Source organism: Pelodiscus sinensis, chromosome 12 (genome assembly GCF_049634645.1).
Source record: "Pelodiscus sinensis isolate JC-2024 chromosome 12, ASM4963464v1, whole genome shotgun sequence".
Lineage (NCBI taxonomy): Eukaryota > Metazoa > Chordata > Testudines > Trionychidae > Pelodiscus > Pelodiscus sinensis.
Genome location: NC_134722.1, coordinates 14,335,658 through 14,624,015, shown reverse-complemented (window position 1 = coordinate 14,624,015; position 288,358 = coordinate 14,335,658). Strand labels below are relative to the sequence as shown.

General features: G+C 42.2%; 1 protein-coding gene across 5 annotated transcripts; it reads right to left on the bottom strand.

Annotated features, from left to right (window-relative positions):
- Positions 1-82,266: 82,266 nt before the first annotated feature.
- On the bottom strand, positions 82,267-211,736 carry ADAMTS18 (ADAM metallopeptidase with thrombospondin type 1 motif 18). Of its 5 annotated transcripts, none has more exons than XM_075940027.1 (23): positions 211,363-211,706; positions 211,173-211,257; positions 209,103-209,419; positions 160,800-161,082; positions 156,130-156,329; positions 154,961-155,044; positions 154,011-154,170; positions 152,938-153,043; positions 139,024-139,161; positions 137,250-137,403; positions 135,616-135,711; positions 134,512-134,660; positions 127,140-127,312; positions 122,321-122,448; positions 122,066-122,189; positions 119,361-119,605; positions 104,890-105,031; positions 103,376-103,502; positions 95,971-96,175; positions 92,242-92,433; positions 90,783-90,995; positions 88,472-88,619; positions 82,267-84,361 (listed from the first exon to the last, which is right to left on the bottom strand). In XM_075940027.1, the coding sequence occupies exons 1-23, from the start codon at positions 211,513-211,515 to the stop codon at positions 84,246-84,248; spliced, it is 3,738 nt and encodes a 1,245-aa protein (XP_075796142.1). In that variant the 5' UTR covers positions 211,516-211,706; the 3' UTR covers positions 82,267-84,245. The 5 variants fall into 5 exon arrangements, with proteins under 5 accessions (XP_075796142.1, XP_075796143.1, XP_075796144.1 ...); XM_075940028.1 differs by having other exon boundaries at positions 122,321-122,451; positions 135,625-135,711; XM_075940029.1 differs by having other exon boundaries at positions 82,268-84,361; positions 122,321-122,451; positions 211,542-211,736.
- Positions 211,737-288,358: the final 76,622 nt, after the last annotated feature.

Below are 288,358 nucleotides of genomic sequence, written 5' to 3'. Positions count from 1 at the left end.
TCAGTTTTTCCGGAAAAGGAGCATCTACATTGGCAGGCTGCTTTTCTGGAAAAGCCCTTTTTCCGGAAAAGCGTCTGTGGCCAATGTAGACGCGCTTTTCCGGAAAAGAGCCCCGATTGCCATTTTCGCGATCTGGGCTTTTTTCCGGAAAAGACTACTGGGCTGTATACACTGGCCCTTTTCCGGAACAGTATTCCGGAATAAGGACTTATGCCCGAGCGGGAGCAGAATAGTTTTTCCGGAATAGCGGCTGATTTTGTACAGTAGAGCATCGTTGCTTTTCCGGAAATTCAAGGGCCAGTGTAGACAGCTTGCAGCTTATTCCGGAAAAGCGGGTGATTTTCCAGAATAAGTGGCCCAGTGTAGACACAGCCTGTATGTTTACAGTAATAACCAGCCAAAAGGAAAGAAACCAACCATTTGGGATGTTATTTGCCCATTTTTTAAGGTTGGGATTTTCAAAAGGGTTTAACATTGTTAATCATCCAACTCCTGTTGGCTTTTAATGGATGCTGGACATCTAACTCCCTTAGGATTCTTTGACAATCCCATCTCAAAGTTCTAGAAAAATTGCAAAGGAGAGGTGATAAATCTGAACGCATCTGCCAACCTTTATTAGCACGAACGCATTCAAGATTAACTAAAGAAAAGCTAAGAATCCCCTTGAAACTTTGCCTATTTTGAAAAATGATTTTTCGTCCCTTTGAAAAGGTCCCAAAATTTAAGAGTTAAGATTTTTCTTCGTTGCTCTTATAATTTTCATGTATTGCTCCATTTCTGAGTTCCAGCTGAAGTAACTTCCCACATCAGTTCCCATTCCAGTGGCTATGCTTTCAGAAGCAAAGAAGAAGAAACGTATTCTGATTTTAGGAGGAAAGTTTGGAACATGCAGAGCACTGCATGTGGCAGCAAAGCAGAATGACAACTTTGAACAAACACTGTTCCAAGCATTTGAGTTTTAATGACTAACGTTTGAGATAATTATATATTTTATATATTTATTAAAGACAGGATCAAAAGAGAAAGAAAGGGCTCTGGGACTGGTGATGAATATCCTGCTAATGCCACACACAGGTAGGCAACATATTTCAATATTTGTATAGTTCCATTTATGTGTAAAGATAGAAATCTAAAGTCAGCTTTTGAGACATGTAAACAAGTTTGTATTAAAAATATCCCCTAAACAAAAGAGTGATGGATGTTTCATTTAAAAGACCTGTATAGCAATTTCCTCAACCTGGAAGAGTTTTACTACCACTAGATCTATTACCAGTGACATACAGATTCAACAGAGCACTCTTTCCTTTGGTTTTCTATTTTCAATGGGTGGATAAAGATAAAGCAGAATAGGTTAGCTGAGCTGGGAATATCACTACAAAATATGCCCCAGGCTTATAGCTTCCATTTCACTAACCCCTGCTCCTGTTCTTATTCTGACAAATCAAGACAAAAGACATTAAGAGAGATGTGGAGGAATTGGAGAGGGTTCAGAGAAGAGCAACAATAATGATTAAAGGTCTAGAGAACATGGCCTATGAAGGAAGATTGAAAGAATTGGGCTTGTTTGGTTTGGAAAAGAGAAGACTGAGAGGGGACCTGATAGCAAATTTCAAGTACCTAAAAGAGTGTTACAAGGAGAAGGGAGAAAATTTGTTCTCCTTGTCCACTGATGACAAGAAGCAATGGGCTTAAACTGCAGCAAGGGAGGTTTAAGTTGGACATTAGGAAAAACTTCCTGTCAGGGTGGTTAAATACTGGAATAAATTGCCTAGGGAGGCTGTGAAATCTCCATCATTGAAACTATTTCAGAACAGGTTAGATAGACATCTATCAGGAATGGTCTAGACAGTGCTGGGTCCTGCTGTAAGGGCAGGGGACTGCCCTCTATGAACTCTGGAGATCCCTTCCAGTTCTAGGATTCTATGATTCTGTGATTGAACATCCCAATTTAAATCAACTAACTATCAGTGACATGGGATTTCCATATACTTCACACCTAACAAAGGCTTTGTCAACACTACACAGCTATTAGTGACACAGCCATGTCACTAAAAGTTGGGCAGAGTAAACGCGGCTGACAAAAAACTTCCAACCCCCCCCCCCGCCCCCATGAGCGGCTCTTCCCCACAAAGCACTATTTGCACTAGCACTTGCAGTGGCTAATCTTCATCATTCGGGGAAAGGGATTTAAGTGCTTTTGAACAACAAAAGCTTTGTTGTTCAATAGCCAGAGTAGACAGTCTAAACCACCTATCCCATAAGCTACTCTCCTGATGACCAATGTAATGCTGACAGACCCCGGTCATCCGCAGGCAGAATTAAACCTGGGATCTCTGGAGCTTAGTGTTTGAGCTACTGCAGGAGCTAAAAGCCAGCTGGGTGGTGGCTAAGGCTGTAGAACAAACTCATTATTCTCTCTGTCAGCAGTCTCAGGGCCACTACGTAGGACAGTGCACCGCATGCAGAAAGTATGTGGGTTATGCATGCATTATATTTGTTGAGGGTTTCCCTAATAAATGATGCCTGGTATAACCTTCACCTGTAGCCAGCCCAGAGAGTGGCCCATTCCCCTGTTTCACCATTCAGGCAAAACTCATTGGAACTCCTACTCTATGTGCAACTTTTTTTTTCTTATCTCGCATCCTGAGTTGGTTCAACTCCTGGGCTTCTTACATAACTTTCTGTCCTTAATTGTGGCTTCCACCCAGTATGAAACTTGCTTAATTGCCACTAACCTTCATATTTGGATTCTTTTCTATCACCACAGGCCCATACGCAGAATTTCTGTGTGTGGGGGGGAGGTGCAAACTGTGAGAAGGGCTGGTGGCTGCCCAGCCCCCATGGCTCAGCCCCACACTCGGCTTCGCTCCTGGGGAAGCAGGAAGGGGGAAATCAGCCCCAGCCTTCCCTCATCCAGCCAGAGCATGGGGAAGGGAGGCTGAGGCTGAGGCAATGCACTGCTTCTGCCGTCCCCTGGTTGCTTGAGCATGGGGGGAATCCTGAGGCTGGTGCAACATGCCACCCCAGCTTCACACTTAGAGGAGCATGAGGGGGGGTGTTCACACCCTTCACATCCCTCCTGTATACAGGCCTGAGCCACATCCACAGCCAAGGATAAGTACAGAAATAAAGGTAATTCCATCAAATCCTTTCTTGCCCCTTATTATTTCTCCCCTCTGAACAAAAAAATATGTGCAGATGGGCATGATAGAGCGAGGTGCCATGGATGACACTGCTATCAATGGGCAGCTGACCCTCAAACTGTTATCCTCCCCATTACATTAGTACTCAATGCCATTGCCACGGAAATACAGAATTTCGACATCTTTGAGAGTGGCCAAAGACTAGACCTGCTCATGCTTGTTCCATTACTGTTGCCATGCAGCCAATTTCGTTCACAATAAAAAGAAGGTGGGGAAAACCCTTATTTGCACTTATCTTAGAGAGATGCTATCAGGCTTTAATATTAACAAAATTCCTGCAAATACAGAGGCAAATTATTGACAGGCCTTTAGTACCTATCTGGCAGGCAAGCTCCGGGGCCTCACTTTGTTTTCCTTAAACATATCACGCTAGAGCAGAGCCAGGCTATTTTCACAAAGAAAATGAGTTGTATCTTTATAGCAAGTGCTGCTAAAGAGGATTATAAATAGGCTTTAGACTACAGACTATAGCTTTTGCTTTACAGTTGAAAAAAAGAACATCAATCACCTGGCTGAGACTAAAATCCTAACATCTCACCTTCCTAACTGATTTTAAAGGTCACAGATGTATAGAAATGTTCAGCTTAATCTTAAATGCATTGACTAGTTGGGCAAAAGCATTTTAAGGTTGTTGTTGGGGAGGGCTTGTTGTTTCTGTACCAGATGTTTAAAATGTGCAAGAAGAGTCACTTATACCTAAGAAAAGCAGAGAGTATCAGAGAGCGGGGCCTGATTCTCAGAATGGGCCACGGCAGGTTTTCGCTGCTTTTCAATCAATCTGATTCGTAATGTTTGCAGATTATTCTGGCCCACCACGACCCGCCCCCACCAGCCGTGTTATCAGCAATCAGCTACATGCTGGGGACAGAGAACAACCACAAATGAGCACCAGCCTAAAAATAGCCATTTTCAAATTAAAATCTTGAATTGAGAAGGAGAATGGGCTGCAGCTGGGGCATCTTTTATTCATTTATGCCAGAAGTGGCAAAAAAAAAAAAAAAAAAAAAAGAGGGGGAGGGAGAGGGGGAAGGGGAAGGGGAAGGGGAAGGGGAGGAGGAGGGGGAGAAAGAAATCTCTCCTAAAAATCTCCTCCAGTTTGGAAGACTAGTTGGGATTCTTCTTATGAAAATGTTTTTATCTGCTCTGATGTAATAGAACCACAAACTGTAATGTGAGGTGATTTCTGAAAGCTATCAGCAAAATATATTAGGCCCATCCTCCATTCTCAACAAGACATAACAAGGTCTAAAATCAGTTGAAGTATTTTAAGTACTAGATATCATGTGCAGAGACCTCCATTAAGATGCACAGAATAAATCCAGAAGATTTCCATATTCCTGCCACACTTCTTGCCATTTTGAAATTGTTTCCTCCCTTCATCTTTCACTCTCTCCTGTTATTTTTAATTCCATACAGCCATGGGTGCTGGGTCTAAGAGGCAAAGGGAGGCAATATCTTCCCTGGGCCTTAGCACTCAACCGACTGCCTCTTCTTGTCCCTGCAGGCTCCCACAGCAGGCTGTTGCAGACTGATGAGTCTTCCCTCCTCGGCTTCCCAATGGATTTAGTAAAAAAGTGAAAAGCTTTCCAACTTGCCAGACCTATTAGCATAACATTGAACTTGTAAAAGCAGCATTAAGAGGTAATAAAGCCATTTAATGGACATGTACCAATGGGGAATTTACTGACAAAAATAGTTGTGCATTACTAGGGTGACCAGATGTCCTGATGTTATAGGGACAGTCCCAATATTTGGTTTTTTTTCTTATACAGGTGCCTATGACCACTCCACAAACCTTGTCCAATTTTTTCACACTTGCCATCTGGTCACCCTATGCATTAACATAATGGCTGTGTCTACACTGGCATGAATTTCCGGAACTGCTTAAAACGGAATAGTATTCCGTTTTAAGTTTTTCCGGAAAAGGAGCGTCTACATTGGCAGGCTGCTTTTCCAGAAAAGCCCTTTTCCAGAAAAGCGTCCGTGGCCAATATAGATGCGCTTTTCCGGAAAAGAGCCCCGATCGCCATTTTCGAGATCGGGGCTTTTTTCTGGAAAAGACTACTGGGCTGTATACACTGGCCCTTTTCCGGAACAGTGTTCCGGAATAAGGACTTATGCCCGAGCGGGAGCAGAATAGTTTTTCCAGAATAGCGGCTGATTTTGTACAGTAGAGCATCGTTGCTTTTCCGGAAATTCAAGGGCCAGAGTAGACAGCTCGCAGCTTATTCCAGAAAAGCGGCTGATTTTCCAGAATAAGTGGCCCAGTGTAGACACAGCCAATATGTCTAGAGGACCATAGTTTAAAATTTTCTTTAAATATCGCATTAGTTTGTTGCTGATGATTATAAAATCACATCTCTAAAATACCCTGGCATAGATTTTTAGATGCAGAATCTGAGTATTCTGCTTTGTCTTTAAATGCTTGGATCTTCAGACATCTAGCTTTTTTAAATAAATGCTTCAAAAGGCTCTTATATAAAATACACATTTTAATTTTAATGACTATAGTATAAAAACTTGCTTCCAAAGTCTTCCTGTTTTTTCTGTTCATCCCTTCTGTAATCTTTCTTCTTCCATCCTCTCTCCCCTGATTGAAGAGAGCCCTTAAAGGACAATATCCCTTTTCTTCCAAATAGCTGGACACATGAGTTTCCCTTTCTTTACCTCTGACTATTTGATGAACTAGTTTTAAGAGAACCTGCTGCCCAGATGAGTGCCTTGGTAAGATATGAAATCCTTTGTTATGCATAAAATCTGTGGAAACGAGTTTTTAATAAGCATATGGTAAAATTTCATAAACGTGTTATGGAGATCACACAATATAAATTAGTGTTCCCTTTTTCTAAAAGCAATGAACTTTATTATGAACACACTAAACTGCTTTGATGGATTAATTCAAAATAATGTCTTTGTTTCAGTGCATTAAATATGTTGTAATCTTGAATGATTACTTTATGAAGGCTTAAGAGTACATTTAAAATATAAAATCAGTTTAGAAATACTGATTAAGAAAATGTAAAACAGAGAAGAGCTGCATCATGTATTCCATAATATGTAATGTTGCATTCAACAGGACAGTTCACTTTCCCTTCCTAAAAAGTTTCTTGCAAATAAATCTTTCACAAACTACAGGTTATATAAAAAAAAACCATGACTAACATTTTTTTATTCCCATTTTTAGTGCTTTTAAAATTCCCAAATTGCAGCGCTCCTCACAAATTGGCATGCAGTAGAAAATAGCCTTCATTTGCTTTAGAAATAAATTTTAGAAGAGTTGGGGTTTTTTTTACTGTCATTTGCTATATGTGGGTTCAGAGATGTGACTGAAGCAGAGAGAGGAGAAAGGGGAGCTCCGTCTAGATGGCCACTTTTTTTCGGAAAAAGGTACCTTTTTCCAATTTTTTGGAAGAGGCTTTTACAAAATTTAGCCCATCTACACTGGGCCAAATTTTGGAAAAACCTCCTCTTTTGGAAGAGCCCTTCTTCCTCGTGAAACGAGGAAGACAGGGCTTCCGAAAGAGCACGTCTGCTCTTCTGCAAAAAATGTCGGAAGAGCAGACGCGTTCCCTGGGCTTGGCAGAGTTTTTCCGGGATACCTGTGGTATCAATGCTGAGAGCATCGATGCCTAAACAACTGAAATCTGTGCCTTAATGCATCAGTTCTGCAGGATTGAATGGAGACTGAATGTCTTTCTGTGCTGTAGTTCAACCTCAAATTATTGGCTTTAAGAGGGTTTACTGACATGGTAGGGGAAAATAATTCTCTCCACTACAGGATTTACTGGGTGAAATCCTTGGCCTTTGTTTTGCAGGAGGTCAGGTGAGATGATCATAGTCATCCCCTCCTAGGTTTAAAAATCTATGAATCCATCAGTGCTGACTCAGCAGTCCATTCCTTTGAATCAGACCTAGTTGCCTGTGGTTTCCTAAGTATGTGGATTGCACATAAGACCTTAAAACCTGAGATCCCATTTGCTCCCCTTGTACTTTAAAGATCCCATAGTATTCACTAAAGGTCAGGGATTAGTCCTGGTGTTCCAGTCCAAAATTCCCCCTTCCCGTAATGGGGAAATGTTTAAAGATGTTCAGAAATGACAAGAACATATAACTGGGGATAATTGTTTTGCACATAAATGAGAGGATATAGCCTCAGATCTTCAAAGTTATGTAGGTTATAGATCCCATTGAAATGGAGTTAGGCACCTAAATAGGTTTCTGAACACCTCTAAAGATCTGGGCCATAAAACACAACTCCAAATTCTGTTAAAAGCCAAGTTGCATAGTATGAAAGTGACAAGAATACAGGCTGTTGATGGTATCTATCTAGCTATGGATTTATGAAAAATCGGGGGTCGGGGGAGTGTTCAGTAACGAATATTGCTCTGCAGCACAAAATGTGTCATATGCATTGGATATGTCAGGGGTATTGGAATGTTGGGGTGGGGAGACAATTTCAACACACTGCTCCTACAGATACAAGACCAGTGATTGCAAACGATTAAGACTGAACAGGCAAACTGCAAACAATGAAGGGAATTGTGGGATGCTCAAAAGTGTGTCCCATCAATCACATAGACTATAGATGTAAAATCCCATTTCATTGGTTAACCAGTTAAATGTAATGTTTAAATGCTTAACCAATTCGAGGGGTGCTGCTCCAGCAGATGAGGAAGGGCTCCAGCCTCCGCTGGTTAACTGGAACCGGTAAGCATCCCCGCTTAAGATTAACCTACAGGTGACACATGGGGGTTTGTACACTGGGGGCATGTGCAACTCATGCTCCCACCCAGGAAGGAGGGACTGGCCAGCAGGAGAGCTGGTGCAAGTGGCAGAAGTCCATGCTGCAGCGCACCCACCTCCACTCACCAGCAGTGGCAGCAGGAAAGGGACAGAGTGGGCAGCTCCAGACTGCACCATTCTGGGGAATGCTGGGAAGAGGAGGGTGAAGAAGACTGGTACAAGGGCAGGGTAGGGGTGGAGCAAGAGGTAGTAGAGGAGTGGGGCCAGTGCCCCACCTCCATCCCCTGCCATGTATCACCACTGCCTTCCACCAACAGAACTTGGTGCAATATAAGACATTATCTTGTCTATCTTATATCCAGGGAGCAACATGGCTACAATACTGCAATCACCAGGTATTCCCTTACTTTGCCTGTCTGACTGCATTGGAACAAAACAGTGTGAGGTAAGGTTGCCAACCATCCTAGTTTTGCTGGAAGTCTCCCGGAATCGGGCTCAATCTCCCAGAAGCTCCTGAAGGAAAGCTAGAAGATTGGCTGCTAAAAGTCCTATGGTACAGGAGGTGGGTGGAGAGGCAGGTGCTCTGGCCCCACTCTGCTCCTGGAAATGGCCAGCATGTCCTTCCCTGTAGCTCCTAAGTGCTGCGGCTAGCCTTATTGCTATGACAGGATTACTTTGGTAATGGAATGTTTTACAAGGGTTATATAAATAAACGTCTGCCTAGTTCTCTCCACCTTCTATATTGACCTGCCGGTGTTGCTGGTTGTGGAGCAGCAACAGATATTGCCTGGAGCTGCTATCAGTTGATATTAAGTTTAAAAAAATCTCACTGAAATGATATCATACCAGTGTACTTAACTTCAAAATTGTGTGTATAAACCTATTATTGCTACTTGGTTGAAAATAGTGAAAAAAGCTTGAGACACAAGTTAGGTAAGATAATATACTTTATTAGAGCAACTTTTATTGGTGGAAGGTACAAGTTTTGAACAACACTGAGTTCTTCAGATGTGGGGAAGAAAACAGAGAGTCTGAGCTAGATACAAGTAGGGACAGATAGTTAAGCATAAACAGTAAGGGTATGTCTACACAGCAAAGTTATTTCAAAATAACAGCTGTTATTTCAAACTAACTTTACTAGCATCTACACAGCCAAACTGCTATTTCAAAATTAAATCAAAATAGCAGAGGGCTTATTTCGAATTTAGTAAACCTCATTCCACGAGGAATAACGCCAAATTCAAAATAGGTATTTTGAAATAAGTGATGTGTAGACACTTATATCGAAATAGGAGGTCCATCCAGTCCATCCAGCCTTCCCAGGGTGCCCTGGTGGCCACTCCAGCCTCAACCAAGAACACTCCTCTCCCTCCCCCCTCCCCTCTCCCTGGAGCCCTTAAAGGGGTTGACTCTGGCCATCATGCCTGTGCCTGTTCCAAGCCTGCCAGCCCAGAGCCAGCAGTCACTGCCCCTGACCCAGTGGCCCCAAAACATGAGCCAGCAAGCAACTTGCAGCCTCCACCACTACCCAGGAGCAGTCTGGCAGCTCCCAGGAGCCTGCCAGGGGCCAGAGAAGGCAGGCGTCTTCCTGATCCAGGGTGGAGATTATGGAACTTATTCAGGTTTGGAGGGGATGCCCCCAACGTCCATGATCTCTGCACTAGACAGAGGAACGTGGCCATCTATGGCAGGATAGCTGCCAGCCTGGCCACCAAAGGCCACATGCGAACCCAGGAACAGGTTTGCCTGAAAATCAAGTTGGTCCAGCGAGACCCCCCAACCCTGAGCTTCCCCTCATCCTTCGTCCCCTTGTTTCCCTCTTCCAGCTGCCTCCTCCCAGGCTTCCCCCTCCCACCCTCTCTTCTCTCCTCTCCTGCCTCCTTTCCCCAGTCTCACCAGAGTTTTATTCCTGTTTTGTTAAATAAAGAGAGTTTATGTTCATGAAAATACATGTATTTTATTTGACATCAGGAAAGGTGGTTAGTGAGGGGTCAGTGGAAGGACATGAGGGGGGAATGAGGCACAAGCCCCCTGTGGGGCAGACCAGGGAGGTTCTTAGTGCTCCTCAGGGTGGAAACTCTCCTGCAGGGCCTCCTGGATACTGACAGCTCCCAATGGACCTCCCGGATGGCAGCCTGCAGAAAGTGCAGCCAGGCTCGCAGCAACACATCCAAGAGAAGCACCAGAGTGCCCAGGAGCAGCTCTGGCTCCATGTTTCAGAGTGCTGTGATGTCCCGAGTGAGGGTAACCGGAGCATGCAGAGACAAAATGCTTTGCTATCCCTCACTGAGGGTGTGTCTATACTACCCCCCTAGTTCGAACTAGGGGGTAATGTAGTCATTCGGAGTTGCAAATGAAGCCCGGGATTTGAATTTCCCGGGCTTCATTTGCATGATGCCAGACGGCGCCATTTTTAAATGCCGGCTAGTTCGGACCCCGTGCCGCGCGGCTACACGTGGCACGGACTAGCTAGTTCAGATTAGGCTTCCTATTCCGAACTAGCTGTACGCCTCGTTCTAGGAAGCCTAATCTGAACTAGCTAGTCCGTGCCGCGTGTAGCCACGCGGCACGGGGTCCGAACTAGCCGGCATTTAAAAATGGCACCGGCTGGCATCATGCAAATGAAGCCCGGGAAATTCAAATCCCAGGCTTCATTTGCAACTCCGAATGACTATATTACCCCTCTAGTTCGAACTAGGGGGGTAGTGTAGACATACCCTGAGATAGGCAAGCAAGCAGGGAAAGCTGAGAACCAGCTGTCCAGGGGGGTCCCTCTTAGCATAGGCCTCAGATAGCCCCAGGCAGCAGCCACACAAAGTAACTCCTGACCTGATGCCCTGCCGGCCCTGGTTCCAGCCAGCCTTAAATGCAATTCAGCATCCACTCAGTGTGGACGCGCTATTTTGAAATTCATTTTGTGTGTAGATGAGTTATTTCGAAATAACTTGTTTCAAGTTAACTATTTTGAAAGAAGATATTTTGAAATAACGCTGTAGTGTAGACATACCCTAAGAATTTGTAGGAGGTCACTTGAGATGGACTGGTCATTAAGAGTTAGATCGTTATGCAAAAGGGAGTGAAGAGGGCTGGTATGTATTACAGACTGTTGTAATGGCCATGAAACCAATGGTGCTGTTAAGTCTGTGGCATTTAGTGTCTAGCAGAATTGGACACAAAAGTGGACTTTGAATTTAGGAGCTTGTCTGTGCTTAAAGTGCTACTGCAGGGTTGCTGTAGCACTTCAGCGAGGATGCTGCCTACGCCAATAGAAGGGCTTCTCCCATTGGGAAAGGTAATCCACCTTCCTGACGGCTCACGCCAATGGACGAATTAGGTGTTAGGCTGATTTAAATGCATCATTCAGGGGTGTGGATTTCTCACACACCCTCTGCAATGTACTTTCATAGCATGTCTTCACTACCCACCTGATTGATGGTCAGAAATTAATGACAACCGCCCCTCAAATGTGGTTTATAAATAATCAGTGACACCCTGCATGGATTCCAGTGTGAGGCAGCAGGGCATAATTAGGGTTGTGCAGTCAATGTTTTCTCCCTATATTGAAGCAGGTTCTCTTGGGATATTTTGGTACCATTTTCCATGATGCCATACGCTGGTAGAATGTCCTTGTTTGGCATTTTGAAGTTTGTTTAGGTGTGTTTCCTGGATTTTCTCTTCAGAACAAACTCTTTTGGTATCTGAGTGCCTGGCTGTAAACAAGAGAAATTTTGGTGTATCTGGGGTGGTTGCTGGAGGTAAGAAGTAAGTGTGGCAGGGCCGCCACTGAGGTGTGAGGAGAGCAAAGCGGGGAGGTACTCCAGGGCCCAGTAATTTATAAGGGCCCAGAGCTCCAGGCTGCTACTGCCTCTCCTGCAGCAACAGCAGAGGCTGGAGCCCCAAACCCATTAACCCGTCATTGGAGCCCCATACAGCATGATCCAAAGGGTGTTAAGGGCTGACTACAGGAGGCTAGCCGCTAGCCCTGCCTCTTCCACTGAGGACCCACCACTTCCAAGGGCCTGGATCTGAGCCTGCCCCCCATATTGCCCAGGGCCTGGTAAAATCTGTCTCCAGCCCTGAAGTGTGGTCATTTGTGATTTTCTTGTATAGAATCATCTGTAAGGATTCCTTGTTGAAAACAATTTTGATAAGCAGGATTTTTTCCTGAAGATGGCCTGTTTAAAGGTGGGCATACTGGCACCAAATTACTACCCTTGGCCATTTCCATGGTTTGGAGAAAGTGTCTGTTGTTAAATGTGAATTTGTTGTAGACGAGGATGGAATGGATGAGTTTGACAAAGTGCTTTAGGAGGATTTCCAAGTGTTGTATATTTTCTTCTAGGTTTTTGAGCTAGGCAGAAAGTATGAGGGACATTGGTGGATAAGTAGGTAGGATTGATGGTGCCAACAAAGGTGTTCTGCTGTGAGTGTTATTATTGTGCAGTTTATGGAAGAAGAAAAAAAGTGTCTGTTTTCTAGTACTGTATATTGGTTTTAATATTTAATGTTGTATTATACTAAAGTTTTATGTTTCCATTCAGGAGGGATTTATATGTCAATGAACAGGTAGAGGTTGCTACCTTTGATTTAACCAGAAAATGTGTCTTTTGGCTATAATATAATGCTAATGTTGCTTTTATTATTTACTTATTACAGTCTTTATGCACTTTTCCCCTACTAATTGTTTAGAAACCTAATAACATGATTTTCCAAGAACATATTTGGCCCTCCATGCTCCCCGGATTTTTATATATATAAAGCTACAGAGAAAAAGAGACACCTCCTTTCCCAGACTTCCCATAGCCTCTAATTAACATTTCCTCTTTGTACTGCCTGAGATGAACATGATCTATAAATCATGTTGCAAAACATACTGATACAACATAATTGCATTTGTCTGTTGGATGAACTGGAAATGGATCTGTTCTCAGTTCTTTTTCCATCGGATAGGTGATCACAATACAAATCCCATCCCTACTCTAAGCACTCAGGGTATGTCTACACTACCACCCTAGTTCAAACTAGGGTGGTTAAGGTAGTCAATCAAAGTTGCAAATGAAGCCCGGGATTTAAATATCCCAGGCTTCATTTGCATCTTGCCGGGCGCCGCCATTTTTAAATCCCCCTTAGTGCGGACTCCGTGCCGGCGGCTACACGCGGCATGGAGTAGGTAGTTCAAATTAGGCTTTCTAATTTGAACTACCGTTACACCTTGTTCCACGAGGAGTAACGGTAGTTCGAATTAGAAAGCTTAATTCGAACTACCTACTCCGTGCTGCGTTTAGCCACGGGCACGGAGTCCGAACTACCGGGGATTTAAAAATGGCGGCGCCCGGCAAGTTGCAAATGAAACCCGGGATATTTAAATCCTGGGCTTCATTTGTAACTTCGATTGACTACATTAACCACCCTAGTTCAAACTAGGGTGGTAGTGTAGACATACCCTCACTGACCAACAAAAGGAAGCCTCAGACTAATTTTGAGGCTTCCCTGCAGTACAGACATGCTATTTCCAAACAAGCTATTTTGGAATAACTATTCTAGAATAGATTGTAGTGCAGTATAGACGTAGCCTTAATTACCTCAGCATTGACTGTAAATTCCTTTTGTAAGGGTTCATGTCAGCTACTTATTTCAACTAAGATGACGGTCTTCTTTCTCACCACTTCAATTTTAGTGTTCTGTCTTTCTCTCTTTTTCCTAAGAGTAAAATAATTTGCAAAATTGTCCCAAGCTTTTTAGTTCATTAAGAATAATAATTTTACTTGTGAAAAGAAATCATATTTCTATCATTTAAGATAATTATTTAGATTCTTTCAGAGGGAGGAAAGATGGCCTAAGGAATAAGGTTATAGCATGAGATATGGGTGCAATTCCTTGCTCTTCCACAAACTCCCTTTATGATAATCTGCCAAATCACATTGCCTTTCTGTGCTTTAGTCACCATCTTTAAAATCACTTGCCTAGAGAGTTTGTAGGACAAATGCATCAAAAAATTGGGAGATTATGTAAGGATCAAAAATAGAATTATTTGAGCAGATACCAAAAACAGGTTATAAACAATGAGTGTTCATGATACTATATATTGTTGTTAGTCTCTAAGGTGCCACGGGCCTACTCAGGGTTTTTAAAAGTTGTTTTTAAAGTTATAGACTAACACGGCTACCCCTCTGAGACTTAATAACAGATCATGCCCAACCTAATCCTATCTAAAAGAATCAACTTACAAAAGACTGACAATGAGATTTTAAATTAGGATTCAAGAGGCACCTCTCTGCTTTTCTCCATTGATTTTCAACAACACTGCCCCAAAACCTGTCTCTGTAATTGAAGGGAATAGACCTCTTCCTGTTCCTCTCTAGCCATGAAGGACAAAAGTCCCAGCCAACCCATCGCTGTTATTCAAGTGTGTGTTTGTTTGAACAAGGAGACAGCTCATCCTCTCACTCACTGGTACTATACACAAGGCCTCTCCAGTCCTAAAGCTGGGGAACATTCCAGACTGTGCAACCCCTCTGGAAAGAGTAAAACTGTTGACTTGAAAAACGTGGAACTCAGGGGAGGGGGCTTGACAGAATTACTCAACCCTCTGGGCAAGGTAGGAGAAGCCTGACACCTCACTCCTTAAAGGGGCAGGGACCTGGGCAGAATGATCGGGGCAGATGGACAGAGCCCTCAGAGACACCTGGACCACACTGTGTCCCCCCTTCCAGCCCATAGCACTGCCCAAGCTGCACTGCCCACTGTTCCAGTGCCCAAATTATCTGAGGTGCAGCAGGGAGCCCTGAGCCCTTTCAAATTGCTGGGTCCTAGAGCAGTTACCATCTTTACCCTCCCTTCCATCAGCGGGCCTGGAAGAGCTCATTTTCTCTTCTCTATAAGCAGATCCTGAATAGAGCTCTGTGTAGCCTGAAACCTTTTCTCTCACCAACAGAAGTTGGTCCACCAAAAGATGTTACCTCACCATCTTTCTAAGACACTGAATAGGTCAGCCTGCTGCAGCATTTCCTCAGAAGCTTTGTTGCATAGGATTCACTGTTGATAACACTCTTTTATTGAGTGTTAACTGAGTGCATGAGTCAGATTTTCTTAATGTGTCAGAAGCGAGAAACAGGTTTGACAAATCTATTAGCCCAGCAGACTATAAATAAGTAAATAAATAAAATACAAGAACAGGTTGAAGGTGATAACTTACTAATGAGCTATGCAGAAATAAATAGTTGAAGAAAGTCAGGTTTTTTTAGTTAATGTGTGGGGGGCATGAGAACTGAAACATGCATTATGTTATGATCTGTTATATTAGTTAGCTAATATAGTCTGGATACACAATCACCTTTGTAGCAGTAAAGATGATTTTTGCAAACTGAAGATTGCATCCTGCTCCAATTTAAGTCATTGTCAAAACTCCCATAGACTGCAGTAATGCTTGGATCAGGCCCAAAATGAGAGGTGCTACATTTCTGTGACCAGTCTTTAACTTTTAGTTACAATACTGCTATAGTTAGAGGGAAAACAATCTCATTTGTGCACTTATAGGTTAAGTTAATTGGTCCGTTAAGCAATTAATTTAGAAGGGTATGGTATACACTAGCATTCAGGTTATATGAGGTTAACTGTCCAATGCATAAACAGAAACAAGAATCCAGAATAAGAGTTCGTATGCAAGCAAGAATAGAAGAGTAAAAGATGACACAAATAATAACACAGCGTATACAGGTTAAGAGAGACATCTAGTGTCCTTCGGGTGAATATTACGTAACTTAATACAGTTGTCATAATATTAAAAGGTACTGGGAGTTACCAAATTGCTGTTTATTGCAGGTCATTTTTCATTTTCCTTTCTGATTTTTATAAATATAGGTATCTAGAATAGATAAACATTTGTCATTGTTATCCATACTAGCCTAAATTCTCCTTGTTTACTTCCAACAGACAAGGGCTCTGTCGTACAATGGATAGCATGTTGGATGTCTAGATAACTGGGTAAGCCATTCAAAGGTTGTGGGTTTGAATCCTACTAGTGTTTCATTAGGGTTATGAAGCACTGGAGTGGGTTACCTTGGGAGGCGGTGGAATTTCAAGGTTTTTAAGTCTCAGCATGACAAAGCCCTGGCTGGGATGATTTAGTTGGGGTTGGTCCTGCTTTGGGCAGGGGGCTGGACTTGATGACCTCCTGAGGTCTCTTCCAGCCCTAGGATTTTATGATTCAAATCACTGAAGTGCCTTCTTAAGGTTTTTTGAGCAATTCAAATAATTGCAATATTGTGAACAAGACATGTTCTTTCTTTCTTTCTTTCTTTCTTTCTTTCTTTCTTTCTTTCTTTCTTTCTTTCTTTCTTTCTTTCTTTCTTTCTTTCTTTCTTTCTTTCTTTCTTTCAATCTTATGGACTTTAGGGGATATATGGAATCTACATGGAAGACCTGATCCTACTAACAGCCACACACAGTAGTAGCTTTGTTCATGTGAGTTGTACCAAAGACACTGGGGTTACCATATTTGAACTTTCATAAAAGAGAACCTGGTGCCTGCTAGTGCCACTGCAAACTCATCCCCATGCCAAGCTGGGGGCTCTGACCACTGCCTGGATGCTGCCGGGGCTGCCACTGCCCCCACTGGCTTTCATGGTGCCGGGGATGGCACATGTCAGGCTCCTGCTTCCCCGCCACACTGTCCCAAGATGCACAGCAGAGCATGTTCCAGTTGCGCCACTGACCAGCCAGCAGGAGGAGCCAGGAGGATAGAGAAAGGGTTCAGGGAGGCTGCTGTCTGGGGCCTGTCCTGGGCATGAAGTTAAAGGCACTGAAGGGAGAAATGGCACGGCTAGAAAAGTGGCACGGCATGCTTCCCAGAATTCCTTCCTTTCCCTTGCCCACCCCACCAAACACCAGCTCCCACAGTCCTCACAGAGCTGAGACTGGAACCCCCAAATCTAATCAACAGACCCACTGCCCACCTATAGGAAAGGAAAGAAGCCAGAAGTTCGAATGCCCAGTTCCCTGCTCTAACCCAGTGCCCTCACCCGTCCTGCAGAGCCAGGTACCCCCAGCACCCCTGCTCCAACCCAATGCCCTCACCCCTCCCACAAAGCTAAGCACCCCAGCCTCCCTGCTCTAACCCAATGCCCCACCCCTGCTGCAGAGCTGGGGGCATAATCTAGTGGGTTAGAGGTTAATGTGGTGACTCTGTGGGAGGAACCAACCCCACCCCCATATCGGACCTGCTCTGGGTCTCACAGGAGCAGCCACCTCAGCCACGTGCTTTTCCCTCCAGGCGTTGGGGCATGTGTGCAGAGCAGCCGTGAATGGTCCGAGCACGTGGCTCTGAATGTTCCATTTGACAGGCATGTGTCCTTTCCCTGATTCCCTTTGCAGGGCAAAATCCCGGACATTTTTTGCCATTTAGAAAAGCCAACCAGACAGGGATTTAACAAGTGAAAATGAGGACATGTCTGGGAAAAAATGGATGTATGGTAACCCTAACAGACATTCATCACATGTGTAAATCTACATGAGAAACACTGGCCTGCAGAGGAGCTACTGTTCACAGAGGCTACGTCTAGACTGGCATGATTTTCCAGAAATGCTTTTAATGGAAAAGTTTTCCGTTAAAAGCATTTTCGGAACAGAGCATCTAGATTGGCATGGACGCTTTTCTGCAAAAGCACTTTTTGCGGATAAGCGTCCGGGCCAAACTAGACGCGCTTTTCCGCAAAAAAGCCCCAATCGCCATTTTCGCGATCGGGGCTTTTTTGCGGAAAACAAATCTGAGCTGTCCTCACTGGCCCTTTTGCACAAAAGTTTTGCGCAAAAGGATTTTTGCCTGAATGGGAGCAGCATAGTATTTCCGCAAGAACACTGACAATCTTACATGAGATCGTCAGTGCTTTTGCGGAAATTCAAGTGGCCCGTGTAGCCGGAAAAGTGGCTGATTTTCTGGAAAAACTGGCCAGTCTAGACACAACCAGAGTGTTTTGATTGAAAATAGTGAATGCCTGTGTGAGTAATCTGAGGAATTATTCCTCCTCTGACAAAGAGTGTGTGTAAATTAAGAGCCTTTCTTCAAGCAACCAGTGGAAGTATTGCCAACTATATACATCTGTGTGTATAGAAATAGAAGCAGGTTGCGTTATGGATAACAAGCATGATTATCTCAGTCTACTGAGTTTGTGCTTAGTGAAATCATGAAAATCAAAATGATCTATCCCCTAAAAAAATTTAGGCCCAGATTCTTCCTTGTTATACTGAGCTGCATAGGGAAAAATCAAAGCAAGGGGGAATCTAGAATGAAACACTCTAGAACACATTTTATGACTTTTTAAATCAGTGGTAGTGTATGTGACTCCTTTTCTAGCACTTGAGCCTAGATACTTAAAGGTACCTAAGGCACCTGAGTCCCTTTTATTTCAATTGATTTTCAGTGGATTTCAGTATCAGGAGCCTAAATACTTTTGGGGATCTGGGCTTTACTGTTTAATGTACCACATTTGCAGGAAATGCCTGTATTTAACCATGCCCCATAATCAAGGTTTCCTGTAAGCTGCATGCCTGTGTGCTGTGAGCTCTGCGCAGAATTTCAAAGCTCCCACACAGGCAGGGAGCTCAGCTGATTAACAGAGGGAGGGGCATCTCACTGAACAAACAGCTAAACAGAGCTAGCTGCCTGCTTTAATTAAGGAGCTCCCAGAGCTGGGAAAAATGGAAAAAATGAGACAATTAGAGATTGGGGGGATGGGGAGTGAGTGAGTGAATTAGTAAGTAATTGGCTGATGAGTCAGAGAGGACAGGAGTTTCTGGAGAGGCAAAAACTCAGCACTCTCAAGCCTCCTGGGAAGGGGGATATAAGGGCTTGACTTCATAAGGTAGGTGGGGGAAAGAGAGTAGATAGGTGCTGGTATCTGTGCAGTTTGTTTGGGGGTGTCTGACTAGCTGCAGTCCTCTGTCTGGGTTGAGGGGGGGAATAGGCTGCATGGGAAGTGTGTGCCCCAGGATTTTTGCATGATTGCATTTCAAACAAAAGTTTGCATGAGGTGTTAATGGCTTAAGAAAGAAAAAAGATTCTTTTAACAATGTTTTTGGAGTGTTGTAGAGATCTAACACTCTGAACTTAATTTTTTTAAAGATCTGTGTTACTAATTAATACATGGTATATAGTATTGCATTAAGACCAGATCTCTGCTATTTGGTACAGTTCTGGCTCTTATGAGTCAGACATAGCAAGTATAGCTTGAGCTGTTAGAAAAGCTGATACATGTGCTCTCCAAAGGTAGTGTGAATTTGTTTTTAATTTGATTTCATGTTAAATATTGTATGTATTGCTCCTTATTAAATATCCCCTTTTTAAATACATTTTCTTCCACACATATGTGTGTGTTTTGTTTTTGTTTGTGTTGGTGGTGCATATCCACACACTCTTTTCCTCAATATTGGTGGTGCACATAAGAAATTTCAACACCCCCCCCCCCCCCCGAGAAAATTCATCCTGCCCAAGGATAGAAAATGTTAGAGGGAACATGGGACATAACCCCTGAAAATCACTCCTTGGGGCAAAGGAAAGCTGCAAGATGGTTCACTTGAGGTTAGCAGTGAATAGAAGACTTGGCTAGAATATAATGTGAGGGTAAAAAGTCTCTCTCTTTCCTCCCCACCCTTTTAGCTCAAGTTTAGGACACAGTACAAAGTCTTTACCACTCCTTGAGGAGATACAAGTGTGTTTGAAGGACAGAAATGGTTGTAATATACCATCAACAATCTGGGGTTTCTTTCCATTCTAATATTTAGGTAAGCCTCTACCCCCTCCAGAAAGTCTTAGGCCGTGTGGTAGTTTGAATGAAGGATTTCAACTAAAAATAGTATCAGCCTAACACTTCCTCTGGTTAGATGGGTATGCTTGCTTCTGGAGAAAAAAGAAATTGTACCTTCACTAGTTCAAATACACTGTGTTGATGATTTTGAAAAGGGAGCTGAGGACTATCAAGACTCAGAAGTCAATGAAACTCAAGTGATGTCAAATCTTCAAAAAGGAGACATGTAAAAGATAAAAGATGGGATAGTCTGCTACATAATGGATTGGGGAGGTTAAGAACCTCCTGGCATTTTCCCTTATGATTTTTCCTGTAAAACAGGGGAAAAACATGTCTTCAGGTGTCTATTCTGTTTATTATTGACTTACCCTCACATCTGTAGTTCAACTTCAGCCAAGAACAAAATAATATATATGCCACTCTTGGCATTGTTTTGCATCTGGAAAAGAGTCTACGAACCCAACCTGGCCGATTAGAAGAGATTCAGGACTTTGTCAACAGATGTTAGGTTTGGAGGGAAGTGAAATCAAACCTAATCCCCAAAATTTCTAAGGCTTTCTTTTCTGATCTTAAAGTCTGTTCCTATTAGTACATAAACAAAACCATAACAGAAATAAAAGAGCTTATCAATGTTATAAAGATTATATAGTCAAGGGCTTTCTCCATTACTCTCTGCCATGTGCATGCTGGTGGGACAACAACTCCATCTACAGTTCATTGTTGAAATAGTTCCAACAAAATGTTTTCTCTCCTATCAAACAAAGAGCCTGGTCATAAACTTACATGAGGTGATATCCCAGGATTATTGTAACATGGGGCCCATATTTTGCTCCAATTTAAATAATGGAAAAGCATGAACAAGCCAGAAATACTTTTGTCTGCTGTAGAGTATAAGGGTAAAAAAAAAAAAGGGAGAATTGAATCTATTATCTAGACTATCCCTTCACGTGATATATCCTGGTGGAGAAAAACTCAGTGGCAGTACCATGGTGACAGGAATTCACCATGGAGACCAACATAAGAGCCAACATGATTGGTTGATTAGTCACACATTTTATTTGTTTTGTTCCTCTTAAAATCAGGAATAAGGGATCTTCTGGAAAAGGCTTTATTTTCCGAAAGATCCCGTCTAGACTGCCGCTTTTCTCCTGCAAAGCCCCGAGCCGGAAAAAAGTGGCAGCCATTGTTCATGCAAATGCCGCGGGGGATATTTAAATCCCCCGCGGCATTTGCAATACCAACTTGTCTCATTAGCATCCCTTTTCTGGAAAAGGGTGCCAATGTAGACACAGCCTTACAGAATTGAGCATGGAACAAAAGGGTACTTCTAGTCAATTTAACAAAGTTACAAAGTCTTTCAACACTAAACTTCTTTCTGTCTATTACAAGCCTTCCCTGTTATTAATATCATTATATTACAGTAGTCCATCTCTTCACTTCAGTATCCTAACATCAAGCAGCTGGAGCTAAGTTAACAAAACTGCCTGGCCTGTTTGAGGCCTACATCTTGGCTGCGTCTAGACTGGCAAGTTTTTCCGCAAAAGCACTTGCTTTTGCGGAAAAACTTGCCAGCTGTCTACACTGGCCACTTGAATTTGCGCAAGAACACTGACGATCTAATGTATGATCGTCAGTCTTCTTGCGCAAATACAATGCTGCTTCTATTTGGGAAAAAGCCCTCTTGCACAAATGCTTTTGTGCAAGAGGGCCAGTGTAGACAACTGAGAACCATTTTGCGCAAAAAAGCCCCGATGGCAAAAATAGCAATCGGGGCTTTCTTGCGCAAAACCACGCACGCTTTTCCGCAAAAAGTGCTTTTGCGCAAAAGCACCCATGCCAATCTAGACGCTCTTTTCCGCAAATGCTTTTACCGGAAAAGCTTTTCCATTAAAAGCATTTGCGGAAAATCATGCCAGTCTAGACGTAGCCCTTGTGTTTAAGTTTAATCCAAACCTTTTGCTATAAAATACATTCATTATAACTAGCTGACTTATTAGTTACAAAATTCCAGGGCAACATACTTTGCAATGTCCTTAATAAATAAACGTGTTTAATTGCCATCGATCATTAAAAAAATCAAGACATGGTAGTAATGAAGCTGTAATATGATTCCCAATTAATTAATAATGATGATTATTTTCAGTTTTTCAAACTTGGGTGCATCAAATTAAGCACAGAAGTCCACATATAGTCACCTAAATGAAAAAAAAATGGCTTCACTTTCAGACGTGCTTCGCACCTTCCAAGTTCTTCCCTGGGAGTTATGAATTCTCAAAAGGACTTCATGGTCTGGTTTTCAAAAGCACATAAATCTAGAAGTTAGGAACCTGATATGGGCTCTAACTTGAAGATCCCATGTAAGAAATTTTGGCTTTAGCATTTAACATGATCAGAACAAGTAGCAGTGAGGGAGTCGTGTTAGTCTGAATCTGCAAAAATGACGAGGTGTCCTGTCGCACCTTATAGACTAAACGTATAGCTACACTAGCCCCCTAGATCAATCTTGGGAGGCTAATGAGGGCAACTGAAATTGCAAATGAAGCGCGGGATTTAAATATCCCGTGCTTGATTTGCATGTTCCCGGCTGGTCGCCATTTTAGAAATTGACTTAAGTTTAATCCGAACAAATTACTAAATTTGACTTAAGAACTCCTGATTTAAAAAAATTGAACTTGCGTGTCCCAAGGAAGCATCAAAATTAGTCCAAGGCTGGCTCCGTTAATGTGCACGTGCTACCTAAGATTCACAGCCCCAGGACACACTCTGGGAGCTGTGGAAGGCTTCCTGGAGGCCAATTAGTTTGAATTAGCAGCACAGGAGAATCCACACTAATGTTACTTTGAAATTACAAGTTCGGAATTAACATCATTTCTGATGAAAAGCAGGAGTACAGAATTCGAATTCTGCAGCCCATTATTCCGAAATAATGGTCTTGGTTGTGTGGACTCATCTCTTACCCATTCAAACTTGGAGAGGTTTTTCTAATTAAGGTTCTAATGTAGATCAGGGCTTAGAAACAAACAAAAATATATACAGTGTTTAACATATCTATCTATCTGTTTAACACACACACACATATATATATATATATATATATATATATATATATATATATATATATATATATATATATATATATATAAAAATGCTTAAACTTATATATAGTTCATAAACATATAAACTTAATATAGTGCCTATATAATGCATAACCTTATATATAGTGTTTTATATACATGTTTAGCATATATATTTTTATTGCATAAATTTCCACTGACATGACAGAGCTAAAGGCATCACAATATACCATGTCTAGAATTCATACATTAATGGTTCTAGTCAGCACATGTTGGCACTATATATTTCCTTGTTAGTCACAGGACTACTCATTGCTTTTAAAGTTACAGAATAACACAACTACTTCTCTGAGACTTTTTAATGTTGTCCTTGGACATCCTACCGAGATTAGTTTCCCTGGTGTTATTTTATGGTCATTTGTCCCTTGAGAACTGGACTGTGACTACCAGGCATATATCAAATAGGCCACTGAACAGCTATTTTATAGCAAAACTTCTGGTATTTGTTACCAAGCCAGGGTGGATTTCAAATGCTGACTTAGAATTAAAAGGCTGGTAATGGAATATAAAATCTCTTCACTGTCCAGGCCCCTGGTGTGTTTTGTTTAATGCATAAACTTTCACTGACATGACAGAGCCAGAGGCATCACAATATACCATGTCAAGAATTCTTGCAGTAATGGTTCTAGTCAGCACATATTGGCACAATACACTGTACAAGGTCTGAATTATGCTAATGAATCAAAGATAATAGATCACAAGGAGATTTTTTTAACTGTTCCTTTAAACGAATGTTACCATGCTTTTAGGATGTGTCAAAAGTGCATGGTGGGTTGGCGCTATGACACACTTTAATGCATCTTCAGAGCACCTTATTTCATATGTTGTACTTTAACTGAGATTAAATGGCTATGAAGGACCTAATACAATTTCAAGGACAATGCAATAACTCTCATTCCCTATGAAAGGTTTTAATGTATTTTTAAAATATTGTCAAAATATTCAGTACAAATAGACTATGCCCAACTAACATTATAGGTCTGACTCAGAAAGCCAATACAATTAGAACTAAAAGCATGTTATCCTGTCTCATTGTGCCTGAATATCGTGGGCCGGAGAAGAATGTATGATCTTCTGTTCCATATGCACTATAATTCAAACCAAGGGCATAAATTAGAGATAGAGACTAGGATCTTAAGCCTGCCTAGATCCCACTGAAATTCATACTGGATCTATTCTGGTTGGGTAAGAGCTAAGGGTATTGCTAAGGGGCTGTATCTAGCTGCTTTGCATTCCTTGTTTATGATCCTGAGTCAGGAGCAAGGCCATAATGAAGTTTATATTCCAGTGACCAATAGGGCTATATAAATGTGTCCTGAATTGACTCTGAGGAGGTCATTATTTAAAAATTCATGCTGCATGTAAGAAGTATTGGGAAAAAAACTTTATGAATTTCAGTTTAATAAACAACATTTCAGTTTGTTGCAAACCTGAACTCTCTACCTTTGTTCAATAATAATAAAAGGTCTTGGAAGATGGTGCATTTGTATTCCAATAACAATAGCTGAATAGTTTCATGACCCTACTGATTTTACATTTGAGGACTCATAGAAAAAGCTGCCACCCCTTCACAAAGGATGTAAAGTGTAAAGCTGCCAATTTTTGAATTATTCATTAGACAGAAAGGAATAACAATAATAAAAGCAGTAAGTCAGTCTCTGGATTTTTTATGAATTTATTGTTTTACTACTCTCCATATTTTTAAGAGACAGGGAAATAATTCTAGCCTGTGTCTGCATACATAGCTCATAAAGAAAATAAAATATGTACTCTTGAAAAGTTGGGATTTCTGGGAAAACATTTTCCTCTTTTAAATTGCATTTTTAACATACGGTAAAACATTTCTTTGACAAGGTAAGTAGAGTAAACAAAGATCAGTGAAAAAGTAGAAATTATTGAAGTACTGGGGGAAAAAATGCTGCAGGCTACTTTTTCACACATTGCTGCTCAAGTCAGGATTATGCTATGACAGTTCTAACTCTCCTGCTGACATCCTTATAGAGTCTATTACATTATTTACTTCTTGTAAAATAACATTCTATTACAGCTGCTTCAAATCCTGCTGCTATTCTAAGTTCAAGGCGGAGGGAGTCTGTTCAACCATAATTCCTTGCTTCTAACTCGTTAATGTGACTCTGAGGAGGTCATTATTTAAAAAGATTGATATGTGGTCTCTATTTCATGCTTCATTTTCTGTTGCAGCGAAGACTGCATTTCTAGGGTGTTGGTCTTTATTTAAATCAGCAGCACTGGATTTAATGTATTAGCATGAGCATGCCCTACCCCATCCTGAAGCTGTATTGTGCAGTGTTATGGTAGCTGTATTAGTGCCAGGATATTACAGAGAGAAGTGGATAAGTTGATATATTATATTGGACTAATTTCAGCTGGTGAGAGAGATAAGATTTCCAGCTTATATAGACCTCTTCTTCCAGGCCTCAAAAGTTTCTCTCTCTCACCTACTGAAGCTGGTCTAGTGAAAGATATTACCTCATCCACCTTGCTTCTCTGAAGATGCATTATCATTTTTCTGTCAGGGAGGGACATACTCTCAGTTTCTCGCTTTCTTTTTTCATTGCAAGGAAGAGAAAGCCAGTCATATAAACATAGTCCAATTAAAAAAAGAAAAATAATCAGTTCTCAGAGAAAGATCATCTGTGTATAAGAGAATAAATAGCAGAAAGGTTACTTGAGTGCTTCCTGAAAGGTTGGCTGAGGTGTCTTTTTCAGTTTCAGGAGATAGTCTAAACATTAGAAACTCCCACCGTAAGAGTTTGTAGAAATTTGCTTGGTGGAAAGACAACTTATTAACAACTAGGAAGTGAATTTGCCTCCTGTCTCCAAATCCTCAAACTTTTCTTCAGTACAAGCCCAGTTATCATTTATGGAAAATATCCCTGTAATACAGCGACTCTGTCTAGAAAATCTCTTTTGACAGACTACTACATAGAAGGCACTCCTGGCTAGAAATCAGAATCAAACAGTGCTGAGATATTGAATTCTGGGAGCCTGTAATTGTGCTTTGAATTTGGCACCATTTAAAAAAAATGTTGACCTTTGAATGTCAAAAGAGCATGGTGTCTGCTCGCTTCTCAAGAAGACAGACACTATTTCCTGTTTTGCTTGGGAACAATGACCCTAGGTGTTAAACATCATTATACTGTTTAGCCACTAGGTGGCTCTGTCCAAATACCTTATTTCAAGGGTTCTCAAACTTCATTGCACTTTGACCCACTTCTGAAAACAAAAATTACCAGATGGTTCCAGGAAGGGGGCAGAAGACTGAGCTGGCTCACCTGAACCCCATCACCCCAGGTAGGCAGGACAAAGCTGAAGCCCAAAGGCTTCTGTGTTGGATGGTGGAGGATGGGAGGAAATGTAACCTTATCACTGTGCAGTGGGGCTTGGCAGGAGTTGGGTCCCAGGGCTAACAACACCAGCCTTGGTGACCCCATTAAAGTGGACTTGAAATCCACTTTGTGATCCTGATCCATGTTTTGAGAACCCCTGCCTTATGGAAAGTTAACCTTAGTTATACCAGGCAAAGTGTTCAAGAATCTTATGATGAACACATCTGATATGTATAAATAAGCAGTCCATAGATGATACAGAGGAACATGACACAATGTGAGGAATAAACTAAGAAATGCCACAGAAAGAATAAAGCAACAAAGGTTTCAGTATTTAATGCTCCTCTTCAATGACCCAGAGAATTTCTTTTAGACAAACCCTCACAAAAGACAGACTAGAATAGATATTGGGCAAGCTTCCAAATAAACTTCACAAAGAAACTGGACTTATAACGGTAACTTATTTAATCTATGCTATGGGGAAGCATATCTTTAAATCCTTTGACTTTACTGAAGAGAGTCACAAAGTCAACTCATCTGATGAAGTGGATTTTACCATGAAAGCTCAAGATACTATACATATGTTATTCTCTAAGGTGCCACAAGACTACTCATTTTTAAAGTTACAGACTAACATGGCTACCCCTCAGAGATTTAGTCAGACAATGCAGAATATTTTACCACAGCTCTAAATATTGTGATTTTGGGAATGTAAAAAAAAAAATCAACCTAAAATAAGTTTTTATATATTAACCCAATAACAGTCTTTTATAGCAAGTACAAATGAAGAGAGATTTAACCCTAATTACAGTCATACAGAAAGCAAGGGAGTCTGAGTTGGTGAGAGAAGAAAACCTAGAGCAGCAAGACAAATTTTTGAAAAGCCTGAAACTAGCTTGGAAACCATAAACAGACACTTGTTAAAAGTCATTATCATAAAAACCCTGAAGCAAAAAGAGAGAACTCCCAGGCTAAGAGGGACAAATTCCAGGAAAAATGCATGACGTGTGGCAGAAGTCATATCCCAAGAGATGATGCGTGTCCCGCCTGAGGCGCAAAGAATAATAAATGCATGAGCTATCAGCATTGTGTAGCCATTTGCCACACCAAAACAGTCATGGAATTGACCCATATTATAGAATATCAAGATCCATTGTCTATAGGGTCTATCGTTGTTGACTACACTGAACCCCCCTGGAAAATGAAATTGAATATTCATGGCAAGATTATTGACTTAAAAATTGACTCAGGAGCTAATGTCACAATCACCTTCAACTCCTCCCAGACCTGCATCACCTGCCATGGCTCTGACTCTCTCTGGAGATATTCTGAACTGCATGGGCCAGTTCACCACAAAAACAACTAACAGACAAAAGCTGTGTATTCAGAGTGTATGTGCTCTAAGAACTTCAGACCAACCAATAGCCTTCTTGGCCATACCACGACAGTCATGATAGGCCTAGTGGGAAAGGTGGAAGAACTCAATGGAATATTTGGTGACAGTAGACTTTTGAAAGGAGGTCTCATATAAATAATCTTAAGAGACAATGCTGAATCATACAGAGTACATATGCTTGGTAGGATTCCTATCTCGTTACTTCTTAAAGTGAAAACTGAGTTGAAGGGAATAGAATGGATTGGTATAATCAAGAAAATCCTAAACCAACATTATGGTGTGTCCCAATAATACTGGCTGTTAAATAAATAAATAAATAAATAAATAACATGGAAAAACATGAATCTGAGCAGCTCTTAAAAGACTAAGGGCTTTTCTAAACTTAAAACTCAGCAGTGGCACCACTATAGTGCTTCAGTGAATACACTGTCTATGCTGACCAGAGGGCTTCTCTCGTCAGTATAGGTAGCTAACCTCCCCATCTAGATCAACAGGAGTATTCTCCCATCAATGTTGTACTGTCTACAGTGAGCATTTCACTGCATTGTTTGAGTGTGGATTGTTCACAGCCCTGAGCAACATAGTTTTACCCACCTAATTCCCTAGTTTAGAACTGGGCTTAATGAAGCAGTAGTGAGAGAAAAATATATGCTCCCAGTCCCAATACTGGATGACTTCCTTCCCGAAGTGAATGGAGCTACAATATCCTGCACAAAATCCTCAAGTCGCTTCTCTCAAATTCCTTTACCCAAAAGTATTAAACTGACTATTTTTTATCACCTCCTTTGGAGATTGTGTCTTTCAAAGATTAGCTTTTGGGATTATTAGTACACATGAAATTTTCCAAAGAAAGATAGCAGAGTTGTTAATGAACACAAATGGAGTTGTAATTTTCATGGACAATGTTCATATATATAGATTTTTGATGGAAGAATATATCACAATCCTAAATCTAATCAGTCAATATGAACAAAAGCTAAGCAAGAAAGCAATTTCTGCCTAACCCTAACTGAGTTGTTAGGCAGATAAATAAAAAAAGATTGAATCAGACCTAACCCTCAGGGTATATCTACACAGCAACATTATTTCAAAATAACTTAGTCCACGTCTACACAGCAGACAGCTATTTTGAAATAATGTCAAAATACTGTTGAGCTGGAGGACTTCTTACTCAGACTCCTGTAAGCCTCATTGCACAAGGAGTAAGGGAAGTCAGACAAAGTGTGCTCTATTTCGAAATAAGCTACACAACTGATGTTGCTCAATTTGTGTTTCTTATTTTGAGTTAAGCCCTGCTGAGCAGACACACACACAGAGAAAAAGCAAATTGAAATTTGAATGCACCAACTAATATACCAGAACAGAGAGATATACCAGTGGTGGTTGGTACCAATAAGTCCTTTCTATAGTGACAAAACCTGTAAATGAATTGTTAGACCTCAATGCATCTTGCCCGTGGGGGCCAAATCAAGACACTGCCATCAAGAAAGTAAAACAATTCTCTCAGCATTGCCCATTCTCATGTACTAGGATATAAACAAACCCACAATCATCTGTGTGGGTGCAAGCACTTAAGGCCTACATGGTGTGCTGCTGCAACAATATGGCTCTGATTGGAAGCCTGCTGCATTTTGTTTTTGTGTACTCACAGAAGCACAGAGTGAAAAGGAGTGGAGGGAAAACATATGGGTACATGACAACTTTTACCAATTTGCCTGGACTGGATTTACACTGACAACAGAATTATTTGTAACCCTCATCAATGGGAAAAGATCTGTATCAAGCACCACAGAGATGCCAACATCTATTGATAAGGTTAATGCGGGTTAACCAACTTGCCAAATATACTCATGGGAAAAATCAGTCTCATAGCCCAGTTTCACACTCAACTATTCATGAGCTCTAAGATGATGTAAAGGTATACATAGATACTGTGGACACATTCAGTCCAGTGTCAGGAAAGGGACTACTTCAGCTTCAAAAAGCAACCTCAACAGTTCAAAATTACATTAGGGACAGCTAGTATCTGACCCTAGTATCTGAGGTTATGTCTACACTACAGAGTTGTGGACAAACGTCAATTACATCCACTTAACAATCGCATTCTTTAAAAAAAAATTGAAAGAATTGAAGGGTTTTTCTGACACTGGTAAACTTTTTTCTATGAGAAAGAAGCCTTTTTCTGAAAGAGCTCTTTCAGAAAAAGGCATGTGTGGACAGGGAAGAAGGAATTCTTTTGCAAGAAGAGGAAAGAGGAAAAGGCACAGATGGCCATTCTGCCCATAATAATCACAGCTCACATGCAAAATAGCGTCCATTCAGTGTGGATGCTATCTTTCAAAAACGCAGATTGTTTTTTCAATGCATTTTTGCAGTGTGGATGCACTCTTTTGAAAGAAGTTTCTTTGGAAGATCCCTTCCGGAAAAGCTTCTTCTGAAAGAAGCCTGCAGTCTAGACATAGTCTAACAGATGCTAAGGAAGTAACAAGAGACAACATTTCAGTTCATGGATAATTTCGCAAGTCAAATTCCACAAGACTCATATTTAAAGGCAATTGCACTCTAATTCCAAATAAAATGGGGGAAGAAATCCTGAACTCATCCATGAAAGGCTTCAGTCAGTGTGGTGGCCAGCCATCAGTAAGTACATAAACAGTAAATTATCTGCACGTGAGTACTGCAGAACTAACAGATCAATATAATACAAAAGACCTCTACCAGACATACATTGGAAGAGACTGGCTGCAGAGGTATGTACAGTCCAATTTATGTCAGAGGACCTGTTTTATGTCCAAGGACATCCTTCCCCAATCATCAAGACTGTTTTTCCACATAATATATTTGAAAGACAAAATGTGTTGTAGTGTTACCCAGCAAGTGAAGAGCACTTTTGTGCATTTTGGTATTCCAAAACAACTAGTGATGGACAATGGACTGAAATTTAATGAAGCAGAATTTGTTATTCTAAACAAAATAAGATTCTGTTCATATTACTAGCAGCCCACATTACCCACAAATGAATGGTGAAACTGAGATTATTGCACAGATAGCCACAAAAATCCTACAGAAAGAAGGTCCATTCTTTGCTCTTCTCAGTTGCAGATCAACACCCAGAGCAGCTATTGCATGTAGTCCAGGACAATTTCTGATGGAAAAAAATCCCTCAGAACTACTCTTCTAACTCTGGGAAAGAGCCTATTTCCAAAAGTGGCCAGACATGCAGAAAGGAGCTAAATCAGGCAAAAAAAGGCTAAAAGAACATATGAACACTTTTACCAAAGATATTAGTCAGGGAACTGACATGCCTAGACCCTGCTGACCCTGGTCATGTCAAACTGGAAAGAGAAAAGATGGACAACTCCAGGGCTGCATCTACACTGGCATGATTTTGCGCAAATACTTTTAACGGAAAAGTTTTTCCATTAAAAGTATTTCCGCAAGAGAGCGTCTATACTGCCAAGGGTCTTTGCGTAAAAGATTTGCTTTTGCGCAAAAGCATCCATGCAAGTGTAGATGCTCTCTTGCACAAGAAAGCTCCGATTGCCATTTTAGCCATCAGGCTTTCTTGCACAAGAAATTGATGTTACCTGTCTACATTGGCCTCTTGTGCAAGAATACTTGTGCAAGAGGACTTATTCCTAAGCGGGAGTGTCAGAGTATTTGCACAAGAAGCACCGATTTCATACAGTAGAACATCAGTGTTCTTGTGCAAATACTCGCGGCCAGTGTAGACAAGCAGCAAGATTTTGAGCAAATGGACTGGTAGCACTTTGTAGACTAACAAAACATGTAGATGGTATCATGGGCTTTTGTGGCACAGCCCACTTCTTCAGATGCCTGGCGGTTATAAAATAATTCAGGAATTAAAATCTTGAGTGATTGAGACCAAGAGAAGAGAGTGCAGCAGAAACCCTTGACATCCACAGTTTGTTCCTCAGAAAGAACAATCGACAGAGAAAACTCTACAGGTGGCAGATGCCAAACAAGAAGATGACTCAAGAATTCCAAATCAACCACAGCTTGTCAGTGCACCTAATAGACAGATGACCCAGCGGTTATGCATTCGCGCTGTGTAATTAGAAAATCATTATGATTCAGGCACACTTAAGAGACTGATACATACTGAACTTCAAAGACAGCATGATAGCATAATTATTGTAAATAGTAGAAATGTAGAAGGTAAAGGGGAAGATTGTAATAAAACATTCAGCTGTATTTTACTGTTCATCCCCTGTGTGTACAATACTTGATTTAAGTTTATCTCAGCCATATCTGACAGATAGTAAAGAATCTTGTGATGAACATATCTGGTGTGTATTTGTAAGCAAAGTCTGTGACCACTCCATACCTGGTACAGGCTATGTCTGGACTGCAAGCCTCTTTTGAAAGAGGCTTTTTTGAAAGAGCATCTGGACTACAACCAGTACTTTCAAAAAAGCAAGCCACTTTTTCGAAAGAGAGCATCCAGACAGTCTGGATGCTCTCTTTTGAAAAAGCACATTTTGCGTTACATAGAGTCTTTTTTCGAAAGAGCACTTCCGAAAAAAGGCATTATTCCTCATAAAACTAGGTTTTCCGTGGTCGAAAAAACAGCCACGTTCTTTCGATTTACTTTTTTCAAAAGTCTAGACACACCCACCGAGGCATGTTTACAAAAGGGTCAAACATTTGGCCCTAAATCTCTCTCTCAAAAAATGCTGGGGCATTGCCTTCAAAATGGAGCCAGGATTTCACGTAGTATTTTGGCTACTTTCTCATTGCACAGTTCAAATCAGACAGTTGAGTAGAAACTATTAATAGTGTGCCTGCTCACATGCTGTCATGCACTGGAGATTACCGAGCTCTGCACTCTGTCCTCAAAACACTGGCCTGGAAAGCTGCTAAATAATAGCACCTTCATCGCAACAGCATTCTTGGCTGGCTCTTCGCCTTGATCAGAGTGAACAGGACAGTAAGATCTGTCTTCATGAACCACAGGTGTGGGTTCCTCTTGGTGGCTGAGCCACACAAGACAAATTTTGCTATTCGTCCCAGATAAGAAAGTTAGCTCCAGCTCTCTAAAGGTATTTAGGATTCTAATTTCCAATTAAATCAATAACATTAGGATCCTAAAATCCTCTGGTGGATCCGATCCTTCATCCCGTTGTGTGGTCTCATGGATGTCTGTTTAGTGGTTAGAACAAGCAAGTAGAATCCTTGGCACAATAGTGCAGGCACAAGCTCTGTAATTCTTTTTTAATACACAGGGGTCAGAGGCAGCTCCCCGTACACCGCTGGTCCTGCTGACTCCCACAACATTTTCACTTCCTTTGGGCAAGCATTGCACATTCCACCCAGACCTTCCTCTCCGGGTTACTGACTGAGCCCAGCAGCCAGAGCCACAGCCTTTAGGAGCTCTCTGTGGGTGTGCCTCATATATGCATGTCTATCAGCACAGCAACTCAGTTAGGCTATGTCTACACTACGGCTTTTGCCGGAAGAGGCAATGCAAATGAAGCGCGGATTAGCATTTTGTTGCACTTCATTTGTATAATCTATTCCCCTTGTACAAGGGGCTTTTGCGCAAAAACATGCAGTGTGGAAGTTTCCTTTTTGCGCAAAAAACCCTTTTTGTGCAAGATCCTTAGGCCTTCCCCAGGGGTTTTTGCACAAAACAGCCACGGCCACACTGCTTGTTTTTGTGCAAAAACCCCTTGCACAAAAACGGATCAAAATAGATTATTCAAATGAAGCATGAAAAATGCTATTCAGTGCTTCATTTGCATTGCCTCTTCCGGCAACAGCCGTAGTGTAGACAAAGCCTTATAGTCCTTTAGTGCAAGGGCTAAATGCTCTCTTCAGAAGTCAGTTGTCCTGATTCAATTTGCAACCTATGCAGGTGCTCATTTTATATTTACATGTCTGCCTGACTGCCAGCTTTATTGTTTTGTACAGCACTCACCACCCTACTGTCTTGAGTAGCTAAAATGCATGGTCACCTGGGAATGCAGGTATCTTCATATAGTTTGGAACCCAACCTATTAGAACCGGAGCTATCTTTTATTTATTGCAAAGCTAGCACATTCATCAACTTGCCTAATTAAAATTTACCAATTAATGAGCAGTAGCAAACCCCATACAAAGGTCAGTGGCAACCTAAGCAAACTTATCAAAAATGCAAAAGGGTTTAGAGTTTTTAAAAAGTTCATTCTTTCTTTAATTAACCGATTTAATTACAATCTTGACATAACAAAATGCAAAACGTTCTCTTCAAAAGACAAGAAGTCGAAGGTTTAATAGCACAGATAACCTTCTTCTTGAGTACACACTGACCCAAGCATAGAAGGAATTTTACCAAGTAGTCAACAGTCTTGATGAGATGTCTTTGACAGAAATTAAAGCTAAGCAATACACAGGAATCCCAAAGCAACAAAGGAATCGAGAGGGAATAAAAACTGTCTTGCACTTTGGAATCTGAACTAACACCAAGTCAAGGCTTTCAATAATCTCCTTTCTTAGCAGGATATCAATGTATTTGTTCTATGACCTTTACTGGTTAGCTTTGAACAACACTTTCACATATTAAAGATTGCATAAGTGTATTGTCATCTCATTTAGCTATAACGTATACTGCAAAAATTGGTTGTAATACTGTGTGTTCTCTTCTCTATTTAAAAACTGGAGACCTTGGTATTTAAAACTCATGCATCTGTTTTCCAGCATTTAGGAGCTCAAGTGAATTTTCCAACTCCTGAGCAATGATTTAGGCATGCAAAGCATCTTTTAGAAGACTGGAAAAGAAAATCCAAACATGCAGCACTGTTCATTAGGTTTGGAGCCTTGCTAAGACAAGGTGGCAATGGCAATACTGTGTTCATATGAGAGCTAATGATATCTTCACTGATTGATTTATGTGGACAAGGGTCATTACACCTGGGGAAATTTAAGTGACTGAAAGAAAAAATAGATTGCTTAAAAATGAATAATATATAGCCTGGATGAACTGTTACCATTCATCTTTAGGCTTGGATTAGCAGAAAGAACACATAAGACAAGATCCCTTCAGGACAAGCTGGCCCATACAAATCCAGTTATTAGTCATCTTCTTACTCTGCCAGGGTGCATCTACACCACAGGGTTTAACTCGAAATAAACTATGTAAATTGAGCTACGTCAATTGCGTAGATTATTTCAAAATTAGAAGCATCTACACAGGACTTATTTCAAAATAGAGCCCTCTTCCTCCAACTTCCCTTATTCCTCATACAATAAGGCTACGTCTACACTGGCCCCTTTTCCGGAAGGGGCATGTTAATTTCACCTATCGTAGTAGGGAAATCCGCGGGGGATTTAAATATCCCCCGCGGCATTTAAATAAAAATGTCCGCCGCTTTTTTCCGGCTTTTAAAAAAGCCGGAAAAGAGCGTCTACACTGGCCCCGATCCTCCGGAAAAAGCACCCTTTTCCGGAGGCTCTTATTCCTACTTCAAAGTAGGAATAAGAGCCTCCGGAAAAGGGCGCTTTTTCCGGAGGATCGGGGCCAGTGTAGACGCTCTTTTCCGGCTTTTTTAAAAGCCGGAAAAAAGCGGCGGACATTTTTATTTAAATGCCGCGGGGGATATTTAAATCCCCCGCGGATTTCCCTACTACGATAGGTGAAATTAACATGCCCCTTCCGGAAAAGGGGCCAGTGTAGACGAGCCCTAAGGGTTACAGCAGTTGGAGTAAGAAGTCCTCCAGCTTGACATTATTTTGACATTACTTCAAAACACCTGCCTGCTATGTAGACTCAGACTAAGTTATTTCAAAATAACAGAAGTTATTTTGAAATAAGGTTGCTGTGTGGACGTACCCCCAATGACAAAGTGAATGTAATCCATGGAACACAGGTAAATAAAGTAGAAACAATTGGATCCCAATTCAGGTTGAACTTCCTAAATCCATGACCGTCTGATCTGGCAACATCCATTGTCCAACAAGGCCACTGATGTTGCTGGATCAAAGAGCCCCAGAGACTGCTGAGACAACGCAGAGGCTGGGGAGCACTGGCTGCTCCAGGCAGCATCTGGGGAGCACACCCCCCATTGGCCAGGGAACCCCCACTATCAGTGGAGCCAGGCGGTGGCCAGGGAGTTCCCAACCCAGCTTGAGAACCCCCAGCTGCAGCCAGTGGGGATGCGGGCAACTGGGTGGCCCTGGCTAGGAACCCTGGGAAACCACCAGTGGCAGCACAGGCAAGGTAACCAGGCAGCCTCCACAGGGGAACCCCCGGATGAAGCAGGGCTGGTGGAGGCGGGCAGCCCTGGCCAGGGAACCCACTGAATTCCCAGCAGCAATGGGGTAACCCTAGCAGTGGGACAGGGTGATTAGGTGGACAGCCTCAGCTGGAGAACCCCCTGGCAGCAGTGGGGCCAGCAGTGGCCAAGTTGTCCGGCTGGGAACCCCAGGAGACCATGGGGCAACAGGCAGGCAGCAGGGTGGGGAGCCACGCCAGGCCAGTGTTAGTGGGGCCAGCAGCAGGAGAGGGCCCATAAGTAGTGCAGCCATCTGAGGAACACTGCCCGCCCCTAACCCTGGGACCAAAACAGCTCAGGTCCCACAGGTGCCAAACTAGAGAGGTCCAACCTGTAAGTCTTTTGGAGAGGGTTAAAATTCACACAAGCCACATTCCACTGGAAAAAAATGACATCAGACTAAACATTTCAGGCAAAGGGCTTATTAAACACAACATGAAAACTGAGACACATTCCAAGCAACTTCCAGGAGCTTTCCTTTAGATTTACAGCTGCACTGAATTCATTTAATACAGCATGATAATTCTCCATCACTCTCAGAATAAAACAAATGAACCCAAAGTAAGTGGCTTAAACTCAGGCTGATAAACACGTTAGAATTCATCTAATTATTCCTTTCCTTACAAAGAAGATGATGTTGTGATATTATATATCCTGTTGTGAGTATCTAAGTGGTATCACTATATAATATAGTATTGTATAGTACCGTACAGTATAGTGTACAGGCAGTCCCCGGGTTACGTACAAGATAGGGACTGTAGGTTTGTTCTTAAGTTGAATCTGTATGTAAGTCGGAACTGGCGTCCAGATTCAGCCGCTGCTGAAACTGATCAGTTTCAACAGCGGCTGAATCTGGACGCCAGTTCTGACTTACATACAGATTCAACTTAAGAACCCCAGGCATCCCCAAGTCAGCTGCTGCTGAAACTGATCAGCGGCTGATTCCAGAAAGCCCGGGGCAGGAGCTTCCTGTAGTCAGCCACTGGTCAGTTTCAGCAGCGGCTGACTTGGGGACGCCTGGGGCAGAGCAGCTGGGGGGCTGCTGGGTTGGTCCAGTAGCACCGCCACTCCTCGGCGCTACTGGACCAACCCAGCAGCACCCAAGCTGCTCTGCCCCAGGCGTCCTGATTCAGCCGCTGCTGAAACTGACCAGCAGTGGCTGAATCAGGACGCCTGGGGCAGAGCAGCTGGGGTGCTGCCCGGTTGGTCCAGTAGCGCCCAGAGCGGCGCTACGGGACCAACTGGCAGCGCCCCAGCTGCTGTACCACAGGTGTCCGGAGCAAAGCCGCGGAGCACGGGGGCAGTGGGACAGCCCAGACGCACCGTGGCTGTCCTGCTGCCCTTGGGCTCCGTGGCTTTGCTCTGCTTTGCTCCCCATCCCCCTGGTCTGCAGACCAGGGGGACGGGGAGCAAAGCGGCGTAACACGCGGGCAGCGTGTTCCACCACTTTGCTTCCTCTCCCTGGTCTGCTGGAGACCAGGGAGAGGAAGGGCCCCGTTCGTAACTGCGGATCCGACATAAGTCGGATCCGCGTAACTCGGGGACTGCCTGTATATGTATGAACTATAGATTCACAATAAACCACACCATTATAGCTATCAGTCAGGTTCTGTGTAATATGTTTGAAAGCAGACATTGTGAATCATAGAATCATAGAATACTAAGACTGGAAGGGACATCGAAAGGTCATCGAATCCAGTCCCCTGCCCTCATGGCAGGTCCAAATACTATCTTGACCACCCCTGATAGACATTTATCTAACCTACTCTTAAATATCTCCAGAGTTGGAGATCCCACAACCCTTCTGGGCAATTTATTCCAGTGTTGACTACCCTGACAGTTAGGAACTTTTCAAAGAATAGCCACCAAAGCACCTGTGCTTTTTTCCATTGGCGCTTTCTGAGCAAAAATCCCGTTGCCCATCCACATACACCTTTATGTATAGGTATGAAGTTAGGAACCTTGTCAAAGAAAAATAGCTATTCTAGTCCCCCTCAATTTATAGAAGAGCTGGAAACAGCAGGATGTGGATTTTTTTGTTTCATTTTCTAGCACTGAACAACATTCAGGCATTAGACAATTTCCTTTATGACTATCAATCCGAGCGAGCAGAGTTGTTAGCAATAACATATAGCCAAAAACACTATGAGAGGACAATAAATCGGGCTAAGTGAAAAAAGAAGAATCAAAACAACAATCTTCCCAACTTATTGAGTAGCCAGGTTTAAAGCTTAAATTTTGACGTGGAGTTTGGGCAACAAAACATAAGTAAAATCTTAGGATGGTGCCTTTCACAAAGACTGAGATGCCTGCACGCTTTTCAGCTCCTGCTATGAGCCTCATACTATTTTTCTTTTCTTTCCATCAAACAGTTCTTTCTTTGCCAGTGTTACACCCACACAACAAAAGACTATGAGGTCTCTCAAAATGTCCTTGAAATTTTGTTTGTTTGGGGAAGAACACGTCTTTGCCATATGCCGACATCCAGAAACGGAGTGGAAATGTGAAAGAATGCAAAACTTTTTTGTGTGGGATACCTCCCGCAAAGCAACCTTTGCCACCACTCACTCAACTCCTTTGTAAACTGAAACAGGCACCGATTAATCAATCTACTCTGCTTTGCTGAATTTTGCTCACATATTAACAAGTAGAGATCACCTATTTGCAGCCCTCCCTGTCTCACAAGCTGAGTATTGCTCATACATTATTGCCCTCTAGTGTTGTTTTAAAATGCACGGAAAAGACTTTGGAAAAGTGCACGTTTTGCACGTGAAGGGCCATATCCTCATCTCCTCAGCGGAGGAGCTGTCACTGCAGCTGTGATCCAGGCAGGAACATTGAACAGTCCACTGATCCTTATCGAACCTGCACTGGGTCAGTTGCCTGAGGACTGCCCTCGGCTAGTATCTGGTTATCACTGCATTGTGTTTAGGCATGTAATATTTTCACTAATCTTTCAGTGGAAGACCACTCGTTTCTTACTGTTATATATGAAAATACTTTCAGATTCTGAGAAATTAAAGTCTGACTCATGACTAATGTGAAAAATAATAAAAATCTTACTTTCTGAGAGAGAAAAAACTAAGTTTAAAAAAAATCAGAATTGCTGTGAGACATCAAAAATAAGTTCCGACTTTAGACCCACACTATGGATACAACTTGGAACTTACATCCGGGTTCAGATCAGCCCGTTCCCTGAAAATAGGGAGCACATAGCACAAGAGGGCTAGGATTTTAGTGCATAAACTAGTCTCATTTTTCAGATGTAGGTGCTTAAAATTAGGCACCTAAATCTGTATTTAGGTAACTATGTAACATTATACTAATAGGAGTGGTAAGTGCTGATTTTCTTGGAAAATCTGGCCACTAAAAATTCAGCCATTATGTCCAGTGCTGTTACCACAGGGATACTGAAACTTCAGTCATGCATCCTCCTTGTCAATCTGTCTCCTCAGCTATGAAATATGTTGCTGAAAGGAGGCAGTGTTGCCTAGTGGATAAAGGTGCGGACTCAGGATATTTACATTCAAGTCTCAGCTGTCTCAGAGGTACTACTGAGAACTAAATATTATTATTAAATAATAGACTGACCTTCTTCCCACGCTGCAAATTAGAAGTCCGGGAGAAAGGGCTGAGCAGACATGGTTGCAAAGAGTATTTACAGCAGAGAGGAGATAAAAATGTGTGAGTGATATTTTGTCTTCTATTCATCAAATGATGTTTAAATGCCAGAGATTTAGGGCTTGTTTTCACTAGATGGTGGATTGACACTGCAGCAATCAATGCACTGGCAGTCGATCTATCGTGTCTACTTAGATGCGATAAATCGACCTCCGAGTGCTCTCCCATTGACACTGGTACTCTACCAGGACGAGGAGAGTAGTCAGAATTGACAGGAAAGCAGCCCCTGCCGACCTCACTGCTTGGAAGACATTGTTGTAAGTACATTGACATAAGCTATGTTATTCACATAGCTGAAGTTGTGTAGGTTAGATCAATAGGAGGGATGGAGTGGGGGCTGCAATGTAGAGTAGGCCTTAGATATGAACAGCCCAAGACACTCTGAACTCCAAAAACAAAATTGTGAATCTGACATCACCGAATGTAGAAGATGACTGACACTTTGATAACAAGTAGACATGGGCCTAAATCAGGTTGTCTTACCCAAACCCCTTTGAATCTGGGTTTGTGATTTTGGATCCTAAGATGTTCCTGCAGTTTAGTCTAAATCACCACAAGAACTATTTCTGTTTCCAAGTCACAGGCAACTACAGTCCAACAAGACAGACTGCCTCCATAGCATTTCCTCCATTCAGGGTGGCAATAAGCTGTACAATATTATCATGAGATTTTCATTGTCTTGAAACAACTTATTATTTATTATTGAAACGACTTATTAGCTTTTATTGCCATTCAGTCTTAACCCAAATTCTAACCCTGGATCAGCCTTGAACATGAACTTTGTAACTTTACTCAGCCTAAGGATTGGTCTGCATGGGTAAACTGACTGGCATCGGGAATCTCCCTTTATTCCTCTCTTTTCTCAGTGCTTAGCACAGTGGAATCCTGGACCATGACTAGTGCTTTTTGGTGATTCAGTAAAACAAATACATAAATGATAGTGGTATAATTATTCTGCTATAGCTATACAGTGTACTGCCCATACTGACTATACTGTACAACCCCCAGTCTGCTGTGAAATATAATTACTTATAGGCTACGTCTACACTGGCATGATTTTCTGAAAATGCGCTTTTAACGGAAAAGTTTTCCGTTAAAAGCATTTTTGGAAAAGCGCGTCTAGATTGGCAGGATGCTTTTCCGCAAAAGCACTTTTTGCGGAAAAGCGTCCATGGCCAATCTAGACGCGGTTTTCCGCAAAAAAGCCCCGATCGCCATTTTCACAATCAGGGCTTTTTTTGCAGAAAACAATACTGTACTGTCTACACTGGCCCTTTTGCGCAAAAGTCTTTTGGAAAAAGACTTTTGCCCGAATGGGAGCAGCATAGTATTTCCGGAAAAGCACTGACAATCTTACATGAGATCGTCAGTGCTTTTCCGGAAATTTAAGCGGCCAGTGTAGACAGCTGGCAAGTTTTTCCGGAAAAGCGGCTGATTTTCTGGAAAAACTTGCCAGTCTAGACACAGCCATAGAGTTGTTCTGGTCAATTTCCCCATGTATATACACCTAGGCTGTGTCTAGACTGGCAAGTTTTTCCGCAAAATCAGCTGCTTTTGCGGAAAAACTTGCCAGCTGTCTACACTGGCCACTTGAATTTCCGTAAGAACACTGACTTCCTACTGTAAGTAATCAGTGCTTCTTGCAGAAATACTATGCTGCTCCCGTTCAGGCAAAAGCCCTCTTGTGCATATCATTTGCGCATGAGGGCCAGTGTAGACAGCACAGTATTGTTTTGCGCAAAAAAGCCCCGATGGCTAAAATGGCGATTGGGGCTTTTTTGCGGAAAAGCACGTCTAGATTGGCACGGATGCTTTTCCACAAAAAGCGCTTTTGCGGAAAAGCGTCCGTGCCAATCTAGACACTCTTTTTCGCAAATGCTTTTAATGGAAAACTTTTCCATTAAAAGCATTTGCGGAAAATCATGCCAGTCTAGACGTAGCTCTAGACTGGAAAGACTAATAGATTTTTGCTAATCTCTTAAAAACTCAATCTAAGCATGTGACAATGTTTGCTAACATGCATGGAAATGTTGCGCCAATCTGGGCAGATTTACACATGTGTATGAAACTCAGTAATATTTTTTGTCTCCATCTGGGGGCTCGTTGGAAGTCAAAACTGAAAGCAAACCTCAGTTGGTGCAGACATCAATCACAAGAAAATGCTTATGCACTCACCTGCATAGCAAAACTGACTGATTCCTCACAGAGCTTGATGCCATTCTTAGTTTCAGGACCTAATGTTTCTGGAAGATATTTAAGATGTGGCAGTCTCTATCAGTCTATGTGCTTACAAAGTAAACAGTTTACTGAGGACACTGAAAGGATCAAGTTAGGTTCTCAGTCCTCATTTTGAGATGAAAAGTGCCCAGTTCCTCAACAGAAGCAAAATCATGATAGACAGTCCTAGGTGTTTTGAAAGCAAGAAATGCCAGGCATGTTTTTGAACTCTCCGTGATTTTACACCAGTGTAATCCTGTTAACTTCAAATACATTGCTCCTACCTCACGCTAGTGTGAGATCAGAATCAGGTCATCTTAAATAGTCCATAACTATTTTTTGATCAATTCATCCATTGCTTTAAATGCAGTTACACTCCGGTAGGATTTGATCTAGTCTGATTATTCTTCTGTGAAACAGTCACTACAAAGCACAAAGTCCTTCGTAATTGCACTGTGTAATGAGAAGAACAGGCAATGACATCCAAACACCGAATGCATTATACAACACTCTCAGAACATGCTTTGCCAACATCTTCACACATCTCCTTGACCTGTTTGCTGAAGGCTGATGTGTCTCCCCCTGGACGCTGATAGATGATTTAAAATGTGATCTTCAGCAAGACATTTTTTCCATAGGATTTCAAATGTTTGTAACATTTCATGTACCAAAGACCATTTTTAATGACAGTCGTAACTGGATTTTACCGTGACTCTTTATGATACAGAGAAATCAAATAATGAAGTGATTTGTGTCCCCTCTGACTATAGTTATTGCTTTATAGGAATCTCAGACTATGTGCACCTTGGGCTACACAGCCTGGGAGTGTCACAGGATTTATATCCTTTAATTAAAGATGGTGACTGTAGTGCATATTGCATAACTCTGCAGTATTTCCTGAGGCTAAATTTGCTCTCCTGTGCAAAGCCTGAGCAAACAGGTTTTGTACAGAGGGATGCCACAAGAGTAGGGGAAAGAGAACTTTCCTCCAAGTCAGGGAAGAGTGAAAAAGCAGTCTGTAAAATTGCTGCATAGTCCACAGCCTGCAGCAACTACAGTTGCAAGCTCCTGCCTTGAGAAGAGTTGGTCAGTGTGAAGGCACAGTCCTGGATTTACAGGGAAGATCCTTGTGTGTCCCCAAGACCCAGCCATGTTAACATGGAACGAGACCCCATAGATCTCTGAGATAAAAAGGCTGAAGACACATGCAGGTTCTCTGTTTTACTGAGCAGTACGGGTGTGCCTGCTAGTATTTGTGGAACTGCAGAGCAGTAGAAATGAAAAGCATGAGCGAGGAAAAACACATGGTTGCCAGCTAGAAACTTTTTTTTTTAAACCTGTAAAGCAAGTAAATTGAATTGGTAAATCACTCAGAAGCAGTAAACTTGGAATCCTATTTTGCTGCTTATACAGTCACTTTTCAGAATTCACCGGTGCCTTAACATTCTCGTATGAGCGCACCAGAAGCTCATAAGCATCTTGATGTGCCCTCAATTTTTACCTCTTTGAAGAATCAGCTACTGAGTTTATAACAAGACCTGTCCTCTTTTATTCAGCTCAAGAGACTTCTTTAATCACTTCACAGTTGCCTGCACGGGTCTAATTTTATGCAGCAAGACACAGAGGAGCATCTCCTTACTGACTTAGCAAGTTCAGAGATATTTTGCTTTGAAATCAACAAGCAGCTGGGGTATCCATGACTGGAATTACCAACAGAGAGAAGGACAACATGCTTGGAATTACATTGCTTTTCTTTTAAAGTGTTCCTTTGCACCTAGGGACATATATCTAGCAGACTCAGACAGTCACAGAGACATAAATGTCATTGGGCACTTACTGATCAGGTATAAATTCTGGTCCTGGTATCTACAAATTATTTTCAAATGGGACAGATTTATAAAGAAGACTGTGAGTTAGATATCTGCACTTTTAGAAGGGAAAAGAAACAGAATTGCAATCTGTGATCAGATGCAGTATCATTGTAAATCTGGAGTTACTTCATTGTAGTTTATGGTGGTGTGACATTTTTAAACTGGTGTTACCAATATCAGTGGAAACAGCAGGCATGAAAGCACATGGAGGCATTGTGGTAAGTACAGTATATCAACAATGTGAAATGAATGGGGCCATTTGGTCTACATAATTACTGATTGCACATTCCCCCCCAACTGGCTTGCCATAATTGATACACAGTGGGCTCAATTTAAAAGTGTATCACCAAGGCTGTTTATAGTGCATTTCACCCTTTGATATCATGCAAAACATTTGTATCTTATAACTACAAATTAATAGAAGACTTCCATAAACAGAATTTCTTCAGGGGAAAAAAGAACTAGCTATTCAAAAACTCTTGATCTTACTCCACAATGGGATTTTCAAAAGCATCTCAGAGATTGAGGAACATAAATCCCATTGCAAACTGCCCCTTCTAGAAGATAAGTATCTAACACCAAAGCTACCATCATACTAACTAAATCCTTTAAGACAAGGCAGAGTGGACAAAGGTGACCTGTACAGAAAGGATGGACTAACCCTAGCATAGTCTCTTCCAAACTGGGATGAGGTGCATGGGGGTGCGGGGAGGAGAGGAGGGTGTTATCTTGAACATATGTAGCTCACCTGCAGATAAGCAGAGAACTCAGAGTCCTGGCATCTTTCCCAAGCACTGTAATACATTCACTTTCAGTTTCACCTGGTTAGTAACTGAAGAGTGTAATATCCCTGGGCTCAGACGCAGGCCACAACATTTTGGCACCATGCCCCCTTACTGGGGACAAACCTTTGAAAGGTCTCAATTCTCTGGGTCCTAGTGCCTTTCCCTCACCCCAGTCTGGCATCTGAGGCAGCCGTCTCAGTTTGCCTCATGGTAAGGCCAGCCCTGCTCAGATTCATCCCTTATTATCAGAATTCCCAGCTTGGGAATTATTCTTTGACCTTGTACCACCTTCCCCAGCCAAGATGAGCATACAAAGGTATGAAGTTGGAGGCTTTAACCAGCTAGCAGCTATATATGTGTTACAAGATGCTGACCTATGGAAGCCCATCCAGGCACAGTAATAATGCTGGAGTCTATTAATAAATTCTTATAGATTTAAAAGGGTTTAAACTAACTTGTTGTTGATTAATGCCAAAATCCACCACTTAATGCCAAAATCAAAACATTTTTCACTTCCCTGTGCCTCTTTCACAGGTGCACAGGATCTAGCCAGGTCCTAGCAGAGAGAATTAATCCTGGCTCAGAAAGGAGAGGGAAGTTCCCAGCTGCATGTAAGTCTTAAGTGCAGGAGTACAGCTGGGCCAGCTGTGGACAATTAAGGCATTCCCTCAGCCCACTATAAGAGGGAAGACAGGAGGCTGTTCTGGTTAGCTGGTGGAATAGCCAGACATTTCTTTAGAAAAGAGTATCTACAAATCTTTAGTGAGGCTCTTTCACAGTTTGCCTGAACATAGCCATCCTTTTTCTTAAGTTGCTTTAGAAGCCATACTACAGAGAACTTTAAAAAAAAAAAAAAAAAAAAAACTTTCTTTAAAAAGCCTGACTCTGGGAAAGGTTATTATCTTTACCAAATTTTTGCAGAGATTGAATAACAAAACTTACCTGCTTTTGTGTGTCCCAGCTTGCTGCTTCTACTCTACCCTCTTAACAAAATAACTGATCTTCTGTAATAATAAAGCTGATGTGTCATCATATTTGTTGATTACTGTGCCTAACAGAAGAAGGGCACAGGATGTAAACAAAACTGGAGCTCAGCAATGTGACTATTGATTCCTTTAATAGCAGCACTGCCTGTGTCTATAACTGTCAACCTCAGCAATAGGAAGTGATGTGGAGAAACAGAAGGGAAAAAAATTCCAAGCTTGAAACTGATTTACATTAAAATATTCAAGTGCATAATTACAATGAAGTCCAGGCAAGCAGCCCATTACTGGATAGGTATTTAGTTTTATCCTAGGCCCTTAACTTCACCACTCCTTATTTAACTTCTAAAGGCCAAGCATAGTATAATGTATCACAGTTTGCACAATCCTAATAAACCCACAGAGTGTTGCAGTGTGCAAAAGCCACGCAGTCAATCCAGAATGGACTGCAGATAACATAGGTGTGGCGAGGTGCGGTCACAGACAACCCTTTGGAGGGTGATTTCCCAGGCTGCTGACAAACTCACTGACACTCACCTTCCTGCTCTCTGGGACCCCTCACCACCCTGTCCTGTGGGACCAGTTCCCTGGTCTCCCCCAGCCAAGGCACAAAGCTGAGATCAATACCTCTGAGGAAGCAATACACTGAATTTCTTCAGGTCCAAGGAAAATGCAGTTTAGGGCCCAACTTCCCAGGATTCCACTACCAAAATGGGATCAGCGCCCCAATGAATTATTTTGGTAAGCCCCCTTTAACAACAAAAGGGGGAATGCACACACTGTTTGCATTGCTCCCCCACTAGGTAACAATTATTTACACTGGGCTTGATAGAAAATAAAAGTGATTTTATTAAGTACAAGCAGTAGAATTTAATTGGTAATAAGTGAGAACCACAGAGCAAAGTAGATTACAAACTCAAAATAATAGAAAATGCTTAGCTAATTCTAACACTAAAACCTCAGTAAAAACTTATTACAAACTCACTCACCCTAAAACTTTTTCTTCTCCAGCTAAGCCTTCCAAATTAGGGCTGTTCCTATTTCTCCTCCCATGAAGCATTGCAGGTTAGTTGTGCCTCCGCTACTATGCCCATCTTGAAGCCTGTGCACAGTCATTAGCTTACAAGCTGCATACTTATGGGATCCTTTTGCTCCTGTCCCCAGAAGACCCAAAAAGTTTTTCCAAAATCTTAAGCATATTACACAGTTTCAAGAGGTTTATCGTCCATATCAGTCTCTTTGTGTTAATCCTTAAGGCTACGTCGAGACTGGAATGATTTTCCGGAAATGCTTTTAACTGAAAAGTTTTCTGTTAAAAGCATTTTCAGAAAAGAGCATCTAGACTGGCAGGACACTTTTCCGCAAAAGCACTTTTTGTGGAAAAGCGTCCATGGCCAATCTAGACGCGCTTTTCTGCAAAAAAGCCCAAATCGCCATTTTCGCGAGCGGGGCTTTTTTGCGGAAAACAAACCTCAGCTGTCTACACTGGATCTTTTGCGCAAAAGTTTTTTGGAAAAAGACGGGAGCAGCATAGTATTTCCGCTAAAAAACTGACAATCTTACAAGAGCTCGTCAGTGCTTTTGCGGAAATTCAAGCAGCCAGTGTCGACAGCTGCTTTTCCGGAAAAAGTGGCCAGTCTAGACACAGCCTAAGAGTTGCAGGGAAATACATAAGACTACCAGCAAACCAATGCTAGAGCAGTGTTTCCATTTATGGATTTTATACCACAATCTCTGTTTAGGCCATTTGTGTGATACGGTATTTCTTCCCCGCTTTAAACTCTCTCTGTACCTTGGGGATGTTTTCAGCAACAGGTTTCTTTTTCTCATCAGTAAGGTATACCTTTGAGGCTTTGGGAAGGAACTGGCTCCCAATGGGAAAATATTCCCATCTCCCTGTTGAGACATTCTTCACATCTTCCCTCAGGGAGGTCATTAGCATGCTCCCATGCCTTTACAGCCAGCCAGAGATTTCTACCTCCCTGCCTCAAATCAAGTGCCAATTCAGTGTCTGACACTAGCGTGGTTTGGGTCAATGGGGTTTCCACTGATCCCCTAGGTTCTGTTTCCAAGAAGCTAATGGCAGAGTCACCCCTCCCCCCCATTAGAAGTCCAGACTCACCACTCCCTCCTGAAGCATGGCTAATAGGCAGGCAACTTGGGTTTACAGATATACCCGCAGCATCCATCTCCCAACCATCCCCTCTGTCAAAGTTGGAGGACTCATCTTGTTCCCCCTTCTCTGGGCTATTTGCTACCTGTCTAGCTGCAGGCACTCAGCTCCCAGCCATGCCAGAGCCTTTCTTGGAAAGCCTGGCAGTCTTTCTTCTTTTCCCATTGGGTTAACCCTCAGTCACCAGGCCCCTGGATTCCTCTGCTCCCACAACAGCTTCTTGGTCTCCAGCCTCTGTCTGAAGGCTTGCTCCATGTCACACAGCTCTGTGTCTCCTGAGGTTGGACCTGCCCCCTGCTGTTCCCATGGCTCTCCCAGACATATCACAGCCTGGACAGACTCACTAACACTGGGCAAAAACTCAGGGTCAGAGCTGGCTTCCTCGGCCACTCCCCCTGCCTGCAAATTATCCAGCTCAGCTGGAGGAGAATCAGAGAGACTCTCTCTTGCCTTATCCCCAGCCTCTATGGCATTTCCCTCCCACTTTGAGATTTCAGCACAAGTTTCCTTACTACTGCTAACAATCCCTGGGATGGACTCAACCACATTACAAAGGTCTTTTCCCAGAATAAATGATACAAAATTCTCAGGTGCAGCCAGTTCATGCAGCCTCTCTTTTCCCCTTTTCTCTCAAGCAGCTTTTAGGGCCTTTAGTTTAAGCTGTATCAATTCCAAGGCCCTTTGATGAGCTTTTTCGTCTCTGTCTTCTTCAAGTTGCATTAGTTTTAGAGTTTCTTCATGGACATCTTGAAATTAAATCGAAAGAACACAGCGGTTTTTTCGACCGTGGTAAATCTCATTTTACAAGGGAGAACGCCTTTTTTCGAAAGTGCTCTTTCAAAAAAAGGCGTTCTTGAATGCAAACAGGGCTTTTTCGAAAGAGAGCATCCAGACTGCCTGGGTGCTCTCTTTTGAAAAAGCGGCTCACTTTTTTTAAAGAAGTGGTTGCAGTTTAGATGCTCTCTTTCGAAAGATTATTTTGAAAAAGCCTCTTTCGAAAGAGGCTTGTAGTCTAGACGTAGCCTCACACATTTTCCTGACTATTTCCCTTACCTGAAATAAGCAAACAGAAAATAATAAACCACTAACCCCTTTGTCTATCTTCCACAAACCACACTCAGAACACACTTAAAATCACTACTAGCAACCAGGGCAACCAGCTGTGCACATTGACCCTGCTCACTGTCCCACAGTGACAGGGTGCAGTCACAGAAGACCCCATGGGAGTGATTCCCATGGTACTGAGAAAGCCACTGACACTTACCTTCCTGCTCTCTGGGGCTCATCACCACCGTGACAAAGTTATTTCAATACAATGTTGCTGTGTAGACATACCCTAAGATTGATAGGTTACATGAAGCAATTTGTCCCAAGCATCTTTGAGTTATGTATATTTGTGTCCACAAGTCCATTTCAGAAAGCAGGGGGAGGAGGGTAGCAGTAAGGATCAGACAAATACTTGCTAATAATCTGGAGGGAAGAGGAATGTTTTCTTAGTAATGTGTGTGTGTGTGTGTGTATCCTATCTCTTCTGGCACAGCAATAATCTAATGTTCTTTCCCATGCTTCAAATGCTTGATGTACAGAGGAGCACAGTAACCAATAAAACATATTAAAGTGTAGTCATCACTAGATCTAGACACAGTGAAAAAATATAGTATTCAAGGTCTGTTATTGCTAAGGCTCCAAATGGGTTTTTGTTACATATTTCTAACTCTATGTTACATGGCACACACCAAATGTCCTTCAACTGCTTCTTTGTGTCCTGCTATCGGCCAGGGCTGTCACACAATCAGCTCCAGTATCTTGCTGTGAACACTGCAATTGTATAGACTGGACATTTGGATGACTGTCATACTATGCCCCACAAGGTCATGTAAATGTTCTGAAAATGACAGCTGTAATTACAAGCTAGTTGGGGCAAGAAGGAGACCCCTGGACTCAAAACTGTCTGAAATACTGAACATTTTTTCACAACAGCAAATAAATCTTAAATATATGCACACTTTCAGCATTTAAGGTATGTGCATATGCAATGCAGGTCTGTTGCAATGCATATGTATCTGCTCTGCCACACTAAAAGTTTCTCTATTATGATCGGGGCTATAAGAAGGGCTAAAGTATATTTTTTCTGGGTCTCTTCTAATTCTTTCATTTTAAACCATCTTTCAGTTGTAATGATTATCCTATTTTATGTTATTAAGCCAAAGAAATAAAATTTTGAAGAGCTTTATACATTTCAATCTCAGTTCTGATCAGGGACTCTAACTTAAATGGAGTTTAACATTGTGGCTGTGTCTACATTGGCATCCCTTTCCGGAAAAGGGATGCTAATGAGACCAGTCAGAATTGCAAATTCCACGGGGGATTTAAATATCCCCCACGGCATTTGCATTTACATGGCTGCCGCTTTTTTCCGGCTCGGGGTTTTTGCCGGAGAAAAGCGCCAGTCTAGACACGATTTTCCGGAAAATAAGCCCTTTTCCGGAAGATCCCTTATTCCTGCTTGAAAGTAGTCATTTGGAAAAACTGGGGAAATGATCTGTATTTCAGATAGGATAAAATTCAATAAGGACAAATGCAACGATCAGTTGTACACATACCAAATGGGAAATGACTGCCTATGAAGAAGTATTGCAGATAAGGATCTGGGGGTCATAGCTGATTACAAGCTAAATGTGAGTCAACAGTGTAAAAAAATGCAAACATTCTGCAATGTATTAGTTATAAGTAAGACATGGGAAATAATTCTTCTGCTCTACTCAGAACTTATTAGGCCACCTGGAATATTATGTGCAGTTATAAGTGGGGCACCACATTTCAGGAAAGATGTGGACAAATTGGAGAAAGCTTAGAGAAGACCAAGAAACAAAATTAAAGTTGTAGAAAATGCAGCTTATTAAGGAAGATTGAAAAAAAATGGGTTTGTTTAATCTGGAGAAAAGAAGATTGAGGGGAGACATGGTAACAGTTTTCAGGTATGTAAGAGAAGAGAGAACTTTTTCTCTTAAACCTCAGAGACTAGAACAAGAAGCAATGGACTTAAATTGATAGTTTATGTTGAACATTAGGAAAAACTTCCCAACACTCAGGATAGTTAAACAATAGAATAAAATTGCCTGGGGAAGTTGTAGAGTCTGCATCACTGGAGATTTTAAAGAGAAAGTTAGACTAACACCTGTGAGGGATGGTACTCTAGATAAAACTTAGTCCTGCCTTGAGTGCAGGGGACTGGACTAGATCGGTGTTTCTCAACCAGTGGTACAAGTATCCTTAGGAGTACTTGAGAGAAATCTGGGGGTACATCAACACAACTGAAGTTTAGAGAAAACTGAATTTCTGTTTTAAGTTTTACAGTGCTTTATTATTATATTTTTTTACACCCCAAAACTTAATCGTCTTCCCAGCTACAGTTAAGGGCTGTGTCTACACTGGCATGAATTTCCGGAAATGCTTAAAACGGAATACTATTCCGTTTTCAGTTTTTCCGGAAAAGGAGCGTCTACATTGGAAGGCTGCTTTTCCAGAAAAGCCCTTTTTCCGGAAAAGCGTCCGTGGCCAATGTAGACGCGCTTTTCCGGAAAAGAGCCCCAAGCGTCATTTTCGCGATCAGGGCTTTTTTTCTGGAAAAGACTACTGGGCTGTGTACATTGGCCCTTTTCCAGAACAGTGTTCCAGAATAAGGACTTATGCCTGAGTGGGAGCAGAATAGTTTTTCCGGAATAGCAGCTGATTTTGTACAGTAGAGCATCGTTGCTTTTCCGGAAATTCAAGGGCCAGTGTAGACAGCTCGCAGCTTATTCTGGAAAAGCGGCTGATTTTCCGGAATAAGTGGCCCAGTGTAGACACAGCCAAGTTGTTTAAACAAATGTGTTGCAATGGTAGAAAAAAAATTGTGTGTCTGAAAACTGTCGGTTCTGGGGGTACTTACAATTTTTTTTAAAGGTTACTTTATAAAAAAAAAAAAAAAAGGTTGAGAAACACTGGACTAGATGACCTCTCAAGGTGTCTTTCAGTCCTACACTTCTGGGATTCTGATTCATGTCAGCATGGCTGTTGTTCTTCTGAATAATAAGGGAGGATGGATGGTCACTAGCAGGGAATAAGAAAGGAAATTAAATGCTAAGGCCACGGTAGACAAGAAATATTAAGGACCTCTCGGGTGGTTTTACATTGCAGTTGCTACATAAATGATAATGCTTGAGACATTTAACAGGGGAGCAAATGACAAAAGAGGGAGGAAACCAGGCTTCTTGGGTTGCACTATCCATTCTGTTAAGTAGTTCAATTGTTTCTGATTATTTTTGTTCATTTGCCAGTGTGTAATTCTATTAAGTGCTAATGTGTTTAATCTTTGTCATTGTAATGGTACCGGAGACTCAGTAAAGAGTAAGACAAATATAAAAAGAAGCTTGCTTAGAATTTCGGAGTGTTAAACCAGTTTGGAATCTTTGATGGATTGCACCCCAAAATAGGAGATAAATCAGGGTGTGGAAGATGTTTTAAAGAGTTTTTGTAATGGAGATGCTGTTTTTTTCTTTTTCTCTTCACCATCTGAGGAAGTGAGTTATAGCTCTTGAAAGCTTCATGCTCTAATACCCTAATAAATCTGTTAGTCTTTAAAGTGCCACCAAACTCGTTGTTTTTGCTGAAACAGACTAACACAGTTACCTCTCTGAAACCTGTAATGAGGATAGTGTTCACGAGAAGTACTGAGCTCAGAGCCCTGGGAGAGAGCCATGGGAGAGAGCATCACATCCTCCTCCTGATGTGATTAAAGTACATAGAGGCATAGAATTTTAAAACCAGAAGGGATCACCAGATAAACTAGTGTGCCGTCCTGCACATCACAGACTATTAAACCCCATCCAGTTATACCTGAATTGAACCCCTATTCCTGATGTGACAGATCTCATTTGAGGTTGGAGAGTGTTTCATTTCTAGCTCCAATGAACCTTTCGCTCTATCTGCTGAGCTGGCTGGCAGTGTTAGTGGTGATGGTTATTTACACTGGACTCCAACCAAATATAATTTCATGTGGGCCATAGAGCAGCCAGATAATGCACTTTGGTCACTACTTAGCGAGAAATGTTAAGAGGAAAGGCATACTTCACTGGACGGTTCCCTCCTACTGGTCACTCAGGAATTAGCTCATTCAGCCCTCTTTCGGCTGGTGTCTGACCCACCACTACCTATTTTTTTCTCTGCTTCTGGACACTGCTCTATCATGATGCTGCCACATTCTGGGGTCCCACTAAATCTAATGCCAGAAGATCCATCGCCAGAGCATTGATCCTCTAGTAAGTGGAGACGTGGTCTGCGCATAGTAGCGATCTGAAATAACCGTGTAATATTTCTGCCATAAAGAATACACTGCTATAGTTAGAGAAAAGTGCCAAATTTTGCACTGGTTCACATCCCCATGCCATCCTGTTGTCTTCTGTGGAAATGCACATGATCTCTGAGGATACGTCTATACTGCAACACTATTTCAAAATAACTAGTGCTATTCTGAAATAACTTAGTCAGCATTTACACAGCAAGCAGTTATTTTGAAATAGTGTCAAAATAATGTCAAGCTGGAGGACTTCTTACTCCGACTCCTGTAATCCTCATTGTCCGAGGAATAAGGGAAGTCAGAGGAAGAATGCTATTTAAAAGAAGTGCTGTGTAGATGCTTCCTATTTTGAAATAAGCTATTTCGAAATAAGTTATGCAATTGACATAGCTCAATTTGTGTAGCTTATTTCGAGAGAAGCCCTGCAGTGTAGACACACCCTGAGAAATGTAATTAAATGTTAATTGTATTAAGTGAGACATAGAAGTTAATTCAGTTATCAGAAATGCAGGTTTTTCTGTTTTCCTTTGCTAAAATGGGAAGCAAATGTTCTTCCCTTTACCACAATAAAATGGAATTTATTCATGTTTTGATAATCCGGTGGGAAATGAGTTTGCTTTGCTTTTCGCTGGGTCTGTTAAAGAGGGATTCAATGTGACAGGATAACTAGCTCAGGGAGGCAGTATGAGATCCAGTGGCTTGGGCAGTGCCAGAATGTCTGGGTTCTATTCCCAGCTCTGTAAATGTTCTTAAAGAAAATTGGTTTGGGATACATAACTTCATGAGTTTATCTTCGGCTGGGAGGTAATTGGCAGTGTCTAGCTCTGTTGCCCTGGGGTGAATTCTGCTCCCTTTTGCTCCTGGAAAGTAATCTACTGTAGGGCATGACTTGTTTCCCAAATCATCCATCAGTGCATTGGAGAGACATCAACTTGATATTCACCTGCTCCTTAGAAAGAGTGTTGCTCTGCTCTCACCCAAGACACAGGAATGTCCTAAACAGACACATGGGATCGTAGCGGAATGTCATTCTGCCATGGAGTTGGATAGGAGCAGGATATGAGTCATTGGTATTGAGGACAGAAGAGACCATTAGACAATCTAGTTTGATTTCCATTATAACACAAACCATAGAATTTCATTCCGTTTCCTCGTATTGAGCCCAGTAACTTGCCCAATAACACGCTAACCCTCAAACTCCTGGTTTTCCCAAATCTACCTCGCAAGATGTACATTTAAATACATTCATATTTGAATGATGCCTTGAGATCACTCATAGAAGGAACTCTGTAAAGGGCAAGTGTCATTGTTAGATCTGATTGGCGAGAGAAAGGAACACCTCATCCACCACAGATTGCAAATATAGTGCAGTCTTCGGCATATGCTCATGGCAAAACTTTTAACACAGCACAGGCTTTATATTGTGTTTATTGTTGCAGATGCTACTGGAGAACTACACAAAGAGAGGGAACTCTTTTTTTTAAGCCCACCATCTCCATTCTTTCACCTCTCTCATCTTGATTTGTCTCTTCTTGTTTTTTACAGGTGCAGGATTAGAGAACTAATATGAGGAAACATATAGGAGGAAAATCAAGAACTTAAGAAAAAAGGGAAAAGAAAAACAATACTTCCCATCAAGGAGAGACTAAAATCAAGTACTTTCATTTTCTGTTTTTAAACACCATGAACACTAGCAAACATTATTTATCCTGTCTCCTCCAACCATAGGATGGGAGGATGTGGACTTGGATTGATTGGGCTAGACGGCAGTTACAGGGAGTAGCAGATGGGAGATAAAACATTAGGTGAGATTTTCTGTCTGTCTAGCCATCTATCCGTGTATCTCTTCTCTCCATATGTCTTTTCCTGCCTTTAGTGATTACATCATGTGATTCTTTAAGTGCCGTTGTTAAATGTCAGAGATTCAGTGTAGTGTCACATTGTGCTGTCTTTTCCAACATAAGCAAAATGTGATTTGATTATACTGAATTGTTTTAATTTATTTATTCATGTATTTGTAAAGTGCTTCTGATGACAGGTAGTGCATAAATATATAGATGTTTTACTACTGAGTAGCATGTATGCTTGAGAATTTTTCTTCTCTTCCATGCTTTGTATCTTAATTTCTCTCATAGGTTTTAAATCTTTTTGTTCAATCTGCAGTTTGCTTGGTTCTCATTACCCCCCTTTAAAATTGTCTTAAAAGAAATGTTCAGTGAAATGTGCTGCCAGCACTAGAAGCTAAAATATACCTCAAGACAACATGCAGCACAGTTCAGACACTAAACTCCAGATTAAAGAGCGAGGCATTCCTGAGTCCTTGTTACCCAAAGTTCCACCAAACCCCAAGCTTACAGTAACTTTACTCTTTGTGAGTCAGTATCAGGACAAACCAAGGGGCATACCTACACAGCAGAACAAAAGTTGAATCAAGCTATGCAGCTTCAGCTATTTTAATTGCATTGCTGAAGTCGAAATAGCTTAAGTTGGTTTTTGACGCTGTTTGCAAAACAGAAAGTTGAAGGAAATAATGTTGCTGAGTAGATGTACCCCAACCAACCTCAAAGAAGCATTGCCATCTGCTATATGACTGATGCAAACAATAGTTTATAGAGCACCCCAAAATGCAAAATTCCCCCTTGGATTAGCCCTCAGGAATTCAGAGCAGTCTTTGGGTGATGTCACCCACAGATTTACAGCTTTTTATCCGTGGCTGGGGATCTTCTCAATGTGTTCATGATGTGATCTGATTGACCCAGACTCCCAATTCCCCTTTTAGATCTCATGATTTACAAAAACATGTCCATCACAAGTGTTGCATAGCTAATCAAATGGAGCAAAAGCAAAGGTTCCAGGGTATATCAAACATAGGCTGTGATTTTGTGCTTTTCAGATCATTAGTTTGGCAGGTGTACATATTTCTCAGGCCTTCCCCCTACATTGCACAGAAAGTCATGTTCAGGGCATAGAGGGATTAGGTTTCCCCACCCCTCCTTTAACTAAGCTAAGTTACTTCGAGAACTGTTAAATAACGATTCCTAGCAGTAAGCAAAATAATTGATAATCTATCCCAATAGATGGCAGCAGCTTGGGCACCTGGTTATTTGTTAAAATACCTCTCTTTGATTCCAGTGTTTTGATTGCAGTACTCCCACCCAACATGCATCAGTTAAACTTCCTCCCTTTGGTTCCCTATCTGGAAAGTAGAGACACATTTTTCCCTACTGCAAAGGGTGTGAAGAAGGATCAATTAAATGTATAATGGTCATAAAAGACTTTGAAGAAGTACACTTCAAGGAGGTTTACAGGATTTGTTAAAAAAGGCTTTCTTTCTCAACAGATCCCTCTCTACACTGCCACTTTTTGCCGACAAACTGCTGAGTTGGCAAAACGTGGTGGCCATTTTTATGCAAATTAGGCACGGGATATTTAAATCCCTGCCTCATTTGCAATGTTGACCTGCCTAATCTGCATCCCTCTGCCAACAGAGGGATGCAGTCAAGATATACTCTGAGTAGCAATCTATTGCAAAAACTTGAAATGTTATTTGTAAATTTTGTTCAGATGAACATCAGCTTTCACATCAACATGTGAAAATGGGAATATCTTCATGTCTCTGTGTAAAAAGTGCACTATGTGAAAGAGCTACATTTTGCAAGAGTGAAGTCATCCAAAATGTCACCATTTCACTGCTCAGGGCTCAAATAAAACTTCCTTTTAGTAGAATGCACCGCACACTCACTTTGGAATGTCTCACATGGATAGAAGGACAGAGCTGATGGCAAGGTGATGAGTTTTTAAAGGAGTTATGAAAGAACTAGGGAGCCGGGAAGGGGGTCAGCTCTGTTGCTGAGGGGATGGGAGTTTTTAGGAGGCTAAGATCTGAAGGAAGTTAAATCATGGAACTCTTATGATTGGTTTTATACAGGAGGTCCGAATAAGTGACCATAACAGACCATTCTATTGGACCATTCTGTAAATGGTCCTCAGTAATTCCTTATTGGCCTTTTATTGGTCTCTGAGGCCATCAGTTCAATTTACTAATTCCTAAAGATAAAGCTCTTGATTCTCCTATGGCCCAGAGGTATCATTGGCTTGGCAAATTTCTTGTCTTTCTCTCTAATCAGTGTTTTACTTGTGTTCTCACTGAGCAAAAACTGAATTGATTCATAGATATCACAGGAATCACAACACACTTTTGCTAACTCCTGAATCAAGTCCACACTATTTCTAAGGTTTGTTATTGCTTTGGAAAAGGAACCCTTTCTTTTCCTTTCCTCATCTCCCATACTTACAGAATCACTATCCCTTCCTGCAAATAGGCCCCCATCTCCTCCTGGATAGTCAGTCTACTTTGCACAACAGCCTCACATTCTTATTTGTTTCTTTTGACTTCCTCTAATCCCTTGTAATCATTTCAGCCCTGGAGTACTTAGCAGCTCTTGCTATGGTTCATGTTCTAATATGAAAAGCTTTTGTATGGAATTGTCTTATCTCCCAAGCTTGAGGAAACTGTTATTTTATTACCAATTTTAAATCCCAACTGTCAATGTAATCCATTTACCTTTTACTCAGATGAGTAACCTTTCCGCATGCCATTAAACTTTAATGAAAGCCACAGGAGTAAGAACCACTTACACGAGTAAGGATTACAGGATTAAGTGCTTTTTCTTAGGAGCAGCTTGATATTTTTCCCCAAAAAATTATTACTTTTTTTTTTGTCAGAGACATTGGTGGTTCACCAGAGTTGCACGGCTGAATTTTGAGCCTTGTAGCAGAGGGGGGAAAGTCTATCACTGTGGTAATTGCAGGTTCTGGAGAGAAAGGAGTAGCTTCCTTGTGCCCTGTTTTTTTTGGGCGTATGAATAATATGCGTTAAATATGAGCATAAATGCAGCCATTTAAATCTTTCTAATTCTTCTGTGCAGCAGGCGGATCAATGATAAATGTCAATGGCTTGCAGTCCCAGAGCTATAGAAATCAATGTCACTTTTTGATTTTCAGACATTTCCAATTCACTAAACTCTGTGAAATACCATGCAGCTGAAACCTTGGCTCAACTATTGTCAGTCCTCACCCTGATTTGACATCAGTGGCAAGGAGGCTGGCACCTCAATGACACCATGTTCATTGTCTTCACCATGTCATCTTTCTACATTTTTCTACATTTCACTTTTAGCTTTTTGATTTTTTAACAATAATTGCTTTGCTTAGTTCAGTGTGTCAGAACATGGGTTATGCAGGCTAGCAATGCCAGCAAGAACAAATGGAAAGGACTCAGACTCTCTTGCTTACACCGTCCCTTTTGTGCCACTCTGACAATGCAAATCAGATGAAATGTAGCTCTGTCTTCTCTTCTAAGGAGTCCCTGTTGTGGGGAGTCCCTAGTGGCTAACAAAGTGGTACCTTCTTTCTCTCTCTCTCTCTCTCTCTCTCTCTCTCTCTCTCTCTCTCTCTCTCTCTCTCACACACACACACACACACACACACACACACACACACACACACACACACACACACACCATCCCTTGTTACTCTTGGTACACTCTTGGTAATTGTTGAGGGGTAAGGTCAGGTAGATACTCAGAGAGCTATAACAAGAGCCACTTCTCAATTTTCATCACAGAGCTTCAGCAAAGAGCTGCTCCAGAGTCTTCCTTCAATGGTAAACACTAGTAACATTTGGCGCTACACCACCTGAACGGATAGACGGTGTGTGCCTCATGCACGGGGTTTTGAGGGCATTATTCTCAGATGAGAGCACTGGAACAGCTGGCTGTGTGCAACTTACTGACTTTACAAGGAAATGCCTCTTTTACACTAGATCAGTGTCCCTTTTGAGCCAGGAGGCACGATACTAATAGAACAGAAACTCCTATGGAATTTAGCAGGATGAGTTGATGCATGCGAAAAGGGAGGCTGAAGATGAAAATCTACATCTTTTTTCATGATAAAAGTGTGGAATATTTATTATAAATGGAGTCATCTACACGCAGTAAACTTCTGTTACCTCCCTGTGACAACCTGATTTCTTAATTCTAGCTGAGTGTTGATTATTCTTTGGCTTAAACTCCGATCTAAACTTGGAGAATACACTAAGTGGCAAGAGCACATACAAATATCTGGAAATATTTTCATGAGGGCAATTTACGGCCAAATTCCTGTTTTGAAATGAATCCTACTTATATAATTTTTTAAAAGGCCATATAACTGAATTCTACGCACATACATGGCAGAGTTTTATGGGTGCAATTGTTCATTTTCACATGAAAATATGGGTGCACATGTACTGCATGCATATACTTTTTGGCACGTGGGCCCTTATCTACACTTTCTGAAGCTTTTGTCCTAAATGACTTGTCCAGCTGATTAAATCCACTGTAATGATACACATTTCCAACTACAGTAATGTAGCTAGGATCTCCTTTCCCACATAAAGCTCTCATGATGGCCTATGAGAGCTGACTAGACTGAGAAGGTTGTAGTACATCATGAATCTTGGTTCCTTGAAGCTGGTTGTTATGTAACAGGAAAAGACTGTGAGAGGAGCTCCCTTTTGAAGGAGGAAAGATTGCATTTTAGAGAGGCAATGTAAGCATAAATAAAATAACAACCTCTTGAAGTCTGAAAACTCAAGGAGAATGACCAGAGAGGGGAACCACTGCTGAAGGAATTCAGAAGTGGACAAATATGAGATGAAAATGGTATGGTGTAGTGATTTCCTGCTGAGTTTTCAGCCACTGGCAGGCAATTTTTAATTGGATTCAGGAATGGATAGGGCACCACTGATGGGGGATAAAGGACCCAACTTTCAGTAAAACGAATATCAAGATTAACATGCTGCATGATGCTCTTGGAAGTTAAGACAGAAGGGGTTGGAACAGATCATGGAAGAGCTAGGATCAAGGCAAGGTCACATTTGTTCACTATTCCAGAAGAGTGATCTTCTCAAGCATGATTTTCTTGTTTCCTTCTCTGGGCGTACTGCCTTGCTACCATCTCTGTTCTCCTTGATGTTCCCTTCCCAAGATGGCGCCCACTTCTGAGAATAGTTCTGGTTTCCTCCCATTTTCTTAGGTAGGAATAGTCTGTAGTAGCTCATCCTCCTTCTCACTTCCAGATACCATGAAAGACTTTCCTTTAGCAATGTAGTGCCAAGGACATCTGCACAAGCAGCAGAGGAAACCTGGAGATTCAGCACTATGTGACCTGTCATCTTTTTGCTGACAATCACCAAGTGCTTTACAGGCTATTAGTTTGAGATTGGTTTTCTTTAACACATTTCCCAAGGGAAAAACCATTTTTATTAACCAGTTCTTGTGCAATGTAATATCTATTACTGTGCTTTAAAGTTTTTCTAAATGCCCTAAGTATATCTCCTGTTTTTACTCTTCCATCTCACCAAGCAGTCTGCCTCTGTGATATAATGCTTTCGTTCTAAAATTAAGACCACTGGGGAAGATGAATGGAGAAAGTTTTCTCACCCAAAGAGTGTAAAATATCAAAGATAATGAGCAAGCCCCTTTTATGTTCTGGGTTAGCTGTGGGATGTTTTCATTTCTATGAATATGACTGAAATCCTCCAAATTTATTTTTAAAAAGATTTTTTTTCTTTTAAATCTAGACTACTGAATTTTTTCTGCATCAAGATAAGCTGCAAACTATGTACTAGCTATGTCTAGAACACAGAAAAAGATATCTCCTCGCTACATAGTGCATTTCTATCAGATTTTTTTTATGTTGCGGTATCTGGTATTATCTATATACTCATACATGCTGCTGGTGTATATGATATTGTTAAATTAGTAGGTATAGCTCTGTTTCTGACAGGCCAACAGCCTAGCACTCCAAAAAGTGCCAGACATCCTCAACTTCCCTACATTGTTTTCATTAGAATGGAGTGAGTCATTCATTGCAAGTAATTTATCCAGTGAATGTAGGTGTTTGTTTCAACACGACATTGACTTTTAACTTTCTGCAAAGTTCCATGTGGTGGAATCTCTCAGATGCACAGCAGCTGGTGAAAACCAAACACACAAAAGACTGAGTGTGGCTGAAGTGATTTTGTCATGAATTTCAAGTGAATATTCATAAAAAAACAATGTGCTATCATCTTTCATCTCTCATTTTCTCAGAATAACAAAAGAATTTGACATCAAATACACTAGTTGTACAACCACACAGTTTTTCTAATATTCCAATTTGCCAGCACGTCAGCTTTGAACTTCCCACATATGTTTAATTCCTCATGCCTGAATCAGTGAGAAAAACTTGCCAGCTGTCTACACTGGCCGCTTGAATTTCCGCAAAAGCACTGACTTCCTACTGTAAGAAATCAGTGCTTCTTGCGAAAATACTATGCTGCTCCCATTCGGGCAAAAGTCCCCTTTGTGCAAAGCTTTTGCACAAAAGGGCCAGTGTAGACAGCTGAGATTTGTTTTCCGCAAAAAAGCCCCGATCGCGAAAATGGCGATTGGGGCTTTTTTGCGGAAAAGCACGTCTAGATTGGAACGGATGCTTTTCCAAAAAAAGTACTTTTGCGGAAAAGTGTCCATGCCAATCTAGACGCTCTGTTCCAAAAATGCTTTTAACGGAAAACTTTTCCATTAAAAGCATTTCCGGAAAATCATGCCAATCTAGACGTAGCCTAGTTGTTCCACACCTGACCTTACCAACTAATGCAGTAGTACCAGGCTACTGCCTTGTTTAAAAATATTGGGGAACTAACTCCAATTAATATATTAGGGCTAAAATCGAACCAATCCATAAATGATCCAGTTTCCAATTTTACAAAAGATTCAGAGACTTTATTAGAAATGATTTGCTGCAAATATACTTTGAGAATGGAAAATAATCTGCCAGGATCACTGTACTACAAGAAATTCAGGCCTCTGATCCATTATGTCCCATGTCCAGTCTTCAGCAGCAGCCAATACCAGAAGCTTTTCAAAGAAGATGAAATAAAATACCTGCTGCAGACACTTATGCAATAACCAGTCTATGGGGAATATTTATTTCTAATTCCCATCAGTTAAAGCAGGGGTGAGGAACCTTTTTTGAGTTGGGGGCCACTGACACACAGAAAAATCAGTCGTGGGCCGCACACAAGTGAGAAGCAAGGCAAGAAGCCCCTGAATGAGACAGAGAAAGACACTCGCCACATTCCCCTCTCACACCAGAGTCTAGGAGGGCCCAGTCTAGTAAGTCTATGAGCTTCAGCTCTGTGAGTGGTGGCAGGAGAGATGGAGCACCAGCATGGCTCCCCAATGCTGAGCCTTGGGGGCCAGATCCAGGGAAGCCAGGGGTCACATCTGGTCCCCAGGCTTGAGGTTCCCCACCCCCGAGTTAAGGGCTGCCCTGAAGCATGAGGGGGTCTCTGTTTGCCCATGCTCCCAAGGTCCTTGAGTCAGGCTCAACCCACCTCCCACAGAGGAGGGTTAGATGAAACCCCTTTTAGCCAATTTTTGGACATAAACAATCATTAGCAGTGCTTCCATCCCCTGCTTGACGGGGGTGTTACTTGTATTTCCTTCTGGGACTAGAGCTGGAGGTGAGCCACCTTTATTTTCTTGCAAGTAAATCAAGAACACTGTAAGACATAAGGGCTTGGAATTTGTTGTTGTTGATTTTACTCCATGTTATACATTTTGACCTAAGCATAGAAAGTCAAGTATTGGAAGGAGTGGTACTTTTCAGGCTGGCACAGCAACATCTCCATGGAAGAATTCAAGACAGCAGTCGATAGCCACACATTCTCAGTGAGCTACATGCATGGCCCTCCTTCATCTCAGTGGGCCGCAGCTGCCCAAGGCCATTGGAACTCCACCTACAGCCTTGCAGCTCCCCCCACATACCTCTTGTGCAGTGAGGCACTGGAGCCCCACACTTCTTACTTCTCGGCTTCTCGGAAGCCTAATCCGAACTAGCTACTCCATGCCATGTGTAGCCATGCGGCACGGGGTTCGAACTACCCGGCATTTAAAAATGGCGCCGTCCGGCTTCATGCAAATGAAGCCTGGGAAATTCAAATCCCGGGCTTCATTTGCAAGTGCAGATGACTACATTACCCCCGCTAGTTCGAACTAGCGGGGTAGTGTAGACATACCCTAAGGTGCCACAGGACTACTCATTATTTGTAAGGTTACTGTGTAACATGGCTACCCATCTGAGGGTGTGTCTACACTAGCTCGGTAGTTTGAGCTAGGTAGGCAAATGAGGGCAACCAGAGTTGCAAATGAAGCCCGGAATTTAAATATACCAGGCTTCATTTGCATCTTCCCGATTTTTAAATCCCTCTTAGTCTGAACTCCGTGCCCGCGGCTACACGTGGCACGGAGTAGGTAGTTCGAATTAGGATCTCTAATTTGAACTACCCTTACTCCTCGTGGAACGGGGTGTACCGGTAGTTCAAATTAGAGATCCTAATTCAAACTATCTACTCCACGCCGCGTGTAGCCACGGGCACGGAGTTTGGACTAAGGGGGATTTAAAAATGGCAGCACCCAGGAAGATGCAAATGAAGCCCGGGATATTTAAATCCCGGGCTTCATTTGCAACTCCGGTTGCCCTCATTTGCCTACCTAGCTCAAACTACCGACCTAGTGTAGACATACCCTGAGACTTTTACATTATATACAGTCATTACAGGGGTTTCTTCTGTTACAAGCAGTCTTTAGCTAGGAGGCCTCTAGCTCCCTCTCTGACTGACCTTTCTCTCACTGCCTGCCTCCTCTTTCTAGCTTCTTCCCAGCCTTTAAAGACTTTGATTCATCAGGCTGCCCATCCTTGGGCCAGCATCAGGCCTTTTCATCAGCCCCAATCTGTTCCCCTTGATTGGAGGTGACAAGAAAGGGACTAATTAGGTGCTCTTGCACCAGCACCCTGCCCCAAGATTTATTTAACATTGTCACTCAGTACGGACTTGTATGCTCTCCTCACCACTGAGTGTGGGAGACATAATTTAGGCATAGCAATCAGTGAGAAACAATTTGTATTACCATATTGGTTGGTGTAGTGCAATCCAAGGTCAGAGCTCGAAGCACAAGGCCTCTGAGATTCTGTGAGTTCTCTTGGCTATAGGGGTGTAAACATCTTGGGCCCCGGGGGTCGCTTCCCCCCCGGGCTTTTATGCGGATCCCACCACCTTCACCCTCTGGGTGGACACAAGAGTCTGGTCTGACTTAAGTCCTGATCCCTAGTGCAACCATCTCTCCGATCGCACTGGGCCGGTTGCAAGTGCAGGGGAGAGGGGGTTCTGGGCCCTCCCTCTCTCACGGACCCAGCCCAGGACCCTAAGGATGCAGACTCAGTGTGGTCCGGTCCGGCTGGCAGGGCATCCTGCTGTAACACGCCAGCCCACGGGCTATTTAGGGAGCCCTGCCCTGGGCTGCTTCCTCACCCCTTACCTAGTCCTCTTCTCCCCCGGTGCCCTGGATGCTCGCCGTGCCTCCGCATGGGCCCGCCGGGCGGTCACGACCCCACTCCGTCTCCTCCCCCCCTCTTGCTGGAGGTCCGCAACCCTTTTTAAGTCCAGGCGCCGGGGTGTTACATAATACCCCGAGCACTGTGCGTCTTTGGCTCCTCCCTGCCCCCTCCATCTCCTGACCGCCTGGGAGCATGCTGCGCATGCTCCCTTGTGGCTTCCCCGTGACCTGCCCTCAGCCCGCACCGGGACGTAAGGGAGGCAGGGATGCTCCGCTCCGCCCCGCCCCCGCGGAGAGGCTGACTCACCGCGCCGGCTCCCTTCCCGTCAGGCCTTGCACTGCACAGGGCCACTGCCGTCACAAGGGGCCAAACCCCCTTTAGGCTGGTGGGAAAATCCTGCTTGCCCCACATTTATGGAGATAAATTCACAGTTTTCCCAACATAGAAATGGACAATATTCAGGGAGCATTTTAGTCCAAAGTATTAATGGCAAAGAAATTGCCAAATGGCCGCAGCATTTGTGGAAAAGTTCTGCTGAGAATCCCAGTTCTGGACATTTGGTAATAATAAACATTGTTAAATAGGGAAGGCATGGCAAATAGGACAGGAGATCAGAGACTGATGGGAAAGAGACACAGAAGTGAAGACAGGAAGATGGGGGGTGAGAAGAACACCCTGACTGTTCAGCCTCATTGTGACTGAATTCTTTGTAGCCCACTGCACCATGGGAGGGTCAGAAGGTCTGAAGAGTAAGCCCTAATTAAAATCATCTGATCCACATGAGAGATGACTTTCTCCTTGCACTTCTTTGTGCTGAGTGCATTTAATTAGGTGCAGAGTGCTGATCGTTCTCAGTGGGATTAAAATTAAAAGTACATTTGCCAGCTATTTTTAGTACTGTAGTGCTTTCCAGGGACTTAGCCATTCAAAACCTCAGGGCTAAAGAGACAAAGAAGCTGTACTTTCCAGTGCTTTGAAAGTAGCTTTGGAGTTTGAGCACCATTTCTCCACACCTGCCTTTTTTATTTTTGATACCACAAAGCATTGAAATTTTAATTTCTACCTATGAATAACTATACTGATAACATTATTAGCTGGGTTTAATGTTTTAGTTGTTGTGAACATAAACTTCCATCAGCAGTATTTTGTTAGGGCTATTAATAGAGGATGAAACACTGGGGATGTTTTTCTTTTAGACTCTGAGGAATGGGAGGCACATGCTGTTTTCCATTCCTTTAATATTTCGTTTCAACTGCATGTTGGGCTCATTGAGCATTTCGGTACAGAGGGCATGCCTGAGAGCTCATTTGACTTTCGTTGTTTCATTTTCAACTAACAAGTAGGCGTAGCCCATCCAACCTTGTGGCAGGGCTCTTCTTTCTCTGGGTCAGTGGGCAGCCACTCCGCATAAGTCCATTGAGTCCCTGTAGTCCTGGGTCTTGGGCTTGTGATCAGACCAGAGTAGTTAATACAACAGTTGCCCTCTTCAGGGCTATCAGTCTCTAGCTCTGGGACTCAGGACTGCACTTGGGCCAAGCCAACAGTCCAGACTGTAGGTTCCTGGCCTGGGTCAGAGTGGGGCAGCAAACTAATAGTCACAGTGGCCCAGGCCCTGGTACAGGGCAGGGCAGAAATACCAACAGTCTCAGTGGACCAGGCCCTGGTGCAGGGAGGGGCAGGAATAACAACAGTCACAGTAAAGAAACAGTCATGTCTTCTTGTTCCAGTGGATATCTGGTCAGCCCAGGCAATAGGCCTGAAGTGGCAGAGCAGGGAGACTGCTACACAGGGATTGGGTGGCAGGGGGATGCAGGTCCACACACTGAACTGCGTCCCCTCCCAGGGCTCTAACAGCAGCGGAACAGCCCGCTGCTGGGTCAGCGGGGATCTGCACCACAACATGCTGGCTGGTGCTCTCAAATGGCTTGACTAATGTCAGCTGTCCCTGGGCTTCTTCTGTTCTCCCTCTCCACATATACTTGGGCCTCCGGCAGGTCCTCCAAGTTGATGGAGCTTGTCAACTCTAGCAACGGTTGACCTTCTTCCCAGTCACCGTCCATTGAGGCCCCTGTGGCCCAGGCCAGTCCTCAGCTTCCCACAAGCATGGTAGACCAGGGAAGTTCTCCGCCTCCTAGTTGACTAAGCTCCTGGGCTGGGTTTTTATGGTCCTAGCCATGCCTCCTGACTTCTGGTCAGGTGAGTGCGTGGAGTTAGGCTCTACCCAAGAGGGCTCGTGGAGGGACTCTTTTTCCTCTGGATCAGTGGGCAGCCACTCCACCTCACTACAGTAGGCTTCTGAGCAAAAATGCTTTAACAAAGAGACTCAGAAACTTGTATCAGAGAGGTAGCTGTGTTAGTCTGAATCCACAAAAACAAGAAGGCGTCCTGTGGCACCTACCTCTAACAAAGTGGGTTTTGCCCACAAAAGCTTATGCCCAAATAAATCTGTTAGGGTATCTCTACACTAGCTCGGTAGTTCGAGCTAGGTAGGCAAATGAGGGCAACCAGAGTTGCAAATGAAGCCTGGGATTTAAATATCCCGGGCTTCATTTGCATCTTCCCGGGCACCGCCATTTTTAAATCCCCCTTAGTCCGAACTCTGTGCCCGTGGCTACACGCGGCACGGAGTAGGTAGTTCGAATTAGGATCTACCCTAATCCCACGAGAAGTAACGGTAGTTCGAATTAGAGATCCTAATTCGAACTACCTACTCCGTGCCACGTGTAGCCACGGGCACGGAGTTCAGACTAAGGGGGATTTAAAAATGGTGGTGCCTGGGAAGATTCAAATGAAGCCCGGGATATTTAAATCCCTGGCTTCATTTGCAGCTCCGGTTGCCCTCATTTGCCTACCTAGCTCGAACTACCGAGCTTGTGTAGACATATCCACAGTCTTTAAGGTGCCACAAGACTCCTTGTTGTAACTACTTGAGCAACAAACTGAAATCTCTGGGGTTGCTTCATTTTCATACTGCGTCCTCTGAGTGCATACAATATGAGGATATAGTTGTATATTTATTGGAACCTACATCTAGTATGTTGGTAGTCTGTCAGGTCTAACGATGATGTCTTGAGCTTGCACAGGCTCATCGGTTGTGGACTCGCATGTGGCTGAGGAGTCCAAACCTTGAATGGCATGGGCATTCACAGTGGAGGCAAATGAATTGTCCTGGCTCTGTCGGTGTGGTTGCTACTGTTGCTTTTCTCCTCTCACGAGCATCAATCAGGCACATGCATCGCTGCTCTTCGAAGTTGTCATACATGTGTCATACAAGAGCACGCCAGCCTGTTTGGTCTTCTGCATGCTGCTCTAGCTGTTTTGGCTTTAATCCAGCATGAGCAATGTTGGCCTTTATGCAGTCTTTATACCTCTTGCGAGGCCTACCTTGATTCCTTTTGCCCTGGGAGAGTTTATCATAGAGGAGTTGCTTAGGAATTCTTGACTCCTCCATTCAAATGACATGTCCTGTCCAATGAAGCTGGGCTTTCAGAATCATGGCTTCAGTGCTTGTAGTTCCTGCTCTGTCAAGGACTTCCAAATTCGTGACTCTGTCCTGCCATCGAATGTGCAGTAATGACCTCAGGTTGCGTGTGTGGAAGCATTCCAGTAGTTTCACATGTTTTCTGTACAGGGTCCAGGCTTCACATCCATACAGGAGGCTGGTCAAGACTACAGGCCTATACACTTTCAGTTTAGTGGACTGTTGAATATTGTGCTGATTCAATACTCGTGCTCTCCGATGTCCTAATGCCTGACTGGTTTTGCAGATCCTGGCATTGATTTCTTTGTCAAGGGAGCCATCATTGGCTATCACACTGCCGAGGTACTTAAACTCGTCCACTGTTTTTAACTCTGTTCCTTCAATAGAGATTGAAGGGGGGAGAGCAGCAGATCATGGAGCAGGCTGAAACAGTACCTTGGTCTTTTCTAGGCTGATGGTCAAACCAAAGAGGTGAGTGGCTTCAGCAAACTTGTTGACGATAAGCTGGAGATCAGATTCCTCATGTGCCATGTGTGCACAGTTGTCAGCAAAACGGGCTTCAAGAATGAGCCTCTCAAGTGTCTTGGTTCTACCATTCAAATGGTGAAGGTTGAAAAGTGACCCATCAAGCCTGTACTTTATATAGACTCCATGGTCCAGGTCCCTGACTGCGTGGCTGAGGATGCTCGTAAAAAAGAGGTTGAATAGGATTGGGGCCAGCACGCACCCTGGCTTCATGCTATTGGATATCTCAAATGGATCTGAAAACTCACCATTCGAAAAAACAAAGCCAGTCATGTGATCATGGAATAGGCCTATGAGGTTGACAAATTTTCTCGGGTAGCCAAATTTTACATCTAGTATACACAGCTATCAAATACCTACACAATGCTATCAAGCCTTAAACATACAACTTTATTGGATGTACATAAAGGGCTAAATTCTCTAGAACTGCAGCTTCACATGTAATGCCAACAGGTGGAACCAAACCTAGGATTTCTGGAGCTTATGCATGAACTTCTACAGCCTGAACTAGAAAAGCCAGATGACTCTAGCAAAGGCTGCAGAGGAAACTCATTCTTTCTCTCTAACTGTCACTACATGGACAGTGAACCACACCCAGTAGGTATGTGGGTTACATATGCTTTCATGTACAAGGTTTTATGTAAACGTAAGTAAACACACACACACACACACACACACACACACACACACACACACACACACACACACATCTTTTCCACAGGTTTACTTAAGATTTAAACTCATCAACTCAGGTGCATAAAAACTATTTGTGTGAATGGGTTGTTGTATTTTTTTCTATGGAGACCCTTATACTGGGCTTCTTCACACAAAGTCTGAGTACCTTTCAGTAGTGCATTAAACAATGTGACTAAGCATCTATCGTATGTTGTTTTGTGTTTTATACTTCCCTTGTGTGGGGAGCATGTACAACGGAGGTCTTGGTAGTTTTGGTTTCTTTATTGAATAAACCTATTGCTCTGTGTTTGTTACAGAAAGTCAGTCAAAGAAATAGACCTTGCATCTGGAGCAGCAGTCAGTGAGATTAGTGATGGTCCTCAATTCCTTGGGAAATTCATTTCATAGTCTTACTGCTCCTGCAGAAGTTCTGTCTCCCACAGATGAGTTTAATTGTAGAATGTTCCATTGTGTCAGGGCATAGTTGTTAACCACAGTCTCCATCCTGGAGCTGAATGCATTCCTCTAGATAGCCTGAGTTTAGGTTATGGAATTCCCTGAAGGTAAGACTCGCAACCTTGAATTCAATTTGGTGTCTTAGTAGAAGCCAGTGTAGGGACTGAAGGACAAGCTTGATTTGCCTATGAGTCCTGGGGCGTGGTGCTGTGGTGTTTAGGACTAGCTGGACTAGTTTGGGACTAGTTAGAACCTAGACAGTGGAGGCTTCATGCTGCAGTATCTCACTACGGTAGTCAAGCCAAGAGATGATGAAAGTGTGAATAACTTAGGCCATCCTATTGTACTCCAGGATGGAATGGAGTTTCCTAGCCAAATAGAAATAGTAGAAAGGATGCAGATTACTGTAATGCATCACTCTGGAACCCCAGGCCAGCTCTGTCAGGTGAGATAGCAGTATCTTATGGTTGACAGTGTTGAATGATGCAAAGAGTTTCAGGAGGATGAGAATTGATGTCTGGTCTTTATCTGTTGGCAGCAGGAAGCCAATCAACAGTGTCAAGATAATATTTTCAGTTCCAAGTCTTGGGGTAAACCCAGATTATTCCAGGGCTAAAATGACCTCTTTGGTTAGATTAGCTTGTAATTGGCTTTTTGCTAGCTTCTCTATGAGCTCACTCAGGAATAGAAGATTGACACTGAGGGATAGTTGGCTAGAAGTTCCACTACATGATTTACAGGGACTATTACAATTTTCACACACATCTTTGAGTTTTATGGTTGCAAAAATGTTGGTATAAAATATGCAAATGTAAACATAGTATGCATGAAGGTCAGAGCAGGACTCCTTTGAAATGTTGGCTATATAATCTGCTGTGGGAGATAATTGACCTCAGAGCTGAGATAGGCTTTTTAGAAGAAATTAAGATCAATAGATACATCTATACTAGTTCCTGAGGTAATTTTATATCTAGTAAACCCTCAGTTTTGTTAAAAGTCTAGAAGTGTTTTACCTATTAGTAATGAATTGTTAAAAAACAGTCTGAGCTAGTCATAAAGAAATAAAATTCCTGTCTCTAAATGTTAAAGAATTCAAAATAATTTCTGCTGTGTTTGTGCAGAAAATCACTGAAAAGTATCCCTAATTATATTGTTTTGCTAATAGGACATGTCCAGATTTCTAGCAAAAAATGAAGAGTCACGTGGCACCTTAAGGTGCATCTACACAGCAAGACTTACCTTGAAATAAGCTACACAAATTGAGCGATGTCAATTGCGTAGCTTATTTTAAAATAGCTTATTTTGAAATTCAGAGTGTTTACACAGCACTTATTTCGAAATGGAGTACTCTTCCTCTGACTTCCCTTACTCCTCATACAATGAGGGTTACAAGAGTCGGAGTCAGAAGTCCTCCAGCATGACAATATTTTGACATTCTTTTGAAACAACTGCCTGCTGTGTAGAGGTGGACTAAGTTATTTTGAAATAATACTAGTTATTTCAAAATAACATTGTTGTGTAGCTGTACCCTAACAGATTTATTAGGACATAAACTTTCATGGGTAAAACCCACATCATCAAATGATTTGTAGATATTGACTAACACAGCTACCCCACTGAGACTAACACAAAAGTTCTTTCAATTTCATTTTTAAGCATGTCCACTAGGTGGCTGTCTAGGTACACACATACGTTTCTGCAGGCACCATTTATCAAGGTTTATAACTTTGTGTCATATTCTGATTCTACACTAGAGTGCAGTCTCCCATTGAAAGTATCGCATACAGGTACAGATCGTGCCAGCCGGATACACTGGCACTACACTGGTAATGGATCCAAATCAATGATTCTTTAAATGAACCTCTTACTCATTACTTAGTCAGGAAAAAAATTTAAAAGACAGAATTGAAACAAATGGACATATTGATTAAACAGGAGAAGAACCACCTCCCACTTCCCATGTTGCAAAGTCTGGTTGGTGATCAGGCTGTGATTTCCCTGGCTAGCTAGGATATTTCTAGACTACATGCCTCTGCCGACAGAGGCATGTAAAATAGGCTACCCGACATAGTCAATGAAGCGTGGGTTTAAATATCCCCGGCTTCATTAAAATAAAAATGGCCGCCGCGCTGTGCCGGCTCAGCTGATCATCGGTACAGCACGAGTCAAGTCACGGATTGGTCGACAAGGGAAGCCTTTATCGACCGCTCCTGTACACCTCATGGCGGCCATGTTTATTTTAATGAAGCCGGGGATATTTAAATCCCAGCTTCATTGACTATGTCGGGCAGCCTATTTTCATGCCTCTGTCAGCAAAGGCATGTAGTCTAGACGTACCCTTAGTTTCCAGGAGTCCATGACATATTAATGTGAAAACTATAGGCAAGGCAGAAAGTACATATATATTTATATATATTGAGCACACATGGACACTCATACTATCCAGTGAGAGTAAGTTAATGAGCAGTTTTTAAAAGATTGTAATTTGTGGGCTTGCATGTAGGGATGGGCTCTGAAAAAAATTGGAATGTACCCAGCCATTTTCTGGATGCCAATGTGCCACCGGACCTACTGTGATAACGAAGGGGTTTGGTCATTAATGAGCATGATTAATGAGAATTCCATTAATCGTGGAATGAGGTGTACTGGTAGTTCGGAATAGGAAGCCTAATCCGAACTACCTAGTTTGTGCCACGTGTAGCCGCAGGCATGGAGTCCGAACTAGCAGACATTTAAAAATGGCGGCGCCCGGCAATATGGAAATGAAGCCCAGGAAATTCAAATCCCGGGCTTCATTTGCAACTCCGGTTGCCTACATTAACCAGCCTAGTTCGAACTAGGGTGGTAGTGTAGACATACCCTCTCTGGTGCACAATCTGGACTGTTGTCCTACCTCCTCCCACGACTGGGAATGTATGGAGGGAGAAATCCTTATGATCCCCTTGTATCAGAGACTGAAAGTGCCCTGGATCTTGCACAGATCAGGAAATGTGGATTGAATCATCTCCCATCTCTTGAACCATCTTCCTCTCACCATTCCTTCCAGCTGAAGGGCCCAGTCACTACAGGCTCCAGCTGTGTAAATAGAAGAGCTAAAGTATCATAAGAAAGCTATTTCTGGAGGTTCTTTCCAGCCCTTCCAGAAGCAAAAATCCCAAATATCGGAGGGAAAATCTAATGTAGCTGTATCCAGAAACCTAAACACATTGGTTTGACAGCAGTATAACTTCACTGAATCAGTGCTATCATTCCTGATTTACAGAGACATAACTGAGATGAGAATCAGATCCGAGAGGCTCAAGAGAGTTCAGATAAACTGTGGATAAGCAACCACATTTTTTGTATGCTTTTCTGAATGGAGGCCCTAGCTCATCAAGAAATTTTGGTATGTGTCTAACTGCAAGACAATGAGATATCCTGTGAACTTCACTCCAGTGACACAGGAGCAGAAAGGGTAAACACACACCCCTGTGTGGCCTCCCTCCTTCTTTGTTGCAGGCACAAGATAGTTACAAGGACTATATGTCCTGTGCCATCTACAGATGCACTTGGGCAAGCAAGGACAGGGCATTGCCCTGTTTTGTCTCTTCCCCCTGAATTGCTGGTTGGCACAGATGAACTGACATGGGGTTGGGAGTTGATAGGAGGTGACTATTGACTACTGGCGCAGAGCTGGAAGGAAGGAAGGAAGGGGTCTTTCCAGAGCTGGTCAGGAATTTTCTGTCATTGTTTGGGTTTTTATTTATTATTATTATTATTATTATTATTATTATTAATAGTAATAATAGTAATAATAGTAATAATAGTAATAATAGTAATAATAATGAGAATGCATCTTCTGCAGAAATGAAATTTTCCAATGGAAATTACAAACGAGTTAACAAAATACTTCATTTTGGAGGGGAGTCAACCAGGATCAAAGCCTTTCAGTTTGCCAGGCTGAATCAAAAGGTTTCATTTTGTGCCAGTTTAACTGTCATCTGCATTTATCTGAACTACGATGGTGCCTCATGGGAGTAGTAGTATGGGGGGGAGGGGTCTCATACCTTTACTTTCCCCTGTGGACTGGGCTCCCTCCCTGGTCAGTCTCCCATGAAACATCAGGGTCTCTGCTCTCGCTGTGGCACTGCATGAAACATGCCAGCAGTAGTTTCAGAAATTCTGATTTTCAGCCAGCTCTAGTTTATTTCCTGGAATAAAACAGCTACCTGCACCCTCCCTTAGACCTACACATAAATACATGATCTTGGCCTTTGGTTGTCATGAGTACTAATTTTCCTACTACTATGGGAAAGTAGATCAGTGGCAATTTACAGGGTTGAGTTTTGTGTTTTTTGGTTTTTGTCTCTCTATCTTATGTATATGAAAAACCAGCCTTCTTGGCACAAAAACCTGCAGGATTACTATGAAAAGTTAAAACATGATACGGGAGCTAATCAAGCCTTACAAGCTACACCTGAGGGGAATTTTTTTTCTCCAGGAATTCTTAACAATATTCCTCTTTTCTCTTGATGCAATGTGACTGTTATGATTTAAACAGGGAGCAGCTTCTTGTACATGGATTCCAACATCAATGGCAGTGGGGCCTTCCTGTGCCAAAGCCAGAACTGTAAATCAGCATCCTGCCTCTGTCAGAGTGGATTATTGCAAAGTGCTGCACTACGGAACCCACCCCCTGCCACCGCTTCAAGGGGCTCAGGGAGGGAGGGAATGCACTGAGAACGAGATGGAACTAAAAGAAAGAGATACAGAGTTATGTGCCAAACTAGTCACGAAGATTTAAGGACTGGACGACACATGGATTATTAACAAATCTCTTTGCAGCCAAATACGTTTGAAACCACGAGATACAAAAAGAAACTGCCTCCAATTTGTGCCTCTTCCATCTATTTAGAGCGTTACAATGACACGAAGAACAAAGACGGCCTGAAAACGGAAGTGCAGACTCTCTTTTCAGAGAAGTCTTTTGGTGGTTGACAGGAGCTGGCTGGGCTCCAAGAGGCAATGGGTGCAGAAAATTAATGAGAAAATTAGGAAAGGGGATGTGCAAGCCTCGGCCCCAAGAATAACAATCTTCCCTCACTGCTCTGATTTTAATCCTAGCAAAGTGCTGCATTGTCCTTTAGAAAGCTAGTGATGCTACTTCATTTGATATCCTTCTGCATATTTAATAATACTGGGCAGATCTTCAGCTGATGTCAGGATAGCATTTATACCTGCGGAGAACCTGTCAGTATCCCTATCAGTAATAAATTAGATAGTATTTGAACAGTTGAGCATGACATTTAAAAAAAAAAAAAAAAAAAAAAACCAAGGCTAACACCTTTCCGCTTATAGATGATGTCAGCTGCTGGAAAAGTTGTGACTCCTGATGCTGAGACAGCCCTGTTCATTGGGCAGGGGTGCAGCTTAGGTCCGTCAGTTCTGCATGTGTGGAATACAATAGTTCATTCTCCTAAGCGTTGTAATACTTTGGTCTAATTCTGGCTTTGGTGTGGAGGTGACTGGATGGTGTTGGTGGCCTGTGATGTATAGGAGCTCAGACTAGATCAGTGATATTCAGACTTCAGTAATTCAGGAGCTAAATTAGTGAACAACATAATCCAAAAGAGCCACAGTAGTAGGCTATAGTACCTATATTCATAACGAAACAATATGACAGGGGAAATAAACACACATAAAAGAATAATATAGATTTTTCTCACAGCAAATAAGTTAATAACTTAATGCAAGTTGTGATCATTTAATTGGCTAATAACAAAATGAAAGCATCCTTATTGGTAATGCCTTAGACTGGCTAATAATCAAATCATGTGTTGCAAAGAGTTGCAGGGACACATTATAGAGCCACTTTCAGCTCCCAAGTCTCAGTGTGAGCATCACTAGACTGGATGATTTGGAGTTCTCATCTGGCTTTAAGCTCTATGACTCCGATGCACTCGGTCCACAGAGAATTCTATTATTAACATTGTTCCTTGGAAAGTTAAATCTCTTTAATGAGTTCAGTTATTTGAGGAAGTGGGAATAATCTTTGGTGTCTTGTAGTGATTGCATTGTTTTAGAAAGAGAACAATAGGTCACTGTGACTAAGCCAGGCTGGCTTGTTCCTTTGCGTAGAGCAGGATGAAATTTATTGGAGTAATTTTTAATGAAAATTGGACTATTTATAATCAAAATTCATTTCTTTGGATACTTTTTCTGGCTTTTCTGACAGAAATAAAGTGAATGTTTTACTCATGCAAAGCCCCAAACAACCCAACCTATTCTGGTTTTTGAAAGTTAATTAAAGAAAAAGAAAAAAAGAGGAAAAGAAAAGATTCTAACCAGCCCTAATAGATGTCCAACATGGATTAGCAACTTAATGGGTGATGCTGCTGTCATTTTTGTTAATGATCTGGATTATGTCCCTACATGTCCTGTTTTAAGTTAGGGAAGTTCTCCTAGGCTCCTGGATCATAGGGCTTTAATCTGAGTGAGAATCAGGATCAGTGTCCCACTTTATCATCATAAAAAGATACCCTCAGACTGCGTCTACATTGGCAAGATTTTGCGCAAAAGCGCTTGCTTATGTGCAAAAACATGCTGCCTCGCTACACTGGCAGGGAGTTCTTGCGCAAGCACACTGACGTTCTAATGTGTGAAATCAGTGCTTGTTGCGCAAGAACTATGATACTCCCGCTCAGGAAAAAGCCCTCTTGCGCACTGTTCTTGCGCAAGAGGCCAGTGTAGACAGGCAACATGAATTTCTTGCGCAAGAAAGCCCGATGGCTAAAATGGCCATCAGAGCTTTCTTTCACAAGAGAGCGTCTACACTGGCACGGATGCTTTTGCGCAAAAGCACATATCTTGCGCAAAAGCACATGCCAGTGTAGACACTCTCTTACGCAAATATTTTAACGCAAAAACTCTTGTGTTAAAAGTATTTGCGCAAAATTTTGACAATGTAGACGTAGCCTCAGTGTCTATTTGCAGTGTTATGTATAGGGTCATGTTCCTAGATCTGCATCCAGAGGGACAGATTTATCTCCTCCCTCCCACAAAAGAGAACTCTGCTCCTTCCATATCATTGTTCCCCATGTCTGTGGCCATTGCAGAGAACTCGTGACATGGTCTCCTATAATGCAGGAGAACAAGGAGTGAGCAGACCACTTCTGGAGGCTGACCAAAACATGGGCTCTATGAAAATTAGTCAGAAAATCCTGGGTCCCTTCTGCAATCCTGGGCTCATATGTGACTTGGATAAGCCCCTGGCAGCATGATTGCAATAGAGTGTCCATGAGCCAATGTGGAAGCATCCCCGAACAGTCATCCCTGGTTTGGGGTGGGCCCCAAAGCCTTTTCCTGTTAGACCTCATCCCGCTGACAGGATGACATGGGGAGATCTCAGGGAGGGAAGTTTCCTCCCATCATTCTCCCTCCTGCTTGCTTTTCCATGGGAAGCAATGATCTGAGCTAGTATTTCTATCACAAAAATCCCCATAAATCTTTCCCAAAGAAGCTATTGTGTCAGCTCTCATATGTTACGATGAGAGGATTAATGTCACAGAAAACCAAAATAAACTCATCCTCAGCCTCCTGGATGATGCTAACAGACTGTTTTAAATCCTGACAAGCACAGAAATTCCATGTTAAAGCTGAAATATTGGGTGACAGTGGCTTGACTTAATTCCGGAAGATCGTTCCAAATGTTGAGGCTTATCCAAATGTCTTTGCTTCTATGGGCATAATTCAGGCATTGAAACCAAGTCTCTTTGTGGTTGAATATTTTATCTGTGTTCAGCTATAATAATAAGTAATGGATCATTTCACTGAATGAAATATGACATAGCTAGTAGAGGAAAGACGGGTCTTATTTTTCACAGTGTGTCAAGGGAAGGACAGTCTTGAGGTAAATACTGATCTTGAGGTAAATACTGATCGTGGGACTCCGGCAATCTGGGCTCCAAACCCTGCCATGTATTTTCTGTGTGACTTTGGGCAAGTCATTCATGCTCTCTGTGCTTCAATTCCCTGTCTCTAAAATGGAAATTTGATTATTTGCATGTCTTGCCCATTTAGAATGCAAGCTATTTGAAGCAGAGACTGTGTCTAGCACAGTGGGGTGTCAGGCTTGGCTGGGGATTCCAGGAGCCACTGCAGGACAGATGAATAATGACAACGTATCAATGCCAACTGATTTCTGTCATTTGAAGTCTGAAATATTCTTCCTCGAAGGTCCAGAAGACTGTTTCCTGTAAAATTATTTCTTTCTATGTCCATTGCAACCCAAACAGCCTTTTTCATCTCTTTCTGATAGGCAGCAGAGAGAGGTACTGAGTGACACTTTTACAGATGTGCTCTTTTTCCCATATGCATCATTTGCCCAAACCACTAGGCTCATTTGTGGTTGTTCAAATCACTTCTGTGAGGTTGTCTAGTTCTTTCATGGGAGGTGGTTTTCTAAATTATGTCTCACCATTTTTCCTTACATTATTTGGCAGGAACCATTAGAAACTATTGAAGTATTTTTCCCTTGTGTTTGAATTTGAGATCCAGAGATGAAGTCTGGAATATATGCCTTAACCTTCTCCAGATAATCCAAAGCTTTCCCCTCTTCTCTACCATTTTTGCATAGAATGGCCACAAAACATTTTAGTTCCCTGTTCCTGTTCTCAACATATACCATCTGTGTATCACACCTTGGAGATTACAATACTTATACTAAGGCTGTGTCTAGACTACATGCCTCTGTCGGCAGAGGCATGTAGATTTGACACATAGGCAAAGGCAAACGAAGCCGCGATTTAAATGATCACGGCTTCATTTACATTTACATGGCTGCCACACTGAGCCGACAAACAGCTGATCAGCTGTTTGTCTGCTCGCGCGCTAGTCTGGATGCTCCCCTGCTGACATCAAAGCCCTTTGTCAGCAGCCCCGTTATTCCTCGTGGGATGAGGTTTACCGGGGCTGCCGACAAAGGGCTTTGATGTCGACAGGGGGAATGTCCAGACTAGCGCGCGAGCTGACAAACAGCTGATCAGCTGTTTGTCGGCTCAGCGCGGCAGCCATGTAAATGTAAATGAAGCCGCGATCATTTAAATCGTGGCTTCATTTGCCTTTGCCAAAAAAACAAATCTACATGCCTCTGCCGACAGAGGCATGTAGTTTAGACGTACCCAAAAGGAAAGCATATTGCGTTGAATTGCTAGCTGAATTTGGAATGTTCTTGATACTGTGGTTTTAATTCAGACTTTAACTTAGTGTACATGTTGGCTTGGATTTTAGGGTTTTTTAAAAAGAGATTTTTAGATGAGTGTAAATTAGGGAGGGATAAAAAAAATGTATTTTTGCTACTTTATGTGGTGGATAGAGCAACCGCAAGGGAGTTCTGGGTGGACATTACTAATGAGTGAAATTGTCTGAACTGTTTCTTTCCTAGCATCTCATGTTGCCACTCTTATTTATATCAAGTTAGTCTTTCAGTTGCATCATTTAACTCAAATTTTAGCTATTTAGTTGATTAATTAATACTTCTGCTTTAGTTTAGCTTTTATGGGCTAATGAGCTTGAGGTTAAATGAAAGCAACTCCAAGCGTTAAAAGGGCCCCCAGGACCCAATATCTGAAAAAAATTAATCAAACACATGAAGCAAGACAAAAGCACAAATTTGCCCTAAGACTTGCCCTAGATTCTGGCAGTAGCTGTGCTGATGGGAGGCAAGTAATGTTTGTAACCCCAAGTAGTAAAATTTCTGAAAGAAGTAAAGGTTCAGGAATGACATCTCAGCATTGACTACTATTCCTGTGGAAGTGATATACACTGTGGAGGAAGTGGACAGGACATTGAGACTGATTAGGCTCTTGTTCACATGAGACTGGCTGGTGAAGCACGCGGGGTATTCTTTCTAGACATTGTATCATCTTATTTTCAGATGTCTTTTGATGGAACTGAATATTCTGTCATGCCATAAGCTCTTTGTAGTCCCCTGCAGTCTCTGAATGATAACCTTTGTTTATGACTCACCACCTACTTTAGCATTCATCTCCTACACCCTTCGGCTACGTCTACACTGGCATGATTTTCCGAAAATGCTTTTAACGGAAAACTTTTCCGTTAAAAGCATTTTCGGAAAAGCGCATCTAGATTGGCAGGATGCTTTTCTGCAAAAGCACTTTTTGCGGAAAAGTGTCCATGGCCAATCTAGATGTGCTTTTCCGCAAAAAAGCCCTGATCGCCATTTTCGTGATCGGGGCTTTTTTGCGGAAAACAGTACTATGCTGTCTACACTGGCCCTTTTGCACAAAAGTCTTTCGGAAAAAGACTTTTGCCCGAACGGGAGCAGCATAGTATTTCCGGAAAAGCACTGATGATTTTACATGAGATCGTCAGTGCTTTTCCGGAAATTCAAGCGGCCAGTGTAGACAGCTGGCAAGTTTTTCCGGAAAAGCTGCTGACAAGAGCCTTCTTGTTTTGACTTGCTCTTTTGCTCACTCCACTATTTTGCTCCCTCTCTTCTCAACTGTCCACTCAGACCTTATTGGACATAATTGCTAAAGTTAAAAGGAGAGATGGGGTACGTCTACACAGCTACATTATTTTGGAATAACGGACATTATTCCAAAATAACATAGTCCACGTCTATACACAAGCAGTTATTTTGACATAATGTTGAAATGACTGGAGGACTGCTTACTGCACCTCCTCTAACCCTCATTGTACAAGGAATAAGGGAAGTTGGAGGAAGAGTGCTCTATTTCAAAATAAGTGCTGTGTAGATGTTCCCAAATTTGAAATAAGCTATTTCAATTTAAGCTATGCAATTAGCTTAGCTCAAGTTGCATAGCTTATTTTGAGTTTAGACCTGCTGTATAGATGTACCTATATGGTGCTCTATGGTTCATGCTCAGTGCTCTTTCAAAGCCCTACAAAATGCTCAACAGTGACCGGGCAGCTGGTGTTCTATGACCAATGCTCTATTACACAACATAATGATCTCACTTAATTTGTGTTCCTCTTGTCTGATTACTGCATCCACTCCTTATTTCTCATCATGTGACTGACTGTAAGCTCTTTGGGTCAGTGGCCGAAACTAAATGTGTATGCAGTGCACAGTGTGTGCAGTCACTGATTGTGTGGCACTACAATAGATATAATATCAATAATAAAACCAATAATTTTTTGTGTGAATGCTTTTGCACAGGAGTCACTTAAAAGGGAACTAGCAATTTGGATCCTGTTGCTGTAAAACCACATATAGCAAAATGCCAATTTGCTTCCAGCAACACTTCAAGACTTCCAAACACCTACGGTAATTGATTTTCATTTAACAAGTCAAGCCATTGATAACCTATCTGTTCAGTTTCAGCGGTATGATGAAATCTGACTGGGAAATGCAGGTGTTTCTTTTTCAAAAGTCACCATTCTGCTTTGTTAAGTGAGACTTGGAGTAACTAGCTCATTGAAAACAACCAAACATTGCAAACTCTGTTAATCTTCAGGGCTCAGCAATTCCAGACAGATATTAATTTGGGGTTTATCCAGCAGTTTGACTATACACATGTATGCAATATTGCCTTTTTTCCAAATGTTTGTCTCCGGCACTGTGATTCATTTGCAGCTGTCAGTCTATTTTAATTCCATTGTCTGTCCCAAGTAGATTATTATTCAAGGTTCTAATTTTTATGGCAGTGTATTAGTAACTGAAATCAGTGTGCCAAAAGTTGCATCTACACTGCATCTGTAGCTCGAAATAAACTATACAATTTGAGCTACGCAAATTGCATAGCTTATTTCGAGTCGGTTTCTAAATAGCTTATTTCGTAATTTGGCACTGTCTACACAGCACTTATTTTGAAATAAATTGCTATGCTGAAACATCTCTTACTCCACTTGGAATGAGGTTTACAGGGACATCGGAATAGTGAGCCTATTATATATTTTGAAATAACGGATGTGCTCAAAAGATGTGGAATAGCAATTTTGTGATACCGCTGGTATCCCGAAATAGCGCTGCAGTGTAGATGTAACCAAACTGTGCTCTGTGAGCACTTGACAGTTGTTATTCAAGCAAATAGTCCAAGGAGAACTCATGAACCAGACATGATCTCCTGAACATAAAAGGGTTTTTTGTGATTGTTCTGCTATCGTACTAATAAAATCACGAAGCTATAGAAGGCCCTTTTATGTATGAAATCTAATCTCCATTTATTGCACACTATTAATTCAAACAAGATGCATCTTTTACCATATGTAGTCAAATTGGCAGAAACAATGTGCACCCTCTGTTGAGTAAACTATGGTACATTTCAGATGACTCTTCAAAAAAGGTGACCCAGAAAGGTGAACAGCATATATCCAACATATATTTCAATTTCAAGAGGAATCTTATATCTGGCCTAATTCATGAAAGTTATGAATCAGTCCTGCTGCACTGAATTCCCACGATGTCCTACTTGAAACTAATTTTCATTCTATTTCAGAATCTCAATGTAATTCATAGTAACTGGCTGCTGATTGTTAGGTGTTTTTTTCTTGTTCTGGATATACGTAAAGGATAAAAAAATCCAGCTGTTTGTCCATGATACTTTTGTATGGTACTTAGATATACACACTCTATTTATATGTCTGTAATGTAATATGAAACCCCTTCTCTCTTTATGAAACTGTTCCTATAATTAAATTTATGTACATACTAGGATACTGTATTGTCTTAATACAGAGCAGTTTGGCATTTTTTTGCATGAGCACAGATAAACACATACATCATTTACATTACTCGGCATCTATTTATAACCTCCATATTTTATTCAAGAATTTTACAAATCCAAATATAGTGAAACAGTTAGAGTACTTTATTATAAAACTTATAAAATAATTAAATATTACACTTATATTCTTGTTTTTTACACCATAATCCATATTTCGTGGCACTGTCATTTTCTCTTTTGAACTGTTGTCACTTACTTAAGGAAGTAAATGATGAAATATAAAGGAAAAGCTATGCATTAATAAATTAATTATTTTACATCAAATAATAAAAGGACACAATTATAAAAACAAAATAAAAAAACTTGCAGTTTTCCAAGAAAAAAGTTATAATTATACAAAGTCCAATATCAAGACAGAGCCTAGTTGATTGAGATATGTTTCCAATCAACATTTCTTAAAGTATCAGAGAATACATGTTTTTCATTTAAATTGTTGCAAAAGGAACTGCTAATTTTAGCTGACCACTGTCTGGCATTAGTGCTGAGATGGCTAATTCTAGTTTGAAATGATACTTTAAAAAGCAGTAAAATTGAGCTACATTCATCAAAAGAAGTTGTGGGATTGGGTGGAATTAGATAAATAGGTCCCTTATAGCCACTCCCCAGAAAATTACAGTAGGACACAATCCTATTTCAGTTACAATGGTTTTGGCAAACAGATTGGTTTTCTTTTTCCAATGCAGAAACATTTTAAAGATAGCATTTAATATATGACATCTACTGACTTCTGGATATTGAAATGACTACAAATATCATTGAGAGTGCTCTAAAATGTTAAAGGAGACTAATCTAAAAAAGTATATTTTGAGGATTATGATAGTCTAAAATATAATTGAATTTGATTTTTCTGATGGCACTACTATTTTTTCTACTTGATATTTCATTTATCGATATTTAGCCATTCTGAGGCATCTGTGTGACTTAACAGATAAACATATTCTTGCTATTTCTTTTTTGCTACCTGTGAACCAAAATTTGCAGAGAAAGTTTACATAAAAATAAATTATTCTTCACCATAGTAGCATTCAAGCAATTTAACTTTGGAGAAACATATTTTGAAGTTTTATTATTGAAAAAAAATTAAGTTTAAACTTTTAAATAACTTACCTAACATGCTTAGAATGAAAATGATATAACCATTGAGCACAATAAATCTTTGAGTTCCTTGAGTTAGTCAAAATGTGAAATTCCATTTTATTTATATTACACGGCAATATTAAAAGTTCCACATATTTCTACCGGCTGAATATTTCTAGGAATACATTTCAAGTTGCTAGTTAACCACCTCTGAGTTTCTACACTAAGTAGAAAGTGAAAATTTTCAAAACAATAAAAACATTAGCATGATGCCATACTTGCTTTTCCAGCAGCAAGTGTAATGCAGAAGCACCATTTATCTTTGTAGTGCACTATTTACTTATTGTGGTCATAACATCTGTGATAGGTGTGTCACTGCATGCTCCAAGCAACAGCCATATGGACATCTCTCTCATGAGAACTGTAGCAAACCTCCTCTTTACTTTGAACAGACAATATAACAAATACTGAAAAAGACCAATGATGATAGACTGAGATACTGCTGACACAGAATTTACCATCTCTTTTGCCCATATTCTGATAAATTATTCAGATGAGCGTTGCTGACCTTATTTTCTTTCTTATCACATATGACAGTGCAAAATGACATATTTAAAGAGCAATGGGAAGAACTGCCCCTTGCTTGGTAGTGTTCAAGTGATCCCTAGTACCTCAAACTTTAGGGAGGTCAACAAAACAAAACAAAACAAAAAAAATAGCCAGTCCTCGATCACTTTTTAATCTAACAATTACTGTACCTCGGATAGTCCCCTAGAAAGCTACTCCATCGTACGTTTCTCTTCCGTCAGTGGTTTATGTGGCATCAGATCCTGCCTTGAAGTCAACTGAATTTCATTGTAAACCAAAAGGGAGAATCCTGTCATTGTAGGGTTGCAGTAAAATATTGTGATCAGTTCTTCCTTGTGCATGATTTACAGCACTGTTTGCCATAAAATTTGTGGTTGCAGACACCATGCTGGGGGACCAGATGACACCACGGGAAGAAATCCAGACAAGAGGGATCATCTGAAAGAGGCAAATCCAATCAATATGTTTAGGGTATATTTCAGCAATTTTGTAAATAAGGCAGTACTTCAACTTATTGATTTCTACACATTTGCAAATGACGTAAACACAAGGGATAATTTCAGCTAAAGAAGAAGGCCTTGTACAATCTTTCTCCCCCAATATCACTGTCTTTTTAATTGGGTTGCTCTGCATTTGATGTAATAGACTGTGGCATGATGGGAGACCAACAAAATACTTTATCGCACAACTCTTCAAAAATTATCCAAGGTGAAATCCTTGGTCCACTGTAGTCATTCAGCATTTTACTATTGGCATTAATGAAGCTACTGAGCCCTATGCTAATGAATATTACTCTACCCTTCGTTTGATCTGCAGAGAAAATAGTTCAGCCTCTGTGAGTGCATGTGTGTTCACATACTACAGAAATAAATCTAAATGTTCCAACCACAAGCTCTGTATGTATGAACAAAATTGCTTGTGTATCCATGCTTCCCAGGTACAGGGAGAAGAGTTCATTTTCAATTATCTAAATTTAAGTGCACTGAAAGGTTAAATCTTGTACCCACAAAGCAAAATCTATTATAAGGTACCTCTTTTTGAGAACTACAGTTTGCATCCTTAAACTGGGAGACATCTAAATTCTATCATTTATATTCACAGTGCATTCATTAAAATCTGAACAAATCCCCAGGATAATAAGCAAGATCTTTATGAGATTACATAGCACAGTAATTTAGAGTGGGATTTTTCAAAAACGTTTAACATTGTCCTTGCTGTGATCCCACGTCAGTGATTACATTCTCATTAACTTTAGTGAAAGTAGAATTAAACCAGCTATGTGTGGGTATGTCTAGACTGCATCCTTCTGTTAGCAGAGGGATGCAGATTAGGCAGGTCGACATTGCAAATGAGGCAGGGATTCAAATATCCCGTGCCTAATTTGCATAAAAATGGCCACCGCGTTTTGCCGACTCAGCACTCTGTCGGCAAAAAGCGGCAGTCTAGAGTGGGATTTATCGAGAAAGAAAGTATTTTTGACAGATCCCTTATGCCTCCCTTATGCCTTGAACATGGGACTGAAGCACATAAGTCACTTAGGCATCTGAAAAGAATTAATTTTAGGACCTAATTCCATTGAGTTCAGTGGCCTCTGAATGACTCCCCTCTTCTCCTCCTTTTGTTGGTTTGGTACCTCATATTCATAAATGTCCATTTTTTAAAAAGTGCAGTTTCCTTTTAAGGTGCTCCAAGTAGTTCGGATTTACAGGCTATAAATTACAATACCTGTTGCTGTGTTTAGCAGAGTGATGGAAATGAGAAAAAATTGCTTGTGGGGAGACCCAACTTGTCTAGGAGTACATGATAACTCTCCTAGAAATGTTTATTTCTTCTCCATGATCTCTCCCTAATGGCTCACAGAGCTGGAGCTGTGCAGCTATTAATTGAGAGTTATTTGCTTCCATGTGATTCCAGCACAGCTGGCCCCATATCTATCTAAAGCAGCACATGGGAGAGTTAGAAAGCGGAGACAAGGTAAATGACCTCCAGAGACTGAAGAACCAGTTACAACACAGGGAAAAGAGCTTCCACAGCTGTGGGGAGGGGGAGAAACTGGCCAAGACCAAAATGAGTAACAGCCATCATCTCAGATATGAAATCTGGACAGAGGAAGCATGTTGGAGGTGAAGGGTTTTGCTATCTTATGACAGGAAGTGATTTCATAAATTCACAAAACAAGTTCTGAAGCACAGCAGAACTTCCGGGAAGATTTGGTATTAACGTCCGAGTCTTTAGAACTGTTCAGCCATTTCTAAACTTGTTCAGTTATTTACTTGTCAATTTCAGGCCTGAATCATCCATTCTTCCAATCCAGGTTGGTTGGAGCTGACTGATGAATCCCAGGGATGGACTTTTGCACATCCCACAAATAAAGCACCCTTGGTATTATTTCTGCACCCTGGGTATTTTTCTGCACCTGTCTTACCTCTCAGGCTCATGCAATATTATGTTTCCGAAAGGCCTGATGGTTGACAAATCAATATTTATTACAGGTTTTCCTTGCATAGTAAAGATTCAGAAATTAATATAGATGTGAGGGAATACTGTCTGATGGTTAGAATATGAGACAGGGAGTAAGGATGCTGCTCTAGGATTGGAAGAAAGTCAACTATGACCTGGCTGTGGCTTTTGTTGTATTTAACCAGGGCGCCACCTTTATTTTCAGCGCCTATATATAAAATGGGTATAATCATGCTAAAATCCCTCACTGGGGTCTTTTGAGAATTAATGTGTGTAAAGTTCTTTGGTCTGCTGGGATGAAGAGCATGATATGGGCCAAATCCTTACTGCAGTGAGGATTTTATTCAATTAAAGTCTTAACATTCTGTCTGGTCCTTACAGTGATGCACAGTTGTTGGGTTGTTTTTTTGGGAGGGTAGAGGGAGCTGGTTGAAGGGAGAAGAGAGGAACCTCAGCTTCTTTACATTCCACATGTATGGGCCAGACAGAATTCCAACCCCTGCACCCAAAAGAGCACAAAGACTACTTGCACCCCATTCCATTAGAATTCCAAAACACCCCAAAGATAACATGGACCCACAGAACAATCAGTTGGGGGCTGGACACAAATGAGAAGCAAAGTGAGAAGTCCCTGACTGAGAAGGAGAAAGACACTCCTCACATTCCCCTTACACACCAGGGCCTATGGTGGCCCAGGCTAGTAGGTTTTCTGTGCTCCAGCCCTGTGGGTGGGTGGCAGGGGGCTGGAATACCAGCACGGGCTCCCCAACGCTAAGCCTTGGGGTCCAGACCCAGGCAATCCAGAGGCTGCATCCAGCCCCCGGGCCTGAGGCTCCCCACCCCTGAAGAACAAGAGCACAAATCCATGTCCACCCTCCCCACCAGACACACTATGTGCCAACCAGCAGAGCTAGTTGACAGTGTAGAGGAGAGCTATCTGTGCCCAACAGAAAGCAGCATGTGAATCCTGAGAGCTCCAGATGGCATTCTCCCTGGGATAGAACATTCTCTCTGGAGAGGTGTGTCTCCACACTGCCTGTTCGATGAAAATTAGGTCTATCAGGCATAACTAAGCCATAAGTGACAGCTGCAGGAAAGACAATAGGGATGTACATATAAGAGTTACTTTTGTCACTGTTCATCAAGATTAGCAAAGAGAGGCAAATGAGAGTGAATTGAAGCTATGAATGTCTTCTACGCAGTAGCAGCAAGAACAATTTGCTGCTTCTCTATTGAAAAGTCATTATTTTAACTTTATGCCAATGTCAGTATGGGATGTTTCATCAATAAAATGGATTGTAACAGGGCGGAGGTGAAGGTTATGCACACTGCAGCCCGATCTTAACTGGTGACAGAAACAACTCAAATCTGAATTGCAAAACAAAACAAAACAAAACAAAAATTTCCCCCCACCTTGAACTTTTCAGACCTACCAGTTAGCCCCTTTTGACTGCTTTAACAGCACTCCATGGCTGTGTCTACACTGGCATGAATTTCCGGAACAGCTTAAAACGGAATACTATTCCCTTTTCAGTTTTTCAGGAAAAGGAGCATCTACATTGGCAGGCTGCTTTTCTGGAAAAGCCCTTTTTCTGGAAAAGCGTCTGTGGCCAATGTAGACGCGCTTTTCCGGAAAAGACTACTGGGCTGTCTACACTGGCCCTTTTCCAGAACAGTGCTCCAGAATAAGGACTTATGCCCGAGCGGGAGCAGAATAGTTTTTCCAGAATAGCGGCTGATTTTGTACAGTAGAGCGTCGTTGCTTTTCCGGAAATTCAAGGGCCAGTGTAGACAGCTCGCAGCTTATTCCAGAAAAGCGGCTGATTTTCCGGAATAAGTGGCCCAGTGTAGACACAGCCCATATGAAAAGGAACATGATGCACTTCTGAATTTTATATTTTGCAAAGCACAATGGTAAAATTGAAAAATGTGGGATTTACGCAGAAAGATGAAAGAAACAAAAAAACAAGAAACAAGAAACCAAACCAACTATTTTGACAGTGTCCCTGACAAATTTGCCAGCGTATAAAATTCTGAGCAATCCAACCTATCACTGAATGTAATTCACAGCTTAGTTTGGGGTTTTACCTTTTCTCTCTGGAGCCGGGCAAAAGTTAGTGTTGCAAGCTCTTGACATCACTGGTTTCTGATGTGGTAGGCACCCAGTTGCTGGCTGTCCTTGCCGGAGGCACTGCACGCTACGGATTTGCACCCCCCCACCACACGTTACTGTACACTACAGAAAATGAAAGATAGAAGTCATAGTCTATAACACAGACGGTTTTCCATGGTCCCCCCAAAATCAATGGAAAGACTATCAAGGGCTTTGCATGAGACCTGCAAATTGAAAAGAGACATAAAGACCAAATTTTCAAAAGAGCTCAAAAGCCAGATGTCCCCTTGCTCAGCACCAGCAATCAAAACCAGATTTTCAAGTGAGCGCAGCTCCCATTGAGCCACTGAAGCAAGTGCCAGATTTTCAAAAGAGGCAAGTATCCAACTTGAACTGAACACCTCTGAAAATCCCCTCTGAAAATCTAGTTACCTATTTAGGTAACTAATGGGAAGATGAGACTTTTAGGAAATCTCACTCCATTTGTGTGTTGATCTGTTTAGAGACTTGATTCTCTGGGCCTACTCATGCTGTCCCACCACAGGTAAAATTCCCAGAGAAGCTACAAATGTCAAGGAAAAAAATACGTTTTTTTAAGATGATCTCTGAAGTATTATAAAGTGAGCGAGTCTTTTACTTGCATGTGCTTCATGAAAAGTATGCCCTTAAAATGTGATTGGTATTACAGATTACAGTTACCAGGTACACATCGTTATTGATATTAAATGAATATGTCTCTCATAGATAAATGATTAATAAAATAGGTAAGTTCCAGAAATACAGAAGCTTCATTTCAAGAATGTAGATCAAATACAGACTTGATCCAGTAATCAATCACAGTATTTAAGGAATTCCATACAATTTGTGCAGATGCTCTAATACATTGTGCATATAGATATGTAATGTTCATCCACTGTGCAATTTCAAGAAAAATGGTCATATAGAGTTTGGAAATGGCACAAAATGTAGTGCAGTGGCAGCCCTATTAAGAACACCAGAATGGCCACATTGGATCATACCAAAGTCCATCTACATCAGTATCCTCTGTTATGACAAGGGCTAGTGACGAGGGGTATCACAAGTAGTAGGTGACAGTCTTCAGTTTTAGGCCAAAGAACTAATTACTCCAAAATGCAGGACTATGGAACTAGGTACATCATGCCAGAACATTTTCTATGGAATATTGCTAGAAGCTGAGATTGGACAACAGAATGGATTACTTGAGAATTGCACTGTTCTTCTAATTCCCTCTGAAGCATCTGACATAGGCCACTGTTGAAAGACAGAATACTGGGCTATATGGACCATTAGTCTTGACCCAGCAGAACAGATCTTATGACTATATGCAGCAGACACCTGTGGATGATCAGCACTAAAATACAACAGTCCCATTATGGCTGATTATGTTATGTTCTAGCCTTTTTTTTGGAATTGCAGCACAACTCAGCATAGTCTGCTTGTGCAGTTTCCCTAGGCATTACTCATTATTCACACAATGTTTCACCAAACACCCATTCTGCCTTCAATCTGGCTTCATCATTCTCCTGTGAACTTTTGAACTGGCTGCCCTACATATCAGCTATTCCCATCCACTGATTCTGTCATACCTAGTACCATATGTTAGGCCAATAGGGCTGAATGGACGTAATGGAGAACAGAATTTGGCCTGATATTTCCAACTCGGGCATTGGCTGACTATAATGTGTGGTTTTGTTCACAGAAGACTGAAAGGGGAAGGTTATTGGTCTGGTCATTAAGGGTACAGTCACCCAAGTGGTAAATGTAAGGGCTATGTCTACACTGCAGAGTTTTTGAGCAAAAACTTGCTGAGCATCCACATTACAAGCCCATTCTTGTGCAAGAAAAAGGAATAAGCCTTTTTGCGCAAGAGCTCTTGCGCAAAAAGACATGTGTGGTCGGGCAACAGGGGTTTCTTGCTCAAGAAACCTCTATGGCTAAAATGGCCAACAGAGCTTTCTTGCGCAAGAGAGCATCCACAGTGCCACAGAAGCTCTTGCACAAAACACATGGCAATGTGAACACGCTCTTGTGCAATAACTTTTTGCACATGAACTCTTGTGCAAAAAGTTCTTGCGCAGAAAGCCTGCAGTGTAGACATAGCTGAGGTCCGCTATTCCGCAGTGAGGAACAGTAGCACACAGAAGAGTCTGTACACTCCTTACTGACTCCATAAATTCCAAAAAAGGAAGTGGCACTGAGAGTACTGAGGTGGAAGAGAAAGGAGTAACCTACTCCAAATCCTCCTGGTGACTTTTTCTCTCATACCTGTTGCCAGGGTGATGAGTCCCATTCAGACACCATGCGGTATAACCTCTGCAATGGACAAGGGCCTTTGTTACATGCTTCTTCTAGTTCTAAGTTTGGTTTCTTTATGTTCCGACATCTACGCTGAGGGAAGGGGATCCATTTTCCGTGGATGCTTTTTTCACTGCACTTCATTTCCCGCTTTTTAATTCCTGGACCACAGGAGGCTGAGCACTAAAATATATATATATATATATTTAATATATATTTATACATTGCTGCAAATTAACATCAGTTCCACTAAAGACAGGACAAATTTTTGTGGAAATATGAATGTTTCATGAAAAGTAAAAATATAAAGATCAGGGGAGCGTGTGTGTTTCCATGCTGCAGATTGGACCCCATAAATCCAGGACTTTCTGGTCCAGCAACCTCCGTGGTCTGGCGGGGTCAGGGATGCTGCTGGACCAAAGAGCCCCAAAGCAATGCAGGGGCTGGGAATCCCTGGCTGGGTCAGGCAGCATCTGGGGAGATCCCACCCTGGCCTGGAACACCCCCAACATCAAGGAGGCCAGGTAGCAACCCAAGAGCTCCCATCTGGTGGGAGAATCCCAAGCGTTAGCGGAGCCATGTGGCTGGGGAGTCCTGGCACCAGCCAAGGAACTCCAAGCTGAAGCTGGGCCCTGAGAAACTCCTGGTGGCAGCAGGGCTGAGATGACTGGGCAGCCTCTGCTGGGGAACCTGGATTTGTGGGGTTCAATCTGTAGCATGGAGACAGGGGGCTGAAATCCCCAGCAACAACAGAGTGGGATGGCTGGGCAGCGCCAGCTGGGGAACCCCACTGGCAAAAGGGCCAGCAGCAGCTGGGTGGCCCCAGCCAGGAACCCTGGAGAACACCCTGCGGCAGCAGGACTAGTAGCAGACAAGCAGTCTCCAGCCAGAACCCTGGGAGACACTGGGGCAGCAGGCAGGGCAGCGAGGTGGGGAGCCGTGCCAGGCCAGCTTTAGCAGTGCCAGTAGCAGGGCAGGGAGTCACAGGGAGAGGCGCCCAGGAGCAGGGCAGCCAGCAGGGGATCACTGACTTCCCCACTTCTGGCAAACTCCCTGGTCTGGGACAGCTCAGGTTCTGAGGGTGCTGGACCAGGGAGGTCCAACCTGTAGTATGAATTTTGCCATCTTGGAAACAACTGTGAAGCCAAGGGGCATCTGACATAAAAAATGAAAGTAGGATACAGTCAAATATATTGAGACAAAAACCTAAATTTTCAAAATTGACATTGAGTGCCTCAATCTATCAATGCCCAACTTGAAACATCTGAAAAGATGAAAAGGTGCTCAACACATTCTGAAAATCAGGTGTTTTTAGCATAACCCTTTAGCATTTTTTCCCCTTTCATATGCTCTGTGCATGCTGGTATGTCTGTACTATTACATGAGCTCTGCAGAGAACAAGACACTTATGCAGACTGTAGTACTGTACCTCAGTCCAAGAAGAAACCACCCACAGGAGCCGATCATTTCTGGGGCATCGTCCGAGTACACAGGGCTGCTGAGATTCTGGCTTGGGCTCTCTGCTGCACATACTTTCTGGTAAGACTTTTAGCTTGGAAAGGCTGGTGCCTTTGCAGTGGACATCCCGTTTCTTAATGCCTCTCCCACAAGTCTTGGAACACTTTGGCAGAAAGAAATACTCATTTGAGTTTGGGGCACATCAAATTGATATTTTTGTATTTACAGCAGAACACAGAAGCCATAATGAATCTTATCTGTAGCCACTGCCGTTAACTCAAACCTATAATTCTGTTATGGAACTATGAAATATAATAAACATACTTTTGTGGCACTTTTCATTTTTCAAACCTGGAGTTTAACATTTTATTGTGTAGCCTTAACTAACCCTCATAGCCCTCCAGTAAGGAAGATAAGCATTCTCTGTTCTACATATGGAGAACTGAAGCAGAGAGAGATTCTCTCAGGCCTTAGCAATATAAAGAGGTTGATATCTGGCCTTAACTGCCCAGCTGCGATTTCCCCCAGTGCAAGGAGCTCTCAGCTAGTGTAAAACTACCCTAGTTGGTTGCTACCCAAACCTACACTGGCATAGAGGATGGGAGGAGGCAGATGGCAGCTATACTATAGCAATTCCCAATTAGTGCTTGACTTTAGAGCCATACCCATCTTCTATAAATTACAGAAGCCCCAAGGTTGCTCCAATTTATGCTAAGGCCAGGGCTAGAACAGGTGGAGCTTGCAAACCAGAGACATAATCAACTCAATTCACTGATAGCCTGTGCATCTTATTTCAGAGAATGGATCTCAGTTCAAAAGAAAACTTGGGACAGTGAATGGTATATAACTTGCCTTGGTCAAAGCCACAAAGCAATTATTTGGCAAAGCCATGACTAGAATTTGGGGCATTGTGGCTGTGGTTAGAAAGCATTATAGATGTTATTTTGTTTGTTACTATGATGATTTAAAATCTAAAATATGTATTTTATGGCTAGAACAAAATGCACCAACTGAATATATTCTAAAGTGAAAATTGCAGATTTTATAAGGCCAGGGATAATTCTACAGATTTCCTATCATCCTGTCCTTACTTTCAGTCTGTTGCTTTTTTACCAGAGTTCATCGGGTTAATGCTTTGCATGTAAAAGCCAGTGTCCTGTGGCTACTAAAGTACGTATTAGACTGTAGATATTTTTAAAACATTCTATCCAAACTCAATGCTGCATGGGCTGGGCAAGAGAAACCTGTGCTCACTGAAAAACGGGGGATTTCTGTTCTTCCCATAAACTGGTCTGCATTTTCCCCATCTTTCTGTGAAAAAAGTTTTGACATTGTGAGGGATACAATCTATCTATCTATCTATCTATCTATCTATCTATCTATCTATCTATCTATCTATCTATCTATCTAATCTTTAAGATCTGTCATCATTTAATGAGCTACAAAACTGATATCAATCCTGTCATAGTTTTTTAATGCTAGTACTGTTTGTGAGTGTTAAACAGGACAGGATTTAGTGGTCACCGTCACATAGGGCATGGTGCCTTTTGAAGAGAATGGAACTTCTCATTATCCTATCACGTTATGTAAGACGTACAAAGAGCTACTCAGTGGCCTACAGTATTAGAACAATCAAAAGCAACCTGACAGACAGAGGCTGAGGTTTTCAGAGAGACCTTAAGAAGTTATATGCCCCACTGCCATTATATTTCAATTGGAGCTGAATGCCTAAATTTCTTAAGTCCCTTCGCAAATCCCAGCAAATTCACAGATGTATAGCAAAGGGGAGGAATGGGTTTTCTTTCAGCTTCTGTATGATGTAATAGAAAATCTGAAAGGTTCTCAAGCCCTGCCCCCCCTCCCTTCACCCTAAAGAAAAGCTTTTTTTAATGTGTTTTTAACATTAGAAATTCAGGTCCTAGAAAACTTTGATGACTGAATGACTAGTGAAAAGACAACCACAAAGTCAAAGAGTAAAAAGATGAATAATTGAAAGGGGAAAAGTATCTTTAGTCCCCCTGTTAAAAATATTTCCTTTTTTTAAATGTTTGTGATACTTGTTTAATTTCATTAATTAATGAACACCGTGGAATAATGAAATCTTCATTAAAGACAGGAGACCTTGCATCTTCATTAAGATATCAAGGATATATCCTAGAAGATCCCCAGCAGGTAATGTTAGTGGGAAACTTGAACTGACACTTTTATTTCTGGGAGGTGCATCTACACAACAGTGTTATTTTGGAATAACAGGTGTTATTCCGAAATAACAGTGCGAGTGTCGACACAGCAATTCTGTAATTTTGAAATAAATTTGAAATAATGGACATCTTATTTCAACTTCTGTAAACATCATTCCACGAGAATAATGCATATTCCGAAATAGCTATTTCAGAATAGCAGTAGTGTAGACACTCCATTGCTGCTATTTTGAAATAGCTCCTCTCCAGGGTCATTCAGAGAAATTACTCCCCAGTGCCTCCTGGGGCTCTAAATCAAGGTAGCATGTCCATATTAGGGAAGCCTCCCTTGGACTAATTTTTAGGGTTCCCTGAAGTGTTGATGTGATATTTCAAAATAAGCTATTTCAGAGTATTTCTTCTGGAATAGCTTATTTCAAAATAAGCAAACAGTGTAAAAGTACCCTTAAGAAACAGAAGCAGAAAAAAACCATGTGCAAAATAGTTCTACAAATACAAAACCTTTTAACCTGTCTTTCAATGTTTGATACTTTTCTGGTTACAGTATTTTCCTTGTGTCTCTGAACCAAAGCTAAATAAAGTTTAAAACATAAGTGTCTTTAGATTTTTCAACGGGGGGGAAGCATTATTATTTTAAAAATTAAGATAAATTACAGGTTTCCAGTATATTTGTCCTATCTTCTAAAACAGTTGGGACAGCATGTAGAGTGTTCAGGGTTTTCACACATTTCTGAAAAAGAGTATGTACACCCAGAAATCTGCCCAGAGACCATTGCTACTACTTATGCCACTTTACTACACAACTAAATCAGGGTATGTCTACACAACCACCCTAGTTCGAACTAGGGTGGTTAATGTAGGCAACCGAAGTTGCAAACGAAGCCCGGGATTTGAATTTCCTTGGCTTTATTTGCATCTTGCCGGGCGCCACCATTCCACCGTTCCACGAGGAGTAACGGTAGTTCGGAATAGGAAGCCTAATCCGAACTACCTACTCCGTGCCGCGTGTAGCCGCGGGCACGGAGTCCGAACTAGCGGGGCTTTAAAAATGGCGGCGCCCGGCAAGGTGCAAATGAAGCCCGGGAAATTCAAATCCTGGGCTTCATTTGCAACTTTGGTTGCCTACATTAACCACCCTAGTTCGAACTAGAGGGGTAGTGTAGACATACCCTTATTTACTTGGAATGAGTTATACTAACATGTTGTAAATATGTGACTACAACATACGTAATGTGGAGGAGAACATAACTTCATCTTCCTGCATTTCATAAATGTGTGTATGTACTAATGTGCCATTCTAAACCCATTCTTTTTTTTCCATTAGCAGTACCTCTGCAGAAAAATGTTAATATTACTGTATGAACTCATATAAGAAACGGGTGGGGGGGAAGCATGACTTTCAGGGAACCATAGAGTCTTGTCCTTCAGAAAACAAGAGAATCTTGTAACTGTGTTTCTATTACATTGGCAAAAGAAACCATTCTTTTTCTCTAAATTACCTGAGACCATGGTCCAGGATTCCATTCAGGTGGGCAGTGTTGAGGATTACATATCTGTACTTGGGCTGGCGTGCTGACTGGACAAAGAGAATGTGCTACCACATCTTCCTTTTGAAAAGTCTTTTTCTGGACACACTGAATTTGGCGACTTTGTTGCCCTCCACCACAAGACTTGCTGCATACACTCCATTCACCTGTCGACCAGCTTAAAAAAGAGAATGAATTTATTTCTCACAAACCCAACATTTTAATGTACCCTATACAATCAGTATAGTGTACAATCCAGTCTATTCAATTGACTGGCATTGGATTTAGATAAATTGACAAGATTCCTATGCAAGACACATTCAATCCATCTGCAAGGAATATTTTGAAACACAAGAAGAAGGAATCTTGCATCCTTTGGTCAGGAACAACTCCCAGTAATTATTATTTTTATTTGCAGTGTGGCAGTGCTTCATGTTCAATCAGAATTAGGGATCTGATTGTGCTAAATGCCATACAACCATATGGAAAGACACATTTCCTACCCCAACAAGGATATGATCTGGTATGAAACAAGACACAACATATGAGTACAATAAATAGTAGGAGAAAGGGAAGGATAAACTCTCATGCAGGTACACAGATAGATATTGAGCAACTTGATGGACTCAACTCATCAGAATGATGCGTTTTTAAAATAAACAAAACAAACTCTCCCTGACCACCACACAACTGGTCTTTTGTGCAGGCCTCGTAGGCTACGTCTAGATAGTGGCGCTATTTTGGGATACTGGAAGTATCCCGAAATAGCTATTCTGCACCTTTAAATACATTTCCATGGAATGGGCTACATGGGCATGCTATTCCAGTGTCCTTGTAACCTTCGTTCCATAAGATTTAAGAAGCTTGTTGGAATAGCGCTTTATTTTGAAATTTGACACAGTGTAGATCATGCCAAATTTTGAAATATGCTATTTTGAAATTTAATCAATTTGTGTAGCTCAAATTGTGTATAATATTTCCACCTACAGATGTAGTGTAGATACACCCATGGGCTACGTCTACACTGGCCCCTTTTCCGGAAGGGGCATGTAAATTTCACTAGTCGTCGTAGGGAAATCCGCGGGGGATTTAAATATCCCCCGCGGCATTTAAATAAAAATGTCCGCCGCTTTTTTCCGGCTTTTAAAAAAGCCTACACTTCAAAGTAGGAATAAGACCCTCCGGAAAAGGGCACTTTTTCCGGAGGATCGGGGCCAGTGTAGACGCTCTTTTCCGGCTTTTTTAAAAGCCGGAAAAAAGCGGCGGACATTTTTATTTAAATGCCGCGGGGGATATTTAAATCCCCCGCGGATTTCCCTACGACGACTAGTGAAATTTACATGCCCCTTCCGGAAAAGGGGCCAGTGTAGACGTAGCCATAGAGAATATGGGAGGGTTGCCTGAACTGAAATCAAGACTACAGGATGTGGCCGAATATTTAAACTCTACTGGCACTTATTCTGCTAGGGCACACGCATGACACACCTATCAACCTGCACATAAAGAAAGGTTTTTGAATTCTACAGAGAATCTACCACATTATCTCTTAGGGCAGATAAAGATATAAAATCTAGAAAATCAACTAACCTAGTTAAAAAGTCCTCTCTCCTGTAGTCACCTCTCTTTTTTATATCTAGTCTTTGTTTTTAATTCAAACCTGTTTGGCTAAAAGTGGCTTGGTGTCAGAGAAAAGATAGAAAGTTTGGTTTTCGTCATGTTCAGTTTTAGCTGATGGTGAGACTTGCAGCTGGGGCAGTCAGAGAGATGGACAGATTATGGTAGAGAAAAGAAAGTCAGATGTAGCCAGGTAGAGAGATTAGTTGAAGGCTTGTGAGCAAATGAGAGACTGGAAAGAGTGCGGGAAAGGAACTACCAACACAGACTCTGAAGAAAAAGCAATTATTTTAGAAGAACACTAAGGACTAAATTTTCAAAAGCACCATTTCACAGATGCTTACCCTCCATATATGCAAGCCCCAAAGTATAAGCACATGGAAGCTGATACACATGTATATTACTTGTGCTGCACAATTCTAGTCTTCCTCTCAATTTTTATCTTGACATTGCTTTGCAAAATAAACCTGTTTATAAAGTTCTATTGATCTTTAAAATTAAGCAAGAGAGAAATGGCTTGAAAAATTCGGGAACCCTGACATCTGAGTTCAGAGACTTTAGATAATGGCCTGAGACAAATACTTTTTTGGCAGCTTCACCAACCAGATGATATGAAATCTAAATAAAACAATTTCAAATTAGCCAGCTGACTGCTACTGAGAAAGTATATACTCCAATCACCCAACAAGGTTGACTGATGCATATTGTCACTAAAAATTACATAGAGTCCTCAGATGTATTGCCTGAACTGCACATGCAAGGTTCACTGTTGAAAATAAGTATAATATTATCTGTAGTACAGTAGCACCTAGAGACATTGGCTTGCACTGTGCTAATGGTACAACATGTAACACAGCCCTGGTCTACACTACAGTGTTATTTCAAAATCTGTACGCCTGCTTTCCTCAAGGAATAATGCTAATTTCAAAATAGCATTAGTGTGGATGCTCCAGTGCTGCTATTTCAAAATAATTACTCCCCAGAGTAATTTGAATTAATTGCTCCCAGTGCTTCCGGGGACTCTACATCAAGATAGTGCATCCACATTAATGAAGTCTGCCTCAGACTAATTTTGAGGCTTCTCCATAGTGGGGACATGATATTTTGATTTTGTAAAATCGGGAGTTATTAAGTTGAATTTAGATATTGTGAAATAATTTTCCAGTGTAGACATGTCCAAAGAGACAATCCATGCCTCAGAGAGCTCACAGTCTGCATGAAAGACTATAGACTATAGGTGGTTGCAAAAAACAGAGGTAGTGTGCCAAGGAAACTTACAAACAAATATTGTGCCTGTTGGAGAACGAAGAATGGATCCAATAAAAATAATGAGGCTTCAAAACCTTCTCCTAGAATTTGTTATGTCGTGGGGAGTTTTACAGTATAGGAAGAAATCAGTGGAAAGGCAGAGAGCTTGAGTAGTTTCAAGTGTCCATTTTTATTGCATAGCACAGAACTAACTAGAACAAGCCCAGACCAGCTGGGCTGACCCCCAGTGACCTACTCAGTTACTATAACAACAAGATCTATATCTACAACCCAATATACAACAGAATTGAACTCTGCATTTTAACAGAATCTTTCAAAATGGGAATTCTCACACTTTTTAAATGTAAGGACCATTGAAATTGTCCCTTTTAATTCACAACTGCATGGGCCACCAACTTTTACAGCATAAGCCCTGTGACAACCAGAGCAGTGGCTCAGATAAAAAAATAGCAATCAGAAAGTATTTTAACTCTTATAACTAAGCAGAAAATAAGCACCATTTCACTAGTCTATATTTCAGATCTGCGTGAAATAAAAGCTAATCTGAATGTTTAAAAGTGTGTCAATGCCTCCCTTAGAAGATTTCCTCTGAGAAAAGAAGAATTCCTCAATCATAGTTATTCTCCAGGTATCAAAAGCTCTGGGCAGTTTAAAACAACCAAATCTAAGGACAAAGGAATTTGAACACACACATCATGCACCTAAGGCATTCCATAAAATTTCAGGATTGTGGTGGTCTGCTGCTGTTGGACTGAATATGGAAACGGATATGGAACGCTTGGAAGGCTTTTCTAAGGAAGCAATAAAGAAGCATGGAAGTTGCCTTTTAACATTCTCCAGTGGAAATCTGAAAAACCTGTATCCTTATCCTGCATCCTGATTAACAACCTACTTTCATTCAGCCAGGATTTTTGTTTTTTGATGATAGTATTGCCAAGAAATAAATATTTGTTTTCAAATTGGGAAAATAAATAACACTTCAAGTAAATCTGGTCAATACTAATCAAGAACGGTCTTCTCCTTTGCAGTCTATGTTAGAACACATGATTCTGGAAAAGTTTTGGTGCTAATCAATCCCACAGGTTTTAATTAATTATACAGTTGGATAGGTAAAACAGCCAAGAAGAAATGGTTTATTTTAAGAGCCTACATCCTGTAATTGCCTAGAAAGTCTCCCTTTTCATATGGAAGAGTGCAATAAACCCACTTTATGCCTTCTTGTCAGCTGCCATTTTCCAAGAGTATTTTGGCTTTTTCAAGACTATCATCCATTAGTTCAAATAAGCTCAATAATTGTGACTAGCGTTGGTAGCCCTGTACTCCAATCATAATATTATGCAGTTCTGATGCCTTTGTATATTCTTACTATATGAACCGAGTAATAATTTTATTCCTTCTCATGTTAATGAGTCTCTGTTCTCACTGTGCAATAAGGATTTCTCAGATTGAACCTCAAAGTTTTGACTTTTTTATGATGTCCTGTCAATGTCATATTGACTGAAATGATAAGTAAGATATATTTGTCTTTCTCTCTTGCCTGTTATGCCTACCATGTTTCATATGCTGGTTACTACTTGTTATTCTTCGCTTTCTCAGTGTCATACTGAGATAATTACTGTAATTATATGGGCACCTACATCATGAGTTGAATGGAGCTGTTGCACACCGTAAGATTATAGACCACATCAGTGGTGGGCAACCTGTGGTCCATCGGGGTTCTATGTGTGGCCTACATGCAGGGTTGACAGATTCTGCAGGTTCCATCCATATCAGGTTTTTTCTGACTGGTATTACTAAAGTGACACACACATAAAGCAAGGGCACATGAAGCGAGGGGCATGGTAACTGTACACAACATTGACTATGAGGGCCCTGAGCTCCCTCTGCATCAAAGCATTGCTACAGTTCAATGGATGGCAGCCAGCAAATTTTAGGTATGCAAGCACAGTTAGCAAAACCACCCTATCCCAGGAGACTATCTTTGTTACAGCTATCTTTCAGCCCACTGAGATGAAGGTGGGTCACTCATGAAGCCCACTTACTAGGCTAGGTTGTCCATTGCTGCACTACATCCTCAAATGATACAATCTTCATTGAGTTCAATGGAACTGTTTTCACCCGTTGGAGATATGGCCCTATGCTTAGCTCTAATATGCACTTAGTGGATGCCAAATAGTCTGAACTTTGTGTTCTGTGTAATACTGCAAAACAAGCTGTTTTTCTGTTAAAATGCATAAAATGTCTTCCTTAAACTACTGAATCTAAGAATATCAATGTAATGCAGCATGGACCAATAATATCAAAAATTGTTTCATTCCCCATTAATTCTTATTAGCAGTATGTATAGCAAACTAGTTTCAAAGGGTATGGAGAGCGCCCATTAATAGTAAAGTAGTTGCATACGTGGTCTGTTGCATGATTAAAATAAATGTTATATTTTAGAAACATTATATGAAGGCAATTCCAAGTCAAAATGAAGACATATATAAATAGCTAAAAAGGGCATCTGGAAAAAACAGAGATTTTCTGTCTATAAGAAATTGAGTCCATTGGATAAAAATACATTTGGCAGCAGATAAATCACATACAAACAGATTTTGTTTGGTCAGGAAAATTACTTAAAATTAGTATTCAGACAATAGTGTGGCTAAAAGCAACCCAAAGAAACTGCTGAAGCAGGCATATGGGGCTTTCACGTAATACATACTGCTATTTAAACCTTATCTCTATTTTTTGTGCCTCTACTGTATAATTTGCCATTTGGATTTAATGTCCTGTGTTATAATTTAAAATTTTTACAGGAAACTATTACTTGGCCTACTTTTAAAAGTGTTACATTAATTGTAAACTATAGACTTTAATTAAAACAAGGCCATTGCACAGTGCAAATCTTTTTGACTTATCCCACCAACATACTCCTGGATAGAGCAACAAATCCCATTAAAGTTCACTAAGGCTAGGTCTACACTGCTGCTTTTTTTCAGAAAAAGCTATGCAAAATGTGCTCTGCATTTTTCATAGCCTTTTCCAATTCTTTTGTTGGAAGAGACTTTTCCAACTTTTGGCCCATCTAGATTGGGCCAAATGTCAGAAAAAAACCCTCTTTTGGAAGCACCCTTATTCCTCGTGAAATGAGGAATACAGGGGCTTCCGAAAGAGAGCGCTTGATCTTCTGCAAAAAAGCAGAATATCAAACGCGTTCCCTGGACAAAGAACAGTTTTTCCAGGATACCAGAGGTACCATTTGCCATTATTCCTGAGTGACATTTCAACTATCATACAGATTCTGTCAAATAACAGATGATCGCAATACTGTGACTTTCTTTCTTTTCATGTCATTAATAATGCCACCATCAGCATTATCTGTTTTCTTTCCTCACTCTCATATTCATACCTTCTTTTATAGTGCTTCCTGTGCCTGGAACAACCTTGTGGTTTGCTTCCAGATGATCACTTATTCCTTAAATCAAATGCCTTCTCCAGCATCAAATTATATTACACAAAAAGTGCACTAAGGTTGCAAAATAATGCATTCAAAAGATAGAAAAGGCCAGAAATAAAGCTGCTTGTGCAACCTTAATTCAGACCTATTCTGTGGATGCATTATGATACAATTGTTAGGCTCATGGTACACCAGCGGGTGATCTGGCTCCTTATGTATATGTCAGCATCTCCTCTGAGTCATTGATTGTATCTAATCTCAGCTGTTTACCTCCTTGAGCAGGCAGGGCTGCAGCAGGAAAGAGCCTGCCTCGGGGACCTTGTTGGACTGCTGGCTGGGAGCCGCCTAAGGTAAGTGACTCCCAGCCAGAGCCTGCCTCTGGCACCCAGCCCCTCCCACTTGCCAACTTCCTGCCCTGGACAGCACCCTCTCCTTCCCTTTAGGTCACCAACCACAGCCTCTGCATACACCTCCCGCCCCAGGTCACAATTCCCTCCCAGATCCTGCACCCCAATCTCATGCCCCAGGTCACAACCCCCTACGTCACCCAAACTCCCTCTCAGACCCCATACTCTCTCCTGTACCCCAATCCCCTACCCAAGCTCCCTTCTGCACCCAACCTCCATCCAAACCCCTCCATAGAAAAGTATGGCCCTTGAACACTTTCCAGTATCTTGGAGTTCCCTCCGCATCAAAAATTATTGCCCACTCCAGCTCTAAGTGATCCAGACATGCCCAGAGTCACACAAGCAGTCCAGACTAGACTAGGACCAGAACTGGACTGGTACTAGAACACAGGAGGTGCTGTCCCCTACACACTACTCTTACTACAAGCTGACCCAATTTCACTTTATTCTTGTTGTGCAGAGAGCCTATGCAGCCTGACATTTTTATTTGCTTACTTTTGTTTTTAGAGAAAACTTTGTGTGTTAGAAATGGGTCTGAGTTACATGTGCTCTGAGTTACTTGGAGGAATATATAGTTCTATGTACCTAGGAGTAAGTATGGCAAACAGAAATCCAAGATAATGCCACAAAAATAACTAACACTTACTATGCTGGGCAGGGATTAGCATTGCATAGTTTTATTTCGGGTAAAGGCTTTGTTCTCGGGCCACAGAAGGAGGAATTAACTCGTATACGATGATCTTGTAAACAAATAGCTTTTGCTGTAATGTACCCTATGGAGATATAAAAAAGAAATACAATAAGATACATTATTATATTTTCTCTGATACTTATAGCTAGGGTAATAGTGTAGAAGGTTAAATAACATAGACCAAACTCATCCCGAGTAGAATTCCACAGATGTCATTGGATTGACATGGGAGGGGGCAATTTTGCCACTTGTATTAATGTTAATTTTCTTTTCTGCAATACTGGTGTGATGGCTGTCCCTGAAGTCAGGTGTAACATTTTTTATGACAAAGAGAATGATAGCAGAATTTTAAACCACAGGTAGATCTCTGCAAAATTTAAGACTCAAACACTAAGCTACTCTTTGAATTCTTTCTACCTGCAAAACGAGGAGGGAAAATTTCTATTGTTTGGAGACTTTCCATCAAACCTTTTAGTGAACTTTTTATTCTGTCCTCATAGCTATCTTTACATTCTCTGAGACTGCTATTCGTGGTGAATATCTACTTTGAACCACATTTGCTAGGAAAAGTCCACTGTGAACTTTGCCAATGATTTCAACATATTAAGATTTAATCATAGCAAAATTGCATTTATCTGAACCCAAACTATTGGAACTTCCAGGCCTTCTAAATTGATGAAGAAATTTTAGCACTATGGGAAATGTGCACAACAGCTGTTTGTTCTTGATCGCAAGAGCATGAATTCTGAGCCAAACTCTTCTCACCCTACTTCACACAAATAATCCCTTTGAAACCTTCTATGGGACATGTAGTAGGCTTAGTCCATGTACAGACAGTCCATCGATTTCATTCAGGGCTGTAAATGATTTAAGGGCATTCTATGGATTGTTCTTTTCTAGTTTGTCACTTCACATGGAGTCTGCAGGCACAACAAAGAGAAACCTGGAAAAGGGAGTCATTTCTGGCTATTCATAATGTATTTTTTTTAATATCGAGATTTTACCTGTATTCTACTCTCAGAAGGCCAGATCCTCATATCCTTACTCATGTTGAATAGTACCTTATTACATGAATAGTTCCACAGATTTGTTGGAAAATATGTCAATCATACAAAATAGTCACACAAGTCTCAGATTTTCTTTCTACATGTTCTCACATGCCTGCTGCTTGTCTCCACTCTTTGACCCAGAACTAGGTTTAATGGCAGATTTTCCAGGATTTAGAAAAAATAAATAAATGATGTAAGCATAATAAAATACTTCCTGGCAAAAGAGAAAAAGTTTATAATTCAGCTACGTGGACTTCCAGCAATAGACGCTGATGAAATCAAGTACTTGGGATTAAATTTATACATGTTCAGAATGTGATGTTTTAGATCTTTAATATTACCAGTTGTAGTGATCTGGAGTGGAGTGTGGAGGATTAAAAAGGAATGAAAGGAAGGATGGAATGTAGGAGAGCTACCTACCCCCACCACAGGAAGCTGAGCAGTCTGACTGCACTGTCATCCAGGAGTAGCTAGGTCTTTTGACGGATGTCTTGTTCTCATTGATGATCTTGGGGAATGTATATTCCCAAACAATACCTGGATTTTTGCCTTGTAACAGGATCTAGAGAGTTTAGAGGGGGAAAAAACAGGGGAATTAAAAATGCAATTTTGGAATAATTAAGAAAGCCAAGAATTTTTAAAAGACCTCTAAATAGAGTATTTATTTACATGTTCCTTTTTTGAAAGAATATAGGCACTCCTCACTATAAATCCAAGACACATTCCAAAAAACTTGGACTTATAGTGAAACAACTTAAAGCAGGGAATTTCTTTCCACAGCTGACTTCCATTTGCGCAAACTGGGTTTTATTTTGCACAACTTAAGAGCAGGGAATGGGAGGACTTATAATGCGTCAATTCCTACAAGCATCAACAACTTTAGTGCAGAACAGATGTATACTGGGGTAACTTATAGCAGGGATACCCTGTATTCAGAAATAACTCCTGTGGATATAATGCCCCTCTGAAGCATCAAAATGTCATGGTTCCAATAGTGGTGTGATTTGGGCAAACCTTATTGGGAATGGCACTTCACACAAAAGAGAAAACGGTGAAACAGTGCATGCCATATGTTCAGGATTCAAAACTCTTGAAAGCTAGTGGAAAGAGCCCACTGAGTTCAGTGAGAGTTAGATCAAGTTCAGGAAGTGGAAACACCTTCAGCTAATATGAGGTGGCACCAAGAATACCATGACACACATTTTCTCCATGTGGTCTTACCCCACATGTTCCCTGGTTATTTAGAATAAATGCCGCTTTAAAATGTGGATCCCTGAATTAAATGAAGTTCTGGGTGGGTACCGGACATTTTTTCCAATGACTCAGCTTCTGGCTTGAAGTCAAAAGTTCTGAGGTTGAGTGAAATTCAATGTCCTGTGTTGTGAAGGATGCTAAGCTAGCTCATCTTTTCCAACCCTGACAGCTATTTCAGCAGGGTATTTAGCACTGAAGCAATGGGATTTAAATGTCTTGCGGAATTGGAGTCTGAGGGTATGTCTACACTACCCTCCTAGTTCGAACTAGGAGGGTAATGTAGGCATACCGCACTTGCAAATGAAGCCCGGGATTTGAATTTCCCGGGCTTCATTTGCATAAGCGGGGTGCCGCCATTTTTAAAACCCCGTTGGTTCGAACCCCGTGCAGCGCGGCTACACGGGGCACGAACTAGGTAGTTCGAACTAGGCTTCCTAGTTCGAACTACCATTTTACTCCTCATTCCACGAGGAGTAACGGTAGTTCGAACTAGGAAACCTAGTTCGAACTACCTAGTTCGTGCCCCGTGTAGCCGCGCTGCACGGGGTTCGAACCAGCGGGGTTTTAAAAATGGCGGCGCCCCGCTTATGCAAATGAAGCTCGGGAAATTCAAATCCTGGGCTTCATTTGCAAGTGCGGTATGCCTACATTACCCCGCTAGTTCGAACTAGGAGGGTAGTGTAGACATACCCTGAGTGAGTGAAGGAGAAGCATGGATAAGGGCCTGGTGTAGAAGTGGTTGAAGATATCTCTCTTGTGTTTAGATCTTGGGAATACAAAGTGGCCATTTTGTCTCTGAATAAGTACTCCTGAATGCTTATCCTAACACAGCAAACCCACAGCAACTGCAGTTGCTGGTAAGAAGACTGAAGGGATGAGGGCGGCTATGACAAGTATACCAGCCAAGGATCCGCATGAGTATGTCTACGATGGGGAAGTCTGTATTTCTCCCTCATGCGCTGGCATATCGCCCATCCTATTTTTGGTCTGGGAAAACTTGGCTCTCAGTAAAAAATCTTATAGAAAACATACCTAAAGCCACTTCATTCAGGTGGTCTAGCTGCTGGTGGTACTCCTCGATGTGTGTTTTCACTGAATTTAATACATTACTGGTGAATTACATTGCACCTTTCATGGGAACAACTTCCTAAATTTTGCTGCATTCATTCCCATAAAAAAAATACAAGCTTTATAAAAACCTGATACATATTTGAACTCTAATTTGAAGCAGAAATTTCCATTTTATAACATTTGTTTTAGATGGGGGAGTTTTGGCAGCTAAAATACACCAATATCCATGTTCAATAGAAACTGTGCTTCATATGTAACACTTCTAAAATTATAGTGTTCTATTAAATTGTATTCCTTGAACAATATTATCTGGCCACTACAAAGATATAGAGCAGGTGCAGTTAACTTCACTTCCTAACTACAATTTTTGATAAGTATTAGAGTTTAAAATAGGATTCCAGTCCATATTAATGACTGCCTTCCCAGAGATTAATAAAATATAGTAGGGAGCCATACTTCCAAATGTCTGAACAAGTAGATCTATGTAGGAGTCATTGCTAAACAGAGAGGCTTCAAAAACCAGCAGCAAACTTTCATTGTACCTTTTTATGATCAAGAGCAACATAATGAAATTTTAAATGCAGTCCAGGGATTTAAACTATTCTGAAAATGTACATATTGGAAAAAAGAAATGACCCATGACAGTGAAAATTTTAGAAGAAATGAACATGAACTCCAGCGTCATAACTTTGAACATATGAAGGATCTGGAAAGAGTGCTATTAAAAATGGATGATATATTTTCCATTGCTACCAGCCAGATATTTTATTTCAGTCTGTGAATCTTGATATTGATCCAAACTGGGAATATAGGAGTTCAGGTCTGCAAGAGGCAAAATATATTAATCCAGCAAAATAATAGCATACTCTAGTTTATTGTAAGATTCAGGTACAAAATACCTAATACAGTACTCAGATGAAGCAACATATGGCTCTGAGCAGAGTTTGATTCATGACAACAACAAGATATGTTTTCCATGTACGTGTGTAATAGTATGAAAGTAATTATGCATCAGCACTTATGCTTTTTAAATAACAGTCAATATTAATGTTTATAGAACACACATGAAAATAGAACCAAGAGTCCCCTTCTATTAATACTACCCCAAAAATCCATGCTGTTCTGGCTGCAAAGTCATTTGGCCTTGCTGAGTGTATATATAATGATAGAGTCTTTAATTACATGATTACATACTATTAGTCCACAGAACCCCGCCTCTTTGGCTGCACCATGATGGATTAAGTTAGTTTTCTGAACAGCTGTTTAAAATGTATTTTTATCCTCATTGTTTAATGTGTCATTCTACACTTTATTTACTGCACAATGATCAAACCATGCTGAGAAGGCAGAATTATTAATTTTGCCTTTGACTTTTCCACAAAGGTAGCATGAGGGTGCTTCAAAAATGCTAGTTAATATTTTCATCACCCCTGTGGAATGAGAGGATGGTATTATCCCCATTTTACTGATGGGGAGCTCCTGCAATGAGAGATTTAAGTAAAAAATGTCCGTTACTTTTGGTGCAACGAGGTTTACAGGATAGGTCAGAAAAGTCTTTCCTTGTCGACCGATCCCCGTCTAGACTGCCGCTTTTTTCTGGTGAATTGCCACGTCAGCAAAAAGCGGTTGCCATTTTTATTCTAACGAAGCATGGGATATTTAAATCCCCTCTTCATTAGCAATTTTGGTATGTCTAATTTACATCCCTTTGGTGACAGAGGGATGTAATCTAGACATACTCATAGAGCCCTGGCAGCTGGGAGAGAGGCCTGGCTGGGAATTCAGCGGCAAGGGGGCCAGCCAGGGGTGCAGATGGGCTCATGGCGGGAGGGAAAGGAGGGGCTCATTGTTCCCTCTGCATTTGGATCAGGCAGGTTCCGCCTTTTCACTGCCTGGTGGGCAGGCCACTCCTCTGGTTTTAAACCAGGCAGTCCTGCTTCTGTAATGTCTGTCCTACATTTGGTACTGAGAAAACAAACGGTCATAGGTTTGTCTGATCTAAGATAGGAGACCTCAGAATGTACAATGACCTCTTGTGCACACCAGGCATGCACAGCCATGCCAGTGGTATGCCTGGTCTTCCAAATGACATCCCTTGTGACCTCATATGTACTGTGAGTGTGAAGTCATGCCAGTGGAGGTAGGATCATTCCGGCAGGAGCAGGCCAGTGTGATATCCGTTAGCACCCAATGTCTGATGTTCTGGAAATGTGCAACTGGCCTGAGTATCTTCATTGGGGATTGAGAATCCTGATCTGAGTTCTGCTGCTCATCCCCAGCCCACAATACCCTAGAGTTACCATTTCAGGGAAAGCCTACCCAGCCTGGGCTGAAGCATGCTCAGTGCAGACAGAATCTTTGGAGAATTTAACTATGGTACCCTGACAAGTCTCTTCGGAGCATGTGCCAACTGTGCTTTTTTTCAAAGGTTTAGAACTTGGCCAACTATGGGCAGATTTTCACAGGGAAAATCCCTGCCATAAAAGCCCACTTCCCAGCCAAATTTCAAATCCCTGCTCCAAAGCCTAGGAGTGCTAAAGCTTTCAAGTAAAGGTTACCAAAGTTTTTGTAATGTGGAAAAAAAAATCCCCCGCCTTCTATTCTGAACTCTCTTTTGGATGAAAATTTTCAAACAAAAAAACCCCACTCAAATGTAAGACCTCAGCCAAATGATTCAAGTTTGCCAAAGATATAAAGCAAGGGTATGTCTACAGTAGCCCTCTAGTTCAAACTAGGGAGGCTAATGAGGGCGACCACATTACTAATGAAGTGCGGGATTTAAATATCCTGTGTTTGATTAGCATATTCCCGGCTGGTCGCCATTTTGGAAACTGACTAGCCTGAAGTAACTTCCTGCATCTATATGTGGTAGAGAAGCGGGATTCCGAGATAAACCTCTTAGTTTGAATTAACTGTTAAACCTCATTCCACAAGGAGTAACAGTTAATTCAAACTAAGGGGTTTATCTCGGAATCCCACTTCTTTGCCGTGTATTGACGCAGGCAGTTACTTCGGGCTAGTCAGTTTCCAAAATAGCGACCGGCCGGGAATATGCTAATCAAGCGTGGGATATTTAAATCCCGCACTTCGTTAGCAATTTCGGTAACCCTCATTAGTCTCCCTACTTCTAACTAGGGAGCTAGTGTAGACTTACCCCAACAGAATAAGAATCTTACAACAGGCCATGTCAGGCTACTGCAGTGCTTCCAAGTTGGTCTATTAAAGAAACTGAAAGGCTACTATGAAAGATTGGTTGACACAGAAAAGCCGTTCAGTAATAATAGTTATAAATTAGCATGTAGGTGTTCCAGTCAAGAACCAGGACTGTGCTGTGCTACATGTCTTACAAACAATGAAAACAGTCCCTGCCTTGAAGAGCTTACACACACAGAAGTCGCCAGAGATAGCTCTGCTTAGCCCATACAATGTTCCTGTCCTGGTGACCAAATGCTTCCATTTGAGAAGTAAACTGATTCACAAAGGTTTTAGGCCCTTTTTTGTAATGCTATCATATCTTGTCTGACCTTCCCATTAGAAGAAAAGTGCCAGTGACACAGTGGTGCTCTGAAGTATATATAGTATGTGTCCATGTCCATTGGTGTGATTATAGAGTACCCAACACAATAGGATCCAGATGCTACAGGGCATTACCAATATTAATTATACATTACTTATTTCTACACCTGTTTGTTTCTGAAGATGCAACATTGGAATGTGGATAGTGATGGAAGCTGTTGGGGAATGTTAAGTAAAGGAGAGTAAAATACTGCAGCTATTGAAAAAAGTATATATTAATTCACTACTTTTACCTGCTCAGCTACTCTGGCCGGTAAACAGACTAGGTTAAAACCCTACCTTCAACACTTGATCACTAAAGGAGATACTGGGAGAACAGAGAATGCATTTAGCATCAAATCTGGGTATAAGAGTAATAGCTAATACCTCCTTATACTCCTGGCAAGCCTAACAACAGGGAAGTATAATCTAGCTGTATTAAATATTTCAGGCCAGGTATTGTACAAATGAAAATTACATAATTTATATTTCATGGCATTCATGTGAAACATATTGTGTAATGTTCATCTAACTTGTCATCAAGGAAAATTGAAATTTGCCAAAGAAACAAATATATATATTCAAACATTCACTATAGAGCCCTTCCTTAATAATCCAATATTTAAAGTCTCCACAGATAGCCAAGTTGTTAGACCTACAAATTTGGAAAGACCTCCCGCTTTAGTCTACTTAACTGGACCCATTCCAGAGACTTTTCAGCCAGCTGGCATTTGCTCCCAAATTTACAGCTGGCAAACAACCGTCTTAAATATTTCCAGGTCCTCTGTAGAACTGTTTAATGTCTACCTTTAACACACCAACCACCTGACTTCAGACACAACACTCAGCAGCTCAGACCACAGGGCGCAGAGTTATAAAATTTACAGCTTCTTGAGTCTGAAAACCACAGGCTCTATGGCTGAAATCCACCAAATCAGTTCTGAAGAAAGAGAACTGCAGCTTTTGCTTAGGACATAAAATGTTAAAACAATGGACAAATTAAATTCTCTGGAGTAAATAAACCTTTTCTTTTGCAGCTAATTTTTATTTCAAAGCTAAAACGATAAATTTTCTAAGCCAGATGTGCATCTGCTTCTCTGTTTAAGGCCATTTTTTCATTGCTATCCCAGGTTTTCCATGTAATACCTACATTTGTGAGTCAACCTTTATAAGTGCCTATCAACACATCCTTTTTATGACTGGCTTTTTAAATTTTACACTGGATTTTCATGTCATAAGCATAAATTAAGCTACTGGTAATATGTTTACTGTATTAATTTCATTGACTAAAGAGAAAAGCTTGACAATGCATGATATACAAGGCAACTTACAAATGGAGCTTGTAAGCTAGTGGAGAAAATGAACTATTATTTCTGTGATGGGGAGGTAGACAAATGTTGTCAGTAGAAATAAATATATTTTAAAACAAGACCACATAAAGCTATCGTGATAGTTATTGTCTACCTTCCCTAAATGGAAATAATCAATCATTTTCTCAACTGTTTAAACAACCGAGTATCACTAAATATTTCTGATATTTTTTCATACCCCTGGGTCACACTAGGGGATAAGTTCGAATTAAGATATGCAACTTCAGCTATGTTAATTGCGTAGTTTAAGTCGAAGTATCTTAACTCAAATTTTGGGGCCATCCACACTACAGGAAGTTGAAGGGAGCACACTCAGGACTACTGGCACTGACCGGAGCACCCTCTCAGTTCAAATTAGCATGTCTTCACTAGACCCGCTAATACAAACCCCAGAAGATTGACTGTGGCTGCTTCAATGTTATCTGTAGTGTAGATATGATCATACTGTATTTGTTCAAAGATGGGCTTGAATCAAAATGCTGAATTCTACCTCACCCAAGTTTTGAGAATTTTGAGATGTGGATTCAGATTTTTTAATCACTCCCATGTGTGGCACGGATGGGTCATTTCTATAGGTGAAGCATGACCAGTGATGGCAGACCAATATGTCTGCAGGCTTCTGTGTGGAGAAGATTAGTATCTTGTTAAACTGGTGTTGTCTCATTGCATATGGGGTCTTCACTTTTCACCTATCATAAACCAATCTAACATTTAATGTATTGCCACACTGGGTAAGTTACAAATCTAATACTTTTCTTTGTCAGGTTAATTATACTAGAAAACCCACTTTACTTCCTTTTAATTTTCAACATACTGAGCTAAATTCTGATTTCATTTACACCACTGTAAAGCTTGAGTTATTCTTCTGATTTCTACAGAATTTACTCTGTTTTCCCTGATGTAAATAAGACCAGAATATCACACACTGTACACTGTAAGACGCTGCCAAAAAAAAGCCTATTAGGAATACAAGAATGACATATTGGAGTAGTCCATCTAGTTTCCTGTCTCTGAGAATGGTTACTACTAGATGCTTCAAAGGAAAGCACTAGAACCCTGGAGCAGTCAACAATAGAAGAGGAAGAGTCTTGTCATTTGTTGTCTGGCTTACACAATCAAATAAATGGGTTTGTATCCTTTAAAAATTTCTAGAAGACATTGTAATATCTTTCAATTAGGTTATGAAAAATAAGAACTCTTCAGCCAATCCCTCTAAGGTCACTTAAGAATAAACAAGAGATACCCCTGAAAAGTCCTGTAGTATTTCATTCCTTCTTTCAGCTGCTTCAGATTTATCCTCTTTTGTTATTTCATCTCCTTTTTACTGATCACATGCAAATGCACGATTTCAAGGGATACTATTCAGCTAATCACTTTTCACTAAAACAGGACCGTTTTAATTCTTATGTAGAACCTGCATTTGTATCTTATAAGCACATCTCTGCTCTCCTCAACTCACTTTCTCTTCAGGGGAAATCAATAACAATCTACCATCTAGTAACTAATAACAAATGTAATGCTTTATAACTGCTCCCTGGCCATCTCCCAGGGGCAGTTAGATAACCAGTAAAGTTGTTCCACTTGGCTTCCTCTCTTTTTTTTCCCATTTGACAAAGAGGAAGTTATTTACTGGTTTTAATTAGACATCTTTTCCTGCTTTGAAGCTATAGTCACCTTCTCTTCCTGTGACTGCTCACCTCTTTGTAAAACATTGCATCCATCTGTTACTTAACACTGTTGAGATAAATCTATCTTCTTTCACTGAGTTTTCATTTTTCCCTGATTCAGTAGCTCAACTATGTTTGCTGAAGACTTTAATGTTCCCAATGATTTTATGTTATCCTGAGATAATCACTGTGCTTTCACATATGGTACTAATAAAATAGTGAATGTGTTATACTGGAATTCAATATATTGAATTCCAATCAGTCTATCAATCCATTGTCAAACTACTTTATTCTCTCTCATGTCTATGATAAACTTCCCGGTAATAGTGACATTTCTTTTAAACCCTTAGCCACAATACTAGTCAGTGGTGGGGAGTGACAATTTTGAGCCCCCAGAACTCACAGTGACCGTTGCAAGATCCTTTGGAAATCTGCATGTTTTTTGACAACCAAGTTCTCCTTGTTCTTACCGATGTTAATGTAATATAGAAAACAAATTAAATGCTTAATTCCCACCGTTGTCAGGTCTGATTTCTAAGGCTACGCAAATGGTATGTTGAACCCACAATAAATTCTCTCTTGAGCTAAATCTCTTGCTAGATTCTTTGAAAAACGCTGACAACTTCTTTAAATTGAAACCAGGTGACCTTAAATTACCTATGTCTGAATCTCAGACAAATGTAGTAGTGTTGAGCACTGAACTCCATTTAAAAAAAATTCTAGTATGTCTCCACTTAAGATGACACAATTACATTACCAAAACCATATGTTAAAAGCCTAGTATTAATTCTTGATCCCAGATTATCATTTAACTATCACATTTCTACCACCATAAAGTTTTGCCTGTTTCTTCATCCAGCCATAATCCGGCCATTTGGGAGCTAGGTTCTGAATCCAGAGAGAATTTGGGCTTTTGTTGTTTCAGTTTTCATTAGCTTCTGTAAATCCACAATCAGCAAACTATAAATATTACTAACTTTAACTTCACAACTTTGCACTTATTCTAAGATGTACTGACACACAGACTAACTGCTGCACTTTATCACCTGACATTCCATTCACTGCCCTATCCAGAAAACCTCTGGTGGATTTTGAAATCTCATTGAGTTTTTGAATTTTTAATAGAGTGAGCAATGAAACATCACGGCCCTCACACATTTCATTCCTCCTTCTCATCACAATTTTATTCTCTTCCACCAAAAATAGTTGGCCATTGAAGTTCGTATTTTTCATCCCGCAACCCCAGCTAAATTATAGATTCACTCCCATTTGTCTTCCTTGGTATGACTGGTTCCCATAATTATATATATATGTTTAATATTCCAGTGTAAATATGAAAACTGCTGCATCATGCTTTTCTTGCCTTTCACCAATTTTTGAATATTATTTTAATGGAAGCTGTAAAGTTTTAAATTAAATGGGATGCTCAGCTGAACTTTGCTTGGGTGGAAAACCAACCCTCTCCCCTAGAGCAATACTGCATTTTTCACGATTTAATGGGATCGTAGGGCAAGATTGTCACTGTTTAATGTATCCAGACAGGGAAGAAAGGAGGCATAAGGTCCCACTTGCTTCTCATCACATCCCAAGGCCTGGGGAGAGTAGCATCCACATTTCTGCTACTCCTTTTCTGAATAGGCTGGCTGGGAATGAGGGGGTAGGGGAAACCAGTGGATAGAACCTACAGTGTTGCAGCCAACACAGCTGAGCAGGCACAGATTAAGGCCATGAGATGAAGGGCTGATCCCAAATACATCCCGTGTAGAGGAAGAGGGGGAACTGAGGACCAAATTGTACAAATATGTGACACCCATTACTGATGGCCTGGTAGTAATTCCTTAACATGGTCTTCAGTGATTTTTTAATACTTTATCTTCTGAAAGGAAAGGGGAAACAATGCACCTACTGAAAGTAGGTGGGAGAAAAACAATACAGGGTTACTAAAAATTGTCTACAAATTAGAAAAGTTATTTGTATTTATCATACCTAAATCACCTTCCTTTCTCCCAAAACTTGCTTCAGGCTGTGCAAATAAGCTCTCGTAGAGACATTTTGGTGAGTACAGAAAGGCATAGATGGGTAGGCTCAAGCAATGTGAATCTACCATGAAAAGAATCATACTAGAAGATGCAAACAATGCACTCACCAGATCTTGCATACATTTATACCATGTACACATGCAAATGCTAATTATACATGCACTATGGATTTTCACAACTGCATCTATTTTGCCTTCCTAGAGAAATCTTTTCCAGAAACTAGTAATTGAATTGCTGTTGGGTCTTGGAAGAAAGCTTCAGAGAGACAAGGTGAGTGTGGTAATATATTTTATTGGATCATCTTTGGTTGTTGAACAAGACTAGCTTTTGTGCTATACAGAGCTTTTCAGGTCTGGGAAAGGTCTGAGTACCTTTTCGAGGTCTGAGGAAGAGCTTTGTATAGCTTGAAAGCTTCTCTCTCTCAATAAAAGAGGTTGGTCTAATAAAAGACATTACTTTACCGACCTTATTTCACTAATATCCTGGTACTGACATGGTTACAACAACACTGTATTGTGCATTTTAAAAAGAAGAGCTGATTTTTTTAGACAAAAAGTAGTCAGCATATAAGGGCCTGATCCTACAAATACTTATTTCATGGGAAAAAAAGCTACCTCTGTGAGAAAAAAATATTGGCAGTATTGGGCTCCCAAGCTTGCTGTACATGCTTCTCTGAAACAGTGCATTAGAGTTTAATATTCAGATACTCCATGTGATATGTTATCTGCCTATCTTATATATCTATAGTTGAAGCAGGAAGTGCTTCAACATTTGCACTGAAAATGGTAAATTGTCATGTTACATTTTAGGACCATGCTTGGTTTCTAATAATGGATTTGGATTTATGTTTGTTTATATTTTAAATTGGCTTTTTCATAGCTCAGCACAATTGATGGGATGAAAATAGAGTAATCAACACACTTCTCATTGCTTCAGAATAAAGTCCACTAAATGTTCTTTAAATTGTAAAGGGTAAAAAAAAATTAACAATAGTCTATAGATTATATAATTTTATATTACATAGTCCTACATGCACTGTAACTTTTTTAGTCATTAAAATCCCTGGTTGCCAATGTTAGTAGTATAGGTATTTCAATAAAAATACATGGGAAGTTTAAATAAGCTCTCATAGGAGCAATAGCCTGAAGTTAAACATTAAACCTAAGTGAATCTCTTCAGCATAATTTGATCGGATGAAAATAGACGAGTTATTTGTCATTAAAACCAGATTTGACATTGAAACCAGATTTTTAAAATATATTTTTGCAGAGTATTTGCATGATGTGCAACAAAACAGGCCACCTTCTATATCAATTTACTATTCATCCTTCAGTTTTCAAGGTTCTAATAATATAGCTCAAATTACAGTGCATTATGATAAATTAGATTCCCAGTATTTTAGTGTAATATTTCTTAGTATTTTTATATATACTTGTAGTTTTTGTATAGGGCTGTTTTGGAAATGAGAGCACAGACTGGGCTTTGTGCCTGAAATGTATCACTTGTAACGCTAAAACATTCATGTCAATAGACAAACATACAGGGAATGAAAGAAATCAGTAGCTTGTAAAACAGCACAAAAAACCAAGATGTGCTTTGACATAAGAAAATTCTTTTGGCTCCTTCAACAGTCTCTCCCAAAAGTAAAGCTCTTATGCACAAACTTAATTTCCATTGGCTTTGATGGGATTTAAGGACAAAATTAAGCACAGACTTAAATACTTCCCTGAATTAAAGCCTTAAAGACTAAGTAAGACTTAAATTAACTATTAAATATTCCAAGTAAAAAACTACTAAATAACTATAAAGGTGTGGCTAATACTGGAAGAAGCCAAGAAGGCAAACATTTCACATTGTGCTGTAAAGTGACCTTACCATGGCTTTGTTTTATTGCACAAAGGAATGAAGGAGAAGTGAGCTGTGAATCTCTAGATTTGTTAATCATCACTGCTAAGTTTCAGCAGGATACCACTTTGCTTTTCAAAATTGCAAGTATTTGGTATGTACAGTAGACTTCCGATAATCTGGCACCTTTGGTAGCCAGGGGTGCCGGATTATCGGATATGCCGGAGTATCAGGAGGTACTCCACTGCGGGGCTGTGACGGGTTGGCAGTGGTTGAGGGGGTCAGCGGGGAACGGCACGGCGAGGGGTGAGGGGCGGCACTGTGGGACCATCCCGGCAGCACCCCAGCTACTCTGCCCTGCCGCTTCCCCAAGTCTGCCAGTGCCGCTTGCAGCCCCAGCTGGCCTGTCTCCAGCAGTTGCGCGGGGCTTCCCCCGCCTCCCTGCAAAACAGCGGAGGGTTTCGCCCCTCGCCACGCCCTTCTCCTCTGCCCCCCCTCCACCCCCTAGCTGGACAAGTGTAGCCTTTTTTTCGAAAAAACTTCCCCTGCGTCTAGACTAGAGCCGCGTTTTTTCGAAATTAAATCGAAAGAACACGGCTTTTCTTTCGACGCGGAAAACCTCATATCACGAGGAAGAATGCCTTTTTTCTAAAGTGCTCTTTCGAAAAAAGGCGTTCTTGAATGCAAACAGGGCTTTTTCGAAAGAGAGCATCCAGACTGCCTGGGTGCTCTCTTTCGAAAAAGCGGCTTGCTTTTTCGAAAGTTCCGCTTGCAGTCTAGACGCTCTTTTTCGAAAGAGGCTTTTTCAAAAGTATCTTTCGAAAAAGCCTCTTTCGAAAGAGGCTTGCAGTCTAGACGTAGCCTTATAGATAGATTCATAGAGGTTAGGTCCATCAATGGCCATTAGCCAGGATGAGTAGGAATGGTGTCCCTATCCTCTGTTTCTCTGGAGGTAGGTGACAGGGGAGAGTTCACATGAGGATTACCTGTTGTGTTCCTTCCATCTGGGGCATCCGATATTGGCCACTGTCAGAGGACAGGATACTGGGCTGGATGGACCTTTGGTCTGACCCAGTATGGCCATTCTTATGTTCTTAACACTGAACATCATCCTCCACATGTGCATTGAGGGCAAAATTATGCATTTGGCAGTTATCTAATCTGAGCACTAGTACATGGGGTGGGAAAGAGCTGAATTCCCTCAGGGGAAGAGTTGCTTCCCCATTCTGACAGTGAAAAAATGAGTCAAAACATGCCAAATGGACAAACTAGAGGTTCTAGAGTCTGGCCAGTGATTTCCAGTGAAAGAGGTAAAATCATGTTTGCTAGGACCTCTGTTCTCATCATCAACTAGCAGTTGGCCATCAAGTGTTCTGGGACACATTAAAGGAAAGTTTGGTAAAGCAACTCAGTAGGGAAGGGATTTTCCTTACCAAGAACAAAAGTGCTGCAACCCTTAAAGGAAACCAAGCCAAACAATATGAGCACTCAGTTTATTTTCTGCTGCACAGATCTCTGACTCAGAACACATGGCACACTGACCAGGTCACTGTGACTTGACTGTGAAAAATCTTTTTTTCCCTTGGTTCCACATAGTTTTAGCCACAAAACGGCATGAATAGAGATTGCCTAGGCACCCATGAGTAGTGTTTAGACAATCAATGTCCTAATCTGCATGGACAGCAGCCTGTATGTGTATATAGTTTCAGAGGTAATATTTGAAAATGTGGCTCTTAAGCTTTACCAAGCTGTTTGGTATTTAACTTGCACATCACTGAATTTTATTGTGTAACATTTATTGAATGAAGCTATAATCTCCATTACGATTGTGTGGCAAATGAGAAATCACGCTGTGTAGTGTGTTTTACACATTTTGCTTTTCACTAGTCTTGCGACAGTTTACTAAATCGCAGACCTCGACAAACTGGTGAAAGGCCTTTCAGTCTAGCATGACTATACAATTATGTCTGAATAGTACCATGACTCAATGCTATTCTTTAATCTGTCTGAGAGCTACAGCACTGAGCTAAAGCTGTCGTTGCTAATTCTGTAATAGACATCAATGAAAGAATAAGCAGAAGAAAGCTTACTTCAAAGACTAAGGTCTCATTCGTTGGCCCTGCTGCATATAGTCTCTCTGGATGATTAAAAGAGCGCTGATAATCAAAAATTGTCCCAGCAAAGGAGAACTTTCCCGGCCAGTCAATTGTCCAGTCCCCTGTTAGATAATACTTCTTATTCAGGTTGCGCACTGCAAGATAGCTCGTGGAGAGGTTCATTTCCTGGATTTCAATACTACGTGCTCCTGCTGGAATGGTGACCACTGGATAATAGTCTAAAATGAAAGAATGAAGCAATATTTTTCCCAATTGTAATAAAAGAAAGTTCCCTATTTTGAGTAAACCAATGACTATATTGATAGTAGACCTGATCCATCAAATGATTGCTTTAGATATCTGATGGTGTAACAACAATGATTTTACAGTTTCTGCACCAATTTATTACTAGAGCAGTGGGTGAATCAGTCCCTGGAATTCTTTTGTTTCCCTTCTTGACTGAAGATAAGAAAAATCAAGTTATATTTTAACGCATCAATCTTTTTTCAGATGTTTTACCACATATTCACTGTAACACCTGAAACAGGACCAATATACTTTTGGGGCGAGATGCAACAAAATCCAGAGAGATTAAGCAAGGCTTTGTACAGAACTAGATCTTCCAGTTACTGAGGATCTGCCTTAAATGCAGACCATTTCCATGGGAATGAATTTCACTTAATGTGCTTGACTGATTTATGCTGGCCTTCAGCCAAAATTTCTCCCATTCTGCAACCTGGTCTCACACTACAAATCACCTGGACTATAAACTCCCAGTTATTTATTTGTTCTGTAATGCACAGGCCATTTGATTTCCCAATATAACATTTTAATGCTATCTAGCTACATCTTAGATACTGACATGGTCCCTTAATCATGGAATCTGACCTCTTCACAATTATTAATGTATTTAACCTCACTGCCTGCTTATGAGCTAGAAAATTCTATATCCCCATTTTACACATGGCAAAACTAAAGGAGACTAAATGACATGCCCAAAATCACATAGGAAGTCTGGGAAGGGTGGGGAGCAAATAACTGAACCTGGGTTTCCCAACCCTTCTGCTTGGATCTTAACCACTGGTTCATTCTTCCTCTCTCAGCTGGCGAGTACTCTTCTGAATTGTATGCTAAACACTGGCCCATCCACAGGATTCAGCTGGAAAGGGTCCAAGCAATGTACGTCAAATAATATACATAAATTCTTTCTGGTTCTTAATAGAAGAAGCAACACCTGCATGTTTGCAGGGAGGCCGGCTCTGCGATCCCAGAAGGGGTGGGGCCTTAGGTGGAAAGGGCGGGGCTAGGGCTAACCTCCCCCCACTGGCCCTTCAGCATTGCCTGGTACTCTAGCAGTGATTTAACTAGCCCAGGGCACCGGCCACTGCTACAGTAGTAGTTGTGGGTATGTCTACACTACCCCGCTAGTTCGAACTAGTGGGGTAATGTAGGCATACCACACTTGCAAATGAAGCCCGAGATTTGAATTTCCCGGGCTTCATTTGCATAAGCGGGGAGCCGCCATTTTTAAAACCCCGCTGGTTCGAACCCCGTGCAGCGCGGCTACACGGGGCACGAACTAGGTAGTTCGGACTAGGCTTCCTAGTTCGAACTACCGTTACTCCTCATTCCACGAGGAGTAACAGTAGTTCGAACTAGGAAGCCTAGTTCGAACTACCTAGTTCGTGCCCCGTGTAGCCGCGCTGCACGGGGTTCGAACCAGTGGGGTTTTAAAAATGGCGGCTCCCCGCTTATGCAAATGAAGCCCGGGAAATTCAAATCCCGGGCTTCATTTGCAAGTGCGGTATGCCTACATTACCCTCCTAGTTCGAACTAGGAGGGTAGTGTAGACATACCCTGTGATAGCGGAGAGACCCAGGCCCTTTTGAAATTGCCAGGCCCCGGGGTAGTTCCCCCCTTTGCCAGCCCCATATTGGTGAGTTGTTGTCATTAACAACTATTTATATCACCCACAATCTCATTCAAGACCAAACAGTTCAGAGCAGAGCAGTGGTTTTCAAACTTCATTGCACCATGACCCCTTTCTGAGAACAGAAATTACTTCATAACCCCTGGAACAGTGGTCTGAAGCCTGAGCCCACCAGAACCCCACTGCCCTGAGTCCGGGGTCAAAGCCTGAGCCCCACCACTCTGAATGGGGCGGAGGGGGGGAGTGGAAGTTGAAGCTCCAAGGGCTTCAGCCCCAGGCAGGGATCCTGTAACCTGATCTCTACTACTCATGGTTGAAGCCCTGAGGCTTTGTAGCACAGGGGCTTGGGCTTGAGGTCTGAGTCCCAGAAAGTCTAAGCCAGCTCTGACGACCCCATTCAAAGGGAGTTGTGACCCACTTTGAGGTTCCCGACCCAAAGTTTGAGAATTGCTGGTTTAGGGAGAGATTTTTCACTCACCTCCGCCCTTAAACACTCTACCCTTTAAACTTTTTTGTAACAAAAATCCCCACAGCAGGGTGAGTGTGGTAAGTGCTTTAAGTAACAATAAAATGCTTGCAAATTAACTAAGGAAGACTTGTGATTATAGTTTTCTTGTAAGCCAGGAACAGCAGAGATATGAACTCTCCTCTCCCTTTCAGTTTACATCTGGATTTTGAGCCACTGCCCTAATGAGCAAAGATTCATTTGTACTATATGGGGATCCAGCAGAGCAATGAGCTGATGATCATGTGGAACAACTTTCCTTACCATTAGCTTTGTGCTGGATCAAGTATTGGCCTCTAAAAAATTTGCACGTTGAGTTATCTCCTTTACAAACACCACAGGCATCCAAAGCTGCTTTTGAACCTAGTCCACGATCACACCCTACTTGCTGAAAGCAAAAGGCAGAAGAGAAGGACTCAGATACAAGGGAACATCATGTAACAGCTGAATTGTCTATTAAGGAGTCAATTGTGCACTTAAAAATGACAGTTACTAAAAAGAAACTTTGGTTTATCTTACTTCACAAATTCCATCAATACAAACATCATATTTGTTCTGGGAGCATAAGGTTCCATCTTTCACTTTGCTGGACATGGCAAAGAAAAAGTCAAAATCTTCAGCGGTGCAGTACAATTTACATCTATCGTCTTCTGAAAATATGAGGAGATAAGTAGATTAGAAAAGGGATAGAAAAGTGATAGAGAATAAGACAGTAAATATCACAATGCCTCTAAATAAATCTATGGTATCCCCCACCTTGGATACTGTGTGCTGATGGTCACTCCATCTCAAAAAAATATCTTTTCAAATTGGAAAAGATATAGAGAAGAGGAACACAAATGTTTAGGGGGATGGAACAGTTTCCATACAATGAGGTATGTGACTTTTTGGGCTGGAAAAGAGGTGCTTGGGGGGCGGGGTACAGCAAGATCAATGAATGGTATGGAGAAAGAGAATAAGGAAGTGTTATTTACTCCTTCTCATAACACATAAACCAGGGGTCACTGAATAAAATTGATAGGCAGCAGGTTTCAAACAAACAAAAGGCAGTACATCTTCACACAGTGCATGGTCAGCTGTGGAAGTCATTGCCAGGGGATACGAAGGGCAAACTTATAATTTGGGTTCCAAAAAAGAATTAGGTAAGTGCACTGAGGATAGGGTCATGGATTGCTATTAGCCAAGACAGTCAGGGATACAACAACAAGAGCAAGAACATCTAGCCCCTGAGTGCAAGATGTTGTGAGTGGACAACCAGAGGTAGGTTACTTGATGACTGTCTCCCTCTGAAGTACCTAGCATTGGCTGCTGTCGGAAAACAAGATATTGGGATAGAGGGATCATTGGTCTGCCTCAGTATGGCTGCTCTTATGTTCAATGAAGTACAAAGTATTATTGTGATAAGTGTGGAACTGCTCTATGAATAGAGCTATGGGCAAATTTTATTAACTCTACATCTGACATGGTCACTGAGAAAAAATTACTTTAGAACTATGTCATGTTCTTAGAATTTCCTATGTAACTGTACTGATCTAACTCATATTAGGGTTAGTGGAATGTTTATTATACACCCATAATTCTTGAATTCCAGGAGAACAATCCCCAACAAGAAATAGGGATGTGAAAGTGTGACCCGTGTATACAGTTAACTGATGAGCCTGGGATTATCATTTAACCTTCACAACTACACACAGGCTCTCATTATGTGCAGGAAGCCGGCTTAAAAGCCAGCTCTCCACACACATCAGCTCTCTTGCCCCCCACCTGTTACTGTCTAACTGCTGAAATTTTCAGCAGTTACACATTTACTTGATTCAATGCTTTTTAACTTCCCTACCAAGACAAATGGATGCTGAGAATACCCCAGCACATCCTTAAAAAACAATGGATAAAGCCATCATCTTAAAGGATCTTCTGTTCTACCTCCTGCAGGCTGCTGGGAAAGAGGGTCAAGAGGACTAAACAGTTTCTAAAGGACTTTCATCCTGAGGCTAGAAGAGGGAAAGGATTTGTGAGAAAAGGGCACATGCCTGTGTGGTCACTGGGTACTAAAATAATTGATTCTGGAAGGAACAGAATTGCAAGGAAGGGGCATAGGTCAGGCCTACTTAGGTAATCACAGTTGATACCCAGGGGACTCAGAGTGTGAGATTCCACCAAGAGCCAGGTGATGGCCCAAAGCCCAAGGTCTGATGGGATGTACTCAAGGAGACTAGAAGGGGCAAAAAGTGCAGTAATACAGTAACTGACAACTATTATTACTCCATTCTACCATCTTGGTGACCAACTGAAACGACAAGGATCACGCTTGAGTGGTTTATCACATCTTTAGAACCCCAGAATGAGTAGAACAGACATACAGTAGCTAATATATTATTTTAAAATAACACATGGATTCGGCAATCCCCAAAGACATATATAATTAAAATCCAACATCATTATGAAACCATGTAAATTCCATTAGCTCTGCTTCAGTCTCTCCAACCTCTGTGACTGATACGGCCTCAAATTTCAGCACCATTTGTTCACAGTTTCAAGTTTCATTTTTTATTAACAAAAATAGGCTAGGGATTTATAATATTTTCATTTAAAAACTAAGAGCACATAAGCACATAAGATAGCAAAAATGATCAGTCTATTTGGAAGCTAAGACTGGGGGCCCAGGATTTCTACTGAAAAACATTTCATTCGCCCCCTCCTTCCAAAGAGATAAATTCTGCATGCAACGTTGTGAAATGGGCTACCAATGCAATAAAAATAAGGTATTCAAAAGCTTAACAAACAGAGGGTGCCAAAAATACTTGCTTGGGACATCATTTGATCTAGGGCCATCCATGCACACAGCTAGCTGCCAATCAAAGTCCTTCTTATACACAGATCTAACATTACACCTCCAGCTATTATATTGTATTGTAATGATTGCTGTTCATAGATGGGATATATCATCACTTACTATCAATATATGGAGATATACCTATCTCATAGAATTGGAAGGGACCTTGAGAGGTCATCAAGTCCAGTCCCATGCCCTCATAGTAGGACCAAGTACCATCCTTGACAGATTTACCCCAGATGTTTAAATGGCCCCCTTAAGGATTGAATTCACAACCCTCAGTTTAGCAGGCTTATGCTCAGACCACTGAGCTATCCCTCCCCCTGAAGCACCTGGATTTCAAAAAACAGGAGGCTAAAGATAGACTGCTAAATAAATATTTCAGCTCCTAACTATGGGTATGGCTATATTGCAAAAAACAAACAAACAAACAAAATGCTATATCTACACTACGGGGTTTTTCCCAAATGGAGGTATTCTGGAAAACATCGCCACATTCAGGGAACGCGTCTGTTCTTCCACTTTTTTTTTTGCGGAAGAGCCGACACGCTCTTTCAGAAGCCCTGTCTTCCTCCTCCCGTGAGGAAGAAGGGCTCTTCCAAAAGAGGGTTTTTTTTCTGAAATTTGGCCCAGTGTAGATGGGCCAGATTTTGGAAAAGCCTTTTAGGAAAAAACTATTGGAAAAAGGTACACAAATTGTGGAGCACAATTTGCGTTCCTTTTTCTGATAAAAGCCCCGTATTGTAGACATATCCTCTGTCTCTAGACTCAGGCTCAAAGGACTCATGCTATGGTATTAAAATATTAGATATTTTAAATTAAATGAAATTAAATTAAATATTGGTATTAGTATTAGATATTCAGGCTGGAGCTCAGGCTTTGAAACCCAGGAAGGGGGATGGTGGGGCTTCAGAGCTGGAGCTCAAGCCTGAGCAAGGATATCTCCATGGTTCTTTTTTAGTACTGAAATATGAACCCAAGTCTATAGGCCTAGACTCTGAGACTTGCTGAGGCAGGTGGTTTTTGCCATGTAAACATACTCCAAATATTCTAATTTTCAATACCCAGAAGTTTCCATTGAAGGTGAAAGCTACTCAATAGTTTTGAAAATCAGCCCACATATTTTATAAGTCTACAGATAGACTTAGGGGGAGATTTTGAAAAGTATGTATAGGACTTTGGGTGTGTAAATCCTATTTACTTTCAACAGTACTTGTGCTCCTAAATCTTCTCTGCTGCTTTTGATTTTTTTTCCTTAGTGACTAAAATTAGTCTCCTATTTATGAAAATTTTGGCCAATTTAAAATAAATGTGTCACCATGGCAGTACGTGTTAAACAAGATACATCATATGAAAGATTTAAGGCAATAGACTTTGCCAATTAATTATGAATCCACTCCAACTAGATCACTCCTCTTTAGTTTTACAAATTCCTCCCATCCACAATGGTTATATCAGAGTGTAGGCTTCTAAACAGTAATAGAGATGTAACCGTGTTTTTCTTCTGTTGAGTTTTTCTTTCACAATTTGATCTGAGGAAGTGGGTCTGGCCCACGAAAGCTCATCACCTAATAAACCATCTTGTTAGTCTTTAAAGTGCTACATAGTCCTGTTTTTTGGCTTTAAACTGTAATCAAAGTACTTACAATATGGCTGAATAAATAAGGATTGCTTTAATCACTGTATTTCCTACTAACTCTAAAGAATATTTAAACAGACCACAAATATAAACATTTTAAAAAATATATATGTATATAAAAATAAGCCATCTCAAGATACTTGAAGACAACTTCTGGCTATTCTAAGCAAAGCAGTCACAATATGTCATATTCCCACCACCTTCATTTAAGCAATTCACTATGCTTTGAAACTATTTGTAGTTATTAACATCCAACAAAATCCTAACGAAGATTCTGGCTGTTTACAAAATTGAGTCATATGCAGGAAAAATAAATATACACTTAAGCAACACAGAAGGAATATTAGTGAATCATGAATCTCATAAAGTCCCAACAACAATTCTCATGAGACTATACCAGTAGGAAACTCAAAAGGATCGGTTTACTGGTATATTCAGAAATCTGAGAACATTCCAAATGAATGAAGATTCTGGCATGTTATTGTGGATGTTGATTATTCCCATATAGAAATCTTTTGGGAACAGGTTGTTTGTTGTTTAGGTTTAGTTTGTTTTTTGTTTTTGTTTTGTTTTAACAACAAAAAAGCAGTATAAGACAAAAGTTAGGGACAGCGTAATCAGGGAACAGAGGATAGAGATCTAAATCCATAAGACAAGCCAACTTCTCTGCAGACTCTTACACATCATGTAACACCGAGAACCAAATTCAACCCTGCTGTAAAGCAAATAGAGCTCCAGAAAGGTCTCCCAGCATTTCCATAAGCTTACAGAAGGCCTGTATTTGGCCCAGATAATATCAATGAATTATAACAAAGTAACCTGCCTCATGCAAATTATTTTGTCAATCAGAACCATGGCCAAATTACCTTCAACTTTAGTATAGGGCTTCCAACTGTAGTACCACCCACGGAAAGGCTTGCTGTTAAATTCTGCACACTGCTGGGCCCGGAAATCCAGACTATTGGGTGGACATGTCTGAATATTGCAAAGCTGATAAGTACGACTGGAGCCCTGACAGAACTTGCCACCATACTGTGGCCTACAAAGGAAAAAAAAAAGAATCTTTTGCAAAACCAAAAGTGGATATGTTTGACACCAATTAGAATCATTCAATGACAGTTCATTAAGAATCAGCATTCTATTGATTTCTCTCAAGCTAACTCACATGGTTTTTTGCTGGAAAAGATCACTATTTCTCTCAAGAGACAATTAATTATAATTCTCACCAAAACCAAGTCAAGTACTTAACCTACACTATATGCTCGGATCGTTAAGATATCAATTTAATCATGTGAATATCTAGCAGTGAATAATAGTTGTGCTGAATTAAACTCTTTGCCAATCAGGATGTTTTTATTTGCATGTATGATATGATTGGCAAACACTATTATAGATCTCAGAATTATTGACCTGAGAAAGTAGACAATACTAATGTACTGACTTGATATTTCCTAGTTTTCAGTCTACCATAATCCAAGAATTCACATATATGCAACAATAATTATTTACCAAAATAGGAATTAATAAAGAAAAAAGAATAGATAACATGAAACCAATCAAACACAGAGGGAGTCCTCAGACTTGTGACACCTGACTTATGCTGAATGCCACTCATAACATTTTCAATTGACTGCCTATTTCATCCCTACGATGCTTGTTTCACCCTTACAAAAAAAGCCAGCAGGGAAAACAGTACACATCACATGCTGAGCTTCAGTCAATTACTGATTTCATTATTCCAGCATTGTGATTGGCTAAGCCAGGGGCTGGAAGCCAATGTAAAACAAGTGGCAAGGATAACCTGGCAACAAGCGACCATGGACGTATAAGCCAATCAAACAAGAAACTGCAAGGACCCTCTTGCAGCTCCTTTCTGGAAAGTTAAAGCATATGTGATTGTATATGTTTCCGTGAATGCAGTTTACCAAATAAATGCCCTGATGTTGCTACATATAGTTATCCATAATTCTTTTAGTACAAACATCTGGGTTATTGTGGTGAAAATAGCGTATCAAGCTTTGGTTCAGGAACCAATCCCTTCTTTATGGAATTGATGCTTGGGAAAAGCATTTCTGATTTACAACACAATTCTGAGGAAGAAACTATATTACAAGTCTGAGGACTCCGTGTATATTGAATAAACAATTGCATTCTAGTATGTTAAAGCTACAATATGTAAACATTTCCTTTTAACAGGTTCCTTTTAAACCCACCAGCTCAACTCTTAGGGTCTGGCTAGACTGTGTGTGTGTGTGTGGGGGGGGGGCGTTTCAGGATAACAAAGGTATCCCGAAAAAACCACCACCATGTCCAGAGAACGTTTTTGCACGTCCGCTTTTTTTTGAGGAAGTGCAAACACGTTCTTTTGGAATCCCTGTATTCCTCGTTCTACGAGGAAGAAAGGGGCTTCCGAAAGAAGGTTTTTTTCTGACATTTGACCCAGTCTAGACCAGCCAAATGTTGGAAAAGCCTCTACCACAAAAGAGTCGGGAAAAGCTATGCAAAATGCAAAGTGCATTTTGCGTAGCTTTTTCCAAAAAAAAGATGAAGTCTAGCCATACCCTTACAGAATAACAAAGGATAGTGCACAGTTGTTCTGACATAGAAAAGTGCTTACCCACATGTTTAACTTTAAACACGTCTAAAGTACACAGACTTCAATGGACTTTAATTATGCACTTGAATACCCTTCTGAACAGCAATGCTTTTCTAAATTTGGGTTAGTAAGAAGACAAACTATTTTATTAGTTTGCAGGTATTCATATATTAATTATATAATCAGATTTTTAACTATTAGTTGGATGCCTATAAATGTAAACAAATTAAAAATGCAACCCTTGCTTTTTTCAGAATGCCTACTAGAACTGATGAGAAGCTGATTACTATTCCATGTGGATCTACATAGAAATCTACTGGTGCTATGGTTTCAATGTGCAGTTTTGCAGTGTTCCAATATGCCACTGTGCCCAACATTCAATGATTTCATTGTTGTTGTTAGTATTATTTATTTAGAATAATAGAATCATATGGCTGGCAGAGACCTCAGGAGGTCATTGAGTTCAGCCCCCTGCCCAAAACAGGACAGACCCTAACTAAATCATCCCAACCAGGACTTTTTGTAATTTATATTTTCATAGTGCCTAGGAGCTTCAGTCATGCTAGAACCCTATTGTGTTAGGTGCGGTACAAACACAGAACAAAAGAACAGCCCCTGGCCTAAGGAGCTTACATTCAATGTACAACACAAGAAAAAATAGATGGATATAAACAGATGGGCAGGGGAAAACAAGAAAAGAATGTGATCGTATTGGCCAGCATGGTAAGTTGTGTTCTCAGCAAACCAGCAGCCTAATCATCGTCAAATACTTTGCATTATTCCACTGAGCCTTGCATCTAGTGAAAAAAGATGTGACTAGAACTTTTGTTACAATTCTGCACCTGCATATCTTTGTCTAATGACGGTTAAAAATGTTAGGGAAAATATGCATTTGGAATGCATATTATGGTCTTTCAGTGAATGGTTTGGCTGTGCTACACTTATGTCAAGGGAAACACTACCAGAATAACTCACATGGTGCAGTATTTGCACAGTTCCTAACTAGGATAATGGGAGTAGTTTGTTTAAATCCCTACACACTGTATTATAAATGTACTTGTGTCCAGTATATCTTATAATTTATGTTAACATGCTTTCCTGTTGAATCCATCATGGAGAGATGTTGAGGGGACAAGGTAAAATGTGAGTAAGAGATTCCAGGTGCATTTTGTAATTACATTTTTATACTATCTGCTTATTCCTGCATTCTAATCCTCATACATTTGTAAAACAAGCTAGAGTCTGTTTCCATGTCTTGAATTAGCATTGCAGCTTTAAAGGCAATACAATAGCTGGCTTTCTCAGAAGTCTTCAGTGAATGTTGGACTACAATCTCAAAGGAAGTGATGGAAATTCATTTGTTAGTCCATTTCAAACTGGGCAGAGTACTACACTAGGGAAATATGTTTTAGGGAACAATATGGCACTGACCTTATCCAGGGAACGACTAGATTGTTACTCACCATCTTAACACTGGGCATATTGTGAACTAAGGCATGCTTCCCATCCTGATTAGCAGCCGTTCAGTTCAGCCAGAACTATTCTTCAGCTCAGAGAGTATATATGTTGACTGAGTGTAACAGATGGGAGTTTCCCTGAGTAAAGTAGAAAAAGTTTTTGGGCCCCATACTCATTTCTGTTCAGACACCTTTTCCTTCACAGCTTGTTTGATTTATTTTATTTCCTTTGGCCTACAGAGCAAGACTCTTTATATGTAGGTGGGGGGAAAGAAGTAACTCCCTAAGTATAAACCACATAACAAGCAAAATAACAGAATCATTTAGAGTCAGACTGTGGCTTTTGACTAAGTCTTGCAACTGAGGGTAGTGTAAAGCCTCACTGACCTAAAGAAGCACCGAGAGAAGGATTCTAGCTTCCCATTGGTGCTGCAGACCTGTAAATGGTGAACCATACTCCACTCTCTCCCAAACTGTTGGTCAGTGACTTAGTGGGAGGCAGGGTATGGATAGGGCTCTCCTTAACCATCTCTGCTCCTTATCAATGAATTACTCCCAGAGAGGAGAAACTAATTAGAAGACCTCTCACTCTGGGAAGCCCTTATATGGGCTGTCCAACGAAACTGGAGTGCTAAATTGGGGCCACAATCCTTAGCTGTTACTGTGTAGAAGGGGCAATCTTTATAAAACAGCAGACTGGCTCTATTGTCCTATGGATGTTTGGGATGGGGAGAGGCTAAGCACAGAGTTAGCCATATATATACTAATCAAATAATATTATTGTTTTTGTTTAGCAGAAAAATATTGTGCTACAAATAGAAATAGGAGTGCACAGTCTCTGTCCCAAAGGCTACGTCTAGACTGTCAGCAGAGGGATGTAAATGAGGCACTTCGAAAGTGAAAATGAAGCTGGGGTTTAAATATTCTGTGCTTCATTTACATAATCACATAATGGCGCGCTTTCAAAAAAGTGCTATTTTGAAATTGAAGCTGCAGTCTAGACGTGGTTCTTTTGAAAATGGGGCGCTTTTTCAAAAGATCCTGTAACCCTCAATTTCAAAACCTCAATTGCGAAATAGCACTTTTTCGAAAGAGTGCCATTATGTAATTATGCAAATGAACCACGGGATATTTAAATCCAGGCTTCATTTGCACTTTCAAAGTGCTTCATTTACATCCCTCTGCTGACAGAGGGATGTAGTCTAGACGTAGCCAAAGAGTTTAAAGTTGATAGCCCTCATACATACATGCATGCGCACACACACACACACACACACACACACACACACACACACACACAATTTTACCTATAGGACTAAAGTTACTCACCTGTCTAGGTGTTTTCAGGATTCAGACAATAGAATAGTGAAAGGGATACTAAAACATCCAAGGAGTTTTGAAGTAGTAGCTGCAAAGAATAAACTCCAAAGACTAATTTATTCAGTATCTCAAAGAGTCCAAGTACAGACTCCAATAAATGTACTAATAAATAATGCAATTAATAATTGACCTAAGGTATTAAAGTATTACTACTGTGTCTTAAATGAATTTGCCAGTCTGTAATGCCCATAATAAAGAAGTGCCACTCCAAAACTATTTTAACTAATACATATGTATAACCATAGGCACATTTCATCATTATAGTAGTAGCTAACTGAATATGAAGTCACACTTTCCTCAAAAAACAAAAACAACAGATATATATTTTATACCTTAGTGGAGCAGATGTGACAACAGTTGAAAGAGCTGGGATGACTATTCATTTGAAGCTGCTAGGTGTAATACAAAACAATACACTACAATGATCTGTATACTGCTCTTTACAGAGATGGTGTTTAATGAATTACAATTAATAATGGTAACTAGAACATGAAGTGCTGCCTTGAAGCTCCTTCAAATTTTGGAACAGTTTACATCTAGATGTGCACACACCTTAGGCTCAAATGATAAAAATAGTATTGCAAAGCTAAGTTACGGGGGTTTTTTCCTATATGAAATCAATGGTCTACAGAGTTCTTCTGTGGACCTTATAAAACTTGATTAGTTACTGTTTTAAACTGCATCATTTGTTAAATTTTTAGTGCCCATAATCATTCTTAAATTGAATACAAAAGAGTAAGAAATTGTTTTAGTTAGAAAATATTGTTTTAGTCTTTTTATTATGCACATGTCTAAAACTGTGTTCTAATATTTTAGCGAACAGTGCAGTATTATGAAGTGGGTAGGACATAATCCCACAGATATGACTTAGGTATTAATTTACATCTCTTGGGCACTATTCAGGGTCCTTACCAGCTCAACTATTAAATTATGTAATCTATTTCTAGGGAAACTATCTCAATTGTAAAATGTTGTGATGTATGAAAACCAGATCCATGAAATTATACTGTGGCAATTTATACAAGCATAATGAGTTTAACAAATCTACATGGCTCTCAGTGTACTACAGATGACCTCAGTAGGTGTTTGGTACAGTAAATTCATGCGTAATTCAGACAGTCATTCAGACTGTTTCAAAAGACTCTAGGGCAGGACCACAGTGGCTGTCTTACAAACATCAACGAAAGGGAAATAGAATTGGTTGGGTATTATTTACAGGAAGAGACTCATACTCACACACATGTGCATGCACACACACTCAGAGGACAAGACTTTCAAAAGCAGGAATCTAAATTTACTTACATATTTAAGCTCAAATAAATGATGTGATCTCCAAACTCACTGAACATCTAGTAGTTCCTCCTAAAGTCATTAGAGACTCAATGCTTTTGAAATTCAGGGTATTTATTTAGGAGCCCTATGTTGAGGTGTGAAATGAATCCTCAGTGCGGCATAGTCATCATGCTGATTCTCTGAAAAGACTGAATTTCACTCACAGAGTTAGGGCTTAGTTAGCTGAATGCCTGGTAGCATTCAAAGTATTTGGAAAATCAAAGTGTGGAAGAAACAAATTTTGTTTTCCTCACACATTTTGAATTTAGAAAGCAGAAATGACTGTCGGGAATTTGGAATACTTAATCATTAGGATTTTGTGTCTCACTGCATAGAATACAGTGAATGTCTCACGCTTTTTTTTATTGTGTTTCCACATTGTAACTAGCTAAAGACTATTTTCCAGTGCATTCACATTTATTTTAAAAGAACTATTGGTCAGGGATGTGAAATACATCAATATGTATATTTAGTCATCCTAGGCATTTTGTAGACAGTGTTTTTATAGTGCTGAGGTTTCATAAATCCAATTCTGATAGAGATTTACAGTTACTCCTCTTGGCCCTAAGAGAATTACCATTAGCACAACGTAATTAGAGTAGGTAGAGACCAGATGAAGTCCTGGTCTTGAACATAGCATGTGTTCATACCAGAGTTCATAACACACATTTCTGAGTGATGGTTTAAATACATAATATGGCAGTCATACACAGTTCCCATTGGAATGGTTTACTTATTACACTGACTGAAATATAAGTCATAGTACTAGAGTTAGTTGAAACATTTCAATTAGTCCCTCTTCTGTATTCTGTACTGTGCCAAGATGGCCATACAAGAACTTGAGCAAAGAGCACTGAGTAGGTAGATAGAGGAATAGATAGATTGAATATCCATGGAAACTTGAGCATAAAAATTTAAATCGATCTACCTGCATTAAAATTGTGACAGAAAAGGACTAACAAAGAAAATCAAATGTATTGGTGACTTTCCATGGAGAATCTATCTGTGCATGTCTAGAGACTGCTGTGAATTCATGTATACCACGAATCCTGTCTCAATGCAATAATATTGATACACAACAGTAAAAGTTAAGTTAGTGTTCTGCCATAGACTGCTAATAAGGTTTTTTGGCCAAAATGCTGTCCCATTTTTATTCCAAACATATGTTTTAACCAGTTCTATTTAAAATTCAGTCATGCCTGATCAAAAACCCATTGATGTCAATAGGTATACTTTTATTTAGATCAGCAGGCTTTGGACAGCCCCTTGGTTCCCGATATTACGCTCTACCTTTCAGAGCGCAGCATGCTACTGTTTTGTAACTACTGTTCACAGTGTACTGTGGAGTTCTTTCAGTTTCAGAAACTGTTAACCCTTTGTAAATTTGCAACAAAATCTACTCTTTCCCCTTTTTAGTTAGAATATCAGAAATAATTATTATTAAAATTATACCTTTCCACATCAGTGTCTTACTTTGGGTTATTGCAGTGTCTCTCTTGATAGGTAACTCCACCTCCACAGGTCCGAGAACACTTGGACCACTCCGACCACGCAGCCCACTGGCCATTAACAGGCTTGGGTCCATGATCTCCATATCGGACACACTGACCTCTTCGACACCACTGTCAAAAAAATGTCAACAAATGTCCAAATCACAACTAGTGCTCCCTAGTAGGTTGCTGAGAAGAAAACACTTAGGTACCAATTCTGCCAACATGAAAGCATTCATTTAACTCAATATAAATTAGCAGTTCCACTGAATGCAATGTGATGGCTCACAGAAGTGTTAGCAGGATTGAGGTGCTGGGTCTTATAAAGATAAATGAGATGACATTTACAAAGTAAACCTCTACTGTTTGTTAGCTTTGAATCTCTGCCTATGCTGAAATGATGTGAGGACCAGATTTTCAAAAGTGGCATCCAGCTGTGGGTGCTTCAATTTTGGATGGCCAAATCCAGATGTCCTATGAAAGCAATGAGTGCCAAAAAGTCCAGCTAATGTTAACAGCTGCTGTTGGTGCCTAGCACTTCTAAATTAGCCCCAGACATTCAGGGTTGGGCACATAAAAATGAGAGGCCATTTTCCCCACTAGCTATTAATTAACTGTTATTGCTATAGGAGAAAAGGGTGTAATGAAGAAAAATACTCCAATAGAGCAAGGAAACAAAATCAGGCACTTGAAAATTACAGAAATATGCAATACAACTTACATGTTAAAGTGAAATAAAATATCAGTAATTAATGAATCACACATATCAATAGCAATTATGATTATTATTATCTCTCATACTTGCAATTACCTTGTAATTGTAAGGCAAATTGACGTATTTTCAGATTCCTTCTAATAAGCTGATCAATAAGGATAATACATTTATAGACTGTGAGTCAAATTAATTCCTAGCAAAAGCAGCTACACTAAAATAGATGCTGCTTCTGCCATGCCTAAATGTGCAGGCTTGATCTAACGCCCATTAAAAGCATTGGATTTTTGAGCGACTTCATGAGAATTGGATCAGGCCCTCAGTACACTGCATTCTAAGTTAAAATACTATAGTGGCACTAATTAAGTAACTTACCATACTTACGCCACAAGCTGTTCCTTCTGCTGCTGGCATGAACTTTGTTTCACATCTATGACCTACTTTATGACACCAGAGTGATTTGCATATATCCTAGAAAAAAATCAGAGAATTCCCCCATTGTATGCTGCTGTGTAGAAGTTTTCTTGAGTGACACTTCTTCAAAGCATTTCTTTGCTATCATAAAAGTTCTATGAATTAGACCCATTTCTGAACAGAGAAGATCTAGTTCTATGTTTTATAACATAATAATACATGCTGGTCTACTGAGTTCATATTTTAGGAACATTTTCAAGTTTGGTTCTCAGCATTATTTTCTTGTCTTTTCAAGATGAGACAATAAAAGAACCAAAAATCTATTAAAACTCCAAGGGCAGAACATGAACAGGTCTACAGGCCTCCTAAAAATGTGGAGGGAATCAATTTTCTTGTAACACACATAAAGGCTGTGTCTACACTGGCCACATAACCCGTAATAGCTATGGAAATGAGAGAAGTCAGAATAGGGAAATCCGCGGGGGATTTAAATATCCCCCGCGGGATTTAAATAAACATGTCCACCGCTTTTTTTCCGGCTTGGGGAAAAGCCGGAAAAGAGCGTCCAGACTAGTGCGATCCTCCGGAATAAAGCCCTATTCCGGAGGATCTCTTATTCCTACTTGCAGTGTCTCTCTTGATAGGTAAGTACTACTTGCAAGTAGGAATAAGAGATCCTCCGGAATAGGGCTTTATTCCGGAGGATCGCGCCAGTCTGGACGCTCTTTTCCGGCTTTTCCCCAAGCCGGAAAAAAGCGGCAGCCATGTTTATTTAAATCCCGCGGGGGATATTTAAATCCCCCGCGCATTTCCCTATTCTGACTTCTCTCATTTCCATAGCTATTATGGGTTATGTGGCCAGTGTAGACACAGCCGAAATGTTTGGAAACGGCTGTAGAAAAAAATTGTCACTTAGCAAAATGCTGGTTAACACAAAATAATCCCAAATGCTGCATCTTAGCTAATTATGATGATGATGATTATAATTATCCTCTTCAGAATGACCCTATTGTGATTTGAACAGAACACCTTCCTTAAATAAATCAAAGGGGCTGGAACACCCACCTAAATAAATAATGGGTAAATATGACTACATCCTACATCAAAAAACTAAGGATTGAAAGCTGAATTTGTCCTCACTCTGAAATAATCTTCTCATGAGGAGCTATATTGTAGCAGGCTTTTTTGCAAACGGAAGGAGCATATAAAAACCTCCCTTCCTTGCACGCTCTGTACTAGTGACACAACTGCAACACTTGGTTTCCCCTGGGTGTTAGTCACACCACCCTGGTAAATAGTAACTGGAGAAAAGAGCATGCTGTCACATCCAAATGAATGGTGCCTGCAGCTTGTGCTTTCAGTTAGTGCTTCTTGTATCATGGAAAGATTCTGCATCTCAGAGGCACAGAGCCTTCTGAAACTCTTCTTGGGGTTGGACAACTCCCCCCAGGCAAGGGCCTCCAGAGCATATGCCAAGCAATGTCAGGTTTAGAAATAATCCAGACTTCGTTGTGCTACTTTGCACTCATCATTGACAGAACAATACTGTTATCTAACGTCAGTTTTACCTTTGTCAAAAAGATATTAACAGGTACCTTCACAAAACTGAGGCTGCATAGTTTGGCTTTCATTCCAAATTGCCATTTGCACTGGGTATCTGCATCATAGATCTGCCCTGGAAGTTTATCAGGGTATTTATATTGTCCTGTTTGTTTCGGTTCATCAATCAGGCAAGCAGCTTGAGCTGTGCTATAATGAGAGTATATATTTTTTAATCAAAAAGACTTTTATTTGCTATAAAAGACATGTTATTGCATTGAGTACCTTTCACTAGTTTTGCAGGCATATAATGAATGAGCATATTTGGTGCAGGAGCCAAGAGATGTTGACTTCTTATTGGTAGCCTGACCTGAAAAGTTTTAGGAAGCAGGAATTTCCAGACTCTAGAATTATGGCAATATTATATATAAATGGTGTCAGTTTCCTATTCTCCATTTCTAATGGGAGTGTAACCAAGAACAAGGAGATCTATTTTATTTCCCCTCACCCCAGATTACACTTCCCAGAAGTAGAACACAGAATCTGATGCAGAACTAATGCGTGCAGTGTGTCATTTTTTCATTTTCTTCATGTGAAAAGACATATAAGAGTTCTAGTTAAGAGCACAATCTTATTGTGTGTTTTTGGCTAGTTGAGCACATGTTAAAGCCAAAATTGCATATTATTATCCATCATTCTTCCTTTTTAGTATTTGTGATTCCATGAGAACGGAAGTCCCATCTACCTACAATTTGCCTTCCAACTTATGTGTCTATTGGACCTTACTGAATGCTTGAATGTGCTAATGTGAATTAATAATATTCCTATATATTTACAGTCATATTACTTACTGTGGCAGAGAAAATCACCATAAACTCTGTCATTTTTCCTTCCCCATGATCTGGCATCCCAATTTGGTATCTTGGGGTATGTCTACAAAGCAACATTATTTCAAAATAACTTAGTCTGCCTTTATACAGCAGGCAATTATTTCAAAATAATATTGAAATACTGTCAAGCTAGAGGACTCCTGCAACCCTCACTGTACAAGGAGTAAGGGGAGTCAGAAGAAGAGTGCTCTATTTCAAAATAAGTGCTGTGTAGATACTCTCAATTTCAAATAAGCTACACAATTGACATGACTCAATTTGTGTAGCTTATTTCGAGTTAAGCCTTGCTGTGTAGATACATCCTAAGTGTCCATTCCTATACTCAATGGCAATATATGCATATTATGCCATTGTGGAGTTCATGTAATAAAAGTGAAAACTTATGTTGAAGAGATTGACCCTAAATTCTAGAACTAAGCTGCTATTTTATCAGTATCCGTGATTTGTACCAATGTGCTAAGGAAATAATAGGATACCATTTTTTCTTGGCCTCTTGAAGGCTAAGATCAAGTGTAGTCTCTGTTCTTATCACTTTTTTTTCAGTAGCTCTATAAGGAAATAGCATGATAGTCAGCTATGGCTATGTCAGGAAAAATTCATTCGTTTCCCCTGTCAGCATACTTTTTATATTCACTTTTGTGAATATAAAATAGTCAAGAACATTTGGGAAAAGAATAAAATGCAAGTAAATATTGCAGCATACTCACAGAGGATAAAATTCATTCCCATGAAGAAGGCCAACACAAAGGTCTATGTTACCACTTGTATTCCACATAAGACAAAGATTGTGGGCTCATCTCGTACATTTGTTTTGTATTGGCCTTTTTCACACTAATGAAATCCATCCCAAAGTAAAGTTTGAATTTCTAATCATAAGTATTTGCACCAGAAAGCCAATTCTAAGAGTTGCCACCGTCTTCCTGACTTATATCTGACCTACCTGAGGAATTTATTGAGATACTGCCTGCTGCATACAGACCAGGAAAACACACCATTGTTTCCTGTAAGCGTGGGAGACATAATGTTACCTTCGGCTTTTCTACAGGGATTTCCTTCTCCATCATGAATCATGCCAAAGCTAGAAAGAGAACCACATATGAGAAGAGCACTGGCAACAAAATGCCAGAAACAAGAGACAGCTTTTGGGGGTAAAGAAATGCTGTTATTGTATAGCAGTAATTCTGACAGCAAACTACACAAAGGAATGAAAAATGTACATGCCAGAAATAAATGAACATCACAATGGTCGCTAGTCAAGCCCAACTTGGTAGAGACTGAATTTAGTTTTTCAGTACAGTGCTTGGAAAGAACAAAGAAGGTCAGCTTTCAGAGGGAATCTAGTTTGGTGAAGCATCAAAGGGTCAAGAACATAAGCAAACCCAACCTCCCCATTGCCAGTACACAAACACCAAGACATCAACATATAACATCAGCTTCTCAGTTCTCAGCCTGCTCAGTGAAGATCTCACTTCTGCAATTCAGTTTGCTAATAAAACAATTTTCATCCACCAGCTATTTCATGACCCATGTGAAATAAGGTGGTGGGCTCATTCCACTACGCAGGGGAGGTTTGTGTTTTTTCTCACATTGCAGAAACCACTTCAATCGCTAAGCAAACACAACATGACTGATGTGGATTGTTATGCTAGTGGTGAATCAAACTTTCGTTTGCAATTACAAGTGGACATGTTAAATTTGCAAAACGAATGTATTGCTATGGTACTGGCCCCACCGAATTCAATAGCTAAACTCCCACTAACTGGGGCCAGAATTTCACCCCATATCTCTTTTCCACTTGCAAGATTGTGACTCTTCACAGTCTATCTACAGAGAACCTTCATCCTGTCTCACTCATTTGAGGAGGGAGCCAACTATATTTCGTTATAGTCAAATGTGAACCAGCATGCAGGAGAGGTAGTGAGTCTGGTGGATAGAGCACTGAACTGGTGGTCATGTGACCTGTTCTATTTAGGTACATCTGTATTACATTGTACAGTTGGGTCTGGGAACTTGGTGTTTTCAATCATGTGCTTCCACATGCACTTGCATTGTAAACTTGGGCTTATAATTCCTGGACTTGGTTCTCACAGCTGTGCCAATGCATCCACACTGCAAAATGACAAGACTTGGGTTCTGACTTATTCCCCCACCCACAGGGTCCTAGGACCCAGGTCCTGAGGCTTGCTAACCTGAGTGAGAGTGTGGATAGCAGCAAGGCTTAGGCTGAAACCTGACTCCGAGCACAGGTTTAAAGAGCTTCTGCCACTGACCCAGTCTGGTACATTGGATCTTTCTCTTTCCATTGTCCTGCTTTCCCATTCAACCCATTGTCCATCTTGTCTGTTTAGGCTGCACCTCTTTGATGAGGGGAGTGTCTTTTACTAAGATGTCTTGTCGAATGTCTGGGCAATAGTGCCCTGATTTGAATATGGTAGGAACTACCATAATAAAAATAACAACAAGCAATAATAAAACATCCACTAAAATGCTACATGTGTAATTTATAGCTACACAAAAATTAATAGTTTCAGATCTTTCCCTTTCTCCACCTTATACTTATTTTATACGGTACACTGGACATTTTTAGTGTGTTTTGAACAGAAATGTCATGGTCTCCTACTTTGGTTGGTACACTGGTGGCACTGAGCATGTAATGTATGAGTGGGGGAAGGGAACAGGATTAGATGCTCAGATGCTGTAAATTCATGCAGGCCCATCAAAGTCACCATACCGCTTCCACCAGCTGAGAAGCTGGCCCTGTTGAGAAACACTGTTCACTCAGCACATGGAGAAAAACAATCCAAAGTGAGCAAATATTTTATTAATAGCTTGTGGAATAAAAATTTAGTTCACTTGCTTTGCAGCCAAAGAATCCACAGATTTAATGCTCAATGGCACAATAGACCACAGAGTCCCCAAATAGCTGTTAAACGCTCAGATAAAAACATAAAATATTCAAAGACCATAAAAATATATAGCAATAATAGCCACTCTCAAGCAGCCAGTGTGATCTACCGAGGATAAAATACGCATAGTACAAAATTTAGTATTTTCATAATAAACCTCAACAACTCCAGAACAATCACACCAGTTTATCAGATACACACTGTGTGCTTTAATTAATCCAGTATTTATATTCAGGATCATTAGGTATTAGAAAAGCAGCAGGTTTTGGACACAGTTTGAACTTTCCCCAAGTCTGAAGGTTCACTGTAGAAAAAGGTGCAAAAACAAGGATCAAAACCAAAAGTCTGATCCAAATCTGGATGAGTACTTTCCCCTAATTTCTATGGGACTGAGAGGAGGAGAGGGAGGTTGAGTCAGATAATACATGACTTGAAAAGCCACTGAATGCACAAGGGACTGTTCTGACTATGTACTGGTCTGTCATGTGATCAATACTTTGAAATGACCTGAACTTACATATGTTCCCACAGAGTATTGTTTTCTTTTTTGCTCTCAGTATTCCTGAATAATGGAAATTTGCATATAAACCCTATGTTGAAATGAATGAAGATACTTGCTTAAAACCATTATTGCTGGGGATTACAAGGCCATATCCTCAGCTATATTTTTGCTTTGCACTTCGCTAGCAGTACAGAACTGTCCTAAAGTTGATGAAGAGTAGGGAATTTCCCTACCCTCTATGGAGCAGGGAAATTCTGTTGCATTGGTCAACCACATGTAAAGGACCACATTCTGTTCTTACATAATTTTATTCAGCCCCATTTCCACAAAAGGCCACTTGTTCCTAGAATGCACAGCTTTGCAAATTATGCACATTTCATGCCATGAGCCCCATAAATAAAACTAAACGAGGTACACTTTTTCATGTATAGATGCTTGTCAGACCTGTGAATCACCATTTCACAAAGGCAGCTGTTAATTAAAATGAGATTAAATTAGTAGTAACTTTGATTTTCAAAAGGAAGTAATATTAATATTTTATTTAATATTGCTTACTGTTAAAGTCCATTGCCTTTATATAATAAAATCTTTTGTTTGTTTCAAATGCACAATCCCACCTAGTATTACTTCCTGTTAATAAGATAATCAGGCAATTCTAAGGATTTTTGGCTTCTAGGCACTATTGCTGCCAAATTCTGCTTTTCCCAAACAAAGCTCTTTCAGGGTACATCTACACTGCGGGAACGCATTTGCTCTTCCACTTTTTTTGCGGAAGAGGAAATGCGATCTTTCTGGGAGCCCTGTATATCTCGTTCTATGTGAGATAAGGGCTCCACTGAAAGAGTTTTTTCTGCCATTTGGCCCTGTCTAAATGGGGCCAAATGGCAAAAAAGCCTCTCTCAGAAAAGCGATCGGAAAAAGCTACGCAAATTGCAAAGCGCAATTTGTGTTGCTTTTTCCAAAAAAAAAAAAACCGTATAGAGTAGACCTAGCCTCAGGAACACAAGCTTGGATAAATGACAGCAGGAAAATGTTCTACCTGTTATTGCAAAGTAAAAAAGGCACTCTCTCCAATATGTTGTATTTATTTAGCTTGGAAAGACATCCTTCCTGTCAGGATGCAGAAATACAGAAGTAAATCAAAGAGAAGCCAAAGAATATAAGGATTAGAGAAGCAGTAGAGATGACAAGCAAAACTTTACAGAACTACAAATATATGATTTAAAAAGAGAATGAAGGAAACAAGCAAGAAAGAAAGAGAATTAAGACATGAGAAGAATAATTCCAGAACAACATGCCCCAAGCCTAATTCTCCTCTCACGTTTGTGAATATCAGGAGTTACTGCTGAAGTCAATAGAGCTGTGCTCATGTAAATAAGGAGAATGAAGCTCTCTCTATATTACTTATTCAGTTCCACTGAAATCATTAGCACAACTCCCACTGATTTCATTAAGAGATGGATTATTCCCTAATTCCTTGTTTCCCTTCAGATGTACAGAAACCTGTGAAAGGGTCACTCATGTAGACATTAGGTCATAGAGTATGCTGTAAAGTATACGTATATAATGAAAACTGAATAGCCCCAGTTTAGTCATGCAGAATCAGAGGGATTCATGTAACAACTGAACAACAGAATGCAATAGCTCTGTCACTGACAAAGGAAAAGATCTGAATAGATGCTTTATGTCAACATCTAAGAGAACAGAAGATCAATGACAGGCATCTGATGTTAGTGGCAGAAGATCAGCAGATCTTAAATAATGGGGTGAAATAATCCTACAGAAATCAAAGTCCAGTGGAAATAAGAGGACAAGTAGCCTAGGAACCTCTATAAAGACTACCTTTCAACAAATCACCCCCTAAATGACAAAGGAGGATGGTAGAGAAATAGTTTCTAAACTCTATGGCTACGTCTACACTGGCCCCAAATTCCGGAAAAGGGATGCAAAGCAGGTAAGTCAGAATAGGGAAATCCGCGGGGGATTTAAATATCCCCCGCGGATTTAAATAAACATGTCCGCCGCTTTTTTTCCGGCTTGGGGAAAAGGTAAGATTCACAGCTACCAACTAGAATAGTCACAACAAGGAAGAATAGCAGCATGGGCATCAGTCACTCCATTTCCACCCTATGACACTTCACTCTTGTCCTGGGGAGCCATAATTCTTATTTATAGAAGAGCTTTGTACTGGATCAGACCGGAGTACCAAGCCTATCCTGGGTCAGAGAGAGGCCACCCTGCCTCATCACAAGCAGGACAAACAGGTAAGCAGTTTATCTTAGGCTCTGCTTCAGAGGGAGGGGGACAAAAACCAGTCTAGGTACTCAGGCCTAACCCCAGGGAAAGCAAGCAGTCAGTATGCTCTGGCCCTAGTTCAGGGCAGGGAAACATGCAGTTCAAATACTCAGGCCTATGCTCAGGCCGAGCAAGTAGTCGGGTCTCCTAGCTCTGGTGAAGAGTTGACAAGCACAGATGTTTTGCCCCCAAATGGATTCGCTTACGGAGGGGCACAGGCCCACCCACTCCACTCAGTCCCATCCCAGGGCTCTAACGCACTCTACCCCCACAAGCCCAACTCCTGATCACCAGGGCTTGATTCGACTCTCCCCCAGGTAGGAGAAAAATTCCTCATTCACGTGCTCTTTTCCAGCCCGATGATGGACCAAAAAGGCATATTGTTGGAGGGTTAAATATCAGTTTGTAAAATGAGTGTTCGTATCCTTCATCCTGTGCAGCCACTGAAGGAGGACATGATCCACAATACGGAAAAGGGGGCTCCTAACAAATAGTAGTGAAGGGAGAGAGGCCTTTCTTTTCTTGTTGAATAATTACTCTCCCAGGGGAATAGCTTCCGACTAAAATGGAGAACAAGATGTTACTCCCTGTCAACCTCTTGCAAGAGTACTGCTCCAAACCTGACCTTTGAGGTATATATCTGTAGCAGGAAGCCCTGGTCAAAGTTGAGGATAAAAAGTACCAGTTCCTAAGGCAGAATTGTCTTAAGGGTTCAAAAAACATCTTCATAATCGGCAGATCAGCAAACCTGTTGGGGGCTAATCTTCTTAAGGAGCTCCATGAGGGGGGCCACACTAGTCACAAATGCGGACACAAAATGACGATAGTATCCCGCCAGACCAAGGAATTGTCATATACCTGATGCTTGATCGTTGAGCAGGCCACTCTTGCAATGCTTAGACCTTCCCAATGAGGGGATAGACCTGTCTTTGATGAAGCGTCTATCCTAAGTAGGTTGTCTCTTGCCACCTAATCCAGCATTTCTTTGGGTTGGCCGTAGAGCTCAGCCCAAAGTAGAGTATGGAGGATGGCCACTATCTGGAGTAGATGAATGTCCCATTCTTTTCTGTACACAATAACATCATCTAAATAGACAGTGGCATACTCCATGTGGGCATATAGGAGGCAGACCATCAGGTACTGAAAGGTTGATGGTGCCCCATGTAAGCCAAAAGGCATCTGGACAAAGTGGTAGAGCACAGTAGGGGTGACAGTGAGTCTTCTTTCCTGAACGTGAATCGATGGGGATCTGCCAATACCCCTTGGTTAGGTTGAGGGAGGTAATGTATTTTGCAGTTCCAAAGGTGGTCTAAAAGTTTGTCAATTTGGGGCATTGGATAGGCATCAAATTTTGAGATCATGTTCACTTTTTGGGAAGTCTATAAAAAAGTGCTTTGGGAAGAGAACAATGGGTCTACACCTCTCGCTTCGGGAGGGCTCTCTCACTCCCAACTCCAGCATTATCTGGATTTCTTACTCCATGCCTCCCGAGTCTGACAAGGAAGAGGGTGAACAGTTTCTCTAACCACCATTTCTGGGATTATTTGGATGGTGTGATGACCAGGGAGGGCAGTGAATGGTTTACAGGTCTCCAGCAAGTGGCGAGCTTCCTTGCACTGCTGGAGGGAGAGAGTATCTCCTAGCACTAGCTTTTCTGCAGCATCAGATGTAACCAGGTCAGCAACCTGGTGGGGGTGGAGGTGCAGGCTAAGAATGGTTCGGCAGGGTGAGAGGTGATCTTTAGGCCTTTATGTACTTGCCACATGAAGGTTGACATGATAGTTTTGCTTCTTCTACTGTTGATCTAGCTGATGGATTTTGTATGTTATGGGGCCAACTTGTAGAAGGGCACACCTTATTGCCTGGCTGGAATGTAAGAGTAAAAGCCCCTTTGTTATATTGATTCATTTGTGCCCTTAAACTGGCCAGAGGTTCTCCTGGGCAAGAGTCCCCACCATGGTAAGCCAACCATGCAGATAGAGCACATATTGCAGTAAACCCGGAAGGCGCTGGCCACTCATCCATCACTAGGTCGAGCAACCCCCCGCGGCTGGCAACCATATACCAATTCAAAAGGGGAGAAGTGGATTGAAGATTGGGGTACCTCACAGAAAGTCAGCAGCAGGAGCAGGAGTATCTGATTCCACTGGCACAGTTCCTGTGGGGAAAGTCTCCTAAGAATATATTTCAGAGTCCAATTGAACCTGTCAAAAAGTCTGTCCATTTGTGGGTGGTAAGCAGAGGCCCGGTGTTTTTTTTTTTTATACCAAGTAAGGTGCAAAATTGTTGAAGAAGCAGGAAAGTAAAATTTGTTCCTTGGTCTGTAAGGAGCTTCCAAGGGAGCCCTATTCAAGCGAAGATCGTCAACATCTTACCAGAATGGTCCAAACTTCGATATTTCATAGTGAAACTCATTCCAAGAATTCAGCCACGTAATCCAATAAGACCGGGATGTAGCGGAAGCCCACAGTATTCTTTGGTAATGGTCCCAGTAGGTCCATAGCTACCCATTCAAAGGGGATGCCAATTATAAGAAGGGGGAGCAGGGGAGCCTTCAGCATTCGTAGGCCAGCATCTAGTTGACATGTGGGACAGGACTTCAGTAGTCCCAAACTTCTTGGTAGATCCCTGGCCAGAAAAAATGAGCTAGGATGCAAGCAAGAACTTTCTCATGTCCCAGGTGTCCAGCGGCTAGGATGTCATGGGCCACCTGTAGGACAGCTCACTAGTCCATCCCTCGAGTCCAAGGATCTTTGTCCATATGATGTAGATGACCAGACACCAATTTGAATCATAGCTACTGCACAGCTCATGGAGTGTCTTTGTTGACCCCATCAACCCACAACACTTGTTCACAGGCATGGCCTAATATGGGATCTTCTCATTGGCTGTAACCAAAGATGGCGCAGAGGTCCAGGATCAACCCTCCAGTTCACAGCTAGGGAGTTATGGCTGTTTGGGCCAGAATGTAAAGTTTACCCTAGTCTGTCCCTTTTCCATTTCTTCAGTTGAGATTGTGGTCTCGGCGACCTTGTTTACTGGGTCTCCTTCTAAAAGCTAAGGCAATCTGTGAGGCTTGTCTCCCCAGGCTGACTTCCCACAATAGCTTGCCAAATGTTGGCCAATCATGCCTGAGTATGACAGGGTATGCCAGGTTGGGACCACACCAACTGCCATCTCCTTGGTCACCCCATTAACTGTACAGAGCACCCAGACACAGGGACATCCCTGTGAATAGACTGCAGTCTAATTTCCCCTTCTATCAGTCCTAGCTCAGGGAAAATGTTCCATCAGACCAGGGTGTGCCCACACCCCGAATCAACAAGAGCTAGCCACCATTTTGGTTCAATCCCCTCCCGGTGTGGTCAGCTTCAGGGCAGAGAGAGAATCGGCACAGGATTCCTTGATGCAGACCTATCCAAAACTACAGTCCATGTACAGGCAGTCCCATTGCAGGTGCCCTAACTGGCCACAGGAGAAACAAGGCCCTATTTCTGACTGCCCGGGTCAGACAGCCTCCTCGTGCAGAGGACTTCTATGACTGTCCTTGTTTCTGATGGGGTCCATGTCCAGAGGCACTGGGTGTGGGGTCTCACCTGTTGGGTAGGGCCTCAGGCTCAGCCACTCAGATTCTATTGACCAGAGTGACCAAAATTAGACACCACTCTCTACAGAAAACCCACCGACTCATACAGTTACCTACATGCTTCCAGCTCCCATCCAGAACACACCACACAATCCATCGTCTATAGCCAAGCCCTTCGATACAACCGCATCTGCTCTAATCCCACTGACAGAGACCAAAAGCTTCAGGATCTCTACCAAGCATTTATAAACCTCAACTACCCACCTGGAGAAATAAAAAAGCAAATTGAAAGAGCCAGACGAATACCTAGAAACCATCTACTTCAAGACAGACCCAAGAAAACCAACAATAGAACACCACTTGTCATCACCTACAACCCCCAACTTAAACCTGTCCAACACATTATCAATAAACTACAGCCTATACTGGAACAGGATACCATACTCCAAGAGGCTCTGGGAGACAGACCCATAGTCTCCTAGGGTGTGTCTAGACTACATGCCTCCTTCGACGGAGGCATGTAGATTAGCCAGATCGGAAGAGGGAAATGAAGCCGCGATTAAAATAATCGCGGCTTCATTTAAATTTAAATGGCTGCCCCGATCTGCCGATCAGCTGTTTGTCGGCAGATCGGGGGAGTCTGGACGCGATGCCCCGACAAAGAAGCCTTTCTTCATCGACACAGGTAAACCTGGTTTCACGAGGCTTACCTGTGTCGATGAAGAAAGGCTTCTTTGTCGGGGCATCGCGTCCAGACTCCCCCGATCTGCCGACAAACAGCTGATCGGCAGATCGGGGCAGCCATTTAAATTTAAATGAAGCCACGATTATTTTAATCGCGGCTTCATTTCCCTCTTCCGATCTGGCTAATCTACATGCCTCCGTCGAAGGAGGCATGTAGTCTAGACACACCCCTATAGACAACCACCTAACCTCAAGATGATTCTTACCAACAACCACAGGACATACCACACTAATACCAACCCTGGTACCTTCCCTTGCAACAAACCCCGTTGCCAGCTTTGTCCACATATTCATTCTGCTGATATCATTATTGGACCTAACCAAGTGAGTTATAAGATCAAGAACACATATTCCTGCGCATCCAGAAATATAATTTATGCTATCATGTGCCGAAAATGTCCGTCTGCTATGTACATTGGACAAACATCTCAGACACTTCGCCAAAGGATTAATGCCCACAAAACAGATATCAGACAAGATCACAAAGAAAAAACAGTTTCTTGCCATTTTAACCAGAAAGGACACTCTCTCTGGGTATGTCTACACTACAGCGCTAATTCAAACTAACTTAGTTCGAATTAGTTAATTCGAACTAAGCTAATTCGAACTAACACGTCTAGAACTAAAAACTAGTTCGAATTAGCATTTTGCTAATTCGAACTAGCATGTCCACATTAAGTGGACCCTGAACAGGGCTTAAGGATGGCCGGAAGCAGTGCCGGCAGGGCATCAGAGGAGGACTTAGAGCGTGGAGATGTTGTCTCAGGCTAGCCGAGGGCTGTGCTTAAAGGGTCCCGACCACCACCCCGGACAGACAGTTCTCAGGGGTGCCCCACTTGCAAAGCAGTCCTGGCTTGGTTTGCCCGGAGTAACCACACTGGGCACATCACAGCACTCGGCCATCAGACCGGCTGCACTTGCCGCAGGCTGCCATCTGGGGAAAGGGGGCAATTGGGGGGCTGCAGGAGAGCTTCCACCCCCAGAAGCCCACAGAGCCAGCCCAGCCCTCCCCATCGGGGGCTCGTGCCCCATTCCTCCCTCACCTCCTTCCACTTACCCTTCCCTAGCCCCTTTTCTTGATGTACAAAATAAAGGACAATTGTGTTCAAAAATGGAATCTGTCTTTATTGAACAAAACTGGGGGAGACTGGGAAAAGGAGGTAGGAGAGGGGAAGAGAGAGGCTGGGAGAGGGGAGGGCAACTAAAATGATCAGGGGTTGGGAACAGGTCCCATATGAAGAGAGGCTAAAGAGACTGGGGCTTCTCAGCTTAGAAAAGAGGAGACGGAGGGGGGACAGGATAGAGGTCTCTAAAAGCAGGAGTTGGGTGGAGAGGGTGCATACAGAAAAGTTCTTCATTAGTTCCCATAAAGAAGGATTAGAGGACATCAAAGGAAAGGAATGGGTAGCAGGCTTCAAACTAGTAACAGAATGTTGTTCTTCACAAAGCAAAGAGTCAACCTGTGGAACTCCTTGCTGCAGGAGGCTGTGAAGGCTAGAACTAGAACAGAGTTTAAAGGGAAGTGAGATCAAGTCATGGAGGTTGGGTCCATGGAGTGGTATTAGCCAGGGGGTAGGAGTGGTGTCCCTGCCCAAGGTTTGTGGAAGGCTGGAGAAGGATGGCACGAGACAAATGGCTTGGTCACTGTCTTCGGGCCATCCCCTCCAGGATCCCTAGGGTTGGCCGCTGTCGGCAGACAGGCTACTGGGATAGATGGACCTTTGGTCTGACCCAGGACGGTCATTGTAAGCTCAGGGCTCAGGGTCAGGGGTCTCAGTGGACCCCCTTGATTTTCATGCACACCTGCTCCTGGGTGGCCAGGCTGGCAGCTCTCCTGCCCAAGCCGGCCACTTTCCTGTGCCTAGTGTGGAGATCATGGACAAGGTTCACGATGTCCGCACTAGCCCAGGCGGGTGCCCGCCTCTTGCAGTCCCGGGCAAGCTCCCGGGAGCCGCCAGCCTGGTCCCGGGAAGAGGGGGAGGGCTGGGGTGCATCGGGTGGGTGGCTCGATCCGTGCCAGGTGCAGGGTCTGCTGGCTGGGTGCTGGCAGGCTTGCACCTGGCACGGGCACCGTAGCCAGCCCGTGCCCCTTTAAGGGGTCCGGGGCCGGGAGGGGGGCATAGAGTTTCCCTGGTGTTGGCCAGAGTGGCCACCAGGGAAACCTGGGAAGCCTTAGCCTCCCACTAGTTCGAATTAAGGGTCTACACAGCCCTTAATTCGAACTAGCTAGTTCGAACTAGGCTTAATCCTCGTAAAATGAGGTTTACTTAGTTCGAACTAAGCGCTCTGCTGGTTCGAATTAAATTCGAACTAGCGGAGCGCTAGTGTAGCGCCTATTAAAGTTAGTTCGAACTAACGTCCGTTAGTTCGAACTAACTCTGTAGTGTAGACATACCCTCAATGACTTAACCACCTGCATTCTTCTACAAAGACCTTTTACATCTGCACTTGAAAGGGAATCCTCTGAACTGTCATTCATGTTAAAATTCGACACTCTCCGGGAAGGAATGAACAAATACTCAAACTATCTTACCCATTACCAAGATAGCTTCCCCAATTATCACCTCTAATACCATTAGCTCACAGACATCCCACTCTCCCCACCTCTAATATCATCAATTCACAGACACTTACCTTCCTTCCTTTCCCCCCCCCCCCCTGCATCCCCCTCCTGTTCTGAAATGTGATTTGCCCTTTTCATATGTGTTAATTTTTTTAATTGTATCCTTTGGTATATATGGTTGTGACTATTTTCTTCCACTATTTGATCTGAGGAAGTGGGTCTGGCCCACGAAAGCTCATCATCTAATAAACCATCTTGTTAGTCTTTAAAGTGCTACATTGTCCTGCATTTTGCTTCAGTTTTGGGTCTTCCTTTCAACCCTGTCACAGAAGTGGCTGGTCTGGGGAAAGGGTCACACTCTAAATGCTAGGCCCTGTAGGGGCTTGTGAGGACATGAATGAACTGTTTGAAGGCTATTTCTTCAACAAGTTCCTGTGCAGCCCAGCATTCTGGGTGCAACCTCTGGCAGGACAGGTCTCTGACTTCACATACAACAGATCACAAGCCCACAAGTGAGCCAGAAGGTTTTAGGGGTTATGCCTAGTGCATCTAGAATGGTGGACTTCATCCACCCATAGTCCTGGGATGCATCAGTGGGGAAGCCTTGGTAGATGGGCTGGGTGAGGTCACTTAGGTATGGCACGAGGATGGCATCCCAATGTCTCTTGGGCCACCCAGCAATGGTGGCAACCCGCTCAAAGGTCTCCAAAAAGATTTTGGGATCTTCTGATTCCATCTTAGAGAGACAGATTGTCTGCAGAGTGGCAAGACTTCCCTTAGTGCCATCAGCAGGAGGGTTTGTGGGAAATTAGGGTCACCAACTGTTGCTGCTGCTGCTCATGATGTTGCTGGGCTGTCAACTGCTGCAGCAAGAGTTTTTGTTGGTGGTGGTGGTTCTTAATGAGATATTTAATAAATGGTTGCAAGTCCATCTTTCTAGTAGGTTCAAAGTGCCTGTACCTACGCGCTTTCAAAAATCCCTTATGTTAGGGGTGGGCAATGCTCACACTCTCCATTACCTATACCAACTTGGGCTGGAGTCCCGAACCCATCCCGGATCTGAGTGAGGCCTCCCTGCCTTACCATAAGCAGGCCAAACTGGTAAGCAGTCTGACCCAGACCCTGTTTAAGGGTAGGGCAACAACCAGTCCAGGTACTCAGGCCTATGCTTTAGGTCGAGCAAATAGTCAATATGCCCCAGCCTTAGCTCAGGGCAGGGCAACCACCAGTGGAGGTGCCCAGGCCTGTGCTTAGGCTGAGCAGCTGCCAGGTCTCCTAGCTCTGTTGGAGATCTGACAAGCCCAGGTGTTTTGCCCCAAAACAGGGGGGACTGCCACCCATGAGTGGCAGAAGGGGATACAGGGCCAACTGTTTCACTGCATCCCGGCCCAGGGCCCTAACAGTGACAGACATGGCTGCCAGTAAGTCAGTGGGGACCATGACTGCAACATGCTGACTCAGTTCATTTCTATTTCTTCAGCCAGATCAGGGTCTGCTATCCCTGGGTTACCTCCCAATTCCCCCTGTGGGCACAGTTTGCTTGGTACCAGCTCCTCTGGGTCTTCAGGGAACAAATTCTCTGGCAGGGCTTCCAGTGGGTCTGGGTCTGGGTCTGGGTCTGGGACTGTCCTTGGTCGTAGTGTTCCTGAGTAGTCTTCTTCCAGGAGGTGTGTGCTAGTCTCCCACCTCAGGAGCTCAGGAAAGGTACCTGGCTTCTTCAGCGGCTGAGGCTCAAGTGAGCTCTTAGCTCTAGCCTTTGTACTTCCATCCCTGCCGCTCTGCTTCCTGGGGGTGAGGCAGGATTGCTCTGGCCCTGCGCACCAGGGTATATTAGGGAGCTTTTCCCCTTTGGGGTCAGCAGGAGGCCAAATTGCCTCACCAGAAGCATCTATATTACCCCACAGAGGCAAGAACAGTGATACGGCAGTGCCGCTGATCTCTCTTTTTGTATTCCGCTATGCAAGCCTGGGGTCTCTTCAACTCATAGCAGCTGAGTGGAGGACCATGACTAAGGCTGATTACAAAATATGGCACATCTATTGTATTCTAAAAAATGGGGATAGAATTCTAACAGTCCCCATTTCTAGCCATACAACCTGTAAATGATCTACAGAATTTTTCTGTGAGGCATCATCTTTTTCATAATTACAACATTCAATTTCTATTTCTGGATATGTTTATCTATAAGATAGATATAGGAGGGGAAGCTATATCTATAATATATGTAGGGGGAAAGACTCATGAGAAAAATATCTTACTTGTGTCCAGATTCATGGGCAATAGTAAAAGCCAAGCCAAGTCCTGTATCTTCATTGATGGTACAGCTGCGGTATTTACTGCACATGCCACTAATAGGAGCAAAGCCTGGGGAGGGAAAGGCAGAAGAGATGTTATTTCAAAAACTGGAAGATGCATGCATCTCATTGTGCTGATTCCTTCAGGCTTTCATGAATACATGCTTATTTTGGTGCGTGGGGAAAGTTCAGTTCATGGTCATTATGGAGCACCAGAAACTGTAAATTGAACTACCTTTCATCAGAAAGTGAACGATGTGTAGGGAAGTGCATGCACGTACTTCTACACACATCTATATATGCATACATGATCTCAATACAGCAAGAATTCACACTGCAGGTGCTGGACTACACAAGATTCAACACAGGCTCGTTTTTATTGTAGGATCTTCTACATCAGTCAAGTCAGCTTAGAAAGCCATTTAAAGACAGATCCTTTCTAAAGATCAAATGCCCTTATGGCCTAGCTATACTTTTGGCATGTAAAATGAGATCAGTGGTGGAGAAGATTCCCAGAATGCAATTGAGGTTCTAAAATATGTCCCTTGAAGGTCTCTATGGCCATCTTTTGCTGTGCTTTTAAAGTTTTTAAAAGAAAAAAACAACACCCATATAAAGTGTTTTTCGGTAGATTTAAAGCACTTCATAGTTTTTAATGGGTTTACTCTCCTAGCACCTCTATGAAGCAGGGAAATGCTTTAGCTTCTCTGCTCAAGTTCCCTACCTTTAAAATAGCAATTCTCCCCATTTTAGAGGGAGTAACTTGGGCATAGTGCGGCTAAATGTCACATGCAAGGTCACCCGAGAAGTCTGTGGCAGGACAAGGAACTGAACATAGCTCTTCCAAGTCCTAGAATAGTTCCCATATGGCTGGACCATCCTTCCTCTCATTAACATGTTACTTTCCACCTTGACTATTTCTTTACCTCATCTTCAGATATTCTCCCAGGCACAATACTGTGATTTCTTTTTTTTATTAATCAAGATGCTGTCAGCTGACATTCATCAGTTTTGCAGAGCATATTTTCTTACCATACCTAAAGTGTCACAGGGTTCATTTTTCCAAGAGCAGATATCAAATCCTGTAAGCAAGATGGCATGGTCGTGTCGCTTTCCATTCTTTCCAACCAAAGCAGATTGCCACTGACAAAAGCTATTTAATGACTGGTCCGCGTGATGGTTGATCATTAATCCACCCTACAGATATTTCATAGACACAGAAATAAGATGCTTCTGCCAGCAGCCAAGGAAGGTGATTGAAGGAAGAGGTGGGGGGGGAGAGGAATTACTTTAGTTGTATGACCGGGTGTGACGCATTTCCTATGACACTATGTATTTGACACATATACCTGAAATGACTATTTCAAGTCAATCAATCATAATTACAAAACGAAGCTGAAGAAACTCAGGCCCACAGACTTTTTCTAAGGCATGGATGTAAGTTAGGTGCCCAATTCCCTTTGACTTTCGAAAGGAGTTGGATACCTAATTTTGCCTTTGAAAAAATCCTCAACAGTATTTCAATAGCAGGAAGTGATTCATAACTCTTAAACTTTAATTATAATGTGAATGATTTAAGGGCTTGTCCTCCCCCTTTGGAAATAATTTCCCTTGTGAACCTGTGCCCTTTTGATTTTCACTGGGAAATATGCATGAGGTTCAGGTATCTTTAGTCCCACTAGATGAAGGACTACTAAAAGCAACAACCTTTATAAAATATTTGGGGATTCTACAGTAATAAAAACATTGAAGTGTAAAGGGGGAGTTAATTTAAGTCCTGGTTTTATTATTAATATAACTAGGAGCAGTAAGATACAGAAAAGATATCATAAAGGGTTCTGGTGATGCCATAAAATCTCACACTTTTGACTCTTGTGCTTTATAATACCCTAAGGGAAATTTCCTTCACATAGCATAGGCCTGTCCATATATTCCCTGTGAACATGTCAGATACATTCTGCTACAAAAGAATAATGACACCACTTACGGGCTCTTGTTCCAGAAGAAGAAGGCTCACAACAATGATGTTTATGTCACTTCCTATTGTTCCATCTTTAAAAAGACTAGAAACCTGCATGAATATGTAAGAGAGGGTAATAAACAAATAATTCCATAATAAAAATAGACTAAAGATTATTTATGAGTTTTCATGATCCAACTTTCAATGACAGTCAAGAAAAACTCAGCACCTTTCACCTTTTTTCTAGCAGAAGTGCGCATGTCAGGGCTGACACAAAGCCCATCAAAATGTATTGAAAAATTCCCATTGACTTCAGTGGTCTTTGAATCAATCCCCTGTTCTGCAGGATCAAGGCAAATTCTTTACATTTATTTAATATTCTAAGTTATGTAACATGGGGAGGTAAATAGACCATGATGTTTAACACTCTATGGTCAAGTCTCCCTGAACAAAAGCCAATTTAAAGAGGCTAGAGTGGGATTTGGTATCTTCTAAATTATTCTCAAAACCCTCTTGTTCCTGCCCAGACCAAATAACTCATCTTTTTAGCAGAGGGAAACATGGGACATAAAGCAAACACTTTTGTCATGGGGCAAAGCAGATGTGCAGGGAAGTAAGGGGAATAGAGTACCCTTTAGTGCCCTGCATAGCCCTGCTTAGCTTGTGATTCTAGGCATACTACCCACCCTACTTACTCCCTATTTACAAGTGGATTGGGAAGTATTGGGAGCTGTGGCTTCATCTCACCTTTTCATCATCAAGAGTAGGGATGAAGCTACTTATTCCCACTTCTCCTCACAGCGGAGGTGATTATAATGATTTGAATTAGAAATCTCCTATCTGCCCCCATCAGCTATGTACCATCCTTTATACAGAGTGGATTGTAAAGCTGCAAGGTGGCCCTTACAGACATGATGTGCAATACATAACACCACTAATTTTAAAAGAAATTACATTTGCAAAATAATTATAAAGCCTCATTTCACCCACGCCACAAAACAAGGATTGGATGTCTAGGCTGGCACACTTGGACTTGCAGAAATCAAGATTTTAGTAGTGCCAACTTTCGTGAACTTATCACGAGTCTCACCGAGGTGGGTGTTTTTCTTAAAGCCCCAGCTCCTGGTTGTCTTGTAGGTTTTCCTCAGCTGTAGATGAGTAAAAGCCAACGGCACGTCAGTTATACCAGCTCTTACCATGTTCATAACTGTTAAGATATAGGTGGTTACATTGTCCTTGCCATGCTTTTCCAACATTTTTTTATCTGCCACAACAAGCGTTTCAACATTCAGACTTCCACTTTTCTGAGCTTTAACAGCTGATCTTTTAAATCGTGCTGAACTTCCATATTCATCCGATAGAATGTATGTATCCTCTGTGGGTGGCTTAGGTGTGTCTAAAGAGAAACAGAACACAGTGTTGGAAAGGATTCAAAACAGGCCATTTTTATGACTAGTTGGTTAGATAGTAAAGCACCGGGGGAATAGAACCCTAAATGAATTTGCAATATTGTGCAAGAGCCAAATATTGATTAATAGGGCCTGTAAGATGGTGAGTTCTTTCTAATACATTATTAATTAAGATTGGATTCATTTTTCTTTAGGAAAAAACCTGAATACAATAAGCAATTCAGAGGAAAGAATTAATCTAGCAAAATAAGTTTCAAGTGTTGTAGGGGAAAATACTTAGTATTTCTGCATGAACAGCTATATCCTTTTTGACCATTTTGTCACCTTCCTACACATTGCTGTACACATAACATTTGGCCCAGATTCTGCCTCCCTTAATAAGTGCTTCCAAATAGGTACAGAAATTAGATAGGCTGCAAAAGCAGCATTCCTGTGCGCCTGTATTTTGACTGGCAACAGCCCTCTGTGGAGAGGCTCTGCACAGGTTCTTTTTGCTTGTAGCACAAAAATCAGAGTGTGTAAAATAATGACCATTTCTGGGTCAGAAGCCATGTACGTAAACATGTGGCCATACTTCCTGAGAAATAAAAGATTGCCATGCCTTCTGCTTGTTTAGGGAAGGGCTGCAGAATTGAACCTCACTCTAGGTTTTGAGGAAGCCAGAATTAGGTCAAAAAACCTTGGTTCCACACTCCTCCCTTTTATGGATTTGTGAAGTGCTCTGATACTTTAGCAATAAGCACCATAGAAAACCCATGAGAAAATTACTAATTCTGTTTTGTAATCAATGAATAACCTTTAGAAAAAAGTCCCGATTATCTTGGAAAAGAGAAGACTAATGAAATAGTCCATGCCTCAGTTTCTAAAGTAGTCCCTGCTGGCTGCCATTCACAACAGTCTCTGTATAGTATTTAAAAAATGGATTGACACAGAATGACCCTGGGTTTGTATAAGAAGTATATATTGGGGCTTCTTAGACTAGGGGAGATTTAGCAGGGAGGAGGAAGGAAGTAGCAGAGAGACCTGAGATATTGAAGAAAAACATGAAGTGACTGAAAATATAAAGTCTTCTCAATCTTTAAAAGGGTAATTGTCAACCAGATCAATTTTTTCCTGCAGAATGTTTAGAGACTTTCACCCCTCTTCCTTTACTTTTCAACTTCCAATTTTCTCTTCTTTTCTTCGCTTCTTTTCTTTCCTTCCATTCCTCGAACCCCTCCTCATTTTTTCTTTCAAAAAGGAACACTCTTGAACTCTGAACTCAAATAGGAATTGGAAAGGACATATTCCAACTGATGCAAGTTTTTCAGTTGTCAGGTATTCAGTTGTCAGGTATTCAGTTGTCAGGAAGCTCAAACAAGAGGCAGATCAGCTTTCAAACAGAATTAAGAGACCTAAAGTATAGCTAAGAGGTCCTTCAGGAGCTTACAGGTTGATAGCCTAAAGAAGGATAGGATAATGTAGTTGGTAGGACAATGCAGATTCAATACGTTTTTAAAAGGTGGCTCCAAAATTTTATTTAAACAATTGACTTGAGAGGTTTTCATTGAATCATTTCAATTGCTGAGAACTTCATTGACAAATGGTGGAATTTAACAGACCTATTCTCCTTCCTTTGCCAAATCAATGATTCTTAATGCCTTTCCTCCATCTTCCAGACTCACTGCATATCTCAGACTAAGGATGTGTCTAAACTACACCCCTTTTTCGATAAAAGAATATAGATTAGGCACATTGATATTGCAAATGAAGCTGGGATTTAAATATTCCGCACTTCATTTGCATAATGGCAGCTACTGCTTTTTTTCGAAATGGGGCATTATTTTTTGAGGAGTACAGGATCTTTCGAAATGGGGCATTTCTGTTGAAAATGCCCCTTCTAAACTGCCGGTTTTTTTTTAAAAAGCCCCATTTAAAAAAAAAGTGGCAGCTGCCATTATGCAAATGAAACGCAGGATATTTAAATCCCAGCTTCAATTTCAATATCGCCGTGCCTAATCTACATCCCTTTATCAAAAAAGGGATGTAATTTAGACACAGCCTTAAGAGAAAATAGAGCAGTACTGATAATTGCACAGAAGAGGCAACGTTAAAGCACCAGCAAGGAAAAAGGAATGGCCCATTAAAAGATAAATCACACTCAAGAAAACCAGAGCAAGGGATGTGAAGGGTAACAGGAAAGGTTTCTACAGGCATGTTAGCAATGAAAAGGTGATCAGGGAAGGTATGGGAAAATGACTGGATGAGGGAGGTAATCTAGTGAGAGATGATGTGGGAAAAGCTGAAGTACTCAATGCTTTTTCTTTCTTTCTTTTGTTCTTTTGTTCTTTCGAGGAACGAGGTGTAACGGTAGTTCGAATTAGAAAGCCTAATTCGAACTACCTACTCCGTGCCGCGTGTAGCCGCGGGCACGGAGTCCAAACTACTGGGGATTTTAAAATGGCGGCACCCGGCAAGATGCAAATGAAGCCCGGGATATTTAAATCCCGGGCTTAATTTGCAACTTCGATTGACTACATTAACCACCCTAGTTCGAACTAGGATGGTAGTGTAGACATACCCTATGGGAAGGAGGTGGGCAACCCTCAGTGGAGAAAGAACCGGTTAAGATCTATTTTGAAAAGTTGGATGTACACAAATCCATGGGGCCAGATCTAATGCATCCAAGGGGGCTGAGGGAGTTGGCTAATATGATTGCAGAGCCATTGGCCATTATCTTTGAAAGCTTGTGGAGATCAGGGGAGCTTCCGAATGATTGGAAAAAGGCAAATGTAGTGCCCATCTTTAAAAGGGGAAGAAGGACAACCCAGGGAACAACAGACCAGTCAGCCTCACCTCAGTCCCTGGAAAAATAATGGAGGGGATCCTCAAGAAATCCATTTTGAAGCACTTGGAAGACAGGAAAGTGATCAGGAATAATCAACATGGATTCACCCAGGGCAAGTCATGCCTGACCAACCTGATTGCTTTCTATGACCAGGTAACTGGCTTTGTGGACATGGGGAAGGAGGTGAATGTGATATACCTTGACATTAGCAAGGCTTCTGCTACGGTCTCCCACAGTATTCTTGCCAGCAAGTTAAGGAAGTATGGTTTGGATAAATGGACTCTTAGGTGGACAGAAAGCTGGCTAGATTGTCAGGCTCAATGGGTAGTGATCAACTGCTCAATGTCTGGCGGGCAGTTGGTATCAAGCAGAGTGCCCCAAGGGTCAGTGCTAGAGCCGGTTTTGTTCAACATCTTTATTAATGACTTGGATGAAGGGCTGGATTGTACCTTCAGCAAGTTTGCAGATGACACTAAACTAGGGGGAGAGGTAGATATGTTGGAGGGTAGGAATAGGTTCCTGAGTGACCTAAACAAATTTAGAGGATTGGATCTGATGAGAGAAAGAAAGAAATCTGATGAGGTTCAACAAGGACAAGTGCAGGCTTCTGCACTTGGGATGGAAGAATCCCAAGCACTGCTCTAGGCTGGGGACCAACTAGCTAAGCAGGAATTTGGCAGAAAAAGTTGTGGGGAATTACAGTGGATGAGAAACTGGATATGAGTCAACAGTGTGCCCTTATAGCCAAGAAGTTAAAAACATCATATTATGTTGCATTAGGAGGAGAACTGCCAGCAGATCTAGAGAAATGATTATTTCCCTTTATTTGGCACTGGTAAGGCCACATCTGGAGTATTTGTCCAATTCTGGTGCCCCTCCCCCTGCCACACATTACAGAAAGGATGTGGATGCACTGGAGAGAGTCCACCGAAGGGCAACAAGAATGATTAGGGGGTTCAAGCACTTGACTTGCAAGGAGGGGCTGAGGGATTTGGGGTTATTTAGTCTTCAGAAGAGAAGAGTGAGGGGGGATTTGATAGCAGCCTTTAACTACCTGAAGAGGGGTTCCAAAGTGGATGGAGAGAGGCTGTTCTCAGTGGTGATAGATGAAAGAATTAGGAGCAATGGTCTCAAGTTGCAGTGGGGGAAGTCTAGGTTGGATATTAGGAAAAACTATTTTACTAGGAGGGTGGTGAAGCACTGGAATGGGTTACTTAGAGAGATGGAAGAATCTCCATCCCTAGAGGTCCATGCTTGACAAAGTCCTGGCTGGAATGATTTAGTTAGGGTTGGTCCTGCTTTGGGCAGGGAGTTGGACTTGATGACCTCCTGAGGTTTTTTCCAACCCTATGAATTTTGTAAGTTGAGCAGCACATTCTCAAGAAATTCTCTCACTGACTTATGGTGGAATAATAGTAGTGATGGACAGTGCTAGAAACTAAAAATGCATAATCCAGCTCCTTATATCTGCCTCCCCACCAATACCGCTTTGGCCATTTCCTCTATTATCTGTACTATTTAAAATGCTCAGCCCCAGTTAAAGCAGTGGTTATAAACCCCACTATAAAAAACACTTACAAGTCTCTAAAAACTACAATCTCAAACAAAGGGAGAAAGTTTCCTTACATACATTTCTTTCGACGTCCACAAAAATGCTGCTTTTGAAACCTTCCATGGTGGTAATCATTCGACTGATCATGATACTTGTGGTGTGTGTGATTTCTGTGATGATCAAGGGAAAAGTGATTGAAATTGGAATCTACTTTATACCGGTGCACTTTCTCCTCAGCTGTCCGTTTGTATAATACATGAGGATGATGTCCAATGGGTGATGTGTAGTTGTGTTCCTGTGCTAGGTGCTGAGGTAATGGAGTTATAAGGAATTCATTCTCCTGCATCCTTATCAAACCTGACTAAAAAAAAAAAAAGGCAAATTAAAAAAAAAACATCATGTCTTGCAGCTTGACAACAAATATATTTATGGTCACTTGTCAGCACTAGATTTTTATTTCTTCGTAGTTGATTCTATTCGCTTAATTTTAGTGTCACTCATAGAAAAAGAAGACTTTTCACATAGTGCCAGGCTATATGCATGGTTAGCGCAGAAGAGGATCAGGAAGAATGAGATTGTTTGCATAGTGAAGAGGGGAATCAAGATGGTTCTATGAAATTCCTTTTTAAAAAAAAAATTAGCAGTAGAACATAGTGGCTACTGCTTCAGAATTGGTTGAACATGACACCTTCAAAGAAGATCTGAGCATATTCAGGTCTAGGGTATGTCCACACTGCAGAGTTTTTTTCAGAAAAACAGCCGTTTTTCAAAAAAAAACCTTCATATACGTCCACACTGCAATTGCATTATTTTGAAAAAACAATCAAAAGAACAGAAGAGGTTTTCCAGCACTGGTAAACCACTTTCTACAAGGAAGAAGCCTTTTTCCAAAAGAGATCTTTCGGAAAAAGGCATGTGTGGAAGGGGAAGACGGAATTCTTTTGAAAGAAGAGGAAAGAGGAAAAAGCACTGGTGCCCTCGTGGCCACTCCATCCATAGAAATCACAGCTTAAATGCGAGATAGCGTCCATTCAGTGTGGACGTTACCTTTTGAAAAAGCAGATCGCTTTTTCGATGTGCTTTTGCTGTGTAGATACTCTCTTTCGGATGAAGATTTTTGGAAGATCTCTTCCTGAAAAGCTTCTTCTGAAAGAAGCCTGCAGTCTACAAGTAGCCATAGATGTGGAATGGCAAGGCAGCCAAACAATATAAACACTTCCCTAAAGTACTGCTACTCAATAGAAGTGTCATTATGATTAGGGCATTTCAGTGTTGAGGGTCCAGAGAAGATGAAAATGAGTTTTACCAACACATTTTGTATTTAGTAAGTTTTCTCCCTTGCATTGTCACTACAAGTTAAACCTCTCTAGTCTGGTACTCTCTGGTCTGGCAACATATGTGGTCCAGCATGATTTTAGTTAGCTAGATGTCCATTATCATGGGTGTGGCCAAGTTTCCCATGAAGTTTGTTTACAGCCACCAGTCCACACTCTCAGGCTGTGTCTAGACTAGCAAGTTTTTCCGCAAAAGCAATTGCTTTTGCGCAAAAACTTGCCAGCTGTCCACACTGGACGCTTGATTTTGCGCAAAAGCACTGATGTTCTACTGTCCGAAATCAGTGCTTCTTGCGCAAGTGCTTTGACATTCCCGTTCAGGCAAAAGCCCTTTTCTGGAAATGTTTTTGCACAAGAGGGCTAGTGTAGACAGCTAAAAACTGTTTTGCGCAAAAAAGCCCCGATGGTGAAAATGGCGATCAGGGCTTTCTTGTGCAAAACCGCGTCTAGATTGGCATGGACACTTTTCCACAAAAAGTGCTTTTGCAGAAAAGCATCTGTGCCAATCTAGACGCTCTTTTTCACAAATGCTTTTAACGGAAAAACTTTTCCGGTAAAAGCATTTGCGGAAAATCATGCCAGTCTAGACGTAGCCTCAGTGTTCTGTGCTGTTATTTAACTCTAATTTAGCCTTTAATATTTTCTAAGAGCCTGGCAGAGTAAGCAGTGGAAGTATTAGTAATGCTGCTAGATAATATTGACCTCTCGTGGTTCAGCAAATTCTCTGGCTCATCACTGGTCACATCCTGAGGGTGCCAGAATAGAGAGGTATAACCTATAGAAGGCAAAGTTAAGTGTGTGGAGAAATAAGTTGTATTTTTTATATATATATAAACTATGAATCAAGCTACATATTATCAGGAATTTAGGATAGGCAGCTTCTAACTGCTCAGTAGATATCAGACCTCTGGTTGGCATTCACTGATGTCTTTTCCAAATACGGGGAATTAGGTATTTTGTTAGTGCCCCCCAAATAAATGTTTCTCCCTTTGTGGTCAATTACCAATTGTAAACAAACTTCCTGTCCCTCCCCCTATGCTTTATGAAATGGACTTTTGGACACAAATATACATAACTCAAAGATGCTTTGGGCAAATTTTCTCATGTAACCTATCAATCTTCCTGTCATAATCCATTGGATCTCTTTACCTTCTTTTGGTGTATGTATCATTCTTGTGTGTAAAATTAGACATATGGCATATGGAATGGTTTATGGTTTTTAAATGTGCAAATGAAAGCCATCCAGGGTGATTCGAAGGCTGGGATGCCTCAGTGTCTGGGCAATCATACACAAATAGTCTTTTGTCCTTAAGTCTAAGCAGTGGTTGGTAGGGACTGGCCAGGTGACTTCCCATGCCAAAAAGGAATCTTTAAAAATAACATGAAAGTTGGCGCACTTTTTCTTTGGCTGGCACACCCAAGGTAAAGAACCAAGGACCCCAGGGTGAGGAACAGCCCTGGTTTGGAAGGCTTAGCAGGAAAAGAAACCATTTTAGGGTGTTTTTAAGGAGATTGTAATAAGTTTGTAGTGAGGATCTAGTGTTAGAATTAGATACACATTTTTTTATTATTTGAATTTATCTACTTAGCTCTGCTGTTCGCACTTATTACCTCTTAAATCCTACTGCTTGTACTTAATAAAATCACTTTTATTTTCTATCAAGCCCAGTGTAAATAATTGTTACTTGGGGGAGGAGGGGTATCCGTGTGTATATTCCCCCTTTCATTACTAAAGGGGGCTTAACTAATTAATTCCTTTGGGGTTCTGATCCCATTTGGGGAGTGGTATCCCAGGAAGGTGGGCCCTAAGCTACACTTTCCTTGGATCTGAAAAGATTCAGTGTCTGCACTGTTTCTCTGGGAGGCATTGTTCTCAGCTTGGGGCCTTGGCTGGGGGTGACCAGGGAGGTGGCCCAGCAGGACCAGGCAGTGAGAAGCCCCTGAGATCAGGAAGGCAAGTGGCAGTGGCTTTGCCAGAGCTCTGGGAGGCACCCCTAAGGGTGTATCCAGACTACAGGGTTTTGTTGACAAAAGTGGACTTTTGTCGACAAAACTATGCCTGCGTCTACACTACTGCCAAATTCTGTCGACGGTAAGTCGACAGAATGCGGCAGTTTTGTCGACGGCGGTAAACCTCATTCTACGAGGAATAACGCCTTTTGTCAACAGAGTTCTGTCAACAAAAGGTGCTATTGCATCCACACTGTGCTTTTTCAAAAGACAGCATCTAGACTCTCTGTTGACAAAGCTGCTTGCTTTGTCAACAGAACTGTCTGTAGTCTAGACGCTCTTTGTTTACAGAAGCTTTGTTGACAGTATCTGTCGACAAAGCCTCTGTCAACAAAAGCCTGTACTCTAGACATACCCTAAGTGGTCTTCTGTGACCACACCCCATCATGACAATTATTATAGATGGACAAGTGAACTGGGATTTTAATAATAATTCTTCTCTATACCACTAACTGTGAGGATCTTCTGCTTTCCAAAAGTTGCTGTGAACATAAGCAGAGATCATATTGTGATTGATTTTTTCTTAATTCAGCATAAATTCAACAAACATTCATCCTATTGTATTCAACATACTATAAGGTAGAGTCAATAACATGTCTGTCAATGAAAGAACAGGAGTGAGAAATGTATCATATAGTATTTATCTAGCTTGCTTGCCCAGTTCAATGGACTGGCAATTTTCAGACCACAACAGAACAAGGCAAAACAGTTCCCTGAAGGGGAAAGAACTGTTATTTTAATCCTTATGCTTTGTGTCATCAGATATTTAGAACTGACACAATTCACATGCCATTCTGCACACAAAGACACCTTCCACACAATCATCTGTTATTCTGCAATGATAACTAGGCATCTGCTAACTGATTTTACAACCTCCTATTGGAAAACAGAAACATAGTAAATCTGTTTTTTATTTCCCCATTTTAAAGGTTTCCACATCTGAAATTACCCCTACAGGATTTAATAAATGATTCAAACCATATGGAATAAAGGATTTTCTACATTTTCTTTGTAAGAAACTGCCCCTGATGTACACCAAGTTTTAATCCCAAATAGAATTTCTATATTTAACATCACAAGGGTGCACTGAGAATTCCAGAAATGTGTGATGAATTGAATTCTGGCCCATGTGCTGAATTCATTTTTCTATATGATTTTCATGTGCTGTAACTAACTGCTGAATGACCTAAAAACCTCATTCAGTCAACTCTTGCAAATTTTTCTCCAGCAGAGACCAGTACTGAATCCTCAAATGAGATGTACTCCCTTTGGGCTTCAAAGTAAATCAGAAAGGATTATTCCAATTGGAAAGTGTTACGAAGAATGAATAACAACTACTTTATCTTTTTCTGACACATCTAATTCATGCAGTTTTGCAGCTCAGATCAGTCTTTATAAGATAGGTCACTGGTTCAAAAAAAACGTAATTTTTCATTTCTGCAATTTATGAGTAAGATTCCAGTATTCAGTAATTGATCCCTAATAATTCACAAAATATTGACTCAGATCTCTCTTGCATGGAGAGCCACAAACTGGACTGGACAGTTGTTTGGACTGTCATTGTAGTTACAGCTCCTTGAAACTCAAGCAGCATCTACTTTAGCTTCAGCCCTGGTGAAAATTAGAGCAGCATACGGGCTGTTCAACCTTGTGTTAGTAGGTTATGGTTGTCAAAGGATATGTTCCACTTGAGAAAAGAGCATAGATGCCTTCCCTAGACGTTTACACAATTGATATGATCCCTTATGCCAGCGTTAGGGTGGGAAATTGGCTAAGCTAGCTTTATACCATCTGAGATATTTTCATTTCAGAATAATTTCCCACAGGAATAATTGAGACCAGGTGCTAGCCTCCCTGCACTGCCAGAGCTGTGCAAAGGGAACAGAATGGGGAGAAAGAAAATAGCTCAATCTCTTTCCTAACTTAGATTTTTTGCAAAAGATCTGTGACGTTTCAGTGAAGTCACAAATTAAGTATAGTACAGGCAGTCCCCGAGTTACGCGGATCCGACTTATGTTGGATCCGCAGTTACGAACGGGGCCCTCCCTCTCCCTGGTCTCCAGCAGAGGGTCTCCAGCGTCCGCGCTGTCCGCTGCCCGCGTGTTCCGCCGCTTTGCTCCCCGTCCGCCTGGGGCAAAGCAGAGCAAAGCCACGGAGCCGGAGGGCAGCAGGATAGCCACAGCGCGTCTGGGCTGTCCCGCTGCCCCTGTGCTCTGCGGCTTTGCTCCTGACACCTGTGGTACAGCAGCTGCGGCGCTGCCGGTTGGTCCCGTAGCGCCACTCTGGGCACCACTGGACCAACCCAGCAGCACCCCAGCTGCTCTGCCCCAGGTGTCCCCAAGTCAGCTGCTGCTGAAACTGACCAGTGTCTGACTACAGGAAGCCTCTGCCCCGGGCTTCCTGGAATCAGCTGCTGATCAGTTTCAGCAGCAGCTGACTTGGGGATGCCTGGGGTTCTTAAGTTGAATCTGTATGTAAGTCAGAACTGGCCTCCAGATTCAGCTGCTGTTGAAACTGATCAGTTTCAGCAGCGGCTGAATCTAGACGCCAGTTCCGACTTACATACAGATTCAACTTAAGAACAAACCTACAGTCCCTATCTTGTACGTAACCCGGGAACTGCCTGTATATTCCTCCTCATTAGGTACTTCAGCTGATTTGGGTATGTAAAATGTTACTATGGATAAATCAATGTTAGGTCTTGGTATTGTGAGAATCAGCATTACTAGAAGTACATTAGCTTAACCATACTTCACCAAAGTCTACGGGAAGTCTTTTCATTCACTGAAATAGACTTTAGATCCGATCCTGGCAAGACTGACCCAAGGCAAGAAGAGGCTATTGGCAGGGTATTTTTCATGGCTATGTCTATACTACAGTTTTTCTTCAAATTTCCCACTGTCATAGCTCTGCGAGTGGAAGCAATGTTACATTTTTACCAAGTCCAAACAACACAGTGGTGAAAAATCCAAGGACCCCCAGGTAGATGCTCTGCAATCCAACAGTTGCTATCACAAGGAAAAAGGCACCATTTGAAAAGACTGAAGAAAAATGCTAAGATCAGAAAGGCCTAGGAGAAGTCTTTGAATTAAATTTGCTACCATCTTGGTCCACCAAAACCCAAATTTGCTATTTTTCATAAAACACTGTAAGGGCTATTTTCTATCCTGTAGCTTTGGAAAAGTAAATTATAGGATTTAGGGTGCAATTTGTAAGGCAGAAAGTTTGGTCTGTTTAATTAAAACAGCTCAAATTTCAAGCAGCAAATATTAGCTTGTGACCAAGTTTAAAACCTGAAGAATCATTCTTCAAGTTTAAAAATGAAGAATCATTCATAGAAATTATTCAGCAAATAATTCTTAATCGGCCAATCCAAAACTTACAGAAACAATACGTGCAGATTATGAGACAACGTTTATTAAATACATTATTTGATATTGTTCACTTAGTTCTGTGATCTGTTAAATAAATGTTTAGTCTGAGACATTTCTTAATAAAATTTTATATTGTTGGGGTATTAGCAATGAGGCATTTGTCCAAGATTTTCTTGGTAAATCTCAGAAAGAAAGGGAACCCCAAAAAGAAAGTTGGAGATGATGATTAGAAAACAAATCTGCTTTATGATTTCTGTACTGATATTATAATACTTTCATAATACTATGTAAAGATTAAGAGTGGGATTTTGAGAAATACCCAGCATTGGTCTCTACTCCTATTAAAGTCATTGGTACAACTTTCACAGTTTTCAGGTAGAGAAGCGCTAGACCAAAGTTGAATATGTTTGAAAATCACATTCAGAAATGTTTTCTCTCCTAGAATGGATGATTTGCATCTCATTAAAATAGCATGCAAGACATCTTGTGTTCTTCTCTGTACTTAGAAACTGAAGTCAGTGGGAGCTGGGCTGCCCCCTTTATGTCTAACTTGTAAGGTGTGGAACAATTCCTGAAGGTTTAGAAACATCCTCCACTTCCGCTACGAGTGAAGAGTGGTCATTGGGGGAGGTAAATGGAGCAACTGCCCCAGGTTTGGTGATTCAAAGGGGTTTGGGGCTACAGGCCCTTTAAATTGCTTCCAGAAACCTGGGGGGCATGCTACAGATACTCAGGCAGCACACTTCAGATGAGCCTGGCGGAGGGGGCGGGGTGGACAAGGCACAGTCCAGGCAGCACTAAGGGCCAGCTGCCACCTTCCCCAATTCCAGTAGAGGCCCTGCCCCTTCCAACAGCATGGAGTTACCCCCCACGCACACATCTTCCCCAGGGTCCCAGTGAGTCTGACAACTCACCTGTCACCATCTCACAGATGTTTTAGGACCATGGTATGAATATGGTATGAATACATAGAGATGGTAGTGAGGTTGACAAGAAGGATTCTTCAGCTGATCAAACCAAGTCAACAGTGGAGGTTAAGTCATCCTATCTATGTAACATAGGAAGTGAATTTTTTCACAGCTGTGAGTGTTATAGATTGGTGTTTTCGGGTGTAAGCCAGGCACTGACATTCACTTCCGTGGCAGCTGAAAGAATCATTGTCCTAGAGTGGACGTCTCAGAATTACTGTCTTGTTGATATTTAAAAATTGAGATTTTTGTGATGGGGAAAACTCCCCTCTCCACGTGAAGAAAGCATTGTGGCTACAGATTTCAAAGTTGCATAATGTGTTAATCAAATTACAGGCAACAGCTCATCCATATGCATTAGGAGTTGCCTGAAATTCCCCCTCCAGACACAGATAATGTGGTAAAAAACCAAAACGATGTGAAATTCAAAACTGAGGAAACAGGACAATCAACCATTTCATCTGCAATATTTGCATAACAAATTAAACAAACTAGTGCAGACTTATACCAAATACAATTATTCTTTGCATGCTAACAGGAGCACCTTGACTAGACCAGGATACTAAAACAAATATGTATAACAAATGCCTTCCAAGCAACATTAAAATGTTTTTATAATACCTCATTTAATGCTATGTTACTGTGCCCACATCTTTAGGCTATAAAAAAGTAAGTAACCACTCTATTTTAACTGTTAGTAAAACCTGAGACATTTTTAGTGATCTCTGTGCTTAATGAATAAATAATTTAACTTTGCATAAGGATGGATGCATTCAGTGTGAAAAATCTTTCTTAGGGGAGGATGAATTGTGAGCTCCTTTGAACCCATTAAATGTTCTCCAGCATTGTACTCAATATTTCAAAAAGCAGTTGACTTGAGGATTTACCAATAACCAACTGAAGTCAGTCTAAAGACTCTGATTGACTTCAGTGGGGAGAAGCCCAGTGCTTTCTGCTGTGCTATTTCCCATAAGATACAGTTCATACAAAACAATATTGAGCTGAACACAGTTTAACAACAAGAAGTACTGCACATAACAGAAAGACTGAACTTAGAAATACAAACTTCTGTTATGCTTTACAGCAAAACGAAAATATAAATGAAGAACCAGAGAGGGATGGCAATCTAAGAAATGTATTTTTTTCTTACCCAAAATGAGCAGAAATCTAGCTAGGAAGATGCATGTGTTCCTCAAATTCCCATCACAACAATATCTAGCATGGACACATAACAGAGTGCTAACATCCTTTCTCACTCAGACTGGAGTGAAAGCTCAGGGAATGCTGTTGGCTGCAATTCATCCTGGTGTCACTCAAGTTTTAGGACCTGAAGCTCTACTGAGTTTCTGGCCTCTTTCAGACTCAGGAAGCACAAAAAGCCTCAACTGCCTATCCAAGAATTCCTTGGTCAGAAATGAACTCCTTGCTGGCTTAGAGGTGACAGATCGGGGTCGTGTATTTGCCCTTCTGGAAGAGGGAAGCAAGATGAGGATATGGTGGAGTTCCACAGAACCCAAAGCCACTTGCACACACTAAAGCTACCTGTCAGCAACTTTAACTAGCCTCAAGGTCAAACCAACATGCTAAATTGTGTGCAGTGATGCTCGGTTATGCAAAATAATACATGTACCTCTGCACAGGGGTCGGCCACCATGTGGAAGGAAGGAGGTCCACTGCTTCAAGCTACAGCCACACATGGTGATGTCCCCCTCACAAGAAAGTGAGAAAGACCCTGACCAGCAAAGAAGGCTACACAGAGATGACACTGCATTATAGAGATGTGAATGGTTAACTGGTTAACTGGTAAGCCTCACCCTTAATGGGGTTAACCAGGAGGGGCAGAAGCCCACCTCAGGCATGTGCTGCTCCAGCTGGGCAAAGCAGCCCCTGTCCATGGTAGGCCCTGTCCAGTCCCCTTGCCACAGGTTACATACTGGCTCCCCAGGAGCAAGGCTATCAAGGGTTGCCATCTCTGCTCCCAGGGAGCTAGCTTTGCTGTGGGCTCTGCAGTATAACGCTCATATATAAGTACATTTAACCGAATTACTGCTAGGATTTTTAGTGGTTACATGGTTACATTTTTAAACGACTTTTTATATCCATACTGCATTATGCATACATTTGGGCCTAATGACTCATTGACATCAGTAGAAAGACTTCCATTGACTTCAGCAGATTTGGGACCAAGCTCTTAAAGGATGAAGATATGGCTGCAGCATGTACTGTCCCACACAGCCAGAGGGAGGTGCTAGGTCACGCAGCATTCCTCTTCTGGGTTTGACCCCCAGAGGCACATAGCCACTCCACTGTAACAGAAGGCTGTTTAAAACAGTCCAAGTCCATATGTACAATCCAATAACAAACGCTCATTAGAAAGCCAGTGTCACCCCTCCTCTCTGCTTTGTATTGGACTGAATTAGTAGTCTAAAAAATATGCATGACCGAGACTACACTACAGACATAAGAGGAATCATTCAATCAATTACAGTACAAACATATATTAGGAGCTGATCTGCAATCTTGTGATCTCGAATCTTGTGTTTATAATTATCACTAAAGGGCCTTATGAGGCACTAAGCACCCATTAGGTGTGGTCCCATAGATGAATATTTTGGATTGCATAATCAAAATCAGAAAATGTGGGTGTGACGTTAGCTAAAAGAAAATGGGAAGTAGTATATCTGACAAAGCAGAAAGTAGGAACCTAAGCTGCCAAAAGTGTAGGTGAAGTGAAGCATGTTTTAGCCAGTGTGAAGCAGCTTGTAGCAGTGGAGGCTCAACAGGGTTGATAACAAGAGGTCATTGCTACAGAACTTTGCAATTAAGGGACATGGAAAGGCAGTGAAGGATAAACTTCAGTTAGGTCTGAAATATGGTTAAAAGTTTAAATTGTAAAGGGCACAATTCATTATTTTCAAAAATAGCAGACTAAAGCAAGGTTCCCAAATCCATATTTAGTCTCCTAAATGAGTGAACTACTTTTAAAAGTACCAGGCACCAAGGAACTTACACTGAAGTCAGACTTGTCTACATACGTCATTTTACAGAATGCATATTAACCAATTTATTCAAGAAATGTGGCTCAGAGTTTAGTAGGAGTGAGCATTCATGAGATTTCCAAGAATATGCTTGTTTTACTCAAGGCAGAGATCCTAAGAGTGAAACCCACAAAATTTTCATTTAGATCATATGCCAAACCAGATAGTGCAAAGGTATGTGGGGAAAGAAAGAAAGAAAGAAAGAAAGAAAGAAAGAAAGAAAGAAAGAAAGAAAGAAAGAAAGAAAGAAAGAAAGAAAGAAAGAAAGAAAGAAAGAAAGAAAGAAAGAAAGAAAGAAAGAAAGAAAGAGCTTATCTAGACTACACAGTTTTTTTGAAAAAACTTTACCCACATCTAGACTGCTTTCGAAATTAAATCGAGAAACATGGCAGGTTTTTTTGACAGTGGTAAATCTCTTTTTACAAGGAACAGCGCCTTTTTTGAAAGAGATCTTTCGAAAAAAAGGAATGTGTGGACGTGGGGGAGCCAGTTTAGTCAAAAAAAGAGGCCTCCAGGAAAAAGCCTGGTGGACAATCTTTCTACACTAATCACAACTCTATAGTTCCTGTCTCCAGCCACGACTTAAAGGCACAGGGACCTAGGAAAGCCACTGTAGCAGAAAGCCGGCTTCAGGACAGCACACTGACTGCACAGCTCACCCTGCCACAACAGGTAGCAAAAATGGCACAGCCACAAGGCTCACAAGGCCTGCCTGGCCCGTCCAGGGAGCTGCCCCAGGGGTCCCAGGACCCACCCAGGGGGAACAAATGCCATGCATGTGCATAGTCAGGAACTGAAATCCAGTCCCTGCTGGAGCTCTGGGCTGAGGAGGAGTCACTCCAGGCCCTTCAATTGCGGAGTGACTCGACCAAATACGGGCAACGGTCAAAGAGCTGCGGCAAGGATATGCTTGGGCCCGTGATGCCAGCTCTCACTCTGGGGCAGCACCAGCATCCTGCCCGTACTTCAGAGAGCTCCACCAGATCATGGGTGGTGGGGATGCCCAGTCTCTGAGATACCTCATGGAGTTGGGAATGGAGACGCCTGTGGTCACCGAGCCAGAGCACTAGGAGGATGAGGATGACCAGCAGGTCCAGGAGGAGGAGGACACCATCATCCTCAGCCTAGATTCAGTTCCCCAGGCCCAGGACATCTCCCAGGCATCATCTGACACCGGGGAGGGAACATCACGTGAGTGCTGTGAGGTTGGCACATGGACAGGGTTGGGGAGGCTGATTCTCAGGGGATGGGGCACAATCATCACTTGTAATGCTTGGCATGGACAGCGTGCAGCTGGCCATGCACGTTCAAGCATGTGCAGCGGCAGTGTGCGACATGTGGTCTCAGGAGCCAGTCCCGGAACATGCATGGGCAGGTGCAGCTGTGTGTGGGGAGCGGGACAGGGAGGAGCAGGGATAGCCAAGCCACTCCAGGTCCCTCTACTGCACCTAGGAACCCACTCTGGATGGACACTTCCCTAGCCTGTTTCTCCATGGAGGAGGGCGAGGCATGCAGGATGGACCCCATGGCACCTCAGGGCCCCTGTGAGGCCAGGACTGCTGGGCAGGTCTTGGGACATCAGTGTTCCCTCTACCAAGGCAGTGTGTTCAGGGATGACTGACCACCTCTCCCTCTTGTCCTTCACAGCCGCAACAGCTGCCAATGAAGGGCGAGCCACACCAGCTAGCCGAAGCCGAGAGAGCCGCAGGCACTGGTGGACCCACCAGGAACTCATGCGCCAGCACATCTCGGTTATGCAGGATATGCAGCAAACCCTCGCCCATCTTTTCCACCCTGCTCCCTCCCCCGCACTACAGGGACTGTCCCCAGAGAGTGCCTTACCTCCATCAAGATGGCCCCAACGGTAGACCTCCCCACGCTGAACTGGTGTCCCACTGAGCGGTAACTGTCAGGGTTGGTGAGCTTCCACACAGCAATAGCGACCTTCTTCTCCAGGGGGGTGGCAGGTAGGGGTGACCCAGGTACACAGCTCGAGGAAGGTGGCCTTCCACATGCAGAAGTTGCTAAGTCACTGCTGGTCATCCCACCGCTCCATTGCCTCCAAAATTGCCTCTCCAACATGAGGTTCAGGGGCAAGGCCAGGACTCCCGGATCCATGGTGAGGGCTCAAGGCCAATCTCTGAGCGGTGCTGGACCGGGACCATGCAGACGGTCCAATGAAACTGCTGCAGAAGCTGCAGCATGGCAGAGTGGGGCCATCAGATGCCATGGGGCAGCTCTGGCTTCATGGCCCAAAAAAAAAAAAGAAAGCTGGGCAACCAAAGCAGGCACTGCAAGGGCTTTGCTGCCCTCAAAGAGGCATGCTATCAAGCCAACTGCAAAAGCAGAGAAACGGCTGTCCAGAAGGGTCCCTTTCAGCACGTGTCTCTGCAGCAAGGGGCATGCCGCAGCACCAAAAAGTAAATGCTACCCGCATGCCCGGCCAGAAGTGGTTCTGTGTGCCCTTTTTTCGACTGCCTGGATGCGCTCTTTCAAAAAAATGGATCGCTTTTTTGATCCTCTTTTGTAGTCTAGACGCTCTCTTTCAAAAGAAGCTTTTTCGAAAAATCTCTTTTGAAAAAGCTTATTTCGAAAGAAGCTTTCAGTGTAGATGTACCAAAAGGAAGAAAGAAAACTAAACTTTGCCTGAGTTTTTATGTTATACAAATTCACCCAGCCCTCAGACAAAATTGAGATTTTTGCTCTGTGGGTAGAATTTGAATTAGTAAATTAAAAAGGCCAGAAGATACTTTCTTATGCTAGATCTTCAGCTGGTAAAAATAACCTTAGTGAGCTATGATAATTTTTAGTAGTCTGGAGGATCCATCCCGCCCCCCCACCAAAAAAAAATTCTGAATATTTAGCTTAATTTAAAGTCCAGTGTGCATTATTGAAATATTTTAACATGAAAGAAAAAAATGAGAGTTACCAGCCAGGGATTCTGGACTGGTAACAGGGATTCTACATTGTCCTGCATTTTGCTTCAGGGATTCTGGACTGTGAGTTGACTGCCATCAAGTTTTCTTTCAAATCCAGTTTAATCATAAAAATACAGTACTCTCTCTTCAAGCACATCATAGCTGACTCACTGCCTATATTTTTAAACTTTGAAATGTTAAGATTTTCTAACAACATAGCATTCGACTATCCCTAATCAATGGTCCTCAGAGAGCAGGACCTTAAAACAGCCATTCTGAGTTCATCATGAAAGACTACTCTGTTCAGTTAAACTGCACAAAACGAGTATTATTCTGAACGTTCAGCAATTGTTGAACCAAGGTAACAAAATTGCTTGCCTTTAATTATTCCTATATGAACAAAGGCAAAGTTATCTCTGAATAGCGCCTTTGTATTTTTGCAGTTGACTGAACTTGTTTAAAACATCTTTGTGCCATCCTGTTTCCATCAACATGTAGCAAATACCGAAATAGTCTAATTTGCTTCTCTAGTTAAGGTAATTGAACTGCCGCAACAGTGTTTAAATATTCTCAGCTGACATTTATTGCAGGGTAATGATGACATATTCTAGAAATAACACTAAGACTATTACTTTGCAGTAAATGCAAATTAAATTCCTGTTCATATTTATCCGCTCCTCTTATGCCTTACAAGCAAAAACTTAATGTTAGAAGTGACATTATCTATATTATAAAAATTGTACTGTAAATTTCACAAAGTTTGACAGGTTGCATCCTTGTTTATAGTGATTCTGTCACTATGGGCCCAACACAGCAGTCTGAATACAAGCACACTTCTCTGTTGAAACCTATGTTTCTCTTGCTCATTCTAATCTAATAGATACAGAAGTAAATTAGCTATGAGCAACATATCCAGGTTAGGTCTGACAGTTATACAGGTGGACAAATGACTTAAACAAGGCTGCTGTGACAAGATAAAATCTAGATATTGTATTAGGACAATTCTGAAATGCATCACAAAGCAAACAGGAAGCAATGGGATTATTATATGAATGTACTAATGCTTCACTTTTTCCAAAAGGAGATGGTGAAGTATTCCATGGAATCACAGAATACTAGAACTGGAAGAGACCTCAAGAGGTCATCAAGCCCAGTTCTCTGCCCTCACGGCAGGACCAAACACTATCTAGAATCATCTCTGACAGATGCCTATCTAACTTGCTCTTAAATATCTGCAGTGATAAAGATTCCACAACATCCCTTGGCAATTTAGTCTGGTGTTTAACCACCCTGACAGTTAGGAAGTTTTTCCTCATATCCAACATAAACCTCCTTTTCTGAAATATAAGCCCATTGTCATGGATTGTCTTACAGCTGACTAATTATTTTGGTGTATCAAGAAAATTTGACATAGACATAGTGTAGCTAAGGCCCTGATCTAATAGCCCATTTATGAATAGGGATATGCCTGAGTGCCTGGATCATGGCCTATCAGTGATATGGTGATAAAAGCTCCACAGTCCAAGAGACTAACTTTTATAGAAGATAAAATTCACTCCTGTTCCAGCACTGGGCCAGCATACCACCCAATTCCCACAGAAGCCTCTAAATAGGATTTAAATGAGGCGTAGGTCTTAAGCTGGAACTCTGAATGAGGCTGAATTTCATTCACCCACAACAAAATATTTGCTGTGAATTATTCAGTCCACCTCAGAGAATAGGTGCAACAAAAATGTGTTATTGGGATTACATTTCTTTGGTGTGTATGGCTGACAGTTCTTAAATGGATGGAATAGATCTGTCTATTGGTCTTTTTGAGGTGTGTTATGAACCTTCTACTTTCTTTGTGAATTTTACATAGTTATAATTGTTATAGATAGAAAATTAACAAAAAGTATTTGAAAATAATAGGATAAAAATGAACAGGTTAGGCTAGATAATTATCAGCAGATGTTAAAGACGTTAGTTGCAAAAAATTTTTCATAATGCCTATTTAGCATTCATTGGATGCTTGCTTTAATGTTTCCAAAAAGGAATGGGCTTCTGCATCAGAAATGCACCCCTCAGGAGCCAAGTTCTGCAGAATCATGTGAGTGGCTTATAAATCATGAAATGTTTTAAAAATAAATAAATGGTGGTTCTTTCATATTTGCCGTCTGGTTCCTGAGCCTTCAAGGGGCTTTGTCAAATATTTCTCTACAACTAAGAGGACTAAAAATTTGCTTGTTTATCATTATTAGTGTTTGGTTTCTTTTTTTAATGACTGCTTAAATTCTCAGGTAATCACATAATTCCAGCCACTAGGATTTTTAAGAAAGACAGCCAATAACAGGAGACTCAAGATTAAATTGTGAGATTTGGAAAAATTGGAAGTGACTCGTCTGCCTCTCTCCGTGTGACTTGCGGCCTAATTGCAAACACGAGAGGGGTTCATACAAGACCTCTCCGGATATAATGTAAAGGTGGCTTCTGGCAGTGCAGTCTGTGAAGAAAATGAGGCTCAGTCTAAAGGCTGCTTTAAATTGCCCCCGACGCAAGATGAGGCTTTTCCTGCCACTGAGGCTGCTGGAGCACAAGGTTGCTTTGGCTCATGTCCTCTACCTCAGCTACATACTCGTTACTGAAGGCTGCACAATGTTGGCAATGTAGTGCCAGAGTGGTACTCTACCGGCTGGGGGCAGAGAATCTGGGCCGGTGTCTGTTCTGCAACTACTTCATGCTGTGAAACAAATCTTTCTCTTGGCTTTTCATAGTGAGAAATGTGTGAATGAGAAATAAGAAATTATAGCTGGAAAATGACAAATATAATATTTGATGTATGGGTAAGCCACCTAAATATCTTATAATGTCCAGATTTTAACACAGAACATGCTCTGGAATAAGGATGTTGTTTGTTAAATTAAATTTGATAAGTTTTCTCTTGATTCCCTGTCACAAAAAAGACTCACTTTAAGAAAATAATTTGTACCTCTCATTAATATATGCCTTCATAATTTTAGTGAGCAAAATGAATATCTTGCACCGCTAACTTATTTTTACCTGGAATTGAGTAGCTACCATCTACAAGTTCATAAATGCCCAGCCATAATTCAAGCACAGGTGCAAAATTACAGATGTTACTTAGAGATGTAAAAAAGTAGTCTATTAGTCGATTGCCCATTAAGCCTAGGCTGATTGGGTAGTCAAGTCAACTTACTCGCATTCTCCCTCCCCTTGCTGCCTCTATATTAGCAGGTAGCAATGGTGGGGATCAGAACCTGGTGCTGGGGAGAGACGGCTTAAAAGCTGGTTCCCCCTAGCACGGTCTTCGCAGTGCAGTGCGGGGGAAGCAAGGGAGACAAAGGTGCAGTAGCACTGCCTTTTAAATGTAGTAAGAGCTGCCCAGCTCTTACTACATTTAAAAGACAGAGCTGCAGCAGTCTGGGCCCAGCAAGTACACAATTAATCATGTACATGCTACTTAAAATGGTTAATGCTACTTCAAATCACTCTGTTCAAAAACTGGCCCATCATAATTGAAATGCAGGATGTCATGGGCCAAATATATCCCTTGTATAACTTTACTGAAATGGATGTAAGACCTGGATGAGGGGATGGATTGCACCCTCAGCAAGTTTGCAGATGACACTAAGCTAGGAGGAGAGGTAGATATGCTTGAGGGCAGAGATAGGGTCCAGAGTGACTTAGACAAATTGGAGGATTGGGCCACAAGAAATCTGATGAGGTTCAACAAAGACAAGTCCAGAGTCCCGCACTTGGGAAGGAAGAATTCCAAGCATAGTTACAAGCTGGGGACCAACCAGTTAAGTAGTAGTTCTGCAGAAAAGGACCTGGGGGTTACAGTGGATGACAAGCTGGATATAAGTCAACAGTGTGTCCTTGTAGCCAAGAAGGCTAATGGCATATTAGGGTATGTCTACACTACAAAGTTAGTTCGAACTAACGGATGTTAGTTCGAACTAACTTTCATAGGTGCTACACTAGCGCTCCGTTAGTTCGAATTTAATTCGAACTAACGGAGCGCTTAGTTCGAATTAGGTAATCCTAATTCCACGAGGATTAAGCCTAGTTCGAATTTACTAGTTCGAATTAAGGGGTGTGTAGACCCTTAATTCGAACTAGTGGGAGGCTAGCCCTCCCCAGGTTTCCCTGGTGGCCACTCTGGCCAACACCAGGGAAACTCTACTGCCCCCCTCCCGGCCCCGGACCCCTTAAAGGGGCACGGGCTGGCTACGGTGCCCGTGCCAGGTGCAAGCCTGCCAGCACCCAGCCAGCAGACCCTGCACCTGGCACGGATCGAGCCACCCACCCGATGCCCCCCAGCCCTCCCCCTCTTCCTGGGACCAGGCTGGCGGCTCCCGGGAGCTTGCCCGGGCCCGCAAGAGGCGGGCATCCGCCTGGGCTAGTGCGGACATTGTGGACCTCGTCCACGACCTCCGCACTAGGCACAGGAAAGTGGCCGGCTACGGCAGGAGAGCTGCCAGCCTGGCCACCCAGGAGCAGGTGTGCATGAAAATCAAGGGGGTCCACTTAGACCCCCGACCCTGAGCCCTGAGCTTACAATGGCCGTCCTGGGTCAGACCAAAGGTCCATCTAGCCCAGTAGCCTGTCTGCCGACAGCGGCCAACCCTAGGGATCCTGGAGGGGATGGACCGAAGACAGTGACCAAGCCATTTGTCTCGTGCCATCCCTCTCCAGCCTTCCACAAACCTTGGGCAGGGACACCATTCCTACCCCCTGGCTAATAGCACTCCATGGACCCAACCTCCATGACTTGATCTCACTTCCCTTTAAACTCTGTTCTAGTTCTAGCCTTCACAGCCTCCTGCAGCAAGGAGTTCCACAGGTTGACTCTTTGCTTTGTGAAGAACAACTTTCTGTTACTAGTTTGAAGCCTGCTACCCATTACTTTCCTTTGGTGTCCTCTAGTCCTTCTTTATGGGAACTACTGAAGAACTTTTCTGTATGCACCCTCTCCACCCAACTCCTGCTTTTAGAGACCTCTATCCTGTCCCCCCTCTGTCTCCTCTTTTCTAAGCTGAAAAGTCCCAGTCTCTTTAGCCTGTCTTCATATGGGACCTGTTCCCAACCCCTGATCATTTTAGTTGCCCTCCCCTCTCCCAGCCTCTCTCTTCCCCTCTCCCACCTCCTTTTCCCAGTCTCCCCCAGTTTTGTTCAATAAAGACAGATTCAATTTTTGAACACAATTGTCCTTTATTTTGTACATCAAGAAGAGGGGCTAGGGAAGGGTAAGTGGAAGGAGGTGAGGGAGGAATGGGGTACGCGCCCCTGATGGGGAGGACTGGGCTGGCTCTGTGGGCTTTTGGGGTGGAAGCTTTCCTGCAGCCCCCCAATTGCCCCCTCTCCCCAGATGGCAGCCTGCGGCAAGTGCAGCCGGTCTGATGGCCGAGTGCTGTGATGTGCCCAGTGTGGGTACTCTGGGCAATCCAAGCCAGGACTGCTTTGCAAGCGGGGCACCCCTGAGAACTGTCTGTCCGGGGTGGGGATCGGGACCCTTTAAGCACAGCCCTCGGCTAGCCTGACACAGCATCTCACGCTCTAAGTCCTCCTCTGATGCCCTGCCGGCACTGCTTCCGGCCATCCTTAAGCCTGGTTCGGGGTCCACTTAATGTGGACATGCTAGTTCGAATTAGCAAAATGCTAATTCGAACTAGTTTTTTAGTCTGGATCCGTTAGTTAGAATTAGCTTAGTTTGAATTAACTAATTCAAACTAAGTTAGTTCGAATTAACGTTGTAGTGTAGACGTACCCTTAGGTTGCATTAAGAGGAGCATTGCCAGCAGATCCAGAGATGTCATTATTCCCCTTTATTCGGCTTTGGTGAGGCCACATCTGGAGTATTGTGTCCAGTTCTGGGCTCCCCACTACAAAAAGGATGTGGACGCATTGGAGAGGGTCCAGTGGAGGGCAACCAAAATGATTAGGGGGCTGGAGCATATGACTTATGAGGAGAGGCTGAGGGACTTGGGTCTGTTTAGTCTGCAGAAGTGAAGAGTGAGGGGGGATTTGATAGCAACCTTCAACTTCCTGAAGGGAGGTTCCAAAGAGGATGGAGAGAGGCTGTTCTCAGTAGTGACAGATGGCAGAACAAGAGCAATGGTCTCAAGTTGTGGTGGGAGTGGTCCAGGTTGGATATTAGGAAAAACTATTTCACTAGGAGAGTGGTGAAGCACTTGAATGGGTTACCTAGGGAAGTAGTGGAGTCTCCATCCCTAGAGGGCTACGTCTACGCTGGCATCCCTTCCGGAAAAGGGATGCTAATGTAGCACGTTGGAGTAGGCATTTGCATTAACATGGCTGCCGCTTTTTTCCGGCTCGGGGAAAAGCCGGAGAAAAGCGCCAGTCTAGACGTTATTCTCCGGAAAATAAAGCCTTTTCCGGAGGATTTCTTATTCTTACTTCCTCTGGAAAAGGCTTTATTTTCCGGAGAATAACGTCTAGACTGGCGCTTTTCTCCGGCTTTTCCCCGAGCCGGAAAAAAGCGGCAGCCATGTTAATGCAAATGCCGCGGGGGATATTTAAATCCCCCGCGGATTTGCCTATTCCAAAGTCTACATAAGCATCCCTTTTCCGCAAAGGGGTGCTAATGTAGACACAGCCGAGGTGTTTAAGTCTCGGCTTGACAAAGCCCCGGCCAGGTTGATTTAGTTGGGATTGGTCCTGCCTAGAGCAGGGGGCTGGACTTAATGACCTTCTGAGGTCTCTTCCAGCTCTATGATTCTATGATTCTATTAAATCAATTGCGCTACTCCATGGATAAATTGGCCTGTTCTGAGGATGTATTTATTTCTTAGTGTTCCAGAAAGTTAAGACATAATTTTCTATTCAGTGCCAATGCAGCAACTTCTCTGATAGGCAGAAATTTGATCACATGGTTACTGTTCAACAGTTGATAACTGCTTAATATTGTACTGCAACTCTCTTTGTTATTGGAACAATACTATTAGATTCAATATTAGCCCAGGTTCACAGCCAGTGAAAATGGTAGGTAGTCTCATTGAAATCAGTTGACTTACACAGTCAAGCCCTGCTGAGAATCTCACCCAGTGTGTCTATAGATGGGCTGAAACCGCATCATTCAGATCTAAAACCATCTCTAGATTCCTAACACTCAATGTTTACAGGTTTCAGGCATGTGGTTGTGATTCAGATCCATATGACAGCCTCATTTTTTACGTGCCCCCTAAGACTAAGATGGTAATGATAGGGTATGTTCAGTGCAACATATTGTACTGAGTATAAATCTGTGACTTTTACAACATGCTGTTCAGCTGGGACTGTTGTTATGAAAAGTGTGATAAACTGTGTGGGAGCATTTATGTATTTCCTTTCACTGAGTTGAAGGGATCAGCCACATTGAATCTTATAGAGATTTGAAGATGGGGGGAAGGGGTGACTGAGGATGGAAAAGAAGCTGGGAGAAGATAAAAGTCCCTTTTTCTATAATAGTTCATAAGCCCGTTCAAGATGGGAAGTCTTTGTTTCCCATTACATCTGGCAAACATTTGTTCGATTGTTTGGTTCAAGCATGTAAACCACATTTCTTGATGAAAGCATTTACACAGTAAATTGTTTCTAAATGTATTGTCTGGTATATCAGGTTCCCAAAACATGGACCACCAGTGAGTGCCCTGTGGAACCTGAAGTGCTGCCGGAGACTCCCAGTGTATATAGAGAGAAAGAGATGGAAAAAAAATTGGGATGCAGTATTTTTCCCCCATGGAATCTCGCTCTCTCTCAGTAGGTAGAGATAGGCACCATTTTTCTACCAAAACTAATACAGATTCAGTGAAACTGAAAACTCAGACATCCATGTCAATTTTACTAAAAATTCAGAAAAAAAATAGTTTGATTTTGACACTTTGGAAATAAAATATTTGGGGTTTTTATTCAAAACCAAATTTTATTGCAAAATTTCTTTAATTTTATTTTTAAAAACATTTGAAATGATAAATGCACAAGATCAAAACAAAATGTTTCATTTAGGGGTAGAGAAAATACTCTTAAAAATACTTTTACTTTGTCTTTTTGGTTCATCAAAAATGTTTGGTTTTGATTCAATTCAAAAGTATTATTAATCATGATGATTTTTTCAGAATTGTCAGAAGACATTCATTGTTTGCCCAGCCCCCAAAACAGTTTGGTCTAATGAAAAAGAAAGATAGAGATCTACTGAGCCACAGATTTCAATATAGTATTGAACAACTGTACAATTGTGACACAGGTTCAGATACGGAACATCCTTAAAATTCACTGTGTGTTCAGATCCAGGATGGGGGATTAGGACCCTCTCTTACATCATTATTTGGGGCCCAATTCTGAAATCCTCATTTGCTGTTTAATATTACAAATCCTAACACTGCATCTTGATTGCACTCTTTAATATGGAGGGGAATAGAAAAAAATGTGAATGATTATGTAACTTCACCTCTGTCCTGTCAGTCTATAAACAGATTCCACCTATTGCTTTACACAATATCTTCCTTATCTCTGAAAATGTTTTTAAAACACTGGAGAATTAAAAACCTTCAATAGAAACACGTTGGAGACCAAATTTCCAAAGTGTCTAACCTTCCGTCTGCTAAACAGTCAAAGTTTTGGGAGAAGAAGTAAGGTTCTGTGCAGCTGGGGAATGTGGGCGAGGGAGGCAGAATCTCTGGAAGGCTTTGGAGCAGTGTGAGGGCTGGGGGCAGTTGGAGAAGTGCTGCAGGGCTATCTGCTGAAGTATCTTGAACACCTGGCTATGAATTATGGTGTATTTTGTGTGCTAGCATAGAAAAAAAGTCAGTTTGCCTCACAAATGACAGAGAGAATGTCAAAATGTGCATGTGCAATGTTGTGCATCCAAGTTTAAAGAAGCAGAGGCTCTGCTCAGCTTTTCACCTGCAGAGATCACTTAAGCTCACCCTTTGCAGTTTCCAACAGAGGAAGCTCTGTCCGTACACAGGTTTTGTGCACTGACATTCTCATAACCAGCTACATCCGGAATAGAATTGCACTAGTGTTAAAAATGACTTGCAATGGTATGGCTCACTCTGGCTTCAAACTGGGGTTTGAAGTCTAGACCCTAGAGTCTAGACTTTCACATGTACTTTAAGTGCACTATAACCAGCATTCCCTGTAAGCTGAGTAAATTAGTAACCACCCTGGAGAGATTCAAATGCCTCCCAGCTGATTGGCAAAGCGCTCAAGGCTGGCAGCATGTGTTTCTACTGGTGCTGCACATCCGCACATGCCTCAGTAGCAGGCTCAACTGCTACTGCAGCACTGGAGACAAGCTGTGGGGGAGGGGGAGCATCTCCGTGTCCCTGGAAGGGGTGGAACCTCGGATGGAAGGGGCTGCTAGTCTATATTACAGCAGAATGGATGTGGACAGGAGTGGTTTCTGCACCAGCCTAACGGGTATCAATTGAGGTGAATTGGGAGAAAGGCGGAAAAGAGGTCACTAGAACATGGGTCCTCCTCACACGCTGTAAGACTGATACAAGGAAACTACCACAGCTAGCCCAGGCTATAGGCTGGAGTAGCAACAAGATGGCTGCCCTGCAGCCCAGGTCCCACATTGGGGGTGAGATGGATTTCACCTCCTTAATCTAATACCTGTCATGCCACCCACACAAGGCAGATTATTCAATTTTTGCCCAGCTACAGTGAATTTCATGCTCATTTACTTCAATGGAACTGCTTGCATCAGAAAGGCAAAGCAACATTTGCCCCTGGGTGTTTTGTCCTGTGATCTTTAGTCGTGCTGCTAGACGTTAAAGTGCAATTCTGTTCCATCGTGCCACCTCACAGCATGAATTTGCTCAACTTAACGTGTCATGACTAAAGAGGTGACTGTTCATGCAGTCCATCTGGAGCATCAGTCATTTATTCCACCTTTTCTTCTTTCCAGGTGGTAATATAAACAAAGGAAAATCCAGAAGGACCACTTGTTGTGAAACATTTCCTCTCTTCACAGTGTACACTCCTCCCACAGTATAAAACCAGCAATGCAAAAGTTCTCTGGAAGTAAATTAGCCACAAATAGCACTCAGGGGAACTGAAATGCTTTGAATTTATACCATATAATCAGGAAATGCCCACCCTCTTTATCTGTCAGGAACAAGGAAATTAAAAGCAGTGTAACTTTAAACTGCACTTCAGTTGCTATGAATCAATCAAAAATCTCCCCGCTGAGGACCATCATGCTGTAGGAGTAGAGTGAGATAAGACAGGGTTTAAAGTACACTCCCCATCCTGTTGAAAGTTTCACCCTGAGATATCATATTTGACTGTCTCCAGTGTTCCTATTTGTATTTATATATTGATGTAACCCCCAAGGAGATTGCTTGGATTCCCGGGGCCTTGTCTGCTGGCAGCTCAGGGAGAGGCACTCTGAGTTTGCCTTGGCTCCCCCTCCCTACCAGGGCCAGAGTCTGCCCGGCAACCCACAGGGAGTGAGATGCCCCTCCCAGGGGGAAGGAGAGACCATTGTTGAGGGGAGTCTGGAGCCAGCCAGGAAAAGGGGAGGACTGAGTGTGTGGGAGCTAGTAAGCCCCAGGCCTGCATGCAGGGTTCCCCCTGAGAGCTAGCCTCTAGGGACCTGAAGGCAGGATCCCTCAGCTGGGTTTATGTCTCCACTGTTGATTCCCAGTTGTGGAGTTTGCTGGGAGGCTTCCCCAGCCAGGCGGAGTTGGCTCTCCGGCTCCCTGGGTGAGAGAGTCACTGCATGGTCAGCTGGGCTCTAGCAGCAAGTTCAGGGCTGCTGCCTGCTGTGTGGGTCTGGAGGCTGGCCTGGGAGGCTGTAGTTTTGAATTTTGGTGCAGTTGTGTGGTCTGCATCTTGAGCCCTGCACCCCTTCACGGTGAGGGGAAATTCTGGGACCGAAGCAGCCTGGTTCCTGCTTGAAGAGGACCCCTGTGAGAAGAGAGCAGCCCCTTTGCAGAGACTGAGTCATCTCTCAACCTGAGGCTCATTCATGGAGTGTGTGAGTGCACCAATTTTTAGTTAGTAAGTCAGGGAATTTGTTTGGGGATTTTATTACCTGCAGCCTATTAAACTGTGGAGGGATTTACTGCCTTCTCCCATTTGTGAGTCCTTTGGGCTGTACTGGACCTAGTCAGCCCCACTGCTAAACCTCTGCAGAGAAGGATTGTGTGGTCAACAGTCATCAAGGGCCCCAACAAAGTACGCGTACCAACGGGACACTGACTTCACAGTTGCAGGGCACCGGTGACCCTAAAAATAATGTTTTACCCTGTTCTGTTATAATTGTCTCCTGTTTAATATAATTGTGTTTATTATAGTGTATGTGTTTGTGTTATTTTCTGGGAGTCTCCAACTATCTGGCGAATACGTGGGGATTATCCTGGGCTAGAATTTTCCTCCCAAGCTGCCCTGGCAACCCTGCTAGGAAGGAGTGAGGGGGGTGGAGGCACCGCCAAGTACATTAATCAGAATAAAATTGAGTAGGTGGCGGGATCCAGAAGAACCCAGACCTATCCATCCGAACCTGAAAGGAGATTGGCTCTAAAAGAAGGTAACCAGGTGGAGAGGGGGCGCTACATTGGAGGCACCACTGGGAGCCCGTCTTTTAAACTCATACCTTATATACACTCCTGCTGTCTTCCTGGGATATTAAGTAAATTCCCAGTATGGATTATCAGAAGAGGCTTATAGCTTGGTGTGAGCTGGAGGGAGCTGACCCTGAACGCCACTTTCTGCTCACTAATGTACCCACTGAATGGGAAATTAGACAAATTGAAGATGAGATTGCTAATGTCAGAGAATGGGGAACCTGTGTGGTTCGGAGTCAGATGAAAGCACAAGGGGAAGCTACTTTATCTCTTCTTGTAGAGAGCAAGATTATACTGTCTACTGTAGTGACTCCCCATGTAATTCTGCCAGATGGAGAGAAGGACGGATGGAAGGTGACCATTCAAACACAATCACGTTTTCCCTCCCCATCTGCCCCACCATCTGAAACTAATGGTTTCCAGTCCAAATTGTGGAACTTCCTTATGCAGGAAGGGAAGACCATGACTGAATTAAGGACTCTTTTGGGAAGTAGTCCTGTGCCTCCTTCCAGTTCTACAGACCAAATAATTTTTGCTATGGGAAAAGCAATAGGGGAGTCCATAAAGACAGCATATGAATCAGGCCCTTACAGAAAACTGAAGTTCTTTTCAGGCATTAAACCTGTGCCTGTAGGGGAAGATGACTATGACACTTGGAGGCATCAACTAAATCAGGTGATGCAGGAATGGCAATGTAGTGAGGCTGAAAAGAGGAAACGTGTGGCAGAAAGCCTGAGAGGACCTGCAGGGAATGTAATCTGTGCATTAAAAGCCAGCAAGCCTGCTGCCACTGTTGATGACTATCTCTCGGCGATGGAGGATGCCTTTGGGAGCCTAGAGACTGGGGAAGACCTCTACTTTCAGTTTCGATTCTGTTACCAACATTCAGGTGAAAAACTATCTTCCTATCTTCACAGATTGGAACCATCCCTTCAACTGTGCATCCGCCGTAAAGGCACTGAAAGGAGCAAGGAACACCGAGTACGACTAGAACAGGTCATACGAGGTGCCATTTATGATGATTTTCTAATTATGAAATTGAAACTTGCAGACCGATTGGACAGTCCTCCAGAATTCCACCAACTGCTGCGAGAAGTCCGGGAGGAGGAGGAAAAGAGAACGGTTAGAGAGAGGAATAAGATCTCAGTGAGCCAGACCGTTGGTCCTCAGAAACTGAAGGATGACCTTTGTCTGCCTACCACTGAGGACCTCCATCAACAGCTCAAAACCCTGACAGCACAGCTCACTGAATTTATGACGAGTAAGATGCCTCAGGGGTCACCTAGCGATATTCTTCCACCAACTTTGACAGAAAGGAAGTACCCTCCTTTTCACCCAGGGAGAAGGGACCCCAACAGAGAACCTGTAAAGAAAACCTTGGTGACCCTCCCAAGGAATGAAGAGAAGGTAGCGCAACGAAAAAAGAAGCTACAGGGAAACTCCCAAGGATCCCAGTAATGGAGCATACTGGGAGCCATTACAGTCAGAGCTCCACTAAGTTGTGTTATGAACAGCCTTCCTGGAGCCCATTCCCAGAAGGATTGATAGGCCCAGCAGCGGTAGTTAATGTGATGGTAGAAGGGATTCCCTGTAGGGCCCTGCTGGACAGTGGATCTCAGGTCACCATCATTACTAGAGAATTCCATCGGCAATTCCTCCCTCAAGTGAAGATCCATCCTCTAGAAGGATTGGCAATATGGGGCCTTAGCAATGCTAGTTACCCATACGATGGATATGTACTAGTGACTTTACGTTTTCCTGCAGAACTGGCTGGATGTCTCCAGGATTGTGATACTCTGGCTTTGATTTGTCCTGAGACACAAAATTCTGATGGCATTCCCATATTGATTGGAACCAACAGCAACATGTTCCAATCTTTGGCCACACTTTGTGGTCGTTTGGGCCAGAAGACCCCAGATGTGGTTCGCCCTCCATGGAGAGAACTGACCCTGGGCTCATCCACAATGCCTTCTGACCATGATAGCTCTGACGATGAATCTCTAGGGAAAGTAGTAAGAGTATCCAAAGCTGTTCTGTCCATACCCCCACATGGTGAGATTGACTTGAGGGGAAAACTTGAGAAGCACAGTAGCAGCCTTCCTCATACAGTAATGATGGAGTCCTCTGATGGAGATAACCTCCCTAGTGGTCTGATGGTTCTGAGAGGTTTATTGTCCTTACCACAGCTGGAAGAAGCTGGCATTATGGTCAGAATACGAAATGAAACCAACCATCCCATAGCCATCAGGAGAGGAATGGTATTGGCACGATTGTATAGAGTAGAGAGTGTTATGAGCCCTGCAGCTGCAGCCAGAAAGCCCTGTAAGGCATTGGATCCTGATCTTTTTAATTTTGGTGATTCTCCTGTATCTCCCAGTTGGAAAGACCGGTTAAAAAAGCAGTTAAGCGAGAGACCTAATGTGTTCTCCACTGAAGAATGGGATGTGGGGTGTGCCCTTAACGTGGAACACACCATTCGTTTGGCAGATGACAGGCCTTTCAGGGAGAGGTCCCGAAGACTGGCACCTGCAGACATTGAGGATGTGAGAAAGCATATCCAAGAACTATTGGAAGCAGGAATAATTTCTGAATCCCGTAGCCCCTATGCATCCCCCATTGTGGTGGTGCGGAAGAAAAATGGGACTGTGCGCATGTGTGTGGACTATCGCACACTGAATAAAAGGACCATCCCAGATCAATACACTGTACCTCGGGTAGATGATGCCTTAGCTTGCCTAGCAGGAAGCAGATGGTTCTCTGTCTTAGATTTACGAAGCGGCTACTACCAGATCCCGATGAGCTCTGAAGACAAAGAGAAAACAGCTTTCATTTGTCCCTTGGGATTCTACCAGTTTGAGAGGATGCCCCAAGGCATCTCAGGAGCTCCTGCTACATTCCAGCGTTTGATGGAGAAGACAGTGGGGGATATGAATTTGTTAGAAGTGCTGGTGTATTTGGATGACTTAATTGTTTTTGGGAAAACTCTGGAAGAGCATGAAGCTCGACTAATGAAAGTGTTAGACCGCCTGGACGCTAGTGGGTTGAAACTGTCACTTGATAAATGTCAATTTTGTCAGACCCGAGTAAAATATGTAGGCCATATTGTGTCAGCAGAAGGTGTGGCGACTGATCCCGAGAAGATTGAGGCATTAACCACCTGGCCTGTACCCAAAGACCTGAAAGCTTTACAATCTTTCCTAGGCTTCTGTGGATATTACCGCCGATTTGTAAAAAATTACTCCTCCATTGTGAGACCGCTCACCAATTTGACAAGGGGATACCCCCCAACGTGGAAGAGATCACCCCAACATAAGCTTGCAAGTCCTAATGAGAGGTATTTCAAGGTGAATGAACCATTTGGAGACCGTTGGACTGAGGAATGCAACAGCGCTTTCCATGCCCTTATTGAGAAACTCACCACTGCACCAGTGTTAACCTTTGCAGACCCTACCAAGCCCTATGAACTACACGTAGATGCCAGTCTTGATGGATTAGGAGCAGTTCTCTATCAGAATTATGAGAATAAATGGAAACCTGTGGCGTTTGTCAGTCGAGGGTTGACTGCCTCTGAAAGACACTATCCCGTGCACAAACTTGAGTTTTTAGCTCTCAAATGGGCTGTTGTGGACAAACTTCATGATTATCTATACGGAGCGACCTTTGTAGTAAAAACAGATAATAACCCACTTACTTATGTGCAGACCACGGCTAAACTAGATGCTACTGGTCAGCGATGGATGGCTGCCTTGGCTGCTTATGACTTTAAGCTGCAGTACCGTTCGGGTCAAACCAATGCAGACGCAGATGCATTGTCCCGTCGCCCTCATAACCCACTCGAGGAAGAGTCTGAGTGGATGGAGATACCATCTCCTGCTATTCGTGCCACCTGCAAGGCTGTAATAGGAAAAGTGCAGTCCCCTTATGTAAATGAGGAAAGATATGCTGACACACTGGGGTTGTCTGAGAAGGCTATACCTACCATTTATGCAAACCTCGTTGGGCTAAAGACTTTTGAATTGCCCCAGTTAACTCCGACTGAATTGAGAAGAGCTCAGTGGAAAGATTCAAATATTGGACCTGTGCTGGAAGCTGTAGAAAAGGGTGAAAAACCCGTCTCTAAGGCTAACTTTTCCCCCGGCACAATTCTTCTCTTAAAAGAGTGGGATCGTTTAGTGATTAACAAAGGTTTGTTATTCCGGACCACCCAGACTGTAAGGGGCCATGTGCGGAAACAACTGGTCTTACCCCAAGAATACCAGGAGATGGTGTTGAAGTCTCTGCACGATGATCATGGTCACTTGGGGGTAGATAAGACTTTGGAACTGGTCAGAGATCGGTTTTATTGGCCCAAAATGACAGCATCTGTGGAAGACCACTGCAAATGGTGCTCTCGGTGTGTTAAGCGGAAGACTCTGCCAAAAAAGGCAGCGACTATGGTGAACATTGCTACAGATGCACCCATGCAATTGGTGTGCATTGACTTTTTGTCATTGGAGCCTGATAGAAAGAACCACTCCAGTATACTTGTAGTTACTGACCATTTTACAAGGTATTCCCAAGCATATCCCACAAAAGACCAAAAAGCCAGTACAGTGGCCAAAATTTTATGGGACAAATTCTTTGTACATTATGGTTTCCCGGCCCGAATCCATTCTGACCAGGGAAGAGATTTTGAAAGCAGACTAATTCGTGAACTTACAAAAACCCTGGGAATAAGGAAGTCCAGAACCACTCCTTACCATCCCCAGGGAGATCCACAACCGGAGAGATTCAACCGGACTTTGCTAAACATGTTGGGAACACTACATCCATCCCAAAAGACCAGATGGAGTGAGCATGTCAGTTACCTTGTGCATGCTTATAACTGCACTAAAAATGAGTCCACTGGGTTTTCGCCTTATTATTTAATGTTTGGCAGAGAAGCCAGGCTACCAATTGACTTATGTTTTGGGATATCCTCTGATGAAGCTAGCGAAACAACTTATCTCCAGTACATTCAGAGTCTCAGGCGTGACTTGCGGGAAGCTTACAGACTGGCCTCCCAAGCAGCCACAAAAAGCAACCTTGCTAACAAGCAGAGATATGATAGTCGGGTCCGTGAACAGGATCTGCAGGTAGGAGACAGAGTGTTAATCCGAAATCTAGGTCTCACTGGAAAACATAAATTAGCTGACCGGTGGAATGCAGACACCTACATAGTGGTTGATAAGCTACCAGACTTGCCTGTATATCGCCTTAGGATGGAAAATGGAAAAAATGTTTGTAAGACTATTCACCGAAACCACCTCTTGCCAGTGGGGCAGTTAATAGGTGAAGAGAAAAATAGTGAATGTGGTTCCTCCCGGCGACCCATTACTCGTTCAAGACTAAGGAAGAAAGTTCCTGCAGAAAGAACCCTTACTGCACAACTTGAATCTGCTGAGGAGGCAGACAGTGAGTCTTTAACCTCCTCTGGAGAAAATGATCCTCATTCACAGAGTAGCAGTGAAGAGGAATTCTTCCCCTATTATCCAATACCTCCTATGCTTCATGAGCAGCTATGTGAGGTAGAAACTGTTAGAGAGGGAGAATCTGAGCCTCCTCTAGCTCAAATACTTAACCCTGAAGCTGCACCCTTTGTACCCCCTCAGTCAACAATACAGCATGAAGAGGCAAGTGGTTTACCAGCTAGGATGGTTCCACCTGTAGAGGATGTGGGAGAAGCCATGCAACCTGCAGAGAGGGAAATCATTGATTGTCCTGCAGTCATTACTGCTGAGAACCCTGAGAATGAAGAAGCTCCTGTACTTCGACGTTCAGAACGAGAGCGAAAACCTGTACAGAAACTCACCTATGATGTCCCAGGGTCCTCCACCTCTGTCCCTCTGCATTTAGTAAATAGATGGGTGCGGGTGGCCTATTATTGTTTGTGTCTGATAGTTAACAATGGAGACTCCAAGGTTAAGTCATTTATTTAAATATAGTAAGAATGTTATTAATGTAAATAGAATAACAATTTAATGTTTAAATTAATATTGTATGTGGACACAGCAATACTTACTTATTGGCTAATGATATTTATTGTCAACTAAACAATGTATACTATTACCTGATGGAAAGGACCTTGCATGTTTGTGTTGTGGTTAAATGACCCTTGCCGAGGACGGCAAGAACTTTTGCACAGGGAGAGTGTAACCCCCAAGGAGATTGCTTGGATTCCCGGGGCCTTGTCTGCTGGCAGCTCAGGGAGAGGCACTCTGAGTTTGCCTTGGCTCCCCCTCCCTACCAGGGCCAGAGTCTGCCCGGCAACCCACAGGGAGTGAGATGCCCCTCCCAGGGGGAAGGAGAGACCATTGTTGAGGGGAGTCTGGAGCCAGCCAGGAAAAGGGGAGGACTGAGTGTGTGGGAGCTAGTAAGCCCCAGGCCTGCATGCAGGGTTCCCCCTGAGAGCTAGCCTCTAGGGACCTGAAGGCAGGATCCCTCAGCTGGGTTTATGTCTCCACTGTTGATTCCCAGTTGTGGAGTTTGCTGGGAGGCTTCCCCAGCCAGGCGGAGTTGGCTCTCCAGCTCCCTGGGTGAGAGAGTCACTGCATGGTCAGCTGGGCTCTAGCAGCAAGTTCAGGGCTGCTGCCTGCTGTGTGGGTCTGGAGGCTGGCCTGGGAGGCTGTAGTTTTGAATTTTGGTGCAGTTGTGTGGTCTGCATCTTGAGCCCTGCACCCCTTCACGGTGAGGGGAAATTCTGGGACCGAAGCAGCCTGGTTCCTGCTTGAAGAGGACCCCTGTGAGAAGAGAGCAGCCCCTTTGCAGAGACTGAGTCATCTCTCAACCTGAGGCTCATTCATGGAGTGTGTGAGTGCACCAATTTTTAGTTAGTAAGTCAGGGAATTTGTTTGGGGATTTTATTACCTGCAGCCTATTAAACTGTGGAGGGATTTACTGCCTTCTCCCATTTGTGAGTCCTTTGGGCTGTACTGGACCTAGTCAGCCCCACTGCTAAACCTCTGCAGAGAAGGATTGTGTGGTCAACAGTCATCAAGGGCCCCAACAAAGTACGCGTACCAACGGGACACTGACTTCACAGTTGCAGGGCACCGGTGACCCTAAAAATAATGTTTTACCCTGTTCTGTTATAATTGTCTCCTGTTTAATATAATTGTGTTTATTATAGTGTATGTGTTTGTGTTATTTTCTGGGAGTCTCCAACTATCTGGCGAATACGTGGGGATTATCCTGGGCTAGAATTTTCCTCCCAAGCTGCCCTGGCAACCCTGCTAGGAAGGAGTGAGGGGGGTGGAGGCACCGCCAAGTACATTAATCAGAATAAAATTGAGTAGGTGGCGGGATCCAGAAGAACCCAGACCTATCCATCCGAACCTGAAAGGAGATTGGCTCTAAAAGAAGGTAACCAGGTGGAGAGGGGGCGCTACATTGAATTATACCAAGTGGATTAGGATGGGTGGCAGAATTGCATTCTTTTTAAAAATATGTCCTAACATTATGAATTCAAATGAATTTGCCATTCCTAAATACATGCGAAATTCTTCAGAAATTCTATTAACTGTATTCTAAGACTAGTTAATGGATATTTAATTATTCCTTTAATATATATTTTTCCTTGTAGTAATAGCATTTGTAATATATTTACAGATATGCACACAGGATATAGAAATGCATAAGCACCAGATATTCAATTACTTAAAAGAACATTTTATGCTTATCAGATCACTGTTTTAACTCAGATACAATTATCTCTGTCGAGAACAAATATTTTTAAACATGTTCATTTTATTCTGGTGATATACCAATTACATCGAACAGCAGAATGAAACAGTGCTGAGAAGCATCGCCTACGGTTATCTACAGACCATATTACAGTCTTAAAGCAGTTGGATCCCAACACTATGCTGTCGATTGCAAAAGCAAGAGTAAAACATTAGCATTGAACTGCTATATTAGCTGCCATTTAAATATATATCTCTATTCACATTAATTAGTAAGACACATGCAGAAAATCTATATAGAGAGGCAGGGTTGGCCTTACCATGAGGCAAACTGAGGCGGCTGCGTCAGGTGCCAGACTGAGGGGGGTGAGGGGTACCACTAGGACCAAGAGTGTAGAAATTGTGTCTGCTGCTGGTGCATATGTAGGTAGCAGAGCAGTACCATGAGAGGAGTAGAACAGGAAGAAGGCAGAATTGAGACCTTTCAAAGTTTTAGCCCAAATGAGGGTATATGGGAGCATCATTTGAGCTCCCTGCCTCAGGTGCCAAAATGTTGTGGGCCGGCCCTGTAGAGAGGCCAGCATTTAAACCTTCTTTGAATAATGTAGGGTATGTAATAGGGATGTCTATGAGTAGCCGACTAAACGATTAACCGATAATCCCCACTGCTTCTGTACTAGGGATGTTAAATTTTGATTAATCAACTAATTGAATAATTTATGGAATTGCCATCAACTGCTCGATTAATCAATAAGAGGTGGGCAGGGCACTTGCTATTCCCACTGCGCCTCTGCCTTTTAAAGGTAGTAAGAGCCTCCTGCAGCTCTTATTAAATTTAAGAGGCAGAAGAGCAGCAGGGACTCAAGCAGTCCCCGCTCGCCTGGGATTCTTCCTTTCTCTTTAAAATGTAACGAGATCCCCGCACTGTCTCTCCCTTTGAAATGCTGCATTTCAATGGGAGAGGCACAGCAGTTGGACCGGCACAAGCGAGGTCTGCTTCAGTCCTCACTAATGCCATTTCCCCACTGCGCCTCTACTTCCCCTGCCCTCCTGCCTCCTGTAGAGACACCCCTGGGGGAAACTGGCTTTTAAACTAGCTCCCCCCAGCACTGGCTCCTGCTCCCCTCCTTTTGCTCCCTCTCTAATAGAGGCAGCAAGTGTGAGGGGGAGTGACTAGTCAAGTCACTACTCGACTATCTGATAAACATACACTTATTGGGTAGTCAACTAGTCTCTTATATCCCTACTCGATATCAGAGGCAGCAAGTGGGGGGAAGCAGGAGCCAGTACTGGGGGGAGTCCCCGAGCACTGGCTACACGGTGCCGTCTGTTCTCCCCCTCCCCCCCCACGTCCACGCTGCTGCTGCCTTTATAAGACGCAGCAGTGTGGGAGGGGGCGCAGGGGAGGCTGCCGTGAAGTAGCCCCTGTCCGCAGGGGACAGGAGCTCAGCCCCCACCCCTCCTGCAGATAGGTGCTGCTGCCACTCCACGCTGCTGCCTCTGATACAGAGGCAGCAGCACTGCATAGCAGGCAGCCAATCTGCGTGGGGAGCTAGTTTTTAAACTGGCTCCCCTCACAGAGCAGCTCTCACCTGGCACTCCGCACTGCTGCCTCTGATACAGAGGCAGCAGCACAGGGTGGCAGTGGGATCCTTGGGAATGGGGCCAGAGCCACTAGGTGCCTGTCCTGTCCCCAAGGACTACAGAATAGTCAAGTAAACAATAGGAATTAATTTGGTTTTGTAACCCACTATGTAACCCACCCAGTGTGGTTACCATGCAGTGGCACCTAGATCACAGCAGCAGTTACACCCAAGAGACCTCTACAGCATAGGCTGGGAGCCCGCTGGCTTTTAGCTCAGAGGGTAGAGGCTCCTATATTCCACTTCAGAGGTCCCAGGTTCAAATCTGCCTGGTGGTGGTTACAGTTACTTGACTATTCTATTACCCATACACGATATCTAACATCTCAAGTATCCAAAGGTGTTAAATCAGTCACGTGGGGGATTAAGGTGATGTAGCATCTTGCAGGACTTCTTTTGTGTACGGAGATGATTATGAAATCTAACACCACAGCCAAGGGTCCTGTGCTTCTCTGCACACAAATGTGCCCCAATTCAACCCAGTTTGGAAACAGAGCAAAGGAAACAGTATATTGATTTATACTATGAATATATGCAGGTCTATATGAGCAAAGTCATTCCCCCTGGCGCACTAACTTATAGGGTGTTTAAGCAGTAGTAATATTCCCTTTCCTTCTGTTTTTTTCAGTCCATTTATTAAAGTGTCATGTTTACTTTTCCACATGGTAATCTTTATAATTAATCAATAAAACATCTCAACAGCCATAACAGCCACATTCAACTCCTCCAAAGCCATTGCCATCCTATTTATTGGCAAGGCATTTTGGATGCCATCGAACAGGGTTGGAAGAGAAGGCTGGAAAATTACAAAGAATCCAGCAGTCAGGGTGACTCATCCCAAAGGCCACAAACATGTTGATATAAGGGTTGCAATGTAAAGCTCATCACATCCCAAATGTGACTGATCCCCAGATTCAGCTAACCATTGTAGTCTGTCAGCCTCTCCCGCTGACTCAGGCCAGACTGTCCTTACAGTGGTATTTATTCTGTCACACAGGCTTATGGAGAAAGCATCCCTTTGTCACTGTATCATTGGTGCAACAATGATGTTCAGTGGCACGTTGCACTGACCATGTACTACTCGGCCTCTTACTGAAGGAAATAGGCCAGGGCACAGAGTGATTATGCCTCAGGGAGTAAAATAGCCACCCATAGCTCCCTGGCATGGAATGTCAGAACTGCAGCACTCCTTCAGATGGGGCAACATCCTTCGGCTTGGCTCTCACCAAGAGCTAGCTTTGTCCTGTCTCCTCCATATGCTCAATAGGCACGTTAGGCATGATAGCCACGTACAGTCCTTGTACTCACATGGGTGCAACTGTCCAGAGGCAAAGCTCCTAAAAACCTTCCTTGCCCTGGCACGCTTGTGGCTTGATACAAAAGCCATGGAAGTCAATAGGAGTGCTGACCTCAGTGAGATCTGAACAGGAGCTGGGCACAATGTGGCCTTATGAACTATTATATTTACTCTTTGGCTTCCCTTCTTAGTCTTCTGGTGGTTCTCAGTGGTTTTCTTTTCACTCCCCCTCTTGCTGTACTCTGGCTACAGAATTAGTACACTTGACAGTAACACACTGAAGTGTATCTGGCATGGCCAGGCAGCACATGCATTTCACTGCACTCTACCAACAGTAGCAGCAGCAGCTGGTTCCCAGGGTAGCTGGCTGACTTCTTCCTGTTGTTAGTCAGTAAGGACAGTCCATGAGAACAGGATGGGATGAGTCTGCAGATGGGTTTCTCTATCCTTCAGTAGGCTATTCTCCTGTGTTTCATTTCTGATTCAATTAAATTTGAGAGTAAGGTGCTACCTTAAATTTACAAGCTTTCTGTGACAAGTCCTTTTACCAGCATGCCATACCTTCCTGATGTGTTAACAATCCTTTCAGCTGTGCACAGTTTCTCTCTGCTAAACCAAATAATAAGGTATAACAGGATCACAACAGGGTCAGAAGGACCTGATCCAAAGACCAATGGCATCAACAAGAGTCCTTCGACAGACTTGAATGGTCTATGGATCAATCCTCCACAGCAATAAATAGATGCCTAGACATCAGACAGGTGTCCAGCAGCTCTAGAAATGAGACCACTTATTTAGGTATGAAACCTAGTATTTGATATACTTTTTGTGTGGTGTTCTTTGTTTCTTTCCTCTATTGTGATCAGTACTGCCTATCACTGCTGAAGGCAGGATATCACATAAAATGGACAAATGGTCTGATTGTCAATAGAACTGCATTGATTTATGGCAGCTGAGGATCTGGTCTATGTGTGGAATTTAGCTGGGCTGTGGTTATCTTTTACTGAATATCCCCAGTGCACTTTCCCTGCTAGTGTTGATTTCATACCACATAATCTAACTTGGAAAAACATATTGGCTACGTCTACACTGGCCCCTTTTCCGGAAGGGGCATGTTAATTTCACCTATCGTAGTAGGGAAATCCGCGGGGGATTTAAATATCCCCCGCGGCATTTAAATAAAAATGTCCGCCGCTTTTTTCCGGCTTTTAAAAAAGCCGGAAAAGAGCGTCTACACTGGCCCCGATCCTCCGGAAAAAGCGCCCTTTTCCGGAGGCTCTTATTCCTACTTCAAAGTCTAAACCAAAGTAGGAATAAGAGCCTCCGGAAAAGGGTGCTTTTTCCGGAGGATCGGGGCCAGTGTAGACGCTCTTTTCCGGCTTTTTTAAAAGCCGGAAAAAAGCGGCGGACATTTTTATTTAAATGCCGCGGGGGATATTTAAATCCCCCGCGGATTTCCCTACTACGATAGGTGAAATTAACATGCCCCTTCTGGAAAAGGGGCCAGTGTAGACGAGCCCATTTAGTATTGATATTTTTGCTACTGTGACTGGTGCCTGAATTAGCCTGCTCAAGAAAAATAGAATTCTAAACTTTCAAGAAAAACTGTCCGCATGGTATTGTTCCTTCAAGTACAAAGCAGGAGCATGCTAAAAAAAAATCACCTCCTAATTATTGTAGTTGAAGTATATTTCTGACTGCTAAAAGAATGGTTAAAATGTGTAACTATCTCTGGAAATGTAATACACGCTTCCTTGTTCTAGAAAATATACCTGGTTGCTTAATTGTTTATCATGTCTAGTGTTCCCTCTAAGCTGCCCCCCAGCACCACTTCACAGGTGATAATCAGCCCTTCCTAGTCAGAGGCTCAGGGTTCCTTGCATGGAGCTGACTGACTGTGCAGGGCTGATTTATCACCTGTGAAGTTGTCTCTAAGCTGCACAACAGCACAGCACTGTATGTCCTACTGTATTTTTACTCTAATGCATACTGGTGGACGTTTCCATATAAGGCGCTGTCCCAGTAAAAATGCACAATTTTTGGAACGACTGACAGTACAGGCTGAATCCAAGCAGGGACGGCCCAAGGCGGGCTGCTGGCAGCTGGCGCCCCAGGTGGCACGCATGATCGGCACCCCCGCCTGCACGGCCCTCAATGGCGTGACGTCATCATTGGGTGCCCCGTTGAAGGCGGTGCCCTAGGCAACGGCTGAGTCGGCCTATATGCACAGGCCACCCTGAATCCAAGATATTATGGCAAACTTCAGCAAATTACAACTGATGATAGACTCCCTTATAAATTGCTTTGAAAGCTACACATGAAAAGCAGCCAATGTATTATGTGTCTATCTCTGCCATACAAAATAAGAATGTGAGTCAGACAAGGGTTTGAGTTTGGAGCATGCCTGCAGATCCCACTGATTGCAACTGGAGTTGTGGGTGTTCGGCATCTCTGAACTTTAGGCTTATAAAGATATAAGCACATTGCCCAAAGTTACTCATTAAGATTGTGCCTGAGCCAGGAATACAATCCACAACTTCTGATGTCTTATATCATGACCTATGTGCTAAAATAGTATACATGTGACAGAGCGAGAGATGATGATGCTGAAGAATCAGGAAATGTTTATGCCACAAAAGGATGAAAAAACATCATCCCACCACAGCACTTTGCTGCCTCAGTGTGTCTGTCTGCTAAGTGGGTATATAGGAATAAGAGCCTCGTGTACTAGCTCCTCATTACTCTGGTAAAGGCAAACTCAGATAGCCAAGAGCCCAACCAGGGCAGCCAATGGCATGGTACCAGCTCTGCTGCCAAACTAGTTTTTTATTTACATTGATGTGATGTAGACTATTTCAGATACTACACTTGATATGCAGCATTCCATATGTTGTATAGAAAGAACACACTGGCTTCTGTAGAAGTGAATAGTAATATTTCTTGACCTCAGATATTCTCCTTGGTCAATATTTCCTTTTATTTCCCCACCCTAAAAATAACCATTTCAAAAGATACTTTAACTTAAATTTGAACAGATGGTCTGATTGGCTTGCATTTCTCCAACTTAATGACTTCTGAGGAGGTGAATTAAAAGTTGCTATCTTGTTACATACATCTTACATCTACTTATGCTAACCCATCTGTTCTGTCATTTATTTAGCTGTTACACTTTGTGTGTGTTTCCCAGACCTGAAGAATGGCTCTGTGCAAGCTCAAACGCTTGTCTCTCTCACCAGCTGGAGATGGTCCAATAAAAGATATTACTTCACCCACCTTGTCTCCCTAATGCCCTGGAACTGACACAGATACAATACTGTGTACATCATGTTACATGACTTTTTCCAAACAACAATATACCAGGATTACCCTCTTAGAAAACGTAGCTAATTCATAGGCATGAATTCAGGTTTAATTAATTTACATTTGTAAATTTGTTTTGAGGTTCATATTTAACAAACACTCTATTAATGCAAAGTATTGTGATTCCAAGCTTCCTTAAATTTCTACATCTAAATTTTTAATAAGGCTCTACTGTTTGGAAAAAAAATTGCTTTCATCAACCCATCACATAGCTGGTCAAATCACTGTCAGTGCAAATCAATGGGAAATGCCTTTAGCACACTGTAATTTATGCTAGACCTGCCGCAACAGAATTTGGATTGAAATGGGATAAGAAAAGGCAAGAAAGAACCAAAGCTCCTTCTTCCAGTGACATAATCAGAAAGACACAGGAAAACCTTGCTTGTAATATATTTATCCAAAAATGTTCAACTCAGATTCAGGGTTTTATTTAAAGGGGTATTGTCAGTTGGTCAGAGCTCTCCCAATCAAAATACAATGGGTCAGCTCTTCAGATAGTGGCAATTGGCAGAGCTCCATTAGACTTGTCTGTACTGGAAAGTCAACTTATGTTATTTACGTTTGAGTTCATTTCTCTTTGGTTAGTCTAGCTTATATAAGAATAGTGGGTTCAAATTGATATAGCTCCATGAAGTCAATGGGCTTGTCTTCCCTACAGAATTAACTGGAGTGTTGCTGCAACTTGAGACACATTCACATAAAGACCGTTAACTTGAGCATAGTGATACTTTTCACTTGCATTGGTTGGCCCATTAGAGGTCATAAGCTCAAGTTGGCATGACTCGTTAGGTGCTAACTAGAGATGTAAAATTCCAGTTTAATAGTTGACCAGATATATGTTGTGTTTAACTGGTTAACTGGGCCTACCATTAACTCACAAACATCCCACTCTCCCTACCTTTAATATCAGCAATTCACAGACACTTACCTTCCTTCCTCCCCCTTCCCATCCCCCCGCATCCCCCTTCTGTTCTGCAATGTGATTTGTCCTTTTCATATTTGTTCACTTTTTTTTAATTGTATCCTTTGGTATATATGGTTGTGACTACTTTCTTCCACTATTTGATCTGAGGAAGTGGGTCTGGCCCACGAAAGCTCATCATCTAATAAACCATCTTGTTAGTCTTTAAAGTGCTACATTGTCCTGCATTTTGCTTATATAAGAATGGCCTCAGTGGAGCTCCAAAGAGAGGTTGGATTAGCACTAGGATTGTAAAGGCTTAACTGGTTAGCCGGTTACTAGTATGCTTACCAGAGTAACCAGTTAACTGGTGCCTAGCCTGACCAGAGAAGTCCCCTGACCTGTGGCATGATGCAATAGGCTCAGCCTGGCCTAGCCGAAGCAGTCCCCACCCACACTGTAGCCCTTCCTGACCAAAGCAGCCCGCCAGGCCCAGTTAACCAGTTAAACACAACATATATCTGGTCAACTATTAAACTGGAATTTTACATCTCTAGTTAGCACCTAACGAGTCATGCCAACTTGAGCTTATGACCTCTAATGGGCCAACCAATGCAAGTGAAAAGTATCACTATGCTCAAATTAACGGTCTTTATGTGAATGGGTCTCAAGTTGCAGCAACACTCCAGTTAATTCTGTAGGGAAGACAAGCCCATTGACTTCATGGAGCTATATCAATTTGAACCCACTGAGGATGTGGCCCAACAATAAATGAAGTATTTTCCTGCCATCAGGCAAAACAAATTAATTGAAAATAGATTTCCTTTTATATAAACAATCCCCTGAGAAGTGGTAAATGGAAACACCAGCAACATTGAGTTTACTCAGGAGAGGCAGAAAGTGAATTAAAATATAAACAGAGTAGAAATGACTTAGTAGATGGATTACTCTTCCAATTGACTGCAGTGGAAGCAGTAAACAATAAGCCTAAACCTTGGGAAATTAATCAGGTGTTTCAAATTCTGTCACCTTGACTAATCAGATGTGAAATCAGCAGCACAGACAAGGAAATCTACAGCAGCTTTGAAGTCAATGGGATTTTGCTGATTTACACCTGCTGGGCATAAGATGTGCAAAGCTTCACAGGTGATTAATCAGCCCCACCCAGTCAGAGGCTCAGGGCTCCATGAACAGAGTTGACTGATGGGGTGGGGCTGATAAATCACCTGTGAAGCTGTGCTACCACAGAGCTTAGAGGGAATGCAGATAATGTCTGGACATTGCAGATTTGAAACAGATCTTAGGAATAATAATAATCAGGGCTCAACAGCCGCGTGCTCCATTTACCATGCGCAGTGCAGGGCTGGCGAACGGCTTTCGCCGCTGTTTGTCAAGCCCTGATAATAATGATCATTTAACACTAGAGGTTGAACTTCTCTAGTATAGCACCCTCAGGAACTGACCAGTGCCAAACCAGAGAATTTTCCAAATCATGGGAGGTCAATATTGTCTAGCAGCATTACCAACTCTTCCACTGCTTACTGGGCTTTTAGAAGACATTTCCGGTTAAATTAGAGATTAACAGCATAGAACATTGAGCCAGGATTGGTGGCTGTAAAAAAAACTTTATGGGACTGCAGGAAACTTGGACACACCCATGATGAGTGGACATCCAGCTAACTAAAATCATGTCAGATCACTGAAGTTGCCGGACCAAAGAATGCCAGACTAGAGAGGTTCAATCTGTATTTAGATAGTCTCTACATGCTGCAAACATGGATCAGAACCCCACTGTGTTTAATGCTGTTCACAACTGTCTGAAGAGCTTACCAACAATGTATAGATTTGAGTGATGTATCCAAAGACTGAATGGCAAAAGTAATCATTCCTCAAACATATACTATAACTAAGACTACAAGAAAGAAGTCTCCGAAGGACTAGATGACTCAGGGAGTTGGTAATGAACTGTCAATCACAAAATGGACTGGCCACGCCCTTTCTTGAGTGACTAACATGAAACTAAGTCATGTTCTCTGTTCAATTCAAGTGTCCAAACCACAAAAACCTAGCATCATAATTGATGAATTGGCTTCACAGAAAGGTGAAGGAGTTCATACATTTGGGAAAAGAACTGTCCTCTTATGCTTTGGGATGGGCTACCTCCAAGGCCAGGCTTGAGACACCACTAAATCTGTTTAATTAAGTGTGCTATGTCATAGAGCAAGCAGCAAAACCAATGCTCTGTTATGATTCCAATACACTGTTGCAGAAAATGCTACTACTTCCCAGGCTGACATTGTGTTTTGCGGGAGATAAGACAGCTTTAGTCTCTGGTTCTATTAATTTGGCACCTTCTATGAGCACTAAATTCACTATTTGAAAAAGTGGAGAAAATAAACTCCTGTACAGTAATTCCTCATTTAACACTATAGATGTGTTTCCAAAAATGTTTGTGCTAAATGAAAACATGTTATGCAGGGTCAATTTTCCCATTAAAAATAATGGAAAAGGTGGGGGGTTTGTTTAGGTGGTAGTGGCAAAGTCAATTTTTGTTAGTGCTGGGTTGTCAACGTCAGCATTAGATATCTAGCGATACAAGATATCTAGCAACACAAGTCACTGTGGTTTGTTAAACACAAAGATAAACACGAGTGAGCAGAGTTTCACCAACTTATACCGTCGTGCAAAGCAGTCCACCACTTGATTATTTTCGTGTTATTTTGGGGATGGTCATGTTATTTGAAAAACATGCCCTGAAAAAAAAATCGTGCTATTGCAAAAACATTTTAAGCAGGCACGTGTTAAACGAGTAATTACTGTACAAGTCAGTTGTTAGTGTGAGCTGCAGACATTGTCACTTAAAAGGAACAGTATTTATTTTTTCTTAAAACCTGATACAATCAGAGCAGGTAAAAACATCTCCCAAGTGTCAGGATCAGTTGACAATAAATACTATAGTTCAAGTAGAATAATGCAGCTTAAAATAAAAATCCTTATTTACATCAAAGACATCCAGTCACTCAGAGGTCATCCTTTCCTGACTTGCAGTACAGAAGTTGAGTGTAATCTTCTTTAAAATTAGCTAGGAAAACTGTGGGAACAAAGTTGCATGGGAATTCTTTGATACAGCTAACGAAACATTGCTGTTTTGTGTCTAAACAGAGAAACTGACCCATATAAACCCCTTTATGTATTTTACAGTAATGATAAATCAAGACTGAAGTCTAGATTCTTGAAGGGAGAAAGGTTGAACTACAACAGTGCTGTTCCCTGATCCTGGGGCTGGTTATGTGTCCCTGATGTAACTCAGAGCAACTTATGGGTTACTCTAAATTACACTGGTTACCCTCAATGGATCATCTTCCAGCAAGGGATAGCTGAAAGCTCAGGGCACTCCATCTGTGGCCTCTCCCTGCCCCTACATTTGAGGAAGGGAATGGGAATTGGCTCAAAAGTTAGCTAGGCCTGTTCCACGCCCTTGTAGTGAGAAGCTGCATCAGATTTCCATTCTATGAGCCTTAGCAGTGCATAGGTAGTAGAAAATGGATTGGCCCACAGGGCTAAATTGTTTTTATAGGCACCAGTCCTCTGTCCATGGAGCCCTGTGTAAAGTCTGTACCCACTCCATGGGAACTTCACGGAGCACTGTGCCATATCCATGTACAATGACACCAGGAACCTGGCAATTGTGCCCTAACCCTGAAGGTATTTCTCCCTCCTGCCCACTGAAGGCAGATCACAGCCCCAAACCTAAGTCTCAATGACTTTTGTTATAAGTACCGTGAAAGCAGAAGAATCAGAATGTGTTATCTTGGACTGCTGAAATGAATGGGCATAGGAGTGAGCACACAGACATAGAAAAGGCAAGTCATTGGACCGATATCCAACTCATCCTTCTCTGCCCTGCAGTGCATGGTCTAGTGATCTGCCTGTATTCTAGATGTGGCCTGTATTCAGTGTCAGGAAATGTTCTCTGAAAGATGAGAATTTCTTTCCTCCTCTTTTATACTGTTGTAGTATGGGGTGAATTCAGGGGGCCGGTGTACATTTCTGGCAGTCCAAATTGTTCATATTGCTCTGGTATAATGGAGCACTAATTATAGTATCTGCTGCTGACTTGTGGATAGACTAATAATACTATTGAGCGTACGTCAAATCCTCAGTTCCTTGATCAGTTTTGAATTGTCCAAAACTCTTACTGGATCTTTTTGCACCTGTATAAGCCTAAAGCAACCTCATGCAATATAAGTGTTCACTAGCATGAGAGCAGAATTTGGCCCATCCATTTCACTGCCAGTTTGCCCAAGTAAGTGTTATGGAATTTATCTCAGTATATTGAATTGGATGTAAAACGCAAGTTTTTCTAGTAATAGGTGTTCTTATGGGCACGTCAATAATGCTAATACGGGGTATAACTGAATGACCGGGAAGAACGAGTGCATGGCTCTCCCTGCCAGTCTCTTTGGTGGCCAGACTACACTGAGAACCTTTAATTTTGTGTCTTCTTTGATACTGTGAACTAAGTCCTGCCTTCAGACATGCACGCACAGCTCCCACTGAATTAATACGTCTCCTGTTTATTTCACAGTGCTACAACCAAACCTTTTATTCACAGACTCCTCTGACAGCTCACTGACTGTAACATGATTCATCCTTTCCTCCTTGTTCTCTTCCCTTGACTAGACACCAGCAAACACAACAGAACTTGAGACAAGAGAAGGAGGCCCCTCATAATGAAGGATTCAATCACATCTTACCAAAAACAAAGAAGGGCACTGGCTAATGCATGAAGCTGGCTCTTCACTGCCCTAATTGAGGTACATAAATAAAAGGGAGAAAAAGGCATACATTCAGCTCTGGCATAAGCAGGTGCAACTCCTTTGGCCTCAGTGATGTCATATTTACTTAGGGCTGAATTTGGTTCAAGGATAGGATCCTGATCCAAAACTCACTGAAGTCAAAAGCAATCTTTCCACTGACTTAAATTGGCTCTGGACATAGCGTAATTGACCAATCATGGGAGAATTCCTATTGATCAGACACCAATATAAAATCATTTTGCCCTCCAGGTTTCTCTTCCATTTCCACTGCATTTGTTAAGTAGCGTTTCCCAATACAGAAAGTAACATCCTCACAAGTGATTACAAATGAGTAAAACTTTCACTATCCTTTCCTACTTTTTTGTGTCTCCTGTACTGGACAGCAGCATAAACTTTCTATGGTGGTTTGATTTTATACGAGAGAAAGGATCCTGTGTAGCTTGAGCATATATCCTACTCTGTAAACCCACATGTGACAAATATAGAGAATTACTAAGAATGCCACTAAACCACATGACAGAGTTACAACACTTGGACTCTCTCTAGTCTGCACTCATTGACTGTGTAATCTCACACGAATCCCTCAAAGTCCCCACCCAAACAGTTTACAAACGAGTACATACATCCTGTATATACATAGTGGGGAGTATAGGGGGAGAATTAGAGATAGGATGATGTCATCGTAGGGCAAAACTGAGGTATATGTGTGAGTAAGGTGGATATCAGGGAAGTCAAAGAAGAAGAAGTTAGGAACACAGGAGCTTCCATCTTTCTAATAAAGATCGTTAGCCACATTCTGCCCTTTGTTATATCTCCATACCAGTTCTCACTTTAAAACTTCAGGCAAAATTTGGTCATAGTCTACAAATAGCGTGAAAAAAGTATGTTGGTCCAATAATTTATTACTTGCATCATACTAACCTATATGACAAGGTTTCATTGAGGTACACATAGTTCAATGAAAATTTCTCTTAGTAGGTCTACAGCAAAGCAAAAGATCCTTGCTCCTTTTTATTTTACTGTTACACCAGGGTCACTCAACCTAACAGTCCATTGCCACTCCACAGGCAATCGCAGATAACAGACAACGGAATGACTGAATACTGTAGGTCATCCAAAAAAATTAGATCAAAGAGTCCCTCTAGTCTATTGAAACGCAGTTGCTTCCAAATCACATTGTGGTGTTCCAGGCTTGAAAGAATGGGTCACTGCAGTTTTATTGTAGGGAAGCTACTGCTAATGAAAGGAACAATGAAAAGATTAGTGCTACCAACCATATAGAAGAAACACCACTTTCGGTTTAATTGCGGTGAACAAAGCAAATAGGAAAGAAGGGCAAACAAGTGACAAAAGTAGTTGGTGCAAAGAGGATATAGAGGCTATTCACGAGGTACCCTTGATCACAGCACAGCATCCAGACTTAAAGTATGATTACTGAATTTGGATCATAGTCAAAGATGTTGGTGTTTTCATTACAGACAGATGATGGCACATTACTAAGCAAAGCAGCCCAGCAAACTTAGAATTGTTTTTGATTATTCTTATAACCCACTCCTAACATGCTATAAAAATAATGAGTGAAGATTAATTAAAATTGTCAGTTTAAGATATCTATTAATTATTAGGGCTAATCCAGTGAACCTTGTAAATAATTTAGAGAAGTAATGGGCAGTACTGGAAGACACCTCATGCTCTGCCAAAATAAACCAATTCAACCACAATACTCACTCCCTGCTATTCAAATTCTGGGTCTCTCCTAAGCAAAGGGTGCCAGTCATGACACTTTGTTCAGCGAGACAGTGATATAAGACCAACGATCTATTCCAAACTAAGTCAAGATTGATGAACTCAGCTTCCCTGTGATCCCAAGCAGACTCCAACTCTGGTACTCCAGACAAGAATCAACACATTGAAATACTATTCCACATAATGCTAATAATGTGTTTGTTAAATATAAAGCCTACCCAAACAAACAACTATGATCATCCAAAATAATCTACTTTAGAGGAACCACTTCATGATAGGAAATGAAAGCCGTTTACAAACAAATATGAAGAAAGTCATCAAAGAAATAAAGCCATTCTAATAGAACCAAACTACCTTAATATCATCAGAACTACAAACAAGACAAAAAAGAAAAAAGAAAAAGAAAACTTCATTCCATTTCTCAGCACTTGCTGCCAAAACCTCTGTCCCAGCTAGCTGGATAATACAGATGATGCTGACTCCTCTTAGTAGCCATTACTAACAAAGAAAAAGAAACAGAGCATTCAACGTATAATCACATTCATTTCAACTAGCACTCAACAACATCCTATAATGCATTTCCAGGGAGCTGAATATGATGCAATGCAAAAAGAATTTATTTCAATGAAACTCTATTTATTTTCAAAGTAAATGAATGTTTTCAATTCGCTTTTCTTCTGTAGTGTCACACAGTAGTGATGTCATATATTCAAGTATCCTCTCAATGAAAGAATTGGAAATTCATTCAACATCTCTTCTGGACTTCAGATCTCAACTGACCTCATAAGCTTTGTATCCCCTCATATGCTCTAATGCCATGAATATTATTGCTTCAATCCAAATGTTTGATCCAAACTATGATCCAAACCAGACATGTTTTTTAGGGGGACTGCAGGGAAAGCAAGACTTTTATCCTAAGAAATAACAAGAACGTTTTAACTCCGTGGATGTTCTTTTGCATTGTATCAATGAAGACTTCTTTGATGATAAAACACAGTAGAATGTAGTCTAAAAAAGCTTCCGTTAGTAAGATTTTTTCATGATTTTGGAAAACAGTGGTAAATAGCAAATAGTGCAGACAAAACACTTATAGTCAGAACAGAATTCATCACTTCACTTCATTAATCAATGAAGGCTGGAATTTTCAAAATAAGTATTAAGGGAGCTAAAAACCTAACTCCTATTGGATTTCAATGAGAGTTGGATGCCACATTCTTCCTTCAGGTACCTGATAATCCTAGACATGTTTAATTTTTTCTGATTTTATGGCCTGATCTTGCAAAAATTTACTGAACAAATAATCTGAATACAGAAGTAAGAATAAGGACTACTTACAAATGAGGGAAAGGCATTTATCTTTTCAGAGCAGTTTGACACTGCTCTGAAAATGAATGAAAATTCTCATGGATTTATTCCATATATCTGCCATCAGCTGTTTTTTCTTTCTTTAAAATTGTGACCCTTCCCCCAAAACACACCAGTGATATGATAACGACAGAGTTTATAATCTACAATTAAAACTCTCTTGTTAAACATGATGATGCTAGTTCAGCTAATGATGTTAGGAAAAATTGCAAAATAGTTCATAACATGAAATATATCCTGTATGTTTCAGGAATCAGATAATTTATAAACATAGATATTTTCTGAATATAGAAATCTAACGCTAAATTTGCTTTAAAGAAACACTTACCAAGCCTAGACACGTAGATATTGCTACTGAAGAGGTGGTATCATTCCTTATAAATCCCTGATAGAAACATTGCTCAACTTCACGTTCCTGAGACTCTGTGATTCCATCTTTCCCAAGTACCTGGACAATAAAGTTATTGCTAAATATGGTAGAAGGTTTAAGTTCTAAGTGCAGTTCCTGTCCAAATGCTGAAAATCTGTAGTGCAAGGAACTCTTTGAACTTTGAGTTGATCTCTTTTTCCTAATACTGTGCAAAACACCATGTGAAATGTATGATCCATTGGAATCCACTTCGACAGGAGTTACAAATACGTAATCTGTAATGGTAAAATGATAACTATCAGCCTTTGTACTCAATGAATAAAGCATATGTCATTTTTAAACATAGTGGTCATTTATGAAGTAGACTCTGAATCTGACATGAAGCTTCCTCATTTAGGGCATGGCACCAATGATCCATGCACTACACATAACTAATACATGCTTAAATTCATCTGATGCAACTTCAGGCTGTTCCATATAAGCCACACAGACTCTAATGCAGTGTTTATTTCTTTTCTGACTCACTGAGAAGAACAGACTATCAAAGCTGTGAACTTTCCCACAGTCACTCTTGTGAAGACATTTGTCATCACAAGATTTTTCCCCTCCCCCTATAATAACTGCTACCACACATGCCAGAAGAGTGGATGTTTTGTCTGTAGTTCTTATTTATTATTTTTCCAAGAGTGGAGTAAATATTGTCACCTTGGTATTGGTTTAACAGAAGCGCTGAGAACAAGATTATTCCATTTATTCAACTGGATTAAAAGATTAATTTATTAATGCTTTAACAGAGTCAGACCTCCTCTCTTTGTAATGGCTTGATTAGGCAGGTTTCAAATCCTACTTCATAACCTCTATTCAGCCATTGCTAGCTGAATGTCACAGTGATTTGTTGTTTTGGCTAAGCTAGGTGAAAATATTCTGTGCATATTTGGGAGAAGAAAACTATGATCCACTCATAATATCTGGAGAAGAGATTAATATAGGGCTTGATTCAAGTGTTTAAGCATGTGCCTAACTTTAAACACTGTAGTAGTCCCACTGAGCTACTCACAGGGTGAACTGATGATTACTTACAACCTTGAAGTTAGATACATACTCAACCAGATAGAACCATTTACATTAAAACCTAAATATTAAGTAGCTTACTTCCTAACACTGCTTAAATTTTCATGTGTATTCTGGTCAGAATGCCTAAGGATATCCATTTCTTTGATAATAAAACAATTTATTTCTTAAATTGAAATGAATCCTTATAAAGGAAAAAAAGTGTTTGTATAGAGCAGCAGATGTTGCACACTATTAATCTCCTTTCTTTGAACAGCTTATATTAGGTGCATAGTACACTGAAAATTTAGCTAGTAATAGGTTTCTTTTTGCTGTGGAAGCAATGCATCAAGGGCTTTCACTTTCCTTAAGTGGTGTTAATCAATGGCAGAAACTTAGGACACTAAGCAGGCTGGTGGCCAAAAATGCAAGCAGCTGCTGGAAAAAGGGAATCCCCCAGCAAACAGACAGTGCTGAGGCACTATTTCTCCTCCCTGAGCATTCTTCTCTGTACTTATCCCTCACAGCAAGTGCAAATACATAGAGAGATATTGCAGGCTTCCAAAAGGCATCAAAACCAAAACACTAGACTTTGCAACCTGGGAACAGCACACAAACCTGTCTATACAAGTTCCCCTCCCCCAGTGCTACAGTCCCTTAGATTGGGTTGCGCGGATTATTTCCTCTAGTTTTTGTTTATTTACAATTTTATTTTTATTTCCTTTGCGTTTTAAAAATGCGTTTATTTCCTTTTTGCTCTTGTCCAGTTTTCAGCTTGTTCCCTGTTTATTGTGCCCCTGAGATAGTCTCTCTCTCCCTGTAGGCTTCCAGCAGCATGCCTGCCTTCCGGGTCTAGTCATTGAAAAGAGGCTCCCACATTTGGGAGGGTGTGTGTGTGGGGGGGGGGGGGGGGGGGGGGGTTAGTGTTGAAGGTTCCAAAAAGAAACGTGCATGCAAAAAAAAAAGAAATATACAAACCATGATTCAGTCCGTGGCTGCTGCTGCTGTCACTGGTTAAAGCTGCTGCAAAGGACAGGCAACAGAGGCAGCACAACTGAAGGGTCTGCAAGAGAGAGAAAAAAAGAGAGAGAAAGAGAAAGGGGGTATTGGGCGAGAGTCCCTGGAGCGGGGAAGCAGAGAGAAAAAGCACCAGAAAGGGCTCAGTGACCTGGCATGTGAGCACTCCAGAGGGCTGCCCGAGGAGGTGCTCTCGACCTGCCTTTGCAATGCCCCCCAGCCACAGGAGGCTCAGGACTTGCATGGAGCTGCTGCGGAGACTCGCCACAGGTAACGCCCGCGCGCCGAGCAGGAGCCCGTCCATGATCCCGCGGGCACCTAGCCGGTTACCTGCCCCCGCCAAGGGCCAGCAGGAGAGGACGGGCCCCCCGCAGGGTCCCGTGGGCTGCTGCCCCGCATGGGTGACGGCGAAGCCCCCGCGCGCCCCGGGGCAGGTAGCCGCGGCAGCCGGCGCGCAGGGTTTAAATTGCTGCAGACAAATGACAGCCCCGGCTCCGGCGCCCCCTCTCCCCTCTGTGCGCAGCCCCCCCAGCCTGGGGGACGGGGGAGGGGGAGCGCGGGCGCGGACCAATCCGAAGGCAGCAGCGCCTCCCTCCGAGCTGTGCGCTCCGAGCTGCTGGGGGGTGAAGGGGCGGCGTGGCGGGGGAGGGGGGTGGCCAGGACACCTGGGTTCCGCTCGCGCTGACCTGCTGGATAACCAGTTCGGCAAGTCTCTGAGGGGGCGAGGAAATTCTGCTCCGGCATCAGCAGGAATCTTCCCTCCCACCTTGACTTTCAGGGGGGTGGGAGTAACCGTGCTCCTTACCCTCCAGACCAGCTTACTTCGCTGTGCACCCTCTTTCCCCCCAAAAAACTCACTCTGCTTCTCAGGCAGAGAAGACAAGGCAAGCGCCAGGTTTGAGTATCCTGACACCCCTGTGCAAGTGCCAGGCTGCCTCTATGCCTTGTAAAAACAAAGAGGAGTCCTGTGGCACCTGAGAGATTAGCAGGGTTAGTCTCTAGGGCTACGTCTAGACTGCAAGCCTCTTTCGCAAGAGAGCGTCTAGACTGCAACCTCTTCTTTCGAAAAAGCGAGCCGCTTTTCCGAAAGAGAGCACCCAGGCAGTCTGTTTGCAGCCCTGTTTGCATTCAAGAACGCCTTTTTTTCGAAAGAACACTTTCGAAAAAAGGTGTTATTCCTCGTGAAATGAGGATTACCGCCATGGAAAGAAAAGCCGCGTTCTTTCGATTTAATTTCGAAAGAACGCGGCTGTAGTCTAGACGCAGGTGACGTTTTTTTTAAAAAAAGGCTATTTTTTTCGAAAAAACTCTGCAGTCTAGACACAGCCTAGGGTACATAGACACAGCAACATTATTTCAAAATAATTTCAAAACAACTGCCTGCTGTGTAGACGCGGACTATGTCGAATTACTGTCGAGGACTTCTTACTCCGACTCCTGTTACTCTCATTGTATGAGGAGTAAGGGAAGTCGGAGGAAGAGTACTCCATTTCGAAATAAGTGCTGTGTAGACACTTCCAATTTCAAAATAAGCTATTTCGAAATAAACTATGCAACTGATGTAGCTCAATTTACATAGCTTATTTTGAGTTAATCCCTAAGGGTATGTCTAAACAGCAGCCTTATTTCAGAATAGCTAAATTATTCCGAAATAACAAAGAGCATGTCTACACTACAAGCATTTATTTTGAAATAATGGAGAGCTGCAGGACTTCTTACTCCAACTCATGGAAACCCTCATTTCATGAGGAGTAAGGAAAGTCGAAGGAAGAGTGTTCTTCCTTTGACTTCCTGATGTGTAGACAGCGACACAAGTTGAATTAAGCTGTTTTGACTTAGCTATGCAATTGATGTAGCTGAAGTTGAGTATCTTAATTCAGCTTTAGCCCTGCTGTGTAGACATACCCTAAGGTACCACAGGACTTCTCGTTGTCCTTGTAGTTACAGATTAATACGCCTGCTCCTCTGAGACATTCCGTCCTGTGTTTGTACAGCACCTAATGCAGTGTGGGTCCATGATTCTGGCTCTCACGGGTTCTGGTCATACAAATAATAGCTATCAATTAGGTATGGTTAACAGTTAACATGAGAACACGTAACCAGTTAACTTATTAACTCAGGTCCTGCCAGCCAGCCGGCCACCTGGCCCCACTGTGGTTGTGACCATAGGGTCCCACTGTGGTCGTGAGATCCAGCTGTCTGGCTCGCCAACCAGGCCTGCTCTGGCACGGCAAGGCTGGACACCTTCAGAGTTTGCTGCCAAGGATCAGTTAATTGGTAAACATATTGGTAAATGTCATGCTTACTGGTAAACCATTTAACATCTCTGCTAACAATAAGGCAGAGACAGTTGTAACTGAATTATTTGTTGTCAGCTTTAACACAAAGATTTGTAATTATTTCCACATTTTTAAAAAAGGGTAGGGAGATCATTGAGCTGGGATTGTGCAGAAGCACGCGATTAATCTGACTAAGTTAGAAGAAAGAGCGCAGCTTCTGTAAAGTCCACTCTTGCTATAAAACAGATTTGTGAGAAGGGATTGAGTCCAGTAATAACAATCCAGCGTTCTGAGTTTCATTCATTTGGAGAGCGAATACCCTTATTTTTCATTCATTTGTAAGGCAGTATAAAATGTTAATTGATTGTGAGGGAGGAATATAGCTGTAGTAGACATAACAGTAATATTGAAAAAGAGGATTGTAATGAGGACTGTTGATTTCCATAAAGAAACTATGCTACGTCTAGACTGCAGGCTTCTTTCAAAAGTGTGTCCACACTGCCGAAGCGCATGGAAAAAGCTATCTGTTTTTTCGAAAAATAGTGTCCACACTGAATTGACGCTATGTCACATTTAAGTTGTGATTACTATGGACGGAATGGCCACTAGAACACCTGTGCTTTTTCCTCTTTCCTCCTCTTTCGAAAGAACTCCCTCTTCCCCGTCCATACATGTCTTTTTCTGAAAGGACTCTTTCGGAAAAAGGCTTCTTCCTCGTAGAAAGAGGTTTACCAATGTTGGAAAAAACCCTCTGTTCTTTTGATTTTTTTTTTGAAAGAACGTGATTGCAGTGTGGACGTAAATGAAGTTTTTTCAGAAAAACAGCCGTTTTTCTGAAAAAAAACTCTGTAATGTAGACATACCCGTAGTTGACACACAACTTGTCTATGATGTATTTGGCTGCACTTAGAATCATAGAATACTAGGACTGGAAGGGACCTCGAGAGGTCATCAAGTCCAGTCCCCTGCCCCCATGACAGGACCAAATACTGTCTAGACCATCCCTGATAGACATTTATCTTACCTACTCTGAAATAGCTGCAGAGATAGGGATTCCACAACCTCCCTGGGCAATTTATTCCAGTGTTTAACTACCCTGACAGTTAGGAACTATTTCCTTATGTCCAACCTAAACCTCCCTTGCCTGAAGTTTAAGCCCATTGCTTCTTGTTCTATCCTCAGAGGCCAAGATGAACAAGTTTTCTCCCTCCTCCTTATGACACCCTTTTAGATACCTGAAAACGGTATCATAAGCCATATCAAATGCCTTACTAAAGTCTAGGTATACCACATCCACCGCTTCTCCCTTAAGAGAAGTATCTCTCATCTCATGATATTCCTTTGGTGCTGGACAGGTTTCCAGTGTGTGTCTCAGTGGGACATCAAAAAATCTCACCCAAACCTTCTTCAAAAATCACATTGTGACAAAGAACATTTGGTAGTTTCTGTCAATCCTAGAGGAAGAGCCGCTTAGGTTGGCACCAGCAAGGGAACATGATGGAGTTTGAGATCAGTGTTGGCAATACCACCAATACAGAGTAAAGAGAAAAGTCACATCTGAGAAGACATGCCATTTAGCTACCACTTCACCAGAGCTTTCTTTGTAATTGGTTGGGAGCAGGAGGTTGGACACAGAAATAAGGGATATCTTCCTCCCAAAAAAACCAGTTTCCTGTCGATAAACATTATATAACTCTCTAGCCAGGGAATGAAATTTCCTCTTCGCCTCTCTATATTTCCCAGTGGTTTGCATTATCACCTTGCTAAATGTATTAGGACACAATCTTTTCTTCTGTCTGAAGTTTCAAAATCTTTCTGTGACTCCTGCTGGGAATATTCAAAAGAAATCATTGGATGCAAGATTTCTATGGCCCCCATTCAGAAAAATCACATTTATATTTGACCAGCTATATATAGCCATCCATTTACTGTGTCTGCTGTCTGCACAGGTGTGTTTGGATGTTTTCAGTAGGTTGTGTTGCTGAGTATTTCATTCATTTTATTGAACGAGTTGAAAAAATAAAATTTTTGCAGCATGCAGGAGAATTGATAAAAATATATAACCACTTAATATAAGATCTGTGCCCCAGTGATGTTTGCCATTATTTAAATAATGTCAGGATTACAACTTGGGGATTTAGTACATTCAGTTTGTCGTGGTGATAAAATAAGAGAATTGATTCAATCATTGTGAGACTGTATGTAAAATTTCCCCACATATTAGTAGGGAATAGGATAAACAGGGTTATCATAAAATAAGGTAGATAAAAAAACTTCACACGGGGCATGTCTGCAAAACAGAGCAAAAGTAAAATTAAGCTACGCAACTTGAGCTACGTCAATTGCATAGCTTAAGTCAAAATAGCTTATTTAGGCTTTTGGCGCTGTCTACAAAATAGGAAGTCAAAGGAAAAACACTTTTCCTTTGACTTCCCTTACTCCTCATAAAATGAGGGCTACAGAGGTGGGAGTAAGAAGTCCTCCAGCTCACCATTATTTCGAAATAATGGCTTTCAGTGTAGACACACTCTTTGGGTATGTCTACACTTGCAGCCTAATTCAAACTAGGGCTGCAAATGTAGGCATTCGGAATTGCAAATCAAGCCTGTAATTTAAATATCCCACGCTTGATTAGCATCTTCCTGGCTGGGCGCCATTTTTTGAAATTTACAAGCCCGATGTAACTGCCCACGTCTACACGCGGCAGTGAAATGGGTGTTCGAAACAAAGCCCTAGTTCGAACTACCTGTTATTCCTCTTGCAATGAGAAATACCCATAGTAAGTGCTTTGGGACTGGAACTATCTTTTGTTGCCTGTGTCTATAGTGTCCGGCACAGTGGGACCTCGATCCATGACTAGGATGTCCTGGCACTGCAACAATACAAATAAAAATATCCTCCTTTGACCATGCTTAATTTTTGCCAGGGTTTGCCAGGACTGAGCTCCAAAACCTCTCTGTATGATGCATCTTTTATGATGAATGTAAAAAATTGCTTTCATTATAAATTAAGCTCTTTCCTTGAGGTTACTTTTGTCACAAGGATGCAGCCCATAATAAGGAGAGTTCTTAGAACATGCCACAGCTCAGTGAGCCACAATTCTCCCTGATTCTGGAGATCAGGAGTTTATTCCTGGACTATTCCAGTCATCAATGACTTCACCTCAGCTGCTCTGGCCAACAACTAGTGGAGGTATAGCTGGCCTTCCACAACCCCACCATGGTCTCTTCCTCTATCTGCTTTGGGCAGGTGCATAGCTATATGTAGTCAGAAAAGAGATTTTCCATCTCACAAAAACAAAAATAACAAAAAAAAACCCAGATGTTGGAGAAAACAACTGTCCCAAATTAAAAGCTGATTTTTTAATTAAAAAAGTGCCAAAAAGTTAAATCACTTTGTGTAAATCAAAACATTTCATTTCAATAAAGTTGAGAGATTTTGATTTTGACCCATTTTCATTTTAATTAGATATCTACACATGCAAAAATAAAGTAAACTTCACCATGAAAAGTCATTTAAAAAAACAGAAACTTTTGATTCCCCAAAATGTGAGAACGGTCATTTTGACATTTGAAAATATATTTTTTTCTAAATGCAATTTCATGAGAATCAATGCAATGGCATGAAAAATTTTGTCAAAATGGAATTTTCCCATAGAAAACTGTCAATGAAAAATGTCCAGATACAGTAGTTCTTCTGTGTACTCATGCACACCCATACTCAATACCTTGGGATTAATGCAGAGGTATAAGGGGATTCTTACTCCTGAATATTTCCTTGTGTATAAAGATAGTCCAAGTCACTGTCTAGCCCATTGGAATAGTGGATTAGTTGGTTTTAAACAATTGGTTCTTTTTTTTCTCATTTTTGAATATTACTGTTTCTTAACATTTTGCTTATTTAATTCTACCCCTTATAATCTATGGATGATAGCAGTCAGGTAATGATAACGGGCTGTGAGCACATTCAGAACTCATATGAACAACAACAGGGCTGACAAGCAATGCAGAACAAATATGTCCTGACTATAAATGCCATTGTGTTTGCTTTTGCTTCTTTGTCAGAGCAAATTCTTTTTCATACAACCCCTTTGTTGCCACTGAGTGGAGCTGAGTGATAATTCATAGCATTCCATTATATTACTGTCGTAGCCTCTTCCTCTTTCAGCAGTTTATCTAGTAGTTTGACTTTTTCATTTTGTGTGTATCTGTGATTCAAAATCTGTCTGGATTTCTTGTACCATTAATTTTTGTTCTTCTTGTTTATGATTAGTTTGATGTGATGAAATTTGAAAAAGGAGCAGTAATGGCTACCTTTGATTGTATGTGTAAGTCACATAGGCAATGTCTACACAAAGGCGCTATTTTGGGATTCCGGAGGTATGCGGAAATAGCTATTCCATGTTTTCAAATGCACCCAGTATTTTGAAATATATTTCACTATTCCAGGCGTATTCTGTTCTGGCTGCATCTAGATTGGCATGATTTTCCGGAAATGCTTTTAACGGAAAAGTTTTCCGTTAAAAGCATTTTCAGAACAGAGCGTCTAGATTGGCACGGATGCTTTTCCGCAAAAGCACTTTTTGCAGAAAAGTGTCCGTGCCAATCTAGACGCGCTTTTCCGCAAAAAAGCCCCGATCGCCATTTTCGCGATCGGGGCTTTTTTGCGGAAAACAAATCTGAGCTGTCTACACTGGCCCTTTTGCGCAAAAGGGACTTTTGCCTGAACGGGAGCCGAATAGTATTTCCACAAGAAGCACTGATTTCTTACAGTAGGAAGTCAGTGCTTCTGCGGAAATTCAAGTGGCCACTGTAGACAGCTGGCAAGTTTTTTCGGAAAAGCAGCTGATTTTCTGGAAAAACTAGTCAGTCTAGACACAGCCTTCCTTGTTTAATCTGGGGTTTTACTGCCTGGGACCTGCTGCTGGTCTGAATGAGATTAGTGCAGCCTCTGCCCTTTCCCCTACTGACCACCCTCAATTAACCTGTTCTGGGCTGCCTCTGGAGTCCATATAGTTGTGTGTCACAAGCTTGGGAGAGACACAGTCACAGTCATACACACTAAAGCTAATTAAAATTCTTCGCCCTTCTGTAGCACCCTTCTTCAGCCAAGAATCTGAAGGCAATTTGTAAACTGTACGTAAGGTATCCAGACAAAACTGCGGTAGGGCACGTAAATACTATTCAACTCCAGCAACTGGGGAGTAAACTGAGGCATGCGGAGGTGAAAGGAAAGCTACACAGTGATACAGTGCTAGGGCCAGCCATATAGTCAGTGAAATACTTAAGGCCATTTCATACCACACTTTAAAGGTAGGAGACCAGATCCTCAGAGGATATAAATCAGTGTTGCTCCATTGTGGTGCTGATTTATACCTGCTAAGGATATGGCCCAGGGCATGGTTTCTTGGGGAGTGTCCCCAGAATAAGGGGGTTTCCCCACCAGCAGAGAGACAGAGATATTGCCCTCTCTCTCAGAACCAGACAAAGAGAGCACACACCAGTTAGGAAGGGGTGTGTGGCTGGAAAAGACCACATTTTGGCTATTCTTGGCTGCCATGCCTCTAGTGTGTATGTCTATACTGCAATTAGACACCCACAGCTGGCCTGTGTCAGCTGACTCGGGCTCACGGGGCTTGGGCTGTTTAATTGCGGTGCAGACGTTCTGGCTCAGGTTGCAACCCAAACCCTGGGATCCAGCCACCTCGCAAGGTCCTAAAGCCCAGGCTCCACATGTCTACACTGCAATTAAAGATCCCCAAATCTGAAGCCCTGTGAGCCTGAGTCAGCTGGCATGGGCCAGCCACTGGTTTTTAACTTCAGTGTAGCCAAATCTTTGGCTAGTTTGGACACCCCCAGCCAAGGTCAGATTAATACTAAACTTGCTCTAACTTCCACTAGTCAGGATCAAATGGTCCCCAAATGATCCCAAGTATAGGCGTTGCAGTAGACCATCTTCCTCTACCCTTGGTTCTCTTTGTTAGGAGCACATCTGTATTCCTACTCTGTATTCCCACTCTGAATTTCAAAACAGAGGTACTTGTTACAGGGAGAGATGCTTTTTTTCAGTTTACTTCTTTGTTTACTTCCACAGAGTCTGAATCCATCTATGAAAGTCTTGAGACAGGGAAAAGCTAACCTGCTGTATTGACAAAAGCATCAAGAAAGCATTTTTCAAGAGTCCTTGCTATTATACACTTCAAAACATCTGCCACTATATTAATAGTGTTTTTGCACTATGGCTAATTGCATTCTTTAATGACATACGGCTGGGGCTTACACTATTCCAGTGGCTATCTGTTTACAGGTAACTGTGTTTCAGCTGACATGGAAACCGGATAAGTAACAAAAACATCTTCTGGTTAAATTAGTATGATTCTTCTATTAATTCATGAGCCTGATAGGCCAGAAGGCCCTAGAATAAAATTCCACTCTTTCCCCAGTCTCTGTATTTAATTCTACATTCTGCAGAAGCCTCAAAAACATTGTTTTAGAATTAAAGCTATTTCCTCGAATGAGCTCGTAACCCACAATTCTGGGATTGCATCCTATGAATCCTGGCAAATTCCATACAACAAAGAGCGAGCTCTGTGGAATAGGTTTTCAACACCATTTACAGTAGTAGTTTCTGTATATAAACTCTTAAATTAATTTTGCATAGTTTTAATCCAGAAGAGGCGACCGGAAAAGGGATTTGCTTCCGCATTCCCACTGCACCCCAAGCTCCCAGTGGAATCAAAGAGATTGTGTTTACATTTTTCCTTCATCTGACTAGCACGTAGCACTCAGCTTTCACTGTCCAGAATAAAAGCTTTTGATTACAAATATTAAAAGCAATTTTCTGCTTCCATGAATGTCTCTGTATTGCACAGCATGTCCATCTTAATTTGATTAGTTCTACACATTTATTTGTGCATGTTGGACATCCTACTTTCTGGCATTGAGAGAGAAGTTCCAGTCTTCCTGCTGTTAGGTTGCCATTGTACTTTCTGTGCCCTGGTACACAGGAGAGCGGAGCTTAGGAACCAAACTAAGACTTTACCTCCATGCTAAGTACTTGTTACTGATAAGCAGTATCTTCACAAAGCAACCCTCTGCAGTTTTCTTTCAGTGATTGCTGAGGGCTAATGCTTAGATTTTAGAAGAGATTAACTGACTTGCATTTCCAGTGTCACCGCCTCTTTTTTTAAAGGGGAATTCCAAACCAAGGAAGCAAAAAAGACAACCTGGAAAGTGGGCAAATACCATTCATTTGGACTGGCGCCAAGTATCACAAGTTGCTGCTGTAGCATACTGACACATCCCACAGACAGAAAAGACACAGGGGAGATGCTGCGCTTCAGCACACACGGACTCTGTCACACACACAGACAAAAATTAAATAAAAATGTCCATCACTAATAGGAGAAAAATAAAACCTGTCATTGTGGGTGGTCCACGTTCAGGCTTTGTGAGTAGTACATTTTAGCAGAGATTTCTTGGAAGCTGGCCAACTGTAATTAGAGAACAGGTACCTCCAAACTCACAGAACTCTAATAAAAACAATTATATGGTTTATAGTGTCGGATGCACACCAAAATCGGTATTGATACATTGGATGTGAATGGCACAGGTGAAACCATGAAGTCCAGCAGGTTCAAAGATCCACTTTGAAAACATCTTTCCTAAACACTGATTTGCACTGAAGGTTCTTCTGCCTCTAGAGTCACAAAGATGCAGCTCAAACACTGCAGTTTAGTTATAAGATGCTGGTATCATTTCCAAAAATGCTTCATGGTAAGGTGGCTAAGAAGGAGGTACAAGGCAGGAAGGGAATGTAGCTATCTTCCTTGAGTAGGCATGTCTGGAAGCCCTGCCCATATACTTGCTTCCTACAAGCAGAAGCCCAATGTAATTCTTATCCCACCTGCGCTTGCCAGTCTTTCTGCAGGGTTGCTTCCTGCTCCTGGTTGAGCTTTTATCTTGCAACTTGATTTTATTTCCAGATTAGAAAGTCTGTTTTTGCTAACCTGACCTGTCAAAAATTCTGCTCCATTTGTAATAGCCATGTGGCCTCATGTTTCTAGCCACTGGAGTTCTGGAATCATATTGGAATGCCTGATGTGCTCTCTTAAAAGGGTACTGCTTGTGTCTTGAGCAGTGGTGTGGGTGTTTGAATTCTGGGATGAAAAGTTCAATGCACTCCGAGGGCTTGTTTTTTAGGAGCAATGCGGATCTGCAGCTCCATTTGAATGTTTAGGGTCCAAATGTTTTTACATGCATTTTTTCTTGTATTTCACCAGCCAGACAAAGAAGAAGCTTCACGTTTCTCTCTCCTCTGAATTTCATTATTTGCAGATTTTTTCAATACAAGATAATGCTTCTTTGGCTGGCTCCTAAAATTCTTTTATTAAAAATTTCCCTCTTTCACATCAATGAATCTTTGTTACCTCCAGATTTCTCACTGGGAAAATAGATTGCAAAGAAGTTCATGAGTCTATTCAGTCCAGCCCAGATAGTTGTTAGTGGCTGTAACCGCAAATAATCTGTGATATCCCTTTTCAGTTAAGTAGCAGTCTGTTTCCTATAGGAATGTGATTCCTCTGCCCTTGCCTTGATATGTTGTCAGTGTGTCCTTTTTGGTAGATGGTTTGACTGAACTCTCCAATCTCCTTTCTTTCTCAGGAAAAGCTCCCAGTCATTTTAGAAGAGTTCTTCTTAATTTAGGGATTGTGAGTCAAATCCTGATCTCCTAGTAATTGTGCAGGGATGTTCCTCAAGGGATAAGGGAACAAATCATGGCTCAGAGTTGTTCCTCATCTGCTACTATATCTCAGGAGTTATAACAGCTTACAGGACTTGTAGGCCTCCACTATATTTTTTTTTTTTCTGGTGCAACTACATAGCTGTTCCATTGGTCATGTGCCAAAACAGTCAAACCTTTTCACTACTATGATGGAGAGGAAGTTACATTTGGACATTGGAAAAGCAGAATTGTTTTTAATTGAAGACTGATTGTCATTTTCACTAAGTCCCCTTTGGGCCACTGTAAACTCACTTTAGGGCCCAAATGTAAATGAGAACCAGCCTCTAAAAGTTTATTTTGGTTCTTTTCCACCAAAATAATAATGCTATGTGACCTTACATTAACTCAGGCTCATTTTTAGTTTCTATGAGAGAGGAGAGTTTCTTGCCAAAGTTTGTTTTGCATTGCATTGCATTGCATGCTATTAATTATTATTATTTATTATGTTCATTACTATAGCATCTAGGAGTCCAAGTTAAAGACCAGAACCTGCTTGAACTAAGTACTGAGGAAACACTGAACAAAAGATGGCCCCAGCCCCCAAAGAGCTTTTCATTTACTACAACATTTCTTTAAATTCCTAATTTGCAAACATAGCCATCGCCTGACTGAGCAGTACTAATTTCCAAAGTGAAATGTTTCAGCAAGTTAACAAGTGGAGCAGGTATTTGATCAACTCAGTGTTGCAATGGCAATGTTTAATAATTTTGTAATGCATGGGCATTTGATGGTGAATGTTTATTTCAGCAAGCCTGAGATCTTCATAGTCATAAGAAGTAGAGGATAGAAGAATAAGAAATAAAATCAGTTTCTGCTGTTAAGATCCCAGTCTTACAACACTTGAAATTAACAGCAGCTCTCCACATGAGTTCAATGGGAGCACAATTGGGTCTTACAGTGATAGCTCAGGACCCTATCTGCAAAGATAATTGTTCCATTCAGCACGTATATTTTAGGAGTGCTTAAGGGAGTTAGGCACAAATGGGTTCTTTAGGCTTCTTTGAAAACCTCAGGCTCACAGATTGAAACCCTAACTGTGCAAATACTTATACCCGTGGTTAAATTTAGACATGTGCATAAATGTTTACTGGGTTGGGACCGAATAGCCTAATCCTGCTCATCACTCTCCTCTGCAAAACATACACAGCCCAAAAAGCAGCAGAACCACTACTGTTGACGAATTGTGTACAAACCTAATATTAATAGAAGTGATGTTATTATCTTTTCAATCATTTTATTTTTAACAAAGACAGGATTAAAACAAAGCTAAACACCTTTCTTTGCAGCATTAACAATTCAAGCATTACTACATTGTGGAAAGTCTTGAAAACCAGTGAAGTTAGGGGTACATCTACACTGCACGCTTATTTCGAAATAAGCTACTCCAGAATAGTTGTTCTGAAATTGCTTATTTTGAAATAGCACATCTACACTGCAGGGACGCCTCAAAATGAGTCTGTGGCAGGCTTCCCTAATGTAGATGTGCTATCTCAATTTAGAGCCCCAGAAGGCACTGTGGAAGAATAATGTAGAATGGCCCTGGTGAGGGGCTATTTTGAAAGAGCTGAAGTGGAGCATCTACACATGCCTTATTTCAAAATAGCTATTTCAGAATAGGCATTATTCCTTGTAGAATGAGGTTTACAGATTTCGGAATAAACCATCCATTATTTCAAAATTATTTCAAAACAACCGAATGGCTATGTAGATGATCACATTGTTATTTCAAAATAACCCTAGTTATCTTGAAATAATGGTGCAGTATAGACACATTCCTAATCAGACACAAACAGGAAACTGACTAACGTAATTTCATTGTCAAAAGAGGACTGAAATGTAACAAGTAAATGAAGAGCACAAATGTAAAATGTGAATTAGATTGTAAAAAATGTTTTTCCTTTTAATAGTCTATGGCATTGTGACAACATTACAGACACTTGTTTCTAAAAGATCTATTACCTTTTAAACATCAGTGTCACTTTAGTTATATTATTTTCCCCCTGGAACTGCATTTCTTTTGCAATCCCTCAGTGTGAAGTGTTTCATGCATAATGAGTTACAAATACTGTAATCATGTGTAAACAATATCATTCCCTGCTACACTACAAGCTGCAGAAAGAAAGCATCATATTCAATATTTCTTTTCCAGATACATTCTTTCTCAACCCTGCCTCATCACATTATATAGATGATGCGCTTTGAAAGCATATTATTTTGGATGGGGGCCAGCCATCTGGGAATCCTTCACAAGTGCCTGAAAGAGAACTAAAGTAGGGCATACTGAGGTGAGCAGCTTCCAGATTCTACCTGAAAGCTCTCTAGGTGGCCTAAGGCCACTTGAATCTAATCCAAAATAGGCACCTGGCTAAGGGCTGGAAACCTGCCAGATATATAGCATATTCCATCCCTGAATTATGGTGTCTGGACTCATTTCATGGCTTATTGTTGCATGTCTTTTTAAACTAATTCCTTACTGAAAGATGTTTGAAATCCAAAGCTTTCTTCAGTTTCCCACTTTATTTTGGAGCTGCAGACACTTGCCCTGTTGGGTTGAGGAAAACCTGCTAGAACAATTCACTGAATAGTGTTTAACTCTTTATTAGTATTTGAGTTTTGTTGTTCTTTAGAGATTTTTTTTGTGATACCTTATTTGTTGCTGATAAAACACATCGGGATACATTTTCTGTCGATTCAAAGATTTCATAAAGTGTCCGTAACACTAATCTTTTAAGGCAACTATCTTTATAGATGTAAAGGGAACAGTCTAGTAGTAATGACTAAAATTTGCTTATTAAGTAAAAATGTGGCTTGTATGTGCTAGCTCTTGAATTATCATAATGCTTATTAAGATTCAGGCTCTCCTATTGTAGTCAGATTATTCTAATCTATTGCTTATGGGCTGCCCAGGAATTAAACTACTACAGGACTTCAAGACTGCTGGCTTTTTCAGACTACCATGTCAGACATACTTAGGGTGTGTCTAGACTACAGGGTTTTGTCGACAAAAGTGGACTTTTGTCGACAAAACTATACCTGCGTCCACACTACCGCTGAATTCTGTCGACATAACGTCGACAGAACTCAGCAGTTTTGTCGACGCTGGTAAACGTCATTTTACGAGGCATAACGCCTTCTGTCGACAGAGTTTCTGTCCACAGAAGGTGTTATTGCATGTAAACTGTCCTTTGCATCTACACTACCATGTCGACAAAGCAGCTTGCTTTGTCGACAGAACTCAATGTAGTCTAGACGCTCTTTGTCGACAGAAGTTTTGTCGACAGTATCTGTCGACAAAACTTCTGTCGACAGAAGCCTGTAGTCTAGACGTACCCTGACATACACCAAAGTTTCTAATTGGGGTGGGGGAACCAACCTAAGATCCAAATGTGAACAGTTTTCTCACAATTTATTGCTTACATTTTTAAGAGAGATTTAGCTATGTGTGATACTTGTAAATTTGAGAACTTTCCCCAAGAGCCAAATTGCTTTTCAAGTAAAAGTATTTAAGTGGAAGACATTACTGAATTTTTTAGTGCTACAAAGGCAGTTTAATTGGGATTGCATTCATCACCCTTTCCTCCCAGCAGATCTATTGGAAGAGTTTGCATCGTGATGGTTTTGTCTAACTAGCATAAAAAGGTCATTGTTTTACCAGTAATAATGCCTACCAGATGCCTTGATTTTATATTGCAACATTGAATATCCTTAAATTACATTAATACTTTATTATCATAAAGAAAATAAAAACAGCAGTGTTAAACTTTAAAAGGAACACATAGCTGCTCACATGCAGCACATTTGTAATACTTTGCTTGAGTCCTCTAGCCTCATTGTGACTGTGAACATTGTATAATTAAAATAGACTAGAAAAGAACCAAACTGATCAATACTTATTACAACATACAACAAAAGAAAATTCCCTTTGGATTCATTTTCTCTCACATGGTTATCTGAAACTGTGCATAAGTGGTAGATTCATTTAAATACAGCCCATTTAAATCTTTTAAGTAACATATACCAAAGCAAATTTCCTACAAAAGGTGAAAGAGTATTAAAGTGGGAAATTTATGCCCAGTTTTGAGTGCTAAGATTTCTAACCTCACTAGGATTCAGCCATTAGAGGGCGACAAACTCACACACTTGACTCCTCAATTTCCATCTGGTGACCCTTACCCACTAATCTTCATGTTACATGTTGTTGGTTGTTCTTACTTTCTTTTAAGGAACTCAACCTAATGTAGTTTATAAAAGAGGCAGGAGACAAAAAATGTGATGGACATATAATAAAAAAATCAAAAGTAAAATGGCTCTATTGAAAGATTAATAAATATTCAGCTGCAAGGGTGATTATATAGAAGACCTTTTGTTCTTTTAATTGGATGTCTTCCAACTTTAAACGCTTGAGCCTCAAGATGCTATTTGAAACCACTGTCTCAGCTTGTAGCATTTACTTTGTATCTCTTGTTTTCTTAGCTCTGCTGATAGTTTCAGTACCAGTTCAGCTTTGTAGGTATTCACATGGTTGTAAGAGTGCTCTGAATCATGGAAGTTCTGTAGTGCCATGTCTGATTTCACTACGTTCAAGTGTGGCATTGGGGTCTTACCCAACACAAAGCAATTAAGGGTTCAATCCTGAAGATGTTCCAACTCTGCAACTCCTAATAAAGTCATCATGACATTTTCCAATCCTAAGCATTCAAAATTAATAATCAGGTCCCCAAAGCCAACAGATTAGTTTAAAAATCGTGAGCTTTAAAAACAAACAGTTCCCCTCCCCCCCCCCCCCCCAAAAAAAAACATCCCACCCATATACTCGGGGTTCTTTTTATTTGTCTTGTGTCTTTTGAGCTTTTGGAATTTCATGTCAGTCATATTTACAAGTCATATCTTCTTCCCAAACGTAAGGGTCAGGAACTTGCTATTTTTTAAATAAATGAAATCTGAGAGTCTCGTGAAATAACATGACTGCAGGAGTTGGAGCTTTAAGAAAAACACCAGGTATGAGATTTGCAAACGTGAGTTGGCAATGATGCATGTAAGAGAATTTTAAGAGTAGCCTCAAGGAATGCTAATCTCTCCTTGCTGCAGTCACATAATTTTTGCTAATATGGATGGGGATTGTGTACATGAATGAAGAGAATGTGAGCATTTGTTGCATAGTTTCCTTGTTCTGGAGAATTTTCCTGATTTATGTTTTGTTGATCCACATGCCTGATATTCATAGCAGGGCTGAGCATCACATTTACTGAAATCCTATGGTAGGAAGCCCTTCCGATAGGAGCTGTAACCATAGCCCTCATTCCTTGCAGCCTTTTTGCTGAGAACATGGGGCAAAATTCTCTGCTGGTGTGAACTGGGGCAGCTCCAATGAAGTCACATTTCACTGCTCTCTATATCACTAGATGGAATTTCAGACTTGATCAAGCATATGATGAAACAATGGAGCTGGAGCAATGTAAATCAGCAGATAATTTTAGCAAGTGGTTACAAAGAGCTTTAAGGGGGACTCAGATCCATCCTGAACATCTTGTATTGTCTGAACCCACAAAAAATACTGTATTATCTTTTAAGAGCAAAAAGCTCTTGTCTCCCTCTAATGGCAAAAGGGGGAAAGTGCTGCCATTGAGAGTTTCATTTGCAAAAGCTGCCTAACTGCACTTCTGCTAGCGACACATGAAAGGTCACCATAAATATACATGCTCATACTTTGTGGTACTAATTTTCTCCTTTTGTCATTGTAATCTGTAATTAGATTTACAAGTATTTATGTTAAATTTATAGAACATAAAACTCTCTGGACAAATTAGATATGTACTTAGAATACTGCACAAGACAAACTGTGTATGTTATTATCAACAATGCCAATATTACCCAAATAATGAGGAAGCTTTACAACCCAGCATGACAAATTTAAAAAAACAAAAAGAAAAATCTCCAAAGGCAAAGAAGTTTTAGCACTCTTTTAAATTATATTTTCCTGGCTGCTTTATTTCCATAAACATCCACTTGTAATTAGCAACTGGGACCCTTGGGCTTAATGATTTTAATAAATATTTTGCACCCTGTTAAGAGATGTAATTAGCTGCTGTGATGATTTGAGGTTTTCGTCTAAAGAAATATTAATGAAAAGTAGAAATGAATAATCAAAAGTAAACTGAGATAACTGATGGGCATATTTTCTCTCTAATGGCCCCATCTAATTCTCTTGATACAGAGTAGAAAGACTGATTGTGATTTGCACTGTTTCCTGAATATTACAATTTAGGGACTAAACTTGAAACTTTGAACCAGCTCCAGCACCAGCCAAAGGAATGGAAGGTCAAGACAGCTGAAGACAAACATTAGGAATATCTGCAGCACCTTGCATAATTTGGAAGACACTAAGTCTAGGTCCACACTACGGCCAAAGTCGGCTTAAGGTACGTAATTCCAGCTACTTAAAAAATATACCTGGAGTTGACGTACGTAAAGTCGAGCTTCGGCACTGTCTCAACAGCAGAAGATCAACGGGAGAAATTCTCCCATTGATGTCCCTCACGCCTCGCAAGGAGTAGGAGTTCTGGCGTCAACGGGGGGCACCCTCAGCATTTGATTTAGCAGGTCTTTGCTAGACCCACTGAATTGAACTCTGGAAGATCATATGCTGCAGCCTTGATCTTCCAGAAAGTGAAGACATGGCCTAAGGCAATTCTCTTCTGTGGGTGGAGGGCTCAGGAGTATGGAAAAGACCCAGCCTGTTGTCCCCAAACCAATTGCAATGTCACAGTCAGCTTGATGATATGCTATTGGGGACTAAACATCAGGAGCCAGATGAACTCTTAAGAACAAAGCTATTGTTCTCTTAAGGTATGTCTACACTACACTGTTATTTCAAAATAACACCTCTACACACAAAATGCATTTCAAAATAGCATTTTGCTATTTTGAAATAGTGCGTCCACACTGAGTGGACTCTGAATTGCATTTAAAGCTGTCCAGAACCAGTTCCAGCAGGGCACCAGGTCAGGGCTTAGTCTGTGGGGCTGCTGCCTGAGGCTATCTGAGGTCTGTGCTTAAAGAGACGCCTCCCCGGACAGCCAGTTCTCAGATTTCCCTGCTTGCTTGTCTACCTCGATGAGGGACAGCAAAGCATTTTGTCTCTGCTTGCTCTGGTTGCCCTCACATGGGACACCACATTACTCTGCAGTATGGAGCCAGAGCTGCCCCTGGACACTCTGGTGCTTCTCTTGGATGTGTTGCTGTGAGCCTGGCTGTACTTTCTGCAGGCTACCATCCAATAGGTCCATTGGGGGGCTGTCAGTATCCAGGAGGCCCTGCGGGAGAGCTTATACCCTGAGGAGCACTAAGAGCCTCCCTGGTCTGCCCCACTTGGGGCTTGTGCCTCATTCCTCCCTCATGTCCTTCCACTTACCCCTCCCTAACCCCCCTTCCTGATGTCACGTATTTTCATGAACACAAACTCTCTTTATTTAACAAAACTGGGGGGGAGGGAATGAAACTCTGGTGAGACTGGGGAAAGGAGATGGGAGAGGGAAGAAGAGAGGGTGGGAAAGGGAAGGGGAAAACCTGGGAGGAGGAAGCTAGAAGGAGGAAGCAAGCGGAAGAAGGGAGAGGGGAAGCTCAGGGCTCAGGGTTGGGGGTCTCACCAGACCAACTTGATTTTTATGCAAACCTGCTTCTGAATTTGCATGTGGCCTTTGGTGGCCAGGCTGGCAGCTATCCTGCCATAGATGATCACGTTCCTCCATCTAGTGCAGAGATCATCTAGTGCAGACATCCCCCCCAAACCTGAATAAGGTCCATGATCTCCACCCTGGACCAGGAAGGTGCTCACCTTCTCTGGGCCCTGTCAGGCTCCTGGGAGCTGGAAGACTGCTCCTGGGGAGCAGTGGAGGGCTGGCTGCCAGTAGCTTGCTGGCTCATGTTTTGGGGCCACTGGGTCAGGCACAGTGACTGCTGGCTCTAGGCTGGCAGGCTTGGAGCTGGCACAGGCACTGTGGCCAGAGTCTACCCCTTTAAGGGCTCCGGGGTGGGGGAAGGGAGAGAAGTGTTCTTGGTTGAGGCTAGAGTGGCCACCAGGGCACCCTGTGAAGGCTGGAGGCCCCCTATTTCGAAATAAGTGTCTACACAGTGCTTATTTCGCAATAGCTATTTCAAAATTGGCATTATTCCTTGTAGAATGAGGTTTACCAAATTCAAAATAAGTACTCCGCTATTTTGAATTTATTTCGAAATAGCGGTTTGGCTGTGTAGACGCTAGGAAAGTTATTTCAAAATAAGGGCTGTTATTTTGGAATAACTTTGCTGTGTAAACATACCTTACAAATCCCCTTGGGGGAGCAAATTCTGAGAACTTGTGTATACTGTATCAGCAGAATTTTTAGAGGCCATGGCTAAGTCACATTTGTATTCAGTTGCAGTTCATGTGCTGAAATAGGCAGCACTCTCTAGATGCTTTACTTAGGAACAAATGTTTCTGAGATACCTTAGGAAACGTTATCTGCTGTTTGTTAACAGCGCTCCTAGGTGCTACCATCTTAGGCACAGATGCAAGCTTTACTGGTTGGAGGGAATGACACATTTCCACGAGGGTACATTTTGGTGCTAGGAATTTCTTACATTATTCCAAACTACAGAGCTATACTCCTATGAGTGAAATGCACTGCTGTGCAGAGAGTTGGAATAAGGTATATGCCACATTTGTCTTCCACAATTTATAGTATTATCCATTCATGACAAACATTAAAAAATCAGAGCCCTGGCTCTCCCCCCCTCCCCCATGGCCATCAGGAAGGGATAGACCGAAGCATGGAAGTCCCAACCTGCCCCTTCCCCATCCCGGCCATCCCCAGCTCTCCCCCCCCACACCTGTACTTCAATTTGATCCCCCGCCTTCATTCCTGCACACACCATCCTCCTTAACTGCTCCCCCACTACCTATCCCTACAACAACCCCCACCTCTTTCCTCCATTACTACACCCCATCTTTCCCTAACTACTCTGCCTCGCCACACTGCCCATCCCTCGCCTCCATTCCTATATCCCCTTTACTTCCACCACCTCCCCTTACTGTACCACCCATCCCCACATACACCCTATTCCCCTTCCTCCCTTTCTACACACTCCCTGACCCCTCCAAAGAATTCCCCGCTGGGAGCACCACCAGGCAACACACCCCAGCAACTGCAGAAGAAGCCATAGACCGCCTCTAATCCAGCCTTTCCAAACAGGCCTGTTAGGGCAGCTTTGCTCCGTGGCGAGCCCAGGCAGTTCAGAGAGCAGAGTGGCCACTCCAGAGAGCTGGGGAAGTGGCGAGGGTGTAAGACCTGACCAGCCCATGGCTGGACCAGGAAAGCACAGACCCTAGCACTGTGGCTGGGCCACCCAGAGCAAAGTCACATAGAAGGCATGTGGGCCAGGCAGGCTAGGGGCAGGGCTCAGAGGCAGGCACACAGTGCGCAAGGGGGTGCACAGAGACAGAGCTCTCAGGAGAGTGCCCCTGAGCCAGGAGCCAGGCCCACACTGGCACACACTGGAGCCACTCGCTCAGGGGGAGACCTGCAGCATAGCCCCCAATCACTGTGGCTAGGCCAAGCCACACAGAGGAAAGCTGCGGGGCAGGCTTGTGAACCAGGCAGGCTGGGGGCATGGCCCAGAGGTAGACAGATGCTGGTCCAGGGGACACGCAGGGTTTGGTCATGTGGTCAGGGCCCTGAGGACGCAGAGTGACATGATGACCTCACTCCATTGTCCCACCAGAAATGCTTTTTATATAGAGAGAGATTTTTCTGTTTATATAACCTTTGGGGTTCACATTTTCAAACTTTTCTCCCCAACTAGAAGGGCTAGAAACTTTTTTCTAAAATTTCATTTTTAAATAAAATATGAGATTCTCGTGTAATCATTTGGCTTCAGTGGAGTCGGGATTCCCCTTCATTGTCTGAATATCTAGGCACCTACACAGTGGTATGAATGAGCATCTAAAATTTGGATAAAAGGACCATCATTGGAACTAACCGACTCCTTTAGATGAGCAAAAAGTGTTTTTTCTCATCCAGACCATGAAATCGGTCATCAGACAAAACAAAATCCCTACCATTTGTTAGAGATTCTAGTTATAACTTCTAAGATGTAAAGGTTTTAAGTCTCTGAAGAATATTTTGATGAACATACAAACATAAGAACATATGTCTTATTCTATCCCTTTTTTAAATGATTCCTAACATTCTGTTTGTCACCTAAAAATAATGGCTCAGTTTGGGAATCTTCCTCATGTCCTTAGCTGTGAAAACTGATGCAAAGAATTCATTTATTTTACTGCAATTACTTTATCACCTTTGAGTGCTCTTTTACCATCTTGATTGTCCAGGGGCTTCACTGGTTGCTTAGCAGGCTTCCTGCTTCTGATGTACTTAAAAAAATTGCTATTGTTTTTTGAGTCGTTGAGTTCTTTATTTTTTTCTTCTAACATTGTTGAGTGCATTCCCATCAACAGAGCATTCAGGAGCTGAGAGTTTGTATAGAGTGTATTTCAGTCATTACTTGTAAAGAAAACTAGCCATGGGTTTGATAATACACATTAATAAAAAAAGAAATCATAACTGCAAACAAAGCAAGCTAACCAGAAATATGTTTGACATTTCACAAATAAATCTTCAAAAATCAAAGCATATGAAAATACAGTCTTATGTGCTCTAGTGGAAGAATGTGGTCTCAACCCAAATGTTTATTTTTCAAATAAAAGAAAAAGAAGCAAACAGTCCATTTTATTCTAGTGTCTTCATTGTGGTCTAATTAATCAGATCAAAATGAATCAAAAATGGTAGTCATTTGCCAAATACAGGAAAAGGATGTCTGATGTTGGTGATTGAATAAATATTTCCACCAAACACACAATAATTTCTCAAGGAAAAAAATGGGGTTTGGTTTGGTTTGGTTTTTTTCCACCATTAGAGCTTTCTGAATTTTTTTCCCACAAGTTCATGTTTTGGAAAGACTAAATATAAATTTACCAGTTAACAATCATATCGTTACTTGTGAAGAATCAGGCCTGGGATCTTTGAATCTCTCTCTGCTTGAATCTGTGAGGCTATCAACAAATCAGTTTTGCTGTGTTATTTTTTCCCCAGCTTGGGCCCAGTCATGTGAATAGTTTGGAGGACCAATACAATTGTTGTAAATACCTTTGGCCAGGTCTACACTAAGAGAGAAGCTTGGCTTAAGATTCAGAGTTCCAGCTATATTAAATATGTAACAAGAGTCAACGTATTTTAAATCGTATTTTTGCAGCATCCATACAGTGGGAGGCCGACTGGAGCAAACACTACCATTGGCTTCCCTTACTCCTCACGAGGAGCAGGACTACCGGCACCAACGGCGGAGTCCTTTCAATTTGAATTAGCGGATCTTCACTAGACCTGTAAAATCAAACCCTGGAAAATCGACTGTAGCATCATTGATCTTCTGCAACGTATAGACATGGCCTTTGAGATCACACAGCTCTTAAAGAGAATCTGTCATACTCTCCTAGAAACAGTAACTCAAGAGGGTTGCTTAGCTGTTAACACAATCCAGATGAAATTCATTCCTTCACAGAGACCCAGACCAAGGGTGGTCTCCAATTTAAGTCCCATTTAAGTCCTCATATGAGAGATAAGCTTCACTCCTTGAGAGTAAGCTGGGTATTTCCCATATTTCCACTGGCTGACACACTCTCATTTAGTATTATTTAGTAATTAATAATACTACATTATTTAATATTGAGTCAAGTGGGTAAGGTAATATCTTTTATCGTACCAACTTCTGTTGGTGAGAGACACAAGATTTTGAGATTGTTTATACAGGGTGGTTTTGGCCTTTTTCAAGCTTGCCTCTCTCACCAACCCTAAAAAGAATCGTCACCCACCTTATCCCTCTAATACAGTGTTTCTCAAAGTGGTCCATGAAACCACTTTGGGAAAGCTGCTAACTGGCTGTGCTGGTGTGTTTATTTACTGACTCCGTGGCTACAGAGCCTCGTGGCTTCCATTGGCTCCAGTTTGCCATTCGCAGCCTGGCCCATGCCAAGGAAGTGGTAGCCTGGAGCACGCCATTTCCTGCAGCTCCCCTTGGCTGCAAAGAGCAAACTGGAGCCAATGGGAGCCGTGAGGCTCCGTGGCCACAACACTGGTAAATAAACACACCAGCATGGCCAGTTAGCAGCTTTCCCAAAGTGGTTTCATGGACCACTTTGAGAAACACTGTATTAGAGGGATAAGGTGGGTGACAATTCCTTTTAGGGTTGGTGAGAGAGGCAAGCTTGAAAAAGGTTTCGTGGAACATTTTCAAAAATACTGCTCTGATATCCCAGGACTAACATGGTTCCAATAACACTGCATACATTATTACTAGCATTTTTGTAGCACCTAGAGAACTTGATCAAGGATGAGGGTCATATGATATGAAGCCCAGTATGTGCGTATAATGAAAAAAACATTTAATAGTACACGCTTTCCCAGAAGAAAAGTATTTGCTGCTTGATATTTGAAGGGGCTGTAATTAAGTAGATTAAACTAAACATTTTCTACAATCTGATTGCTTAAATAACTGCTTACATACATGTCTCAACATGCCAATAATTTTATGAGTCAGTAAACATTTTATTAATATTTGAGGTGAGGAAAGAAAACCATAAAAACAAAATTCTCACTCTACTCCAAGAGTTTAATACAGACAAAAGTATTTTTCAGTTTCAGGGGTGTGCAAAGTCTTGAAAAATTGGCTTCATACCCAGCTGGCTGATTCAGCTTGAAATCCACCTGCCCACAGAGGCTTTTCAAAAATATGTTGGAGGCATGGAAAGGTGTTGAGTCGATCTATAGTTTGCAACACAGAACTTTACAGAACATATTAACTCCATCTTGTCCTATGAGTTTTTTTTAACAAGGAGATTTTCTTTCAGAAAAAAAAAAAGTTTTGCTTTAAGGGGTTATTTACCACTTCCTTTCCCTTGATACATAAAACAATCTAAAGTGCTTTGCTATTTTTATTCACTTGTTAGGACCACTGATCTCTGAGGACCAGTGCAAAGCTCACTGACATCAGTAAGAGTCTTTTCTTTTAACTTCAGAGGGTATTGGATTAGGCTGCTTCATGTTTCCCTTCTGTGCTGCAGTATATTTTCCTAAAACATTGTTTCTCAAAGTGGGCCATGGTGCACTTTGAGAAAGCTGCTAACAGGCTGCTCCAGTTTGTTTACCTAACAACACCGCAGCCACAGAGCTTCGCAGCTACAATTGGCCGCGGTTCACTGTTTGCAGCCTAGGGGAGCCGCGGGAAGCAGCATGGCTCCAGCCACGGCTCCCCTTGGCTGCAAACAGTGAACTGGAGTCAATGCTTTACTGCTTGTCACTGTTACAGCTATGGAATAAAGGAGGGTTGGGGGGCTTTGCTAATGAGAAACAGTGAAATGAACTTAGACTTTTCAGATCTGATTCGTTCTTTCTTATTTTTGTGCAGAAAATGTCTCCCCGGCTCACACTAGCTCTGCTTTCTGCCCTCCCTCTTCTGCAAGTTCATTAAAGTCAGTTGTAACTAAGAGCAGAATTTGGCCCACTGACATCAGTCTTCAAGCAAAACTGTGTGCTACGCACCTGAATATCTAATATTCAGCTAATAATGAAATCCAAGTGTGATTGTCCCCTCTTTGTCTGAAAGTGGAAGGGGATCTAAATCCATTGTGGCCAGGAGGAGAGGGATGAAGGAGTGTTGGTTGTGCCACAGTGTAACCATTTGCCAGATAACCCTAACAAATCCATCTGCTGGAGCTCTTCAAGATGGGACTCAAAGTACTTAAGGGGATAGGTCCAATGGGACATCTGGGCATGCTCTCCTGCAAAGGTAGCTCATATCTACCCCTAGGATAATATGTCTAACAGTGGCAATGGCTTAGCCTCTTTGTTGCCCGAGAGCCACAGATACCCCGTTGGGGTTCTATGTGTGGCCCACAAGACCTTTTGTTTATCATTGCCCATGCACAGGCTTGCCAGATTCTTCTGGTTTTCATCCACATAGGTTTTTTGTTTTGTTTTTGTTTTGTTTTGTTTTTGGCCAGGGAGGGGGAGAGGGATTCCTGCTAGTAATTGGTACTTGTTTTCTTCCCAGAGGAGACATCAACATGGAACAGGGTAACCTACAAAACAGACATTCAGATTTCAAGTTCACAAGTTGATTTATCCTTTTTCTCTACAGATAAAGATTCTGATCCTTTTACATGGGATTGGTAGCACCTTATTCAGTTCTCTTGACTCCCTGGGGATCATATGTGTATTCCTCAGCAGGAATTCTTCTAAGGCTAGCAGATATGGAAGTTTCCCCTCCAAAGACCAAAAGAATTGAGAAGCATATTTTATGAAATAATTTATTTAAAGAACAGCTGCTTGAGTTTTCAGATTGTTGCAATAGGATACAATTACATTAAACTGTAATTGTAAGACAAAAATGTCTGTTTTTACATATGCCTATTAGGTCAAATTTATAGTATCGCTTATATAGGCTCAAATTTTTCCTTATAAATCATTAGGGTATATTTAGGCCTCTCTCCCTGTTTGTGGTCTTTGTTTAAGAATGACTACAAAACATATGAACTAAATTATGTACCATATCTGACCACAAGTACTACAGAAGTTGTACATCTTCAAGATATGTGGATGTAATTTCTACATCATTTGTGTAATGCTTTGAATGCATATGCATCATTAAATTCCTTTTTGCTGTACTAGTAGTGAACTGAAATCATGTCTTAATGCAGAGTTGTATCAGTTTTATTTTACATTTGACTACAGGTTGAATCTCTCTAGTCCAGCACCCTTATAACCTGACTGGTGCCAAACCAGAGAATTTGCCAAACTGCAGGAGGCCGGTATTGTCTAGCAGTATTACCTAACACTTCCACTGCTTACTGGGCTTTTAGAAAACATTTAGGAGTAAATTAGAGCTAAATCATAGCACACAACACTGAGAGCCAAGACTGGAGGCTGTAAACAAATTTGATGGGACCACAGGAAATTTGCCACACCCATGAGAAGTGGACCTCCAGCTAACTAAAATCATGACAGACCATAGTTGTTGCCAGACTAGAGAGGTTCAATCTGTACGTGCATTTGCAAAACCATCAATAATTTGATCAAAGCAAATTCCTCCACTCGATCATTCTTAATAGTTCCCAAACTTTCAATATTGGAATAGATTATTAGAATGGTGATTCCTAACTCTCTTCTCTGGCCACCTTCTGCCAAGTGTGGATATGATGTAGATTTCCTCTGCAGAGAATGAAGTTTATAATTGCAAATAACTTGTTGGAAGGTGCCACAGTAAGGAATAGCCTTTTAAGAGAGAAGGGCTTAGTCTCCACCTAATCAGCTGATGAGAAAGAAGGTCAACAAGCAGCTCACTTAAGGGAGAGCTTCAGGGAGTAGGAAAGGACAAGATCTTAAAGAGGGCTTGTCTCATAAGGTAGGTGAAAGTCCTGGCTGCCGTTACCTCCACCTAATTCAGAGGCAGAGGCTTTGGAGAGAGTGATCAAAGTAGGAGCACCTGTCTTGACTGATGCTGAGTTGTGTTTGAACAGTAACTGCATCCTTTGGGGAAGAAAACTCATTACTGTGGCAGAGCTCCAGGCTTGCCACAGAGGTGGAGGAGAGGGTCCTACACTTCTAAGAAGCTAGTGTTTGCTTCAGAAGCTCGCTGTGGCCCTCCACATAGCCTCTCGCCCTTTATTAGAGGCAAGGGTCACAGCCTACCGAGTCACCTTCATCACAGGTGGCTCAGTGGATTTGGGGTGAAACCCCTCCTTAATCTCAGTGTCCCCTGTAGACTTTGCAGTAGTGTGGGGAGGGTTGAGGGAACCCGGGCTTGCCCACTATGCCAGGTTCCAGCCCAGGCAACCCAAGGCTTCCTCCACTACCAGCACTGCATCCTTTCCATGGGTCACTTCCCCAAACAACCCCTCCCAGGACCTTCTTCCTGGTACCTGACCACGTCCTTCTGGCTCCTCCCAGCCAATATCCTTACTCCTAGTCCTTAGCTCTCCTGCCCTCTCTGAAGGGAAGCCTTTTAAACTAGCCCCAGCAGGTCCTTAATTGGTTGCAGGTGTTTTGATTAATCTGTCTCTCTCTTTCTTCAGGCATGTTCTTTATTGGGTGACTTAATTGCTCTACAGCAGTCCCGGCCCTGATCACTCAGGGAACAGAAAACTATTCGTCTAGTGGCCTGTATATTTACCTTCCACCAAGATACTATAGCCAACTGTTCTGGGTCTGTCACACCACCCTATATGAGAGTGTGCAGGCTGAGGCAGAGGCAGATTGGCAGAAACTTTGTGACAGAAGGGCAATAGGAATGAGAGAATTCTCACTTATTTCAATGGATGCCTTGTGCGTCCACTTCAAAACAGAACATGATGCTTACTGTGGAATTGTCTAAAGGTTCCACTGTGTCTGTCAGATGTAGAGCTGGTCAAAAGATTCGCGAGAAAGTCTTGACATGATGGAATATTTTCTCTTGTCTTCATTTTTTCGTCAAACTTTGAATTGCTGATATTTGAATCAAGTTTTTGAAATTTGAAAAACATCAGTCACAAGCATGAGGACTGTAAAAAGAGGATAATGGTCAACTGTTCTCCATCTCCACTGAAGGCAGGACAAGAAGTAACCAGCTTAATCTGCAACAAGGGGAATGTAGGTTATGTATTGGGAAAGCTCTTGTAACTTTAAGGATAGCTAACTATTGGATTACCTTCCATGGGAGGTTGTAAAACCTTGATCACTGGAGGTTTTTGAGAATAGATTAGACATACAGCTGGCTGGGCTAGTCTAGAGGTACGTAGTCCTTTCATTACAGCCTTACATTTCTATGATTCTATCATTGGTGACAAAAAACAGGAAAACATTTTGAGACAATTATGTCAAAACTGTTTTTTCTTTTTTTCACCAATGTTCAAAAGTGTGATGAAAAATGTTGGAAAATTGAAATTTGGACAAACCCCAGCCAGAAATGTTTCCTACAGAACTAACTGGGTGTTCCATTACGAGTTCTGGAGGTAGTTTTAGAGAAAAAATTAAAAGATAGTTTATGCATTTACATAAAGGATCACAATTCAGCATCTATGTTTGACAGTATACTGTTATGTAATTTAATTTTGTATTATTATAATGAGTCATCATTTCTGAGACTTGCTTTTGTTGTAAGGGAAACTGTTCTCTCTGAAACAAAAATCATGATTTAAAATTCTAATTAAAAAACAGAGAAAGGACTGGCCCATGAAATACATATGCTGTTATCAAGTGTTCCCTTAACTTCCTTCAATACTGATAAAGGTGAGAAACTGCTAATTAAATATTAAAGTAACTAAAGTTTTGACACAATATTCTACATTGGAATTTCCTACAATAAGCTCCCGGAATTACTCAAGGTCAATAAATAATTACCACAGGAATCCCACATGGCACACACTTTTTACCCACCAGAAAGAAGAATGCAATACACATGCTACTATTCAAACTGAGATTTTACATGTTTAGATTTTTGAGTGGGCAGCAGAAAAAGAGAAAGGAAATTGAACAGTCTTTCACCAATCAATCTAATATAACATAATAGCAGTGAAGAGTCTTTTCCAACTCTACTTGGTCCCTTAAAGCATACCAAAAGACAAATAGACAATGCACTCCATGTATATCCCTGTCACTCTCCAAGCCACATTCAACTCTTCCTTTGCTTTAGGCACCAAGCGTGATCCACATATTCCTATAGGACACTAAACAAAATACTCACGGCTGGGAAAGTAATAGCAGAAAACCAAATTCACACAATACGTAGCCTATTCTCACATAGCAGAAGCCTCAAACAGTGAGAAAATGCAGCACAATAAAAGCCCTTTTATTTAAAATACTATCTTTAGTGAGAATTGTCTGTTCCTGCCTCCCTGGGGCATAGTTCTCTGCTTTTTGGCAAATCACCTTGTGCCCTAGGTAATAGAACCACAAAAGGAAATCTAAAATGAAATCTCCCCTGCAAAATGACTGGAGATACATTTAAAGGGCTTTTTAAAGCTATGTAAAATGTATAGCTAGAAAAAGAATGCATACACTGTAATATTCTCATTTTAGCATTAAAACAGTATCAGGAAACCTAATGAGTCTCACTCACAGAGTCCACAACTTGGTTCATTCCAATGGAACTCACATATAAACACAATAGTGCTATGGATTTGTCTTCAGTATTGTTGTACCTATGTCAAATAGACATATACAAGTTGAACCTCTCTAGTCCAGCACCCTTGGGACCTGACCAGTGCTGAACCAGAGAATTTGTTGAACCACAGGTCAATATTTTCTAGCAGCATTAACAACACTTCTACTGCTTATGGGGCAGTTGGAGGACATTTAAGGGTAAATCAGAGTTAAATAACAGCACAGAACACTGAAAGCCAGGACTGGTGGCTGTAAACAAACTGGAACTGCAGGAAACTTGGCTGCATCCATGATAAATGGACATCCAACAAAGTAAAATTATGCTGGAGCATGGATGTTCCTGGACCAGAGAGTGCTGAACTAGAGAGGTTCAACCTGTAGTACAATGCTTAGCTGATCACTTCTTCAGTATTTGAAGAGGCTTCCATGAAACTTACTTTATCGATCACTTTCCCATACACATCTTTCCAGTTGCTCTTTCTTGCAGGTCAATCACAGGGTTTTAAGAGAATAATGGATATCTCTTGGGAGGAAGAAGGGTGATCAATGTGAAATTTAACACATCATTTTTCTGAGGGGTAGGCTCCAAAGGTGAACTGCTTAGCATTAAATGTATCACTCACTACTGCTATGGCCTAGGTGTTTGGTACGGCCAAGAAAAACTTAGCAATGAACATCCCATTCTAGAAGTCACACAGTCCCTCCATTGGGCAGTGCAGGCCAGTAGGTTCCATTCAGCTTTCTCTAATTATTATTTAATATTTATAGCAAGTGATTAATGTGATCCACGCTGCACACAGAGCCTGCAGTGAGCCTGGGAGCCATATGTTGATGTGAGATCAGGGACACATACACCAGTAACCCCTAGAGGAAGTCATTACAGCTGGGTCTGTAGAAACAATTCTACAGTCTTCCTTCATGTTACGGAGGCCCGTAAAAGTGGAGCTCTGTGCAGAGCTGTAGCCTGGCAAGTATGTCTGCTATCAGGCCTGCCAACAGGGGAGGGCAAAGGGAGAAACTATCCCAGGCTGACCCCTCCCCTACACCTTCCCAGGCTATGTCTACACTGCTACTTTCTATCGGAAAAAGGTATGCAAATTGCACTCCACAATTTGAGTGACTTTTTCCGATAGTTTTGTCAGAAGAGGCTTTTCCAAAATTTGGCCTGTATATACTGGGCCAAATTTTGGAAAAACCTCCTCTTTTGGAAGAGCTCTTCTTCCTCATGGCAGGAGGAAGACAGGGCTTCTGAAAGAGCACGTCTGCTCTTTCACAAAAAATGTCAAAAAAGCAAACGCGTTCCCTGGACATGGTGGAGTTTTTCTGGGATACCTCCAGTATCTCAGAAAATGTCTGTAGTCTAGACATAGCCCCAGAGGCCAGGCGAGGCTGTACCTCAGGCTTCGTCTCATGAGTTTTCCCACAGAAGTGTCCTATGTTCCTTAACTGCTACTCAAAAGGCCCCTCTAACATCAGCTGTTTTCACACAGTCAGCTTACAGAACAGTGCAGTGTAACTTGATCCCGGCTAGGCAGTAACCGTTGCCACAGGAGGGAATGTATTGTTTAGGGATGTGTATTTTTTTAAACACCCTGGATATGTGTGATTTTGCTTTCCTGTTTCTTTTGTGGTACATTTAAAATCATTGTTAAGCACAGAGGCCCCTTGCAGCTTTGAAGCAAAACTAGGGGGAAAAAAACACTCAAAACCCAGGTCTAAGCGAATTGCAGCATGTGTGAGAAGGCAGCCTGCAGTTCACTGGTAATGCCTGTCATCCCCTGGTGTCAAGGTTGAGACCAAGCTAACTGCTGAAAGAAGCAAGGCCAAGAAAAGAGAGAGATGATGTTTTACTTTATCAAGTATGTGGTCTGGCTAAAGCAACAGCCCTACAGAAGGAACCCACTCCATTTTCAGAAGAGATGGCTCACTATTTACATGTCCTTTATGAACTTTAGATGGGTTGCTTGGTCATATTATTACACCATTCACAATTCTGGGGCCCATCAACACTGGAATTCTTTTTTAACTTGCCCCAGGTTTTCCTGCAGATCTTTGACTTGTGTGGACTTGTACTTTGTTGTTTTGCTTGGTTAGCAAAAGCATGACAGAATTTCATAGGGAAATTTAAGAAGGTCTCAAGAATCTTTGGTTTCAAAGTTGTTAGTGGGGCAGTTCTCTCAACATTTTGGGAGGCTCCAACCTTAGAGCCCTCCTGTAGTGGACACCCTATGGTACGTGGCTGGCTGCTTCAGTGGACTGGTACAAGGTGATTTGTTTTTCTAATAGGAGACAAATACAGATTTTATTAAAGAAAATAGTTTGAGAGCTGGGTTCTGTTCTTCACAACTGTGAGAATGAGAGAAAAGGAGCTTTCTGTTTAACCTATTCTGTTCCAAAAAAAAAAGTGATGTTGAGTTATGCTTCCCACAGCTAATTATTGCTATTCACCTGTCCTCCTTAGTCTTATACTCAGTCAGAAAATAACATAATTTCATTATATGAAGCCCCACACCCATGCAGCTCTAGTCACTCCATCTCAAAAAATATTAGAATTTGAGACACTATAGAAAAAGGCCATGTCTACACTGACATGAGCTTTTCATGAGCTTTTCTAAAATCATCTTCCTTGGTAAAAGTGTCTGGTTTGGGCTGCCCAATTTGGGAAACTGGGGGCCTGAATGAAAATTTTTCAGAGTAGTTAGCACTTTTGTATGGACAAAGCAGAGCTCCCTCTGACTTCAGCTGCCGTTGTGATTGCTCAGTATTTCTGCAAATGAAATGTCAAGTGTCTCCAAATGGGTACCCAGCAAATGACCCACACACAATTAAAATAGGCCTACACTGTGTGTAGGGAGCCCACGGGAATGAGCTGGTCATCAGACCTTGGCTTTTGGGACTCACACTAGTGATCTTATAAACATCTGTGGAAACAGCACTTTGACATGGAGCTTGGTCCTGCCTTGAGGGCGGGGGGCTGGACTCAATGACCTCTCGAGGTCCCTTCCAGTCCTATTATTCTATGATTCTATGATTACCACTCCATCCTGCATTCAGGCATGGAACCCTAAGGAGCAGTGTGATCTTCAGAGCCCGTGTTCCAATTCGAGCTGCAATGTCAAAATGCTGCCTATCCGCTCACAGAGGCTGACAGCCTCACCACGGCAAGGTGACGGGGGACCCTGTTCCTCACCTGTAGAAGGGGCAAAGGCTTGGGTGGAAAGGGAGGGAAAGGTGCTTGGCAGCCATCAGTGCTGCTTGGAGAGCACCGCACCTTCCCCCATGCAGCCCTCAGTGTTGCCTATCCCTAGAGCGCGCTGCACAGAGCTCAGCAGCGATTTCAAGAGCCTGGGGCTCCAGCTGCCATCACCGCTGCTACTCCCTTTTCTGTCATCAGGACCTAGGGCAGTTGCCCTCTTTGCCTCTCCTGTCTGTGGGCCCACATATGCTATTTTTGGAGAAGCAGTGAGAGTCCCCCAAGTCCCTCATGCCCAGATCTGTTCACTCAACTGGAATGTTTTTTGCTACTGGTTCCAAAATATCGTATAGACATCCCCCAAGTGGCCACCTGTGGAAACTTTGGTTTAAGTGATTTTGCCTAGCCTCACACTGGGTATGTCTAGATTACATGCCTCTGTTGTCAGAGGCATGTAAATTAGACTACCCAACATAGTCAATGAAGCCAGGATTTAAATATCCCTGGCTTCATTAAAATAAAAATGGCCACCACGCTGTGCTGGCTCAGCTGATCATCGGCACAGTGCGGCAGTCAAGACGCAAATCGGTTGACAGGGAACGCCTTTGTCAACCGCTCCTGCAAACCTCGGTTCACAAGGCATACGGGAGTGGTCAGCAAAGGTGTTCCCTGTCGACCAATAAACGTCTTGACTGCCACACTGTGCCGACAATCAGCTGAGCCGGCACAGCGTGGCGGCCATTTTTATTTTAATGAAGCCGGGGATATTTAAATCCCGGCTTCATTGACAATATCAGGCGACATACCCACTGTGTATCTAGACATACCCACTGTGTATCAGAAGCAGGGATAGAATCCAGTTCTCAACTGCCTTAGCCATAAAACTGTCCTTTCTCTTCTTGCAGTCCTTTGACACCTTCACATCTTCCAACAGCCTCATTTACTACTATGCCCTGATTCTTGTGCAGTACACAGTCCATCCTCTGCACTGATTAAAGCAATTAATTTGCAATTTCGAATGTCTTCATTTGCATCCCTCTCTCAAAGGAAGGTGCAAGTGTAGACATACCCTAAGCTGTTTTGCAGCCTGTTGTAAAGCTAGGCCACGTACCACTGCTGAAAAGAACAGTCTGGAGCTTGACATGGCAGGTCTTTAGCTGGCAGGTTTATCCCATGGAAGGTCATATTGTGTTCTAAGCCCTGGTCTATACTTATTTCAAAACAAAAGCGGAGCATCCACACTACCAAGCCCATTATTTCGAAATAAGGGGCTGGTTATTTCGAAATACTAATTCCTGCTTTCCTTGGGGAATAAGCTTATTTCAAAATAGTTATTCCAGGAGCTATTAATTTGAATTTAGTTATTTTGGCATAATTTCCTAGTGCAGACATGCCCTAACAGGGCACTGTTCTGCAGAAGCTACCAGAGAAGAGGCCCATGCACTAGAGTGGCATTTTAGTGATATGTAAATCCACAGGCTTTCATACTGTCAACTGAAGCTTACTTAACACGATGTGTGTGTGCGCAGCATGCAAAATAATGGAGGACAGCATTTGCCTTCCCAAGAGAGGGCCAAGTCTTTGCGGCAAGGGCTGGAAAGCAAAATAACAGCCCTGTCAATTTTTAATTCCTTCTTTCAATAAAAATGTGATGCATGTGCTTTCCAGGCATACGTGTCTGTCTGTGGTATGAGACTAGTCAGAGGGAGAACTGGTATGGTGGCCATAATCTTCTATGAGCTTTCCCTGCTGGCCTGGCTGTGGACAGATATGGTGAATGAGCTGCCTTTCTGACTAGAATGTTAATGCCAATAAGGAGATAGCAGCTGAGATGAAGCATCCAAAATGCCTTGTTAGCATTATGTTCATGGCACACACACAGAAGAGAAAAAAACATAAATTCTCTATCATAGAGGGTGCAATGGACTACTCATTTCCATCTTAGCCTCCAGAACCCTAGTGCATAGCAACCAGTTTTCAATACACTATAGTACGGCTTTGATGCTTATTGTACAAGGGCGGGGGCTGCTAGAGGAGGCAAAACACATATGATCTGCATTCCTCAGCTGCAGCACATGTGTGACTGTGTGGGTCCATAGTGGTGGTGTGGGTGGTCATCTATTGACTCTTTCAGTGTGCCAGAGTGAGGGACTGGGGGTGGAAAGGCCGCCCACTTCTTATCTGTGATCTTCTCTTCCGTGCGCTTTTCCCTTTTAGTTATTCATCTATAATTCTGTTACATTTATTGCTGTAGATCCTTGCCCAAAGCCCACACAGTCCATGAATTGTGAATGAGGCTTATGGATACAGTTCTGCGCAGATCCAACATTCGTATCCCCATCCAATCTGCTATCTACAAAAATGATCCATGAGTTTAAAGCAGATATTTACAGATTGGCAGGTCTCTACCTATGTATTTTTCCTTCTCCCTTTACCATCCTTTGCTTGTCTTCTATACTGCATGACTAGCTACCTAGTCTGTAGCTTTGCTATGGTAGTGCTATTAAACATTACATGCTCTATTATGGCTTTAAGACACTGCCTTGCAGTAGAGCAAGTGGGGAGTCAGTCAAGAGAATGTAGTGTGCACTCCTAGCCTACATTATCCACTGGCTAGTTTGGGGGTGGGAGGGACACATGATCCAAACCTCCTCCATGCTTCTCATTGCCCCCAGGTGGAAGTACTAAGTGTAGGGAAATGAACTCTAGCGCTTGAGTTGGGATTGGCCCTAGGCAGGGGCTATAATGAGAGGGGATATTTGTGTCACTTTTGGAGTGCTCAGTGCCCACACACACTCTGGCCTTACATGTAGCTCCAATATTTTAAAATAATACTTATGCAATGACAGTCCCCTATATGCCCTATTAAAAGTAGGAGGGGGGGGGGAGACAGGGTGCTCGTTCTGGGGCATATGTGCATGTCCCTGCACTGTTCAAAGGGTCACAGTACTGCCTAAGTACTGCCTACCCTGAGTGTTAAAAACACATGAGCACTCCAGGGGAAGGGGAGACTTATTATTTGCCTGCTGGTGTTTGAACTTTTAGGGTGTGATTGGGTCCTGTTTTCAAGCTTTTCCTCACAACTCTGGAGACTAGAAGCATGCTGCTTTTTCGGTTTGGGGGTTTGTTTGTTTTTTCAATGACAGCTGACGTTCTCCTAGATTGACTCAATTCTAGCAGCTGGGACTTTAAGAAAAAACACAAGTCTTAATCAAATCACAAGTCTTAGTAACATTAGACTTGGCCCTTTAAGACTGAGGGGACTGAATTCTGGGAGTATGTGACAGGGAGGTCATGTGACTGCTATAAAAGGAGAGCACCTACACTTAATGGTGAGGGACCAAACAGAGTCGCACCTGGGAGGAGCTGTTCATTTTAAGAAAAGCTCCCTGTTGAGCTAAGGATGTACCTTCTCCCTTTCATAGCTGGCAGAAAGTATCTGCTCTTAAACGTTTTGTCCTATTTAGATGCTTTTTAACACCTACTGATCTATAAACTTGCTCTCTGGTGAGCTGACAGACTTGCCAGGCCCCTGGGTAAGGGGGTGGGGCAGACCTGCTTGTGGAAGAGATGGAGCTGGGGTCAACCAGCCCTCAGAACTGCCAAGAGCATGCCACAATAGCCCCCCACAAGCCCTCAGAGCTGCCCAGTATGTGCCATGAAGTGCTTCCGTGGTGCTTTCAAGGGCTCAAGGCTCTTTTGAATTGCCAAGCCCTGGGGCAACTGCCCTCTTTTCTGCCCTCTCCCCATTGGTGGGCCTGCTTGCCCTCAGGAATTGGAGCACATGGGTTCTGTTTTGAACTGTCCTGCCTGCCGAGGCTGCGCATGACAACAGTGTGGATCAACATTTTTTTATAGACCTATCATCTCTTTCCTATGCATTCTTATCCATTCAGATATTTTATTAAACAGCCATATTTCTCCAAGCTCTAGATTCATGCAGTTGGGTCTTTATATAGATTAATTTTTCCACCTAAACTACATGCCCTAGAGAGAACCTCTTGACTGGGATGTTCAGCTGAGTTAGTTTCACGGTTAAGAATTCAAAAGGAAGGGTTCCTTTGTTGATGCATTCTGTCGGGTTGGTGTGGCAGAATAAAAGAAGCCTCTACATTAAATGCTCTGTTTATGAAAATGTAGCTCAGCAACTTAAGTTTGAAATGTACCCCCAAATAAGATTCTTTTCACAGACTTCATACATTTTAAATCAGGTTTCCTATATGTTCATTTTTATTGCCCCAATAAATATGTCGAACGAAAGTGGATAGAGCCTACCCTCAAACAGGTGTTTAGCTAAAGTAATTTACAACTTTCATTCCAAAATATTTAGCCAGTTTGCAAGAGGATGGTGGGGTGGGAGGGTGGGAAGCATTCAATATTTTAGAGCTTTTCTCCAATAAGGGCCATTTTGACTGCCTGAAGATCTTCACAAACTATGACAAGCTTACACTTCAAAAACTTCTCTTCTGCAGATGTTGCTGTCCCAAAGGCATGAAAATATGTCAAGAATTCTATTAACCTCCCATGTGATTATGTGACATGCTTTCAAAATGTATCTTTCACGGTCAATCTACAACTATTGAGACGCATGAGTTTTAAAAGATTAATTTAGCAGAGATAGCTTATGAAGCTGCCTCCTACATTACAGTACTTTGCTTGGCTAGAGCCATGGCTCAAAATTGTTCCTGCTTAAAAAGAACAGCATTGCCCAACATTTTCTATATGCATTAAATGTATAGAGTCACCCAAATCTCCTTGCAGTACACTGGTTCAGTAAAGAAAACCATTTAAATAAGAAATTATGGGTATAGATCTAATGGTAAGAAAAGCTTATTTGGTAATTGTGATCTTGACTGCAACCTGTACTAATGTTGACTGTTGAATGAGAAAGTATAACTCAAGGGAATAAAGGCTGCACAATCTGTCTCTGTGTGATTTTGTTATTTAATTTCCAGAATTGGCACCTAATCTGTATCTGCAAAATGTGAGCAGGGTAATAGAGATGACAACAGAAATCCATTGAGTATACTACTTCCATTATGGGAGGTCAGCATATGTTGGAAGTAGGATAAAAGAGTTCCTGAAGAACAGTTGGAAATTTTGCACTTATAGACTAAATTTGACAAAAAAAAGTTATATGATTATGTAAGCTCCTGGATCCCAAACTGTGCTCTGTGCGACGTAAGCCCAAGAAAAAGGATATTTGTGAATTGCAGAGGAGCCAATAGTTTAGATAAACACACCTTTATTTTTGGCAAAGTGGCCACAACTTTATTTAATAAGCAAACTTACACAGGATAACTCCTAAAAGTGACTTGCCCTTGAGGCAACAAGCAAACAGGCAGTCCTTTCTCCGGAAAACTCAAATCTTAAACCTCCTGAAATCCTTTGAGTTTAACACATTTTAGCCAAGGCCCACTGGATCCTCCCTTACTGAGTCTAGAGTCTCTTAAATCTCTGAGCCTACATCTAGGCTATATCTACACTGGCATGATTTTCCAGAAATGCTTTTAACAGAAAAGTTTCCCGTTAAAAGCATTTTCGGAAAAGAGCATCTAGATTGGCACAGATGCTTTTCTGCAAAAGCACTTTTTGCGGGAAAGCGTCTGTGCCAATCTAGACGCGCTTTTGCGCAAAAAAGCCCCGATCGCCATTTTAGCCATCGGGGCATTTTTGCGCAAAACAGTACAGCGCTGTCTACACTGGCCCTCTTGCGCAAATGATTTGTTCAAGAGGGCTTTTTCCCGAACGGGAGCAGCACAGTATTTCCGCAAGAACACTGACGATCTTACATGAGATCATCAGTGTTCTTGCGGAAATTCAAACAGCCAGTATAGACAGCTGGCAAGTTTTTCTGCAAAAGCAGATGATTTTGCGGAAAAACTTGCCAGTCTAGACACAGTCCTCCTGTACAGCCTAGATCAACACTTGGAGATCGATCCTCTGATAGTCAATTTAGCAGGTCTAGTTAAGATCCACCAAATTGACCACATATCACTCTCCCATTGCCTATCCTGGATGTGAAGAGAAAGGGAAGTTGATGGGGGGAGTTTCTCCCATCAACCCACTGCAATACAGAACCTGCAGTAACACGACTTAAGGTACATTGACTCCAGATAACGTTATTCACATAGCTGGAGTTGTGTATCTTAATTTGACTTTCTGTGGTAGTGTAGATTTAGCCAAACTATGCTATCCCCATGGAAATATCACCAAGTCTTCTAAAGAAGTTCAGGCATCTCTGCCAAATACAGACCCTTTTTTTCCATAGATTGATGCCAAATCCTTATGTCCAGGGTTAGAAGACTCCTCCCAAAAAGCCAATCAGCAGAGCGGGAGTGGTATATGTCTAAATGAATATCAGAGCAGGAAGAGATCCACTGCTACCTAGTTCTGCCTCTAATATACCATGCCTATGGACCAGTCACTGTGCTGTCTTTGTTACACGTGTGTGGAATTGTTCAGTAGAAGAGAATTGTTCACATTCCTCTCTCTCAGTGTGTTCCCAAGGGACATCTTCCTTGCTTCCTTCCCCAGTTATAAGGACTAGAGCATCTTAATTTAATCCAGGTTAACTTTAGAGACCTGACAATTGAACTGAAGTGAGCATCCATGCAGACACTTTTTCAGGGACCTCCTTGCAATATGGATCTCAAAAGCCTTCTTTGAGAAGATTGGCCAATATGGTCTCCACTTAAGTAGATGAGCAACTACTAGCTTCCTGCATTATAAATTGGTAAAACTTATTCAGAGGAGTTTAAACTAAGTAAAATAAGAGCTAATGGGCTGTGGTCAAGCAATTTATGCCAAATGTCAGGGGTGAAGTTCTAACTGCAAAATCTTTTAGACAATGAAATATGGTTCAAAGGTATTGATAGAAGCCACTTTACTTGAATCATTTAAAATTAGATTAATGAAAGCACTGCAAATATAATTATAGCAAACCAACCTGTATTGATATGGATACATAATGAATGACTCTTTACGTCTTTTCCATCTCTAACTGAGCTGATCACATAATATTGCTTGATTTGGTATATGTGTTACATTATCCCATAAATCTTCCTGAGATGGGAGAAAGGTTTGTAACCATGAACTGAGCTAAAAGCATACCTTAGATTGCCATTTGTGATGCTGTATGGTGAATTAAAGATGACCATTTATATCCTGATATAACCATTGTTGTACTATTACCATAAATCTTATGCAAAATGTATCATATAGGATGTCAATGGAAAAGTTACAATCTGTCAAGTCTGATTATCCTGTTTGTGCATGAATCATGTTTGTATCTGAAATTATGAATATTAACAGTGTAGTTGTATTATACACATGTACTGTATTCCTGGGTGACACTCCCAGATAGAATTTACATCAAGAATAGACAGCTGTGTGTTGATGATCTGTTGTGAGACTCAGGTCTCACAACAGATCACTGAAGAGACTTATCCTATCCTGACAGCTCTTCCTGAGGATACCTCAGACAGCAAGGAACCAATGGTCAATCCCTCTGAGTTGGCAAACCACGAAAGGACATGTGATATGCTCACATGACCCGGCCTGGATTTCATCTTGGACCAATAACTTTCTACAAATAGGAGCTGTGTGGGCTTTGCCTTGGACAGTAAAATTCCATGCGCTGGAGAGAGGTTTTAAAAGGCATAGGAGACATTTCCATTTTGTCTTCATTCCCTGCTTCATTTCTCTGGATTGGATTATTACAAGGAAGCTCTAAATGAGGACTGATGACCCCTGTCTGCCCCTTCCCCCCCCCCCCCCCCACCCTCATCTGTTTGGATGATTCCAGAAAAACTTTTGCAAGTTAGCAATTTATTTCATCACTGAAGTAAGCCTGATATAAGAACTTTGCGATCATTTGTATGTATATGGTTCCTTAATCATTCAATAATTCTCTTTTACATATTATTAAAGCATTAGCTTTTAGTTACTAAAGGACTGGCATCAATGTGAATATTGGGTAAGATCTGAAAAGGCTGAAATGGCTGATCCCTTGGAAATGCAATGACACTATATCTAATTAAATTGGTTTTCAGTATTAACTTGTCATAAACTCCAATGGCTGAATGGGGAGCCAAGGGCTGGGATGCCTAAGGATACCTCATTTTTGACTTCTTGCTAACCCAGTGTGGTGATACAGAAATAAACTTTTGTAACTAGCTTGGCATAACCTAATGACAGCGTAAACTATGAGTGTTTGGGAATTGCCTGCCCTGTTTCTTGCAGCCTGCCCTGAAAGCAGCATTCTTAGCTGTGACCCACTGAGGCATGGTGACACCATCCATAATCACTTCATTGGTCAAACAAATGTAAGCAAAAATGCATTAGTGCTGGGGTGCTCTTAGAAGTAAATTATGCTCTGAGTATTTTACTTCTTACCAGAATCTCCACCCTGAACTGAAAAACCTAAACATTAATGGCTCCTATCTGACTTGTTTAACTCAAACTTCAGTTTTGAATGGAACGTAATCAATTCCTTTTCATGCTGAGAAACAAAACTCCGTTCCGTAATGTGAATAATTGTTTGAGATGTATTTTCCTTCAGTGCATTCGCATGCTTTCACTCATCTAAAAGTACTTTTTCACCCTGTGATTTTCCTTTCCTACACTGTTCTGTCTGAGTTTGACTACATGGCTGATTACAAATGAGGAGTTGTGTGTGTGGTTATAAGCACTGGGTCATGTCATAAATCAACCACAGTGATGGAAAATGCTGACAAGTATGATTTATAAGTTTTCAGCATTGAGTCCCATTTAGATGTGCTCTGATTGTTTCACAATTATCCCCAAGAGAAAACACGAAGAACATTTATAACCAGGGCATTAGTGGGTTCCTGGCAGAGAACAATGCTAATCATAATTGGAGTACAGGGGTGTTCTTATTACTAAATAAACACTGGCATGCAAATAGGTTTTTTTTCCATGCAGCCATCTGTTAATCACATATTTAATACTTAACTTTGATATAGAAATACATCAACGAGTCTGATTAAGCCCTAGACAATGCTTAGAGGAAGAACAATATAGGATATATTAGAATTATGTCAGTGTTTCCATTTAAGGCCATTTTCCAGTGGAGTCTAATGTCATAAAAGAGAACTCTGGGCTAAAGTTTAGCCTACTGAGTTTGAATGTTTTCAATACAGTGTGTATCTGCACAATTAAGCATTTTATTCTGTATCAGTTAATTAAGATACACTCCTGAGTCCTCATTCTAGAAATGCTTATTCACCTATTCAAGAAGTTAGTCCCATTGGCTGTAATGGGATTACTCATGGTTAACAAAATTAAGCCCATACACTGAGATTTTCTGTGGGGATCAGGCCTCTGATTTCCTGAGTGAACATATTCAAGAATGACCTAAATGTTTTCCAGAAAGTGTGCTTATTTTTTCCCCTCAGATATTTGCTCACATAACATTTCAAAGCTGCATTGTAATATTTTATTTATTGCATTTTAAATATTGATTTATTGTATACAGGTGCACTGATACATATGCACAGCACAAACACTATTTGTACACACATACATTTCTTATAACTGTATAATAGGTATACATGCACAAATGCACAAAGCAACCAAAACAATAGGAAATAGCAAAGAACAAAATGGAAAAAATACATAGAGCTACAGGACTCCCAGACATCGATATCTTTCAAAAGACTGTCTATACATAATAGATTAAATTAACAAAACTGACTCTCAAAAGGGACAGGAAGAAAAAGTGGAGTAGCATTAAAGAGATGGGAAAAATAATAAAGAATATATATTTGAAATCTATGCCACTGCACATGTAATTATGCAATATCATTTCTCTTCTCTCCCCCCCATCCCCATGAAATGTTCTTTCACTTCAGAAATTCCTCACAAAATGTTGTGATGTCATCATTCAGTCACCATTCCAGCTCTCCAAAAGAAGCTGTTTCTCCAATATATGGATTTGGATTCCATCCGATAGTCAACATTTATTTCATCATAGTATCATCAATTCAATCTGCAATGATTGTTTGACTATATTGGACTTTTTATTTCAGTGAGAACATGTTTGGATATTAACATGCCAGAAGGAGGTATTGCCCTTCCCCATACAATTTCTACTAGCAAACTACATATTCTGATATGTCAGTATGAATTATCTGCTTAATATTTCCAACCTCCTCTGTCCTCATGGCTATTTATGACCAGTCTACTTAGTATGGACACATCCACCCAGTGACATAAAAGGCAGAGAATTGGCAGATACACAACCACAGTTCAATACCTAGAGAAGAATGGCTCCAAGGTTGTCTCATCAAGTAAATGCTGATCTCATAAGCTGCTGAGTGGACCTGTGCAGTACTATTAAACTGGTGCTTCTAAGCCCAATGGCAGACCTGGGATTGGGGGAGGTGTACAAAGGTCTTTCTAATTAGCTACAGTTTTAAAGACTCTGAAGAAACTATTACATTCAGAAACTGCACTGAAGTGGCATTTAATATGGGGCACCCCCTCTCAAAAAAATAGAAAATCCAGTTAAGGAACATACTATGAGTGTTCTCCTCTCACAAAAATTTCCTTCTCTCACTATAATCTGGAGTAACTCCACTAAAGTCATTAGTGTTATACCACGGTAAAACCGTGAAAAGTGATTGGAGAATCTAGCCCCATATTTTTAACTGCCTTATAATGCCAGCTCCCACATCAGTGCCTAATGTCCTGTGTATAGCTGCTGGCCTTGCCAACTATTCTGCTGTTTTACTGCACTAGCTCTTCTTAAGATCGTGTAAGGAAGCACGTTTCCATCTGCATTGCAAATATATCCTGAACGTCAAATGTAATCACATGACTCTAGAAGTTGAGATATTAAAAAAAACCACCAAATACCACATGAGCTGGCAACACTGGACAACTGGGAGGGAAAACTCCACAAATGTTTATCTGAATTTTTTCCACACAGTGTTTTGGAATGTACCAAACCTGAGCACCCAAAATGTATGGCTTAAAGACCTGAGCATGCAGTCAGCATTATTATCCTTTAAAGATCTGGATTGAGCACATTTTTTTTAGCATTTGTTGCACAATGTCAAGTTGAACCGGGAAATTTCCTTTCTCTCTCCCACTCTTCTTCCCTTTTTCTTCTTCAGTAAGTGGCAGTACAAGTACGTACAAGCTATGTAAACATGGTTTATGTACTAATCAGGCATGCCGACAGAGGCGGTGGTGGGGGAGAAAGGGGCAACTGCTCTGTGGCCTAGTAATACAAAAGGGCCTGGAGCTCCCAGCCATTGCCACAGCTACTACAGCAGCAACGGTGGCCAGAGCCCCAGGTCCTATATACTGCTGCTTGAGCAGGGGGGTGGAGGTGGAGGAAGACATATAGCCCCAACGCCGCCCCTTCTGGGGGCACAATGTAGCACCCCCATCCCTGCCTTGCCTAGAGGACCAGTGATACTGTTGACTCTACTGGTGCTAATTAGAGCAGACCAGGAAAGAAAAATACCGTAATATGCAACAACACTAGCTCTCGTATTCCTGAGACAAGTAAAGTTGTAATAAGTCTATGTGGTTCCCATCGATCTCTGTACTAGAATTCCAACATTCACCATGTTAATGGCACCTCACATATTTTTTTCTTCAAATGAATCTGATGTTTGATGTTATGCCCTTAAAACAAAAAAACAGAAACAGTTTTATCAATTATGCTTCCCTGCAAGCTGTTTTCTGAGCCCCACACAGAGGTTCAAAGCTCCCTCGCAGATAGGGGGCAGGGTGTCTTTCTGAGCAGCAGCTAAATGGAGCTAGCTGCATGCTTGAACTGAAGAGTTCCCAGAGCAGATAAGCAGGTGAGATAAGGAGGGAATAAGTGGCTGGGGAGAGAGAGTGAGTGAGTAATTAATTGGCTTGGGGAGAAATCAAAGGGGATGGGTGTTCTGAGAGTCCCATCCGCTGGAAGAGAGAGAGAGAGGCAGAAATGCATCCAGTCTCTTCAACCCTCCTGGGCTGGGAAGGGTGAGGTAAGGGGCTGACCACATGGGGTAGGTGGAGGAAAAAGGGGGTGGGAGTGAGCTGGCATTAGGATGAGGTGGAGGAGTTTGTTTGTGCTATGTCCTGGGGTGAGTTGGGGGGAGGTGTGGATAATTTGTTTGTGCTGTGTCCTGACTCCCAGCTAGGCTGCTGGTACCTGATAGTTTGAGAGCAGTATTGTCCCCCGAGATTGTCTCGGGGGAGCAGATTGCACAGGGGTAGGTGGGGGGGAAAGGGGTAGGTGGGTGCTGGCATCTGTGCAGTGAGGTGGAAGCAGGGAGTGGTTTGTTTTGAATGTCCTGATTCACTTGCTACAGTCCCCTCTCTCTGTCTGGATTGGAGGGAGGAGGAAAAGCTTCAAGGGAGGACATTTGCATGATTACATTTGAAACAAAGTTCACAGCTGTTAATGGCTTAAGGTAAGAAAGAAAAAGATTATTTTAAACAGAATGTTTTGGAGTGTTGCAGATATTTAAAACTCTGATCTTAATGATTTTTTAAAAACTGCTGTGTTACTAATTAATATATGGTATATTGTATTGCATTAAGGCCGGATCTTTACTATCTGGTAGAGTTCTGATTCTTATGAGTCAGAAGTAGCAAGTACTAGGATGATCCTAGTTGTTCTGTGGGATGAAACCTTATTTGCAAGCTCTTTGAAACATGCATCTGTCTACAAACCCTGAAGCCAGGTGTTAATTTGTTCTGAGGCTCCTACTCTTTGAGCTGGTGACACACACAAGGCGAAAGTTTCAAACCAGGAGATCCTGGATCCTAAACATTCCTCTGTAATCTGGGACTCCCTGGTCTGGCAACATCTGTTGTCTGGCAAGACCAAGGATGTTACAGGACCAGTGGAGAGCTGGCAGCTGGGCTCCCCACTGCTGGGCTGCCTGGTGCGCTGCAGCTAAGCAGCCAGGCACAACCCATCAGGGCTGCCACATGGGGCCAGGAGCCTGGTGCACAGGGATCTGGGCTGCGTGGCATAGCAGGGAAGGAGGTGGGGGGGGGGGAGGGAGGGAGGGACTGGCAGGACAGTGATGCTGACAGAAAGTGGAAGCCACCAGGAGGCTGGTGGCTGGTCCAGGGCTGGGGGAAACTGGTAGCAGGGGAGCCAGATCTGACCTCCCCTGGCCTAGCAAAATCCCTCATCTGGGACCAGTCAGGTTGTCTCTGAGTTGTTTAGCATCTTAAAGCTGAGTTATGTGTGGATAAAATGTATTTTGGTGTGTTTACTAGCTTGAGTTGTTAGGATGATGATATATGTACTCCAAAGGTGGTATTACTTTTCTTTTTTATTTGATTTCATTTTAAATATTGTAAGCATTTTTCCTTCTTAATTATCCCTTGTTGTAATATATATATGTTTTTTGTTTGTATTGATGGTGCACATCCACACACTACCTCAAAATTGGTGCTCCACATAGGAAAGTTCAACCTGCCCAAGGATAGAAAATGTTAGAGGGAACAGTGATTTGGGGCTCAATTCTTCTACAAGTTCTTGCATTGAATTAGAATGAAGCTTGCCTTGGCACAGAATAGCCTATAAGTGGTACATAAGCCTATCAATAGGAGTGAATTTCACCCACCATAAAAAGTCCCACGTAAATTAATTGGACTACTTGAGGTGTGAGATGTTGCCTAACATGAAGAAGGGTGGTAGAATCTGGCCTAAGTGCAAACATTGGTCAAACACAAATGGGGAGATATACATGTAACACAGGTCTTGTGTTACATTGGTGTGGGGACCCTTTGACAAGTAAATAAAGTGCACTTGAAGGGCACACAGCCCAGGAGAGACTGAAAGGAAATGCCATGTACCCTTTAATCCAGATGTTGCTATGGGTGTCATCTTTTTGACACCTTTCCATTAGCTTTTAAATAACTGGCATCCCCCCCCCCTCCATACTCAGAAAGGCTGGTCCTGCTATTGGATCCACACAGAGTCCCATGGATGTCCACAGGATGATGGTCCACATGTGTGCAGAGATGGTCTACTTGTTCAGCTCCCATTGCCAGGTCAGGGTCTCAGCATGAAGCTTCTGCTATGGCACTTCTTTGTTTTCTTCTCTCTATTGTATATTTTGAAGAGTTTGTTTGTGCCAAATAAAGTCATACCTACAGATACCAAATTTTGCATAAACAATCCGGCCACTTAAATTAGCTGAATGCACTACTTTTTACACCAGAATATGCTGGGTGAAAGGTTAAAATAATTATTTTTGGTTTTCATCAGAAAAAAGGCAAGGCTATTCTGATTAGAGCTCATTAAAAAAAATGCTAACAAAAACAAAATGGAGTGGCCTCTCCAATTATCATTTTAGGGCAAAGAGAATTTTTGCTGTTACAAATCACAAATTAATTCTACTTAGTTACAGAGTGTAATGGAAGCTCTGATTCAAATGTACTATGTATGATAATTATTCAGTAAAATAAACAATGTTTGAAGTTGAAATCCTACACATTTAAAATTGTTCTTTTACTTCCCTTTTGCAAGCACATTAATAAATTCTATTACATATATTTAATTTCTTAAACTTTCCTATAAGCGTAAGCTACACAAAATGACTTTGTCCGATCAACAATGGGTCTCACCTGCTAGTCCACTGTGTTTTGAAATGAAGACATTAATTGCCGTTCCTTGTAGCCTGAAGGGAGATCTTGCCTTTGAACTTGATATTGATTAACAGTGACAGGCCAGATGCTGAATTTTGTTATGGAACGCTGAGGCGCTGATTTTCAAACTGGCGGGGAAGGGACATTATGAAGTGATTGGGGACTGTAAAGACCTGCGCTGGTTATGAGTTTTTGTTCTTTTTTCTTCAAAGTTTTGTTGAAAAATGAGAACTCCCCTTGTTAACTGAATCTCTTGCTCCAGCTCCTGTTATTGCAGGAGGAACAAGGAGGTGGGAGGGATGAGGAGCAAGGGATGTGGCTTATTAAAGCACGGGATGTAGTGGGAGCCCCATTCCAGCCCCCTCTCCAAGGGCTGATGAGCATGCCCCCTCTGGAGAGGTCACTCCCATGTCTCTTGCATGCACACTGGGGTTGCGCTAGGCTCAGAGCATCTGTGGCCTATGAGTCATTTTTGGGGGGGTCCCAGGATGGAAGCCATGAAGACAGAGGCACAGCTTGGCTCACCTACCCAGAGCAGTGGGACCCCAGATATCCCTGAAAATATTATTTCTTAGAAAAAGGGAGTATGTATGGGAAATGAAGCACCAAAGGGGGAACACAGCAAAAAAAAAAAAAACCCCAAAACAAAAACAAAAATAAGGTAGGGAAGCTCAGTGCTAAGACTTTCCATTGGCTGAGAGTTATGTCACTCACTGTAACTGGTGACCTCTCTAGAATATTAGGGTCATGAGAATTCTAAGCAAAGCTGAGTTCGGTTTCTACAGTATTGTGGATCAGTTAGTGTTGGCTGTGGCCTCAACTGAGCAGCCAAGTACAACTCTAAGAAAACCCTTTATAAAGCCTCCCCTATGGCAGACAGGTGGCAGCTGCAGTGCAAAGACCCTTCTCTCGGCTGAGAAATAGACTGCATGGGAGCATATATTTAAAAATGTTAAGTGTCTTTTTTACAGCCTTAGCAGACTCCGACACAACAGCTGCTTGAACCGAGCTGCTGCGTTCAAAACTCTTAACATCCTTCTCATAATAACAGATGCATCATTGAACATAGGAAAGCGCCTCTCCAGGGAAATAGGGCCTGAGCGAGAGCTCTCAAGGTGCCAAAACATACAGATATTATACAAAAAGACAGATGATTTGTGAATGTGTGACTGCTTGTTTTTTTCTCTCTCTCTCTCTGTTATAATGAATTAATTCCAGGAGACCTGTCTTTCTCTCAGCCATCAGAGCAAATCCTGGTTTTGATCTGACCATCCAGAAATTGATACACGGCATTCTGATTTGATATCAACTCTAAGCTTAGAGCTATTTCTCTTTGTTTGTGTGAGCAACAGTAGGACTCCTATGCATGTGGCTTTCAACATGAGAGTTTATAGGGAATTTTCTATTCAATGGATTAGGAGCAGTTCCTGCTTCTTTAGCCTGAGATGAGAAAGGAAATTGAAAGGGTTTACTGCCAGCTAGTGCTTCCCGATCTCAGCTGGGAACAAGAATACTTGAATAGAAGGGGCAAGGCAAAAGAATTATATTCCAGTTTATCAAGGGTATGTCTAGCAGTGGCCTAATATCTTTCTTGTTAGACAGCTCCACTTTCTCACTTAAAGAGTCTTCTTCAGAAATGCTATCTCCCCAAGCAGTTTCCTTGGGATACTTTATAGCAATTCAATCCCCTATGTATAGGGAGGCAAATGGGCCTATTTATATAAATCAGGGCTTCACATACTAGACTTCATTTATCTACTTTTACATTTTTGCTTCTGCGCAGGGTCTCAGTCAATTAAGGCACAATGTAGCTAATACAGGTGTGTGGCAACATCATCCCTGCACACAAGTGTGCAAATGTTAATACACAGCTATTTGAAATGAGAGTTTGCATCTTTCCCTTATTTTTGTTTCAAAGTCCACATTTCAAGTAGTTGTAGCTAACTAGCAAGGACCAAATATCCTGGCTGGAGTGGCAGGTATGTGTCCTGTTCCAAAGATTGCAAAGGAAACTTATGTTGTCCCCGTTCCCTGTTGCAGCACGCAACATGCACCATCTCGTAGTAAGGATGATATCTTCTGATAGTTTGGATAAGAGAGATTCCCTGTCCGTTGAAAGGCAGTAGCTAAGTTTCTAATGGCATCTACAGACACCGTGTCAGGAGATTCCCCTGTTAAAAGTACAGGTTGCACCTCCCTAAACCAGGACTCTAGTCCAGCAACATCTATGGTCCAAAAGGACCACAGGTGTTCCTGGATGAGAGAGCCTCAGGGCAGGAGAGCCAGCAGCTAGGAGCCGGCAGGGCTGGGAGCCCTGATGGTAGTGGGACTGGCCTAGGGCCACAGCAGCCTGATCATCAGCGAGACCAAGGCCATGGCAGCCTGATCAGCAGTGGGACTAGTGCAGCCCAGCAGAGGAAGCCCAGCCAGGGCCACTGCAGCCTGCCAGGGACTCCGTGGTGCCCAGCAGCAGAGCTGGGGCCGCGGGTCACTTGGGCGGCATGGAGCTGAGGCCATGGCAACCCGGCAAGGACAGCCTGGCCATAGCTGTGTCCTGCCCAGAGATGGAACCAGGGCTACAACAGCCCAGCCAGCAGCAGCTGACCAGGTGGGGCCCGGGCTCGGGACTGCCAGCAGGCAGCCCAGTTGGGATAGAATGAGCTGGTGGCAGGAAGGGGTATAGGGCTGAGGGGCCAAGGCAGGGGACCTTCCCTAGTCCAGTAAATTCCTCCCTTTGGGACTGGTCCGGTCTCTAGGGTGCTGGACCAGGGAGGCCCAACCTGGAGTAATCCCCTTTATGGGACATTGCTTTAATGCATGGATTATCCAAGTTTATATTTAAATTTCTGATCCTAAACACCCACAGCTGAGAGTGAATAGTTACCAGTCTAAATTGTTTTAATTGCTCTGCAGTTAATTATTATGACCACCATGGTACTAAGGAACTTCAGTTACGGAGCACTCCATTTGGTGTTGTACAGAGACTGCTGTAGAGAAAACAGTAGGACAGTCTGTACATTCTTTGGGGGCAGGAACTAAATATAAGTGTCAACCGATTTATCCAGACATACAGATGAGGGTAGCACAAGGGAACAATGAGACAATCCTGGCTAGCATGACAGGCTCTGGCAGGGGGGGCCGACATACTTGCTGGGCCCTGGGCAAGGTGGGGTGGGGCCTGGCTCTGCACTCCTGGAAGGGCTGAGGCGTCAGGCAGAAGGGGTGAGGCTGGAGACAGCCAACCCTCAGCACTGCTCACCACACAGTACCCCCACCTCCTTAGCCAGCCCTCAGAGCCGCCTGGCGTTCCAACAGCAATATAAAGGTCTCAGGGCTCTGGCGGCCACAGCTGCTGCTGGCCAGGAGCCCCGGGCTCTTTTGAATCACCGGGTCTCAGGTACTTGCCTCCTTTACCCTCCCTGTTCGTGGGCCTGGGCTGTGATCCTAGCACGCCAGCAGCCCAACCTTTGTCAAGTGTTTTTTCTAGAGAAGGTAAGCTTTAACAAGGAATCTGAAGGAAGATAGGGTATGTCTACACTACCACCCTACTTCGAACTAGGGTGGTAATGTAGGCTACCGGAGTTGCAAATGAAGCCCGGGATTTGAATTTCCCAGGCTTCATTTGCATCTCACCGGGTGCCACCATTTTTAAATGTCCGCTAGTGCGGACTCCGTTCCGCGCGGCTACACGCGGCACGGACTAGGTAGTTCGGACTACGCTTCCTATTCCAAACTACCGTCACTCCTCGTTTAAATCCCCAAACCTGCCAGTGCTTAAGCAGGCAAGTAAGTATCTGGAGAACCAGAGCATGTAATTGTAAGTGAAGTGCAGGTTGCATGACATAGTTCTTATATATAGTTTGTTCCATTATGTTTATACATGTATCTGCAGAAAATATTCAAGAATTTTAAATACAGGTCACGAGGAGTAACGGTAGGGCTTTACTTCAAACTCCCATTTCACTGCTGCCGGTAGACGCAGGCAGTTATTCCGGGCTAGTCAATTTCCAAAATGGCGACTGCCCGGGAACATTTTTAAATCCCGTGCTTCATTTGCAATTTCGGTCGCCCTCATTAGCATCCCTAGTTCAAACTAGGGGGCTAGTGTAGACATACCCTGATTGAAAAAGAAGGTGGACGAAAGAGGTTGAGGGAAAGAGCCATGTTTTAGCTATGTTAAGCATGGGCTGGCAAAAATCTACATTTGGGGTGTGTATTTGTTCTATGGACATTTTGTGAAAATTTCACATAAAGCACAATTTGGGGTTGGCAAAGAACTGAAATCAGAACCAGCTCTAAGCATAAGAAAGCTGAACAGTTACCTGGGGACCCACACAATTCAACCCCCGCCCCCATTCAGATCTGATTTAAGTATTACTGCTTAGAGACCCTGACTCACTAGCAATACCACTGACTGAAATGATCAAGACGGTTGTGCCAACTTTCACAGAAGAGACATTTTAATATTTGCAGAGCTCTGGTTGTAAAACACATTTCCAATGTTCGCTTCCCCAGCAATCAGTGAAAAAGTCTATGACTCTTCCAGCAACCACCCTGTAGGGTCCTAGACTCTGGGTGCTAGCCCAGAAGTCTACACAGCAATGAAACAGCCCCGCTAGTCCTAGCACAGGCTAGCCACTGGTGTCCAGGTGCTGCATAGATATACTTTGAGGCTCATTTTTAATTCCTTTACCAAACAGCTTTAGTGCAACTTGTCAGTCCTTTGGAAATGAACCTTCTTAGCATTTTTTAGTGAAATGGCTTTGTCTCCTCATTCATGGAGGTTAGATCCACAAATGGTTTTTTGACAGGATGGGTAGGAATGGTGTCCCTAGGCTCTTTTGGTCAGGGGCTGGAAATGGAGAAATGGAGGCTAGTCCAGTAGTTTGATTGCCAGCCCAGGGTTTGGGAGACTTAGATTCAAGTTTCTGCTTTGTCCCAAACTCCTGACTGACCTTGTTTTCTGTGTGCCTCTGTTTCCTATCTGTGAACTAGAGAAAATATTACTCTCCTACCTGATAGGGATGTGAAGAGTATAAATACGTTTTACCCAGGAACGGCTTTTAGAAGTGGATGGCCTGGCGCCTCTTAGGTTCAAATAGTGATAGGAGAGGTATCACATGATGATTACCTGTTTAGTTCACTACCTCTGGGGTACCTGGCATTGGCCACTGTCGAAAGACAGAATACTGGGCTAGATGGAGCTTTGGTCAGACCCATTGTGGCTGTTCTTATGTTCTCCCATTTATAAGCAAAATGCCTTCATCAGAATAAAATAAGGTACCATGAAACAGAAGGGTTTAACATCAGGAAAGGAGTTTGGCAAGGTTGTATTGTGCCCCTCTCTTTGGCTGTGCAGTCTGTAGCATGATATGGTAATGTACATTGCTCCTGATAGTTAGATTGTGGAATATGAATCTGAGGAAACAGATGCTTCAGTCTAGGGAATGGCATCATGACGATGATGATGATGATATCCTTCCTAATTACAAAGTCTGAGGAATCAGTTAAGGTCCTAGTCACAAGGGTGGCTGAAGTGAGTGTTGTTTCTGGATGACATACGAATGTGAACTTTTTCTTCTTCTCCTTCTAGGGAAGTAGTAGAGTCCAACAACAATAGAAACTGGTAATGAAGAAGCTGTGCAAAAGAAGGAATGTTGCTACCTAGGCGTCACAGCATAGGAAGATAAGGGCTGTACCAAAACATCTGGGAAAGATTGGCAAAGACCCATAAAAACCGAGAGCATGTGAAAGAGAATGACACAACTGGAAAGCTAGCACTGTGTGAAAAGAGGGAAAAGGGAAGGCTAGGTGGCCAGCTTAAGGCTTAAGTTGGCAATACAAGTAACTGCAAAACATATATGTGAGGACCAGTGGATCCTGCTCCAATGCTGTCTTTCCTTACCCTTGCAGCTGCCATAATATAGTGACTAGTATCAATCATGGTGAGTCTATACAGCACTCTTACCTCAAAATAAGCTACACAAACTACTTTGAAATAAACTCAAAATAAGGTACGTAATTTGCATAGTGCAAATTATTTCAAAATTTGACACTGTCTACACAGCACCAAATATCTAAATAAAGCACTATTCCAACAAGTTCCAACCTCGTGGAACAATGGTTACAGGGATGCTGGAATAGTCTGTCCATTATTTCAAAATATATTTTGAAATAATGGGTGCTTTTAAAGATGCAGAATTGCTATTTTGGGATATTTATGGTATCCTGAAATACCCCACTGTCTAGACATAGCCTAAAATATGGAAGAGAGGAGAGATTCTAGAAGACTGTAAAAGGGCAAATATAGTGTCCATCTATAAAAAGGGAAATAAGAACAAACCAGGAAACAACGGGCCAGTCAGTTTAACTTTTGTTCCAGGAAAGATAATGGAGCAAGTAATTAAAGAATTCATCTGTAAACACCTGGGAGATAATAAGGTGATAGGTAACAGCCAGCATGGATTTGTAAAGAACAAATCATGTCAAATCAATTTGATTGCTTTCTTTGATAGGATAACAAGTCTTGGGAATAAGGAAGAAGCAGTGGATATGGTATACCTAGACTTTAGTAAGGCATTTGATACAGTCTCTCATGATCTTCTTATCAATAAACTAGGCAAATACAACTTAGATGGGGCTACTATAAGGTGGGTGCATAACTGGCTGGATAACCATTCTCAGAGTAGTTATTAATGGTTCACAATCATGCTGGAAGGGCAGAACAACTTTGCAAGTGATATGAAGATCAGAGATGTTGCAACTGCTTTGGAGAATAGAGTCATAATTCAAAATGATCTGGACAAACTGGAGAAATGGTCTGAGGTAAAGAGGATGAAGTTTAATAAGGACAAATGCAAAGTACTCCACTTAGGAAGGACAAATCAGTTTCACACATACAGACTGGGAAGTGACTGACTAGGAAGGAATACTGCACAAAGGGATCTGTGGGTCATAGTGGACCACAAGCTAAATATAAGTCAACAGTGTGACACTGTTGCAAAAAAAGCAAACATGATTCTGGGATGCATTAATGTGGGTGTTGTGAGCGAGACACGAGAAGTCATTCTTCCACTCTACCCTGCTCTGATTAGGCCTCAACTGGAGTACTGTGCCTAGTTCTGGGAGCCACATTTCAAGAAAGATATGGAGAAATTGGAGAAGGTCCCGAGAAGAGCAACAAGAATGATTAAAAGTCTAGAGAATGACCTATGAAAGAAGACTGAAAGTATTGGACTTGTTTAATTTGGAAAGGATAAGACTGAGAAGGGACATGATAATAGTTTTCAGGTATCTAAAAGGGTGTCACGAGGAAGAGGGAGAAAAATTGTTCTCCTTGGCCTCTGAGGATAGGATAAGAAGCAATGTGCTTAAACTGCAGCAAGGGAGGTTTAGGTTGGACATTAGGAAAAACTTCCTAACTGTCAGGGTGGTGAAACACTGGAATATATCGCCTTGGGAGGTTGTGGAATCTCCATCTCTGGAGATATTTAAGAGCAGGTTAGATGGACATCTGTCAGAGATGGTCTAGATGGTACAGGGTCCTGCCATGAGGGAAGGGGACTGGACTTGATGACCTTTCGAGATCCTTTCCAGTTCTAGTATTCTATGATTCAGACCCCTTCCTTTTTTAGATTTGTATTCAACCTGAAATCTAACTAGGTAGCATATTATAATTGTTTTGTTATTATGTGATGATAGAATATTTCTCCTGATTCTTACTAAATTTTTTGTGAAGGAAGCACTACCCAGGAAGCACAACTCAGGAAATTTTTACACTGTAACAAATATAACTCTGATCTATTGACTAAAGTGTTGTTCAAAAGGTAGGCATCTGTTTTACTATATCCATTCTTAATATTTAATGCACGCAATCCATTTAAAACCACTTTGGACTGGCAAGAGATGGTTGGTTAAATTGTAACCTTCAATCCAAATTCTGGAGTATAAAGCAAAGTTTGTCTTCTGAGTATGCCCAGTGTGGACTATATGAAGTCAGAAGCCTGATCTGACCAGATTAAAATGAGTGCTAAGGTTATTAATAAAGAGTTCTTTGTCGTGTTTTGAACAAACTAGCCATTATGATTCCTGAGTGGCCATTAAATGGTTTGAGACAGTCATAACTGGACATTAATATATAGCTGGAGGTGGTTGAAAGTGTGCAGTATTAGTATATGTAGTTATAAGGATGGTTTTCACTTCATTATTTTATGCAGCATATTTTACTTGCCTTTTCAAAGGTATACCATGCAACTTCCAAATTGTTTTTAAGATACCCCAGTTTTTAGAAATATTAATGTTGGCACAACTTACACTAAGCAAAAAAAGGAATTGACTCTGATGGGATGCCAGTGTTTCTTAAACTTTTTGAGACCACGGAACACCAAACAATAATAATTTTTTAGGCGGAACACCTATGATAATTTTCTTTAAAATTGTTAAAGTTGTTGTCAGAAAAAAACAAAAACAAAGAAGAGGTTGCGACACACCTGCAAGTTGTTCACGGAACACCAGTGTTCCACGGAACATAGTTTAAGAAACATTGTAGTACACTATGTATTTTGCATGCATCTTTGAATAACTAACTTTTGCTTCACAGTTCTAGTCAGAAATTCTGCTCTCCACATGTAAATTTTTCTTAACTCCCTTTGGAGGTGATGCCAGCATGGAAGTAAGACAATCTGAGTCAGCACAGATAGTTGCCATATCATTATTCACACTTTAAAGTAAAACTAATATATTTTTTCAATTATGGACAAAAGAATTCACAACTGCCTTTTCAACATATTGAGTTTCAGCTGTTTAAAATAATCTGTTAGATAAATGCTCTTTTCAAAACAAGAAAAGGAGATTTCAGTTCACAATGAAAAACCCATCACTTCAGTTAATATAAAACACTTGTTAAAGCAAAGATGAGCCTTGGTGGAAATGTAAGTTTAAAATTATCTGGGCTAAATGTATGTGTAATAAAAAACCTCCCAACAGAGCGGATACATTTTTATAATTTATTCCTGTCATTTCTTCTTTTCTAAACTCCAGAAGCACAGGTACTGTATTGCATGAAGCCACCCTCCACCCCCCAAGACGCTGCTACGTACAAACATGCTGAATGCTGATACAGCATTGTGTTTCTCAGGGCAGGGAAAACAATACATTTCCAGGCACTAATCTAGTTTCAAACCATTTCATTTATATTACCATCTTGCTATTTAGAACTGTTTGTATTTCTAAGAGGACTAAAGTGAATGTGGTTGCAAAGGGCCACAAATACCATTAAGAATGGCTGAGCTAATTTCTGAAGGGGATTTCTAATAACCTTAGTTCAAATGTGGTGGTGTTGTAATAAGGCATAGTGATTTACTTAAAAGTTTATGCTAGCATGCAATCTGCTAATGTGCTCTGCCAGACTTTGACTCATTGCAATTGTTTGTTTGATTCATTTCTCTCATTAGGCTGTCTGAATTTAAGTTCCATCTCATTGATGTACAGTACTCACTACACCATTTCACCAGCTTCCACCTTTCCTTTCCTTTCCTCATCCCCAGTTAGACTAAGGCAACTGTACAATGACGCAAGGACCTCAGTAGCTCCACCTTCAGAACTCTACACTAGACCTAGCACACAGAAAAGTGAGATGGTACAGGGGCCTATATTCTTCTCTCATCAAGAGTGGCAGCAGGGGCCTTTCCCTGTCAGAAGAGCTGAAGCAATGGGGCTTATTTACTATGCAGAAGAGAAGTGTGGGGGCAGGGGGGCGGATTTGATAGCAGCCTTCAACTACCTGAAGGGGGTCCCAAAGCGGATAGAACTAAGCTGTTCTCAGAGGTGGTAGATGACAGAGCAAGCAGCAGTGGTCTCAAGTTGCAGTGGGGGAAGTCTAGATTGGATATTAGGAAAAAACTCCTTCACTAGGAAGGTGGTGAAGCACTGAAATGGGCTCCCTAGGAAGGTGGTGAATCTCCACCCTTAGAGGCGTTTAAGGCCATGCTTGACAAACACCTGGCTGCATGTATCTTCCAACCCTAATCTTCTATGATTCTAAGACTTTTCTCCCAGCCCCAGAGATAGCACGAGGGAATCTCAGTGGCTCTCAGGAAATTAATAGCCTATTGAGAAGAAAGAGTCAGTCTGTTTTGGGTTCACTGACATTTGCAAGCTCTTCTTCACAAAGATGAGAAACTTACTTTTCTTTTTCAAATGAAAGAGAAGATTCTGACTCCAGGGTCTGAAGCTCATGGCTCCGGTCTATAATTGCTGTGCCATCATTCATCCCTGCTCCCATCCATTCAAGAGTTGTTCTTGTGCAGGGACAACAAGAGCTGCAGCCTTTGTACCTTATGTCATATGGAAAAGCAGGCCATGTACTTGTCACTGTCGTAATCAAATTTATGCCCTTCTGATCAGACTGCGCAATTGGTTTCAGATGTTTTGCCAGGCTCATCTGCTTTCTGTAACAGCTCTGCTTTCTGTAGCTAAATGTTCTTGTCTCCCTCTGAGTTGTCTATGTACTTGGTGACAGCAAAAAACTGCAGCAAACACCCAATTTAAAAAAAATGGAATTAAACAATATTTCCTTACATTCTACATGGCTCAGCGGGAAGCAACGTCCAGCGTTGGATATCTACATCAACTACTAGGTATTTTACCACAGTTCAATGCATCATTAGTCAAATTAAACTGTGGCTCAGTCTCCTGATGGGGATACAAAGCTATCTTGCAATGGAAAGAACCAAATGCATAACTAGGGAAGTGTATTGGGGTGATGCATGTCTCAGACTGAGGGAGACAAAGGTGGGCCTTGGATTCTTCTGGAATGTGGGAATTCCAAAATAGGCCATGGATACCCATTAGGTCCTGATCCGAAGCCCAAATAATAAATACATGAGTCTTTCCTTTGGCTTCAATGGGTTTTGGGATAAGGTCATAGCACTTCCCTATTTCAGTTCTTATTCAATGAGGGTATGTCTACACTACCCCACTATTTCGAACTAGCGGGGTAATGTAGGCATACCGCACTTGCAAATGAAGCCCGGGATTTGAATTTCCCGGGCTTCATTTGCATAAGCGGGGAGCCGCCATTTTTAAAACCCCGCTGGTTTAAACCCCGTGCAGCATGGCTACACAGGGCTCGAACTAGGTAGTTTGGACTAGGCTTCCTATTCCGAACTACCGGTACACCTCGTACACGGGGTTCGAACCAGCGGGGTTTTAAAAATGGCGGCTCCCCACTTATGCAAATGAAGCCCGGGAAATTCAAATCCCGGGCTTCATTTGCAAGTGCGGTATGCCTACATTACCCTCCTAGTTCGAACTAGTGGGGTAGTGTAGACATACCCTGGGAGATGGAGTGGACCTTACATCAGGAACTACATGGGTGAATAACAGGTGTCTCATGGAGTTGTGTCACATATCTCACTAAGCCAACAGTGTGGGTATTCCATGTTGGGAGGTGAATCTGGAGCAGAGAAGTAAGGGTCACATGGGGAAGGAGGTAAGCTTCGGACAGAAATACACAGTAGGGTTGATTTCGAGGCATGGGGTGGTGAGTGGCTATTGATACAGAGAGGAGGGAATTGGGGCTTAGGTCTCACAGGAGAATCATAGCAGGGATGCTGCTTTCTGCATTGAACAACAAAGGTTTAGCTAACTGTTTATTAATCATTAATTAGCTTACAACAAGAGTAGATTGATATCCAAGAGGCTTCACTTCAGATGCTATTGCTGTAGGCCACCACTATCAGGCATAGGATATACTGGTAGACCACCCTGGTTGCTTTGATCACTAAAACTGCTAATTTCTGCAAACCTATCATTGCTATTACCTGGTATCAGACAGGTCCGTCTTTCATCACCTCTGTACCCCATTTGTCTGTTAATGTCTTATAAAACTACAATTTGAATGCCCTGCGTAGGGACTATCTTTGTTCTACTTGACATGCATCTGACAAAGTGGGTCTTTGCCCATGAAAGCTTATGCTCCAATACATCTGTTAGTCTATAAGGTGCCACAAGGCTCTTTGTCACTTTTGTTCTACTTGTTGGTGAAGTGCCTTGCACAATGGGCCCTGAACTCTGGTTGGGCCTCAGGGCACTACTAAAATAATAGTAGTATCAGTAATAAAGAAAAAAAAAAAGACTGTAGTCATCTGTCTGCCAATAAGACATGGTGAGAGCAGCCACCACATGAGATCTTCCAAGCCAATCACTGGTGCTCTGGAAAATCCTTTCACCTGACAGGATAAAAGTCTGTGACCAAACAGGCCTTCAATTCCCTACTGAGACTGCCAAGATGGATGTCAATTAGTGTTACTTATAACACAGACACCTGCCCGACAATGCTCCCTCTCATGTTTTCCATCCATGTGCAGAATAATTTTGATGTGCACCAAGGCATGCGGGGATGTGAACCACCAATAGAAACATATGCTGCCACCTGTGGGCAGCAGTGGGCACTCTGCTAATCATCTGGGCAGCATCTGAATCACTCCTGCCCAAGCACACAGCTTACAGGGAACACTGCTACCCACTCACTAGCAGATAGATACCACCAACTAAGCAGTCAGTGGGAAGGATCAATTCAGCAGTGAGAGTAACTTAATTTCTTACAAGTACTGTCCTACTGTAACCTGGGTCCCTGCCAGATTTTTAAATAGCTCCCTGCTGGTTTTTGCTGCAGCTCAGCCAGCTCTTGCCAGAGCTGTGCACCCAGACACACCCACTTACTTTCACCTCTGGATCAATTAATCGTTTGCCTTTATTACTATTTGCCTTCAAACAAAATGGAAACATGAGATTGGATCTACTTGAAACTCAAGTAAAGAATATAATAGAACATCTATCTTTTCTGATCCTGTTCCACTGATGTCCGTGGAAGTGTTTTAACAGATTTTAGTGGCTTTTGGATCAGGCCCATAAATTTATGAGATACGGGTTACACATTTAAACAGTGAAGTAAAGCCATACAGTTACGGCTAACTTGGTTTCCTTCAGCCCAGGTCAAGTGTGAAGCTCTATGTCAGGTTTCAGGCTCATGAATCGTAGTAAGAGGTCCAACCTGTATCTTTTTTAACTTTCCCATTTAAATAGTTGATCCTTTTCTACTCTGGCTGTTTTATATACATTACATCATGTTATGGGTTAACTACATTTTCTCCCGGTGAATTCTTTTGGCTCGGATCCTGTAGTCCTGCGAATGTGTACATTTCTGGGTCACCCACCGTCAATGAGCCTCTTCATAAAATGCTCTTTTGTTTCATAATGCTCCTAAATTTCAAGGTTAACTACTAAGAGGAAAAAATGATAAATTCATCTTTATTTATACAAACTCGATTTAACATATAATGATGTATTCCTCGGTGACACCCAATCCATCCATTTCAATCAGAGGGGCTGTTTTGTATTTAAATATTTTAGATGTACAGACATACTGAAAACACATTTCAAAGATTTACTGCTATTTCTTTCTTGCTGGTCTTACAAAGATGGTTATGTGTTGCAGACACCACAAAGAGGTAAACATTCCAAATAAAAAATAGTCACCCCAACCAAGCATGAGATTCTAGTAACAAGAGATATAAAGTTGCTCTGAGTGTTGCAATGTTAAAAGTATTCTCGTTTGTAGGCTTCTGAACTCGCATTAACAAAGAATTGTTTTTAGTTTTTTAGTTTATTCTATAACACATGCATGCAGGATTGCACCATTCTGGAAAATTAAAGCATCAGCTCCAAAATAGAAAATGTAGGTAATCTGATTAAGCATTACACCATTATTTTCCTCGTGTTCTCTTTCTCCATCTATTAGTCACTTGCCCTCACTTTTCTCTTTGTGTTTCCCCTACCCCGCTTTTGTTATTCCTTCCTCTCCCTTTCCTAGCTTTAAGAACATTTTAGAGACCTTATGAGATTATCCTTTCTTCTCTTTCAAGAAAACTTTGGAAATCTGACTAAATAAAGGCTGAGTGCATACTTGATTGTTCTAACTGTGAGTGAAATTGGTTGCCTGTATCTCTATACTGTGGTTGATGGTTATTAGCAGAAGGCAAACATTGTAGGCCTTATTTATGAATGGGTTTACACTGTCTCCACCTTGGAATATTTGTGAATGAGTTTATACATCTCCCTAGGTTACTTATAAATGGCTTTGCACTATATGTAAATTGGAGAGATTAGTGAACATGCAAACGCCTGAGGGCATGTGTACAAGGATGAAAAGAGGGACAGAAGAAAGAAAGGGGAAACTGGTCTGATCAATCAAAGAGAGTAGATTAACGAACAAAACCTTTATTGTTTTGGGACTGTTTGTAGGAGAAATTATTACACAAAGAAGAAGGGAGGAATTATGGGCTACAGCTAGACTACAAGCCTTTTTCGAAAGTTGTCAGCATTCCAATCTTCAGCTCCATCACAATTTCTGTTCGAAAAATTTACCCTATGTATTATTGCTATAGTTCCATCAGAAGATTAGGCTCATGTTTGTGAACCACTTTGGCTTTCTGGCACATGCCAACATGAAAGTTTCCATTCAAAGACTGTGGTTGGCCCTTTGCAAATGCAGATGTTAATGGGATTAACCTTTCTTCATGTTCCAGTGATTGGGCCAGAGAGATGAGCCATGGCTTCAAGTTAGCATCAGCTGCATTGAGCTAGATCTCCCAAAGGCATTAAGAATGACGAGGATTGAGGGCAGAACCATTAAAGGTGGGTGAGCAATAGGGGTGGAGGGCAAACAACTACAGCTCAGCCCCTTTTGTTCCCTATAGTGGAAAATGTTGCCAGTAAGCACAATCCGATCTTTTATTGTGTGAGGTATTGTGCCTCTCACTGTATTTAATAGTTCAATTTGGACATTTATTTGCCCAAATGTCATCTGCTATTTGTCAAGCAAAACAAAAGAAAGCGAAAATACAAGTCATCCAAAACTTTAAATTAAAGACAACGCCTCATGCAGTGTAATAATAATAAGTAATGTCATGTGTCTGACATAGCCACAATAGCATATTAGAGACACCCGAACAAAATCTTTTAACTTAACTTATCCCTGTGAGGGGAAAATTGCTATCCTGCTGTTGGGAATTTCTTCTTATAAAGCATTTCCCTGGGCCAACTCTTCCTGAGTTAAAGGGCCAGTCCTTCACCCATTAGCTTTGATAGGAATAGCAGTCAGCCCTGGCAATTTTATTCTCCCAGGACATCTAAAGACATTTAAAAATCTGATTTGGTTTAACATTCACATTGATGGGGCTGGAATAAAATAGACTCTCCTTGGGCTTTGTCTCCCCTGGCAATTGAACAACCAAGCCTCCATCCAACGACAAAAGCTTTGCTCCAGCAAGTACTAGTATGAACAGTGTAAAGGGTGGACTTTTTTTTCTGGAAAAGTGTGGAGAGTGATTATACTGCCTATCTTTTAGCAACATGGCTCTGTTGACACAGCCATGTCGCTAAAAGCTGTGTAGTATAGACATACCATCAGGCCAGGTCTAGACTGGTGGAGAAAATTGATGCAAGATATACAACTCCAGCTACGTGAATGGCGTATCTGGAGTTGACATATCTTGCATTGATTTTCTGGGGTGGCCCCACATTGGGAGGTCAATGGGAGAAACTCTCCCATTTACTTCCCTTACTCCTTGCAACTGCAAGGAGTTCCACAATTGAAGGAGGTAGCCTCAGCATTCAGTTTAGTGGGGCCTTACCAGACCCACTAAATTGAACACTGGAAGATTGACATCTGGAGCGTTGATCTTCCACTCAGTATAGACATGGCCTTAATAAAGTTGGCTCCTTCCTGCCTTTCCTAGTTCCCTCTCTGAATTTGACAGTCTCTAGTAGTGTGGACAAGAGTAGCTTCTTTGGAAAGGAGCAGAGTGTGCTCTCTCCTCAGCTGGCATCATCCCATTGACAGATGCAGAGCCCTGGCTCCCACCTCCATAGCGGTAAATCCTGCTCCAAGGGGAGGACGGGTGCTCACAGGTTCATGAGGCTCTGTCAGAATGACACGTTACAGGGAGAAGAGTCAGGTTCCAAAGGTCTCTTATCAGATTGGCCTCAGGGATGAGAGAGAGGAAGCACGCTGACATTAGAGAGGAGACTTGTGATCCAACGGAAGGGAAGGAAATGGGGAATTTATCAAAACCTTACCCTCCACTGCTCAATTCTTAAAAGACAACATCTCAGAGCACTTGCTTAGGAACCCACTTCAAAATACTACTGTAGTGCAATGCAACACAGTTGTCACTATTTCTATATGCTTTTAGATAAAGCTATTTGGATACTTAAGATAGCAAAGGGATTTTAAATAATAATTCAGAAGCTCCCAGTTACTAACCAGTGCCTCTTGGGCAGTGAGAGCCTCTTGCACTCTGAGCTGTAATCTTAGCCGTATTTGCCTTACCTGCTTGAGATACACACCTGTGATTTATTGGATTATCCAGTGTTCTGGGGTGTATTCCCTCAGACCTCCAGGGGCCTCATCATTGGGAATACTCCCCTTACCGGCCTCTAACTCCGTTCACACATAAACCCTTTTCCTCGTGTTCCCTTGTGTCCCAACTGAGTCCTTCACTCAGGATAAACGTCCTTCAGTCCTCACTTGTGGCTCACAACCCCCAGGTCCCCGGAATGGTGCTGTCAGCCTCAGAGGGGAGGGGGACCTGGGCCCTCCCTCACTCCAGGTCCTGACCCAGGACCCTAACGACAGGAGGATAGGGAGCACTCCCCTGTCTGGGTTGGTGGGGACATACCAACCCGTGGGCCTCCTCACATCCCGTCCTGGAGCCACTTCCTCCTCTCCATCCTGCTCAGTCTCCTCTGCTCTGGTCCAGCACGCCCCTTCCGGCATCCGGCGCTGACCTTTTGAAGGGCCCGCGCCCCGTCTCTCCTCCCCCTCGCACGCCAGTGCCAGCACAGACGCCAGGAAACGGAGCTCACAAGCTGATGCCCCACGCATGCACTCAGAGCGGCACCTGCTCAAACCTGCACCACCACCGTGCTGCCATCTTTTGGCTGTAGAGTGGTTCTGCAGTGTCTCAGGGAGTGCCGGAGTCGGCAGGCTCCGGCGGCAGAGAGACCAACGCCCCATCACACTCCCCCACCCTTAGGTTTCTTACTTCTCCTTCCTGTGTGTCCTCTTCTCCTTCCTTAGACCTCGAGAAGAAATCAGCGTTGCTATGCTTCGTCCCCGCCCAATGTAGTACCTCAAACTTGTAGGACTGTAAGGCTAGATACCACCTCATTATTCACGGGTTAGTATCCTTCATTGACTGGAGCCACCGTAGTGGAGCGTGGTCCATTATCAGTTTAAAAGGATTCCCGAGAAAATAGTACCTCAAAGCCTCTATCGCCTACTTCACCGCCAATGCCTCCTTTTCTATGGTCGAGTAGACCTGTTCTCTGGGAAATAGTTTTCGGTTCAAGTACAATACCGGATGTTCTTCCCGTCTGATCTCTTGTGCCAGAATGGCTCCCAGTCCAGCCTTTTCAGACATAGGCATCAGTGGAATCTGCCAGTACCCCTTTGTTAAATCTAATGTCGAAATATACTGAGCTTGTCCCAGCCTCTCCAAAAGTTCATCCACCTGGACCAACAGGTAGGCATCGAGCCGAGAAATCACATTTACCTTACCAAAGTCTATGCAGAAATTAATGGTCCCATTCGGCTTTGGCACTAAGACTATTGAACTTCACCAGTCCCCGCAGGATTCTTCGATCACTCTTAAACGCAACATATTCTGCACCTCCTCTCGCACCACGTCCCACATTTTCTTGGCAGCGGGCATACTGGATCATATACTTTGTGTCCCGGGACCATTGCAATATAATTACTCACTAATGAAGTGCATCCCAGTGTCACTGACAACACCTTTTGAGGTGTTGAGGACTTCTAGCATTTCCTTGAGGACTTCTAGCATTTCCTCCTGTTGGACAGAAATCAGTTCCTCCCCAGTCATCACCTCCCTGGGATGCCCAACAACCCCTGCCCAGTGCCCTAGGTCAATGGGTGGTGGGGAGGGAATTATCAACAAATTCTCACATGGGTTCCACTTCTTCAAAAGGTTTACGTGGTAGAATTGCATCCCTCACCTCTTGCCTACCAAGTGCACCTCGTAATCTACAGCCCCTACTTTACGAATGATTTCAAAGGGTCCCTGCTATTTTGCTAAGAGCTTAGATTCCTTCGTGGGCAACAAGAGAAGTACCCTATCTCCAGGTTTAAACACTCTCAACTTATGCTCTCTGTTATAATAATATGCCTGTTTTTCTTGGGCCTGGAGCAAATTGGCTTTGGTGAAGTCCCCTAACTGCTGCAACCTCTCCTTCAGGTGTAAAACGTAGAGGACCGAGCCCTGGACTCATGATTCCTGTTCTTCCCAAGCCTCCTTAACTAAGTCTAGGATACTCCTCAGCTGTCGCCCATATAAGAGCTCAAAAGGGGAGAATCCCGTAGATGACTGGGGGACTTCCCTTACTGCAAATAGTAAGGCCGGTAACAACTTGTCCCATTCCTGAGGGTTCTCCTCTGTAAAGCGGTGGAACATACTTTTAAGTGTTCAATTGAACCGTTCCACCAGCCCATCTGTTTGCGGATGGTATATGGAAGTACGTAAGGTTTTGATGCGTAACAGTCTACATAACTCTGCCATTAGCTTGGATGATACATTGGTGCCCTGGTCGGTTAGTATTTCCCGCGGGATCCCCACTCTGGAAAAAATCTTCACTAATTCTGCAGCTAACATTGAGACCTTCATGTTTTTCAAGGTGATGGCCGCGGGGTACTGGGTGGCAAAGTCCGCTAGGACTAATATATACTGATATCCTGTCTTGGACCATTCTAAAGGGCCTACTAGGTCTAGGGCCAGCTGATCAAAAGGGACCCCTACCACGGGTAAGGAGACTAAAGGAGACTAAAGGAGCTTTGATCCAGTTCGGGGCTGGGTTAGCTGGTACTCCGGACAGGAACTACAAAAGTCCTGTACCTCTTTATGGTCTTCCCTTGTCAATCCTCTCATCGCCACCTTCTGGATGGCCAACGCGTTCTCCGGTTCCCAGATCTCCAACTTAGGGGAAGTTTGCCGACTCCAAGTTTCTACTACCCGCTGGAATCCCAGCCAGTCTCACCCCCAACAGCACCGGAGATGCCAATTTTGGCGCTAAGACAATTTGGCATATTACCTCCTCTACTTCATCTGAGATCCATACCCAAACTTACTGCCCCTGTATAAAACTATGGTACACACACATCTTGAATACTTTGTACAGATGTGGTCTCCTCACCTCAAAAAAGATATTTTGGCCTTAGAAAAGGTTCAGAAAAGGGCAACTAAAATGATTAGGGGTTTGGAACGGATCCCATATGAAGAGAGGTTAAAGCGACTGGGACTTTTCAGTTTAGAAAAGAGGAAACTAAGGGGGGATATGATAGAGGTATATAAAATCATGAGTGGTGTGGAGAGGGCGAATAAAGAAAAGTTACGTATTAGTTCCCATAATAGAAGAATTAGAGGACACCAAATGAAGTTAATGGGTAGCAGGTTTAAAACTAATAAAAGAAAGTTCTTCTTCACACAGTGCGTAGTCAACCTGTGGAACTCTTTGCCAGAGGACGCTGTGAAGGCTAGGACTATAACAGAGTTTAAAGAGAAGCTAGATAATTTCATGGAGGTTAGGTCTATAAAAGGCTATTAGCCAGGAGATAGAAATGGTGTCCCTGGCCTCTGTTTGTCAGAGGCTGGAGAAGGATGGCAGGAGACAAATTGCTTGATCATTGCCCCTTTGGGGCACCTGGTGTTGGCCACTGTCCGCAGACAGGCTACTGGGCTAGATGGACCTTTGGTCTGACCCAGTACGGCCATTCTTATGTTCTTATGTTCTAAATTGTTGGATAGGGCCATACATTCCCATGGATGCACTTCATCCATGCCAGTGTTCCAGCCCGCTCGGGTTTGGCAACCAAGTCTGCCCATACAATTGTCTGCCCACACCCAGAATCCACCAGAGCCTGTACGGGGGTTCCTTCCACCTTTACCCCCACCGTCGCTTTTCCTGTGCCACGTGGTCAGGTCCTATGGGCTAGAGGCACTACCTGCCCAAAGGAGCAGTCCATAAAGGGACAGTCTCTTCGAAAATGCCCTTCCTAGCCACACTCATAACAACAACTTTGAGTCATTCCTCCCAGCGTCGGTGTTCATCCAACTTCTTCACACCTTCTTCCTTTCTCTCCTTTCTCTGGCCCCAAAGCCTCCACTTCTGCTGTGGCCGGCTTGCTATCCTCCCTACTCTGCAGGGTCCGTACTAGCCCTGGACCCCAACCTTCTCAAGGAAGGCGGGCTTTCTCCAGGAGGGGACACTCTGCTCGATCTCCCAAGGATTCTTTATTTCCTCCTCCCTGCCCTTCAGCAGCTAGATAGTCCTTCATGAGGGTGACAGATTCAGCCAAAGTTGCCGACCTATGTCGCCGTGCCCACCTTTGAGCCTCCCCCGGCAAAATCTGTAGAAACTGTTCTAACACTATCACGTCTGCCAATTGGTTGCTTGTTCAGCGATCTGGTTCTAGCCATCTCCAGCAGGCCTCGTGCAATTTCTGGGCCACTGCCCACGGGCATGACCCCGGTGGGTACCATTCCTGCCGGAACATCTGCCTATACATTTTGGGCGTTACCCCGGCTTGATCTAATATAGCTTCTTTCACCTTTAAATAATTTAACGCCCCCCTGGCAGCTAGGCCCTGATAGGCTAATTGGGCAGGGCCCGACAGATAGGGTGCGAGTAACATGGCACATTGCTCCTCGGGCCATCTGGCCACTGTGGCCACTCTTTCAAAGGTGACCAAATAAGCCTCAGGGTTGTCTTGAGGGCCCATCTTCGTTAATCATATGGGTAGGTGCGGGGTTCCAACCGGGCCTTCCTTTACAGGCAGCCTGGTTCCCCCACCAATTCTCCCCAGGATGATGCAATGCTGGAGCCATCGCTCATGCTGAGCTTGTTGCTGATCAGCAAGCTCCCGCAGCAACTGGCGCTGCTGTTCCTGGTTCTGAGCGGCCAATTGCTGCAACAACTGAGTCTGTTGCTGCCGCTGTTGCTCTGCCAACCACTCAAACATTTTAGTTGGGTCCATCATGTCCCCTATAGCTATTATACTCTTTTTTTTGTTTTTAATGGCGCCCCCTTAAACCAAGGGGTAGGGTCAGATACCCACATTCTCCACCATCTGTTCTGGGGTGTATTCCCTCAGACCTCCAGGGGCCTCAACATTGGGGGTTCGTCTACCTGGGTGGTCGACAAATACCTTTGATGTCGACACCCGCGCGTCCAGACTATCGCGCTGAGCCGACAAACAGCTGATCAGCTGTTTGTCGGCTCAGTGCAGCAGCCGTGTAAATTTAAATGAAGCGGCGATTATTTAAATCGCCGCTTCATTTTACTATGTCTGGTAGCCTAATCTACATGCCTCTGGCGACAGAGGCATGTAGTCTAGACGTACCCTGGGAGTGCTCCCCTTACTGGCCCCGAACCCCATTCACACATAAACCCTTTTCCCCGTGTCCCCTTGTGTCCTGAGTCCTTCGCTCAGGATAAACATCCTTCAGTCCTCTCTTGAGGCTCATAACTGCCGGGTCCCCAGAATGGTGCTGTCAGCCTCAGAGGGAAGGGGGACCTGGGCTCTCCCTCCCTCCAGGTCCCGACCCAGGACCCTAAGGACAGGGGGCATTCCTCTGTCTGTTTGGTGGGGACATACCAGAGTCAGTAGCAACACTGCTCTCAGGACAGTGAGGCCTAGCAGCCAGAGTCAGTAGTGACACTCCCTGCTCTCAGGACAGTGAGGCCTAGCAGCCAGAGTCAGTAGCAACACTCTCTGCTTTCAGGGCAGAGAGGCTGTACCACTCTCTTTGGCCGGTACCTTCGGTTCCTCCCCCCCTCCGGTCTCCAGCGGGGGGAGGAGGAGGCAGCGCTACTGCCACCTGTAAGCCCTCGCTATGGGGCACTCAGGTATTTTCCTTTCCTTGGTGCGATTCCTACTCCAATCGCGGGGTGGGGGAAAGAGGGGCCGGGCCCGCCCTCACTCATGGGCCCCAGCCCAGGGCCCTTAGGACACGGAACTGCCTCGCTCTGGTCCGGCTGACGGGGCGTCCTGCCGTAACGCGCCAGCTCACCAGCCCAGATGGGCTCTGCCCTGGGCTGCTTCCTTTCCCCACCCCCGGCTGCCGGCACTATCATAACCCTCTCCGAGCTGGGGGGGACTTGATTATGCCCTCGGTCAGGACTTCCGTCAGCCCCGTGGGTGTCCCCCTCCCACGGCTCCACGTCCGCTCCTTCTCTCCCTCCCCCCCCTCTGGCCATGGCGGCCGCGTTTTAAGCGTCCCGCTGTAGGCGTCCCTCCTGACGTCACAGGCCTGGGCGGGGATGCGGCCGCCCGTCTTTGCCACAGGTTGGCTGCCGTCCGGGCCTGTCAGGGCGGGGGAACTCCTCCCACTCTAGACCCTCCTCTACCGCTGCGCCCGGCGGCGAGTCGGTGTGACGGCCGGCATTTTCAGCCCCCACACGGCCTGCGTACAAGCCGTGCAACATCGGGCTGACCCCCCCCCCCCCGAATGCCGAGCAGCGCCTATTCGGCGTTGCTCATGGTGCGGGGTGGGGCTACCCCGACACAGAGGCCTACCAGGCAGAGTCACTAATCACAGTTGTAGAGCCCTCCTTGGGGGTTAATGAAGGTGAGGTAGGAGGACCTAGACCCACCCTCTCCACCAGATCCCAGCCCAGGGTCCTGTCAGTAGTGGGGTGGCCCACCACTAGCTCAGCAGGGAATCCACCCAAAACACTGAGCTCTCAGGGTATGTCTACACTACCCCCCTAGTTCGAACGAGGTGTACAGCTAGTTCGGATTAGGAAGCCTAATCCGAACTAGCTAGTCCGTGCCGCGTGGCTACACGCGGCACGGGGTCCGAACTAGCCGGCATTTAAAAATGCAAATTCAAATCCCGGGCTTCATTTGCAACTCCGTATGACTATATTACCCCCCCTAGTTCGAACTAGGGGGGTAGTGTAGACATACCCTAAGAGTTCTAACTCTCCACCCTGGGCTACTTCCTACTAGGCTCACCGAAGGAGCCTTCTTGGCCACTTTCCTCCAGACTTGGGGCTTCTCTGGTCATTCCTTGCTGACTGGCCTCTGCAGTTCAGTCCACCCCCTGCTCTTCCTCTAGAGCTCCGGCAGCAGTTCTTTCCCCAGCAGCTGTCAGCCTTGACTGAGCTGTTCCACTGGCTTTTATATCTATCCTCCAAACTGAACCATGCCAAGCAGGGCGGTGGGGGAGGGGCACTCCCATCCAGGTAACCCAGGTTCACCCTTGCAGATCCAGTGTGGGGATGGTACACCCTGTCATGTGGGGTACAACTAGACTGCGGTGGGGGGTTCGGGATACCTCACTCCACTGTGTCCAGGGAAGGTGTTAGCTCTTCCGCTTTTTTTTGCGAATTAGAGAATTAACCCATTATGAGAATTAACCTATTACATGATGGTATTTTGGCAGAATCCTTACATAGGTCCCAATTCACCAAAGTACAGGCAGTCCCCGGGTTACGTACAAGATAGGGACTGTAGGTTTGTTCTTAAGTTGAATCTGTATGTAAGTCGGAACTGGCGTCCAGATTCAGACACTGCTGAAACTGACCGTCAGTTCTGACTTACATACAGAATCAACTTAAGAACCCCAGGCGTCCCCAAGTCAGCTGCTGCTGAAACTGATCAGCAGCTGATTCCAGGAAGCCCGGGGCAGAGCAACTCTGCCTGGGGCTTCCTGTAGTCAGCGCTGGTCAGTTTCAGCAGAAGCTGACTTGGGATGCCTGGGGCAGAGCAGCTGGGGTGCTGCTGGGTTGCTCCAGTAGCGCCGCTCCTCGGTGCTACTGGACCAACCCAGCAGCACCCCATCTGCTCTGCCCCTGGCATCCTGATTCAGCCGCTGCTGAAACTGACCAGCAGCGGCTGAATCAGGACCTGGGACAGAGCAGCTGGGGTGCTGCCGGGTTGGTCCAGTAGTGCACAGAGTGGGACCAATCGGCAGCGCCCCAGCTGCTCGGCCCCAGAGTCCAAAACAAAAGCCTGGTCTGCTGGGGTGGGGGAGCACACTAGCTGCGCCCCCCCCCCCCAGCAGACCAGGGACACGGAGAGCAGAGCCGCAGCGGCAGCGGGGTGCCGCGCCTCCCCGCGGCTGCGGCTTCAGTCCGGGTGCCTGTGGTCTGCTGGGGGGGGGCGCAGCCTCAGAGGCGCGGGGAACCGCCGCTGCTGCCGCTTCAGTCTGGGTGCCTGTGGTCTGCTGGGGACGGTCCCCAGCAGACCACAGGCACCTGGACTGAAGCCGCAGCCGCGGGGGAGTCCCGCGCTTCTGAGGCTTTGCTCTGGCAAATCCTCAGAAGCGCGGGAACCCGCCCGGTGCCCCTGGTCTGCTGGAGACGGTCTCCAGCAGACCAGGGGCACCGGAGCAGCTTACGAACGGGGCTTTCTCGCCCCGACCTCCGGGGCGAGAGAGCCCCGTTCGTAAGTGCGGATCCGACGTAAGTCGGATCCGCGTAAGTCAGGGACTGCCTGTACTTAAACATGTGCTTAACTTTAAGCCCGTGAACAGCCCTCCTGTTGACTTAGGTTCCTCATCTTGCATTCAGGCTAAATGCTTGCATGACTCCAGATGCTCAGCTGATGCAAAGAGGCCTGGTTCCATATATTGTATTAACTGTAATACATGGAAGTACAGTGAATTCCAGGATCTGACCCTAAGTATCTGGACAGGTACATATTTAACTATATTTGATGGTTAATGGGAGTTTTGTTGAAGCGAGAGTGGCAGAAATGGGCCCAAGCAGGAATCTGAGCCCCATTTTCTCAAATTCTGCTTTCAATATCTTTGTAGGCATATGCAACAGAAGCTCCAGCCTCTTTTAGAACCATTGATCTTGTATGGAAGTAAGGAATTTAGAATATATTTTAATCACTTTTTCTATGGGGATGGCTTTTTTGTATGGGGATTTAAAATGACCAATATTTTCAGCCACTACTGAACAATTAAAAATATTAAATGAAGCCAGTATCTGGTGGAATATTGCTGTGGTGGGGACACACACATGGTTGTGCTCAGGATCTTTCCCCTAGGGTGCATATAAATGGCGTCTAAACAATTATATTTTTCAGAGTTGTAATAAAATCAGCGGTAATGTAGTCAGAGAAACAAAAAGTCTGCAACTAATTAATCAGAGAGTTCCCTGTTAAGAGCTGCATTATTTAAATGAATCCACACCCTAGCTTGAGGCGTTCCATGCACATCAATTTTAGGAGATACATTCAAAATGGGATTCTCTCCCCCACTTTGGCCTCTTGACACTGGATGCAAGAGCTGTTGTGGCATTAAGATAAAGACGCCAGCTGCAGTCAGGTGAAGATTCCCCCTTGTGCAAGCACTGTGGGAATCAATTGGAAAGCTGCCCTCTAAGGTCCACCTAACAATCCTTTGAATAACTGGAGGGGTAGCTAGAGAAGAAAGGAACGTGTCAGGGGTGGGGAGTCTCAGCATGTAGCATCAAGGAGATTCTGGGCAACCCCACAGCCCATCAGGCAGCATAAAGTTTTAAAAGGGAAACCCTAAAAGGCTCAAATATCAGTTGGCTAACTATGAAACAGACACCAATTAGTTATTTTTCAAAGCACATGATTTTTATACTGCTTTTTGGGGTGACTGACTTACAACTTTTTTTTAATGCTTGGAAAGTGGCATACAGCAGACCAAATCCCATTATCTTGCAATTGGAGCTAGTAACTATTTTATTATTGGATCAATTATGTTATTGTTGTAAATAAAATGTTATTTACCCCTTTTGTTCTATTAGCAGCACAGCAAAATATTTTTCTGTTTACTTCCCCTTTTATACTGAAAATGATCAAACAGTGCAAATTGCAATAACCAATCCAGTGTTTCAATTGACAAGTCTAATCCCCACACATGCACTTTAACTTGCCTCTCAAGTCAATCCCCATGAAACCCCAAGTTACACTTTCCCATCAATATCAATGACACAATCACATCTTTTCTGGTACTTATCTTCACCATCAGGTTGTCATTCCTGAAATGTCTCTCATACTTTCCCACAACAAAGACAATCAAAAAAGAAGCTTAAAAAAATCACTATTTGATGAGTACGAGTTGCCTGTATCTTTAAAAGTTAACTTAGCCACTGGAAATGTACTTAACTCTTATAGATGATTATGTTTTTTTCTTCTGATCCCAGCTTATCGCCAAATCTGTGCAATAGAACCAGCCACATGGAAAATCCCTTAGCTATCAAACTTAAAACACCCTAATTCCATTCTTAAAAAAAAATTAAAAATGCATAACAATTACTATGCAAGCAAGAATCTAAATATGTTTAATTTCCAACCTGAGTAATTTAAATGTACATTTCAATGAAGCTAAATGTACATTACTTTTTTAATCAACATATTGTTCTCTTCCAATACTGCACACTCTTTGATTGCAACAGATACCATTAAGGGTGAGATTTTGAGCCCTTTATTCATGAGCAGTTACAGAATGGTCTTGTGTTCATAATATATGAATATTTTTAAAAGATAGTAACAAAATTATATTACCTTAGATAACCATTTAAGAAGCGCTAGAATATGAAATATATTGCATTCCAGATTGAATGAGTACAACAAAAATGAACAATACTTTATTTCCAATTGCATTACTAATCATATGTCATCATAGTTCTTATTGTTTGAATGTAGCCGCGTTCTAATAAACCCAGTGATAGGAAAAAAAATATAAAATATGTCTCTTGTTTTATGCCATGTCCCAGAAGGGCTATAAAATGCTTAAATCTAAATACAATCATACCAGGACGCCAAAGCATTTCTTAAGCAGGATCTGTGGTTTTACATTCTTTGGGTTTGCATCCTATTAAACACAGAGTTGTCTTAAGCCATATAAATCATGAGACAGGCTATCATGTCACGGCAAGGATAAGTTTACAGTTTAAGTACCTTTATCACAAGTCTCAAGACTGTTTATGGGATACCACCTCATAGCTACTAGTTTCTCATGTTTTACATTTCAGTTTGTTTTGCTACAACAATAAACACATGAAATAAGCACAAAGGCAGAAGTTGTTCTGAGAGCAGAATCTTATTCAAGTACTTTCATGGGGACAAAATAAAACGAAACTTTGATATTATTTCATGTCTTTGAGCATAAATAATTATAGGATTTCAAAGACTGATAGACTTCTGGATGAACTACAACTTAAGTAATTGTCATCTTCAAATTGTACAAGAGTCCCTTTGCAAATTGTCCAGAGAGTAAAGAAAAAGTTTTACACTTTTGCCGAATGGGCACTCAGACTAAGAGAAGGCTGTGTTAGGCCCTTGTCTCCAATTTTCTGCCCTGATTAATTACAAAGACTGTTAATTGTGTGTTGATGTTAGTTAAAAGCATTTGGTATTTCTGCCTGGCCATTATGTCAGATTAAAAAGTTTCCGTGTAAAGGTTAGGTCAAGGGAAGTATTACAGTTTCTTCAAATTCATTTCTGTTAAACAGGCATTTTAAATTATATATAGTTTTAAAAATATTAAATATATGAGAGCAGTGGTTTGTGAATATGTAAATTATTTTATCAAAACACTCAGAGGAAATGGTAGTTGTGAGACTGTTATTAGTCTATGATATTTCAACAAGGCCCACCAACAGTGGGACAGAGGGGACAGTTGCCCTAGCAACTGACATTTAAAGGGGTCCAGGGCGCCATCCACTGCTGCTGCTACTGTGATGGCTGGAGCTCTGGGCCCTTTAAATTGCTCTGATGGTTGGGGGAGGGGATGTTGTGCCATGGCCTAGGCTGTGTTGAGGGCTGGCTCCCCCCAGTCCTTCCCCTTCTGAAGCACGGAGCTGCCTCCCCCCCACACACACACCTTGCCCGGGGACCCGCAGAAGCTGTTGGCTCCCCTGATTTCAACTACATAGTTTGTAAACATATGAAGGGTCTGATTTTTAACATGTCATTTCTAACTCGCATGTATTGTTACTACATTTGTACATACAAATTAGAAGCTCGCCTGCTGCCTACCTTTCTCCATAAACAGTCCCACAGATACTATTGCACATAGTTTTCCAGATATGTTCTAACAGGTCCCTGTCACTTCATAATTTTATACTGTAATCCTTTACTAGTCATCTCTGTGTTGTCTTTGCCCTCCCTCCACCCCTACCTGTATATTTGCAGTAAATTAAACTGATGGCTTGATGTCTATGCCATAGTGACTCTCACATTAGTGTGTTTCCTCTTAGCGCATGCTTCCAGTGCACAAGAGTTACATGATGTTTTCAGTGCTGAATGGCTGCTGAAAACATCCTATCCCAGACCAGTTTTCTAAATAATCCAAGCCTTTATGAACATGCCCGGGTTGTTCCTCCTTATTTGTTTTGCATCCAAATTGCGGATCTGATCTAAAGTCAACTGAAGTCAACAGGAAACTTCTCAATAAGCATTGGATCAAGCCCTAACTATTATTTTTATAACTTAGACATTTGGGTCCAAATTCTCTGTGGGTGTCAGGTGGTACAGCCTCATTGACTTCAGCAGAGCACCACTGATTTACATTAGCAGATTTGGCACCTCGCTTTCAAACTTTCCTTCAAACCATGTGTGTGTTTATATAACTGAAATGAACAGGATCTTAAAACTGATGTTTCTTTGCCTAATAGCCATTTTCTGACATGACAGTCTAACAGTAAAGCTAATTCTAGGCATAAATAATTTAGCCTGTATGGATTTATGAAACCTTCTAGGACTGTCTGTTTTCTATGACGGAGTCCAGACTCCCATGTAGTGGATTATTTCTGGGTAATATTTTCAACTATTGATGGTGATGACTCCAAGAAAAATTTAAAAATGAAGTGTTCATCAGAATAATCAGGTTTGTGTTCTCTCTCTTTCTCTCTCTCAAAAAAGAAAATCCACAGTAGTCCTTTGCATTCATGAAACTCTAAAATATCATCCTGCAATGTACTTGGACTTCTACAATTACTTTTTTAGAAAGTAAAAATCTTCATTGGGACATATGACTCCTACAGAACAGAAAATAAGAACTCCTATAGTTCTCACACAAATCTACTATATTGTTGAAAGAGTCTGTCTGGCTGTGTTTACACTGCAAGGTTTTTGCACAAAAACAGCTGGTTTTGTGCAAAAATCCGTGGAGCATCCACACCTCAAATGCACTTTTGCGCAAGTAAATCAACAGTAAAATGGCAGAAAAGAGGGCTTGTATAGGTAAACCTCCTTTTACGAGGCATAACTCCTTTTTGCGCTACAGCTATTGCACAAGAAGGCAAGTGTGGATGCTCCTTGGCGGTTTCTTGTGCAAGAAACCCCTATGGGGAAAAAACACAGATTCTCTGATGGTCATTCTGTGAATGGCCATCAGAGCTTTCTTGCACAAGAGCGTCCATACAGTGTGCACGTTCTCTTGCACAAAAATGGAGCCTAATTAATTATGCAAATGAGGCATGTGATATGCCACACTTCGCCTCATTTGCATATTGTTTTGCACAAGAGGGGGCAGTGTAGAAATAGCCGATATCACGTTTCTTGATGGGCTCCCACTACGATCCCTGAGACTGTAGATGCCATTCGAAGGCTCAAGCTGTCTTCTCAAGACTTTCTTATTTAGCTGGTTTGTGTGGTGGGGAGGAGGAGGGAGGATGTGTCTTGCCCCTGGCACCTGTAAAAGGAAATGTTAATTGAGTCACGGTTGGGAGGATAACCTGTGGCTATTCAGATGAAAGGGAACTCAAGTTCCGGGCTCATGTCTGCCAGGGCATTCTGCCACAAACTGTAGTGGAGTGCTCATTGTCTGTCTGTAAATAGTTAATAGACCAAGTGCCCAGAGGTGGTGATCAAACAATGTAGCAAGGCTCCTAGGACATAAAGGACCAATCAAAGTTATTCCAAACTGTAAACAGCTTCTTTTGACAGCAATTAGCTCC

Coding starts and splice junctions, on each gene's coding strand:
- ADAMTS18 (XM_006122438.4), bottom strand. CDS start 211,515: ATGGACGGGCTCCTGCTCGGCGCGCGGGCGTTACCTGTGGCGAGTCTC. Junction 211,258..211,362: donor CTGGAGTGCTCACATGCCAG/GTCACTGAGCCC, acceptor TCTCTCTTGCAG/ACCCTTCAGTTGTGCTGCCT. Junction 153,044..154,010: donor TGAACCCTGTGACACTTTAG/GTATGGTAAGAA, acceptor TTCCCTCCCCAG/GCTTTGCTCCTATTAGTGGC.